We start from the raw sequence: 288,358 nt of genomic DNA on the forward strand, positions 1-288,358 counted from the left end.
TATGAATTCATGTAAACGATATGCAAATAACAAGTAAGCGCACCGGCGTTGAAATACTCGAGGCTGGCGTACATACATACATTCCAGACACGACGGTCACAGGAGCTTTTAGTTTGGGAGAGAAACTGCACAACGGTATGCCAGTCCCTTCAGAGGATGACCCAGCCTATCTATGTTGGCCGGTGACCGCCCGTGGAGTGGACAGCGGTGCCTGAGAGAAAGGAGGAATTACCCCTTGTTTGGCTTAAAAGCTAGTTCTGCTACATTGTGTGGGAGCGGCCAACCTATGCATTCTTTAGACATAGCATGCAGTTTCAGAGATTTTCACAGGGATACAGCAAACGCCAAACGCCAATACTACGGATTTCCGGATTGGTCACCTTAAACGAAACGTCATTCTCCCGTTTTAGAAGAGCAATTCTGATTGGCAGACGATATTTCTGACGCCTTGAGCTGAACGAGTAATAGAAGAGACCGAAAGATATATCCCCTCACATGGAGAGGCGCCGTTCCGCTGTCGCTCTTGGAGCAAGAACACGTAACGAGAGCATGCGCGCTCGTACGTGTACTCAAAGAGCGAGGAACAAGTCTCTCCTCAGTACTTCACTGAGCACCTCTGTCAAGGGCGAATCGAAGTGCGACTCTATATTGAGTCCTTGTGATTAAGCATTGTTCACTGTGTTGGTCGACACACTTATTGTGCAGTGTGAACGGACAGGGTTATACTTAAACGCCTGAGAGCGAATTTTTGAGTGGCATCGCAGTGGACTCTTTTTCTGACCAGTGTACGATGCCAATAGTTAGACTAGGGGCGAATAGGAGTCCTTGACTTCATCAAGGCGTAGGGAGAGTTTGATTGGCGAAGGTCAATCCAGATAGAACGGGAGTTACCTTATTTGTCAGCAACGAGCGGCACAGACAGCAGTCATCGCAGCTTATGGTATTGTGTACTAAAGCTATTGCGAGCCCCATATTTCCTCCACAACAGTACCCTTCACTGCATTTCACACGCGACAGCCTCGACCATACCTAGCAACATTCTAACGCATGATTATTCAAGTTGAGTAGGTGCGCCTCTCAGCCATTCTGCCAAGTCAACAACCATCTTAAACTTTGTATAGAAATTTCATTAGCGAATCCTATCCTTGAGATGTAACTTCACATTCCGAAAAGAACCAGGATGTAACTTGTTCAATTCATAACTAAAAGTGCCATTATGATTTCTCAGAATTTTTGCAAAATAAACAATAATGTTTGTTAGTTTCATGTTTTTCTTACACTAACTAGCACTACTCCAGTACCCAAGTACCCCACAAGTTACGTAAGAAATTTTGTGAATTATTGTGTCATTTCCTTACAGCGGACGACTCCAGAAGATATTTATTGCTGAAAGTTTTTCAGGCATTTTTCTTTAAAACGTTAGGAGCGTCTGTCTGACTTCTGTAGTAGTGTGGGGGTGGAAATTGCATCTTGCAGGAGACACAGGGTAAAGCGTACATCTCAGATTAATCCATTGCGCAGAATAACATCTCAGATCAATCCCACGCTCACAATACATTCAGCAGAAGATCTGTACATGAAGCAGAGCAACAGAATAATCCATATAACTACCGAAATTAAAAGCAATTGATAATAAAATAACAGAAACACAATGTGAAAGTTGTTTTTCAGTATTCTCATCTTGTATTTATTATATTTTGTTGTGTTTGTTCATTCAGTTTCCGTTGCTATATTGGTGATTCTTTTGTCTCCCATATGCGCATCTCTCCATTTGAATGTAATTCTTTATACTCGCATACATAAACTTGTCATTCGTGAGGAATGTTAGAGTGTTGGACCTTGCTATACTCTTCAGTCTTTCACATCTAGCAACCACTCTAATAATAGTATAATGTTTACATATTATGTTTTTAAATGATGGAAGTCACTTTTTCAGTGCTGCAGTCTCTTACTGAAATTTCAAAAATTACCATAGAAAATTAAGTTTTTCCTAACCATGCAAACATATTCCGAGCGACAACATGGCAATGTGCACAGGAACAAACATCCGATTGAAATTTAAAAGCACTGCTGTTGAGAAAACTTATCTGTACTGTATTTAATCGTCTCTCTATTACATTCTTACTCCACTGCATACCTATAATTGCGTGCTTATTGAATATCGTCTCGGTTATGTGACTGGATTTGTGATATCCTGTCAGAGAGGTCACGGTTCGTTGTAATTGACGAAAAGTCATCGATTAAAACAGAAGTAATTTCTGGCGTTCCCAAAGATAGTGTTATAGGCCCTCTGCTGTTCCTTATCTATATAAACGATTTAGGAGACAATCTGAGCAGCCGTCTTAGATTGTTTGCAGATGATGCTGTCGTTTATCGTCTAGTAAAATCATCAGAAGATCAAAAACAAATTGTAAAACAATTTAGAAAGGAGATTGAGGATATCCACAAGAGTGTTAAAAGGAATCCTTTGAACTTCGGTTACACGATAAATAAGTCTAATCTAAAGGCTTAATTTAACCAAAGACTGCGTTTTATTGGCAGAACACTTAGGAAATGTAACAGATCTACAAAGGAGACTACCCACACTACGCTTGTCCGTCTGCTTTTGGAGTACTGCTGCGCCGTCTGGGATCCTTACCAGATAGATTAACGGAGTACATCGAGAAAGTTCAACAAAGAGCAGCACGTTTTGTATTGTCACGAAATAGGAAAGAGAGTGACACGGAGATGATACAGGACTTCGGACGGACACCATTAAAACAAATCCGTTTTCCGTTGCGAAGGGATCTTCTTACGAAATTTCAATTACCAGCTTTCTCCTACGAATGAGAAAATATTTTGTTGACGCCGACCTACATAGGGAGAAACGATTAACATAATAAAAGAAGGGAAATCAGAGCTTGCGCACTGTTCGAAAGTGGAATAATAGAGAAATATTGTGAAGGTTGTTCCATGAGGCCTCTGCCAGGCACTTAAGTGTGATTTGCAGAGTATCTATGTAAATGTCGATGTAGGAGCAAGTTTTAAATTCCTTGTGAGTTGGCGGACAATGTTGAAGCAAGAAACAGAGAAGTTTTCTTCATTGTGCATCTTGATACTAGTGAGAACCATTACTTTAAGACATTGTGTTTAGTAATGTAGGTGTTGTGAGTGATTCTTTCCAGCTTTAGTAGTTTATTTTTTACGCTGAACGACGAGTACTTCAGCTGCGTTTGAGAGACAGAGACCTCCAGATTATAACAGTGTTAGGAAAAGGCAAGTACGAAGGTGAACGAGTACAGTCATGAAGATTAAGGGTTCGGTCGAACGAACTAGGAGAATATTCCAACTGGAAGTTAAAGTGAGATAGTAAGTGCCGAAGAAAAATCAAATGTTATCTGAAAATTTAGTGAAACGGTAGACTAGAATGAACAATCGCTGTTTCTGACTGGCCTCATTACAATACTTAACACTTCACATAAGATGATCACGCGAAAATAAACATGAAGTACAGTTTCGAGAGTGTAATTTCGACTACTGAGTAAGAGTAAAGGGCGACGAAATCGTAGATGAAATCTCTATATGTAGAAAAGCTTTCATGCCAGTACATGGAGGAACAAGGTGATGATTTATGATAGTTCAGAAATTTCGGAGCTGCACAAGTCTCTTCGTGCTGGAAGAGGTAAGCATGGAAGTAAGCAATGGAAAATAAAGGAAGCAGTATGAATATCAGTTTACTATCACATGCATTCATTTAAGGGTAGATAAAGTCATAACAACAATGACTAGACCAGGAAGTTGTATCTTCCAGAAGGACTTTTTAAGAAATAAATTGGAGGAAATGTTTCAGGAAAAATACCTGAGTTTTGACATAGCATATGAAACAGAACAGTGTTCAATATATTTTTGGGGTATTCAAAGAATGATATATGCTCAACATGTGACAAGTACACTGCTGAGATGAAAATGTTGAATGCAATGTTATCTGCAAATTTAGATAATGACATGAAGAAACAAGTTTTGAAAGAAATTAATGAGATCACCATTGACCAGAAAGTACACAAAGTGAAAGCTGAAACATTTTGTATGAGAAAGAGGGTTGCTCGTTTAAGAAACTAGACAGAGGCAATCTCCATAGATACCAAAAACAAAAATTCGTGCTTACCAAACGTAAGTAGTAGTGATGTCTATTACAAAACGCAGTTGTCTGTTTACTCTTTTAATACTCATCAGCTTTCGAAAGCAACTCCAGTATTCTACACTTACGCTGCAGATACCAGAACAAAGGAGGCCAATTATGTTGTTTCCTTTTTAAATCGCTTTGTGACAGAATTATTGTACAGGAAAGTGAAACACGTAAGAAGTTTTTGTGATTCCTGTTCAGGATGGAACAAGAATTACATTCTAACAAGGTATCTCAATTATCTTGCGTGTGAACGGAAACTTTTGGAGGTAGTGAAAGTAACTTCACCTAGTAGAGAACAATCTTTTATAGAGTGTGATAATTACATGGGACAAATTAACTCCTTATCGGTGCAGAAGTTCCAATGGATTGGGTGCAGACCGTGGTTGAAGCTTGATTTAAACTTAAGCCTTTTGATGTTGTGGTGATCAATCAAGATATGATACAAAATTGTGGGTCTTTCTGAAGAAGAAATAAGGAAGTCTCCTTTTCTAATGAGGCCCATCAGAGAGCTAGTCATCGTAAAAAACATCCCCACCTCATTCAATATTGAGAAACTTATACTAGAGCTCGTATTCTATGGGTGTTAATGAGTTTCAAGCAATTTCGAGAGCAGCAGTCTGCATAGTATCAATCCCCAACTTAGAGAATTAAAATGTAAAAATATAATAAAATATTGCTTCAGAATAATTTTGTATACGCTGATAATAGCAGTAATATTTTGTCTTTACAAATCATCTGGCAACATCAAACGAAAAGCATCAGTGCCTCCAGGTTTTGAAGGATTACTGCAGACTAGACCCTAGAGTGTTTTACATAAACCTTTTACATTAGGCTGAGAACTGCATGTCTCGACAAAGTGACATTATACTTTACTCTATTAGCATTTTATCACATGAAGAAAAAATTACAAAGAGAATCTTTTTTTTCAAACATTGTGTTTCATTACAAAATAAGCTGACACATAATATTTAACAAAAAATGCAATTTTACTTGCAGTATCTTCTATTCTTCTACATAAAAGTAGCACATTTCTTCCTTGCGACACATGACATTACTTTAAATATTATGCCAAAAACCATAATTTCAATATTTAAGGGATCAATTAATATGACATTTAACGTGTATAACATTTCGTTCCAAATAACTTTCGTATTCATTACTTTTGTCTATTAGTATCCGTGAAATTCTGTTTCAAATTTTAAAATTGCTCTCTTGAACGATTTGATAATGTGGACAAAGCACATTCATTTCCTGTCATCTTCAAATGTGATGTTTTTTTCCAAAGAAATAAATTTTTTTTTAAATGTGAAAAAGTTAGTCATTTTGGAATAAATTGACCAGCATATATAAAATAAAGAACCAACTGAAGCAGGAGAAGAACGATTTGATAAGGGCAATGTAGCATGTAGCATTAAAATTTCTTGTCATTATTCAAAGTCTTTGAACAGAAAAATGGAGAAGCTTACCTTTACAGAATGTAATCGTGTTTATTAAACTAAATTATCGTCATGATATCGTTTCTAACAACATAACTGTTCTTAATCTTCGAGAATATATACATTATGTACTTTTTTCCATATCTGAGATTAATATTTATCGCTGTGTCTGTAGTGTTTTTCGTTTACTTTTAATCAGATTCCTTTCTGTAATGTGGGTGTTTCAAACAAGCTACTCAATTAGAAACAATTTCAAAATAATCAGGTAAAAGTTTAACATTCTTTTCCTAGAAATCTGTGACTCTGTAAATTATTGACTCTGCCGTATTATTGTTCACATTCAAGTATATAAAATGTAGTACACCCAGTGTCCAATGGAGGGCTAAAATACTAAAATGCAGCTGAAATACTGGTATGTAGCTACTTTTAAAATTTTCAGGTATACTTATACATAACAGAAAATACATGTTGTATTTTTATGGCGATCATAATTTACATTATTATTGCATTAATCACACACTGCACATATTTACAACTACATAGTGAGTACTTTTTCAGTGTTGTAACTGAGCAAAACGGTAGGGCACTGGCAGTATCAGCACAATTTTGATATGAAATTGAGATAAAATTGATGTGCTTATTAATTAACTTTATCAAATAATTACCCCAAGGCCACCCTCATCCCCAACCAGGACCACTCCTGCCCCCAGAACAACGTCATGCGTTTTTCTCAGCCTACATGTTGGCCACCTCACCCCTCCCCACCACCAAATACCACCTACCATATTGGCAGGAATTTCGAATTTTGGCGGGAATTTCGAATTTTGATGGGAATTTCTTTGTCCCAGGGCTGTGCTGACGTCCCACCCCACCCCACCTGGAAACTGGCGGGGAATTAAAAATGGTGGTGCCCCTTCCGGAACTCTAATCCTGATCCTCCTGGACGGAAAGCCCATGTGCATTACGTAACAAAATTAAACCATCGGAGGCACTTGGAACTGGAGGGAATTTAAAAATAGCGGTGCCCTTTCTAGGAATCGAACCCTGGTCCTTCTGCATGCAAAATCCAACCCATGGCAGCAGCCCAGGTGCAGGAGAGCACGTTATTTTTGTTGGGAAACTGAAGTAAAGATCGGCTCTACTTGCATTATTAATCATACATATCGGTCCTAATTGCGCAACTATATGCATAGCGCTACACAAGGATTGCCTAAAATCGCTATACAGCTCAAAAATTGACGATGCCATAGAACTGGTGTTATCATGCTGGGAAAAAATTTCACAATACAGCTCGAAACTTTTGGCACACTTACTCAAACTCAACCCTACAAACACAAGCCAGAGAGAAAAATGCTGAAGTGTAAGGTACTATCTTTATTCTTTTTGGTGGAAAATATGTTGAACTGATCCGATGGTGGTTCAGACAGAGAGGAGCTTAATGAGTGTATTACCTGTAAGTATACAGCTGACGACTATATCTATCACTGTTTGCCGTCAGAGTTCGCTACAGACGCCTGCTCGACTATCACCCTGCAGCCCAGATAATCGAGGCCAATACACACTACCACAACTGTTAGAAAAAATGCATCACTGTTCCAGTTACACTTTCGAATTGTCGTGGAAAAACCAGCAATCGTGATAAACAGGTCACAATGCAACACATGTACTGGGGAAACTCGTTGTCCCAAAACACCGTAGATTGGGCGGTAGTTGAACGTGCATTCTCCTCGATGTACAATCACAGACTGCTGATATTTCAAGGCCCTCTTACCTCCCCTCATTCGTATCCTTCATCCCTCCCCCCCTTCCTCCCTCCAGATTCCTACAGGGGGGAGGGGGGGGGGGATACAGGCTTTTTCAAATAGTCAACTGCTACCTCAGAGCACTTCACGATTTTTCTGTGTCCAACAGCCATCCCCTTGCTGTTGCTAACGACACCCATCCTTCCGCCGTACCCCTTAGATGCTGGTTGCCTTGAAATGACAGTCCTTCACCAAAGCTAAACCCTGACAGTCAACTAAACAATAAGAGATAAGTGGACAGCCGCCCCACATGCAACTTGTTAATCTAAAATATAGCCCCACAGGCCTCGCTCTCGTCAGTACACATATGCCTAGGGCGACCACCCACATATCCAACCACCTACCCACCCACCCATACACACACACACACAGACACAAACACACACACACACAAACACACACACACACACACACACACACACACACACGCTGAAACGTGCAGAATGGGACGCTCCACGGAACTCACGGACTTTGTACGAAGTCACGTGATCGGGTGTCACTTGTGTCATACATCTGTACTCGAGATATCCACACTCCTAAGCATCCCTAGGTTCGCTGTTCCGTTATGATAGTGAAGTGGAAACGTGAAGGGGCATGTACAGCACAAAAGCATACAGGCCGACCTCGTCTGTTGACTGACTGGGACCACCGATAATTGAAGAGGGTCGCAATGTGTACTAGGCAGACATCTATCCAGACCATCACACAGGATTTCCAAACTGCATCACGATCCACAGCAAGTATTATGACAGTTAGGTGGGAAAACTTGGATTTCATGGTTAAGCGGGTGCTCATAAGCCACACATTACGCTGGTAACTGACAAACGACGCCTCGCTTGGGGTAAGGAGCGTAAACATTGGACTATTGAACGGTGGAAGCCGCGCGGAGTATCCTCGCGGTTAGTGGCGCCATGTCACTGACTGCGTGGCCCCTCCCGCCGGAGGTTCGAGTCCTCCGCCGGGCATGGGTGTGTCTGTTCTTCTTAGCATAGATTAGTTTAGTTTAAGTAGTGTGTAAGTCTAGGGACCGATGACCTCTGCAGTTAAGTCCCTTAAGATCTCACTCACATTTGAACATTTGAGCAGTGGAAAAACGTTATGTGGAGTAACGAATCACGGTACTCAATGTGGCAATCCGATGTCAGGGTGTGGGTATGGCGAATGCCCGTGAACGTCATCTGCCAGCGCGTGTAGTGCCAACTGTAATATTGGGAGACGGTGGTCTTATGGTGTGGTCGTGTTTTTCATGACCCATTGTTATTTTGCGTGGCACTATCATAGCACAGGCCTACATTGATATTTTAAGGACCTTGTTGCTTCTCACTGTTGAAGAGCAATTTGGGGGATTGCATCTTTCAACATGATCAAGCACCTGTTCATAATGCACGGCCTGTGGGAGAATGGTTACACGACAATAATATCCCTGTAATGGACTGGTCTGCACAGAGTTCTGACCTCAATCCTATAGAACACCTTTGGGATGTTTTGGAACGCTGACTTCGTGCTACGCCTCACCGACTGAATCAATACCTCTCCTCAGTGCAGCACTCCGTGAAGAAAGGGCTGCCATTCCCCAAGAAACTTTCCAGCACCTGATTGAACGTATGCCTGTGAGAGCGGAAGTTGTCATCAAGGCTAAGAGTGAGCCAACACCATACTGAATTCTAGCATTACTGATAAAGGGTGCCACAAACATGTAAGTCATTTTCAGCGAGGTGTCTGTATACTTTTGATCACATAGTGTACCGTCCCATTGGAGCACGTGGCCAGTACTCGAAGTCTCTTCCAAAGATATGTGTAAAGTTTTTTCGACTTTACTGGAAGAAGACCATATCGAGCAGACTATCAGTCACAAGAGAGGGTTTCTGTATTGGTCCTTCACAAGCAGATTAATACATTGTTTCTTCAGCTGTACCACGTCCAAGCAGAGTACGACTACAGTTTTGTATACCGCCATGTACTCTGTTTTTCTGTTATGACTCAGAGGTCTGTATCAGGTGCTAAAACGATATTTCGATCCTCTGGCTTTCAAAGAACACTGACCGTCACATGCTGTAAACTATGCAGCTCTCACGACACACAGTTCGGTAGAAATATAACACAGAGGCGATGTTTTTCATTGACAAAAATGTGGAAGGCATTGCAACATATGGAAACTGCAAGAGTTTTCAGCACATTAGAGCATTTCCAACAGCTATCCGAAAGCGATGACGTATAACGTTAATCTCATCTTCCACAGCAACGGGGTAGCGGATGTCTCAGTGTTCCATTTCAACAAGCATTGTTTCCTCTTTCTGCAGTTACGTACATGATTACTGTTCTGTTGTTGAAGGTCGCTGAAAAGTGTCGTTCACAACACGCGCGAGGTAGCAGAAATAAACGGAGGTACTATTATCTCATTGGAAAAAAACGAAATTAAGTGGGGTCAGTCAGTATTATGCGGTAATCAACAGTGTACCAGTGGACGGACAGGATGGGAAAGACACTACTGATATCGGGTGATGTACTGTACTACACATCGCAGTTGATAGCGTGATCAATTTTAGCAATTTTACTAGATGTTCCGTAATTTCGAAGCCAGCCAATGACACAGCAAAATGCTTCCCAATTTCTGCATCACCACTACATCACCCCTCCACTTCATGCAAGAACCACATACTAGATTGTGAATCCAGAAAGATGACTGTGCAATACGTCCATCCGACCGTATACACCAGACAGCGTCCTATACCGATACAATTGGGTTATCTCTATATTTTCAGCGCGTCGATCATAGTGCGGAATTTACGATTACGGCTGTCCATATTTCCCTGTGTAGATGGGCGTCACAGTGTATTCACATATTCGTAAGATAAAGTCGGAAATTGGCAGATCCCTCCCACATTGTCCTTCCTGCAACAACAGCCTTACCCACGACACCCATCCAAAAGCACAAGAGCTCTCCAAACGTGTACGTGTCGAGGAGGGTGTAGTAGATATGAGAGTGTTGTGGTGATACAACAGATGGTTAAGAAGAAACATGTGGTTTATAAATCATGGAGCTCCAGATGAATGGAGCTTGAACCATTTCACATAAATCAGCCGTGCTATCAATTCTGAAGCATTATTCCACTTCTGGGATCAGTACTAGGAAGGTAATAGCATGAGAGACATTATCGTACAGCATAAACCCACACTTCTATATTTACACCTAAAAAATTCTATATTGTTAATGTCATACAGTTTCTCAAGTATTAGTCGTATAGAGTGCAACGCCCTTAATACTTCAATGCTGGTTATATTTATTCAACATCAGACCTACAACCACCCCGCAAGTTTGCTACCCCGATCACTCTGGTGACAAACTTTAAATTGATAAAATTACTTCCTTCTACACAATTCTGGTATCCTAGGATGGCATCGTCAGTGTACATCCACCGCTCGATCTGATTATAAACCAACTAGAATGAAGTGCGGAGACTGCTGTTCTTTCTCCTAGGATATTAATGGCTTTTATACATGTTTTTATGTTGGAAACGTAAATAGCCTCAGTCACACTTCTCGCATCAGTTGCGCTTATAAATAATAGTAGTATCGGTTTTGACACATGCGGCTATGTCTCACTAGGAAATAGAGCCAGGAATAACCAACATGAATATTTTCGACAGCTGACACATTGAGGTACCACCTGCCCCTGCTGCACTAAAATGCACGCAAAGAAGCAGCACGATCAGTAACCAGATGAGTTGTAACAGTTTTATTGCTGTTTGCAGCAGCATCACCACAGCTCTCGTAGCATTCCTCTTGTACAATGTGTAAGTAGGCTGTTTAGGTTTTTTTATTGGTAACGCCACCTCTGTATGAAAATCACTGGCTGTGCTGTGTGCAGTCTGTGGCTGCTTTGCATTGTAATACTCGCCATTGTAGTGTTAGGCAGCTGGCTGTGAACAGCGCGTAGCGTTGCGCAGTTGGAGGTGAGCCGCCAGCAGTGGTGGATGTGGGGAGAGAGATAGCGGAGTTTTGTAATTTGTCATGAACTGCTACATATATTATGACTATTAAGGTAAATACATTGTTTGTTCTCTATTAATATCTTTCATTTGCTAACTATCCCTATCAGTAGTTAGTGCCTTCCGTAGTTTGAATCTTTTATTTAGCTGGCAGTAGTGGAGCTCGCTGTATTGCAGTAGTTCGAGTAATGAAGATTTTTGTGAGGTAAGTGATTTCTGGAAGGTATAGTTTAATGTTAGTCAGGGCCATTCTTTTGTAGGGATTTTTGAAAGTCAGATTGCGTTGCGCTAAAAATATTGTATGTCAGTTTAAGCACAATCTTGTATAATTGTTCAAAGGGGACGTTTCATAAATGTAGTCCTGGTCTGCTGGTACGTAGTTTTGCTATTGTGTAGAACAATACAGCAATTTTGTCTCAACACTACATCTCTCGAGTACACGCCCCCCCCCCCCCCCCTCACACTGTTTAAGGTGATAAACGCGTTGATTCTTCTCCTTAATAATTATTAAGGAATAACTTTGCTTGTGAGAACTGGCCATAATTCGGTAATATCTATATACGATTGCATGTGTGAGGCCATAGTTATGGATTGGGATTGTTGTAGTAAGTGTTACGAAAACCCACGTAGTTTACTGGGGGAGGAGGAGGGTTAAAATTGAATGCAGTCAGAGCATAATTTTTAAAAATCAAGTGGTTCAAATGGCTCTAAGCACTATGGGACTTAACATTTGAGGCCATCAGTCCCCTATACTTAGAACCAATTAAACCTACCTAACCCAAGGACATCACACAAAACCACGCCCGAAGCAGGATTCGAACCTGCGACCGTAGCAGCAGCTCAGTTCCGGACTTAAGTGCCTAGAACCGCTCGGCCACAGAGGCCGGCCATAATTTTTAAGCTTTCCTCGATCCTCAGTGTGCGGATACCCCAAAGTCCGCTCAATTTCCCACATTTCGTGGTAGTTCCTCTCCAATTTTGTGCATTCTCAGGAAATTTATATAATTTTGCAAGTCGTTTTTCGTGAATTTACATATTTCATCATATTTCCCTCAATTTTACATATCTCCCAATAATTTTTCGTAATTATATCACGTTTCTCTCTATTTTTACCCATTTTATGTCATTGTTTCATGTGTTTTTGGTATTTTTCCGTATGTATATGGCCATATTGCTGGCATACCCAAGTGTTGTTCGATTTTAATCGAGGGTTTTGCGTCTTCTGTTCACCAGCCTACTAAAAAAAATCCTGAGGAGTCCCTCTTCCCGATGATCATTTCTATTACTATCGTCACGATTGTGTGTTTAGAAAATAGGTGTTATCGCATGACCTGTGTTAGTTCATACTTCATAACCTCTAATTATAAAGTAGATACCATCTGAATTACAGCTTGTTGTGGAACATAGAAATGATCTTTTTTTTCCCCCGACATGTGAGTAGATTGCGTGAAACACGCTGTGATAATCAAATTGCTTACAAGACTAGAACACAAGAGTCTACTGTATGGTAGAAAGTTTATGGACATATCGATAGACGGGAGTTATGGAGTAAAAATGTCAAATCTAGGCATGCAGCTGGTAATTGGTTTCAATGTAATGGAAAACAGAGAGAGAGAGACGCAGTAAAATCGTATAGGAGGTCCTATTACAAGACAGGTTCTCACAGTTAGTTTCGTAAACGCCAGTGTGATATAGCATCGCACTGGTAAAACGGGACTTGCCAATAGTCTACAAAACAGGAACGTCCTCTTGAATTTTAGCCTGTTGTTGTCGAACATAACAATTATTGTGCTTTTCCCGACATGTGAGCTAATAGCGTGAAAGATTGTATTCTCTAGTGTTATTTCACGTTTATCTACAGACACTGATGTGAAAGCGAGAGACTCTCTCAGGTCGTGTAATTTGTCCCTCAAGTTGAAAGAAATTGCATAACATAGGTTTTTTTTCTCCGTAGTTTAAATTTTCGCTTTTTATTTACTCCTATGACGGTTTCTAAATAACGAGGACATTCTGTGTAGTGGAAGCTTTTTTCTTCCAATTTTACGCAGGGTGGACGTGTATAGGACGCATATAGCATGACCACCGAATGTAATCGTAGGTGGTGCATTTCGTTGGATGTTGCAAAATAATGAGATGCGAATGACAGTTTATCTACGGACACTGATTTGAAAGCGAGAGACTCTCTCAGGTCGTGTAATTTGTCCCTCAAGTTGAAAGAAATTGCATAACATAGGTTTTTTTTCTCCGTAGTTCAAATTTTCTCTTTTTATTTACTCCTATGACGGTTTCGAAATAACGAGTACATTCTGTGTAGTGGAATCATTCTTTTTCCAATTTTACGCAGGGTGGACATGTATAGGAGGCACATAGCCTGACCTCCGAATGTAATCGTAGTTGGTGCATTTCGTTGGATGTTCCAAAATAATGAGATGCGAATTGTATTTTGCAATCAAACGTAAAAACTATACCACTTTTGCTCATAAAACTAAAAGAAAATGGACTGTACCCATTTTTGTGGAAAGAGGACTAAGAGATGCGTTGACAAGTACAATTGTTCTCCATCACAGAATGGCAGTGTTGGACATGGTTCAGCGCGCGCGCGCGCGCGTGTGTGTGTGTGTGTGTGTGTGTGTGTGTGTGTGTGTGTGTGTGTGGATCGTCGCGCTGGGCAGAAGTGTTCCGACCAGATCACAGCCTGTGGGGCATGGCTGGATTGCTATATTTTAGACGAACAAGTTGCATTAAGGGCAATTGTCAACTTATATCTTATTGTTTAGTTCACTATACATTCTTTTGTGTTGGCAAAGGACCGTCATTTGAAGGTGGCTAGTGTCTTTGTGTTACGGAAGAATGATAGATGCGGTTAGTAACAGCAAGAGGATGGCTGTTGGACACAGACAAACAGTGAAGCGTTCGGTGGTAGCAGTTGCCTGTTTGAAAAAGCCTGTCTCCCCCCCCCCCCCCTGTAGGTAGATGGAGTGAGGGAGGGAGGAAGGGAGTGTAGGGATGAGGGGAGGCAAGAGGGCCTCGAACTTTCAGCAATTTGTGATTGTACATCGACGAGAATGCATGTTCAACTACTGCCCCCTCTACAGTGTTTTGGGACAACGATTTTCCCCACCACATATGTTGCTTTATGACCTGTTCATCATGAGTGTTAGTTTTTTCACAAATTGTAATTAGGACAGTGATGCATTTTTTCCATCAGTTGTGGTACCGTGTATTGGCCTCGATTACTGGGCTGCAAGGTGATTATGGAGCAGGTGTCTGTAGCGAACTCTGACATCCAACAGCGATAGATACAGTCCTCAGCTGTATGCTTACAGGTAATACGCTTGTTGAACTCTTCTCTGTCCAACACCAGCATCTCGTCAGCTGAGCATATTTCCCATCAAAAAGAATAAAGATAGTACCTTACACCCCAGCCTTTTTCTCTCTAGCTTGTATGTGTTGGGCGAAGTACGTCTGCTGCCAGTTTTGAGTTGTGTTGTAAAATAATTTTTTACAAGCGGTATGACACCAGTTGTATGGCATCCTCAATTTTTGAGTTGTATTGTTATTTTAGACAGTCCTTTTGTAGAGCTATCCGTATAGTTGTGTAATTATAACCAATGCAATTAGGACCAATCTTTATTTCAGTTTCCCAACCAAAACAAATAAAGTACACTAACCTAACCTCCCCCTCCTGCATCTGGATTGTTGCCATGTGTTGGGGGGTTGCACTTGGGCTTTCCGTCCAGAAGGAACAGGATTTGAGTCCCAGAAATGGCACCGACATTTTTAATTTTCTGCCAATTCCAAGCAAACTCTGGTGGTATAATTGCGTCAGGCCTTTCCATCCAGAAGGACCAGGGTTTGAGTCGCAGAAAGGCCACCACGTTTTTAATTTTCGGCCAATTTCCAGAGGGGGTGAGGGGGTGAAGTCAGTACATCCCTGGGACAAAGAAATTCCCGTCAAAATTCGAATTTCCCACCAAAACTCGAAATTCCCGCCAATAGGGTAGGTGGGGAGGGGGAGGGGGCTCTGGGACCTACATGCTGGCTGAGGAAGACACAAGACGTCTTTTGGGGGTAGGGGTGGTTGTAGTATTGAGGGGTAATTAATTGATCAACTTAATTAATTTGCATATCAATTTGATATCAAGATTTAGCTGATATCGCCACTACCCTATTTCTTACAAGCACAAATTTTAGACCAGTTTTTATTTGCAACTTGTGAATAACATATTGAAAATTTTAAATCTCTATAAAATGTCATTAGATTTTTCTACTTCCAATATTTATTTGATTAATTGTGTGTACTGTTCCTTGTAAATGAATGTTTCATATATATATATATATATATATATATATATATATATATATATATATATATATAATGATTCTTTATGCTTCTGAAATATGCATGCATACTGGTTAGATACACCTCGAGTCTTGTTTCAGTGCTAAGGTCCTACTTTTGTACTTTGTTAAACAATGATGAATCGCGCTGTTTCCTTATCTATTTTTTACAGGAGAGTAAGTTACATAGTGAACATTTCAGCATTCCATTTTTGGACGTCTCTAACAAAGGCAGTGAGCCATTCGTGTGTTGAAATCAAATAAAGAAAATGATGTCAGAAGTAAAAACGTTTACTGTTACTACTTTCCGCATGTGATGTACAGTAATAAGTCCCAACGTGCATTAGAGGTGCGCATGTTGTTGCAAAACAGAAAATTAATAGTGGCTCATTTTTCTCTACGTTCTCGTAGCCAGGCAGTACATTCATCCTACTAGACGTTTCAGTGGATTCTATAACACTATCTTGATTGCTTAGCAAAGATGTACTGCAAAGCAATATATGCTGTTCCCTGAGCTGCCGAAGACCGTAACGTAATAAGATACACGTTCTAAATTCAATCAAATTGCAGCTTACTAACACAACTTTGGACTGCACTTGAGAACTACACGTAGCCCCATTTGCTTTCGGATGATGCTTTGAACTTTAGTTCGACATTTCCTTGGAATATATGATGACTAACGAGACGCTTTTCACAAAATTACAAGGATCGAGGAATGTTTGACGAAATGATGACGCAGCTTATTTTTCTGGAAAGAGAATTCTCATTACCTGCCGCTTTCACGTCTGAACATCTCTTACCATCTAAAAACGTCCGTATAGGCTGGTCGTTTGAAAAGGTCTCGGCAAAAAGAGAATTGTTAATTGCATGTAGGCCGCTGGATGTGACTGACTCTAATTACGCAACATTCGCGTGTCACAGCGAAAAGTTTGGAGAACTCTTTAATCTTCGTTTGACAGCGGATGCTTTCTGAAATTTTCCAACCTGTCGGCAGCTAATACAGCACGACAGGATGGCTCAAAACAGTTAAAACGAATAAACAGGGCGTTGCGGCGTTATTCACCTTCAGCACGTGAAATGATACGTGTCTGTAGGTGGAACAAAATTAGTTCGAATGCCAAAGCATTTCACTGACCCGTGCGTTTTTCTTTTCATGACAAGTGTTTATTAGACATTCTTTTACCAAAAAAGAACATTTTTCATTTTCCCCATTCTGACGGTTGTGCATTCTCTTCACTTTTTTTATCAAATCACGACTTCTCTTTGAAGACAGCTACGTTCGTTTCGTAAGTAATTTGCTATATCAGTAGTCCACAGATTAAAGTAACGATACGAAGACAAGAAATCAATAAAACATAAACGAAAATTGCACTTGATGTTTGACGAAGAGTTGTGGTGTAAGACTGGAAAGAGGGACTAGAGTTTAATGTCCCGTCGATATCGAGGTTATCTGAGACACATCACTTGCTCTGCTAAGAAAGAGGGAGGAGCAGGCGGTTGGGGGAAGAGGAATGGGATGGAAATAGGTTGTATTTTTTTTATGCAGGATCCGCTCTCATTTTTCGTTTGACGTGATTCAGAGAAATCACCGTAAACCTAAATCAGGACACCAGACGACGATTTCAAACCAGTTTCTCCCGAAAACGATTTTCGCTCCTTGAGATTGAGGCAGATGGTTTACATTGTTAGAAACTAACAATACTTAATTTCTGTCACTTACTAATTTCTTGGACATGATAGTTTTCCTTCTTAATAAGTCTAGAGCAAATAAACTCTTAGAATCTGTTATCATGAATTATTCTGTCAAATGTGGTTACGTGAAGTAACAACGAAACACACATTCATTCGAACGAAAACACCGAGGGTAAGGAGGCAAGAGGGCGTAGGACATACTTGTATGTAAAGAAGAGGTGATAAGTCGGTCAGAGGGTTCGAGATCGAGATATGGTGAGTGAAGAGAAATCTCGCAGTTGCAGTCCAACAGGGAGAAACATGGATGCGCCTAGCTGAAGGCTTTAAAGCATGGAATAGCCTAGAGGCAGTCTTTACCCAGCTGTGAATATGAAATACTGCTGTAGTAAATAATGAGGATGACCACACACTCACACACACACACACACACACACACACACACACACACACACAAGCTATTGAATTAAAGACACCTACTTTGTTAAAGACAAAGCGAACGGAGTAGTATGACGTGTCATAGGAAAATTGTCGAGAGGTCTTGTACAGGCCCACATAGTATCATTAGAGCGTCAGACGATCAGAGCGCTGAGTATCAGCTCTTCTGAATGAAGTTCAGTTTTCTACGATCCCCCATACCAAGCACAAGCGGTGCAGATCCCACCATCAGATACAGCTGCGGTGAGCCATTATGTTTTTATTCCAGATGTCACCGTCGACTATTGTTGATCATAACAACAGCGCTACCAGCTCGGTTCTGGACATCACGCGTTGTACAGCCAAAGAAAATGCACCACTGTTTAGCCAAATGTTGGATGTGTTCTTGTGTGGAGAACACTGATGCGGAATGAAACGGGAATGGAGGCCCTGTCATCGTACGCTACTGGAACGCATGTCTGGAGCTGGTGTCCAGATGTAGTACACAGGCAGATACCAAGCAGTCCTCCAGGACTATCGTAGGAGGCTATGAATACTTTAGCCTGAAATTTCTCTACGAAGAACATGCCCTCCATAGAGCAAATAAAGGAGGAAACCGACATCACTTGAAATTCTGGCAATCGATTAACACCAATCACAAAATCCTGAATTGATCCTTAATTATAAAACACAGTTGCATTATCCACCCATTTAGTGGTCATATTTCTGACCATGAGAAATACGCTAGGAAACTAGAATTTTTTATTAAAACTCATTAACACTGCTACAGGCCATGACAGACGTAATCTGCCCCCTCCTTCCTAATTCCATCTATCGTCCACATTAGTCTTTTATGAAGATCTGAGAGGGGCGAAGAGTACAATAAACTTCGTACTTTACTTAGTTCGTAGTGTGGAATTAGCTCCAATTCTTCTTGTCTAGGGGTCTGATTCTTGAAGCTGTCACATTTTACGTCCTCACGGTTGAATTGATCTAAATAAACTGTTGTTGCAGAATGTTTGTTTTGTGTAAATATATTTTTCACATTTTAGTATATCATACAGTCCTTTGATTTTTCACATTAACAAAGCCGAAATTACATTGTTCGCGAAAAATACGAAAACACGTCCGATCACATCACAGACATGCTTACAATTCTCACACTCTGCGGAAATAACCATATCCCAAAGGGTTTAAATTTTTCTTGACAAATAAATTTCCGTTAATTTTGATTATTATTTCATAAATTAATTCAGAAATTCATATAGTAACCAGTACAGGATTGCGTAATTAACAATAGGAATTTAAAGTGCGTCATTAATTCGTAATTTCGAATGTTTCTAAAAAAAAAAGTATTTTTAACTGTACATTAAGAACTAGTACTTGTCGATTATAGCATCGGGACTAGAATATTTTACAAAGTAATTCATTTTCATAAATTTTAGGTTGAAATGTAACATAATGTGTATAAAACTATATGAAAGTTTTCAGAAAAGCAACTGAGATAATACTGACCTGTCGAAAATTCGGAAAATAATACTGGTATCAACAACTACTGTTGAGGAAAAGTACATCTACATCTACATCTACATTTATACTCCGCAAGCCACCCAACGGTGTGTGGCGGAGGGCACTTTACGTGCCACTGTCATTACCTCCCTTTCCTGTTCCAGTCGCGTATGGTTCGCGGGAAGAACGACTGTCTGAAAGCCTCCGTTCGCGCTCTAATCTCTCTAATTTTACATTCGTAATCTCCTCGGGAGGTATAAGTAGGGGGAAGCAATATATTCGATACCTCATCCAGAAACGCACCCTCTCGAAACCTGGCGAGCAATCTACACCGCGATGCAGAGCGCCTCTCTTGCAGAGTCTGCCACTTGAGTTTATTAAACATCTCCGTAACGCTATCACGGTTACCAAATAACCCTGTGACGAAACGCGCCGCTCTTCTTTGGATCTTCTCTATCTCCTCCGTCAAACCGATCTGGTACGGATCCCACACTGATGAGCAATACTCAAGTATAGGTCGAACGAGTGTTTTGTAAGCCACCTCCTTTGTTGATGGACTACATTTTCTAAGGACTCTCCCAATGAATCTCAACCTGGTACCCGCCTTACCAACAATTAATTTTATATGATCATTCCACTTCAAATCGTTCTGCACGCATACTCCCAGATATTTTAAAGAAGTAACTGCTACCAGTGTTTGTTCCGCTATCATATAATCATACAATAAAGGATCCTTCTTTCTACGTATTCGCAATACATTACATTTGTCTATGTTAAGGGACAGTTGCCACTCCCTGCACCAAGTGCCTATCCGCTGCAGATCTTCCTGCATTTCGCTACAATTTTCTAATGCTGCAACTTCTCTGTATACTACAGCATCATCCGCGAAAAGCCGCATGAAACTTCCGACACTATCTACTAGGTCATTTATATATATTGTGAAAAGCAATGGTCCCATAACACTCCCCTGTGGCACGCCAGAGGTTACTTTAACGTCTGTAGACGTCTCTCCATTGATAACAACATGCTGTGTTCTGTTTGCTAAAAACTCTTCAATCCAGCCACACAGCTGGTCTGATATTCCGTAGGCTCTTACTTTATCAGGCGACAGTGCGGAACTGTATCGAACGCCTTCCGGAAGTCAAGAAAAGTAGCATCTAGCTGGGAGCCTGTATCTAATATTTTCTGGGTCTCATGAACAAATAAAGCGAGTTAGGTCTCACACGATCGCTGTTTCCGGAATCCATGTTGATTCCTACATAGTAGATTCTGGGTTTCCAAAAACGACATGATACTCGAGCAAAAAACATGTTCTAAAATTCTACAACAGATCGACGTCAGAGATGTATGTCTATAGTTTTGCGCATCTGCTCGACGACCCTTCTTGAAGACTGGGACTACCTGTGCTCTTTTCCAATCATTTGGAACCTTCCGTTCCTCTAGAGACTTGCGGTACACGGCTGTTAGAAGGGGGGCAAGTTCTTTCGCGTACTCTGTGTAGAATCGAATTGGTATCCCGTCAGGTCCAGTGGACTTTCCTCTGTTGAGTGATTCCAGTTGCTTTTCTATTCCTTGGACACTTATTTCGATGTCAGCCATTTTTTCGTTTGTGCGAAGATTTAGAGAAGGAACTGCAGTGCGGTCTTCCTCTGTGAAACAGCTTTGGAAAAAGGTGTTTAGTATTTCAGCTTTACTCGTGTCATCCTCTGTTTCAATGCCATCATCATCCCGGAGTGTCTGGATATGCTGTTTCGAGCCACTTACTGATTTAACGTAAGACCAGAACTTCCTAGGATTTTCTGTCAAGTCGGTACATAGAATTTTACTTTCGAATTCACTGAACACTTCACGCATAGCCCTCCTTACGCTAACTTTGACATCGTTTAGCTTCTGTTTGTCTGAGAGGTTTTGGCTGCGTTTAAACTTGGAGTGAAGCTCTCTTTGCTTTCGCAGTAGTTTCCTAACTTTGTTGTTGTACCACGGTGGGTTTTTCCCGTCCCTCACAGTTTTACTCGGCACGTACCTGTCTAAAATGCATTTTACGATTGCGTTGAACTTTTTCCATAAACATTCTACATTGTGAGTGTCGCAACAGAAATTTTCGTTTTGATCTATTAGGTAGTCTGAAATCTGCCTTCTATTACTCTTGCTAAACAGATAAACCTTCCTCCCTTTTTTTATATTCCTACTAACTTCCATATTCAGGGATGCTGCAACGGCCTTATGATCACTGATTCCCTGTTCTGTACATACAGAGTCGAACAGTTCGGGTCTGTTTGTCATCAGTATGTCCAAGATGTTATCTCCACGAGTCGGTTCTCTGTTTAATTGCTCGAGGTAATTTTCGGATAGTGCACTCAGTATAATGTCACTCGATGCTCTGTCCCTACCACCCGTCCTAAACATCTGAGTGTCCCAGTCTATATCTGGTAAATTGAAATCTCCACCTAAGACTATAATATGCTGAGAAAATTTATGTGAAATGTATTCCAAATTTTCTCTCAGTTGTTCTGCCACTATTGCTGCTGAGTCGGGAGGTCGGTAAAAGCAGCCAATTATTAACCTAGCTCGGTTGTTGAGTGTAACCTCCACCCATAATAATTCACAGGAACTATCCACTTCTATTTCACTACAGGATAAACTACTACCAACAGCGACGAACACTCCACCACCGGTTGCATGCAATCTATCCTTTCTAAACACCGTCTGTACCTTTGTAAAAATTTCGGCAGAATTTATCTCTGGCTTCAACCAGCTTTCTGTACCTATAACGATTTCGGCTTCGGTGCTTTCTATCAGCGCTTGAAGTTCGGGTACTTTACCAACGCAGCTTCGACAGTTTGCAATTACAATACCGATTGCTGCTTGGTCCCCACATGTCCTGACTTTGCCCTGCACCCGTTGAGGCTGTTGCCCTTTCTGTACTTGCCCAAGGCCATCTAACCTAAAAAACCGCCCAGCCCACGCCACACAACCCCTGCTACCCGTGTAGCCGCTTGTTGCGTGTAGTGGACTCCTGACCTATCCAGCGGAACCCGAAACCCCACCACCCTATGGCGCAAGTCGAGGAATCTGCAGCCCACACGGTCGCAGAACCGTCTCAGCCTCTGATTCAGACCCTCCACTCGGCTCTGTACCAAAGGTCCGCAGTCGGTCCTGTCGACGATGCTGCAGATGGTGAGATCTGCTTTCATCCCGCTAGCGAGACTGGCAGTCTTCACCAAATCAGATAGCCGCCGGAAGCCAGAGAGGATTTCCTCCGATCCATAGCGACACACATCATTGGTGCCGACATGAGCGACCACCTGCAGATGGGTGAACCCTTCATGGCATCCGGAAGGGCCCTTTCCACATCTGGAATGACTCCCCCCAGTATGCACACGGAGTGCACATTGGTTGCTGCCATGTCCCCAACTACTAGTAAGCCACCCTCTGCGACCGCCCGGATCTTGCAGACTGAGGGGCAACCTCTGGAACAGGACAAGCAGCCATGTCAGACCGAAGATCAGTATCAGCCTGAGACAGAGCCTGAAACCGGTTCGTCAGACAAACTGGAGAGGCCTTCCGTTCAGCCCTCCGGAATGTCTTCCGCCCCCTGCCACACCTTGAGACGACCTCCCACTCTACCACAGGTGAGGGAGTTAATATTTGACTTCGCTTTGTACTACATCATTCTTAGCCGGTTCATCTCCAGCAATTTGCAAACCAATATAAAACGGATTCACACCTTGAAATATTTTATTTTTTGCACGACATTGATTGTCCAAATCGGTCCATGACTTAACTTTCGAAATGTCCGCACTTGTCTCGGACTTGGAATAGGTTACAAACTTAAATCGATTCTTTCTAGTGTAATTACGCCAAGGAACACCAGATGAACGTTCGGGTCTAAGACTAAATGGACCTATTTTATTACTACAGGCTATACGCAATTTTTCCAAAGCTCCTTGGTCTTCAAATATTTTCTTATTTGCTCTATCATCCAATGTTAGCCTTTCCACTCTTACATTAATTCTATATACATAGTTTACTGCTTCATTAATTATTACAGATGCATATTTGTTAGCGAAAAAGTTAAATTCATCAGTTATGTCATAATGTTTTAGTGTACTAAAATTCATAGCATTCTCATCGTATTTCTCGGTGGCGCCCATTTTTCCATATTCGAACCTACAGGAATCAGATTGTGTATAATCCGTGCGCCACCTGCACATACGACCAAAGTATGGCCTACTGAGAATCGTCCGACGGCGTATCCAACGCCTCGGGCGTGCAGCGCGAACCCTGCGGTTCATCTTCATCCGACGAAACGCAAATAACTTCCTCCGGGGCCTCCATATCCGACGAGTCCGACGCCACTTCAGCCTTCATAGATAAACAATGAATAATATGACAATCAGCATGCACTACGTCCAAACGTGATATTAACGCTTCAACACCTATAGCAAATTCGTTAGACACAAATATGACCAAGCCCCGATGTTTTATAACCATGCCCGGTTTGTTCTTCACATTAACAGTGACAGGTCGTCCTTCAACTATGCGCTTCAAAATTGCCGCATACGGACGCCACCTAGACCACTCGAATTCTTCAAACACAATTACGTTATGAACACGAGGGTCATATCGTAACCTCCCCCTCACTTATCGACCTTAATGACAGTGAAAAATTAAACCGCGTGTACCTAATGGAAATTTGGGAAAAAGCAATCGTCACCGAAGTTAATCTGTCGGTAAAGAGGGAGGAAAGGGTTACATCTAAATGAAAGGAAAAATGCAAATGAAACTGGTGGAAATTAATTTTGAAAAGGGGTAAAGTTAATGAAGAAAGTAAATGTGCGGCCGTTACGTTAACAATTAACTAGCGGTAATTAGATATTTGAGATTTGGGGGAAATTACGGTCGCCAGTCCTAAGGACAATTACTATAGTAACTGAAAAAGAAAGGTAATTACACACATAATTAGCACTAGAAGCGTGGCAACTGAAGGTTGACACGTGTAGTGTGAAAACTGAAAGTTTGTCAGAAGTAATAACTTTCGCTGCACTCTGACTTAATTTAGCAAAAGAATTAATAAAACCGGAAAACTGAAAGTTAATTTAGTGACTGAAATTAATAAGAAGCTTTCTTTCTTAAGCACATCGAAATTCAGTAAAATACGGTTAGTCTTGGACTACCTCAACAATCATTCCAAAGCTACTTGAATCTATGCAATTTAGAAATAAGAGATTTAGCTTTGAACTTGAATAAATGATTCCGAACAATTAACAATAGTAAAATTTAGCAGCTGCAGTCACAGGTAAGCTAAAACACGGTAACAAAACTCGCACTCTTAATTTGTGCTTGCGTAATGTAAATATTGTAGCCAGCTATGAATACTTAAACTGAACTTTGAAATTAAAGCAGTGAAATGGAATTATGCTGGCGTTTGAATTTCAACGACACTCGGGTTCATTTCGGAAAAGGAAGGGACCCTGCTTGGTAATGCACTTGGGACAATGAGCAACAAAGGTTCATGCTAAGTAGCTGTAATTTTGTGATGCAACAATTTTAAAAGTTTGAAAAGCTGAGGTCTGCCATACAGTTCTAAAACTATACGTGCTTCCAGTCTTCCTTGTTGGTTGATTGAAGGTTTGAAGCCGTCGATCGAGGATGTGGCGACAGTCACTAATTGTCGGCCGTCGCTGTTGCAGAAGCTGGATGTTGGCGCGCCTTCTTCTCGACACGGTCACCAGACGAAACGGGCTCTTGGTGTGCGCCAGCTAATGCTTCCCGTCCGCGACACCATGTCAGAAACTATCATCGCAAGTCGAGCGCAATTACATGCTGCCAAACCCCGAAAGGCCGGCAACTCGCGGGAGCTTCACACCACACACCTGCTCCACTCGCTACTCCAGCCAGACTCCCTCTTGCTCTGCCCGCGCTCCACGCGGCAGAGTTAACACTAGCAAAGATCCTACACACTTTGATTCTTCACACGACCTATCAATGTAATCGTTCGATAGCAGTTTTCCCTAGGCAAGCCCCAGCGTAAAAATACAAATAATATTTACGAAACAAACCAATTATACATCGACATAAGTGCATATATATATATATATATATATATATATATATATATATATATATATATATACAAAAACAGTAAAACAATTACAATATATAAAGAGACAGAAATGTCATATCTTGAGGTAACAAAACAAGGAAAAAAAATAATAGTACAATAGATGGAAATAGGAGGATATGCATTTCCGGCGTTACAATATCCGCCAAATCCGAATTCGGAAGTAACAGTACCCCACGTTTTAGTAGGTTCTTCAGTAAGCTGACCAACCACATCCTTCTCCGGCAAAACAACAGAGAATGTAATTGTATTCATTAGTGATGTACTGGCTGCAGACGAAACGAGTAATTGGTCAGATGAAACTACTCTGCAAATGACCAATTTACGCCCTACGGGAGAAGCCAAGACATACATGGGCGAGGGGAGTACATTTGAGCCACTAGCCGGAGGTTTGCGCCATAGATATCGTAAATAAACTAATACTACGTTCTGTAGGGAAAAGTTAAGCGTTTGACACGGAAGGCAAATGAGACTGTAGAGACTTTTTCCGACGTAATGCGTAAAGCAAACGCACAGACATGTGAGTTGACAGGGAATCCGTGAGCGGATCGCTTCGTACTCAGGCAGGCAGAAAAACAAAGTTCTCGGTGTATTTTTGGGAGAAATTTCTGTGAAGTTTTTGCGAAGAGTGCGAATGGAAAATACAGAGGATTTTGCTGCAGCATTACGTGATGCAACGCATTCGCAGGAAATAGACATTGATATACGAGTACGCAACGATAAGCGAAGTTTTGCTCTTAGAAAGAATTTTTGTCGTTGTGTGAAGAGTTACAGTGCAATCAACCACAATGTTGCAGATATTGGCGTTTTGGCCACAAGGCACACGAGTGTGGGAATAGAAAGAAGGGTAACGGAAACAAGCAACGGAAAACGTTAAACATTAACGGGGGTGTTTCGACCGTCGTAAAACATTCCCAGAGAGTCAGAGTACTGCAGACACTAAGTCGGAGACAGATACCTGTTTCATGAGCTTTGTACATGGTAAAGAATAGAAAATATTTGTCCATACCAGCGCATATGTATTGCCACTAGTGTAGACCTCGTGAGTACAAGAAAACTACAGACTCCAAGTTATAAATATGTGGCATAGGGATTAATGATTTGGTATCACTGGGGACAACACAACTCATTTCACAGAGTTTCGTGAGGATATGAAAGTGTTGCCAGTTGTGAGACAAAGGTATTCCGCGATTCTCGGACTTGACTTCCAGCATAGATGTCGTCCAAAAATTAATCTTGCACAGTGTACAGTTGAACTTGGTGGGAACATATTTCCTGTGTGTTCAACAGCTATAAATGTTTTAGTGTCGCATTGTACAACGATTGGTAAGGTGTCACCAACTGAACTGCGTACACGTACAGGGACGTTGGTTTGGATATTTGTAGATGCCAATGTGACACAGCAGAGATTGTGCGTGGTTAAGGCCACTATAGAACAATGAAGATTAGATAAAATGCTTCATTTTATAGGAAGAAGCGTTGCCCACACAGCCGACGTTAATGAGGAACTGATGATTCCAGGAAGCTTTGATAACTTTGGGACAGATGAAGCGAATGTTCCGAAAGAATTAATTATAGCGATCTTAGAGATACTTGAGGATGAGGGTATCGATGGATCACGAGGTGCTCCCAAGCGTCAAGCAAACCATCAGTGCATCTGTACTACATGCCAAGGTTCGTGATCTGAAAGACAATGAACTGGAAGCCATTGAAACTTTGTTGTTAGTTCACATGGTCAGCTACTAGCAACTATAACACTGCATACCAACACTCGATAATACGCCAGCCTATAGGCAACCATACACGAAACACCTTCGGCCACTAGTAGACTACTGTATAAATCAACAATTATCTGATGGTATCATCGAGCATTGCAATAGCCTGTGGTCAGTAAATATTTTTTATGTACCCAAAACGTTAGCTGATGGTACTCGAAAAATATCGACTTTGTTGGTACTACCATTACGAGAACACACAAACCACAGGGCATACATATAGGATTCCGATCATCACGGATACATTAGATAGCCTAGGAAGATGTAAATATTTTTCAATGATTGCTGTAAGAAGTGGTTACTACCGACTGGAAGTGTTTCCCAAAGACAGAAAGAAAACAGCTTTCACAACATCTTCATGTCATTATTAATATGAAGAATGCCGTTTGTACTGAAAACTGCTCCATCTACACTCCAACACATACTACAGTGATTAAAACCAAGAATCTGCATGGTATATCTTGATGATATAATCGAGTATTCGAGAACTGTAGAAGATCATGTTAAATGTCTGGAGAGAGTATTTACCACATCCAGGACAGCGCACCTCACACTCAGTGTGGATAATTGCCTTTTTTCAGACACAGGTAAGTTATCTTGGGAATATTATCAGTCAAGACAGACAGAAGATGGATCCTCAACTTACTTCCGCTGTGAGTAATTTTCCGATGTAACAAACAAGTAAACAATTCCAGTCTTTTACTGGAGTATGCAATTACTATCTTACATTTCTGAAGATATTTGTTGAAACTGCGCAGCTATTAACTAAGTTGTTACGAAATAGTGTCAGTTTTCAATGAACAGCGCAGTTCCAAGAAGCATTCGAGTAATTCAAGGAGATATTAGTATCAAATCCTGTGTTAATAGTCCTTGACTTTGAACAGGAATTCATACTTTGGTGTGATTCCTCCAACAATGTTGAAGGTCGTATTTTAGGTCAGAATGTTGATGGGAAATAACATCTGCTGTCGTGTGCCACAAGACAACTAAATAAGGCTGAAACTAATTATTCAACAACTGAAAAAGAAATGTTAGCAGTCATTTATAGAATCTCTGATTTCGTTGCTACTTGTACAGTCAGAAATTCAAACTGGTTACACGTCATGTGTCTTTAAGATGATTATTAGGACTGAAAGTTTCATTAAGTCGATTAACAACATGGGTGTTAAAATTAACTGAGTTCAACAATGAAGTAATTTATAAACCAGGAGTTGAGCACATGGATGTTAACAGCATAAGCTGGAAGATAACATTTTTACAAGTAGTATGGAGAAGCCAGGCAGATTGGATAACATCTCAATCAGATGACAGTGAAAGTCAAGTGTTTCAAATGCAAACTCAGTTTTAAAGGCAAAATGGGTTGCTATACAGATATACAAAGTGCTGACCTCTCATTGTAGTTCCTGCAGTGCTGAGAAAGGAATATTACATCAAGCACATGCACATGACCACTTATTAGCAAGCCATAGAGGGAAAAGAACAACTGGCGGACAAGTAGCTGAAAGACTTTGGTGAAAAATCCATTGCAGTGATGTAGAATAGTATGTAAGATGCTGCATCACATGAGCATGAAGAGCAGATTGTAGTCACGAGAAAATTCAGTTGCAGAGGCTACCCAAACCTGATAAACCATTTTCTATGTTAGTATTGGATGTCTTAGAACCTTTCAATATAATACAAGACGGTAATAAATATGTTCTTAGGTTTCAAGATCAGAAGGTTAGTACAGTTGCACACACAATGGTAAATAACTGATTAACGAAATTTGGTGTACCCAATACCATTATTACAGATCAGGGAACTAACTTTGTATCTGAACTAATGAAGCGTTTATGTCGCATATTGAAAATTAAGAAGTTATGTTTCAACCCATTCCACCCTCAAAAGAATGGACAGACAGAACAAGTTCACCATGCTTTACCCAAAATGTTAAACCGTTACTTAAATGCATAGCATTCAGATTGGGAAATATGTTTAAGTTGTGTCATCAGTGCATATAATCCAAATTTCATACTAGAACTGGACTCTCCCCACATGAGCTAATATGTGGGTGGAAAATGCCGTCACCTTCTGATTTAGTTCAACCTGAACTGGGTCCACAGGCCGAACCAGTGAAAAAGTTTATGAAGAAATTCAGAGAAATTTAGCGAAGGGTAAAGGAAGCCAATAGAAAACCCTTAGAGAGGCAAGAAATTTGAGACACCGACCTGAGGGAAGATCAGTTCTGATTCCGTAGAAATGTAGCGACACATTTTAGAAGATAGGTTAAGAAAAGGCAAACCTACGTTTGTAGCATTTGTAGACTTAGCCAAAGCTTTTCACAATATTGACGGGAATGGTGTCTTTCAAATTCTGAAGATGGCAGGGGTAAAATACAGGAAACGAAAAGCTGTTTACAATTTGTACAGAAACCAGATGGCGGTCGAGGAACAGTGGTTGAGAAGGAAGTGAAACAGAGTTGTAGTCTATTCCCGATGCAATTCAACCTGTATATTGAGCAAGCAGTAAAGAAAACAAAAGAAAAAATTTGGAGTAGGAATTAGAATCCAGAGAGAAGAAATAAAAACTTTGAGATTTGCCGATGACACTGTAATTCTATCAAAGACAGCAAAGTACTTGAAAGAACAGTTGAATGGAATGGACAGTGTTTTGAAAGGAGGATCTGAGATGAACATCTATAAAAGCAAAACGAGAATAACGGAATGTAATCGAATTAAATCAGATGATGCTGAGGGAATTAGATTAGGAAATGAGACACTTAAAGTAGTAGATGAGTTTTGATATTTGGGCAGCATAATTGGTGATGGTGGTAGAAGTAGAGAGGATACAAAATTTAGACTGGCGATGGCAAGAAAAGCGTTTCTCAAGAAGAGAAATTTGTGAAAATCGAGTATAGATTTAAGTGTCATGACGTGTTTTCTGAAAGTATTTGTATGGAGTGTAGCCATGTATTGAAATGAAAGATGGCCAATAAATAGTTTAGACAGTAAGAGAATAGAATCTTTCGAAATATTGTGCAACAGAAGAATGCCGAATATTAAGTGGGTAGACCACGTAACAAATGAGGAGGTACTGAATAGAATTGGGGAGAAGAGGAGTTTGTGGCGCAACTTGACCAGAAGAAGGGATCGGTTGGTAGGTCACGTTCTGAGGCGTCAATGGATTACAAATTGAGAACTGGAGGGAAGCGTGGAGGGTAAAAATCGAAGAGGGTGACCAAGAGATAAATACAGTAAACGGACTCAGAAGGATGTAGGATGCAGTAGTTACTCGGAGATGAAAGGGCTTGCACAGGATACAGTAGCATGGAGAGCTGCATCGAACCAGTCTTTGGATTGAAGACGACAACAACAACAACCAGTATTACACGAAAGTGGTTAAGAAAACCTCTCGAAATGTGGGAAGTGTGGGTTCGAGTCCCAGTGCGGTACAAATTTCATATGTGTGGTAATATATTTATTTCTAATACAGCTGATGTCAAGTAGTTCATAGAAGAATATCTTTGAGTTGTGCCCCTTGAAACTTCTTGTGGAAAAAAAGCACCAGCGTTTTGATTGGTCTCTCTGCTCCCGCAAATCATTCTGATTGTGCTACTCTTCGCACCTTCCTGTAATTGACCTGCTGTCGCCCCGCTGGTCGTTGGACGTCCTCTGTGTTGCACACTAAAAGAGTAACGGCTCTCCTGTCTCCCAGTATAACACCGGACTCTTTGCCCCATTAGTAAGAAGTCGCAAGTATGAAATAAAAGGACTCACAATTCAGCCCCTGAGCACATTCATCTGAAGGACATGCTTAATTTAGTTGTGGCCGATCTGATGAGAGAATTATGGTGCGCTTTAAGGCACCGTATTTAAATTTTCTTTTAAAATGATTGGCTAGAGCAGGTTCATTATTTTTTTATTTCTTAATTCACAAAAAAACATGCACTTTGTTGTTCTTATTTTATTTTTCCTGCATCCAAACTAACAACATTGCCATTACTTTAAATTTAAATCCTCAAAAGTTTCGGTACCCTTCCAATAGTTTCATCTTCCTAGAAAATAAAGTTTCCCGATCTATAAGTTACCAAACAAAAAGTCAGTATTATACATACGCGGTATTACGACGTCGGACGTTTCATTCGAATACATTCAGAAAATAGCAGTAGATATTAAACAGTTTTCTTCTTCTCTGCTATTCTATTCCCTCTGAGCACACACAAATATGACAATTTCTGAAGATTTTTAAATCTAATTATATCAACACCTTCCGACAAAAATAGAAGAAGTCATTGGGATTCGCGTATTTGAAAAAATGGTTCAAATGGCTCTGAGCTCTATGGGACTTAACATCTTAGGTCATCAGTCCCCTAGAACTTAGAACTGCTTAAACCTAACTAACCTAAGGACATCACACAACACCCAGCCATCACGAGGCAGAGAAAATCCCTGACCCCGCCGGGAATCGAACCCGGGAACCCGGGCGTGGGAAGCGAGAACGCTACCGCACGACCACGAGATGCGGGCGCGTATTTGAAGTTCCCTGTTTCCTCATAATGGGATAAGTTGAAGTCTTTAACAAGGGAACTATGACACCTGTTAATCACGGATTTTGATGAGTGTTAAGTATGTTGTAGAAGGGCATGTCCTGAGCACCTGGCTTGCGCCTTTCGTGCGACGACCTCTAGTTTCCAAATCCTGCCCCTGTACTTATTTTTTTTCTTTTTTTACAGTTTCATCGTATGGACTGCCGTTAAATAGTACATGTGACGACAAATTATTGGAAAATAGTCATCGTCGCCTTAATAAATCAATCACTACACCAATCATTTTTCATATGTCTGGTCCATTTGTTATGGAATTGATTAAATCACCCGTAATGATGCTTTGTCTTTCAGCCAACAATTTGCAATGGAATTAGAGGAAATCGTGCTCGGAGTAGTATTCATAAGAAGTTTCATATCGCGAAGCAATCTTTCGATGTGTGTGAATGGCGTTTGTGAGTTCACCCTTCGACTGTTCACCACACTCATATCCTTCTACTGGCTCTCCTTTCGGCTGTCTTTCAGTAGAAACGCTTGCATTTTCCATTTCGCTGTGCGCTTTAGACACACCTGATGCTGCCGGCTTACAGAGTCCGGGTTTCCGTAACTGTCCATGAGGGAGAGGGGGCAACAAGAAGCGAGGTCACATCTAGAAAGTGCAGAAAGCGAACGTTGTCCAAATATTTCGAATTTTAACGACGTTCTACAAACGGAATACACGTCTGAAGACATTTTGCTGTAATGACTAATTTCTTAATGAAATTGCTACGGAGAAAATGATTGTTCTTGAATAATTTTGCATAATATGTACTACGAGGCGTGTTTTTTAAGTAAGTACAGCTTTGAAATTAAAAAAAGACATGCTAAGAAATCTCAATAATTTTATTTTTACATGAAAGCCTGTACATTAATCTACTAACTCCATGTTATTACAGTCTGATTCTTCCTTGTTTACGTTGTGTATTGAGTGTTTAAGATGCCTCTAATAATCGTGAGTCCCACCGACTGTGAAGTATGGGTTGTTATAAGGTTTCTTAGTGCTAAATGCTTAAAAGTGAGTGGCCGAGCGGTTCTAGGCGCTACAGTCTGGAACCGCGCAACCGCTACGCTCGCAGGTTCGAATCTTGCCTCGGGCATGGATGTGTGTGATGTCCATAGCATAGTTAGGTTTATGTAGTTCTAATTTCTAGGGAACTGATGATCTCAGAAGTTTAGTCTCATAGTGCTTCAGAGCCATTTGAACCATTTGCTTAAAAGCGATCGATATTCAACGTGAGATATGTGCAGTTTACGGAGATAACATTATGAGCGATGGAATGGTAAGAAAGAGGGTGAGAGCATTTAAAGATGGCCGCACATATGTGCATGATGAACAACGGAGTGGGCGTCCTTCGGTCGTTAATGAAAGTTTGGTGCAGTAAGTGGACAATAATGTCAGAGAAAATAGACGCTTTACGATTTCCTACTTACGGGATGACTTTCCTAATGTTTCTCATAGTGTTTTGTATGACACTGTGACCGAGCACTTGATTTACCGAAAATTGTGTGCACGTTGGGTACAGAAAATGTTGACGGATATGCACAAAACCAAACGTTTAAACAGTGTACTGACTTTCCTTGAGCGGTACCACAACGACAGTGATGATTTCTTAAGCCAAATTGTTACGGGCGATGAAACATGGGTAGCCTACGTCACACGAGAATCAAAGCAACAGTCCATGGAAGTTGAGCAAGGGCACCGTTTTGCTGCAAGACAATGCCCGTCCGCATGTGGCGAATCAGACCAAAGATCTCATCACATCTTTTCGATGGGAAACTCTAGATCATCCTCCGTACAGCCCCGATCTTGCGCCCAGTGACTACCATCTGTGCCTGCACTTGAAGAAACACCTGGGCGGTCAGCGTCTTCAAGACGACGACGAAGTCAAAACAGTGGCAGTGGTTAACAAGTCAGGCGGCAGACTTCTGTGAGGAGGGTATTCAAAAACTGCTACAACATTATGACAAAGGCTTGAATATTGATGGAAATTATGTAGAAAAGTAGATTAAGGTACAGGCTTTCATGTAAAAATAAAATTATTGAGATATCTTAGCACGTCTTTTTTTAATTTCAAAACGGTACTTACTTAAAGTACACGCCTCGTATTTAATGGCATTCTGTACGTTGAAATTGAAAAAAAAAGCACGGGGGAAGGATCTGAACCCGGACCACCAGTGTCGTAGCTGTCCACTTCAGCCATTGCAGTACGCTCGCTGGCCGAAACGGGAATAACATTACAGGTATCGGAGGTACGCAAAACATTTCAGCTATCATTTTCTCGGAAACTAGCGGTCGTCGCATAAAAAGCAGCTAGCCAGCCACTCTCGACCCAACGTACCTACATTGAGGGGACAAAAGTCATGGCATAGCGATATGCACACATACAGATGGCGGTAGAATCGCGTATACCAGGGCGTTGGCGGTGCTGTCATTTTTACTCACCTCATTCATGTGAAAAGATTTCCGACGTATGACAGCACATCGGGAATTAACAGACTTTGAACGTGGAATGGTAGTTTCAGCTAGATGCCTGGGACAATCCATTTCGGAAATTGTTAAGGAATTCAATATTCCGAGATCCACAGTGTCAAGTGTGTGGCGAGAATACCGAATTTCAGGCATTACTTCTCATCACGGACAACTCAGTGGCCGACTGCATTCACTTAACGACAGCAGTGGCGTCTGCGTAGAGTTGTCAGTGCTAGTAGATAATCAACACTGTGCGAAATAACAGCAGAAATCAAAGTGGGACATACGACGAACGTATCCGTTAGGACAATGCGGCAAAATTTGGCGTTAATGAGCTATAGCAGCGGACGACCCACGCGAGTGCCCTTGCCAACAGCACGACATCGCCTGCAGCGGCTCTCCTGGGCTCGTGACCATACGGGTGGACCCCAGGCGACTGGAAAACCTGGCTTGGTCACATGAGTCCGGATTTCAGTTGGTAAGAGCTGATGGTGGGGTTCGAGTGTGACCCAGACGCCATGAAGCCATGGACCCAAGTTCTCGAGAGGGCACTGTGCAAGCTGGTGGTGGCTCCTCAAAAATGTGGACTACATGGGATGGACTGAATCCTCTGGTCCAACTGAACCGATCAGTGGCTGGGAATGGATATGTTCGGCTGCTTAGAGACCATTTGCACTGACATCGTGTTCCCATGCAACGATGGAATTTTTATGGATGACAATGCGCTATGTCACTGGGTCACAATTGTTGGCGAGTGGTTTGAAGAACATTCCGGAAAATTCGAGGGAATGATTTGACGCACTGATCGCCAGACTTTAACTCCATCGAACATTAATGGGACCTAACCGAGAGACCAGTTCGTGCACAAAATCCTTCACCAGCAACATTTTTGCAATAATGGATGGCTATAGAATCAGCATGTCTCAATATTTCCGCAGGCTACTTTCAACGACTTGTTGAGTCCATGCACTACGACGCCTGGCCAAAGGAGGTCCGACACGATACTAGGAGGTATCCCATGAATTTGTCACCTCATTATAAGACCCATCAAAATCCGTGATTAACAGGTCTGATGACCCCTTGTAAGTGAAATTACGTGAAACCTTCGGCCCCGGAAAAGGTGGTATGTGAGCTACACTGTCCACCTGCAGTCTAAGCAGCTGCCTGCCTGCCTACAGCACCCCGCAGATGGCCTACACCTCAGCGATATGCCTCTGAACGCCCCGAGACGTTTTTCGCACGTAAGAGTATCTCTGTGGCCCTTCACTCTATCTGACCTCCACCCCAAGGGGCGCATCGTGGATGCCTTCTACGGAGATTTGTGCGATGTAGGCGCAAGCTCCGATTAATTTCTGAAAGTTATGGGTGGAGGTTGAACTTTTCTACATCAGGATGCTTACCTAACGCATTCGGTGTCCCTTAGAGTCCTCGCAACCCAAGGAGGTTCTACACGCTACAAGATAAATGTCCCTAACATACTCAGGAGCGTATACTTAAATATTACTTGCACTCTCGGTATCAGAAAAGATGTACATCCCTTTTTATTCGAACTTTTTATCAACGGTTCACATTCCTTGCAAGATGGTACTCCAATACCTCTTCTTATTTATGTTTTCTTCTGTGCTTCACTGCTGCCGCATTATACAGGATCAACACAAAGTCTTGCCCTGATTACAACAATTTATTACAGAATAACCGTTTGACATAATAATTAACATTTGATGCCGTTACATAGGTTAGTGTTATTAGTTTTTTTAAGACCGCTTAAGTTAGTAAACCTCAACGTGTGCTCCCTTGGTAGCTCGGAGAACGTCGAGGCGGTATTCCAGTTCCCACCGGGTGTTTGGTTACATGTGTCCTGTCACAGTACCCACAGCAGCTTGTATCCTAGCCTTCAGTTCGTCGACGTCAGCAACTGATGTGACGAAGACTCTGTCCTTGATATAGCCGCAGGAAAAGAAAAGTCAAGGGGCGTAATGTCTGGAGAGCGGGATGGCCAGGGTGTTGGACCGTTCCTTCCAATCCACCGATCCTGAAATGTTTCATTCAGGAAACCACGCAGTATCAAAGACCAGTGGGGGAAGGGAAGGGAGGGGGAGGGCTCCATCTTGCTGGAAAATTATCCATAGTTGATATTCTTCTAACTGTGGGGCAATGAACTGTTGCAAAACGTCTAAGTAAACGTTAACGGTAATGGATTTTTCCGCCTGACGGGAACTGGAATACCGCCTCGACATTCTCCGAGCTACTAAGGGAGCACACGTTGAGTTTACTAACGTAAGTGGTCTTAAAGAAAACTAGTAACACTAACCTATGTAACGGCATCAAATGTAACTTATTATGTCAAATGGTTATTCTGTTATAAATTTTTATAATTAGGACAAGACTTTGTACTCACCCTGTATAATTTTTCAGTGGAAAACAGCTGTTTAATGTGGAGAGTAATTTCTCTAGAAAAATGTGATTTTTAGAACTGACAGCTGACACATCAAGCAGCACTCATAACTCCAGCTCACGCAGTACGTACAAGTTGTCCCAGAAACTGTCTGTTGTGAAATCATTAACTACTCTGTTTTCGGTGTAAACATTAACTGTGAGTGTCGCGTCGTCTGTTATAGCTAATTCAGCCTCATAGTCAAATAACCCATTTATGACTGTGTAAATATTAACATCGTTAATTAGGTTCCCACACACTAAAATCTTGTTTGTTAAGATGCTGCTGCACAGTTGTGGTATGAATGTTCACAACGTGTATCAGATTTACAGAGTTAAGCAAAATTTGCCATGACAGTTTACTTGCAAAACTGATACTTGAACCATCATTATTTGTTTGCTTTAGCTCACTCTTAACAGAACTGCGTTGTATATTTTTCTAGAATCATTTGAATAGTGGGTGAAACGCAAATAATTTACACCACGCAATCAAAAAGCGATGAAATATATAGTAGCAGGGGAATATTCGTATTTTCGTCACTCAACCGTTTGCGAACGCACGTATGTGTAGCAGTTGTCTGCCTACATCTAGTGAAGTCAACGCTAATCTGATCACGTGAACTTACGGAATTTCATTGGGGCATGATTAGGATATCGAGTTAGAGTGTGAACGAGGTGGCGCAGTGCTTTCAGAATACTAGCCTCGCATTCGGGAGAACGGCAGTTCAAATCTGCATCCGGCCATCCAGATTTCCGTGATTTCCCTAAAGCGCTCCACGCAAATGCCGGGATGGTTCCTTTCAAAGGGCACGGCCGATTTTCACACCGATCCTTAATAATAATGCTAGCTTGCTCATCGTCTCTAATGACCGCGTTGTCGACTGAACGTTAATAGCCTAATCGTCCTTCCTTCTAGTTAGAGCGTACTCTACATCACAGAAGCCAGCATACTTCATCTTGTTCTGATCTCGGTGTTTATATCTTTGATTGCCACGTGCTGTTTCGTATTATAGAAATCACTTTTGTCTTGGGGAATCCTTGCTGCTATGCTATTCTTCTTTCTTTCTTCTTTGCATATTCTGTTTCCGAGGTATCAGAATTACGCCACCTCTTCAAGAGTCTCTTGTCCGACATTGACATTTAGACGACCAGCATGTCTACCTTCTCATCCAGCGTTACCTTGATTTTCTTCATGTTTACGTGCATGTTATGACCTGAGCTAGCAGGAGTTCCACGAATGTCTTCAGTGTCGAAAAAAACCTTGACAACATGTGGCGTCACATGTTCCCAAGGTTGTTTTGATTACACTGCGCTGCGAAGCCCCTACACACCCTCCACCCAGTCCCGACCTCTCCCCCTGGAATTTCCGTATTTTTGGAGCCCTGAAGAAAGACGTTCGTAGCCGTCGATTTCCATCGGACTAAGAGATGCACTCCTGATTTCAGTCGTCACTCCATACGTAACCGTAACCATTTTTCCACTGTGGCACTGACCGTCTTGTCTCACAGTGGGATAAATGTGTTAATAGTTGTAGCGATTACGATTACTTTTGAAATAACTAACACTTTACTTTCTTTCTCCCATCTGCCCCGTTTTCATTTCACTGCCCCTTGCAGTAATTATATACTCGTATAACTGCATCATTTTCAAAATTTTTGAGGTTACTATTAATACAGTCTGCCAAGTCAGATGTTCTACCGAGGCAATCTTTGTTTTTCATTTCTTCGGCTTGTCTAGATTTCTGTGTTTCAGCTGATTTCTCTTCAACTCCTTCGCGTTCAACAGCTACTTCATTATAACTTAGCTGGGTCACTACCAATACAGACCAAAAGTTGATTACAGAATCTTGGTTTTAGCAAAACATAGTTAATCTGTTTTCTTTGATCCTTTTGCTTCTCACGTGTTTATTTCTTTCTCAGTGGTTTCTCGAAGGGTTTATTCGCAAGACTAACTCGTGACCAGAATAGAATTCTTTTATCCTACCTCTTGTCGTTTTGTCTGCCGCGGCTAAGCTCTCCGACAATTTTCTGTTTCCACATTCACCGATAAACTCATTATGGTACAAGTCTCATCTTCTTTGATGTACCTTACGAGTTCATTAATACAATCATATACTTCTCAAATATCACTGTCTTTCGCATCTTTGGTTGTCATTTGTACAGATATGATTACAATGACTGCTGGAAAACTTTTCAATTTTACAAACAATTTTCTTTCTTTTTAAGGTTAAATACCAAGATCACTGTTTTTGTTGTACTGATTTTTGTATATTTCAAGCTGATTTTCGATATATTAGGCCATCTTCAATAAACAACTGACTAACTGACTGGCATGTGGAAGTGACACTGGTTCTTAGGTAACCAAACATTATAGGCGAAGATACATTCACCTGCATGGAAGGTTGTGAATCAAACCCGTTTCTTGCCGTTGAAGTTACATTTTACACAATGTTAAACACAATAAATAATTAATTACACAGTATTACAGGTTAATTGGTTATAAAGCGTTTTTTTTCTGCGAAACTGTTAAACTGATTACTCTTCATTCATGTATTTCAATAAACATGTTTTTTAACATAGTAAACTAAACTTTAGGTTACATGGTAATGATTTATTTTCCAGAAAACCCATCACAACAGACATTGTAACAACCTCATGTTCACAACAAACATGCTGTCTTCCATTCTACAGTTTATCATCTTACATTCACACCAATTTTCAAACAGAATTAGACACCATTAAATGTGTTGCATGAAACAATGGCTACTCTCCTGAATTAATTGACCACGTTTTATGCAAAAAACAAAGACGATAAGTGTTACCCTGTGTGTATGCCCCCTCTGCAGCAACAGATAGCTCTAAAATCAACTGGTGTACTATCCCATATTTAGGAAAGCTATCCGACAAATTAGCCAATACACTCAAACCCAGCAATTACAGACCTTCATTTGGACAAAACAGATTTATTTAACAGTGGTGTTTACAAAATCACACGGAATGTCTGCAACAAATTGTATATAAGTCAGACAGGAAGCGCAGTAACATCTAGGCTGGTTGAATACGGACGCAGCTGGAGATTACATAGGTCAATCTCCACCTTTGCGGAACATGTGCTGAAGGAAGGACATAAGTACCAAGTCCACGCAGAAGTACTACAATAACCAACAAAGGAAGAAAACTAAGCCTATTATAACCATTTGAAGTAAAAAGACAATTAGCTCACAATCTCCAGCTGGTTCTAAATGGTCAATTACAGCTGAGCAAATCCCCACTTTTAAGCTTCACATGACGCTGTCATCCAGCCACATACCGACATACCTCCACACTGACACATACTGCTACAGAAAACAAAAACGTAATTCAATTTCCTCTTCCTTACCCCACAAACTTCAACAATAAACCTTTTAATAGTTTCATGTTGTATGTTTTAAGCATGTACTATGTGTAAATATTACCCTTTCAGAAAAGTGTTATTTACATCTACATATATCTACATATTTATTCCGCTAGCCACCAAGCGGTGAGTGGCGGAGGGAAAAATTCGCGCCAAAGTCATATTTCCCCCTCTCTGTCCACTCCAGGATAGCGTGAGGGAAAAACGACTGTCTGAACGCCTCAGTACGAGCTCTAATTTGTGATCATTGAGCGATTTGAAAGTTGGTGGTAATAATTTATGCTCTACATCCTCGGCGAAGATTGGATTTTGGAATTTAGTGAGCAGCGCCTTCCGTTTAGCGCGTCGTCTATCTGCAAGTGTGTCCCACTTCATACTTTCTAGTGGATTTGTAACGCTCTCGCGATGGCTAAATGTATCAGTCACGAATCTTGCCGCTCTTCTTTGGACCTTCGCAATCTCTTGAATCAGACCCAGTTGGTAAGGGTCCCATACAGACGAACTAAAGTATTGTAAGCAATTTCCTTTGTTGAAGGACTGCATCACTTCAGGATTCTACCAATAAACCGCAGTCTAGAATTCGCCTTAGCCGTTACTTCTGTAATCTGATAGTTCCATTTGAGATCCTTTCGAATAATCACACCCAGATACGAGGGTGAGTCAAATGAAAACCTTAAATTTGTAATAACAAATCAAAATTTCGCTCCGTTATCCTATTAAGTTGGTAAGCGTGCTACAAACAGCCTGCAAAATGGCCTGTAGGTGGCAGCATAGTGCAGATGCACACATACCGTGGCAGTACCAGTGTAAGGATGGCTGCCCCACTTGCGACTTGCACCAGGGAAGAACAGCGTTCTGTTAGTTGGTTTTTACGTAGTGAAGGTGTGAAACCTATTGAAATTCATCAACAAATGAAGGTTCAGTACGGTGATGCATGTTTGTCACAGCAGCAAGTCTACGAATGGAGTAGGAAGTTCGCAAATGGTGTGACTTCAGTGGAAAATGCTCTTCTTCCAGGTCAGGCACAACGAATTGTGACTCCACAGAATATTGCAGCAGTTGAAGCCATAGTGAAGGAAAACCGCAGAGTGACACTGTGTAAGTAGGCTGGTTAGGTTTTTATGTTGGTAGCGCCACAAAGCGCTCTATATGAAAATCACTGACTGTGCTGTGTGAAGGCTGTGGTCGGTTTGCACTGTTGGAGTATATGCTATTGTAGTGTTGGGCAGTTGGCTGTTAACAGCACGTAGCGTTGCGCAGTTGGAGGCCAGCCACCAGCAGTGGTGGATGTGGGGAGAGAAATGGCAGAGTTCTGAGAGCGGATAATCTGGATGTGTGTCCATCAGAGACAGTAAACTTGTAAGACTGGATGTCATGAACTGCTATATATATTATAACTTTTGGACACTATTAAGGTAAATACATTGTTTGTTCTCTATCAAAATCTTTCATTTGCTAACTATGCCTATCAGTAGTTAGTGCCTTCAGTTGTTTGAATCTTTTATTTAGCTGGCAGTAGTGACGCTCGCTATTTTGCAGTAGTTCGAATAACCAAAACTTTTGTGAGGTAAGTGATTTGTGAAAGGTATAGGTTAATGTTAGTCAGTGCCATTCTTTTGTAGGGATTATTGAAAGTCAGACTGCGTTGCGCTAAAAATATTGTGTGCCAGTATAACGTTGATCGGTATAGGTAAAGAGCGAAATATCTGAGTACGTTCAGTCCTGCTCAGCTGTTTGAAAATCAAATAATGTAAGAGGTTTATCAGCACAGTAATTCATTAATTTTTTTAAGGGGACGTTTCAACTGAATAACATTGCAGCATGTTTACTGATTAGTCATGGGTCAGCACACCACATTATGCATGATGTGCTCCAGTTTCACAAAGTGTCTGCAAGATGGGTGCCACCGCAGCTGACTCCTGAAATGAGAGAACGACGTGTTGATGCTTGTGAAGAACTTCTTCGGCGCTTTGAACGAGAAGGTGATGGCTTCCTTTCAAGAATTGTTTCTGGGGACGAAACCTGGGTTCACTTCCAACAACCGGAACCGAAGAGAGTGAGCAAGGAATGGCGCCATTCCTCATCACCAAAACCAAAGAAGTTTCGAACAGAACCATCAGCAGAGAAGGTGATGCTGACTCTCTTTTGGGACGAAAAAGGCGTCATTTTGGAGCATTACATGCCTAGAGGGACCACTGTCACCAGTGCATCATACACAGATCTCCTAAAAAATCACCTGCGGCCTGTAATCAAAGCAGAGCGACATGGATTGCTGTCAGCAGGTGTCCTTTTGCAACATGACAGTGAAAGGCCCCACACTGCCTGTACAACAGTTGCAACAATCACAGACCTCCGTTTTGAGTGTCTTCCTCATCCACAATGCTCACCAGATCATGCCCCAAGTAATTTCCATATGTTTTTACCACTCAAAGACGCAATGAGAGGAAAGAAGTTCTGATCTGATGAAGAGGTACGCCACACGTTGCATGACTGGTTGCATGGACTACCAAAAGAATTTTTTTCTAAAGGAATTTATACACTTTGTAAGCACTGGAGAACTTGCATTGAGCGAGGTGGAGATTATGTTGAAAAGTGACACAGCTTTGCACCACTTGTGACAATAAATAATATTTAAAAAAATATTTAATGTTTTCATTTGATTCACCTTCGTACTTGACGGATGTTACCGCTACCAAAGACTGCGCATTTATTTTGTACTCGTACATTAATGGGGGATTTTCGCTTTGTTATAGGCATTAGGTTACACTTACTAATATTGAGAGATAACTGCCAGTCATTACACCTCACACTTATTTTCTGCAAATTGTCATTGACTTGTTCACCACTATCGTGTGATACTACTTTTCTGTAGACTACAGCATCATTGGCCAACAGTCTAATGCCGCTGTCAATACCATCAACCACATCATTTATGTAAATCGTAAAAAGCAGCGGACCTATTACGCTGCCCTGGGGCACACCTGATGTTACGGTTGTTTCTGTTGAAGTCTCCCCATTCAGGACGACATACTGCTCTCTGTCTATTAGAAAACTTTCTATCCAACCGCATATGTCGTCGGATAGACCGTAAACGCGCACTTTTTGTAGCAAGCGACAGTGGAGAACTGAGTCGAACGCCTTTCGAAAGTCGAGGAATGTGGCATCAACCTGGGAGCTGGAATCTAGAGCCTGTTGTATATCATCCATAAAGAGGGCCAGCTGCGTCTCGCATGACTGATATTACCTACAAGCGTGCTAGTTTCTGCAGATGAGTACCTCAGAGTCTAGAAAGGTCATTATGTCTGAACACAAATTATGTTCCATGATTCTACAACAAATCGATGTCAGTGAAATTGGCCAGTAATTCTGTACATGATATTTTTGACCCTTTTTATAAATTGCTATGACCTGGGCCTTCTTCCAGTTCCGCGGAATTTGCCGCTATTTCAATGATCTCTGATAGATGATGGATAAGAATGGTGCTATAATTGTAGCATAGTCAACATAAAATCTTATGGGTATACCGTCTGGGCCAGATGCCTTCCTGATGTGTAAGGATCTTAACTGTTTTACAATCCTATATACACTAAACACTATGTCAGCCATACCTGCGTTTATTCGATAACTGAAAGGAGGAATGGTGGTGCAGTCCTTTAACATAAACGTGTTTTTGAAAGCTAGGTTTAGAATTTCGGCATTCTGTCTATAGAAGGTATTGAATTATTTGTAGCGTTTATAGATTTTACCTACGACCAAAACTTTTTGTGGTTATTTTTAGGATCTGCAGATCAAATATTGCTTTCAAATTCGTTACAAGAATCTCTGATTGACCTTTTGAGAGGTGATTTCAATTCGCATAATATCTGTTTGTCAGCTGGGCAGTGACTACGTTTAAAACGACTGTGCAAAATTCCAAAATTCTCTGCTTTCTCAGCAACTTCCTAATATGTTGAACGAAGGTGGACCGTTTCCCTCTATTGTTCCTAGGCACATATTTCTCTAGCACGTTGTGGACAATACCCTTAAATTCTGACCAAAGATGCTCAATATCTTTGTGTCCCGTGGTGGATGCTTGGAGCTGACTATGAAGATATTCATTAATGACACTTTTATTTGCTTTCCCAAACAAGAAAATCCTACGCTGATTTTTTTTTTTTTTTTTTTTTTTTTTTAACTGCTACTGACATAGTAGTCACAACGACATTATGGTCGCTAGTACCTTCTTCTAGATTAACTTCCTCAAAAAGATCAGGTCTGTTTGTCTCCAAGTTATCTAACATGTTCCCATCTCGAGTTGGTTTTCTAACCAATTGGTCAAGGTTGTATGTTGAGAGCGCTCCTACAACAGCTTCACACGAGTCTTTTTTTCTGTCCCCTGTCATAAACTTGTAATTTTCCCAGACAATGGACGCCAGAATAAAGTGTCCACCTATAACGAATGGATAACTTGATATTTATTTCCTATGTACTCAAGACTTCCCTGAAACGTTCCGCGACGTTTGTTGCGAATGCTGGTGGTCTACAAAAACGTCCTAATACAATGGTCACTCCTTGTCTGATTGACATCTTTATCCAGATTATTTCACAGTACGACCCAGTATCGATCTCAACTGCATTTAAACTGCTTTTAACCGCAATGAACACACCATCTCCCATGGCATCAGTCCTATCCTTTCTAAACATTGTGCAGTCCGAGTTCAAAATTTCACTGCTTTTTATGTCTGGTTTCAACAAGCTTTCGGTACCTAACAAAATATTGGCATTACTACTGTTTATTTCGGAGTGTAACTCGGGGATCTTGCTACAGACATTTCGACAATTTACTAACATGAGCATTAGCATATTTAAATCCTTTGGAATGACCTGTTTAGGTGAACTAACATTTTTGCAGTGGGCACACCCATATCAGTGTCATGATCTGGTAACTTTTCAGACCAACGGTTTCTTTCCCGTGGGGAGGAAGCTTTCAAAAAAAAAAATGTGCATGCCACAAGTACTGTGCTACCCATGTAGCTGCTTATTTTACACAAAACCAAAACCCATCACAACAGGCATTCTGACAACCTCATGTTCACAACAAACATGCTGTCTTCCGTTCTATAGTTCATCATCTTACATTCACACCAGTGTTAAAACTGAATTTTCAAACAGAATAAGACACCATTAAATGTGTTGCATTAAACACAGACATGTAAAACATGTCAACATAAAGAACTAGTGCTCAGTTAGGTAGTCTTCAACCAAAGTGACGACCTCACAAACTATGGCATCATAACGATATAACCTGTAATACTATAAGATTATGTATTCTAATTTTTTTGTTTAATACTGTCCATTGCCTAAAGTTTACTTTACAATGTTAAAAAACATTGTTATTACACAGTATAAATGAAGAGTACTCAATTTAACACTTTCACGACCAAAAAAACAAAAAAAGGCTTTATAACGAATTAACCTGTAATACTGTGTAATTAATTTTTTATTGTGTTTATCATTGTCGATTGTGTAAAGTACGTCAAGAAACAAGTTTGATAAGTTTGATGCACAGCAATCTATGCAAGTGATTGTATCTTCGCCTATAATATTTGGTTACCTAAGAATCGCTGACCCTTCAGCAAGCTAGTCAGTTAGTCAGCTGTTTTCTGAAGATGGCCTAATAAACCGAAAACCTAGTACGTGTAAAACAAAAACAGTGCACTTGTTATTTAATCTTAAGTATGGAACTGTTCTGTCGAGAAGTCACAGAAGAATCTATAAACAAAATTTTCTTTCTGCCTTCTGCACGCAATCCTTTCTGTATTTCTCTTGTATGAGTTGTATGGATGTTAGCAACTTCTTCTCCTCGAAATGCATTTAAGTGCGCCATGACAGTACATCAACACAGAATATTAGGAGTATAGCGACTCAAAATAATTTCAGCAACAAGAGTAAAATTAGAAAGAAGACTACTGCTTTACTGATAGCAAAGAAACAAGCTATGGTAATGAGGTGTTTTGTGCAAGCACTATGCGTTACTCCCCAATCACTTTCTACAAACACTTGCCAAGGATTCCAACCGACTAATTGTAAGCGTAATAGTGTATGCACTAAAAAGATAGCGTCGAACATTTCACAAAAAGATTCATTAGGAGGAAAGCACGCGAGAAGTCGGCACACGTAACATGAAGCTGAAGGGTGAGTTACGTGCAAGTACAGTACGCGGGAATCTGATACGTGGGGGCACGGCACGTGACGAAGCAGTACAAGGAGCCGCCGGACCCGGGTCCCGCCCGGCCTGTGGGGAGGGAGCGCCTCCTCTCGTTTCGCTGATGGAAGCGGGCCGGTTTACAGGCCGTTAAAAGACCTCTGGGAGTAATGGCCGCTACCTAGCCCACTCAATACACTGGCGCTAGTTAATTTTCACAACAAATCCCGCTCCCAGCGGTTTACTGTCGCCCTCTAGATGGGATGCGGCAAGTTGGACGAGCAGCTGACAAAGAGTAAAAGCCAGCTTCCAACAGAGGCAGAAGGCGGCCGGAGGACTTCTGTAAAGTACAGTTTCCTGCAAGTCTTCCCGCGGGCCACGTACGTAATTCCAGTAAAACGCATCGTCCGCCTCATCATATTAAAACGCTAACTCTCCAATCCCGTACTTCTCCGCCTCACTCCTTCTTCCGTGGAGGTCCACATCTTGAGATATTACGTTTATACTAATGACACGCGAACATATTGCTAGCAGCTTATGTTTGTCACAACGGAAAGTCGTAACATCGTTCCAACTAACTGCGGTGGAGGTATACCGAAACCGAGAGTTAGCCAAGCGTGTTTCTTCACATTACGTACCTATATCCGTCCTTCTGAGTGTTTTAATAAAAGTTAATTCCAGTTCTTGTGTACAGAATACACACTCATTTTAGTTCGTTTATTATTACCTCTTTAATTTCATGATTAGAAAAGAACGTTATGACTCATATTTAAGGTTACTCACAAAATTAATTAGTTCATAGTTTATGATTTGCTGTTTCGCTGATCCTATGATAAAAAATGATCCCAGCAAAGGACTTGGAAGAGCAGTTGAACGGAATGGACAGTGTCTTGAAAGGAGGGTATAAGATGGACACCAACAAAAGCAAAACGAGGATAATGGAATGTAGTCGAATTAAGTCGGGCGATGCTGAGGGAATTAGACTAGGAAATGAGACACTTAAAATATTAAAGGACTTTTGCTATTTGGGGAGCAAAATAACTGATGATGGTCGAAGTAGAGAGGATATAAAATGCACACTGGCAATGGCAAGGAAATCGTTTCTGAAGAAGAAAAATTTGTTAACATCGAGTACAGATTTAAATGTCAGGAAGTCGTTTCTGAAAGTATTTGTATTGAGTGTAGCCATGTATGGAAGTGAAACGTGGACGATAAATAGCTTAGACAAGAAGAGAATAGAAGCTTTCGAAATGTGGTGCTACAGAAGAATGCTGAAGATTAGATGGGTAGATCACATAACTAATGAGGAGGTATTGAACAGGATTGGGGAGAAGAGGAGCTTGTGGCACAAGTTGACTAGAAGAAGGGATCGGTTGGTAGGACATGTTCTGAGACATCGAGGGATCACCAATTTAGTATTGGAGGGCAGCGTGGAGGGTAAAAATCGTAGAGGGAGACCAAGAGATGAATACACTAAGCAGATTCAGAAGGATGTAGGCTGCAGTAGGTACTGGGAGATGAAGAAGCTTGCACAGGATAGAGTAGCATGGAGTGCTGCATCAAACCAGTCTCAGGACTGAAGACCACTACAACAACAACATGATAATGTTACTACTGCTTGGCATCAATTTCTCATAGCTGAATGTCCCTTTCTCTTTGAGTAATAGCCATAACTATTTACACTCTAAGACCAAAACCAGGGTGTACCACAGAGGGAATTATCCGAATAGGACAGAAATCAGTAGATGTGATAGCATTTGTTGACACAGTTCTAGGCTGTGCTCCTGAGGGATATCGTGCAACATTTTGTCCAATTGGGTCGTTACATCGTCAAAATCACGAGATGGCTGGAAAGCGTTGCCCATAATACTCCAAACGTTCTCACTTTGGGAGAGAGCCCTTCGTGGCCAAGCCTGGGCTCACATTTCAGCAAGATAATGCCCGCCGCCATACGGCGAGAATTTCTACTGCTTGTCTTCGTGTTCGCCGAACCCTATCTTTGCCAGCAAGGTCGCCGGACCTCTCCCCATTTGAGAACGTTTGGAGCAGTGCGGACAGGGCCCTCTAGTCAGCTTGGATTCTGACGAGCAAACACGTCAGTTGGACAGAATTCGGCACGATATCCCTCAGGAGCACATCCTGCAACTCTGTCAATCAGTGCCAAAATGAATAAAGGCTAGAAGTGGACCAACGTGTTATTTAGTTTCTCATTTTGTGAAGCTATTTCTCTTAAATAAAGCATCCAGTTTTTCTGAAATTATAATCATACGTTTGTATGTCATGTACGTCATAGCTACCTGTTTCCGTATTATTCCGATTATTACTTCGTGATGCGTGTGTTTTTCCCTTATTGTGTACATCCTGGCCTTACTCTACTATTACACACATCAAAAAAGTTTTGCATCACCTCGGTTCCGAGAGTTCCGGAACCTGTACAGAAAATTGGAATAGAGATCAACATAAACATCATTTCCGCCCTTTTTATTGCTCATGAAAACCACACATTGCATGTTGTACCACCATACAGCGAGACGTTCAGAGGTGGTGGTCCAGATTGCTGTACACAAAGGTAACTCTAATACTCAGTAACAAGTCCTATTGCATTGATGCATGCCTGTATTCGTCGTGGCGTACTATCCACAAGTTCATCAACGCACTGTTGGTCCAGATTGTCCCACTCCTCAACGGCAATTCGGAGTAGATCCCTCAGAGTGGTTGGTGGGTCACGTCGTCCATTAACAGCCCTTTTAAATCTATCCCAGACGTGTTCGATACGGTTCATGTCTGGAGAACATGCTGGTCAATCTAGTCGAGCGATGTTGTTATCCTGAAGGAAGTCATTCACAAGATGTGCACGATGGGGGCGCGTATTGTTATCCATGAAGACGAATGTCTCGCCAATACGCTGCCGATATGGCTGCACTATCGGTCGGAGGACGGCATTCATGTATCGTAAAACAGTTACGGCGCCTTCCATGACTACCAGCGGCGTACGTCGGGCCCACATAATGCCACCTCAAAACAGCAGGGAACCTCCAACTTTCTGCACTCGCTGAACGGTGTGTCTAAGGCGCTCAGCCTGACTCTGTTGCCTCTAAACACATCACTGACGATTGTCTGGTTGAAGCCATATGCGACACTCATCGGTGAAGAGAACATGATGCCAATCCTGAGCGGTCCATTCGGCATGTTGCTGGGCCCATCTGTACCGCGTTGCATTGTGTCGTGGTTCCAAAGATGGACTTCGCCATGGACGTCGGGAGTGAAGTGATGAATCATGCAGCTTATTGCGCACAGTTTGAGTCGTAACATGATACCCCGTGGCTGCACGAAAAGCATTATTCAACATGGTGGCGTTGCTGTTAGGGTTCCTTCGAGCCATAATCCGTAGGTAGCGGTCATCCATTGCAGTAGTAGCCCCTGGGCGGCCTGAGAGAGGCATGTTATCGACAGTTCCTGTCTCTCTCTGTATCTCCTCCATGTCCAACAACACCGCTTTGGTTCACTCCGAGACACCTTTACACTTGGCTTGCTGAGAGCCCTTCCTCGCATAAAGTAACAATTCGGACACGATCGACCTGCGGTATTGACCGTCTAGGCATGGTTGAACTACAGATAACACGAGCCGTGTCCCTCCTTCCTGGTGGAATGACTGGAACTGATCGGCTGTCGGACTCCCTCCGTCTAATAGGCGCTGCTCATGCATGTTTGTTTACATCTCTGGGCGAGTTCAGTGGCATCTCTGAACAGTCAAAGAGACTGCGTCTGTGAATCAATAAAGACAGTCAACGTTTATCTTCAGAAGTTCTGGGAACTGGGGTGATGCAAAACTTTTTTTGGTGTGTGTATTTTCTATTGATCTGATTGATCCAATTACCATCTGCAATCTAACGCTACTAAAACTGCTATTATTACCATTGCTGCGGCTGCTATTCCTACTTTTCGTACCTCTACGCTTCTTTCATCTATGACAGTGATTAGTGTATTTCCATCTACATGGGTGTGCTGAAAAGTAGTGCCTCTGAATCTGTACGTGAAAGAAGCTTCAAAATATAACAAACTTTATTAACATCTACATCTTTATTCTTCATGTCTACATATTTGCAACCCTCTGCCGCTAGAGAGCTCCGAATTGTAGCGTGTAATATAGCGGTGTATAACGTAAATTAACTATGTCGTTGTATGAGAAACAGCGTGCTTTCTAACCACAGGAAACTTGCCTCCAATTGAAATCCATCTCTTCTTCATCATAACAACTCCAAGTCACATACGAACGCTGTTTTTTTTTTGTTTTTTTTTTAACATCTGCAACAATCCGACGTCTAGGTTTCACTGTCATCGATCATCCTCTACGTAGTCCAGACTTGACCGCACCCGATTTCATCTGTTTGCACAACTTAAAGACCACCTTTGAGGGCTTTACCTTGATAGTGATGAAGCGGCACAAGCTAAGGTGAGCTTGAGACTCTGTCAATAAAGTCAAACATTCTACAGAGAAGCTCTTAAGAATTTTCACATAAAAAATTCGGAGCCATTATTTTTCAATACGCCCTCGTACATCGATAGCAACACAGAAACTCCACAAGCCACTGTGCAGTGCAGGACGGATGATATATTGTACCGGTATTATCGATTCCCTGTCGTATCCTACTCGCGTGTTGGGCGAGGGAAAAATTACTATCTATGCCTCTGTACGTGCTATAACCTGTCTTATCTTATTGTCATGTCCCATAGACGAGGTATGGCTGCTTATGGTCGCTGCATGGTGACCTGCAACAAAGGAAAGCTCCCCGTTATATCATGCAAATTCAAGGAGAACACAAACGTCTTATTGAAAGAAATCTTGGACAAATTTTCATTCGTCGCTTCAGGCTACATATATATATGAAAGAAAATTGTTAGAGATGCCCAATCGAATACGGACACCACACCACACATGGATATATTAATGAAGGGGCTCAAATATCTACAAAAGAAACGGTAAGAATTTGGTTTATTACCATACAACATCGAACACATTAATATATGGACATTTAGCAAACAGACATGGTATTGTAATTATGAGGGCTATACGAATAACAGTGATTCTACCAGACCACTACTTTATTGTGCGACGTAGCATGTAAACTTTGCTAATAGTTGGACTGGTTTCTTTTGTAACCTATACAAGCGGGTACGTTCTGGTGCATTCTGTGTTTGATTATGGCTTGGCATGGTGATCTTTCTTTCTTTTTAAACAGTATTTGCTGATTAGCTATTTTACTGTTGACTAGAGATCTGAGGGTGGTTCATGTTGAACCGAAACGGTATTTTAAAAAAATTAATTCAGTCAACACGAATAATAAATCTGTTTTACAGTAAAACACGCCGTACCCAGGCACCAGAATTTACGTTTATTAGTCAACACAGATTTCGGAACTTTAGGTCGATTTTCAGGTGATAACCGTGGATTTTAGCCTTCAGCGCTGGTCTCACAAAATGTGCTATCGACTGACAGTCGAAAAGTGTATAGTCTGAGTTTAGAGATACAGTTTTTCTGCTCTCTGTGGAGTACGTGCTGCCCTTACTGCACGCAACAAGATGAAACTGTGGGCCCTCAGGCAATATGTTTACCAGATGTGTTATTTTACACGCCTCATAGACAATCTGAAAGCTGCAACTCGCCGCAGGCTTCTGCTCGCGGGTACAGGATAAAACTATGAGACGGTAAGTGAGCAATACTCGGACAGAGGAACTGGAAGCGCACTGTCTGCTGGTCAGTTGGCCTGGCTGGAGCTCTGCCCTGGTACATCGTGCAGAATTCGTCAGGATAACGCACACTGCTATCGTGAAGAAACTGCCGGTCATCTGAAGGCGTTGCAGTCCTCAGAACTATGTTGAAGAACCACAATAGTAGATAGTTGTCTGAAGATGATCCCAAGTCGCCATTTGGTTTTCGAATTTGCTGCACATTATTGTAACCGAAAAGGAAAATTTAGCATTACTCTTGTTAGGCCACTAATACCTAAGACCAACCTGATTTCGTATCACTTGTTGTCGTCATACTTACTGTTTTCTCGCCACGTGTTGACTTCAATCAGCAATTAGACATCGGAATCAGCATTCAGGATTATACTCAGTTTATACAAAAATCTGATTATGTTGCTAAATAGAGCTGGTGAAACGCTTTCGTTTCTTTCAGACACATATCGTATTTGGGCGTTATTAATTCTGAAAATATAAGTGAAACGTGGGACTTAGGGGAGGCGGGAAAAGGTGTGGACGGGGCCTTACTCAGTTGCTGTTGGTTGCTCAGTCTTTTTTTTTTTTTTTTTTACTCACGTACACTTTATTTGGAAACAATTGCATATAAGATTGACAATAAGGAACAATTATCAAGTTTGACTTAAGACAATATCTAATTAAAAATTCTTTAGAAAAACTGCATTCACAGCTGAAGGCCTTATTGATAAGAAATTTAAGTTATTTGTCGGCTGAAGGCCCCAATACTAATAACTCAAAAAACAATAGCAAATTCTTACTAAAATATTATAAAAAAGGACAATCATATTAAGAGACAATATCTAATTAAAAATTTTTAAGACAGAATTGCATTCACGGCTGAAGGCCTTATTGACAATCATCACAAACTGATCAAATAAAGAGAGAAGTGGGCCTGAGACAGTGCTCCAAGGATCGACCTGGGAAAAGTCGCTCAACTTCATAATCGACGAGACAGGCAGGTAAGAGTTGTATTCACTTAACCGGACGGCAACTCAAACTAGTGACGGTTTAAATGCAGATCAACACTCTTGCAAAATCGATCTAACATCTGGTAACCAACACAATGATGTAACAACCCAGGCAAGGTGGAACCGGTGAACAGCACTACATCTTCAGAATCCGGTGTTTAGAACATCCAGAAGCAGAAGGAACCACTACGACCAAGGTAGTCCAAAAGAACCAAATATGCGAACCACAATCAAAGGGGCTGTCGAACTATACGCCTTACTAGACAGCAGCGGCAAGGCGAGGAAAAGTACACTGCCGCGAAAATACGCTATAACCTCCAGGCCAGGTAACTGGGGCGTTAGCGGCCACTAGGCAGAAAAATACCGCTGATTGAACTTCATGAATAAACACAAGGAATTCAATGATTAATAATAAGAAGTGGAGGTTGGCTAATTAATTTCGCCAGCTCCAAACACTTCACTCGTTGCTTTTCGTCTCAGCAGACCTCTGAGCAGCAACGCACGAACAAACGGAGTGATCTCAAAGTAGTGCAAAGTAGTGGAGGTTTCACTACTGGGTTAATGTTCACTCAACTCAAATGTCCTGGGTCTGGTGGACAATAAGGTTGTGGCCGTCACAACTACCGTCCCTCGATCCGACAATGCCTGCATGCCGCCAGCAGTCCCAGCATGTCCTCGCGATGCCGAACCTGCCTGCTTCTCTGTCTCAACCGAACTACCGAGACACCTGACCCGGAAAGCACCTGACGTCCTTCCGAAGATAGTATCACGGTACTAGATATCGATAAGCTCTGCTGCTGCCACTTGCGGACAGACAACACTAGCAAACGTAGTGGCGCCACTAAACACAAAAAGAAAACGAGACGCCACTATCCCTATTACACGATGCCAACCTAGCAACGACACCAATAAAGGTAAGTTAATGTTTTCCACCATCTCCAGTTGAAATATTACTCAGTCAACGGAGTGGGTCTCTATGTAAAGGGCAATCAGAGAGTTTCCGTTTGAAGGCCGCACAGTGCAGAATCGGTATTCCAATCAGACAAAATCCCGTGAATATTGAGGCAATAATCCCACCGACGCACGAGGTACCCTTTTGATAAGACACCATGTCCTGCTGCGTGAAGAAGTCCGTAACTCCCTACTGCACATATCTTCGTCTGACAGAAATCGTCGTCCCTTTGAGGCGTTTTTCAACGAACCGAACACGCGATAATCGCATGAGGAGAGATCAGAACTAAAGAATGGGTGCTCGTGTGTCTCCCACTTGAATGCATGAGGCTATCCCACATCCATATAGCAACCAGCATGAAAAAAAATGGCTCTGACCACTATGGGACTTAACTTCTGAGGTCATCAGTCCCCTAGAACTTAGAACTACTTAAACCTAACTAACCTAAGGACATCACACACACCCATGCCCGAGGCAGGATTCGAACCTGCGACCGTAGCGGTCGCGCGGTTCCAGACTGTAGCACCTAGAACCGCTCGGCCACCCTGGCCGGCAACCAGCATGAAACTGGCGCACAATTCCACAACAGTGGTTCTCGACAGACATCCGCCCCATAAACATTCTTCATTGTCCGGTGGATGGCTACCAGCGCTCGTTCTTTGGAAACTTAAGAAAAGAATAATAGAATTATAGTACCCTGATCCTGTTCGGACGCATTGATAATAACGTCACTATAGTTCACGTTTCCGCATTTACTGCACGCACGCCGAAAAGACACGAATGCCGCACTAATCCCTTACCTACATGTCCATGCTTATCTACCTCCATCGGAGTCACGCTATGTTGCGAATACGCTGCAGCAACGGCGTCAGATGGAACTTTTTGATACCCCGTTATATGGACCTAATCGTCTCGCTCTGCTCTTTCAAATGGTGCTGCTCCCTATTCTGCGCTTTTATTCACTTTCGTTTCATTATCGATGCTTACTGCAAGCCGCCCGCTCTAGAACTCTGCACGCATGCCACCTGAAATGCGCCGCCCGTCGAACCTCAAATGTGATCAAAATAATTCGTATGAAATGATAAACAGAGCTCCCAAAAATCATAATAATAAACAGTGTGCAAAAGAGGATTATTTGTACAAATGTACAACACTTACGCAAAAAATATTGTGCATTTAGCGACAATTGCTTTAAACAGATTTAACCAAACAGAAAACATGTTGCCGGCCGCGGTGGCCGAGCGGTTCTAGGCGCATCAGCTCGGAACCACTCGGCTGCTGCGGTCGCAGGTTCGAATCCTGCCTCAGGCATGGATGTGTGTGATGTCCTTAGGTTAGTTAGATTTAAATAGTTCTAGGTTTAGGGGACTGATGACCTCGGCTGTTACGTCCCATAGTGCTCAGAGCCATTTGAACCAGAAAACATGTTTGAGTAATAATATCTCCAATGAGCAAAGTTGGTTTTGCAAAAATCTAATACCCCTCATCATATACAATACTTTTATTCGAGAAGGTGGAAATCAGCAGTAAGCTAAATTCTAAATGTGATGGCAACGAACTTCTGCCATACGCTACTTAATATTTATGTCATCTGACAATGTACACTCCTGGAAACTGAAATAAGAACACCGTGAATTCATTGTCCCAGGAAGGGGAAACTTTATTGACACATTCCTGGGGTCAGATACATCACATGATCACACTGACAGAACCACAGGCACATAGACACAGGCAACAGAGCATGCACAATGTCGGCACTAGTACAGTGGATATCCACCTTTCGCAGCAATGCAGGCTGCTATTCTCCCATGGAGACGATCGTAGAGATGCTGGATGTAGTCCTGTGGAACGGCTTGCCATGCCATTTCCACCTGGCGCCTCAGTTGGACCAGCGTTCGTGCTGGACGTGCAGACCGCGTGAGACGACGCTTCATCCAGTCCCAAACATGCTCAATGGGGGACAGATCCGGAGATCTTGCTGGCCAGGGTAGTTGACTTACACCTTCTAGAGCACGTTGGGTGGCACGGGATACATGCGGACGTGCATTGTCCTGTGGGAACAGCAAGTTCCCTTGCCGGTCTAGGAATGGTAGAACGATGGGTTCGATGACGGTTTGGATGTACCGTGCACTATTCAGTGTCCCCTCGACGATCACCAGTGGTGTACGGCCAGTGTAGGAGATCGCTCCCCACACCATGATGCCGGGTGTTGGCCCTGTGTGCCTCGGTCGTATGCAGTCCTGATTGTAGCGCTCACCTGCACGGCGCCAAACACGCATACGACCATCATTGGCACCAAGGCAGAAGCGACTCTCATCGCTGAAGACGACACGTCTCCATTCGTTCCTCCATTCACGCCTGTCGCGACACCACTGGAGGCGGGCTGCACGATGTTGGGGCGTGAGCGGAAGACGGTCTAAGGGTGTGCGGGACTGTAGCCCAGCTTCATGGAGACGGTTGCGAATGGTCCTCGCCGATACCCCAGGAGCAACAGTGTCCCTAATTTGCTGGGAAGTGGCGGTGCGGTCCCCTACGGCACTGCGTAGGATCCTACGGTCTTGGCGTGCATCCGTGCGTCGCTGCGGTCCGGTCCCAGGTCGACGGGCACGTGCACCTTCCGCCGACCACTGGCGACAACATCGATGTACTGTGGAGACCTCACGCCCCACGTGTTGAGCAATTCGGCGGTACGTCCACCCGGCCTCCCGCATGCCCACTATACGCCCTCGCTCAAAGTCCGTCTACTGCACATACGGTTCACGTCCACGCTGTCGCGGCATGCTACCAGTGTTAAAGACTGCGATGGAGCTCCGTATGCCACGGCAAACTGGCTGACACTGACGGCGGCGGTGCACAAATGCTGCGCAGCTAGCGCCATTCGACGGCCAACACCGCGGTTCCTGGTGTGTCCGCTGTGCCGTGCGTGTGATCATTGCTTGTACAGCCCTCTCGCAGTGTCCGGAGCAAGTATGGTGGGTCTGACACACCGGTGTCAATGTGTTCTTTTTTCCATTTCCAGGAGTGTATTATGAGGTAGTGGCTTCAGTTTTTACGAAGTTATGAAAGAACTTTAATATCATTTGATATATACTTTTGCTAGTAAGACGTGTACGTTATCTGCATTTGTAACGTATTTGATATGCTGATATTCTGCACTATTGACCTTACATCCTTTCATTCACAACTAAACTGACAATTATCCCTTAAATATTCCCAAACACACAACTAACGAATGCACAACAGTCCCCTTCAAGCAAGAGGATGGTAGTTTAATGTCTGTTCAAGAAATAAATTTTTGTAAAGTGTCTTATTTAGTTACTACAGCGACTGATCTTCTGTAAAATCAATAACAAATGCGCGATATTAAGTACAATGAGCATGGCTTTCTGCTATAGTAATTAATTTATTGGACCGTTATTCAGGAGGCGTGCTTTCAAATCCTCATTCAGTCATCCAGAGTTTGATTCTCTGTGGTTTTCCAACATCTATTCGTGTGAACTCTAGGGCTCTTCTACGAAGACAGCTGCGCGGGGTGGCTGCGTGGTCTTGGGCGCCTTGCCACGATTCGCGCGGCTCCTAAAGTCGGAGGTTCGAGTCCTCCCTCGGGCATGGGTGTGGGTGTGTTGTCCTTAGCGTAAGTTAGTCTGAGTTAGATTAAGTAGTGTGTAAGCTTAGGGACCGATGACCTCAGCAGTTTGGTCCCATAGGAACTTACCACAAATTTTCAAAAATTTCTTCGAAGAGACAACAGTAGTCTTCTTAACCAATTCCAAGAGAAGGATTCCAGGGTGGGAAGTATGTATACGCTTCAAAAAGCTATCTCTCCATTCTCATTCAGAACGTCAAGATAAAATTACGATACACTCAGGTAGCCACACACAGGGCGATTACATACACATAATCTTGGTGAGTACATTGTTTCATAGTGTGCACGTAAAAATAAATTTGATAAACTCTTTTTTTTTTTCATTTACATCACCGCTAACGTGGCACACAAACCGTTTTATTTACTGCCTCTTATTCCAGCAGCGGATATGTAAGTTGAGACACATCAAAAACTTATTTTTTAATAACGAAGATGTGGTACAGATATATAGTAAAAGAAAACTTGTTAAAGCTGTACAGAAGCACATTTTTTAAAAATTTCCGAACAGTTAACTTTTATAACAGATATTCTATTTTATAAGTGAAAAGTATATTTACTTCTGAATCAAGCTTCCACAAATCTTTTAACCCTGTTGCGTTCAGTTTCGTCAGTGGCATTCATATCTGCAGGAACCAAAATATGTGTAGATCTTTTATAATTTCTCGAGAATCAAATTCTGTAAGAAAATTATTTTCATTTTTAACCTAAAACATTGCTATGAAACTTTTGGACTGATTTTTCCTTGACCATAAAAAATTCAACAGCTAAAAGGTTTTTACGATGGATTGAATGTGGTGGGTGACTTTCATTCACAAATACGGATTCATCAATGCACTGCTCCTCATCAGGAGGCAACAACGAAGTATCATCTTCACCATCTGATGAACTGTCGTGGAGGGATAATTCATCTGCTTCATCTTCATCTGTGCTGGCTTCATACACAGCCTTCTTCTTACCTTTTATTTTCTTTCTCCGTTGTCTTCCTAGACCTTCTTAATGGTTTTCAGTTTCCTCATCTTTTTTTCGCACCAACTTTATGGTCCTTTTTTCTGCTCAATGTTTCAGCGCACTTTCATTTCCAAGATTTATTCTTCAAAGATTTGATCTTCAATAAGGATCTTGCCTGGTATGATATTTATCTTCTTCCCCCTTGGAATGACCTTATTTTCTGTTTTCAAGTATCTTTAAGGAGTTTTTCGAAAGCTGACACCCAACCAACTGTAGGAGAGGAGTCATCATTTTTGGAAACTGGTCGGGGAGATACTTCATTCGTATTCAATGGAGCAAGACCAATTTTTTGTTAATCTTGCTTTTAAAATATTTGATGCAGTTCTTTTCAGTTCCGCCAGGGTAGTACTCAGTTGTCTCAAAAACTGATCTTATAGAGGTCGAAACGTCGCCAACAGTCGGGAGTGCAGTGTGCTGACCCCAAGCCCCTCTATACTGCAGTCAATGACGAATGATACTACGATTGGTCTACTATCGCGTGGTCTGCAGGGTCTGACTGTGGGGTTCCCTTTCATTTTGTCATGTTACGTGTGTTAATCCTTTCACAGAACAATTTTTCATTCAGTGTCAAGTTTTATAGGCAAAATTATGCTCTGGCAATGGGTAGCAGGCTTGAAGCTCCGCTTGCTGACATATTAATTCATAGCAAATAACAAGAATTCTTCTTAAGCCATCCACTGTTTACAAATAAAGTTATGTATTATATAAGATACTTTTCGATGTCATAAAAGAAGATCTAAATAACTCAGCAGATGAAATGAATAAAATGCACCAAAACACCAGATTCATAATTGAACATCAGGTAACAGAATGAATTAATTCCGTTGATAGGACTATTTCCAGGTACAGCAGTCCGCAGCACGTGGTCTAGTGGCTAGCGTTGCTGCCTCTGGATCACGGGCTCCCGGGTTCGATTCCCGGCCGGGTTGGGGATTTTCTCTGTCCGGGGACTGCGTGTTTGTGTTGTCCTCATCATTTCATCATCATCATCATCATCATTCGTGACAGCGAATAGGTTGGACTGTGTAAAAAATTGGACTGTGGAAAAATTGGGACCTTGTACGGACGCTGATGACCGCGCAGTTGAGCGCCCTACAAACCAGCCATCATCATCATCCAGTTACAGTGACAAGCGTACCTCCCAGATATGTAGAAAACACACTACGGCTGATGTTGCTATTAACCTCACCTCAAGCCAACCGAACTACCGTAAAATCAATTTCTTCAGGTCAGCTGTGAACTGTATGCTTCTCATCCTGATCAGTGGATCAGCTGCATGTAATGTGTGTACATACAGTGTGATTCGGCTGCCCCTACCACCGGATTTTATGCAACCCATAATGCCTTCAAATACCACGTGCAAGATTTTCATATTCACTTGCTCGATGCCTGAAGACTGTTAGTTCCACAGAAAAAAAATGAACGGTGCCTTTTTGTAGGAAATTTGATGTAGTTAAATTTCGTACTGGGATGCGTTTTCGCTAGAGGCCGCAGTTTTCGAATTATGCCAGAAAAATGTACAAAAGTGACTTTCAAATGCGTTTTTCTTAAATAACTCGAAAACCGTGGCCTCCAGCCAAAACGTATCCCAGTACAAAATTTAGCTACATTAAATTTCCCATAAAAAGGCTCTGTTCATTTTCTTCTGTGCAATTAATCCACTGAAGTGCCAAAGAAACTGGTAAGGCATGGGTATTAAAATACAGGGATACTGAAACAGGCAGAATACGGCGCTGCGGTCGGCAACGTGACCAATGCTGGGCCACCAACAAGTGTCAGCGTGCCATGCATTCAACGAAACATCGTCGATATGGGCTTTCGGAGGCGAAGGCCTACTCGTGTGCTCTTGATGACTATACGACACGAAGCTTTACGCCTCGCCTGATTCCGTCAACACCGACATTGGACTGTTGATGACTGGAAACGTCCCATGCTCGGATGAGTCTCGTTTCAAATTGTATCGAGCGTATTGACGTGTACGAGTATGGAGACAACCTCATGAATCCATGGACCCTGCATGTCGGCAGGGGACTGTTCAAGCTGGTGGAGGCCCTGTGATGGTGTGGGGCATGTGTAGTTGGAGTGAGTGGAGTTGTAGTTGAGTGGTAATCCCGATACGTCTAGATTCGACTCTGATATTTGACACGTAAGTAAGCATCCTGTCTGATCACCTGCATCCATTCATGTCCATTGTGCATTCCGACGGACTTGACACATTTCTGAGTTTTAAACACTTCCTCTGGCCACCAAACTCCCCAGACATGAACATTATTGAGCATATCTGGGGGCCTTACAACGTGCTGTTCAGAAGAGATCTCCGCCCCCTCTGCTGTTATGGATTTATGGGCACCTCTTCAGGATACATGGTGCCAATTTCCTCCAGCACTACTTCAGACATTAGTGGGGTCCATGTCATGTCATGTTGCGGCACTTCTGCGTGCTCGCGGGGGGCCCTACACGGTATAAGGCAAGTGTCCCAGTTTCTTTGGCGCTTAGTATAGTTCGAGCGTAGCAAGCGACATAAATTGAAAATCTGCTGCGTGGTACATCAAGGCGCGGCGAGCTGCATGAAGCCGACCGGTAGGGCAGCTGAATTACCTTGCGTATTTCTCAAAACACTGAAGGTGTTCACAGAGATGGGTTCTCAATGCAGTTGACACAAATAAGTTTCTCAGACAAACGAAATTCCATATTCTCAGTATATGATTTCTTGCAAGACAACAATTTAAAAAAAAAAGGAGAGGAGGGTAAATTTGAATCTACATCACTATGGACTGAAAAGATATTACTCGATCGTAGGTCAGCTTCCGTTTCACAGATTGAGCGAAGTAGAAATTTTCTTTTCGCCCCGCAGGACACCATCGCAAATTCTGTTTATGGAGTGATCGCCACATAACTGAGCAGATAGCTGGAATGCACGACTGAAATAACTGATACATCGCCTATTACACACCACGGTAAGTAATGGGAGAGATCTGCCACATGGTCTTCATCACTGTAGAAACTGTGAACCAGCAAGCACAGACACCTGACAAAGCCACAGGCAGAAATAAATCAGACCTCCTCCCAAATCGAACGCCCGGTATAGTCCCCCACAGAATCCAGAAACGTAATGTCCTATATAGCCTCGTGGTTACAGACCCGCGAAGTTTGCCATTGGCTGATGTCCCAATAAGTGTCAAAACAAACGAAATGCATCAGTTGAGAGACAAAGAGGTCGTTCAAACAACTTGCTTGGGCTAATCGAAGCTAATCGTAACACAAACATGCAGAGAATTGCAAAGATAAAGGCGCGGCTTAAGAAAAGCAAAAATATTATGAGTAAAAGTGAAAGTGCAAATAGACAGGTAAAAGTTTAGAGAGAACATTCGCACTCTGGTAATCAGAGTTACTACGTCACAAAAATTGTATGTTCCGGAGCACGAGTGTCTGCTGCATTAACCAAGCTTACTGAACTTACCGAGTCAAGGAATTATCTGAAGAAAACGTTCAGTGAACAAAAGTAAGTCTGAAAAATTAGGACGACCCGAATCATAGCTCCCTCCTGTAGCTCTAATGCTCCTAACGTAACTATAACCGACGCGGTATCATTTACAACGATGGTAAACGGTGAACCTTTGCTCCCACTGAGAAGTCTTTAACGTACCTAATGAAAGTGGCGCCAGGTAATGAAGGAAATTACTAAGATGGAGCAGAAGCCCGGCGAACGCCATTCTTTATTCCGTCGAGGAGCAATAAAGGCGACGACACGTAGCAGGAAATAACCGGGACCAAACTGGTCGTAAACTGTTAACGCTCGCTCTTTCAGTGTCCAGAGGTGGATGGAGAGGAGCAGAATCGTATTTAGCTGCTCGATCAGGTGATGAACAGCCCGCGCTGGGATAGTAAAGGCATATTTGGTGTCCGCACAACTACACTGCCGCCTCCCACTCAGGCTGCACTCTTCCTTTGTTAACGTTGCTGAGCCGCGCTGTCTGCGTCCCAGAGCGTTGTACGACAAAAGGCTATGAAAGTAAGAATGGTAAAGCGTTAACTGTTAGATATTTTTATGTCCTTTTACTATTATAAGAAATCTCATTTAATGAACTTAAGTATGTCTCTGTTATCATTATTTTCTAATGTATTGATTTATCTTGTGTAGTATGACTGCAATAGTGACCGTTCTGCCAAATTCCATGTGATTAATTTTTGTTTTTTCGTCAAGTAAGTGTTGTTGTTGTTGTGGTCTTCAGTCCAGAGACAGCTCTCCATGCTACTCTATCCTGTGCAAGCTTTCCCAGTACCTACTGCAACCTACATCCTTCTGAATCTGTTTAGTGTATTCATCTCTTGGTTTCCCTCTACGATTTTTACCCTCCACGCTAGCCTCCAATACTAAATTGGTGATTCCTTGATGCCCCAGAATATACACAACCAACCGATCCCTTCTTCTAGTCAAGTTGTGCCACAAATTTCTCCTCTCTCCAATTCTATTCAATACCTCCTCATTAGTTATGTGATCTATCCATCTAATCGTCAGCATTCTTCTGTAGCACCACATTTCGAAAGCTTCTATTCTCTTCCTGTCTAAACTATTTATCGTCCACGTTTCACTTCCATACGTGGCTACACCCTGTAGAAATACTTTCAGAAACGACTTCCTGACACTTATATCTATACTCGATGTTAACAAATTTCTCTTCTTCAGAAACGCTTTCCTTGCCATTGCCAGTCTACATTTTACATCCTCTATACTTCGACCATCATCAGTTATTTTGCTCCCCAAATAGGAAAACTCATTTACTGCTGTAAGCGTCTCATTTCCTAATCTAATTCCCGCAGCATCACCCGATTTAATCCGACTACATTCCATTATCCTCGTTTTGATTTTGTTGATATCCATCTTATATCCTCCTTTCAAGACATTGTCCATTCCGTTCAGCTGCTCTTCCAGGTCCTTTGCTGTCTTTGACAGAATTACAATGTCATCGGCGAACCTCCAAGTTTTTATTTTTTCTCCATGGATTTTAATCCCTACTCCGAATTTTTCTTTTGCTTGCTCAATATACAGATTGATGTTAATTTAGGAGCTTCACTAGTCATTATCTGGATGCTATTCATACTCGTAGAAGATGTGTCACACTAAATATTAAAGTCATTATCCTTTTCCACACTGCTGCGCAAATCTTAACAACGAAAGTAATCGCTTGATGTGTCACCTTCAAGTAACACAGCTTGATGAAAATGAAGAAGAAGGTAAGGGGCAGGAATACGTAATGAGACGCACAGAAATGACATTTATTCAAAGATAGTAATAACACTGAAGTCACCCTGATTTGTGGTGGTCCTCTGGATATCACAAACGGTGGTACATGCTCTTAATTGGGTATGTGATAATTACGGATAGCGGTCCATGCCGGCCGCTGTGGCATGGATGTGTGTGATGTCCTTAGGTTAGTTAGGTTTAAGTAGATCTAAGTCTAGGGGACCGATGACCTCAGATGTTAAGTCCCATAGTGCTTAGAGCCATTTGAGGAGTGCATGCCATGCTGGCCACATGGTCGGTAAGGAGTTCTCGTGGTAGCGTGTTACAGTCCTCCACTGGTGCGGTTGACAACTGCTGGATGGTCACTGGCGTATGTGGACATGTTGAAATACGTCTTTCTAACGCATGCCACAGGTTCTCGATGGGATTTATGTCGGGAGAACGGGCAGGCCAGTCCATTCGCCGAATATCCTCTCGCTCCAACAACTTCTCCACCTGCGCCGTTCGATGCGCTCGTGCATTGTCGCCCATAAAAATGATATCAGGTCCGAATACACCATCGAAAAGAGGCGCATGGGGAAAGAGTGCAGTGTCACGGTAATGGTGACCGGTGGGTGCAGGGTGTTCAAAGATCTGGAGTACAGTTCGCCCCTGCAACATTACGCCTCGTCACGCCACAACACGTGGACAACCAAAACGGTCATGTTGGACTATGTTCCTGGGCGCATTAGACTACATGTTCCCGCTTCTCGCCATGTGAGGGTACGTCAGGAATCATTACTCAGACGGAATCACGTCCAAGAAGGGCACACGAATCCACTCCTCGTTAGTTCAGTCTCTGTGCTCTCGACCCGTCGCAAACGGTGCCGCCGACGCACTGACGTCAACGCAACCAACGGTACTGGTCGAAGAGCAAAGGGACAACCCCATGCTGTCGCTCTGCCATGTGAAGTGTGTGATTATGTGCCTTGCACTTCTGTTAAATGTCGTTGCTATTGCACTTGCTGTTTGACTTGGGACCTGCTGCACAATGTAGTGGTCGTCTGCTGCTGTAGTCGACTATGGCCGATCACCTCCTTTCCTTCAAGCAGCAGCGCATGTTGTTCGGAATGCTCCCCACGCGAGTCAAACAATGCTGTGAGCAATACAGAACTCCTGGGTTACGCTCGTCCCATTTCAGCCTTCCTCCAGTTTCCCGATTACGCTGCCTCTTATGAAGTCCGGGCCATGTTGTAATGAACAACACCACCGCAGTATACCGTAACTGCTCGCTCATTGATGCGCCGGTCGCCTCAAGTATGGATGTGTATGGTGTCCTTAGGTTAGTTAGGTTTAAGAGGTTCTAAGTCTAGGGGACCTCAGATGTTAAGTCCCATTGTGCGTAGAGCCATTTGAACCACTGATACGCAATGTGTTTCCCGTTCCTTCAACTGCCTCGTGTTGCGAGGCGAGCCCCATTTCACGCTATAGTCACGCTGAGCAAAAGCCATGTGACGTGTGACTTCCTGTGCACGACTGCGAGACATGTGGCTCGATGCTCCAGCAGTTTCATTCATTTCCAAATGGTAGTTAATATGTTACGTTACTTCATCTAGCTCGCCGGCCAATGTGGCCGAGCGGTTCTAGGCACTTCAGTCTGGAACCGCGCGACCGCCACGGTCGCAGGTTCGAATCCTGCCTCGGGCATGGATGTGTGTGATGTCCTTAGCTTAGTTAGGTTTAAGTAGTTCTAAGTTCTAGGGGTCTGATGACCTCAGATGTTAAGACCCATAGTGCTCAGGGCCATTTTTTTTCATCTAGCTCGTGCTTGTACCACAGTCCAGGTCAACAAATGCCACTGTTAGAGTTCTGCACGGATTAAGATAAATAAGATCCGTAACCACACCGCATCCACAAGGCCTTTACCCGCACTCGTATCAGCAAGTATTTTATCCAAATCTGTATCCGTGGGTGTTATAATTTCGTAAACCACTAAACTGTTTGGTATGCCAGGGCTCTGACAATTGGAGTGTCCAAGGTCTAAATTTTCGCCTGAATGATGTCGGACCCCATAATTTGCAATCCACTGACTACCGACTAGCCATGCGGAGGCCAATATTGACCACACTGCAATACAACATAGCCCATCACGGCCTTCTGTAAGTTACAACATTCTGTCTTCTTCTTCTTTCTTCGCTTTCGACCATCTGTGGGCCATGTGAAGCATCTTCTTCATGACTCCGTCTTCTTTCCTAATTTACGGTCTTTTCAGTATTATCTTCATTCTACCGCTGTGTTCTTTTCTTGCTTCATCTGTCCTTAAAGTGTGGCGACTTCTGACCTCTTGCTGAAAACCAACGAACTTTTAATCTTGTATCGCAAAGTAGTGCTGTCTAGAATTTCTGCTTGTTTAGTGATAATTTCTGCTAAGGCCTTCACCCTTCCTTGAATGTAGTGAGTTGCCTTTTATGATTTTTGTCGAAATGGTCACATACTATTTTAGTCAGTCTTTCTGGGTTCATTCGACCTATGTGACAAAAAAAGTAAATTCTCCTTTTCCTGAGAGCACCAGTTTTTCGGTTTGAGTGTAGAGTCTTCTTCACTTTTTCTTATCGACGTACTCCCAACTTTTCTTGGGTCGAGTATTTTCCGTAGTGCCTTCTTTCCTTTTTCTCCACATGTTAAATTTCTCCCTTTCTATCGAGGTCTGAACATTCCGCTGCGTAAAGGCACTCCTGTTCAATGACAGGGTTGTTGTGAACGACTTTGTTTCTACTGACACTGATAGTTTCTTTATACAGAAAGTTTGGCTGTATTATTTCCCCTAAACACTTAAATTTATTCATTCTGTCGTTTCTATCGTATCTAAAGGTTAGGTATTTTGGAACATGTTTAATATCTGTTATGAATTCTGTCTTCTCAAAACAAATTTCTAATCCAAACTTTTCCCTCATCTCTTTCAACATGTTGATTTGCACAGTTAAAGTATCGATGTTTTACGAAAATATTGCTAAATCATCTGCAAATACTAGACAGCTAAGCTTGGCATTCGAGTTTTTATATCCCACTCTAATTTCTAGGCTTACTTTTTCTTGAAGTCTAAGATTCCATTCCCTTATCACATTTTCCAAAATGCAGTTCAATAGAAATGGTGAGAGGCCATCACCAGGTTTTGTTTCAAATGGTTCCTAAATTTTACCACGGAATTTTATTTTGTACTTCGTTTCTTTCGTCATTATCTCTGTAATTATTGCTACAGTTTTCTGGTCTGTGCTGAATTATTTTAGTGTAGTCAAGAGTGTTTCTCTAAACACAGAGTCGTCGACTTTTTGCGTCTGCAAAGGTTAGACAACAATTCCTTGAGATACTTTCAGATTCATGACTTTTTCTGCGCAGGATGGCCCTTTCTGAATCTCCCTTGGTATTTACCGAGATGATGGTCTAATTCCTCTACCAAATGATTCTAAATATCTATCATAATTATTGCAACTCATTATATGAAATTTTCCGCAGAATAATTCCGCACATTTGGAAGTCGTGCAAAACATATTACGTATTGTTAAAAGTTAGTCACTTAAGTTGGTTATCGAATGCACAATAATTCACCACAGTGTCAAATAACGTTAACGTCGTCCACTTCTCAAACTAATAAACACTGCAAAGCATAATTGCAAATTTATTTAAGAGAAACGTTGATTGATTCGCTGATTTTACACGGCAAATTATGTGGAATGTGATACACAAAATGGTGTTAGATCATGAAGCTAAGATTCCAATGGATACATAACAGTGCGTCACATTGCGCCAGTTTTCGGTGACTCCATGGTTCAAATGGTTCAAATGGATCTGAACACTATGGGACTTAACTTCGGAAGTCATCAGTCCCCTAGACTTGGAACTACTTAAACCTAACTAACCAAAGGACATTACACACACATCCACCCACGAGGTGGGATTCGAACCTGCGACCGTAGCAGCAGCGCGGTTCCGGACTGAGGCGCCTAGAACCTCTCGGCCACAACGGCCGGCCAGTCTAAAGTGATTCTGTCGCAAATAGGTAATAATAGTGACTTAAAACAAAAGCAATTAATATTAATGATCGCACGTCTTGCAAACGTAGACGAAAATCTTGTTAATGCCACTGTCTTTGTCACATTTAGCTACAAAGTAACTATTTTGCGGATATTGGCTTATATAACTGCAGACATCCACATCAGCGTAGAATTTAGCCGCAAATTAGTCACCCTGAAAATATCCAGACATGTACAGACTTCTAGCCATGGTATTTATCCCTCGGGGGACATTTTAAAGCCGCATTGTTTGTGATAGTTAGGAGACAGGTAAATGGTAAGGTGCCAGGAATAATTTAGAGCAGAATATAAACGCTAAGTTTATTTAGCGTCGTCCTCTACCAAAATAACACACATACAATTTCTTGGAAAACTTATCTCAACATTTAATCATAAAAGTACATTTACTCAAGTCAATAGTTACAGAATCTCTGTGAGATTAGTAAAGTCTTTCATACACAGAATTAACCAAACAAATGTTACTTCAAGATAATAACACATATTTCTTGTTCACTGATACTGACGTCCTCCCACCGAAATTTTGGAATAGAAATAACTATTAGTTATTATAAACAACGCAGAAGTGTGAGTATAACAGGGGGAATGAAACACAATAAGAAAACAGAATTCAGGTTGTTCAAATGCCGGTTTAAGCAAAACCTCGAAGCATTTAATGGTTACAATAGAATGTTTGTAGGAAGTAGTTGTGGCTCAGCTCTGCAGAATCCTGCTTTGGTACTACCGAGACTATCATATAATTTAAGAAACACAAACAATGGTTACAAAAAGATACGCAACTGAGATAATAAAAAGCGTTTAACAGTACAGACCCATTATCAGTCCAGACAGAGGGAAATAAGTCAGCCGGCCGCCGTGGTCGAGCGGTCCTAGGCAGTTCAGTCCGTAACCACGCTGCTGCTACGGTCGCAGGTTCGAATCCTCCCTCGGGCATGGATGTGTGTGATGTCCTTAGGTTAGATAGGTTTAAGCAGTTCTCAGTCTAGGGAACTGATGACCACAGATGTTAAGTCCCATAGTGCTTAGAGTCGATTGAGCCATTTTTGAAATAAATTAAATTCGTCACAATAAATGATGCTAATAAACAGACAGATAGTATTTTAACCAGCAACAATAAGTGAATGTCGAGTGTTAGTTTTCCGGTGAGATTTTAGCATGAAGTTCCCAACCAAATAATTTTCGTCGTAATGTTCTCGGAGTGACAGTTTCATGGCTCTCGATGTCGTGTGTCAAACTTCACCCAATTTAGGCCGACTTATTTCTTAATCCGCTTCTTGAAGTTAATAGTTAGTCTTGGAATGCAGGAAACGCGGCAGAAGGAAAGACGTCGGGCATTAGTTTACTACTAGTTGACAACATGTATCGCCTCCAGCCCATCAGCAGTGAAAATGTCCCAACTTAGCACATCATTGACTCTACGAGCGCGACCGCGCGGGCTGCCTATTGCGGCCGCGGAAGGTAGGCGTGTTCTCTGAAGTGAAGAACTATCGACCCCGCGTCTTCGCACGGATTAATTTACAATAACATTTATGAAGTACAAAAATGGACATCTTTAAATGGGAGACTTAGAAATACGATATTTGTTGGAGTGTCTTGTTGTAAACTGATGCCGGCCGGTGTGGCCGTGCGGTTCTAGGCGCTTCAGTCTGGAACCGCGTGACCGCTACAGTCGCAGGTTAGAATCCTGCCTCGGGCATGGACGAGTGTGATGTCCTTAGGTTAATTATGTTTAAATAGTTCTAAGTTCTAGGGGACTGATGGAAATGTCGTGTGGCTAGGGCCTCCCGTCGGGTAGACCGTTCGCCTGGTGCAGGTCTTTCGATTTGACGCCACTTCGGCGACCTGCGCGTCGATGGGGATGAAATGATGATGATTAGGACGACACAACACCCAGTCCCTGAGCGAAGAAAATCTCCGACCCAGCCGGGAATGGAGCCCGGGTCCGTAGGATTGACAGTCTGTCACGCTGACCACTCAGCTACCGGGGCGGACTAGGGGACTGATGACCACAGATGTTAAGTCCCATAGTGCTCAGAACCATTTGAACCATTTTTTTGTAAACTGATGTTGCATGTTCTGAGCGTGGGAACGCTGTGAAGTTTCGGCCAGATGACGTCGATGTGTTGTTACCATATTTCAGCAGAAAACCATTTCCCTACCTTGAAGTGAGTGTTAATATTCCATGGGGGGCGCTAAATTCGAATGAGTTAGCGGTAGCATAGGATCATGCGAGACTGCATCATTGTTGACGTCATCCGGCTGTATCGGAACATTTGCTGTGAGAGTTTGTTGTTTCTAGCATCACTCTGGTTTCGTAAACATTTTAAATACTCCACAACACCGATTTGGCGGACATCGAGCGACGTGATGCAGTGGCTGGCACACTGAACTCGCATTCGGGAAGACGACAGTTCAACTCACCATCCAGCTATCCAGACTTTTCCTTGATTTTTCCAAACTCTTTCCAGGCAAATGCCCGGATTCTTCTTCTGAAAAAAGCGCGGCCGGTTTCCTTCCCCAACTCGTCATAATCGGAGCTTTTGTTCAGTCTCCAGTAAACACACCGTAACGGGGCGTTAACCTCTCGACATCCTTCCTTTCTTCTACGACGGCAGTTCGAGCAATTAAGCAAAATTCATGAACGATTACGTATTTGAAATACTAAAAACTGCCTCTAGTCCGGACTGGGCTTAACATAGGATGGAAGAAAAGTCACAACAGCTGAAGCAGACGTTGCATATTAGCAGACGTCATTATAGTGCTGTTAAAGCACCTACCCCGAATCCCTTTGAACCGCATACACAGAAAAGTCGAAGGACTTCCGAAGGCAAAGTGACTTTCAGAACAGGCCTCGGAGCATAAAGCTTGAAGCGGATGTGATTAATCTTAAGTTCAGAAAAACCTCCCTCTTTTTGAAGCCTCTGTACAAAACAGACTAGAGTTGCGAAAATGAAGAAACAATGTACATTTAATGCCGTGAATCGGCTCTGAAGAACAATGGACAACAATTTAGAGAGACCATTGCAATAACAGACAAAACATCAGTATTGTAGAAAATTTTGAATTTAAAGGCGGTGTTTTCTGAACGACTATCCTCGATGATACGAGCAAGCTTGGAGGCCCAATACGTCTTTTGTTCCACAAGCAGAGTGTCGTATAGTCACTCTTATCCTTAGACAATCCGAAAGTAGCGGGATGTTCACAGTTTTGTCCTCATCAAACTACAAACGTGTTCGAAAAAGGCATATCGAATTCTTGAAGCAACCGAGAGATATCAGCGTTATTCGTGGGCCTGCATTATCTTATTCGAAGACTTGGTTCTTGAGTTGCTATGAGCAAGGAAGGGCTCAAAGTTGCAATCTTTTTTCTGGGGGATCTGTTGCATCTGGTCATCAGTTTTCATCTGCCGCAGTGAGATGAAGTCTAAAATTCTACGTCATGACATCCCACACAATAACACGATTTGCTCTGGAGGAACAGTGTCCCATCATGACCCTTTTATGACAAACAGCCCAAGGTATCAGCATATTCAGCTATAATGCCTGAGCTTGTCGAACGAAACCAGGATTTTTCATTGATTGAATGCACTTCTACAGGTGATTGTGATCCGCCACGGAGCCGTTAATTCTTCAGGTGCTAATAGAAAACGATGTAACATATATCGAAAAGACTGGTTTTGCAAGACGCTTTAACGTACTGCACAAAACAAAATTGTTCACTGACGATGTAGCATCCCGGCACACCTGTGCGACTGCATATCGCACTCACCACAGACCTCAGTGCTCTGGTCAGGAGTGAAGTACAGGGCTATTACAAATGATTGAAGCGATTTCATAAATTCACTGTAGATCCATTCATTGACATATGGTCACGACACACTACAGATACGTAGAAAAACTCATATTGTTGGACTGAAGCCGCACTTGAGGTTTCTGCCGCCAGAGCGCTCGAGAGCGCAGTGAGACAAAATGACGACAGTAGCCGAGAAAGCGTATGTCGTGCTTGAAATGCACTCACATCAGTCAGTCATAACAGTGCAACGACACTTCAGGACGAAGTTCAACAAAGATCCACCAACTGCTATCTCCATTCGGCGATGGTGTGCGCAGTTTAAAGCTTCTGGATGCCTCTGTAAGGGGAAATCAACGGGTCGGCCTGCAGTGAGCGAAGAAACGGTTGAACGCGTGCGGGCAAGTTTCACGCGTAGCCCGTGGAAGTCGACGAATAAAGCAAGCAGGGAGCTAAACGTACCACAGCTGACGATTTGGAAAATCTTACGGAAAAGGCTAAAGCAGAAGCCTTACCGTTTACAATTGCTACAAGCCCCGACACCCGATGACAAAGTCAAACGCTTTGAATTTTCGGCGCGGTTGCAACAGCTCATGGAAGAGGATGCGTTCAGTGCGAAACTTGTTTTCAGTGATGAAGCAACATTTTTTCTTAATGGTGAAGTGAACAGACACAATGTGCGAATCTGGCCGGTAGAGAATCCTCACGCATTCGTGCAGCAAATTCGCAATTCACCAAAAGTTAACGTGTTTTGTGCAATCTCACGGTTTAAAGTTTACGGCCCCTTTTTTCTCCTGCGAAAAAAAAGTTACAGGACACGTGTATCTGGACATGCTGTAATACTGGCTCATGCCACAACTGGAGACCGACAGCGCCGACTTCATCTTTCAACAGGATGGTGCTCCACCGCACTTCCATCATGATGTTCGGCATTTCTTAAACAGGAGATTGGAAAACCGATGGATCGGTCGTGGTGGAGATCATGAACAGCAATTCATGTCATGGCCTCCACGCTCTCCCGACTTAACCCCATGCGATTTCTTTCTGTGGGATTATGTGAAAGATTCAGTGTTTAAACCTCCTCTACCAAGAAACGTGCTAGAACTGCGAGCTCGCATCAACGATACTTTCGAACACATTGATGGGGACATGCTGCGCCGAGTGTGGGAGGAACTTGATTATCGGCTTGATGTCTGCCGAAACACTAAAGGGGCACATATCGAACATTTGTGAATGCCTAAAAAAACTTTTTGAGTTTTTGTATGTGTGTGCAAAGCATTGTGAAAATATCTCAAATAATAAAGTTATTGTAGAGCTGTGAAATCGCTTCAATCATTTGTAATAACCCTGTATTGGGACGAAACCAGAGATTTCGTTTATTACTTGCCAGTCTCGGCTGTAATGTTAACCGGGATTTGTGAGACACACGCTGATCAGCCTGAGCACTGTGACCACCAGCCTACTATCGATATAAACCTGGCCAGGCGGTAGGCATGTTATGGCGAGAAGTGACTGCCAGTCAGACACACGCACGTTGTATGCAGTGTCGGTGAGCGTCCTGTCCGTTTGTAGCATATGGAAGCAGAGCGATCTATCTGAGTTTGACCGAGGGCAGATTGTGATGGCCCGGAAGCTCGGGACGAGCATTTCGGAAACTGCAGGACTTGTCGGGTGTCCAAGAAGGGCTTTGGCGAGTGTCATCGACACGTGACGAAACCAAGGTGAAACCACATCCAGGTGTCGTGGGGTTCGGCGGCCACCGCTCATTACTGATGTTGGACGTCGTAGGCTGGGCAGACTGATAAAACAGGACGGGTGTCGAACTGTGGCGCAACTAACGTGAGACTTCAATGCTGGGCGGAGTACAAGTGCGTCTGAACACACAGTGCGCCGAACACTCCCAACGATGGGCCCCCGCAGCCAGCGACCCGTGCATTTGCCAGTGTTAACACTACGACATCGGCAACTACGAATGAAACGGGCACGTGACCATCGGCATGAACGTTGGCGCAGTGGCAAAGCGTTGCACGGTCTGATGAATCCCTATACCTTCTTCATCATGCCGATGGGAGGGTGTAAATCCGTCGTCTTCCAGGGAAACATATCCATGACACCATTACTGTGGCACGGCGACAAGCTGTCGGTGGCTCTGGAGAACATTCTCGTGAGCATCCGTGGGTCCCGTGGAGCTCTTCCAAGGATCCATGACGGTCAGTGAGTATCGTACACTGGTTGCAGACAACGTACACCCCTTCGTGACGATCATGTTTCCCGACGGCAGTGGCATTTTTCAACGAGATAATGCGCCATGTCACAGGGGCAAGGGTGCGATGGATTGGTTCGAGGATCAAAGTGACGAGCTCCAGTTGATGTTGTAGCACCCCAATTCGCCAGATTTGAACACGATGGAATGCATATATGATATAACTGAACTTGGCGTCAGGGCTCATCGCCCCCCTCACGGAATTAAATTGATTCACCTGTGTAGATGTGGTGTCAACTCTCTCCAGGTACCTACTAAGGCCTCATTGCTTCCATGCCGCGACGCGTCGCCGATGTTATGTGTGCCATAGGAGGACCTACCGGCTATTAGGTAGGTTGTCATAATGCTCTAGCTGATCAGTGTATGTCACAAAACGAAAGCGGCAGCATAGTTGACACTATTTATGTAAAGTGTGCACTGTACTTCTTTTTTACGTTGAGCGGCTTTGAGAGATTCAAATAAAAGCATTCCAGTTCATTGACGAAGTAGCCTGTGATGAAGTAGTCTATTCGTTCGCTCCCTAAATGTTCGCAAGAAAAATCCCATGACACACTTCTCTGCCGAGAAGCAGTCACGCTCATATTATACTAGGCAAGGGGCGCCGATTGAAACCCTACGTAGAAAGATCGTACTTGGTCTCCATAACTGGGAAAGATAATTTAAATTTTACAGCAGAAGAGTAACCAAAAGTAACAAGGCTGGAATAGGTTCAGAATGAGTACGTGGACTAAAATAAATGGTCAGCCATTATTGGAATTAGTGACCGGATGTTTTTGTTGATCACAAGACTGAACTTCAGTCCCATCAGGCGGCACGGGGTCCAGATACCCACGGCGACACAGCAGTACCTGCCTGCGTCACTTCTGCATCGCCTAGTTGCCATATTACCACATCACCATAAAGTAACGGGAGTGTACAGTGTGTATGTTTAAGGGACTTGACGCTTGGGAATCTGCCAGAGTGTTGCAGGCGATCCCCACCCGCAGGCCCATCGATCACGGTGACGCTGCTCAGAATAGCGTCACGCGGATCAAGTTGCAGCCACTCCGACCGGATCACTAGCTTGTCTCCTACGATGCTGCGTCTTCGAAGTACCTCTAATTCAGTGGTTTTCAACCTAGGCCTAATTCTCGTCTGAGGGATTCCTGAGTGGTAAAAACAAAAGGATTCGATTGCATTACAGTCAAATAATAAATTTATTTTTGAAATATTTTTACTATTATCGTCATTTCATGGTACTGTAATAGTGACTGAGTAAGTTCAGCGTATCACATTTATTTCAAATTGTTACATAACAAGTGTCACAATTTGATAGAGGCTACAGCTCGTGAAACGAATGTATGAAAATCATTTTCTACATCTACATACATACTCCGTAGACCATCGTACGGTGTAAGGCGGAGATTATGTTGTACCACTAGCAGTCATTTCCTCTTCTCTAGCCGGCCGCTGTGGCCGAGCGGTTCTAGGAGCTTCAGTCGGGAACCGCGCTGCTGCTACGGTCGCAGGGTGTGTGTGTTGTCCTTAGGTTAGTTAAGTTTAAGTAGTTCTAAGCCTAGGGGACTGATGACCTCAGATGTTACGTCCCATAGTGCTTACAAGGGAACCTCCCCATCGCACCCCCGTCAGATTTAGTTATAACTTGGCACAGTGGATAGGCCTTGATAAACTGAACACAGATCAATTGAGAAAACAGGAAGAAGTTGTGTGGAACTGTGAAAAAATAAGCAAACTGAGTAGTCCATGGGCCATATAGGCAACATCAAGGAGAACGTGAGCTCGGGAGCGCCGTGGTCCCTTGGTAGCGTGAGCAGCTGCAGAGGGATAGGTCTTTGGTTCAAGTCTTCCCTCGAGTGAAAATTTTACTTTATTTCTGCATAGTTATTATCTGTCCGTTCGTTCATTGACGTCTCTGTTCACTGTAATAAGTTTAGTGTCTGTGTTTTGCGACCGCATCGCAAATCCGTGCGATTAGTAGACGAAAGGACGTGCCTCTCCAATGGGAACCGGAAATATTTGATCGCTAGGTCATAAGTCAACGGATTCCTCCACAGGAAAACACGTCTGATATATTCTATACGACACTGGTGACAGCATGTGCGTCACATGACAGGAATATGTTGTCGACCCACCTAACTTGTACACTTGGCGAATGGGTAAAAAGATTCTTCTACCTTGCCCGATTTAGATTTTCTTGTGGATGTGATAATCACTCCCAAAAAAGTCACATAAACTGAAAATAAAAAATTAAACTTTTCACTCGATGGGAGATTTGAACCAAGGACCTTTCGTTCCGTAGCTGCTCACGTTACCACGAGACCACGACGCCCCTACGTTCCCAGTGTCCTTGATGTTGGATATCTTGCCATGAACCACTCAGTTTGTATATTTTGCTTATTTTTTCACAGTTCCACACAACTTCTTCCTATTTTCTCAATTGATCTGTGTTCAGTTTTTCAAGGCCTATCCACAGTGCCAACTTATAACTAAATCTGAGGGGGGTGCGATGGGGAGGTTCCCTTGTTAGAACCATTTGAACCTCTCCTCTTCCACTCTCAAATAGAGCGAGGAAAAAACGATTGCCTACAAGTGTCCGTACGAGTCCTAATTTCTCGCATCTTATCTTCATGGTCCTTACGGGAAATGTACGTTGGCGGCAGTAGAATGATCTGCCTCGAATGCCAGTTCTCTAAATTTGCACAACAATACCTTACGAAATGAGCATCCTTTTCCCTCGAGGGATTCCCATTTGAGTTCATGAAGCATCTCAGTAATACATGCGTGGTGATCGAACCTACCGGTAACAAATCTAGCAGCCTGCCCTGAAATCGAAGCAAGTCTTCCTTTGACCCGATCTGATGGGGATCTCAAAATCTTGAAACAGTTCTCAAGAATCGATCGCATTAGCGTTCTATACACCGTAAACATTTATGGACGAGCTACACTTTTCCAAAATTCTCCTGTGCAAACACTCCATATCGCTTCACCTAGACATTTAATCGAAGAGACTTTGTCAAGTTACACCCTATTAATGCTGTATTCTAACGTTAGAGGACTGTTTTCTCTACTCATCCGCATTAACTTACATTTTTCTGCATTTAGAGCTAGTTGCCATTCATCACACAAACTGGAAATTTTGTCCTACAGTCACTCAACGATGACACCTTCCCGTACACGACAGCGTCATCAGTAATCAGCAGTAAATTGCTTCTCATCCTGTCGGGCAGGTCATTTGTTTATATAGAGAATAGCGATACCTTTGCCTGTGATGAACACTTGCTGTTGAGGACTACCTACTGGGTTCTGTTGAATAAGAAACATCCGAGCCGCTCACATGGGAACCTAAACTGTATGCTCAGACCTTAGCCAACAAGCTGTAGTATGGCACTGTGTCAAAAGTTTTCCAGAAATTTAGAAATATGGAATCTGACTGTAGCCCTGGATCCATGGCTTGTGGAGCAGTTCAAAACAAACGCCGAGGAAAGCTGACGTCCAAAATTTTGTTTTTGCCTGACAATGCCTGACCTCACACGGCAAACCGCGCTAAAGAACTCCTTTTCTGTCTCAACGAAGTTTATTACGAGGGCTATTCAGAAAGTAAGGAACGTTTTGGCGTTAAAAAGAAACTAAGCACAAGAAATACATTTTATTATATGCATCTGAAAGAGCGACTGACATACTACTTTTCCACATAGTCACCAAAAACATTGGGGCACTTATCATAGCGGTGGACAAGCTTTGAAAGGCCTTCGTAGTAAAATTCTGTCGCCTGAGACTTCAGTCATTGAGTAACAGCCGCCTGGAAACAAGTGGAAGTCGCTTGGTGCAAGATCGAGGCTGTAGGGCGGATGAGAGAAAATTTCCCATTTGAATTAATTAAGGAGTTCTTTAGCGCGGTTTGCCGTGTGAGGTCAGGCATTGTCAGGCAAAAACAAAATTTTGGACGTCAGCTTTCCTCGGCGTTTGTTTTGAACTGCTCTTCTAACACTGTGCATAGTTTGACAGTAAAGGGAAGAATTTATGGTTGCTCCACGTTCGAGAAAATCAATAAGAAGCAGACCTTTCCTATCCAAAAACACTGTCGCCATCAACTTCCTTGCTGACAAGGTTTGAAAACATTTTTGTGGTTGTTGGGGGGATCTTGTGTGCCATTACTCCATGGATTGTAATTTTGTCTCGCAATTGACGTGTGTCACCCAAGTCTTGTCACCAGTTACGATTCGACCCAGTAATGAATCACCATGTTTGTGATAGGCCTCCAGAAATGTCAATATTGCCCCCATTCGCTGTTCTTTTTGGTCCTCTGTAAGCATTTTGGGCACCCATAGTTGCACAAAATTTGCGGTAGCTTTTGAGTGACAGGTTCAAACAACAAAGTCCGTGAAACTTGTGGAAAAGAAAGCGAAAGCTCCATTATTGTGAAGCGACGGTTTTCACGAAATGTTTCATCAACTTTAGTGACAAGATCGTCAGTCACAATGCTCGGGCCTCCACTCTTCTCTTCATCATGAACGTTGTTTAGGCCATTTTTAAACCGAATGCACCATTTCCGGACGGAACATTGACTCATGGCGTTGTTTCCATACACTTCGCACAGTTCACGATAGATTTCTATAGGTTTTAGGTTTTTGCAATCAATAATCGTATCACAGACCGCACCTCACAACTGGCGGGATTTTCGATTGCAGCGCACATTTCAAATTCGAATATCGAAAAAGCCAGACACTCAGAGACGTTCCCGCTGTCACGGATGAATGCCGATTGAGCTGCCGAGCACGCTCGTACCAAAATATACGCGATCGGCGCGCTCCTAGAGGCGTCAGACGGAAACGTTCCCTACTTTCTCAATAGCCCTCGTATATTCGAACTCAAAATGTGTTCAAGAATTTTCAGCAGATCAGTGTTAAGGATACTGGTCTGTAATTATGCAGGTCAGTCTTTTACCTTTCTTGTACATAGGGGCCAGCTGCGCTTTTTTCCATTCGCTTGCGACTTTTCAGTGGGCGAGAGATTCGCGCTGAATGCTGGCTCAGTAAGGGGCCAATGGCACAGAGTACTCACTGTGGGACCTAACTGGGACTCTATCTGGACCTGCTGACTTATTTCAACTGCTTCAGTTGCTTCCCTATGCCACGTATGCCAATTTCTATGTCCTCTATGAAGCAGTCTACGACAGTCAAACGACGTATGTTAGCATGAATTATTTCTTAATCGTGAAATTTAAAACTTCAGTTTACATTTTGCTGTCTCCTATTGACACCCCATACTGGTCGACGTGTGACTGGATAGCAGCCTTCGACCCGCTTAGTGATTTTACGTACGACCGGATTTTCCTCGTGTTCTCTGCACGAACTTTTTTCACTAACATATTCACTTCGCAACAGATAAACGAACTAGTCGACAGCACAACATAACAATAAGTATATAATGGCTACTACACCGCTGTGAAGCCCATACAGTGCCATTATTATAATCATTATCATTATTATTATTATTATTATTATTATTATTATTAGTGGCAGTAGTCAGACACAGCAATAACAGCCTGAAGTCTTCCAGTTTCTGCCAGATCAGAAGTAAGGATACCACCAATCAAGTCCTTTACAAACAGTAATTATGTAGTTTATTCATTCGGACTTGGTTGGTTTTAAATGGAGGTGCAGGACGTGGGTCAAGCAAGTGTCATTAGGGAGAGAGGTGATGCAGAGTAAGTGTGTTTCGTAACAAGTGTCTTCCACAGTCTACGTGCTTAGCTTCCTTTTATGAGAAGGAGATGTGTGTCATTCTATTAAGAAAAGGTTGTTAGAAATAAGCAATGCCAATTCTGCTATTTGTGCATTGGTTCTTGGCTTAATAAAACACCTATAAAAACTAAGTATCATTTGCCTTTTGTCATTTGAAAAGTAAAAGTGTGCAAATGAAATTCTTTTTCATTACAAAAATTGTTAGACGCTAACATTGAAGACTGTCGGGGAGGGAAGGGGGGGCGGGGGGAGGGAACTACCTAATCTCTAGTGGCACACGGGCATAATGATCTCACAAAGGTTCCAATTATTCATTTGTTTGTCGAATGCTGCGTAGTTGTTTGTACTCAACTTCTAAAATAGTATTTAAGTTAACGCCATTCAAAAATGTTAAGAATAAGTTTGCAATTACCTGCACAGTTTCTTAGCAAGGAAAGCCCTAAATAACTATTCTGTGATAATAGTATTTCATGGAATCGATATATACTATTGTTTTTAAAAAGTGAAACACACAAAAGCAGTAGTCTGCAACACGCTATTATACTCGTAAGAGGAAGTATAGAACGGCGGAACCATAATAAGTGATTTAAATGGCAGGGAGGCGCCGTGCCCTCTCTTGTGTGGTTGGACAGGCCGATGTTATGCAATGCTCATTCGCTGCGGGGCCGTCGCACGAAGTTGAAATTTGTAATAGCCCAACAGAAGTAATGTAAAGAAAATTCTTAACAGAGCAGCGGTGAAATGGGGTTTCGTATGAAACACCACAATAAGTTGGTTTACATTAATGTTCACATGCTCTCATGGCAACGGCCTTACCGCAGTAGGTACACTGGTACCCGTCAGATCACCGAAGTTAAGCACTGTAGGGAGTGGCCGGCACTTTGATGGGTGACCATCCGGGCCGCCATGCGCCGTTGCCATTTTTCGGGGTGCATTCAGCCTCATGATGCCAATTGAGGAGTTACTCGACCGAATAGTAGCGGCTCCGGTCAAAGAAAACAGCCATGGTGTGCTGACCACACGCCCCTCCTATCTGCATCCTTACTGAGGATGACACGGCGGTCGGATGGTCCCGATGGGCCACTTGTGGCCTGAAGACTGAGTGCTTTTCGGATGTTCTTGATATCTATTTATCAGTAAAAACTTCCTGTCGTGTGGCGTTTTCACGTGTTCTTTACTGAAAAGCCACATGAAACTTGTGAACCCTAAGGATAAAGGTTTCGCTTTGAAATGCGCATCAGTTCATTTTGTATTTCACTATATATGTTTGTCATGTGAAGTTAATATGGATACGTCAGAAGTCATATCTCACACAATGTAAATTCCTACATAGTGTATAGTGCAGTAAACGTGTTTCTACAAGATACACACTTTTGTGGCACATGCGATGCTTTGTGAAACCACACAGCTGGAATATCATACAGTACGTCTTATGTCGTATGCCCTGTTTATACAGTTTCTTCCTACGGCGGGGTGGACGCGAAAGTGTCCTACCTGGGACAGACTCGAAGTTCGTTATCTGGCCTCCTGCTTCGTTGTCGACGATGAAAACGTTTACAGATGTGTCCCATTTTCACTTACTTCCATCAACTGCTTTCAGCATGTCAATTTTTTCCACTCGTCCTATGTTCTCACCATAACCTTTACAAATCATTGTTGTGCACATAATTTCTAGTTTCCACTTACAGTCGTCGCCAGTTCCTGATATTAGAAATCTGTAGGTTGCTTTCCAAAAACCTCAGACATTTCTTCAGTTTTCAACTGCGCGCTTCTGAGGCTGCTTTCGTTCAAATGAACGTTACCGACCATGTTAGTACCCACGTAAAATAAAAATAAAAACTTACTGTCTGATTAAGAGTGTGCGTCGAACCGGGATTTTAATCTGGAACGTTTGGCTTTCTGAGACAATGCTCTGCTCACTAAACTAATTTTTTTCGTAAAATTACCACAGAATATACACACACCAAAAAACGTTTTGCATCGCTCCAGTTCCCACAACTCCTGAAGACAGACGTTGACTGTAGATATTGGGTCACAGACACAGGCCCTTCGACTTTTCAGAGATGTCACTAAACCCGCCCAAAAACATAAACAACCATGCATGAGCAGCGGAGAGGGTCCGACAGCCGATCAATTCCAGTCATTCCACCAGGAAGGAGGTACATGGCTCGTGTTGTCTGTAGTTCAACCATGCCTAGACGGTCAATAACGCAGTTCGATAGCGTCCGCATTGTTACTTCGTGCCAGGAAGGGCTCTCAGCAACGGTAGTGTCCAGGTGTCTCGGAGTGAACGAAAGCGATGTTGTTCGGACATGGAGGATATACAGAGAGAGACAGGAACTGTCGATAACATGCCTCTCTCAGGCCGCCCAGGGGCTACTACTGCAATGGATGACCGCTACCTACGGATCAGGGCGATGAGGAACCCAGACAGCAACGCCACCATGTTGAATAATGATTTTCGTGCATCCACAGGGTATCATGTTACAACTCAAACTGTGCGCTTTAGACTGCATGATGCGCAACACCACTCCTGATGGTCATGGCTAGGTCCATCTTTGCAACCACGACACCATGCAGCGCGTTACAGATGGGCCCAACAACATGCCGAATGGACCGCTCAGGATTGGCATCTCGTTCTCTTCACCGATGAGAGTCGCATATGTTGTAAACCAGACAATCGTCGGAGACGTGTTTGGGGGCAATCCGGTTAGGCTGAACGCCTTAGACATATTGTCCAGCGAGTGCAACAAGTTGGAGGTTCCCTGCTGTTTCGGGGTGGCATTATGTGGGGCCGACGTATGCCGCTGGTGGTCATGGAAGTTGCCGTAACGGCAGTACGATACGTGAATGCCGTCCCCCCACCGATAGTGCAACCATATCGGCAGCATATTGGCGAGGCATTCGTCTTCATGGACGACAATTCGCACACCCATCGCGCACATTTTGTGAATGACTTCCCTCAGGATAACGGCATCGCTCGACTAGAGTGGCCAGCCGCTTCTCCACACATGAACCCTATCGAACATGCCTGAGATTGAAATGGGCTGTTGATGGACGAGGTGACCCATCGCCGAATCGCCGTTGAGGAGTGGGACAATCTGGAACAACAGTGCCTCGATGAACTTGTGAATAGTATGCCACGACAAATACAGGTATCCATCCATGCAAGAGGACTTGTTACTGAGTATTAGAGTTACCTTTGTGTACAGCAATCTGGATCACCACCTCTGAAGCTCTCGCTGTACAGTGGTACAGCATGCTATGTGTGGTTTTCATGAGCAATAAAAAGGGGGGAAATGATGTTCATGTAGATCTCTATTTCAATTTTCTGTACAGACTCCGGAACTCTTGGATCCGAGGTGATGCAAAACTTTTTTTGATGTGTGTACATTACATAAGACGAGAATTTCATGTGTCTTTCAATGAAGTGAAGGCGTCATAGTTATGTTAACTATGTGAATGATTTGTTCAGAGTTGCCGTAAATGAAAGTGATATGTCCAAATTTATCTTAAATAAACTGTAGACATCAAAAATTAGGACTTGAACTACAACACAGAATACTTTCTTCGCCGTCTTAAAAAAGTAGTCCAGTGTAACACCATACAACACTTTTGTCCGTTGCATTTTGACATGTAGTCTCAAAACAGTCTGCATTTTAAATCTGTTTCCTTGTAATTTTATAAGATATTTCCAGCCGTCTTTTTCCATCAGTTTTAATCCGTTAACATGAAGTTGGGTACTAACATGGACAGTTACGTTGATTGGAGGCAAGGAGCCGTAGAATTATGTTTGTAGTTTGAATGCGAACTGTTGACCATCATTTTCAGTTCTTAAACTGTTTCAAGAGTCAAAGCACATAATCGTGCGATGGCGGTCAATACCTGGATCCTGGATGAGATTTGCAACAACTCCAGTGCTGCATTGACAAAAATTGAATAAATTCCTGCATATAAATGACCGAGAATCCAGGCCAAGGCATTGTGTTTAGCTTCAAGGAATAATTTCCAATCTGGACCCAAAATTTGATTGACTTAATCATATTTATGGCAGTTCTCGAGATGTTACACAGTTTTTCTTGCACAGATGTTCGTGTGCTTTATTCGATTCGACATTACGTACTTCACACGTAGCTGAAGGGGTCAGTTTGATTTTATATTTGTCAACAAGAGTTAGTTACACTGAGCTATACAGGCACCACTCACAAAACTCCCTCACAAACTTGATATCCACCAGTGCCTCTGTTCTGCTTTCCAGAGTTCATTCAAGGTCTTTTGCATGCCTCGCGCGACCAACACACCTGCATGCAAGATTCCGAGTTCAAATTCCGGTCGGACAGACAATTTTAATCTACCAAGAAATTTCAGCTCAGCATACACTCAGCTGGAGAATGAAAATCTATTCCGAAGCAAACAATGTAAGTTCTATGTATCACATTATATGGTGCTATAGTTCATTGTTGTAATATACAGGTGTAACGGGTATGAGTGCCAATATATCTGTTGGTGACTGAGGACGGTGTGTTGAATAACATTACGGTAGTAATTACGACGTTTGCAGACTAATACATATATCTGTTAGCAGAAGTATGTTTTCATGTTGGGCCAAGTACATGTAGCAAGAGCAAGCCATTGATGGTTATATTCCCCTGTGGAGCAGGTCAGGTGTGCACATGTGGTCGCAAAATGTTTAGTTTATACTGACAGGCGTAGTCCACTTAGCGGTGCAGTTACGACCTTGTAGAAAACATCAGTTCGTAAAATTTTCTACGTGCTTGTGGGAAGACCGTACGACGGAGGGGAAAAAACAACCAACTCATCGATGTGTGTACATATAAGGTATCACATGTAAAAATATCTTTACTTGTACACAGTACACTCTGTATTAGGAAACTTGACGCTGACACTGACTTCACTCTTCATAATAAGACGACATCAACTTAGTCACCGAAAAGAAAGTCACACACACATAAAGAGATATTCACTAAGCACAATTGCGTTAGTGAATAGTCACTGCATCTGCTTAATGCGCTAAATAAATAACTCTTCCAACTACTTACTTTGTTAAGTAAGTAACTGAATAATGACAATATACGTATTCACGCACACGATGTGGACAGCAGAAATAGAACGGTAAAGGAAAGCTATTGATTTTTACATTACATTGTAGATAAAAGTTTGACTACAAGTATTAGTATGCGTTCTCAGCAATAGTCCTTGAATTTCGCCAAAAAACAAGTAGTACTAATTAGAAAAAAAGTGTTTCATGTTATGTGATGTTATGAAGAATTCCGCAGACAACTGGTAAAAACGGTTGTTTTATTGATATTCAATCTATTTCGCGGCGTGAAGCCGTATCATCAGGTGCAATCTACATGCTAAAGAGCAATATACAGTGATAAAACAATAAATTTACCAGGTCTGAGTCCGCAGCTCGTGGTCGTGCGGTAGCGTTCTCGCTTCCCGCGTCCGGGTTTCCGGGTTCGATTCCCGGCGAGGTCGGGGATTTTCTCTGCCTCGTGATGACTGGGTGTTGTGTGATGTCCTTAGGTTAGTTAGGTTTAAGTAGTTCTAAGTTCTAGGGGACTGATGACCATAGATGTTAAGTCCCATAGTGCTCAGAGCCATTTGAACCATTTTTAGAAAAGTTTGATTGCCGGTAGTAGCACGCATTCTCATCAATAGTCTCGAATTTCGTCAAAAAGTAAGTAATGCTGATGGGAAAAGGATACTTTTGCTTCACAACTCTGAAAAATGACAAAATTCTACTGTAACACATGAAGCGAATGTTCGTCCTTTGCGATGTGTCAGCTGTGGAAAATCACGTACTGTAGTTTGAACCGTGATGAAATACTACGGGTGTCCGAGTAAAATGGAGCATGTTGTATACAGAGAACCAAACTGCAACATTCCTAAGGGGCAGAAGACCGAGATTCCAGTTCTATATACAAAGGAAGGGTTTGGAGGATCATTTCCATTTTAATACATCCTTTTATAAGATACATTTACATACGAACATCTCCTTCTTCTATTCATCAGAAGGACCTTTTTCCTTCTAACAGAGAAGTAATATTAAATTTTTACAAGACGCGTAAAAAGTCAAAAATTCTCTTTTTTTTCGCAGTAATACAGGTTTATGGCTTCCATCTGTGAGATTACACTCCGCGTTCTGAAAGGAACTGGACGGTTTTTTCCCTCGTCCTGCAGCGGGATAAGAGATGAAGGAAAGAAAACAGGGGAGAAATGGAGGAACGAACACGTATCCCCGCGTAAAGCATTTTGGGCGCGCTAAAAGCCGCTGTTAGCCGGCGCGCCCAGGTATTGTTCCGCCGCGCCGACACAATGATTGTCGTCAGCGGGCCTGCCGTTGCCGGTGCCGGCTCTTCCATTTCAAATCATTATTTCCTGCGGGCTATTGTTTTCCCCCGGCTGCACTTGTTTGTGTTCTCGTATTACATTATACGCGGAGCCGGGCCCGGCGCACATCCGCCGATCGATGTCCGCCAAGAGCCGCGACTCGTCCCGTCTCGTCTCTGTCGCGACTCCTGCTTCCTTCCCTCCTCCCACGCGCCCCAGTCTCCGCCTGTCGCCAAATTAACTGTCACTTCCTTCCGCCGCTTCGTCCCCGTCGCTTCGCCTGCTACGCGATGCTCTGCGCATGCGCGGACCGGCGTGCCGAGTGTGAGTCAGTTATATGTTAACTAGGTCACGTTATTACGCCTATAATCTGAGCTGAACAGTTCGGCATGTTTTCCGCAAAGTATAGGATAGTCATACTTGTTCACATACGACTCTCGACGCAAGTGCAGGTTTGTAATTAAATAAACTGAAGAATTCGTCGTAAATATGGGTGCCTGCTCTGCTCTGAAGTGCTCTAACCATTGCAAAAATGTTAACAGAATCTTCCGTCGGTTCTTGGTAGAACAACATTATAGTAAATGAAAAGCACCAGTTTGCTTTTGTTCTACAATATTACTTTTATTGTTAACCGGTTTTCGGCTTACAAGGCCATCTTCAGACATTTACTGAGTATTATCACCAAAGAAGTTAAATGTTAGCAGACAACATTGGAAGAGAAGTAACACATCTAGACTGATGTAGAAACATACAGTAAGTAACATCTTTGCAATGAAAAAGTAAAAACTGAACTGTACATAAATAACAATGGAACAATGGCACAATCATCATCAAATACTGTTCATATTTTACTTTGCCCATTTATTTAATGAAAACTGTTACACAGCCACTGCTTTGATTATAATATTAATGTTAAAATGCAGTACTACCACACTCTTATACTGTAGGTTCCCTCAAACACCTCCATTTTCCTGCATTTATTTATTTCTGTTTATCTTAGTGATATTGCTTAAGTTCCTTATGAATTCTGTATTTACATTGATAACTGTCTCTTCTTTTAATTTGTTGTGTATCACTCTCCATGTTTCATACCTCCTGATGAAGCCTTCTCTAGTACTAATTTTATTTTATTTTATTAGTTTAGTTTATTAATAGAAACTGTTATGTAGGCATGCTATTCCTATTTTGTACTAAAGGTTTTCCTGTCTACTCTATTGTTATTTATGTACAGTTCAGTTTTTACTTTTTCATTGCAAAGATGTTACTTACTGTATGTTTCTACATCAGTCTAGATGTGTTACTTCTCTTCCAATGTCGTCTGCTAACATTTAACTTCTTTGGTGATGATACTCAGTAAATGTCTGAAGATGGCCTTGTAAGCCGAAAACCGGTTAACAATAAAAGTAATATTGTAGAACAAAAACAAACTGGTGCTTTTCATTTATTGCAAAAATGGTTTTCGCACGTTTAGATTTCCAGTGAACCCGAACAAAAAGATGGGCCATAATTTGCTGCAAAGACAAGTGGGAACCAGGATCTGACACTCAATTGTGTATTGAAAATATAAGATAATAAAAGTAGTTGTAAACGTGAAACCAGTTGTATTCAGTTGCACTTATAACCCCCAGTCCAAAACTATATTTAAGCAGTTGGTCTCAAAATTTTTCGATTCCTGAGATATTAGAGGAATTGGCAAAGTGGAGAGGAATATTTATTGTGACGTATTTACACATCGTTATCACAAATATAGATACACGAACTGAATAACGCTTTACCCCGATTCTTATACAGGATGTTCGGAAATTCCCGTCAGAAATTTCTAGACCTTGTAAAGGGGACGATGATGAGGTCCCATACTCCGAGGAGCATAGAGGACAATGCAGGAGACCCGCAGCGACGGACTAGGCGGACTAGCGGAGGTGGTTTGCCATTGCCTTCCTCAGACAATAATAGGGATAAATGATGATGATGACACAACAACACCCAGTCATCTCGAGGCAGGAAAAATCCCTGACCCCGCCAGGAATCGAACCCGGGACCCCGTGCTCGGGAAGCGGGAACGCTACCGCAAGACCACGAGCTGCAGACAAAATGGGAGTGAGTGCATAATTCTTTGAATAGTAACCCGTGACCAGAAATGCACAGTTTCCGTTCTATAACGGTTTCAATTCATATGTTTAACTCATTCACTTCACCTCGACGAAGTGAATCAGATGTAACGTGGTACAATTATTAGGTAACAATTTGAAAGGAAACATACCGAAACATCCATTTATCACTTAAGCACATTATTTGTATAAACACTTGAACATTGTCCCAAAACAGAAAAGAGCCCAGCGTGCTGTACTTGCAGAAAACTATTTTTGCATTACAATAGCGGCTCGATGTGGCGACCACCAACGTTCCTGCAGTAATTGTACCTATGAAGCGTGTTCTAGTACACTCTTTCCATCCCATCTGGTGTCTCTTCAACTTGTAGAGCAGCAGCCAGAACTGCTGCCAGCAGTTTTTCCTTTGTCTCTATAGGAGTCTCGTAAATTCAACTTTGCATACGACCCCACATGAAGCAGGCCACGCCACCCGTCTATCCTAAACAGCATACAAGGAACTCTGAGACTTTTCTCTTTTACTCAGCAGACGTGGACGCTATACACATCTGAACTGAAATCGTCGTAGAATGGAAACGGTACGTTTCCGAACGTGAGTTCCTATTCATAAAATTATCTACTCATTTACATCCTTTGTGGCTACAGTAGGACGAACGCTAATTAAGATACCTTTATAGCAGACTAGTGATTGAGAGTAAACCTGCACGAGTAACATAACATTCAAAGAATAGAATTTTGACCACAACTCAACAACGAACAAATTTTCTGTCTTATGTTTGTGTTAATAGTACAGACATTTAATAATAGCGTGAATTTCAGATACACAAAATTTATAGTTGGTGTTTGGTGGCGGTGGGGGGGGGTTAGTTATTCATACCTCCCTGTTGGGCAAGAACTAATTTAATCTAACAAACAAAAAAACAATGTAAAATGTTAGTTTTGGGTGGTAGTCCTGTATGAACATGGTACAATTCTGGGGGCTTCATAGTGACATGACCTTTCACTTTTCATCATGGTTATATTCACACTGAGAGGAGGGGATATTAGTTACTTAATCCCCAGGATTACATTTTGAATAATACCTCTGTTGTGGCATATTAATATTGTACCTTGATAGTGAGGACCCTGTTCGCTTTCTGCGTGAACATGTTACAGTACTGAATATGTTAACCACCCACAAGATAAATATTGCTGAATCCTCAGAGTTGGGGAAAACATGGACGACTCATTGTTTCATACAATAGTTCGACGTCATGTGCAAGGATTCTGACTTGCTAATGAATAAAAGATGAAACTGTATATTTGTCTGACTATTAAATGCTACATATGGACAACTCTTTGAAGCAGTTGCACTTTAAATCATGACAAATATTTAACTTGAAATTGCGGGAGTTGAGGTCTGGTGGTCTACATATTCTAAGCAATAAGTCAAAACAACATTTTGAGACAATCCTACGCCATAAACGTAGCGGTAGTACGATTATGAAAGAACAACATCTTTTCTCCTAAGGGGTTTATTTGTAGCGAGGTCCTCTTTTTAGAACGATGTTGTGTTTTGTTCAAGAGACAAAGCTTTTATCCTTTTACATTTTCTCCACATCTTTCAGGACGAGTTCTGTTCGTCACTGAATAGACTGCCGAGAGAAGTGTCATGTTCACTGCCGCGGATGAAGAGGCGCTTTCCTTAAGTTTAAGTTTCTTAATTACATTAGGAGTTTGAGTTTCTTTAGGAGTATTTCAGTTCAGTTGTAAGGTGATATATTCGGTTTTTCTCATTCTAAGGTTGAACACAACTGTTTGAGCTGTATTGACTTGTTTAATGTCTCAATATTTGCAAAGAAATACAGCTTTTACACAGTTTACAATGTGACAATGTGAAAACCAATGTGAAAACAGTTGTCAGAATAACGCATCTCATCAACATCAAAAAGTGAAATAATCCTAAACACAACGATATTAACTCTCAGAAAGTTAAATTATCCTAAACATGACAATATTAAAGTTTAACTAGAAGTTTCTTTACAAAGTTGTTCTTACGATTTCGTTATGATGTTGGTCAGTACTACGATAAATCATCTGATTCAGGTTCAAAGTATGGTGCTATTTTTAGGCTGGCAATCAAGTCTGTGGGGCATGGATACTTATGTGACAAATTGAGCAAAAGATTACCCAAGGTCGCTCGAGTTCACAGTGGACGCAAGCTGCTGAACCAACAAGTTTTCTCCTCTGAACGCAGTATTTGCCTTAAGCTGGGATGAACTGTCGTCTGCTAGGCCACTCTATCCTCTGAAATTCCTATAAAAACTTATTAAAAACCTTTGCTGAATTTCCCAGCAGAAACTCTCCCTATATTTGTCGTTATGTGAGGAAACATGTACTCATCCCTAGTCTTAGAATGTGGCGATATACAAGCGCATAGTTGGAGCAGCGTACATATTATAATGCCCTCTCAGTTCTCACAAGAACAATTAACTAATTGGCTGGTTCGGTTCTCCACAGTTGGAGCTAAACGTTGCTACAGCTAATTTCTAGCTGGATGTCAGCCACTGTGAACGCAGTGTTCACCCAGATTTCTTCTCTGCATCTTAGAGAGCGTTATGCGCTCCATTCTGCACTAGACGCCAGTTCAGAGAAGAGTCCCCTCAAAATTGCTGTCTTGCGTTTATCATAGTTGAACTGCCTCCCCGCCTGTGTTCTTTCGTTCTTCACGTCACAGCTTTTTTCGACCAGTAGGAGCATTTCTCTTATTTTGTGGAAACTCTGTCTACCAATAGCAAGGGCCCTACCTGCGTCGAAAATTCGGCTCTTTACTCCTTCCTAGAGCGTTTCCGCCAACTGGACGTTTTGTGCCCGCGCCAGACGTCAAAATGCGTACATTGTCTCTCACATGTGTACCACTCGCTGGACACGTGGTCTTGTTAGTATCCATTTGGAATTCTTCTTACCTGTCCTCCCTCACATGGCCCATTAACTCGCTCTCCCATTCTGAGTCACCTGGTCGGTCGTTGACCTGGCTTGGGACGCCCCTTTAAGTGATTTCCGTTATATCTCCCACGGCGCGGCCTTGCCTCTGCTCTCGCCCCTCTGAATTCCAAACTAAAATGCCTCTCGCTGCTTGTTGCACATGCATTATATAGTAACGGTGTGTTAATTACCGTCGATTGAGTGTCATGCCTTTTTGCATTACTTACTGATAGGCAAATTAGCTCATAACCGCTAAATTAAGTTGGGTGTCATATTCACCACCCGTTGAGATGTATAAAGCTCTCCTGTAAGGTGCAAATCTGGCCTTAATTTATTCTGGCACCTTACACGGTGATTCCAACTACATCGATACCCGTAACACTTCACTTTGAAATGGAAAGGTGCAGTAACAGTCTACGATAGTTCATTTTTTTTTAAGAAAAAAAGGTACTCTGTCTCCTTGATCGTCGTTTCATCCTCATCAATACGGAAGTCGCTGAAGTGATGTCAACTAAAAATATTTGCATCAGGTGACTGGTCTACCCAACTGGAGGCACTAGATTGTTTGATTCACGTACTGCTCATGAATAGGTGAAAGACCCTTTTAACACTGCCAGTCATAGAAACAATAATAACCATGAAATATCTATGAGCATGCTTTAGGAGCGATCGCGGAAAGACTGAAACCGTTAATTTTAGAGCCGGCCGGAGTGGCCGAGCGGTTCTAGGCGCTACAGTCTGGAACCGCGCGACCGCTACGATCGCAGGTTCGAATCCTGCATCGGGCATGGATGTGTGTGATGTCCTTAGGTTAGTTAGGTTTAAGTAGTTCTAAGTTCTAGGGGACTGATGACCTCAGCAGTTAAGTCCCACAGTGCTCAGAGCCATTTGAACCATTCGTTAATTTTAGGAAAGTCCAATTCCAGAATGTGATTCACTGAAATTTAATCTACCAAAGACTTAGATTACAATATACTTGTTCTATGATTCCTGAATACTTCTCGTCAATAAGGGAGGCTTAGCAGTTCAGCTAATGGAAACACTTGTTGACAAAATTCTCAGAACTCGCTTTCCAAACAGAATGGGGTAAAACGATGTTTCCTCCTACAGAAATGTAACGAAATGATCATGACACTAAACTCAGAGAAATTCCAAGTTTATAAGCCGACAACCGTTCTTTCTGCACAACACTGGCGAATGCTACAGGAAAGCGGGCATGATGCCTGCCTTGCTGTCTTGTTTGAGGCCTGCTTTCAACTAGACGGTCGCAATTCGTACACCTCAAGTCCATAGAAAAGTCAGAGATGAAGTTATCGTCCGACAGCTTTCCTTTCTCGATATTTGCCGAATCCCACGACTTTCTAGACACAGGAACAGTCTCCAACAATTTTCTGCATTTTTATCCTCTTAACAGCTGCTTTTGGTGTGAGAATAAGGCGCCGGACACTACCAGCTGCAATCTAAGCGTAGACCTGAACTCCCGAGCACGTTCGCTAATACGAAACGAAACATGACTCTCGTGGGTGGAAGAGAAATGCCAATAAGCTGTGCTGATTTAGGATGTCTGAAAAAGCAGTAATAGGCACCACTATTAGCGGAGTAACATATCGCTCAAGAATGATGACAATGTACAGAAATGATCTAGTAGAAAGCGTCGGAAGCTCTTTAAGACTGTTCGCGGACGACGCGCTTGTCTAGAAGAAAGCAGCAAGGCCAGAAGACAGTAACGATTTGCAGAATGAGCTACAGAGAATTGATGAGTGTTGTAGACACTGGCAGTTGACTCTGAACGTAAATAAATGTAACATGTTGCGCACACATAGGAAAATAAATTCGCACTGTACAATTACACTATTGATGGCAAATCGCTGGTACCAATGTATGCCGTAAAACACATAGGTGTAACTACCCAGAGCGACCTTAAGTGGCGTAACAACAAAAAGCAAACACTAGGAAAAGCAGGTGCCAGACCGAGATTATTAGGACGAATTTTAAGGATCCGCGACAGAAGTGGCTTATAAGACGCTTATTCGAGTATTACTCATCAATGTGGGACCCTTACCAGCTAGGAATGATGAAAGAGATAGAGAAGATACAACGAAGAACGGAGCGTTTCGTCACGAGATCGTTTAGTGGCGCGAAAGCGTTACAGAAATGCATAACAAACTCCAGTGGCGTGAGCTACGAGAGAGGCGGTGTGCATCACCGGGAGGTTTACTATTGAAATTTCGACAGAGTTCTTTACCAGAAGAGTCGAACAAAGTTTATCACTTTCTCCGACACCACGATGAGAAAATTCTCGAAACTAGAACTAATACAGGGACTTACCGACAATCATTCTTCACGCGCGCCATTCGCGAATGGAACAGGGAAGCCGGGATCAGTTTGAAGTACCAGAAGTACCCTCCTCCACAGGTCGTCAGGCGGCTTGCGGAGGACTGACGTAGATGTAGATCGCTTCTGACCAACACAAAACACACAATACCTGGTCTCCAGAAGAGGAAGACCAATAGTTAAAAAAAAATGGCTGCACACTCAATTAGTGAGCATTATTATGCTGGCATCTTCCTTCGCCTAATCATCTGAGACGTCTCTGCATGGTCATTCGCCGGACAAGGAGCTGTCGCATTTCCCGGATATACGACACGACCCTTCACTCAGCTACTTGATGCTTATCTTACATTTTAATGTACGTAGTCCGCCTGCTTTGCAGAGTGGTAACTTGTTTAGCTACCATGCAGTGGGCCCGGGTTCGATTCCCGGCCGGGTTGGGGTGTCATCATCCATCATCATCATCATCACCGTCACGCAAGTCACCCAATGTGGCGTCGACTGAAATAAGAGTTGCTTTCAACTCGGCGGCCGAACTTCCCCGAATGGGGCCTCCCTGCCAACAATGTCACACGCTCACGTCTATAGTCCCGTATTACATCTAAATATGCAACCATACTAAAAAGAAAATCAATGTCAAGTGCATAACAAAGGCTACTTATCACTGTAACATTTATCAGGGTTTATTCCCGTTCCACTAGAACGCTGATTTAATAGTGGTCCTCGACACTTTGTAAAGAAGGCCGTCGAGCGATAGTTCGTGTCAATCTTCAGGCATATGCCAGGATGAGTTTTTCAACATCTGCCTGGCGCTTTCCCAAGCGTCAGTCAAAACCTGGACTGCAAGTGCTGACCTTCTTTGTAAACGTTCAGTATCCTATATAAGTCCTATCTAATATGAGTCCCGCACAACAGAGTAGTATTCTAGAATGTATCGCACGTCTGTTTTGTAAAAATCTCCTTTGTATACCGAATTTTCCAGTATCATACCAATTAAGCGAAGTCTTGCACTTGCATTACCTCTTGATAAACCTATATGATCATTCCATTTCATATCCCTACAAATTGTTATAGTCATAGGTTACAAGTTGTTTCTTTTTTTTATTTGTGAAACGCTTAACGTTTCATTTATGAACATAGAAATTGCTGCTGTTCCCTACTCTATAAACTTGACCGTTGTTGCTGGCATCCAATAATCATTCGAAAGTCGGGAGCGCATAATTTGTTTCGCAGGGATTGAGGGGAATATATGTCACATACATCAATGAAATGGGAAGGAAATCGATGTTAACGGTACGAAGCATTATCACGTATACTGTACACTGTTGTTAAGAGACTCTTGTGACATTATCCTGACTGCCTTGTCCGAGAATTACTTCGAGCAGATAGTTAGAGAACCAACTCGTGAAGCTAACGTTTTAGACCTCATAGCAACAAATAGACCGGAACTTTTCGACTCCGTGAATGTAGAAGAGGGTATCAGTGATCATAAGTCAGTGGTTGCATCAATGACTACAAGTGTAATAAGAAATGCCAAGAAAGGAAGGAAAATATATTTGCTTAACAAGAGTGATAGGGCACAAATCGCAGAATATCTGAGTGACCACCATCAAACGTTCATTTCTGAGGAAGAGGATGTGGAACAAAAATGGAAAAAATTCAGAAACATCGTCCAGTACGCCTTAGATAAGTTCGTACCGACTAAGGTCCAAAGCGAGGGGAAAGATCCACCGTGGTATAGCAATCATGTACGAAAGGTACTACGGAAACAAAGAAAGCTTCATCATAGGTTTAAGAGTAGTCGAATCATAGCTGATAAGGAAAAGCTGAACGAAGCGAAAAAGAGCGTAAAGAGAGCAATGAGAGAAGCATTCAACGAATTCGAACATAAAACATTGGCAAACAATCTAAACAAGAACCCTAAAAAGTTTTGGTCATATGTAAAATCGGTAAGCGGATCTAAATCCCCTATTCAGTCACTCGTTGACCACGATGGAACCGAAACAGAGGACGACCGAAGAAAGGCAGAAATACTGAATTCAGTGTTCCGAAACTGTTTCACTGCGGAAAATCGTAACACGGTCCCTGACTTCAGCCGTCGCACGGACGCCAAAATGGAAAATATTGAAATAAACGATATCGGAATTGAAAAACAACTGCTATCACTTAGTAGCGGAAAAGCATCCGGACCAGACGAGATACCCTTAAGATTCTACAGTGATTATGCTAAAGAACTTGCCCCCTTTCTATCAGCAATTTATCGTAGATCGCTGGAAGAACGTAAAGTACCTAGCGACTGGAAGAAAGCGCAGGTCGTTCCCATTTTCAAGAAGGGTCATAAATCAGATGCGAATAATTATAGGCCTATTTCGCTTACGTCAATCTGTTGTAGAATAATGGAACATGTTTTGTGTTCTCGTATTATGACGTTCTTAGATAATACAAATCTCCTTCATCATAACCAACATGGATTCCGCAAACAGAGATCATGTGAAACTCAGCTCGCCCTATTTGCCCAAGAAATTCACAGTGCCGTAGACACTGGCGAGCAGATTGATGCCGTATTCCTGGACTTCAGGAAGGCATTTGATACGGTTCCGCACTTACGTTTAGTGAAAAAAATACGAGCTTACGGAATATCGGACCAGGTTTGTGATTGGATTCAGGATTTCCTAGAAGAAAGAACACAACATGTCATTCTTAACGGTTCAAAATCTGCAGATGTAGAGGTAATTTCGGGAGTACCGCAGGGAAGCGTGATAGGACCTTTATTGTTTACAATATACATAAATGACTTAGTTGACAACATCGGTAGCTCCGTGAGGCTATTTGCAGATGACACGGTTGTCTACAAGAAAGTAGCAACATCAGAAGACTCGTACGTACTCCAGGAGGACCTGCAGAGGATTAATGCATGGTGCGACAGCTGGCAGCTTTCCCTAAACGTAGATAAATGTAATATAATGCGCATACATAGGGGCAGAAATCAATTCCAGTACGATTATGCCATAGGTGGTAAATCATTGGAAGCGGTAACGACCGTAAAATACTTAGGAGTTACTATCCGGAGCGATCTGAAGTGGAATGATCACATAAAACAAATAGTGGGAAAAGCAGGCGCCAGGTTGAGATTCATAGGAAGAATTCTAAGAAAATGTGACTCATCGACGAAAGAAGTAGCTTACAAAACGCTTGTTCGTCCGATTCTTGAGTATTGCTCATCAGTATGGGACCCTTACCAGGTTGGATTAATAGAAGAGATAGACATGATCCAGCGAAAAGCAGCGCGATTCGTCATGGGGACATTTAGTCAGCGCGAGAGCGTTACGGAGATGCTGAACAAACTCCAGTGGCGGACACTTCAAGAAAGGCGTTACGCAATACGGAGAGGTTTATTATCGAAATTACGAGAGAGCACATTCCGGGAAGAGATGGGCAACATATTACTACCGCCCACATATATCTCGCGTAATGATCACAACGAAAAGATCCGAGAAATTAGAGCAAATACGGAGACTTACAAGCAGTCGTTCTTTCCACGCACAATTCGTGAATGGAACAGGGAAGGGGGGATCAGATAGTGGTACAATAAGTACCCTCCGCCACACACCGTAAGGTGGCTCGCGGAGTATAGATGTAGATGTAGATGTAAGAACATTGGAAGAAACAATATTTATCGCTAATGAATCGTTATAAATCAGTACGATCACTCAGTACCCCTCAAAAATTTTTGGAAGATTTACGTAAGAGTTCGCTATCGATCTATAGGCAAGTTTCTTGTGACGTTACAGAAAGTGAAACGGCAGGAGAAAAAGTGCCCAGCTTCTAAACAGGATCCCGATTTCTGCCTCTTACGCATCCAATTCTGCAACAGAATTCTCGACACTGCGCGCAAAAAAAGGGAGGGACAGAATTCCGTTATGACGGTGTGTACCACACTTTCGCGCTGAATATAAAAATCCTTTACGAGAAAGTCTATTTGCAATTCACGTCCATTTATTCGGTGCGGATGCGCCGCGGCCTCAATTACAGAGAAAGCAGAAACAATGGCGCCCTGCTCATTAGCGAGCCGTAAAGAAGGCGGCGTATTTGCATCGCGCGCCGTCGACGTCGTCGTCGCCGTCGCCGCCCGGCGGACACATAATTAGACAAGCTGCGCATCCCATTTATACCGCGCGCCGCGTCTAGCGCGTCAGCGTCACCTTGGTAACGAGAGATGCTGGATTACGCTTTAGAGACCAGAATGCGCAGTAAATATCTGAAGGCTTTAAAATACACGAATCGTGGCAGTTCCTTCACATTCTCGCCTACACAAAACCGAAAAATAAATAAATTAAAAGTGTCGCTTGCTCCGAAAAAAGGGTTCCCCGAATAAACTGAATTTAAAAACTCCAGAGCGCTCTTAAGTCCCATAAACATCAGCTGTCGCCAAGTTTTGATATACGACACTCATCATATTTGAAACGGGCGAGAAGAACTACCTTTTTTATACCATCCAAGTTATCATATGCAACAGCAAAGCTGTTTCCCTTCGTACCGTGAACTTCGACTCATTCCGTGATTTTCGATCAAGAAAAGCAAGGTGACAATTCCTACACAGCTTCCACAAAATTCAGCGAGCTCGATTTCGCGTTACACGCTTCTTACTCTGATAATTTATCGGTTTCTAAATTGATTCAGGAAAATTTGCTATCCTTAACTTCCAAACAACGTGACACCATATTCCACCAGATTGCACAACGACTGTCTGAAGCTTACTATCGTTATTGTTATTATTACTACTACTACTACTACTACTACTACTACTACTATCCCCCAAGACGAATCAGAGCACCTGCCGCAGTTGCAGCACTGACGCGTTGACACCCGGGAAACACAGTGAGATATAAACCAAATACGATCTGGTATTGTTAGCAGTGGAGTGTTGCAACACAAAACTCCATTTAATGACCACTCAGTTGGCTACTGAGTTGCTACAAGAAAACTAACAGATCTTTCTTTCGTTGCCTGCTGACGGTTTTCTTGCAGTCGTTTTCTTATGGCAATATACGATCTTCAGTTCGCATCGTGGAAGTGTGTTCTACCGTTTCGATCTCAAATGATGCTCTTTCGTGATGTCTGATAACATAGCATTTTAAGTTCCCGTCATAGCAAGGGGCGATTAAGAAACCGTTACACTTCTCTGACATTATCTATTGCATTTCAGCTGACGTTAGAACCGCAGAAGCCTATGATGCCGGTTTCTTTTATGTCTTGAAAGGGAAACGATAGCCGCTTTATATCGGAGTTTCGATATAAGTTTTTCGGGATTTGATGAATAGTTAAGCAACTTTTGGAGACAGACAAAATATTTTTTCTAAAACGACATTACTAATATAATGCAGAATATCAATGTGCAAGAGCCAGTGATATGTTTTAGACGCAACTACCTTCAGCGATTTTGAAGCAAAAAAGATGGTCATGATTTATCTCACAATACGGACAAATGTTAACACAACGATATGTTAACTAGCTAGTTTAAGATCATATAAAAAGCTGTTGTATCACGGAATCATCAACAATGATTCCTTCACGATGTTTAAAGGGAAATTATGGGAAGAACCCAGCGAAGCTTTTTACGAGTAGAAAGCAGACAGGGTACACGGAAAATTTAATTTCCTCTTAAACATATTCCTAGTTGTCTTTGTAGCTTATTCTTGCCTGCAACTTTAAAGGGTAAAATTAATCAGAAGCAAGCAGAAGAGACGAATTATTTCTGGAAGTAATGTATCTTGTGCAGTGGGGAGAGAGCTTTGCCTAAGCAGTAGTCAGGAGATGAAACTCTGTTACCAGCAGAACTGCAAAATGTTTCAGTCTGTGATTAAACAAGTCGAAGCCAGCGCAATATGCATAAAAATAAAAATAATCCGAGAATAAAATTTAGGACACTGTTACATGAAGACATAAAGATGTAATGGCAATGAAACTCAGTTCTCAGAGAATTCTCATGGCAGAAATAAAAACTAACTGAAATAATTGTCCAATACGTATAACTCTTGCTCTTTCACAGGAGTAACTAAAAATAGGCAAATGCAAATGATTTTAATTTACTTCGGCAGATACTGCATGCACCGCCAACAGATATTAATTTCAAAATACAACCACTAAGAAGTTTATAATGTTCATTAGGACCAAAAAATGGTAATGCTTCCGGCCATCTTGATCTTTTTAGTATGTTAGTAATATCTTTAGCAGATGCGACAAAAAGTGTGCCGCGCAGATTGGCCTCGCGGTTTGAGGCGTCATGTCACGGACTATGCGGCCACTCCCGCCGGAGGTTCTAGTCCTCCCTCGGGCACGGGTGTGTCTGTTGTTCTTAGCATAAGTTAGTTTAAGGAGTGCGTAAGTCTAGGGACCGATGACCTAAGCAGTTTGGTCCCTTAGGGACTCACACACATTTGAACATTTGAACAAAAAGTGTTGAGAGAAAGATTAACAATGAAACTTCCTGGAAGATTAAAACTGTGTGCCGGACCGACACTCGAACTCGGAACCTTTGCCTTTCGCGGGCAAGTACTCTACCAACTGAGCTACCCAAGCACGACTCACGCCCCGTCCTCACAGCTTCACTTCTGCCAGTACCTCGTCTCCTACCTTCCAAACTTTACAGAAGCTCTCCTGCGAACGTTGCAGAACTAGCACTCCTGAAAGAAAGCATATTGCGGAGTTCGAGGCTCGGTCCGGCACACAGTTTTAATCTGCCAGGACGTTTCATATCAGCGCACACTCCGCTGCAGAGTGAAAATTTCATTCTGGAAACATCCCTCAGGCTGTGGCTACGCCATGTCTCCGCAATATCCTTTCTTTCAGGAGTGCTAGTTCTGCTACGTTCGCAGGAGAGCTTCTGTAAAGTTTGGAAGGTAGGAGACGAGGTACTGGTATAAGTCAAGCTGTGAGGACGGGGCGTGAGTCGTGCTTGGGTAGCTCAGTTGGTAGAGCACTTGGCCACGAAAGGCAAAAGTCCCGAGTTCGAGTCTCGGTCCGGCACACAGTTTCAATCTGCCAGGAAGCTTCATATCAGTGCACACTCCGCTGCAGAGTGAAAATCTCATTCTGGAAGATTAACAGTCTCCTTAAGAGAAGTTTCTTGTGGCAGGAGTCTGCGAAGAGTCTTCATTCTTATTTCGCTCGTCTTTCTAGAATACATGGTCTTCCGAATATCAACAAGGATGGGGTTTCTCTTACGCCTACTGCAACATTGGTTCTCCGACCCATTGTAGCAAAATACCTTACTACTCTGTTGAGCACAATATTAGGTCGGGTGTCTGCCTCACATTAAGGTCTCAGTGGATTTCTTGTCGATTAGATTATTTTTATGCAAACTCTCTCTCTCTTCCTCCGTCTGATTCTTTACACATAATTCGGGTTAGTACTGGGTTGAATTAATGAGCCCATTTCACCATGTGCTGACTTCCACTTATTTATTATTCAATAACCATCACGAAGTACCCCTACAAGCTGAGCTGGAATGTAACAACCATCAGCCTGTATGTGCCAGTCCTGTTGGAAATGCTCCCTGCGAAAGCAAAATGACCGCACACTTCGGTGCCACCTCGTTATTGTCACTATTCATCCGGTACACGGTCGATAGTACAACACACGTCTGATTTGTCTTTCACTATAACCTTCCTGACGAGATTGGCTTCGACATGGGCTTACTTTAGGTGACAAACTTTCAGGGTCTAAGATGACGTAGGCCCCGTGGATCAAGGTGCGAAGTACGCCTTCACGATGTGCCTGATGGTGGAGAGCTATCAGCCAATAGACGCAAGTGCGAGTCAGATGGCCTCCTGTAAACGTAATTTCCCTACGTCAGCCTTCCTACTGACTAACGACCGAGCTATGTGGCGCAGTGGTTAGCACACTGGACTCGCATTCGGGAGGACGGCAGCTCTAACCGGCGACCGGCCGTACAGATTAAGACTCTCCCTGGTTTCCCTATAATGTTCCAGGCAAATGCCGGGATGGTTCCTTTGAAAGGGCACGCCCTTCCTTAAAATCTGCTGAGCCGGTGCTCTATCACTAATGACATCGATGTCGATGGGACGTTAAACCCTAATCTTCCTTCCTTTTTTTCTCCTGACTAACACATCAAGAAAGGGAAGGCAGCCATTCTTTTCCACCTCCATCGCAAAACGAACATCGAGTGGATGGAATTCAGATGTTCTAAAATGTAATTTAACTTCTCTCTTTCATGAGGCCAAATAACGAAAGTATCGACCACATACATAAAAATAAAATAAAAAACATTTAGGTTTCAAGGTAGGTTCCTCAAAGTCTTCTATAAACAATTCCGCCGTAATAGGTGACAACGAGATTCCCATTACAGCTCCATTTTTATGTGATAGTCAAGGAATAAAAAGTAAGTGGACGTCGAAGTAGTTCGTTAATTCAAACCCAATTCAGCTTAGCGAATCAGAAGACAGAGACTACATCAAAATTTCCTAAAATTTCAGAGCCATTCACTCGCATTCCCTCTAATCGACATAAGAAATGCACCAAGTTCTTAATGCGAAGTATACACTTGACCTACTAGTACACTCAACATTCATACAACTGTCCATCACATTTTCCTAATTTATTTATAATTAATGTTCACTGAATATGGTATGCTCACAATGTAACGTTTATTCTTTATAATATAAATACTTGTAATGCTACCTTGATTCTTTGGGGAAAAAAACCACTTTATTGCAGCTATACTTGATTCAAAATTTCAGTGCACCATATGATGTTAATATAATTGTTACTGTCATATTATTCATTTTATCTCACCTCTATGTTGCTCCTTACTTATAGCACAGTATTTACGTAATACCATATAAGTAGCATTCACACAAGCTGGTTACTACATCTGTCAACTTCATCTGTAATATTATATGCTGATAATGTAAGGTTTATCTTCGTGTTTTAATTTTCATTATGTTACGTCTATTCTTTAAAAAAAGTCATACTGTGAAATCAAAGCAATCTCTATATTGTAATGTCTCGGAGAGAGAACGTCTCTGACACTGTTGTATTTGTAAATCTGCAATCTTTGGGATAACTTCACATGTGGCAAATACTTTTTGGTCTGTGTGAGTGTGTGTGTGTGTGTGTGTGTGTGTGTGTGTGTGTGTGTGTGTGTGTGTGGTGCTTTGCATAATACGGTGATGTACATATTACGTAAGTGCTAGATATGTTTTGGAATATTTGAAAAACACGATCCTGCAACTTCGCAACAAAAACGCGCGGAATTTTCGATGTAAGTACCATAACCACTTAACCTCACATATTTATTTTCACTGTATTTCATCGGTTGGAGGTTAGTTATGTTCACATAGGGTGCTTCTAACATTGTTTTCTACCGTAGGGCACCAACACGCCAAGAATATTTGGCCACGGTGGAAGAACAAAAATCGAAAACTGACGATTATGTTAAGTGTATCTTGCAAATCATGTGATCAGCTGTCTGATGATGAACTTGCCAGTTCGAAACCGGTTACGGCGCTATTTACTTAAATAAATAGCAGTATTAATAGTGGCTGGTTGCTGTCTTCTTCTTTGTAAGAATCAACCTACATTAAGAATGATAGAACCGTCTCTATTTGCGTACGCGGTGATAGCGCCCGATAGCGACCCCGCTGGGTTGCATAGGATTTACATCAGGCGAATTTAGTCGCCGAGACATCAACGTGTGTTTACTGTAATGCTCCTAAATCCACTCTAGCACCGTTCTGACTCCGAGACAAGCCCAATTATGCTACTGAAAGATGACATCACCGTCGGGGAACACATCAAGCATCAAGAGATGCAGGTGATTTGCAGCTGTCAGCGTGTCTCTCATTACTACCACAGGTCCCATGAAAGCGCATGAGAATGTCTTCGTTAGCATAACTGTGTTTCCACCAGCCTGTGTCCTTCGCGCGCTGCACGTTTCGAGCCTCCGTTGATCTGGATGACGGCGTTTGGGGGGGGGGGGGGGGGGACGACCACGGAGCTAGTGTAGCAAAAATGTGATTCACCCGAAAGGCAGATAATTTTCCATTGGTCGACGGTCCAATCCCGGTGGTCCCTTGTCCACTGGACTCGTAATTGACGATTTCGTTGGATCAACATGTGAATAGGGGTGGTATGTAGCGGAGCCCCATGTTCAACAATGTACGATGAACACTTGCTCGTGCACCAGCATTGTGCTCTTTCGCCGGTGATGCCACAGATCGCCGTCTATCCTACTTTATGGAGCAGACAAGCCTCTGAACCCCACGCTCTGTGATGAGTTGTGGGCGACTGTCCCCCTACCTCTTTCCGTAGATGCTCACAGCAGCAGAACGTGAACATTCGACCAGCTTCCCCGTTTTGGAGATACTCGTTCACAGCTCTGAGTAATAATAATCTGCCCTTTGTCAAAGTCGTTTATGTCAACGGATTTCCCCATTTGCAGCCCATATCTTCGCTAGGGTGATCCCCCGCCCGCGTCTGCTCCGCAAACATACTTTTGTTACACAGTCACGTTCCCGCAACGCCACCAGGCGGCATCCAACGTCGAGGTGGGCAGTCGCCATAATGCTATGGCTTACACATTGTGCAAGAAAGCACCTGAAAAGCTGAAGCAGTCAGCAACAGCTAGAAGAATTCCAATGGAACTTAGAAAAAGATTTGGTAAACGTTGTGCCTAGAATGTAGTGCAGTGAATCATGGAGAATTAAAAAGAAAGAAGAAATTTGAAATATGGCTGTTGAGAAGAATGTTTGAGACTAAATGGACTGACAGAGTTGAGAAATAAAGAAGAAAACAGGGGAAGAAAGACAATTATTGAAAGGGATCAGAAAAAGGAAAAATCATTGACTGTAACATGTACTGGGGAATAAGTGGAAGGGAAAGAAGTAGGCACAGAATTTGAATAATTGACGACAGTAGAAGAGGAGGAACATACAAACAGATGAAGGGAGACTCTCAGAACAGGACGCAATGGAGAGCCTCCAGTTGAAACCTGCCATAAGTCATGTACACTAAAGAAGAACAAAGAAGTGAGTTGTACTTATTACGCATATATTGAATAAATCTATTTGAAAGATTTTATGACATTAAACACATCTTTTTGTCACAGCAGTAGCTTATTACCTTCACTAAGAGACTATCGACACTGATCCAGGCTATTAATTGCACTATTTTTCGGTAGACTATGAGTGTGACCGGTGCTGATCATGTTCCACAGATGGACCAAAACACAATGATCTCTGCCCTCCACGAGATAGAATGCCGCTTAGTGCCGGTGCTGGTAGTTGACATCATCTGGAGGCTTCTGCAGTTCCTCCTCCATGCGTCTATCTCCACACATCAACTTTGGAGTACGTGTGCAAATATACATAAAAATATTAAATATTATTATTATTAATTGAATTAATTACAATATTATCAAATTTGATTTTTTATAAATTTTGAATTGAATGGATTGTCTTTCAGTCTTAATTTACAGATCTTTTAAATTGTAAGTCATTAGTGGCGTGAACTTACGCCGAATTTTACGTTCCCTACGCCATTGGCGGCGCGGGACTAGCCGAGCGGTCTAGGGCGCTGCAGTCATGGACTGTGCGACTGGTCCCGGCGGAGGTTCGAGTCCTCCCTCGGGCATGGGTGTGTGTGTTTGTCCTTAGGATAATTTAGGTTAAACAGTGTGTAAGTTTAGGGACTGATGACCTTAGCAGTTAAGTCCGATAAGATTTCATACACGTTTGAACATTTTTTTCTACGCCATTGAGATTTACCGAATTTAGTTATATGCTTCTTCTTCCGCCATAAGTACTTCTCATTTTTGACCGTGGTACAATACTGATTTTTATCGGACTTCCTCTTCAGATGCAGGCAGCTACAGTGACATGACGTTAGCATAATGCGCGGAAGAAAATAAAAACTTTCGTGGTTTTGCATTAATAAGAACTCTCACACTTCATATATTCATAAAAATTATTATTCGGATAACACAATATCTACTACACACTTCTCACAAGAATACGTCTTCCCCTCATGAGAACTAAAGATAGAGTATTAAATAATAGACAAAAAAATTGAACGAAATGTCCATCATTTGTCATACGCCTTCCGGCGTCGCAAAATATATCTTTTCCTGCGCTTACAGCGATCGCGCTAGTGTTTATTATAATTGGTTTTTATACTTTGTCGTAGAGTGTTGGGGCTTTTCCTTATGTATCTATACATACATTCTGAATCAAACCGGTCACCTATAAAGTGATTTTTGCTATCTGAACTGATTTTCTAAGTACACTTGTGAAAATCGAACGCTGTTTTAAAATATTTTCAAAAATATGCACTATATATCAGCATTATTCCACAGCACCGATAATCGTCATTGAAGGTTTTTATTTGCTCAGACAAAATTTATTTGGATCCGTAATGACCAACAACACTAAATAGTTTTTGGATGCCCCTCTTTAATCCTTCTCTCTCACTAGTTCACTTTCTACACTCCTCACTTGATGACTACCTAATCTTTGGGAAATTGTCTGTGGACAGATGTTCTTCCTATCGATGTTTTACATTAAGCAGAGGAATGTAAGAGAGTAAACTTCACCGTGTACGTTTTCATATTTAAATTGGACATAGCATATTTCTGATGTTCAAATGAAGAACAAGTAAATTATTTATTTATTTAGCGTATGACATCTACAGACTAAAATTGCACACATACTATTAATTAATATAATAAACGAATTGCAAATATATTATTAAATGATTGATTGCAAACAACAATATGCGAAAGATTAGGGAGACAGCCACTGCAGCTATTACAAGTTCACATCTAAGCAGGTCACCCACTGAACAGCACGTGGAGTAGCATTCATGATATCCCTCCATTCTCCTTCAAACCTCCTCGCAGGACATTCGAAGATCAGGTGAGGGATTGTCCCCAATTCCAGACAAGCAGTGATTCAGCAGGTTTCTGAATTCCACACACTACTGGTCCACCTTGCTGTCTCACAAGTTCAATACATTGTACTCTCATATGAGAAACACCTGTCTAGTAGCGTCTAGTACCCCTTTGTTCCATGACTACAGTGGCGACATTCCGTGGCATGAACTTCACGACAAACCCAAAAATGTTGGGAGCCCACATTGATCCGTGAGCGCAACTGCTGTCTACACTTTGCGGGAGTCGTTGAGAGTTGGGTCCAGGCCGTGTACATTTCGCTGGACGACGTCTCACATTTGCTCAGTAGGACTGAGGTCAGAGGCCAGAGGGGTCACACAAGCACCAAGGCATCCTTACACCGTTACTCGGTCCCTTCTGACACAATTTGGGAGCATTGGGATAGCGGGATAGCTATTTTGTTTACTGTGCAATCTGCCTACGGAGTTCTGCAAACGAACAAAGGGTTACACGTGATCTAACAGTAGACTACTGTGTCTTCCACCTCTAAGAGACGATGTGAATATAACAGTGCCCTGTTTCCTTCCATGTAGATCTCCCTTGTACTAGAATACCTCCACCACTTATTAGACTGGTGTCCTATTGGTAAACGGAATGCATCTCACAAATACCTTTTCGTGGTACTTGGAACATACTATGTGTTCTGCGACTCATGAGTCCACATGACTTTATCCATGTTGTGAGCGTCGAACTGAAGTGCCCCTGCGCCATTGTTATTCTCTCTTGGTTGCAGGTTTTTGCACTCGATAGCGAGTGGTTCTGAAATGTTATGCTTACTCACTGGGTGCTGTTGTACAGCACTGAATTGGTGAGAGAGTTGTAATACTATAGCTCGATTTTCCGCTGTTACAACAAGCTGTGAAACCAGGTGAGGACCTTTTTCCTGATTCAGGGTACTCCATGTGCACCCTTGATGTGGGAGAAGCCCAGTGCCTGCAAGATCTCAGATATGGAGTGTCCCAGGATCTGGTATCCACAACCTGTGTTGTTGTCGCGATTCTTAGCCACCCTGCGCTGATAACCCCGTCGTTGAGTGCTTTTAACCCACCCACACACACACACACACACACACACACACACACACACACACACACACACACACACACTTATTCACATTGAAACATTTGCCCACCATACGTTCAACGGATGCCGAAGATCGGTACGAAGCCTGAAGAAATACCATTCGCGTGAAGCACCGATTTATTCCATCTGTCGTTGCAAGAAGACAGTTCTCTTTCCCCTGTATATCTGTCTGACAGTTTCTTTAATGACATCATGTCACTTTGCTATTCAGTGCGTCATTTCCTTGAATAACATTTACGTGCCCAGGCACTTTATTGTGGATTGCAGACTAATCATGTAGATGTAGATGTAAACTGGGAGTGATTCAGCAACATCTCCATCCCCAATGATACGATCATTGCGAAGCCCGGGCCTTGCCACGTTAGACAGCTCATTACGGTGAATCATTACGTCTCATGTGGCTTAACGGCAATACAAGACGAGTAAAGAATTGCTCAAAAGCGATGAGGAAACATTTCGAAACATAACTCCTGAGATTCTCTGGAAAATTCCAAGGAGGACATGGAGACGCATAGCGTGAAGTACTCCAATACACAATATACAATGTGATTCCTGATGATGTTACATACTTTCAGGGAAGAAGGGTAAATATATCAATTTGTTGAAAAGCGACCCTGCTGTGGAAACGAGCGAATCGAAACTTAAAAGGGAACGTCGTTCTGATACATCTGACAGTGGATTCAAGTATTGGTACTGTTGTCACTGAGAGTATAGGGAGACGACTTTAAGAGGTAGTAGTCTGTACCAAAAAAAGTAAAAAAATGGCTAGTAAACATAGGCTTCAAAATGCATCCCTTAACAACTATGGGTAATTGTTCAGTGGAAGAGATGTGTATCACAGCAACGAAGATGAACAATTGTTCATAAGTCCTAAGGTATGCACTTTAGAACCCATTTTAATGGAAATATTTTTCTTCTTTGGTCCTTACCACTACCTCTCTGTACATGGAAAGGAAAGAGCTCGCTATAGAAGAGATTTGTTCACAGGATCATCAAGTATCCAATCTGGAGCTCATATTTACTATACATTCTTTTTTTCTTTTCTTGATCCGTACTACGAGAGGCGCTCAGTAAGTAACGCAATACTTTTTTTCTGAAAGCTTGTCTGTTTTATTCGCGATTTCAATATGCCATATTAGTCCCCAGTCTTTTGGCTACAAAACCCTATTTTTCGACATAATCTCCGCTCAATGCGACGGCCCTACGCTACCTTACTTGGAGTGCCCGTATGCCCGCACAGTACCGTACTACTGGTCCACTTCGGAGCCAACGTGCTGCTGCGTGTACCTCCTCAACATCATCCGCGTACTGCTTCCCGCGGAGTGCATCCTTCATTGGGCCAAACAGGTGAGAGTCGGAAGGTGTGAGATATTGTAGGGTGGACGAGAAAGAACAGACCAATGATGTTTTGTGAGCTCATCTAGGATGCGTAGACTTGTGGGAGGCCTTGCCTTGTCATGGATAAGGAGAAGTTCGTCTGCATTTTTGTGGCGACGAACACCTTGCATTTCCAACATTGCAGGATTCACAGGTGTGTGTGTCCGGCCTGCACGCTGGAGAGGGGCCAGTCTGCGCGTCCTTGTTGTGATGACGGCAGGCGCTCCGACCGACGACTCACCGTGCTTTTGTTCACTGTGTGATATTCCTGGCTGTGGCCGCCAGTATTTTATTTTGCTAGAAGCTCGCCTTGATGCAATGATGCAGCCTGATACACATGAAGTAGCATACGGTACAAAAGTGGAGTGAGGTACAAGCGACAGATGGCACAGTGTGTACCAGTCCCATGGGAGAGTCCTCCAATTGTACTGAACTTGTTTCTGATTGGTCGGCACGTTCGGGTGCTAGGTGACAAAACTCCGAATGTCTCTTATTAATTATTTAAATACTTTTCATTGTATGTAACCCAGTTTTTAGTACGACAATCTCTCGTGGTTACCCGACGAGTCTATCGTTTTTGTTTATTAAAATTCACTAGTTTTGAGAAACATAAGAGTAACGATATTGCAACCGAAGTGCTTCGGACACCTTCGGGTCGCTTGGCGCGCCTGGGAGACGAAGTACTTCGGCTGTGCTAGTCACTCTGTTTCGGGCGTTCTGGAGGACCGGCACGTATCTCAGTATCGTACGTTACTTAGAGGCTTAAGAGGGACCGGGTCGATAAAGCCACCGAAATTACGGGAACCAAGATTATGAACAAAACACAAATGAAACAATGGCGGATTCAAACATGGCAGAGAGAGTGGGATGCATCCGACAAGGGTCGCCGAGTACACTCTTTCTTTCCTGATGTACACGAAAGCCGGGGGATGGTCCATTTACTGACAGGCCACGGGCCGTATCCGGTACATTTAAACCGTATGGGACTAACTAACGATGAAGTAGGCGTATGCGGAGAAACTGGGACACCACAACATGTCACACTGCTGTGTAACACTCTAGCACAAGAGAGACCTATACAGAATGACAATGACATCGCCAGAATAATACGTAAGTCCGATGACTGGAACACAATAAATAGCGTAGCTGATATTGCATCGAACACTCTTCACGAAGAACACACGCGCCAAAACCCATATGGAAGGAGGCGTAGACAAGCAGAAACAACACAACAAACCACATGGGAGGACACAAACACGACCACAGATTCCGAAACCGAGGAAGGAACACTAAGTGAACATGACTCAGAAGGGATCAACATGTAAGGGACCAAAACCAACAATGTATGACACTGCACGCCACAACACAGTCACAAACAACACAACAATCATAAAACAAATAAACACCGGAACCACATACTAAGACTGTAGTAATAAGGTTACGTCGCTTGAGAGGAGAAGGCTCGAAGAACTTTTATTCCGTGGCTCCTCCTCCCAAATGGCATCCTGCATAGTCTTTAAAGTATACTGCACACAAGCAGTAATGTATTGCTCGTCTTATTGTGTGCAGACAGAAGTATATTCTTTCCTCTATTCAAAGCTATAATCTATGAATTTCATATGTCAATAATGTATTAAGCTATTTATGGAATAATGCATTCAAGTAGCAATGAACTATATTCTATTTCAACTAACAAGTTACAAATATAAGAGTATTTCTCATTTGAAGCTAAAATTCATGTATTCCATGTATGAAGTGCTCAATCAGCATTTAATCTGTATAATCTGTGTAAACATACATTAGTGCAAACCATTTCAGATGAGAATAGCTCGAGGTTGTACCGAGACCTTCTCATCTGAAATAGATAGAAATAGGCCATTACTAACCAACATGCTACTTAGACTGTATTACTCATCGAAATACAGCAAATCACTTCCCTCTATATATTACAAATTATTCTTAACCACGCTCATTATGTTACATTTTCTTTTTTTAATTTTTCTTTGACATTTGCATTGTATAAATTAAATTATATTCTCATCAACTAGGTAGTAACAAATTCTATGGAACCATTTTAACAATGGTTAAGCTGAAACCTGATAGAAATCGTTATATATTATGTTCTTTATATTATTAAAAGAAGTATTAACAACTGTAAACCAATAAGACTGTAACAATGAGAAGTCTTTGCTTTTAGATTCAGAAGCATCCGACCCACTTTACATTTCAAGGTGGTGGGTTACTCTGTGCTGTTAATGAAATAAATAATAATGATACTAAGATGTGAAGACGTTACAGTCACTGTGTTTCGGGTGTTCTTCAGAGCCGGACATTGTACTTCATATCGGGCGTAACTTAGTTGTGAATGTGTAATACTCACTCTGTCTAGTGCGCACTGGAGAGCCGGACATGTTATCATGTTTCGGAAGTTGGATGGGAAAGTTAATATACAATTAAAAAATCTCTGCCGAGTGTTAAAAAAACAGTGTAAACGGGTGGATATTTGAGTAATAACCAAACAGGATACATTAATGAGAAGTGTCGCCTGCCATCATTGTCAGTCCTACAGATCTTGCCCTCTGTAGATGCAGAGACTAACCTGGGCAAGTGGCATTCCGCAAAATGCACTATCACAGGTTCGAATTGGCAGCGCAGCAGCCTCTGCCGAAGAAGATCCCACGACCAACGAGCTGCATTCTGCGCTGGGGATACTACTTTAGAAGACGACACGTTAGTGGAAAGAACGTTCAGAGACTCTCACTCAATCTCTCCAGATCTCTCCAGCTTCCAGATCTGACTTCCAAAGGGGCACGTAATTTATAATTGCAACGTCTCCGTAGACATTCTGCAAGCACCTATGAATATCTGTGAAGTGTCGGCAGAAGTGCCAACACCGTGTTGTTTGAGGAAGCCGAAATGCACGCTATAAGCTCACGCAGGATGGTGTGAGGTCTGAAACAGGATACGTAATGAATGCTATAAAGAAAAGTAAGTAGCTTCTGGAATACTTAACTTTAATTCACAATTGGTGAACATTGGTCTTGTTACTGTACATGCTTCATTAGATACATAGCAAAGGATACATGGCGCCTTGCTAGGTCGTAGCAATTGACTTAGCTGAAGGCTATGCTAACTATCGTCTCGGCAAATGAGAGCGTAATTCTCAGTGAACCATAGTTAGCAACGTCGGCTGTACAACTGGGGCGAGTGCCAGTAAGTCTCTCTAGACCTGCTGTGTGGCGGCGCTCGGTCTGCAATTACTGACAGTGGCGACATGCGGGTCCGTCGTATACTAGCGGACCGCGGGCGATTTAAAAGCTACCACCTAGCAAGTGTGGTGTCTGGCGGTGACACCACAATCTGCAATGCTCTGGCTCTTCGCCCAAAAGAATCTCCATGACATCTACGAGGGTTGTTTTTTAAGTAAGGGCCGTTTTTATTTTTAAAATAAGATACAAATACTTCTGTAAAAAAAAACTTTTATTTTCTGATTCTACACGCTTTTACCTATTTTTCTACATAGTTGCGTTGTTTATTTAAGCACTTGTCATACCGTACAACTAAGTTTTTAATTCCCTCTTCTAAGAATTCGGCCGCCTGCTCCGACAGCCAAGAGTTCACGGCCGCTTTCACTTCATCGTCGTCATTGAAGCGCTGCCCGCCAAGATGGTGTTTCAGGTACCGGGAAAGGTGAAAATCGCTAGGAGCAAGGTCGGGGCTGTATGGTGCATGGTCCAAAACTTCCCAGCCGAAAGAATCAATCAAATCCCGAGTCTTTTGAGAGGTGTGAGGCCTAGCGTTATCGTGCAGGAGCAAAACTCCTTTTGTCAGCATGCCGCGCCTTTTGTTTTGAATTGCTCTGCGGAGCTTCTTTAGAGTTGCACAGTAGGCATCTAAGTTGATTGTCGTTCCTCGCGGCATAAAGTCCACTAGCAAAACACCGCGCCGGTCCCAAAACACAGTTGCCATAATCTTGCGCTTTGACAGCGTCTGTTTGGCTTTGACCTTGACGGGTGAGGTTGTGTGTCGCCATTCCATCGATTGTCGCTTGCTTTCGGGAGTGATATGGTATACCCATGTTTCATCTCCAGTGACAATTTGACTCAACATGTCATTCCCTTCTTCCTTGTAACGAATCAAAAAGTCCAATGAAGTGGCAAACCTCTTCCCTTTGTGGTCCTCTGTGAGGAGTCTGGGTACCCACCGAGAACACAGTTTCTTAAAGTCTAGGTTTTCAGACACAATTTTGTACAAAACCGATCTTGAAACTTGTGGAAATTCCAAAGGAAGAGTGGAAATTGTGAATCTTCTGTCCTCACGAATCTTTGTTTCGACTGCAGCCACCAAATCATCAGTGGTCACAGAGGGCCGGCCTGAGCGTTCTTCGTCATGGACGTTTTGACGGCCATTTTTAAACTCTCTAACCCATTGGCGCACTTTACCTTCACTCTTTGCATTCAAGCCATAAACTTCTGTTAAATGACGATGAATTTCTGCAGCTGATACGCTTCTCGCGGTCAAAAAACGTATCACTGACCGTATCTCACACGCGACGGGCGATTCAATAATCATAAACATTATAAAGTAGCACAGCGATGCGTACGTCAGCTACAGAGCTGCAACTTGCATCAGTGTGAACGGGAAGGATGCCGGCAAGTGGCGCGGTGGCTTGTTGCGGCGTCCGCGCGAACGGCGGGACTATACGCGCGAACAGCCCTTACTTACAAAACAACCCTCGTATCTGCTTGGAAAGCACCTCTGTTACAGACGCCATTTTGAAGGTTGCATATAGCGCCTCCACCAGTCGGAATTTCATGAAAGTATAGGGGCAGAAACATGATGTCCCACGAAAAATTTCGCATTTTTCTCAAACGAAAATGGACAAGAAAAGAACTGTATCGCAACTTACTGAACGCCCTTCGTACAACATATGAAATTGGTCTACCATACAGTCTGAGCAACAGACTGCCTACACTACGCTTGTCCGTCCTCTTTTAGAATACTGCTTTGCGGTATAGTATCCTTACCAGATAGGACTGACGGAGTACATCGAAAAAGTTCAAAGAAAGGCAGCACGTTTTGTATTATCGCGAAATATTGGAGAGGGTGTCACAAAAATGATACAGGATTTGCGCTGGAAATCATTTTAAAAAAGGCGTTTTTCGTTGCGTCGGGATCTTCTCACGAAATTCCAATCACCAACTTTCTCCTCCGAATGCGACAATATTTTGTTGACACCGACCTACATAGGGAGAAACGATCACCACGATGAAATAAGGGAAATCAGAGCTCGTACGGAAAGATATAGGTGTTCGTTCTTTCCGCGCGCTATACGAGATTGGAATAATAGAGAATTGTGAAGGTGGTTCGATGAACCCTCTGCCAGGCACTTGAATGTGGTTTGCAGAGTTCAAATGGTTCAAATGGCTCTGAGCACTATGCGACTCAACTGCTGAGGTCATCAGTCGCCTAGAACTTAGAACTAATTAAACCTAACTAACCTAAGGACAGCACACAACACCCAGCCATCACGAAGCAGAGAAAATCCCTGACCCCGCCGGGAATCGAACCCGGGAACCCGGGCGTGGGAAGCGAGAACGCTACCGCACGACCACGAGATGCGGACGTTTGCAGAGTATCCATGTAGATGTAGCAGTACCAGAACATGTATAACACTATCAAAGGTATCAGAACGATTTTCAATTGTAACTTCCGGCTCGGCCCTTCCAGACTGAAATTGATTCACTCTTCTCCATTCTCCCTGAAAATTTTTAGCACCGTAATCGAATCACCCTGTACTTTTTTTTCACTTAAGAGTTACTGGAATACTCTCTTTCACATTCTGAAGGTGGCAGGGGTAAAATACAGTGAGCGAAAGGCTATTTACAATTTGTACAGAAACCAGATGGCAGTTATAAGAGTCGAGGGGCATGAAAGGGAAGCAGTGGTTGGGAAGGGAGTGAGACAGGCTTGTAGCCTCTCCCCGATGTTATTCAATCTGTATATTGGGCAAGCAGTAAAGGAAACAAAAGAAAAATTCGGAGTAGGTAGTAAAATCCATGGAGAAGAAATAAAAATTTTGAGGTTCGTTGATGACATTGTAATTCTGTAAGAGACAACAAAGGACTTGGAAGAGCAGCTGAACGGAATGGACAGTGTCTTGAACGGAGGATATAAGATGAACATCAACAAAAGCAAAACGAGGATAATGGAATGCAGACAAACTAAATCGGGTGATGCTGCGGGAATTAGATTAGGAAATGAGACACTTAAAGTAGTAAAGGAGTTTTGCTATTTGGGGAGCAAAATAACTGATGATGGTCGAAGTACAGAGGATATAAAATGTAGACTGGCAATGGTAAGTAAAGCGTTTCTGAAGAAGAGAAATTTGTTAACATCTAGTATAGATTTAAGTGTCAGGAAGTCGTTTCTGAAAGTATTTGTATGGAGTGTAGCCATGTATGGAAGTGAAACATGGACGATAAATAGTTTGGACAAGAAGAGAATAGAAGCTTTCGAAATGTGGTGCTACAGAAGAATGCTGAAGATTAGATGGGTAGATCACATAACTAATGAGGAACTAGTGAATAGAATTGGGGAGAAGAGGAGTTTGTGGCACAACTTGACTAGAAGGAGGGACTGGTTGGTAGGACATGTTCTGAGGTATCAGGGGATCACCAATTTAGTATTGGAGGGCAGCGTGGATGGTAAAAATCGTAGAGGGAGACCAAGAGATGAATACACTAAACAGATTCAGAAGGATATAGGTTGCTGGAGGTATTGGGAGATGAAGAAGTTTGCACAGGATAGAGTAGCATGGAGAGGTGCATCAAACCAGTCTCGGCGCTGAAGACCACAACAACAAGTGACTAGTTGGTTTTCTTGAAATATTTTATGTCTGCCGGCTATCACTTTCCTGCACGTCGTATTGATCAACGCCGTGATAATTCTGAGCGGTGTGCCCGGTCGCTTAGGCGGTCATCAGGTCGGGCACCCGCAGAGGGGCTTTCAGAGAATCTTTTATGCGGCGCGTGCCATACTCCTGTCCGTCCATCATCTCGCAGCCAAACGAGGTGATGAGCGGGACAGCTTCGTTATGGGGCGTCCGAGGCGCAGCACCGCGAAACCGATCTGGGAGCGTCTGTAGGGTCGGCAGCGGCGGCTGCAGACGGCCGCGTGGTGGCCGGCCAGCTGCTGCGGCGCGGACTGCATTGTCTGTGCCGCCGACAGTCGTCTGCGGCGTGACTGACAAATGGTCTCAATCAAACGTAATATAATGAGGCGCCGGGTCGCGCCCTTATTATTGATATGCAAAGCGCGGGCGGGCGTCGAGGGGCGAGAGGGGGAGGCGCAACAGTTCGCGGGCGCCGCTGTGTGGGGATCACGTTTCCGTTTAATATGCACCTCGCGGTCAAAAGAAACGGTACCGGCCGCGGGGGGCGCGCCTTTCACACGCTCCGCCCCACTTCACGCCCTGCAAATGAGTGTCCTCCTACAAAGCCGCAATATGCCCGGTACCGTCGACTGCCCTTTCATTTCGACACTTTGGTTCCCGAGCCCTTTTCTTGGCGTGGGACATGTTTGGTAACGTACCGTAAAAGCTGCCTGTACGAGGGTCGATCAAATACAAACGACAATTTCATAACCGGTACGTTCGTTTATGTGCAATTCTGAGCTGTTGGCAGCAGCTGCTTACACCACTGGATTGGACTAGCTTAGCGTCACATGTTTCTCTGCCTGCCGTACTTTCTATTAGTTACCAGATCGAAAAGTTTCGACAATAGAACGTAATCTGTTGTCTTTCTGAGAACCGAATGAATGTTTTCTTGCTTTTTTTCTGATCGCATAATAACAACACAAAACAAAAATTGTCACAAAAATGGTTCAAATGGCTCTGAGCACTATGGGACTTAACATCCATGGTCATCAGTCCCCTAGAACTTAGAACTACTTAAACCTAACTAACCTAAGGACATCACACAACACCCAGCCATCACGAGGCAGAGAAAATCCCTGACCCCGCCGGGAATCGAACCCGGGAACCCGGGGGTGGGAAGCGAGAACGCTACCGCACGACCACGAGATGCGGGCGGCTCTGAGCACTATGGGACTTAACAGCGGAGGTCATCAGTTGGTTTGTTTGGGGAAGGAGACCAGACAGCGAGGTCATCGTTCTCATCGGATTAGGGAAGGACGGGGAAGGAAGTCGGCCGTGCGTTTTCAAAGGAACCATCCCGGCATTTGCCTGGAGCGATTTAGGGAAATCACGGAAAACCTAAATCAGGATGGCCGGACGCGGGATTGAACCGTCGTCCTCCCGAATGCGAGTCCAGTGTGCTAGCAGGTCATCAGTCCCCTAGAAGTTAGAACTACTTAAACCTAACTAACCTAAGGACATCACACACATCCATGCCCGAGGCAGGATTCGAACCTGCGACCATAGCGGTTGCACGGTTCCAGACTGAAGCGCCTAGAACCGCTCGGCCACTTCGGCCGGCTTATCTCACAAACATGATACATTTGTTCGATAATGTATACAAGAATATAACCTCTAGCTTAGTACCAGGAAAACAGCAGCATTAATTTCCTGTATTTGTGCGCAGTAAATCACAACAACAGGCATAGTTTCAAGATATACAGGTAGAGTTGTGCTCTACCAAAACTACGCTTCCGTAGATTTGGTACAGTACGCCAATGACGTAGCGAATGGTACGAGCATTAGTAGCACTTGTAGGGAAAGAAACGTAAACGAATAAGAAAAAATGTACATTTGTGTCTTCACTCGCAGTTTATTTATTTCGCCTCCTGGCCCGCGAGGGTTTAGCCGAGCGGTCGAAGGCGCTGCAGTCATGGACTGTGCGGCTGGTCCAGGCGGAGGTTCGAGTCCTCCCTCGGGCATGGGTGTGTGTGTTTGTCCTTAGGATAATTTAGGTTAAGGAGTGTGTAAACTTAGGGACTGACGACCTTAGCAGTTAGGTCCTATAAGATTTCACATTTTTTTCGCCTCCTGGCTACTGGTTTCGGTACCATCCTCAGGCCATCCTACGATCAAAAAATACGATTACCTAGTTAGAAAATTAGTGAAAGAGCAATATACCAAAATGTTATACTTTATTTCAGCAAATGCATGGTATGTATTAGAACCTTAAAATGTATAGTTAGCTTCTTATCCCTGACACGCAGTTGTCACGCTTGATTCGCAAGCAGTTGTGTCAGATAGTGAAAGAAAAGGTCAATGTTGAGCTTCAAATAGATGTAAGTTGAGGCTATTAGTGATCAGTAATGACCGGATTATATGTATTTGCATGCTGCATAAGCGTTTGCATATTTGGTTCCTTTTCACCGGTTATCGCGTATTTTTACTAAAAACTATTGACGATGCATATTTTCGCACTATGTTTACAATATTTCAAAAATTTTGATGGGAAATCTCTAGCTCGATTTAGTTTTGATGTCTTACAGATTGACCACGACCTAGAACTGCGTGGCCGGCCGGAGTGGCCCAGCGGTTAAAGGCGCTGCAGTCTGGAACCGCAAGACCGCTACGGTCGCAGGTTCGAATCCTGCCTCGGGCATGGATGTGTGTGATGTCCTTAGGTTAGTTAGGTTTAAGTAGTTCTAAGTTCTAGGGGACTGATGACCTCGGAAGTTAAGTCCCATAGTGCTGAGAGCCATTTGAACCATTTCTAGAACTGCGTGCAGTCGCTAACCGAGGGGCCACTGCCTAGCGAAATCATTACAGAAGAGGGACAGGAACAGGCACACAGAGTCAATGCTTCTGCGCCAGCGCCCCCGATTAATCCCCTTCGCTTTCACACTATACGCGTCGGCAACAATTAAAGTAAATTTCGCAAGCTTTTAGTCGCGCGTCCATTGGTTTCCGTTTAACTTTCTATTTACTTGTACACACTTGAACGTGTTTACGACGAGTAATGTGTAACGTGTTGTGTGCCATGCCGCCTGAAAAATGAAACGTTGTTTCGTAAATAACTGACCATCCTGGAACATTTACATATGACGGAATTGTTTTATACTGTCGAGTTTGCGAGAAAAACGTTTCGTGCAAAAAAATTTTCGAAGAGTCCAGCATGTCAAGACAAGTCTTCATATCGCAGGAATGCAGACGAAAGAGCAGCGATAACAACTTCTGACAACAGCAAGTTGCAGTAGCAGGGATTTGTTCAAAGGTAACCAAAAATGTCGGTTTAACATGGATCTATGTGAAGCATTCATTGCAAGCAAAAAAGGACACTTCACAAACTTACAAACCCAATCCTCAAAGGCTTCCTGCTCAAATATTGTTAAATCAAAATATACAGAAGAACCAACATTGCGTAAAAGTTACATACCGACAATTTACGTAAATGTTCTGGAAGAAATACGCAATGAACTCAATGTCTGAATTTCAGTTGACGAAACTACAGACACTTGTGGCCGCTACATTGGAAATTTAATTGTTGACGCTTTAAAAGAAGTGCCTTCTTCTTCCTATTTAGCGGCCTGCAAAGAACTCGAAAAAGTAAATCATTCTACGATCGCCAGATTTGTGAATGAGGGTGTTGGAAAAATATTTACAGAATCTTCTGCAGATGAAAGGATGTTTGTTTATCTCAGATGCTGCTCCCTTTAAGATCAAAGCAGGAAAACCACTCCGAGTATTATATCCCAATTTGATTCATGTGACGTGCTTTGCTCATGGAGTACATTGCCTTGCTGAAGAAGTACGTTCAACGTTTGTGAATGTAAATAAACAGATTTCATCCACAAAGGAAGTGTTTCTAAAGGCTCCTGCTCGCATCAAGACCTACAAATAAAGCTACCATATGTGTCTTTACCTCCCGAACCAGTGGTAACTCGTTGGGGTACACGGGTCGAAGCTGTGTTGTTTTACAATGAACATTTCGAGGCCATTAGAGGGGTAGTAAACGACTTCGATAGTGCAGAGGCTTTGGTAGTTTGTCAGTGCAAGGAAGCTTTTAATGATTCCGGTATTAAAAAAGACATTGCTGTGACTAGCACTCAATTTCGACCACATACTAGCAAGTATTAAAAAGCTTGAAAACTCAAGGTTTGGTGTTGAATGAATCTATTCAGTTAATGAATAAAATTATTCTAGTGAAGTCCCCATTGCCGGAAGTATTCCCAAGAAAACGTAAAGAAAAGTCAGAAAACATTATAAACAATAAGCCCAGCTTTGAGCCCTTGCGCCAAATTGATAGTTTTGTTAATGGGACAGGTGAACTTTTACTAGAAACAATAAGTACCAACATAGTATCCAAATTCAAATACTACTCAGTTAACTCAGCTGATGTAGAACGGTTCTTTTCTGCTTATAAAAATGTTTTGAGTGATTGTAGGTACAATCTTAATACCGAACATTTTGAACAGTACTTGGTCATTATGTTTACAATAGTAGAAAAATGTAAAGTAAATTGTAAATGATGCTTTGGTCCAACAGTATTAATTAAAGGTTAATTCTGTTCAAAAAAGTAATGATTGTATGCTGTTTTTTTAAATAAAATATTTCGGAGTTTTTGAGCGTGCTCCTCTGCATGCGATATATCTCGAAGTTGATCCTGTACATATCGATTGTTACGCTGCGACTCACTGCCATCGTATCCGCAAGTTACCGACAACAATACCAAAGAAGAAACAATTCTTGAAACACGGTATGCGTCCCCATTTTGCAAATTTTTAGAAAATAATCCCAGAAAGGGCCCCTTCCAAACCACTACCAGAAAGTATTCAGAAAATATCAGCGTTCTAGATGTAACGATTATTCGCGTGGCTAGTGCTTGACCTCGTAATTGATATGCACAGGTTCGACTTTGAGAAATAATGCATACAGTAACTATTACGTTTTTATTATTTGATCTTGCATATTTCGACACTTTTCATGCATTTTTAAGCATTTTTCAAGCATATTTGCATGTATATTTTAATATTTTTACGATGGATATAATCCAGTCTCTAGTGATCAGAGTGCCCCTTATGTACAGAGTTTATTTTATTTATTATAATTATTTTTTTACCTCTTAAAAAATTCACAGTCTTAAAGATATCTAAAAGTAGCATAAAATTTGAAAACAAGAAGTTAAATAACAAAATAGTCCTAACTATAATAAAAGATTAAAAACAAAATCGCAAATGTGTTTAGCCAATTTCATCATTTTAGCATTATATACACTTTGTACCGCTATAAACCATTGATTTGACCATGAATCTTCGAATCAAGCTAGTGTCATCGTAATAATAGCGTTCCATAATGACAATATAAAATTAATTTTTATTGGAAAGAAATCAAGTGTCCAGTGGGAACAGTGGCATACTTTGCAATCGTTAGTCAATGATCTTTGGACGTATCTCCAGTTTCTTGTTTGTTCAAGTAGTGACCAGGTGTACGCTGCAGCTCTCAGCGGCGCTGCAGCCGCCTTCTCCACGCCGTGTCGCAGCTCATCGATCAGTCACGGCTTCTGTAAGCACCCCTTGTAGGTAATAGATTATATTTAGTTTCATTCCAATTAATCCGTAATGAGGGGGTCCTCCAGGGTGTAGAATACGACTGAAAAACAATAATACATGACAAATATTTACAACTGAAACAAATAAGCTAATGTACCTTCCACGGGTCCTAAGTGGAATGATTATCATTTTTTAATGAACACTATATGAAAGAATCATTTTACAAACACTCATTTACTACGAACGCATTAATGCACTGAATTTAAAAAAATGTTGTGTTCATTTATAAGGTAATAAACATATGATAGAACTACTACAATACTTATTTACAATGAACACATTACTGCGCTGAAATGGTGTAGAAGTTAGATTGTACTTACACACACACACACACACACACACACACACACAAACACACACACACTTATTTACAATGAACACATTACTGCACTGAAATACAAATCAGTTAGTTCTACTGAGAAATTTCATCAATGGAGTAGAAGGAGTTGGCCAACAATAAAGCCTTTAGGCTTCTCTTAAACTGAACTTCATTGGTTGTTAAGCTTTTTGTGTCTGCTGGTAAGTTATTGAAAATGTGTGTTACTGAATAATGCACACCTTTTTGCACAAGAGTAAGTGACTTTAAAACCTTGTCAAGATTATTCTTATTTCTAGTACTGATTCCATGAATTGAACTGTTGGTTTGAAAAAGTGATATTTTTAATGACGAATTTCATTAAGGATTAAATATAATGGGAAGCAGTGGTTAGTATCCCTAGTTCCCTAAACAGGCTTCTGCAGGATGTTCTTGAGTTCACATCACATATAACTCTTATTGCAAGGTCTTTTTTTCCCCCAGAAAACTTTAGCTTGCCTTGCTGAATTACCCCATAAAATAATCCCATGTGACATTATGGAATGAAAATAAGCATAGTATACCAGCTTTTTCACTTTCATGGGCTGTGGTATTAGGCGACCACATAGGACCACAAACAAATGTGCTGCACTGTGAACATTATCCTCTTGTGGCATTGTAACGCAGTTAATATGTTCTGCACCTGACGGTGCTGTATGTTTGTAGGGAACGAGACGATCTGAAGAACAGTTAGCCAAGTTCGCTAAAATACCGTGGTGCTTGGACCCCTTTGATTCCTAAATGAGTTTTTTACGTCAATTATTTATTATTTAGTCAGCCGTTTGAGAGTACCAAAGTATCGCAAGCCACGATCCCACTTTTCAAACCCACCACGCAGAAAATTCAACATAAGCAACCTGAACAACAAAAACGTTCGCTCACACTTCCAAGACATACTGTCTGAACAACTTAACAAAGCTCCAGCAACCACAGATGACGTCGAACAAGAATGGATCACATTAAAGAACATCATCAAAGAAACTGCTGACAATGTTGTTGGTTTTGGTGCACAGAAAAGAAGTGACTGGTTTGATGACAACCATGGAGAAATCCAAGCCATCATCAATGCAAAGCGGGATGCTTACCTATCCCTTGCTCAAGATCCGTCCTGCGCAGAAAAGAAAGCACACTTTCAAGAACTCAAGCAGAAATGTCAAAGTGAAATACGAGTAATCAAGAACAAATGGTGGCAACAGAAAGCCACAGAACTCCAAAATCTTTCCGATGCAAGGAACCTGCGTGGCTTCTACGCTGGTATTAAAGAGCTGTATGGACCTATCCGCTCCTCATCAGGAACACTGAAAGCTGCTGACAACTCTACCATTCTTACTGAAAGTCAGGACATCTTAAATCGTTGGAAAGAGCACTTCAGCTCACTGTTAAACCGCCCTTCTACTGCCGCTAGAGACTTTCTCAAAAATGTCCCACAGCACCCTCCAAAAACCTGGATGGCTGATTCTCCAACTTTTCAAGAATTCTGCAAGGCACTGAAGAATGTGAAACCCGGGAAGGCTCCTGGACCTGACAGCATCCCGATGGAGCTTATTGAGGGTGGCGGCTTGCCTCTAAAAACTAGACTCTTCTCACTCATTCTATTAATGTGGGAAATCCGCAAGGTACCAGCTGACTTGAAGAACTCCACAATTGTCACCATCTTCAAGAAGGGCGACAGAAGCGTCTGTAGTAACTACCGGGGAATATCTCTACTCTCTGTCACTGGCAAAATTTTTGCAAGAATCCTTTTAAATCGCCTCCAGACACTTTCAGAGACTATACTACCTGAGTCTCAATACGGGTTTCGGCCTTCAAGAGGGACAATTGACATGATTTTCTGTGCACGACAACTACAGGAGAAGAGCAGAGAACAGCAAAAGCCTTTACTATTTGTTTTCTACGATCTAGAAAAGGCCTTTGATACAGTTCCCAGAGAAGCCATGTGGATGGTCTTAAAACGCTTCGGCTGCCCTGAACATTTTGTTGACCTGATTGAAGCTCTCCACGATGATATGACTGGGCAGGTCCTCTGCCAGCATGAAAGGACTGGTGAATTCCCAATAACAAGTGGGCTTAAACAAGGATGCGTTCTTGCACCAACATTATTTGCATTGTATCTGGCAGCTATGCTTTACGAGACAACCATAAACAATGCAGGAATAGAACTAAAGTACAGGTTTCATGGGGGATTATTCAACCAGTCCACACTCCATTCAAAAAGGTTCACCAGTACCACTCGTGTGACAGAGCTGCAGTATGCTGATGACAATGCTTCTCCAGCTCATTCACCTGCAGAGTTGCAGCTGTCAGTTGAGTCCTCCATCAAAAATATTCCAAAGACAAAGGTGATGGCGCAGCCAACTCTTGGCTCCTCCGTTCCTGACTTCAGCATATCCCTTTATGATACATCCTTGGAACAAGAGGACCATTTCCTCTACCTGGGAAGCATACTGTCATCTAACTGCTCATCTGGAAAAGATGTGGAGAATAGATTACGTGCTGCCCATGTAGCATTTGGACGTCTTACAAAGCGTGTCTTCCTGAACAAAGACCTAACACTGTACACCAAACTGATGGTGTACAAAGCTGTAGTCATTTCCACCCTGCTATATGGTTGCGAAACCTCGACGTTATATCGCTGTCAGCTGACGAAACTAGAACGCTTCAACCAACAGAAGCTAAGATATATCATGAACCTGAAATGGGATGACTTCATATCCAACACGGTTGTTCTTGAGAAAGCAAAAATGTATAGCATGGAAGCTCTTATCATTGGGCATCAACTCAGATGGGTCGGACATGTCCAGCGGATGAAAAATGACAGACTTCCACGCCAAATGCTGTACAGCGAAGTGAGCACAGGTAAAAGGCCACGAGGTGTCCCTCTCAAACGTTATAAGGATCAGTACAATAAAAATCTGAAAAACTTGAACATCGATCCGAGTAACTGGTCCACAATAGCAGAAGACCGAAGTCGCTGGCGCTCAGTTACCGCAAATGCTCTTCAAAACTTTAAGCTGGAACGTCGAAAAATAGAGGATGACAAACGCCGGAGACGTAAACTCCTCCAGGCTCAGCCACGTCCTCCACCTTCCATCAGCTGTAATGTCTGTGGCCGCCTGTTCCACGCTAGGATTGGATTGCTAAGCCATCAACGACACTTCCACGCCTGAACCGTCACAAAGGAAATCTCAGGAGAGAAATGAAAACTCGGATACGAGTATCAGCCGACGACGATTTAAAACATACTGTATAATTGAGAATATTATACTAAATACCACACACAGTAATAGTGTACAGATTGTATCACAGGGACGGAGGGACGGGAGGGGGACGAAGCAGGGGCGTAAGGGGGGGACGCCTATCTTCAGGAGTTCTGGGAACCGGGGTGATGGAAAACTTTTTTTGATGTGTGTATTATAAAATGCTATTCAAACCCTGTAAGGATATAAAATACGCAATGGATTAACACTAAATGATGTGTGATTCTAATATGTGCAAAACAAACAAAAAGCAAAGACAAGTCGTCTCCTCACTTACATATTCCTTACTAACGGAAAATCTATGTTCGGTGATCATATTATTCAAATAAGCACGCAATACAAGACATAACAAACAATCTTGAAATTGTGAATACTATGCCTATGGGCTTACTGACGTACATATTGGAGGAAGTGGAAATTTAAAGTGACATGAAAAGATACACACATCAAAAAAAGTTTTTCATCACCCCGGTTCCCAGAACTCCTGAAGATAGACGTTGAGCGTGGATATTATATCACAGGCACCCTCCCTTTGACTGTTCAGAGATGTCACTAAACCCGCCCAAAGATATAAACAACCATGCATGAACAGCGCCTATTGAACGAAGGGGATCTGACAGCCGATCAGTTCCAGTCATTCCACCAGGAAGGAGGTACACGGCTCGTGCTGTCTGTAGTTCAACCATGCCTAGACGGTCAATAACGCGGTTCGATCGCGTCCGCATTGTTGCTTTGTGCCAGGAAGGGCTCTCAACAAGGGAAGTGTCCAGGCGTCTCGGAGTGAACTAACCCGATATTGTTCGGACATGGAGGAGATACAGAGAGATAGGAACTGCCAATGATATGCCTCACTCAGGCCGCCCAAGGGCTAATACTGCTGTGGATGACCGCTACACATGGATTAAGGCGCGGAGGAACCCTGACAACAACGCCACCAAGTTGAATAATGCTTTTCGTGCAGCCACAGGGTATCATGTTATAACTCAAACTGTGCGCAATAGGCTGCATGATCAGCAACTTCACTGCTGACGTCCATGGAAAGGTCAATCTTTGCAACCACGACCTCATTCAACTCGGTACAGATGGACATAACAACATGCCGAATGGATCGCCCTGGATTAGCATCACGTTCTCTTCACCGATGAGTGTCGGATATGCCTTCAATCGGACTATCGTCGCCGACGTGTTTGGAGGCAACACCGTTAGGCTGAACGCCTTAGACACACTGTCTAGCGAGTACAGCAAGGTAGAGATTCCGTCTTGCCTTAGGGTGGCATTATGTGGGGGCGGCGTACACCGTTGGTGGTCATGGAAGGCGCCGTAACGGCTGTAAGATAAGTGAATGCCATCCTCCGACCGACAGTGCAACCATATGGCCAGCATATTGGCGAGACATTCGTCTTCATAGACGACAATTCGCGCCCCCATCGTGCACATCTTGTGAATGACATCCTTCAGGATAACGACATCGCTCGACTAGAGTGGCCAGCATGTTCTCCAGCCATGAATCCTACAGAACGTGCCTGGGATAGACTGGAAAGGGCTGTTTATGGACGAAGTGACCCACCAACTACGCTGAGGGATCTACGCCGAATCGCCGTTGAGGAGTGGGACAGTCTGGACCAATAGTGCTTGATGAACTTGTGGATAATATACCACGACGAATACAGGCACGCATCAACGCAAGAGGACGTGCTACTGAGTATTAGAGGTACCGGTATGTACAGCAATCTGGACCACCACCTCTGAAGGTCTCGCTGTATGGTGGTACAACATGCAATGCGTGTTTTTTTATGAGTAATAAAAAGGGTGGAAATGATGTTTATGTTGATCTCTATTCCAATTATACACTCCTGGAAATTGAAATAAGAACACCGTGAATTCATTGTCCCAGGAAGGGGAAACTTTATTGACACATTCCTGGGGTCAGATACATCACATGATCACACTGACAGAACCACAGGCACATAGACACAGGCAACAGAGCATGCACAATGTCGGCACTAGTACAGTGTATATCCACCTTTCGCAGCAATGCAGGCTGCTATTCTCCCATGGAGACGATCGTAGAGATGCTGGATGTAGTCCTGTGGAACGGCTTGCCATGCCATTTCCACCTGGCGCCTCAGTTGGACCAGCGTTCGTGCTGGACGTGCAGACCGCGTGAGACGACGCTTCATCCAGTCCCAAACATGCTCAATGGGGGACAGATCCGGAGATCTTGCTGGCCAGGGTAGTTGACTTACACCTTCTAGAGCACGTTGGGTGGCACGGGATACATGCGGACGTGCATTGTCCTGTTGGAACAGCAAGTTCCCTTGCCGGTCTAGGAATGGTAGAAAGGTGGGTTCGATGACGGTTTGGATGTACCGTGCACTATTCAGTGTCCCCTCGACGATCACCAGTGGTGTACGGCCAGTGTAGGAGATCGCTCCCCACACCATGATGCCGGGTGTTGGCCCTGTGTGCCTCGGTCGTATGCAGTCCTGATTGTGGCACTCACCTGCACGGCGCCAAACACGCATACGACCATCATTGGCACCAAGGCAGAAGCGACTCTCATCGCTGAAGACGACACGTCTCCATTCGTCCCTCCATTCACGTCTGTCGCGACACCACTGGAGGCGGGCTGCACGATGTTGGGGCGTGAGCGGAAGACGGCCTAACGGTGTGCGGGACCGTAGCCCAGCTTCATGGAGACGGTTGCGAATGGTCCTCGCCGATACCCCAGGAGCAACAGTGTCCCTAATTTGCTGGGAAGTGGCGGTGCGGTCCCCTACGGCACTGCGTAGGATCCTACGGTCTTGGCGTGCATCCGTGCGTCGCTGCGGTCCGGTCCCAGGTCGACGGGCACGTGCACCTTCCGCCGACCACTGGCGACAACATCGATGTACTGTGGAGACCTCACGCCCCACGTGTTGAGCAATTCGGCGGTACGTCCACCCGGCCTCCCGCATGCCCACTATACGCCCTCGCTCAAAGTCCGTCAACTGCACATACGGTTCACGTCCACGCTGTCGCGGCATGCTACCAGTGTTAAAGACTGCGATGGAGCTCCGTATGCCACGGCAAACTGGCTGACACTGACGGCGGCGGTGCACAAATGCTGCGCAGCTAGCGCCATTCGACGGCCAACACCGCAGTTCCTGGTGTGTCCGCTGTGCCGTGCGTGTGATCATTGCTTGTACAGCCCTCTCGCAGTGTCCGGAGGAAGTATGGTGGGTCTGACACACCGGTGTCAATGTGTTCTTTTTTCCATTTCCAGGAGTGTATGTACAGGTTCCAGAACTCTCGGAACCGAGGTGTTGCAAAACTTTTTTTGATGTGTGGGTGTAGCTAAAGCAATTACTTTTGATGCAAGTACAGTTTACACGCACATACGTAGAAAATACATGTCTAATTATTGTTGTAATTTTGCACTCAATAGAACGTTCTTCATGCTGATTTTTTTTTATTTGTGGTAACTTCCTACGGGACCAGACTGCGTAGGTCATCGGTCCCTAGGCTTACACACTACTTAATGTAACTTAAGCTAACTTACACTAAGGACAACAGACACACCCATGCCCGAGGGAGGACTCGAACCTCCGACGGGGGGAGCCGCGCGAGCCGTGCCAAGGCGCCTTAGATCGCACGGCTACCCCATCCGGCTTAATGCTGATCAAAGACAATTACTTCCCGTTATTATTGATGAATGCGAAAGTTTTTTATGAGGAACAGAAACATGTTTTATGTAAGTTCAATGAATTATTGACGCTATGTTTGATATATTTTAATTGTATGTTCCTTTTTTCATTATTTTACCTTTTTAAATTTTTAGAACCCTTTTTTGACAGGAGCGCAGCGATAGGTATAAAATGTTAAAAATCAATAAAATCAGTCTCGATCATGTTTTCAATTTTTTTATTTGTTGGCAACCGGTTTAGGCCCTTTCTTCGGACTATCTTCTGGCTTACATCGTCATTACAGCTGCTCGTGGCGGCAGACGGAGCGAGATCCGTAGAAGTACGGATGGTCCGAGGAAAGGGCCGAAACCGTTTGCCCTCAAATAAACAATCTGAAAACGTAATCGAGACTGCTTTTATTCTGAAATTGCGTTTTGTAGTACTATATGATAAATATGTATTATTTTCTTTATTTTTACTGCAACATCCCTCTGTTTCACGTTACAAATCAACAATTTTCGAGTAAAACTTGAATTAAAAATTGACAGTTTCAGTTTTGCTTTAAGTACTGTTTACTTTTAAGTAATAGGCAGGAGTATAGCTATGTAGAACACAATCGTTACGTAGGTTACACCACCCTTTATATATCCCCACTCCGTTTCTAGACTTTTTATCGCTTCTGTTCTATAGGAGAATCTAGCGAGACATGATCGCTTATTTAAAGAAAGCGGTCGTTATGATGTGACGCTCGATAGGTATGAAACCCTCCTACCGTACAGGTAAAGTAGGTGTCAACTTAATTGACCAAAGCTACAATTTCCAGCACCAGCATCACTATATATCATGTCACCCAGATTAAACACAAGAAGGTTGCATACAACACGATGGTGCACATAGTAAACAAAATTCCGTTGAACAAAGAGAACAAGATGAAGGTATTAGACATCATGAAGCAAACTGCATGGGCTCTTGACCTTCCCATTTCAATGACAGACAAAATGCACAGAGCGATGTAGCGCAGTGCTTAGCACACCAGACTCGCATTCGGGAGGACGACGGTTTAGACCCGCGTCCGGCCATCCTGATTTGCGGTTTCTGTGATTTCCCTAAATCGCTTCTGGCAAATACTGGGATTATTCTCTTGAAAGGGCAGGGCCGATTTCCTTCGCCTCCATAGCCTTATCCGATGGGACCGATGACCTCGCTGTTTGTTCCCTTCCCCCAAATCAACCACAGACAAAATGCAGAAAAAAGCAGCAAAAGAAGAAGAAAATCCTGGCTCCATGAAAGGAACTAATAATAACATTTCCCAGAAAATAGTAAATGTGCTTCGCTCGCATAATCTGAAAGTAGCTTTCTCCCCAAACAAAAAACTGCAACAGAAATTAGTTCACATCTTAAACAGTAAAAAGATAAACACTTAGACTCAGGAATATCCAAAACCGCATGCAAAATTTGGTCGAGCTACTACATAGGACAGGCTGTCTAGAACTTTCGTGGTGGATACAGTGGACATGTCAACTGTTACACATACAACGAATTCACAGAATCAGCCCTATTAACACACATAAAAACACTGAACCAGGAGAAAAGTTGTCAGTCAAAAACTAGATACCGATTCGATTATTTCTTCAGCTAGTTCTCTTGTATATAATAAAACCATAAATATGTTATTCCTTCGTACATTCCACTCAATATTTCCAGCAAAACAGTATGAAATAGGACATAAGCACAATCGATCATTTAAATAGTAATGTTAGGACAGAAGTTGTAAGGAACAACTAGATGTAAATAACGTAATCCACGAAAAACGGAACTCCTCTGAGTGTATCCAAACTCTATGGGAAAACATACTGCTGTGATATCTTTGTACCATGTTTTGATTCACATAAACTGTGTAAGTGATGGTTTGCATGTGTCTAGAGTACGCACAATGAAGAGGGCAAAGTGTAAGCAGATAGATAAAAAAAAACGATTTTCTGACATTAGCACATAAAATATTAATATAAATATTTTCGCCTGATAGCGAGAATAAATTCTCGAAACGAGCTGTGCTATGCTTTAAAAAAACGATAACTGGTGCAGTGTCCCGTCATTTATATCAGGAACAGCATGTGCTGCTACCACTTCGCCATTTTTCCATCTCCATTCATGATTGGTGTGTGGCAGGAATAACTCACCGGAAACCTTTGTATGAACTCCAGTTTCTCTGATTGCAAGGGAAGTGATATTTTTCTTACTATCCGTCATGTACTTCTGTTTTACAATAATTTTACCACGGCGTCGCACTTGAAGTAGACATGTACAGTTCTTGGCTTCTCCAGTGACTGATCACCAATCGTCTAATTGAACAACAAATGATGTTTCCATCTATCCATGCGCACGTATTAAATTGCAGGTCTTTGTGCATTTCTCTCTAATATTTTATTATCGCGTAACTGCAGATCTGTGACCAGGTGCACAGCGATAACTGGAGGACCCTGCAAGAGATTTGGCATCTAATGGGTGTACCAGAAATGAAAAACGTCGCTTTAAAACATTTTTCTACATTCTAGTAGACGGAGTACAATCGAGTGCGCCCTGCGGTCGAAGAACAGACTACCAGCCAATCAGGATAGAGTGGCAGGTGTCATTTGGTAACGGAATGAAGTCCGAGAATACTCGGGGGAGAGAGGAGAGGGGAACCTAGCTGAGTACCTCAGCCAGAGTCGGCCGGTCGCATCTCAGAATCAACACGTGATTTTCCTCTCACGTTTCCCATTTGTCACTCAGACGTGGCGCGTGGAGCCTTCTGTCGGCGTCTTTTGCAATAACCAACAGCTTTGTGCTGAGGTGGTGATTACACTCGGCACGTATGTCACTAGAGTTAGTACATGGGTGGTGAAAATGAAATCTTAAATAGAAAAAAAAGTTTTAACAAACAATAAAAATTTCCAATATCCCATAGACTGGTAAGGTGAACTGCACGGAAATTTAGGATGTAGAGATAGGTTGTTGGAGTAAGAAGAGGAACTAAATACACTAAAGAGCCAAAAAATCTGGTCCCCCTGCCTAATATCGTGTAGGGCCTCTTCGAGCACGCACAAGTACCGCAAAACGACGTGGCATGAACTCGACTAATGTCTGAAATAGTGCTGGAGGGAACTGACACCATGAATCCTGCTCGGCTGGCCGTAAATCCGTACAAGCACGAGGGGTTGGAGATCTCTTCGGAGCAGCACGTTGCAAGGCATCACAGATATGCTCAATAATGTTCATGTCTGGGGAGTCTGGTGGCCAGCGGAAACGTTTAAACTCAGAAGAGTGTTCCTGGAGCAATCCTTTTGCAATTCTGGACGTGCGGGGTGTCGCATTGACCTGCTGGAATTGCCCAATCCTGTCGGAATGCACAATGAACATGAATGGACGCAGATGATAAGACAGGATGCTTATGTACGTGTCACCTGTCGGAGACGCATCTACAGGTATCAGGGGTCCCACATCACTCCAACTACACACGCCCCACACCACTACAGAGCCTCCATCCGCTTGAACAGTCGTCTGCAGACATGCAGGGTCCATGGATTCATGAGGTTCTCTCCGTACCCGTACACTTCCACCCGCTAGATACAATTGGAAACGAGACTCATCCGACCAGGCACATGTTTCAAGCCATCAACAAACCCAATAGCCGGCCGTTATGGCCGAGCGGTTCCAGGTGCTTCAGTCTGGAACCGCGCTGCTGCTACGGTCGCAGGTTCGAATCCTGCCACGGAAATGGATGTGTGTGGTTTCCTTAGGTTAGTTAGGTTTAAGTAAGTTCTAAGTTGAGGGGACTGATGACCTCAGATGTTAAGTCCCATAGTACTTAGAGCCATTTGAACTAACAGACCAGAATCGGTGTTGACGGGTCCAGGCGAGGCGTAAAGCTTTGTGTCGTGCAGTCATCAAGAATGCACGAGTGGACCTTCGGCTCCGAAAGCCCATATCGATGATGTTTCCTTGAATGTTTCGAACGCTGACACTTATTAATGGCCCAGCGTAGAAGTCTGCAGCAATTTGCGCAAGGATCGTACGGGAAAATCCCCATTTGAGCGCTACCTCGGGAATGCTGTGTCCCATTGCTCGTGCGCCGACTATAATACCACGTTCAAACTCAATTAAATCTTAAATAACCTGCCGTTGTAGCAGCAGTAACCGATCTAACAAATGCGCCAGGCACTTCTTGTATTATATAGGTGTTACCGACCGCAGCGCCATGTTCTGCCAGTTTACATATCGCTGTATCTGAATACGCATGCCTATATCAGTTTCTTTGGCGCTTCAGTGTATCAAACAAGATACAACAGATTTATCAGAAGCGCAGCAAAAAGACGAAGACAAAATAGAATTTAAATCAGGGCATACGTTTTGTTACGGAGGAAGGAAGGAGTTTTCTCATTTTTGAGAGAGCTGAAGGGCGAACTGTTTAATTGTTAAAAACCATTCAACAGCCAAGATCGCATAAAATATTTTTTATTTAAGACAATCGGTTTCAACAGACTATGTTGTGATCTTCAGTTCTTAAAATCTGTTTGTTCTAAAACATGTTCATTTTAAGTTGACATCACACACAAGATGTCAAGTGGATAAAAACAGCACATTGTAAAAGATTTGTAATTGCTTTATGTTTTTTGTCATTGCTTTATGTTTTTTGTCATTGCTTTATGTTTTTTTTAAATATTTTAGCGATGGCAAACCTTTTGTAATGTGCTGGTTTTATCCACTTGACATCTTGTGTCTGATGTCATCGTCAAACGAACATGTTTTAGAACCAAAAGTCTGTTGAAACTGGCTGTCTCAAAACAAATGTTTTATGCGATCTTGGCCGTTGAATGATTTTTAGCAAGGAAAGGAAACTAAAGTTTAAGTTTTACTGTAAAGAATAAAATTAAAAATAATGTCATAAACGTCGAACTGACGTCACACATAATAATAAGATTTGTTTAAAAAACCGACCAAGTGTGTGTAGAACTCACGCATTGAACGTTCTGTACAATTTAATTATCAATATATGCAGTTCATCCATCCTGGAAGTTGAGAATCTCAACGATTTTTGCCTGTTATCAATATCGATATTGGCAAGATATTGGTCCCATTAATTCCAAGACTGAACTAAAATCTCTGCTGTAGCTCCCCAGGCTAGCATGGAGATGCAAAAAGAAGCGAGCAGGGGACTTTAGTTTATATACGTATATTCAATAAAACATTTTAGTTTACTTCCTAAAACATGAATACAACATGTATTTTATGTTCATCTATTATTTTGTTAACGGTTGATGAATGCCAGGTATGTTCAAATGGCAAAAGATGTTTTTTATGTAACATAATTACAATTTAACAAGCTTTCGATTTTTAATTTACTTGTGCTGTGAAACCTTACTTCTTGCCGAATTTCACGATTCTAGGTCTACCGGATGTACCCACGTGTTGTGATGATTGATATTGCGAGTATCAAAATATCTCAGATAAATGACAGAATATTTTGATTGTATTGACTCGACAGCTTAAATTTTGTACACCGTCAAGGGACCACACACCTTAGTATATGATATACATTTGAACTTGATGCGTCGAATAGTTCCAGGGTCTTAACAAACGAACAGACAGACTTATGAATAAAAAACTGACAAAATAACAGGGTGTGTCAAAAAGAATCATCCGATTTGGCGTGTCTAGAGTTCTGAAACTAATAAACATGTACAATTAATTTTGTTTTTCGATGAACGGGAAACTCAAAGAGGCTTTTTTCATATCTTTTCATATGCCCCGCTTCAGACGCATGGTATATGTCAGTGCAGTATTCAAATTGTTCCCACACTGCAGCGAGCATGTCTTGAGTTACAGGTTCCACAGCTGCTGTTGTGCGATGCCCAGTTCATTCACTGTTGTTGTAACGGAGGCACATAAACACAGTCTTTTATAGTCCCCCACAAGAAACAATTACATGGAGTCAGGTCCGGTGACCTTGGAGGCCAGTAATGTAAGGTTGAATCATTTGGTCCAGTGCGACCGATACATCGTTCAGTAATCCTTTGATTTAAAATTTCCCGCACTTCCAGATGCTAGTGTGGCGGTGCCCCATCCTGTTGGTAAATAAAGTCGTTCGAATCAAAGTCTTCAACTGCGGGAAAAGAGCATTCTTAAGCATATCGAGATATTTGCTTCCTGTAACAGTGTTCTCGACAAAGAAAAATGGACCGTACACCTTTTCCCGTGAAACTGCACAAAACACACTAAATTTTGGAGAACCTCTCTCATGCTGTACAACTTCTTGTGATTGTTCCATAACTCATATTCTCACATTATGACGGTTCACCTTTCCATTTAGATAGAAGTTTGCCTCATCATTAAAGACAAAGCGTGGAAGATAACTGTCATACTCCAGCTTGCTAAGAACGAAATCACAGAACTCTACACGTTGTTGTTTGTCACCTTCAAGGAGAGCTTGCAGTAGCTGAATTTTATATGGTTTAATGTGTAAACGCGACGCAACACACGCCAGACAGACATCAGGGGCAAGTTGAGCTGTCGAGCACAGCGAACGGATTTCTGTGGACTTCTTGTGAAACTATGGCGGATGCGTTCGACGTCTGTGTCAGACACTCGGAGACGGTCCGGCGATTTGCCTTCACAGAAACAATCTGTCTCTCGGAATTGTTCATGCCATAGTGTAATGGTCTGTGTTGTAGGAGGATCCACACCATACCTAGTACGAATGTCACGCTAAACAGTTGTTACTGAACCGCACTGCGCAAAACGTAAACACAATAAGCTTTCTGCTATCTAGACACCATTTTTACTAGAACTGCAGTTAAGTGCACGCTGCTGCTATCTAGCGGGAACCATGTAAAACTGGAGAGTTTGCTCTTTCCAACATTATGTTGTTCACCGACATATCTCAAATAACATAATAGTTACGGTTTTTTTTAAATAGAATGATTCTTTTTGAAACACCCTGTATTTTTCTGTGATATAACTACAAATTAACAATTTTCTGATGTTTTCCTTTACTTGTACTGTGAAACATGGTTACTTGCTAAATCGCATGGTTCTGGGTCAATGGGAGGCACCCGATTTGTTTTGGTGAGTGAGTTTTTGAGTATCAAAATATGTGACATAAATGGCCGTTATCTTTGCATTGACGTAGAAGCTTACAATTTTTACACCGCCAAGAAACCACAGACCTCATTAAGCGACATAAATCTGAACTTGATACCACTACCCATACCTTAGAAAAAGGTGTCCTAAACAGTAGTACAGACAGACGGACGGACGCACAACAAAGCGATTCTATAAGGATTTCGTTCTTACAGACTGAGACACGGAACCGTAATAATAAGATATTCCGTGGAAACAATTCGAGCCCCTGTAGCAGCGTACTCACATTTTGTGTTACAGAAACAGCTATCTAAATGCTGAACTCTGTCACATGGAAATCTAAAAGCAAGGCAAAGCTAAAAGATGCTTCAATGAGAGACGTTGGATTTCATAATGTAAGTGCTAAAGAAGTAAAGAAAAGTAGTTTTTAACGTCCTGTCGACGACGAAGTCGTCAGAGATAGAGCACAAGCTCAGATTAAGGGATAAAATGTCTACTTTAGCTCCTCAGACTAGCATGGAGATACAAAAAAAAGCGAGCAGAGGACTTCAGTTTATATATGTAGATTTAATAAAACATTTTTATTTACTTCCTAAAACATGACTACAACATGAAAAGAAAACGGTGCTCAGAGATTCTACTTTGAGTAATTTTGACTGTGAATTTTGATTTCTTAAACTCAAAGAAACCTATTTTACTTCCCAAACTTTATGAATGCAATCACATCAGTGTTTGGCAACAAACATCAAAATGATATATGCCACGAAAACCCTCGCAAATAAATTCGTGAATAATTAAGGAAGCGACTATAACTTTGTTCAGTTATAACTCCTATATGATCATGAGAACGCCGTAATATGAAGCCTGTTTGAATATAAACACAGTTTACGTTCTTAACAGCTGTCAAATTCAAAGTTCCCCCTTATAACGTGTCTTGCACCAATAGCGAGCGAGCAGCTTTGCTATGATCGGTCAGCCTCCGGAATTCGTAGGCTGACGTCGTAACTTACGCGCGCTGGCATGTAGCTCAACGGAACACTTAAATGTGCCTGATAAAACACTGTCCACATACATGAAAACACACCCTCCAAAAGAAAATGTAAAAACATGTGTAGTATCAGCTAGAATTAAACAAATGAATAAGGTTCAAAAAATGGTTCAAATGGCTCTGAGCACTGTGGGCCTTAACTGCTGAAGTCATCAGTCCCCTAGAACTTAGAACTACTTCAACCTGACTAACCTAAGGACATCACACACATCCATGCTCGAGGCAGGATTCGAACCTGCGACCGTAGCGGTCGCGCGGTTCCAGATTGTAGCGCCTAGAACCGCTCGGCTAAAACGGCCGGCACTGAATAAGGCAGAGAAAATAAATACTAGTTATAACTACTGTTAAGGGCGAGCTTAACAATGTCAACACTGATTTACGAACACACTTAACAAAAACTATCTTTATTTTTAAGGAAAGTAAATACTGAAAAAGTTACAATTGAAAGAGTATGAAATACTTTTGAGTGTTGAAATACTTTGACTGTTTATAGGAGCAGAGCACTTGGCGTTGCTTCTTACCTGTAGACGATGCATCGTGACGTCAGCGGCGGTTTGTTGGCGCTGGCGGCGTAATTAATGTAGTTTCATCAGTCTTGGAATTGCCATGGAAACATTCTATTGCTTAGCAAACGAATCTCGTGGCGGTAATATTATCCTCTGTACAATTCATTTGGTCACAGACCGGTTAGAATTAGTTATGTACATCCAAGTTGGTAGTGTCCAAGAATGACTGCCTATCGAAGTCACTGGGTCCAAACGATACATATCGAATGTGCGATAGTAAGTCGATCATGCGACTCTGATGGCGGACGTTGTAATCAATTATTCGTGATCGTCATTTTTGTCTGTTTTCCGTCGTTCCCGTAGTTGCTCTAAATTACATACCTACGCAAATTATTTGTGTGTTGCTAGGGAAACCCAGACGATTTACGTCCTTAGTGAGTGGGATATCTGGTATTCTTGACGTTCATTCGGCGGATTCTCTCACATAGAAGAATCTAATTCCATGTTTATCCAGCGCAGAAAATTGTTCGACTTTTTGTCGCAAATATGGAGTACTACCGGACGAGGATAAAAGGGACTGTGTGGACTGTGGTAGTGCGAAGTGTGTAAAAATTCGTAAGAGGAGTTTCGATGCTGAAATACCGTTACAGTTTCATTGCTGACAGTGCGGGAAACGAACGAGTATCAGTAAGAATACATGGTTCGACTCTTCCGACTTACCATGAAGACCACCGTAATGGACTTTCACAAGACGACAACACCGAAGACGAGTAAGGTAAGTCGTCTCCTTTCCAATTACAAGTATTTTTGAAACGCTCTTATTTTGTCGTTGCTATAGTGATCACCATAAACATACTCAAACGCCCACCACCAGAGTCACATGATCGATTTACGATCGCTCGTTCGATATGTATCGAACGATAGGCAATCTTTCTTGGAAATTACCTCCAAGTTCGTGTGTACTCGTCAATGACTTCTCTTACACTCAGGACTACGTTACCAACGTCCAGTGCACAGTTTCAAGAACAGTATAAAATTCACTTTGACTCACCCATCGCGTTTTCACAGTCCGTTCACTTTTTGTTGCAGTGCTACGATAGAGAATTTATAGTTTTGGTGAAAACAGTGCCACATGTCACAATCAGTTTGCAAGTCTGCACGGCGGCAGTTAATGTTTTAGCGCGCGCGGTAGCTCATTAAGTTGCACACGAGATAGAAAATTCAAAGCACATTAGTTCAAGCATTTCGGTTTCTGCAAACAGTTCACAGTTCACATCTCACAACGACAATCACAGTCCATTCTCGTGAGCATTGTCACCGTTATTTATATTACTGCGCGGAATTCACAGTTCTCACACAGTCCAACATTTTGTTCCACAGAGTCCACGTTGTAGATTCCGAAATATAGGAACGCAGCCATGAATTTTCATGAGATTTTGGCCAGTGCGATTACACGACATAAACCGCGCGTACGCCACGCCACCTCTGACTTTCTTCATTTGTGCGACTGCAACAACTGTGTCGATATCGCTCTCGCATCACATTTCATACAGCAGTGCAGCATATTACATATAGTTTTACACAACGCATTACTCATATGCATTACAAAGAAAAAGAAGCATGTATTAAACTTTTGTGAGCCGGCCAGTGTGGCCGAGCGGTTGTAGGGGCTTCAGTCTGGAACCGCTTGACCGCTACGGTCGCAGGTTCGAATCCTGCCTCGGGCATGGATGTGTGTGATGTCCTTAGGTTAGTTAGGTTTAAGTAGTTCTAAGTTCTAGGGGACTGATGACCTCAGAAGTTAAGTCCCATAGTGTTCAGAGCCATTTGAAACCTTTTGTATACTCATTTAAAAGAGATTCTTGTAGCAATATCGGTGAAGCAAAACTTGTAACGTTTCATATTACAGGACAAAATCAAAAATATATTCTTAACCATCAAAGATGATACGTACAGAGCAAATGAATCAGAAGAAAAGAAGAAAAAGCAAAAGATAATATCTCCGATAGTTAGAAATATCTTCACAAATGATAGGGAAGGAAAATGGTAGTGCCCTTTCGCTGAATAAATCCTAGCATTTGTCCTAAGCCACTTAGAGAAACCATGAAAAACCTAAATCTGGATGGGTGGTCAGGAATTTGAACTGTATTCTGCTCAAATGCCAATCCAGTGCGCTAGACACTGCACCACCTCGCTCAGTAGAAGGAGAGAACGTCATACGGTAATAGAAGTCACCGAGTGGAACAACAAATTTGTTGTTCTTGAACATTTTCTTCCGGAAGTGTGCAAATACAAAGTAGGGACGACAAGACTCAAACGGAGCTAAAATCCAAATTGAATCTTTTTGAAAACTTGTACATGATGCAACTGCCCTGAGCCGCTTTAGGATTATAAAGTTCATGGTCCAGTAAAGTGCAGTGTAAAAATAGATATAAGACTAAAGAGAAACAAATTCGTTATAAAAAAAACTGTAAATGTAGAGTATGATAATTTGTTTCAGCAAAGGGAATTATACCAGTTTGAATTAAGAAACGTGTTCAGCAGTTTATAAAATGAACATCATACTGTCAAAGATGAAAGGAAAAATTCTTTATTAAAAATCTTAGATAAACGATAAATCATGTCGCACATATGAAGACAGGCCATGCACAGAAAATGTGAAATTGATCAAGGAAACTATCAAATAAATTCCGAAGCATTCAATGAAACGGGAATATTAACATTAAAGTGTGTATTAAACGAAACAACTTCATACGAAAAGTCTTCAGGAACGTATGGAAGGGTATGACGAAAATCTGCGCAACAGAATTAAAGCATCACTTTTTCGAAACACTGTATCTCCCACTGCGACGCATAGGGTTTAAAATTTGGCTCAAAGGTGCCTACAAGTTCCTCTGTAATGGTGCAAAAGCGAGGTGCCCTGTGACGTCACCCTCGAGCTCCATGACACTTCAAACAGCAAGCCGTCGACGTATGCGGAAAAAAAGGCCAGACCACAGTGCTTGTGATGTGCAAAGTGCGTTAACGATGTCCCAGTGGCACCAAATTTCGCCAAAATTCTACCTAGCGCCGCCGCGTACGTGTCACATGCTTCGAAGACCGTCACACCCTCCTCATACCCACATTTCACCTCTTATTTTGAAGCCTCTGCGATGGATGTCAACACCACGAATCCCAGCGCTGAAATCACGCAGTTAGGTAGAGATACTGACCTTCAAAATCACTCCCTATTTCATTCTCGAAGATAGTCGAAAAGATTGTATGTGCAAGAACGATAGCACACCTAAGATACTTAGTCATTCCCTGTTTGAATTTGAAAATAGTCTTGTCACAGAACTTACAATTTTTCAGTCCACAAATCAGATTATATAAAATTTTAAATCACAAAATATTGCTACCTAATATTTTGCGTGGGTTGTAAAAAGTATTTGATTGTAGATTTCGCAGTATTCTCTAGTGATACTCAAGTACACTGCTGGAAAGAAAATAGTATACCTGGAAAGACGAAGTCTATTTTGATCCAATGATGTATACACCACCTGGGGAATAGTAGATGTACTGATAATGATGTCAACATCGCCCACAAACAGATAGCGTAGTGGCATAGCTATCAGGGCGCCATCTGTGCCTACCCTTGAGTAGGGAGTACTCACAGCCAGAAGGTTCATTGTGGTGCAAATGTGTGAAGCAAGCAGGCAACTATGCCACGAAGATGCACTCCTGCTTCCTACCGCCAACTGAGCGAATTTGAAAGGAGTTAAATTATGCCTTCCAAGTGGCAGGATGGTCCTTTTGAAGAATTGACACACAAGTTGAACGTACTGCGTCAGTTGTGCTACGATACAGGTATCAGTGGTCACTTGAACATTCTTATATCTATAGACGAGGCTCTAGACGTTCACACACCACAGACTCCCGCCACGATCGTCATAATGTGATGGGGAGCAGAGGGAGATCGTACAGCTACCACAACACAGATGAGGGGCTTGTGAGCCCAGATGTGTCAATAGGAACTGTTGCGAATTGGTTATTAGCCGAGGGACTACACACTAGCCTGTCTTCCATTCATGTCACAGCACAGAAGGTGGCAAGCCACTCACTCACTTTAACTCTCTGTTGGCCAGATCAATCTCCATATTTTAGGTCGTGATCTCCATGTTCCCCAGTACTACATTTGGTATGCGTGGTTTATGACTTTTTTACATGAGGAAATTGTGGGCAGAATGTTCATATAACTGCATGTGTATCCTGTAAAGAACTTGTACCCGAGGGGAGGCAACGGAGAACTGAGAGACTGCGGGCCATAAATGTTGTGTCCAACGACCTGGCTGTACGAGTGATCGGGAAGCAGCGCTCTGTGACTTTTACCTGCAGAGGGACCTCAGACCATGGCACTCCATCCTTTCCACTTAGGGTTGGAGCAGGAGGGCGCCGGCTTTCAAAACATTTTATGTGGGCCAGGCGACAGTCCATCATGAAGGCAGCCAGTTGGTGGAAAGTGGGTGGAGGAAGTCATTTAAGAGAGACTGCTGTAATCTGACCTTTTGTGCAAATGGTGGGGTGGTCATAATACTATAAGCATTCTCATGTTAGAAGATGGAACGATACGATCAGATCGGCTGGTGCATGTGATTAGAGGAGGCAAGATTGCAACGGACGCCAGGAAGTCGCTAGGTTGTTCTAGCGAGCAGACAAAAAAAATTCATAGGCACAACTCTCTGGGAAGCTTAACAGCCTTCTTTCACATTTGGAAATGATAGGCCTGGAAATATTAGATCTCTTCATAAGTAAGGGACTGTGGTCCCATCTAGGTAGATGCTTTTTGCCGAAACATGGCCATGCTTACCGCGAGAACGACACTTCCCTAGTCTAAAATCTTGTGTTGTCAGACGAGAGAGATTTTGAGTAGCTGATTGGTTTCCCTCAGGATTTACAAAGCAGAGGCTTGCTCCTCCAGCGTGGGAACCTCGGTGCTGTATCTGGATTGGTTACAGGCCAGGAAAACAGTAAAGAATGGAGATTCAATGAGTGGAGGATAGTTCGATTGGTTTGTAGAACGTGGAGCCGGATTTTTTCTGCTGATTCGTCTCCTTTACGAAACCTGGTGGTAAGTGGTCCTCCCCTGATGGACAACTTCAGGTCTTCCCACGGTGGGTGAGACTTGTAGTATGCTACTTGTGGTGGATTAAGAGCCAGTGGTAGTTTCCAACTGTAGCGACAGTCTAACTACATATAATTTCAGACATGTCATATGTCATGAGGGTCAACTTATTCGTCCTGAGTCGGCCATCTGACGTTTGACAATTGCAGCACGCTCCGTCGTGGCTGTGAGTCAGATTGGTTGGTTACACCAGCGAACAGATGCACCTCAAACTGGAATCTGCAGGGATATCAGGGCTCTAAGAGGGACGTTCCCCGCGTTCTAATAATCAGAACGTCAGTTCGTGTGGTTTGCAAGTCTTCGTGGACGCGTCAGAACACTACAGCCGCAGCCGTGTTCCACCCCCTTGCCCACGGTGTGCCGTTTTCTGCTGCCGCTTGAATCAAGGTGAAAGGGCAACGTATTGCTGTACCGGCGTAGGGTCGTTAAATGATACTCACAGCTCCCTGTTCTCCGTGAACCATAGTTTGTGGTTTACCTGGTCATAGTTGATTCCATCTGAATAGAATTTGACCTCACAGTGGATTCATGCAGACGAAGTCTGATTGCGTTGTAAAAGGGATTAATTCAGGGGAGAACTTGTATAGTTTCCACCCCAATGAATGCCGCTTTGCCAACCAAGCACCATTCCTTTCCTGATTTTTGTTTGTCTTTTTTTTTTTTTGTAAGATTTATCAGCTCAGCTGTAGTTGTAACACGACGAATAAATATTTATCATTATTTTTGTAAATGTAAATACGCCACTGTTCTCATTGATAATCCCCCAGCCATTCACTGCTTTTATTTTATTGTGGTGATACATGTATACACCAGTAATTCAGAATGCAATCGTACTAAATTAGTTAATTTGGTGATTAATCTGAGTTCTGAAAGTGACCGCAGACAACGGCATCAATAGTGCCATGAGAAGATTCACAAATTTCATAAATAAAATTGAAGGATATAGATCACGATTTGAAGACTGTTGAGAAGATAATACTTTTCTAAATGTAAAGATAATAAAATGTTGCACCACTTGGACACATATTTATGATAAAGCAAGCGACATCTTGCAAGCATCAACGTGCACTGCTCAACTCATGCCGTCAGATGATCACTGGAGATGGAATGGCGCGCCGTGGTGTTCAGCTATGAAAGCAGTTTCTGCCCCGCACTCACGAGTTTTTCATTGTTGTATAGTGAAACAGTCGTGAAATGCATGTATAATTGCACCAAGTATTTTTGCAGCTGTGCTTGCAATTAACGAGATATTATTTTCAATGCTATGTTAATGTGTTTTCTTGTTTTGCTCTTCAAATTGTGCTTTTCTGTGTTATCGTGTGGAATATTGTGACAATAATGGCGTGTGAAAAACGTAATACTAGGCTCCAAAATAAACTGAGAAATGACAGTGAAGACGAAAGCAGTGTGTTAGCGCCGCCGAGTAATGAATTAACTAATGTTCAAAGTAGTAATTTGGTAATTGTGTATAGGGAAATGGAGTGGGCCACAAATAATGGTGTAGACAGTGAAACAATTAGTGAACAGGGAAGCATTATCGATCGATTGGTCGGCTACAGCTCGCCTCAGGAATCCGAAATGACAGGACACAATCTCGCAAATACTGTAGATTCATGTTTTGAGTCCTCACCGTTTTCTCAAATAAGTGAAGACACATTTTCTGGTTTTCAAAATACGAATATTGCCGGTTCAAATGCACTGCCGAATAGCACTGCGCAACATGTTTCAGACACCAGTGCATTGTTATTACAATTAGTGCAACAAATGGGACAAAAGCTTCAAAAGTTAGACACAATGCAACAAAATCAGAGACAAACACGGAAACAGCTTCAAAAGTTAGACACCACACTCGAACAAACATGTGAAGGTTTATTTGCTGAGTTACTTAAAACCGAATCTAAATGTCAAGAAGACTGTAATGACATAAAAACACAAATTCGTGAGCATTTTCAACCCATTTTTTTCGCGGCATGAAAATGCATTACAGAATCACGAAGCAGCCATAAAAGAACTGCAAACTACTGTTCATGAAAATCATGAGACCTAGCAGGCTAAAATTGACTCAGTTGCATCTACCGATTCGGTTACGCTACTTGTAAAAACTCAGGAAAACTTAAAGTACACAGTAGATACTCCGAAAATTGGTTCAGAAAGACACATGGAGGAAATTAGTTCATTATCAGAGAAAGTAGTCGAACTTTCGGATCAGCTAAATAATTTATCTACGAAGGTAGATGATAATCTGAATGACACAAGACCGGTAGTCTTTAATGACACAGAAGAGTATGAACAAATTAGAAAATTCAAACAAAATCAGAGTCAAATCAATACACAGTACAAAAGAGAAATCCGGGAAGTACAAGATCAGTTAGCACAAGTAATACAAGAATTACTTATTTCAGAGCTACAATACAGGAAGAGGGACATGGAAATACGGAACAACGACAAAATAATAACACAGGGCACTTCGGAAATTATGAAAGAAGTTCGCAAGGTACACCGAATTTTGAGATGGAACCACCAAAACGAAGTAACAATGACCGATATGCGACTCGCTGACATGATGATTGTGACTATAAGCTGTTCATTACTACACGTAATTTCAAAACATTTAAGAATTCTGGAAACGACATTCATCCACAAGCATGGATTCATCAATTCTCTCATTGTTTTCCTCCCAAATGGTCATTAGAGCCAGATTAGAATCTATGTGTGGCTATTTAGAGAATGAACAAGCTGTAAGAATGTGATCGGTCATTCACAATTGTCACAGTGAAGGAGAATTTTACCATGCCTTCCTCTCAGCATATTGGTATCAAGCTACACAAGACCGAGTAAAACATAGCATCATAATGATGAAACATTTCGAACAATCAGAATTTTCCAGTCTTGTGAAATATTTTGAAGACATGTTGCACAAGAATCAGCACCTGTCAAACCCATACAGCCCCTCAGAACTCATCCGCATTTGCTTGATCAAATTGCCTGAACATTTACGACATATTATTTTGGCAGGACATTTGCAAAGACGACATTGAAGATTTTCAGGGACTGTTACAAGAATTGGAAATTGACACTGACAATCGCGGGACGCGAAAACAGGAGCATAACAATTACAGGTCACATCCGTCACATTCTGCGATGACAGAAATAATAACTGGACACAACAAGGCTATTCTTACAACGTAAATCGTGACCAAAACAGACACCACCCATATGACAACCGTTGGCGCAGTAGTAAGAATTACAGGGAATGATCGGCTCTCTGCGGTAATGACTATCACAGAGACAATCAGAGAAACAGACAATATGGGAACCCTTGATGAAGGATGAACTATGTGAACTATCGACTAAACGACAGACCTGAATTTCATCAGAACTGGAGGGATTCAAACAGGGCAGGGCCCTCTCTACAAGGTGAATTTGTAGAAGTTAGGTCTCCTAATCCCAATAACGATGCGCGCCAACAAAGAGACAGACAATGACTCGCACCGCAGGCAGCCACATGCGCCGGCTGTCTCAGAGAAAAATAACATACATGCTAACCTTGAGAAAAATTTTGGCATTCCTTGCCAACGTATACAACATGGTAATTGCTTTGAAGTTGAAACTCTGCGCACTAGAAAGGGTAAAAGATTGCACCACATTTCACATGTAAAACCGTTTATTGAAAGATAATCTGCTTTTTAACTTAGTCTTTGCTATAAAATTTTTCACTTCACGCTACTAGTACAATTTGTCACACTGAGAAACTGTTAACATGTAACAATGTTTTGAAGTTAACTATCCAGTCTAGATCCTGGGGAACATATTTAGACAGTATTTACGAGTGCATTGTTATAGTGAACAGACGACACAGTGTTATTGTGTGTGTACATTCTTGCTTGTTAGTTGCACGATTATGTAACGACTATAAGGCTCACATACTTAGAACATATACTGGTATTGCTAATGAGATTTTAATGCAACATTTTGGTTTACATAAAAATACATTCTGGATTTAAAGTACTTTCTGAGAGATACCAGATGATGCAGTGGTTAGTTTATTTGACAGCTACACGATTATATCACGATGCTACTGATGAGTGACACAATTTATATTACTGCTTTTGCACTGTATCTGTTTTATATCTGCACAGTTTTTCAGTATTATTCTGGAAAGTAAAGCATGTTTTAGTAGTAACTTTTGTGTTATAGCTACAATGAGACAGCCTTTTCCGTAGCACACCAGTATGCTACAGCACAGTACTTTCTTCATCACGGCAATAAGCGTAATAACTAAGATATCTATACGCAAAGCATTTCACTTTTGTTTATGATGAGGTGAGTACATTGACATCAGCAGAACTTTGCTTACAGAGGATGATAACTACGACACCTCCACAAAATTATTTTACAACAAGGCGCACATTTAGCGCTACAGGACACGCAATTTAGTGATTAGTTTTGTACTTAAAACATTTATTTTTAAAGATTTTTGAATCACAAAGATACAAAGGTTTTCCGTGATACATTTCATTCGATTGCTGTTATCTGTAACACCTGAGGGTATAATTACATTAATCCTCAGGGGGGTACACGCTTACTTTATGTACCATGTGTCTGGGTCTGGCAAGCACAAGGAGCCCTAGCTAATATGGTATTTGCTTATGCAACTTTACACATCGGTACCATACTTCTCTAACACAGAATTACACAGCTATCTGATCATTTAACTGAGAGAGACAAACATTTTTTTTACTACATCAGTGGCATGTTTACATAATTACACAGTTGGATAACTTCACACTTATGAAATTGTATTTTGTCTGTACTGTGTGAACTTTTCATATTTTTTCAGAACCATCGTGATACTATGAGAGCTTTGAATGATGTATTTAGTATGGGATCATGATTTTTAAAGTACGTTTGAGGTAGGTGACACTACTGAAATGAGCAGAGATTTTTTTTTTTAGGTTTTGAAATTATTGGAGGAAGCTACGACGATTTTGAGATTTTACTGAGGTATTATGATGTTATTATTACGACGACAATGTGTATTATGCTGTTGAGGTATGTTTATGATCAATAAGCTGATGCTATATGAGGAATTTGATAATGCAATGTATTTATTATGATGAAATATTGAAGAAGTGTCGACGAATATGTATATGTGTAATAAAGTATGGAATAAAGAGTAGTGGTTAGGGACTCTGGTATGTGAAAAAGGATGTTGGAAACCAAGAATCGTACTTTAAGAGTTATGAAATGTGTGTAAATGTGTGAACGTATCACAATGCCGCCGAAAATTTTTTGGACTCTGTTATATTGATAGGATTTTGTTTCTACACATTTGTAACGCAAATTTTCGACCTGTGAAATTTTCTTTTATAAGAAAGTCACTGTAGCGCAACCTGCTGTCGTAAATATTTCGGTAAGAAAGCTAAGTGACCTTGATGTAATGCACTTAGGCGCCAAGCTTTGCGATAGTCGCCTGGGAAAGAAAAGCCGTGCCTTTCAGAGGCACAACAAAGAAAAGGAGAGGCCATTAACCTCTCTATTGACATTTCTTTGTACAAAGCATCACAAATACGACACGCTCAAACTTGAAAACATATGATTACACTGTGGAGCTCTTAATTTATGATGTTTACTGAAATGCCTAATGAAATGATGAGAAACATTTTACTTCTATTGTCTTTCTAGCTGAGAGATTGCTCATTTTGATTAATATCTAGTTTCTAGCTGCACTGCAGCATTGGTTAAAATAAAATTTAATAGATGTAGTAATATAGATATTTTCTGGCTACAGATCCAGGAAATAATAATTTTATGATCTACTTCCAAAAAAACGAGGGAGCACAAAAAGACATTTCACTTCACAGGAATTGCATACATTATTTTTGTCAATGACTGGGTAACTTGTTTTGTAGTGTAAGTCAAGGTGATGCATCACTCTAGTGTTAAGATGTGACATAGTTATTGGACATTTCCTATCTTTATTTTAATATTTTTTCTGCTTGAGCTTAGTAATGTTCAGGCATAAGTTATAGCATTTGCTGCTGCTGTTTGCCAGGCATAGTGTTACTGTGTTACTGAATTTGACTTAGTATTACTCTGTTAAGCCAGTTTTACTACTGATTTATTTTTCTTGTTGTTGCTCATTGCCTCATATTAGTTGCAATGTTGCATTTGCTTTGCTAATTTAGATATACTGCTGCTTGCTTTGCAAATTTGCATTTTTTTGTCATTGCTGTTTGTGTTAATTTGTTGTGTGTTGCTGCATTCCCTCGTCCCTTAATATATATATGTGAGCTCAGTAGATTTAAGTTAGCTTAAGATGGGGTAGGCTATACAAGAGAAAGAGTTGTGATGAATTGGAAGAAATTCATTGAGAAGCTATAAGAAAATGGTTTGGCCAAAAAATTAGTGTACAGTGGAGAAAAACTATTTTTGAAAGAGGATATGAACAGAATACAGAAAGCATGCTTGGATAGGATTTTTTTGGTGGAAACAAATGTTGCAATAAGAGGAAAGATCTATGGAATGAAGTTTTGGATTGGACTGCTGTACCAAATGTCACACTGAAAACAAACCCTGTCCTGTCCTTTTGTGTTATTCCACTATGTGTCTGTGTACCTTGTTTTTTTGTGTTCTTCCTGTCTTTATGTGTTTATCTGATAAGAGTTATGTTGTAGAATTTTTCTAATAATGTGTTATTTACTTTGTAAGGATGTTTAGGCATTATTTATTCTGTTTTGTTTTAATGCCCATGTGTGAAGTTGATGTTTCATAAGTTATTCAGACCTTTTATGTATTTACTTATGTCATAATTCCTGTAACACTGATGTATATGTTTATTTCGATTCTTTTGTAAAGCCCCTATTACTACAAATTTTATCTATATTATTATGTTTTAATGATGTTTTCTGTACCTTTGTGATTGTATTCTGATGTTATAAAATTTTAATAGACACCAGTTCTCCAAATTAAGTTTCATTTCACTGCACACATTTCTGTTGGTCATAGTATATGCACAATAGATGAGAAGTTGGGACTGTTAGTGTTTGCACGTGTGTTGATAATTCAGCAAGGGACTGGTTAACAGCTTTGCTGGTTCTAAGGATAATTCCAAGAACTTTGTGAGTGCACAAGTGATGGTTTATAGACTTACTATATAGTACAACACTCTTCGATGGTGATTGGGCACCTGCACAGTCGCAACAGATGGCTGCTGGCCAGTGAGTCTGCACCTTAAATGACCCACCAATACCTTAATTTCTACAAGGACTGCAGTGGGTCTGCACCTCTGGTGGCCCACCAATACTATAATCTGTACCAGGACTACAGTGGGTCTGCTCTGTGATGACCTACCTACCAATATTCTTCAAAACTTCGACTGACTCTCCTATGAGTTTGCTCTGTTGTGGCCCATTACGTATCTGCATGTCAAGAGTCAGCATTGTCTTTCCGTTGGAAGGATAACTCTACTTCTTCAAGACTGCATGGAAATCCACTACTCCCATGTGCATTTTCTTTTACTGCTCAGACTTTTAGAAAAACATTGCAGTTTTACTGTGATAAATGATCAGGACTGTCTTTATGAGAACAATTTTTGCTTTTGACCAAAAGTGTATCAATAAGTGTGTGCATTTGATATCTTTGTTACTGTAATTATGAAAATTTTTTTCAGATTTGTATTGGCCTCTGACCAAAACAATTTGTAAACTTTTTTGTGGGTAGCATGGGGGCTATGTAAGTAGGCTGTTTAGGTTTTTTTATTGGCCACGCCACGTAGCGGTCTGTATGAAAATCACTGGCTGTGCTGCGTGGAGTCTGTGCTGGTTTGCATTGTTGTTTGCTATTGTAGTGTTGGGCAGTTGCCTGTTAACAGTGCGTAGCGTTGCGCAGTTGGAGGTGAGCCGCCAGCAATGGTGGATGTGGGGAGAGAGGTGGCGGAGTTTTGAGAGCGGATGATCTGGACGTGTGTCCATCAGAGACAGTAAATTTGTAAGACCGGATGTCATGAACTGCTATATAAATATATTATGACTTTTGAACACTATTAAGGTAATTACATTGTTTGTTCTCTATCAAAATCTTTCATTTGCTAACTATGCCTGTCAGTAGTTAGTGCCTTCATTAGTTTGAATCTTTTATTTAGCTGGCAGTAGTGGCGCTAGCTGTATTGCAGTAGTTCGAGTAACGAAGATTTTTGTGAGGTAAGTGATTTGTGAAAGGTATAGGTTATTGTTAGTCAGGGCCATTCTTTTGTAGGAGTTATTGAAAGTCAGATTGCGTTGCGCTAAAAATATTGGCTGTCAGTTTAGTGTTGATCAGAATAGGTAAAGAGCGAAATGTCTGAGTACGTTCAGTTCTGCTCAGCTGTTTGAAAATAAAATAATGTAAGAGGTTTATCAGCACAGTAATTCATTAATTTTTCTAAGGGGACGTTTCATACAATATGTTCAAAAGAAAAATAGGAAATCTTAGATGAATGTACAATTTTGAGTAAAATGTTAGTTACACTGAATGCTAACCAATGATTTTGCCCATTACATCTAATTCCTATGTTTGTTGTGACGTGCCTGTACAAATGGAGGTGCCAGACAAGGAAAGACAGCATTTCGCTACATAGCGCCGCTCGAGGCATCATTAAGAGCGCCATTGTAGTTGTGGAAGGTGCTCACATTTATTTCACTGCAGGTCAGCTAGAGTCGTGTACTATAGGCACTTCTGACACAGTGAGAAGTGGAAATTGTAGATTTTCGACGAGGAATTGGTAAAATAAGTCTTACACTGAAAGGTTAATGTAGAGAATATTTTTCTGGAAGTTTAAGTTATTTTAGCATGCGAAAACAAGATGTCACTGAAGAACAATGATAACAAATAATCCGATTGACTTGATGTAGAATACAATCTGACCAAACGAATGTAAAGTCATGCACATGTCGAAACTTTGGAGAATACCGGGGGAGACAGCAATGTACTTCTACTATGCTTGATGTGAGAGACCTCAACATCTTCTGGAGGGTCAGTCCAAACTTTGGTAGTGAGGCAATTCCGCGATCACGCTCCGAGAACCACCTGACGGCGACCGACCACAATGTCATCCACTGCTGTACGGAGTCATTTGGGTGCTGTACAGGGGGAATGGGGTGTCAACACACTGCACTCTCTGCCGCTGTAACCTTTCCACTGCTTGGGGTCGCTACTTCACGAGACTGAGTGTATCCCGTTCCAGTGCGCCCACCAAAGAGAAATCAACCAAGTACCGGGGATTAAACCCGCGTCCGTATGGGAGCCAGATACAATGAGTTTGGGGGAAGACAGACTTCGACTGTGAGCATATCAGTCTGAATCATTGATGAAAAAAGCTTGATGCCGTCCAACTTCGTTGCAGCCTTCACACACACCAGCAGATGTTGCCTTATCCGGGATGCAGCGCAGAAACCACTAAAGAACTAAGTGAAGCATGGCAATGGCGTTCAGTACAGTGCCTCAGCGAGAGTCCACCTGCCACTGCCCCATTTGTCCCAAAGTGTGAAAAGTGTGAAATAACTTCAGGTAATTATTAGTAGAATGGGTATTCTGTCCTTTTTAATTTTTAGTTTCTGATGGATGACGGGTAAATTTCCGAAAAGCGTTTGACAAGTTGTCCCATTGCAGTCTCTTAACGAAAAAAAATGAAAATGATCGTTTGGCGTCATTGGCCGAGAGGCCCCTTGCAGGGCAGGTCCGGCCGCCTGGGTGCAGGTCTTACTACATTCGACGCCACAGTGTGCAACCTGCGGCCGGATGGAGATGAAATTATGATGAGGATAACACAACACCCAGTTCCCGAGAGGAGAAAATTTCCCGATCCAGCCGGGAATCGAACGCGGGTCCGTAGGACGGCAATCCGTCACGCTGACCGTTGTGTTTGGTCGTTGCGGACGTCATATGAGATCCCTTCAATTTCGTTTGTTGATCCTTTCACTCAGTTTTTTTATTAAAGAGGCCAACCGGCTCTCTGACCGGACACACTGAGCTACCGTGCCGGCAGCCACTCAGCTATCGGGGCGGACATTGTTAATGAAGATGCGAGCATATGGAGTGGGTTCCCAGTTATGCGAATGGCCAGGAGACTTCGTAAGTAATAGAACCCAGCACGTTGTCCTAGGCAGCGAGTGCGCATCAGAGACAAGAGCATCGTCAGGAGTGCCCCAGGGAAGTGTGATGGGACCGTTGTTTTCCCTTATGTACGTAATGATCTGATAGACAGGGTAAGCAACAACATACGGCTGTCTGTTGATGACGCTGTGCTGCACGGGAAGCTGTTGTTGACTGACTGTAGTAGGATACAAAGACAAAATTTCTGATGAACGTGTTGAATGGCAGCTTGCTCTAGATGTAGAAAAACATAAGTTAACGCAGATGAGTAGGAAAAACAGTCCCTTAAAGTTCGAATACAGCTGCGTGACACAGTCGCTTCGATTAAATATCAAGAGGTAACTTGGCAAACCGATATAAAGTTGAATGAGCATGTAAGGGCTTGAAAGGTGAATGGTCGACTAAGATTTATTGGGAGAATTTTAGGAAAGTGTGGGTAATCTGAAAACGGCATACAGAACATCAGAGCTACCCATTTCTGAATATTTCTCTATTGTTTGGGATCCTTCACCAGGTCGGATTAAAGGTAGACATCAAAGCAGTTCAGAGAAGAGCTCCTAGATTTGTTAACTGTAGGCTTGCTCCACACGTAAATATTACGGATGGGCTGTGGGAACTCAAATGGGAATCCCTGGAGAGAAATTGTCGTCTATTTCGAGTAACACCATTGAGAAAATTTAGAGACACGGGATTTCAAGTTGATGGCAGAACGATTCTGCTGTCACCGCCGTACATTTCGAATAAGGGCTACAGAAATAAGACAAATGAGGGCTTATATGGAGGCATATAGACAGTTGTTTCCCCTTCGTTCTGTTCGAGGGGAGCAGGAAAGGAAATGACTATTAGTGGGTCAAGGTGCCCTCCGCCACGCACCTTGCGGTGGATTGCGGAGTATGTATGTGAGTGTAGAAAGACGCCAATTTTGTACAGGGTAACTGCCATCAATGTAGCTGTCCTGTAAAAATGGACAATTCGCGTGTAAACGAGAGGTATTACGATATACCATAATTACATTCACGCAGCTGCTTCAACTTAATTAATTGCAAATCCTGCTCTGAAGTTCGTTGCCTACAATTAGTCTGTCTTATTGCAATTTGCCCCAAATAACTGCTTTATTTACAATTAACATAATTCACCTTACATATGGCGGATGGCACAATAAATCAATCACCATACAATTAGCCTGCACAAAGCTCCTTAACCAATATATTACATAAAATAGCCTCCCATTGTGGGGCTAACTAATTGTTCACTATGGAATGCAACACAAAAAGATACAACCAAATACTAATATTCATAAATTCAAAACGTTTTCAAAAGAAAAATTCTTGCACATACTGAAACATAATTACACGAAGTTTAATCGAGCCTTCACACTCTTAATAAGCGATAAACCTTAGATACTGTGACTTTTTTGTGAGCTTGTTTCAGTGTTGCACGTTCAATCTACAGCTTGCTGAATCTTTGAAGCCAACAGTTTTAAAAATAATCGATTTAGAAAATATTCCTGTGGAAATGTAAAAGAGAAACGCCTTAAATCGAAAAATTACTGTTCAGATCGAGAGATTACGCATTTTCAAAGCGGCGTATCACTCCAGACTGTAATGGTTAAGACTGAACAAAACACAGCAACTCCTAGAATACCCATAAGTGACAGGAATTGTTACTTTCAGGAAGTAGGAACTTTTATATGGATTCTGTCTGCAGTTTCTGAAATTAGTTATTTAATTTATGTGGTTAATTTAATTCGTGATCTGTGTGTCTTAGAAGATATTTCCATTTTTTCATAAATGAATTATACAACGAAACTTACAAATGGCAAGTCAAGTAAGCGATGTCGTAAAGATGTACCCAAATGCCTGGCAAAGAAGGCATACGATTTCATCATCGACGTAACTACTAAATGGGCTGTGAGCTGTGGCTCACCAGGTTTTCTGTTCGTCAAAGTAGCTAATTTTCTAAAGCAGTTTCTACAGCAGCAAAACGATAACTGAAAATTAAACGAACCAAGGACACAACTTTTGGACAGACAAATCTTCACAAAATATCTTTTCTCTTACAGTAAAAAAGTCATTTCAGGTTTAATTCCTGGCGTGTGCGACCGTGGCGAACTGACACGAAATTCTATTGCGTTTTCTTTTTATGGCAAAACAGAAATTAACTGTCGTATTTATGCTTTAATATTCTTCTCACATGCAACGTTGTGCTTCACGTTATGCTAATTACTTTATAAAAATCTTACCGAACCTTTTCCCCTTCCCTCTTTTAATATCACTAAATTACTGAACTCTAGTACAGAGTCTTGTAATTATCTCAACGATTGTGTAAGCAAGCGCGTCTTCTATTCAGATTATTACTTGAACAACTCTACGAAGAGCAAAAGGAGAGAACGAGGCTCATTAGAGCTGATAATAGCCGGCAAACGTTTCTAGAGCTGTGGAGTCATGTTGACCTCTGCCATTACGTGCTCACGTTGAAACATGATAACTGGGTAGGGTAAAGTTTGAAATGCAGTTAGTTAATACGTGAGGTAAATTCCAATTCGTTTTCGTGTCAGTTTTTGAGTAACACTGAACAATTGCGCTACACAGTTTTTTGCAGAGTATTCACTTTTGGAGACTTGTCCTTTGTAACAAGTCCGATTTATGTATCCCGCTCGATCGGGATCTGAATAGCAGCCCAAATAAATATTAATGAATGTGACTGTGTACCTAATGGGGCTGGCAATCGGATTTGACTGCTACGGAGTTGTTACATTCCATTTTGTCCTTCTCAATTGCTGTAATAATGAAATGTCCGGTGACAAGAAGGAACGTCAACACAGCTTCACTAATCAAGGACCTATATTCGTTTTAAAAACACAAAGGAAGGAGACAGCCACTGCCTTCGTCATACATATTTAATTACGGCTAATCTCAGCACAGGCTTCCTCGCTATTCATTATCGTCACACGCAAATTCAATCACTGCAATCCAACACTGCAATCCAAATGATGCCGGCGTGGTAGACGCGAAACCACAAATATCGGCACAGAAATATCACTGATCACTCTCGTAATTATACTTCTTCACTTTCCCGTATTATACTAGCACAAAGGGGTTAAACCGCGGCGATGGCCACTCCCTTTGTCGGTAAACCTTGCATTACAGCAACAGGCCGCCACACGGCTCGGCCCGCAACCTGGAAAACTGACTCAACTCACACTCGCTCTCGCAACCCGACACTATCGATTGTTTGCCCTATCGACCTGTGCCGAGTGCAAAAGGAGAGAACGAGGCTCATTAGAGCTGATAATAGCCGGCAAACGTTTCTAGAGCTGTGGAGTCATGTTGACCTCTGCCATTACGTGCTCACGTTGAAACATGATAACTGGGTAGGGTAAAGTTTGAAATGCAGTTAGTTAATACGTGAGGTAAATTCCATGGACCCCTAACACAAAGGAAGGAGACAGCCACTGCCTTCGTCATACATATTTAATTACGGCTAATCTCAGCACAGGCTTCCTCGCTATTCATTATCGTCACACGCAAATTCAATCACTGCAATCCAACACTGCAATCCAAATGATGCCGGCGTGGTAGACCCCTTACATCCCCACCCTCGAAAACTTCTTTGGAGCCACTGGCGTAAAAGAATCGGCAAGGGAATTAGACATTGCTACATCTGAACAAAACACGTAGTGTAACTAATTAATGAAATTACAATTCACCAAATAATCCCTCGACTCCGGTAGTGGGCTGCCTCCACAATAATATTCTACAAAAGGTTATTACATCTCATAAACATGGCATTGTCCAAATTATAATTTTTTTTATCAAGCAGCAATAATCCTCTATAGACCAATATTGAATGAAACACACAACATACAATCAAAAATTACTACTTGAACACATGACATATCAATTATTATACTACAAATTAGTTGTTACAGGTTTTATACCCATTCTCAAGTAATCGTCGATATGAAATATGCAATTCTAATTATAATACATCAGAAAACACAATGTAAATAAACATTTCCCTTTTTCAAATGTCCGTTTAACAACTAAATGCCCTAAATATATCTTAGTAGATTTATTCGGGTCTTTGTAGCTCTCACTCTTGACTCACCTGGAGTGTCATTCAGTTTTCCAGTCCCTCCACCTCCTCCTCTATAATCAGACAAATGATTAAAATGATTCCTTGGGTCATTACTTCCTTCTCGGTTTTGATCATTAACTTGATTGTGTTCCTGTGGTCGAACAGATTCCAACTGTTCCAGTATCTCCATCCCGGCCTCCCTATCTTTAATTAGGCTCCCGGATACAGTTTCTTCCATTCTCTGATTCAATCCTCTTTCTATCGCAGATATCATTACGTCATCACTCAGGGGTTGTTCCAAGATCTCGTTCAATTCCCACAAATGTTCGACAAACTCTTTCGACGTTCCTCTCCATGTATTAAGTGACTTGCGGTGTAGTAGGTCCTCAAGTGCTGCACACTGATGACTTTTGGACCAGTATTTCTTCAAGAATTCTCCTTCAAACTGATCAGAACTAGTAGTCCCTTCCTTCTTCTTGACTCCCCAAGTGAAGGCCTCACCTTCCATTGCAACCCTCTGGTCATCCTCTTCTCTTTGCACGGCTATAGCATTTCTCAGATTGACAGGCAATTGGTTTTGCCTATCTCCTATCCCCTTAACCGCATCGTTGCATTGTTTCTGCATCTGCGTCACCTCGGTGATCCTTTCTCCCAATTCGGCTTTAGTTTCTTCGATGTTCATCTTCAGTCATTCTGGTAACTCCTGCATTTCCTTCTTCAGAATACATTCCATCTTCATTTGCGATGCTTTGACCTCTTGTGCTATAGTTTCCTTAAATGACTTTTCTAAGCTTTCTCTAAATTCTTGTAAACCTTTCTTTACTGATTCTCTGAAACCTCGTAAATTTTCCTGTATTGATTTGTGGAATATCTCTTCCTCTTCTCTAAATTTTTGTAAATCTTTCCTTAATGATGCGTTAGTCTCTTTTATCAAGTCTACCAACATCGACCACTTATCTGCATCCTCTGAAACTGACTTATTTCTCATCGTTTGTCCTGGTGTCTTGGGATAACTAGTTGAATGTGCTAATGGGCTATCTAATGACACTCCATAATCACTGATTCCCGAATCATCTCTGTCTTCCTGTCCTATCCCTTTCCTTTCAACTACTGCCTCACAAACCTGCTTATCTTCAGTAGACATGTTTGGTTTATTTTTAATGCACAGGCAAGTAATACAAAATAACCTCTAGTAACCCAAAACACTCCTAATTACCATGAAACTAATCAAATAGTACCTGCAGTATCCTCAGTTAATCCCAAATTGATACAATATGCATGAGTACCGAACATAACAACCCTCAAAACCTAATAATTTCAAATAAGAATTTTCACATACACAGTTTATGTAAAATGTTCTAAATAAGATAAATCACACCACTCATAAAATCTATAAATGTAAAATCCCCAAAAACAGTGAGCATATTTGTATAATTACCACTTAGACTGTGCAGTATGCATAAATAAGTATGCTATATTTCAGAGTATGTTTCGCAAACTTTTCGGAAATAACTGTAATTGGGCACTTTTCCTAATGTGAATTTCCGTTTACAATTGTTTATTTACCGCGAAGACTGCGCACTACTATTTAATGTTATGCCAACCAGTCGTCTTCACTCACCAACTGACGTTACCACGAGTCGCGATGTTTTGACGTTTGAAGTGGGCGTGGCGCTGTACTGCCGTCGGAGCCGCGTGAAGTCGCGCTGAAGATCTGTGACGAGTCGTCGTAGTTCTCCGTCGGCCGCTCCGTGGCGCTGCCGGTAGGCGTAGTTTGTAGTTCGGCCGCTAGATGCCGGGTCGGCGTCGGTGTCTCGAAGTCGCGCTGAAGAACGTCGGTGTAGTGTGTCTGTGCTTGAACTACTCCTTGCACAGGTAGTTGGGATGACGTGTGAAATCACCTCGCAGATCGAAGCTCTTTGGTGCAGCTGCTACATGGGTCTGCGTGATGTCACTCAACAATTGCGTCGCCACATAAATTGTCGTCCGCATAACAGTTTATGGGTCCACATAAAGCTGTCCGATTTTCACTATTCAAAAAGCAATTCCAGTCACAACATTACTATTAAACACTTCTGTAAAAGCTTTAGTGACGAATTCTTGGCTCGTTTTGCTATTTTAATGTTCACACATGTCTTTCTTTAGTGTTCACTTTTCACAGTTTTTCGCGCGGATTTACGCATTTGCACATTATAACACAGTTTATCGACACTATTATTCTTATCAAATATGGCGAGAAGAAACAGTTTAGTCACAATCGTAAGATATTATTACTTCGTATTGTTCAAAATGCACTGTTTCTTGTCGCGATTTTAAAGTTTATACTCTGTCTTCATCCGAAATTGGGAAAATATTTTCTTGCATTAAGCAAGGTAAAATTACCTATTGTTCTTTACGATTCGTCTAAAAATTGCACTTTTCCTTTCACGGCAAGCCAAGGGTGTAACACCTCCGATTTATGTATCCCGCTCGATCGGGATCTGAATAGCAACCCAAATAAATATTAATTAATGTGACCATGTACCTAATGGGGCTGGCAATCGGATTTGACTGCTACGGAGTTGTTACATTCCATTTTATCCTTCTCAATTGCTGTAATAATGAAATGTCCGGTGACAAGAAGGAACGCCAACACAGCTTCACTAATCAAGGACCTATATTCGTTTTAAAAACACAAAGGAAGGAGACAGCCACTGCCTTCGTCATACATATTTAATTACGGCTAATCTCAGCACAGGCTTCCTCGCTATTCATTATCGTCACACGCAAATTCAATCACTGCAATCCAACACTGCAATCCAAATGATGCTGGCGCGGTAGACGCGAAACCACAAATATCGGCACAGAAATATCACTGATCACTCTCGTAATTATACTTCTTCACTTTCCCGTATTATACTAGCACAAAGGGGTTAAACCGCGGCGATGGCCACTCCCTTTGTCGGTAAGCCTTGCATTACAGCAACAGGCCTCCACACGGCTCGGCCCGCAACCTGGAAAACCGACTCAACTCACACTCGCTCTCGCAACCCGACACTATCGATTGTTTGCCCTGTCGACCTGTGCCGAGTGCAAACTTATAGTAAGGGCCTACGGACCCCTTACACCTTTTAACTTGTTCGTCATCATAACATTCTTAGCTGTTTCAGTTACTTTTAACATTATAGATCCTTAAGTGTCCATATTACATTACCGACACTCATTATGTTTCAGTAAACAATGATTTTTGTACTGTTTTGTAATCGATGGTTGCACAAATTTATGTACTTTCGGCTATTTTCTTATATCAACACTCTTATTTCTTATCTGTGACGAATTTCTTAAATATTCATTGCTCTATGTCTTAACAAGAAACACTGTCAAGTTCTTATTTGGTAGAGTGGGGTCGAAGAAAGGTTGTTACGGTATTAGAAGTGGCAGTTTTATCTTTTGTCACCGGCCACAGTGAACATTTTTCCTGAGCACATGTGCAAAGGAGATGTTCTGAATTCCAACATTTATATTATTGTCAAGTAGCCAGTCCGCATGGGTGTCAAGAGTGATTGGAAGCAGACGTGTGACCTGGTGCGGAAGCCTAATTTCGGAACGCTGTTGCTGTAACTTAGAACATGTAAAGCAGATTGTTTGCCACATGGGCTAGCTTTGCAGAAAGTGGCATATCTCATTTAGAGAACGTTTTCAATTCTGTGTTGTAAATTTCGTAACTTGCATTGTTTGACTACTACGGAACTGTGATTCCAATATCTCATAAGCGCATATACTCAAGAAAGACATATTAGACTCTTTACCCTTTTCATTTTTAAATAATAAGTGTGAATTTCATTTGAATAATTAACTGTCGTGAAAGTTTTGACTGAAGTGTTAACTTTGTAAACTTATTTCCTGATGACAATAATTTGCTAATAACAATGTACAAAGAACAGGTATGTTCGACCTCTTAATTTGTGCTAATGAATATAAACTGAAGTGAAATTAGCTTTCAAATTATTCAACATTGAGCTCCACATCTCATTTGCATTTTAAAGATTTTCAAGGCGTCTAATTCGGACATGTATTGCTGTTCATGAGAGCTGACTGTTTAACTCACAAAGCACTCCTCTATTGCACATGAAGACCACAAGGAAAGAATGTGCATTTTATATATTTTTCAGCAGAGCAATTTTAAAGTTTAACACATTATGGTAGCGTTGGTTATTGAAATGTGCTTTTGTAATATATACAGTACACTGAAAGTGGGCAAAAATATTAAAAATTGGACCCTTATGGCTTTTTATGTGTATTTTTTAATTTATTTGTATAATGCACTAATTGAATTGTGAAAGTCAAAATTGAATGTGGTATTGGGATGACACTTCACTACAAAACTTCCCTGCGACCCCCTTGACAAAGATGTATTCATATTTGAGTCTAATAATTGTTGAACAGGATGTTCATGACTTATCAGGTCTTAGGAACAATACTGTTTATCAATATTCTGTTTTTATTTTCATTGAACTCATGTAAATTAGAATGATTAATAAGCCTTTCTCTCAACTTTTGTGTTTTTGAATCACCTGGTATCCAACTACCAACAATTATTCAATAAATGGTTACAACAGATACATTAAAACATAGTTAATAGGACATAATTTCAGTTATCAGCATAAATCACAATTTTTATAACTCACAATCTTCTTTTCTCACTTTTAACTTATTACAAACAAACAGCACAAAACGTGTTTGTAAATTCACTGCCGGCAAGGAATATTTTGGTCCCTGTGTCACAGAACACCTTCAGTTGTTACAGATCACGATACTTTTCCTCAGTGATAGGTAGCAGTCCTGAAACGTTGGACATGCGACCTCTTATCTCAATAGGTTTGTTATAACAAAGCAGGACCTGCTATTTCACACACAGATATGATCTAGTTTCATTTCATTTCTGTGACTAAAATGTTTACCAGCCTATCCTCGTAACAGGTAAAGGGAACAAAAACTCTCCTTCCTCTCCATTCGTCCAGCAGGAACAGTAATAACTAATGTGATCCAGGATACGTTGTAAGTGTCTCGATATATGAAAAGACTTGGATGGTGACGTTCTATCTTCGTCTCCTTAATAATTCGCGATGGGAATGGACATCTTGATTGCAAGAAATCAGTCCAGTCACGTATCATTGAGCCATCAACTTGAACAACCTGAAAAGAAGTGGGTTTCGCGCGCACACCTTTAATTCTGTCTACCCAGTCCTTTGGGAGCTCAGCTTTTGTTTTACGTGTGATGAGGCCCATGTCTTTGTCACTTTCCAGGTATGAATGTCCTCTTACTGGGAGTGTCACACTATTTGATTCTAATCGCTTTTCATGATGGACAAGATAATGGATGAACCTGAAAAGGGATGTGGTTTTTGTTTTGGCCACCAGATTTTCAAATTTTTAATCTCAGGATCCAGAAACGAAGTAACATAACTGTGCAGGAAAGAAACTACTTTATTTGAACCTTTCTTCCCTATAGTTCCAAGATGAACATAAAATACTGCATTACTGTGTGAGAGTCGATGTATGTTAAATAGATAAGAGAAAGCTGTCGCTTATAATAGACAATGCTGGTGCTGATGTTTCGACATGGAAGATTTCATTGGAAATCCATACATATCGGTTCTGTGTTTGTAAACTTCTTGCTTCTCTGTCGAGATTGTCTTTTACGCTGATAGAATGCATCAACTTTACGGCGGTGCATTTCATATTCAGTCTTCTCTATCTTAATATTACTTTGAATGTCTGATCGTTCCTTTCCATCTGTTGCATATATGAGTTGTGCCTCTAGTGCTTTGAAAGTTACAGAAAACTCATCACAAGTACTGCATGTATCACTTCAAGACAAACCCAATGAGATATTAAATTTTGTATTAAATATTTTACGATAACTTTCATATGATACAGAACAAGTAGAACGTGTCTCTTGAAACATCTTGAACGTCATCTTGATTGTGAGTTCTTCAGGCAAATACAGTTTGTGTGTTTTATTTAAGCTGTAATGACTTGATGTGAGCGCAGATGTTTTGCTCTGTTCCTGTTGAAAGTTTATGAACTTGGTTTCCGTGTTTCCTTCGTTTATCAACTGGCGCCATGCCTTCATTTTTAAGGAATCCCTGATAGTTACTCATCTTTTCATTGAAATACCATGCAGTGACATGAAAGTCTTTTCACAAACAGATAATTCTGTCACAGTATTGCCTCTCATTATTCTAACCTTTTAACGAAATGTATAATCACGCAGAGTAGCCACTGTCTCATCTCTGCGAGGCTTTCGGCCTTATACATTGTCAACAGAAATCAGTCCTGTCAGGTGACAACTCTGCTCATTCCAGTCCTTTAGCAAATTGAAATTAGATATTAATGTAGACTTCTCTGCATCAGTTAGCAAATCAGTACAATTCTACTTGCAGTTACAATGTTCTTCTATTTCATGTGACATTGTTCTTAGCTTTTTTAGACACCTTTGTCTTTTTCTAGACTTACCACTGCAGCTTGACTCTGGATATTCCACCGCCAGTTGAAACACCGACTACAGTTGGATTTTAAACGAAATTAAATTCTGTCTACCACACCACAAAGCGCTGAAGCTAGTGTGAAGGCTGCTCTGCGTTAGCAGAAATCACGCCACGACATTCAGTTCCACCACAAAGCAAAGAAGTTAATGTAAAATCTGCTACGTATTAGCAATGTCAACAATGAGACTTCCATAAAAGGAGAAAAAAATCAATACACCTCAGAAATCTGCACCTGCTGGGCTTCACCCTTTCTGTCCGTGTACTGGACGGACTTGACCTGTTTTCAACGTGTATATCATATTTAAATCTGGCTACAACTCCGTGACTATACCCATCACATTCATTTAAGTTCACCCAACTGAAAGTACATCTGATGAACTTCATAATGATATCACTAGCTCGTGATATTTGGACTTAACCTCTTCTTTCCGTGTAGTCTTCACATGAGAAGATCTATTTAAGTAATTTTACATCAGTTTCCAGGTGGGGAAAGCAACTGCAAAGCCTACTCAGCCATCCCTGTCACGCAGGTAAACCAAGTGATTAATAGGGCAACAACTGAACAGTGATTGTCTGTTCATCTTACATTCAGTGAAGCAAGAACTGGTTTGACATATATTCTCATGTTACTTAGTTCAGTGACTGAGTTGGTATTTTTCATCAGAAACCTAGGTACTGAGATTACATATAAGATTTATACAGCAATAGAGTTATTCACATGTTGTAGGTCAGATGCGTTGTGGTTAGAAGGAGATCATGTAATGTTCATAAATATGCATGAAAGCACTTTAAACACAGAAGCGTCAAATGCAGTGCAGTTAATGGTCAGATATAGCTACTAGTGAGCATCTAGTTGAATCACGCAGACTAAAATCTAAAATCCAGATGCGAAAGTTAAAACTTTATTTTGAAAAGTTACCTCAGTATAGAAGTTACACTAAATGGTTACACTAAACTTTGCTGCATTTACACATAAAGCAGAACAGTTACTTTCCTCCTAGGATGCTGCTTCGGGAATATGCTGCCGACGCACTGTTCTGTAGTGCCAACTGCTGTAAAGATTTTCTCGGACTTCTTCTAAAGGCCGCTCTAAATGCATCTAGTTCATTTTTCAGTTACGACTGATACGCACAGTCTAAGCAACAGGTTGGAGCGTCAGGGGATGACTGCAGCCTGCCTATGGAGTTATTGTTGTTGCAGTTTTCCTATGGGGATATTGGTTCCACAGCCTGCCTGTGCAGGTCTTGTTTGCCACACAACACCGTAAACACTACTTGCTGAAGTGCGTAAAACACCATTTTTGCGTCACCATTATCATCTACATCAAGGATTGGCATCCTTTGGTCCGTTCGGTGACCTTAAAAATGGCCAAGCCATCTCTTCGTTGGTCTTCCTAAAGATAATTTGCTCTTAGTTTACATTGTTTTACGGAACTAGTTATTCTCACATCTGACATACGGTCTGTATATTCTTTCCGTCATAATCTGATACTGTTTTATTATGTCAGTTATATTTTGCATATTCAGTTCAGCTCCAATGTCATATTTTCTCTTTTTATCCATCCAAGTACGCAGAGCCACGTACCGAGGAAATTCATTTCAAATGTTTCTACTCTTTTTCATCTCTCTTCCTAAGGTTCCAGTTTTCACATCCATAAAGCAGTGCAGGTATAGCCATAACTTTATAGAACTTTGGCACTGCATCTCTTTGGACTTTCTTTTCCTATGTCCTGCGTGCTGTAGTATAGAAATAGTCAAATAGGTTCAAATTATTTTCTATTTCATTGTACGCCCAGTATGTAACACTGCACCCTAAATATTTAAATGTATTAAGTTGGTCTATCATCTGGCTGTGAATTTCAATCTAATCTGGCATGGGCTAGTGTCCTAAAAATGCCACTGATTTGTCTTTGTGATGCAGACGCTAAGGTAGTATTCTCTGGCTATTTTATTTAAGTTAAAGACAGCTTCTTGCATTCATTTTCATTCTAATAGTTACTTGGTCGTCAGCAAAAAATAGTGTACTGGCGTCCACAACGTTAATTCCACCTCACGGACTGCCTCCTTACTTTTAGCGAGGAGGCTTGTGCGCTCTGCTGTGAGCCAGAGAGAGATGCTGACGGGAGTCGCAATGTGTTGGAGGTGGGGCAGGGGCAGGGGGGCTCCCAAGTGTAGGGAAGCCAGCTCTCCTAGAGGAGACAACTTCGAGGAAAAATGAGGAAGGACACCCTACAAAACCTTGAAACATGTCTCCACAGCTGTAGTGAAAGCAATCAGGTAAGGAAGAAAACCACAAAAGGAAAACAGGTGTGTTGCGATACCTAAAGGTGGCAGTCCCACCACCCAGCTACCTTAGCTACAGGCCGGCGTCCCGTAAAGAGAATATTAGAATATTACTCGTAATCTCCAGAAAGAAGCAAGCCAAACGTATTAATGAAGACCGCCTTGGCATTCAACAGGAATCATGTTGTCATACACCCGTAAACACTGGTTGTACATAAGCACGACGCGCACTTTCTCAGTGTTTTGATCTGTGTTAGTAGATGCGTTGCATCCTCCATGTTGGTCATCTTCAAGAGAAGTGAGACAACATTTGAAATCAACCGTATATCTATTAGCTGTTGTGTATTAAGAAGCAAACTCCTTATAAAAATTCCATTGGCCATAAATCGTCTACAATGAGTTTATGACAGTAAAGCATTCCCATTTATCCATTTCAGTGGTACACTTTGTTAAGAACCTGGATAAGCTAAAATATTTCTTGCCTAAAATTAACATTCAACTTACATCTGGTGCAATATGTACTAAGTTAACAACAAAATTAATGGCCATTAGTACTGATACCAGCGTCATTCACCTTACCATCACATACGCATGTAAGAAAAACCGAACAAAAATTTTAGTTCTTATCATTTTTTGATGTGCCACTCTCAATGTGGAAGGGTGTAGCATACTGAAGTACTGAGGACTAATGAGACGTGTTTGAAGCTCACTAAGGATGTGAATATTGCAATAAGAAAAAACACAGTAGGCATTTCAGTTGAAGAGGAGTGGACATCTATAAAATGGGCAATCACACGTGTTGGACAGACAGACATAGGTACGAGGAAGGTTGAGAGATTGCATGGCACTCTCACTTTCGATGCGGTATCTTGCTGCTTAATGGTCATGGGGAAGGTGATCTTTATCACTTGCTTACTACATTTGATATGATCTGACTTCATTCATGTGATGAAATGGTTGGCAGTAGTTAACGCTCTTGCTTGTGTGCTCTAGAGACAGCATAGCGGTAGGCTTTACCTTTGTTCGATAGTAGTGAAAACGTACGGCGGCTGATAGCCGAGGGTAGAAAAAGGGTAAAGTAATCGCTGCTATGGCGTAGGGCTCCAATATATGTTTCTCAGCACTCTGCTCTCTGGAACCATATTTTCTTTGTGCAATAGTTGAGTATAGATGCTTGATAGTAGCGTAGTTTTTGGGCCATACCGCAGATTCACATTTATGAAGTCAGATAAAGCGATTAATTCTGGTCAGTGTGGGTGCGTTGATCACCAACTGATCACTTTGTTAACCATAGACCGCATATTATTGAAAGCGATTGTTTTTGTGGCATTTCCTTAGCCATCATTTGTCATTTGATATTATTTGATATTATTTAGACCACAACTCCTTCCAGTGTTCTGATTTACATTACCTTTGCCATTTTGTTAAAGTCATGGATTTTTCAAAAATCAAGGTTCAGTCATAATGAAATTGAAAATACTCATTAACATTTTTTTAATATTTTGATTAATATGCAAGAATATTATTTTTATTCAAGGTATTAATTTTCAATGGTATCCTGTCAGTTAGGCCGTTTTCTTTTACACACCAAGCAACAGCTTATAATTGTTGATGTAAACAATCACTATCTTACAATTGGCAACAACTGCCAGAATCTTGCAGTTGGTAAACCCTGGAATTTTGCAAGGTAACTGCGAAGAAACCATGAGCAACAGAAGAAATGTTTCAGTTGATCGACGAAGGAAGGAAGTACATACTGTTCACTGAAATTTAGGGATACAAAAATATGAGACATTTAGGAATGAAATAAATAGAAAATGCAGGGAAGTTAAGGCGAAATGGCTGCATGAAAAATGTGAAGAAATCTAAGATGAAACGATTGTCTGATGGACTGACTCAGAATGCAGAAAAATCAAAACAACTTTCGGAGAAACTAGAAGAATGGGCGGTAACATTAAGAAGACAATGTACCACTGTTAAACGCAGAGGAGAGAGCGATTTGGTGGAAAGAGTGCATTGAATGCCTCCATGATTGGGAGAACTTGTCGGATGATGTGACAGGAGAAGACACAGAAGTCGACGGGGAAGAGACACGGGGTTGAGTATTAGAATCGGAATTTAAAAGAGCTTTGGACGACTTAAGATCAAATGAAGCAGAAGGGGTAGATAACAGTCCACCGGAATTTCTAAAATCATTGGAGGAAGTGGCAACAAAACTACTGCTGTGTGGAATGTTTAACAATGGCGATATACCGTCAAATTTTCGGGACACATTATCCACACAATTCTGAAGATAGTAAGAGCCGACAAGCACGAGAATTATGCCACAGTCAGCTTAACAGGTCTTGCATCCAGATTGCTGACAAAAATAATATACAGAAGATTGGAAAAGAAAACTGAGGATCTATTAGATGGCGATTAGTTTGGCTTTAAGAAATACAAAGGCACCATAAATGTCATTCTAACATTGCGGTTGATAACAGGAGTGAAGAAAAATGAAAACACGTTCACACGATTTGTCGACTCACAACATAAAATGGTGCAAGATGTTCGAAATTCCTAGAAAAATATGGATAAGCTACAGGAAAAGATAGGTAAAATACATGTACATGAAACAAGAAGGGACAATGAGACTGAAAGACCAAGAACCAAGTGCATGAATTAAACAGGGTATAAGACAATGACGTAATAGTTCTACTCTGCAGTCTATACATCGAAGAAGCAATGATAGAAATATAAGGAAGGTTCAAGTGCGTTAATAAAATCGAAAGTGAAAGAACGTCAATGATAAGAGTCGCTGAGGACATCTATATCTACATCTACATGGATACTCTGCAAATCACATTTAAGTGCCTGGCAGAGGGTTCATTGAACTACCTTCACAATTCTCTATTATTCCAATCTCGCATAGCGCGCGGAAATAACGGACACCTATCTTTCCGTACGAGCTTTCCCTTGTTTTATCGTGGTGATCGTTTCTCCCTATGTAGGTCGGTGTCAACAAAATAATTTCGCATTCGCAGGAGAAAGTTGGTGATCGGAATTTCGTGAGAAGATTCCGCCGCAACGAAAAACGCCTTTCTTTTAATGACGTGCAGCCCAAGTCCTGTATCATTTCTGTGACACCCTATCACATATTTCTCGATAGTACAAAACGTGCTGCCCTTCTTTGAACTTTTTCGATGTACTGCATCAGTCCTATCTGGTAAGGATCCCACACCGCGCAGCAGTATTCTAAAAGCGGACGGACAAGCGAAGTGTAGGCAGTCCTTAGTACATCTGTTACATTTTCTAAGTGTCCTGCCAATAAAACGCAGTATTTGGTTATCCTTACCCACAACGGTTTCTATGTGTTCCTTCCAATTTAGGACATTGCTATCCACAGCGAAAGTGAAGAAGAATTACAGGATTTCCTGAGTGGAATGAAGAGTCTAATTAGTACAGAATATGGATAGAGAGCAGATCGAAGGAAGACGAAAGTAATGAGAAGTAGCAGAAATGAGAACAGCGAGAAACGTAACATCAGAATTGGGGATGACGAAGTAGAGGAAGTTAGGATATTCTGATACCTAGGTAGCAAAATAACCCATGACGGGTGGACCAGCACTGGCAAAAAGGGCATTCTTGACCAAGGGAAGTATACTAGTATCAAACATGGGAGGAAGATATTTTTGAGAAGCACAGCACTGTATGGTAGTGATACAAGGACTCTGGGAAACCGGGAACAGAAGTGAATCGAAGCTTTTGAGATGTGGCGCTACAGAAGAGTATTGAAAATTAGGTGGACTAATAATATAAGGAAGAGGAGGTTCTCCGCACAATTGGTCAGGAAAAACGCTGACATCAAGAAGGGGCAGGATGACAGGACCTCTATTAAAACGTCAGGGAATAACTTCCATGGTATAAGTAGGGGCCGTAGAGGGTAGAAACTGCAGAGGAACGCAGAAGTTGGAATGCATTCAGCAAATAATTGCGGGCGTAGGTTGCAAGTACTACTCTGACATCTCTGACATGAAAAGGCTGGCACTGAGGAAGAAATCGTGGCGGACAGCATCAAATCAGTCAGAAGACTGGCGGAAAAAAAAAAAAAAAAATCTCTTGTTGCTGAAGAATAGATTGCATTATACATTACACTTCAAGCGTCTGAGCGTGTTTTAATGCCATTATAAACGTAGCTAACCTTCTTGTTCTCCCTTTTCGATACCGTTAACAAATGCAGAAAGCAGGTACGAGCTGAAAGGCACGTATTTAGCATTCGTTCCCGGCATTCCAAGTGTATCTTGTTACTAGCAGCGTGAAATGCGATCGTCTGTCACTGGCGAGAGCTCCAGCGAATGCTGATCAAACACAGAGCTGCAGAATGGGAGGGGAGGGGGGAGGGGAGGGGTGTGGCGACAGAGAGTCGTGGCGAAGAGAGACGGAGGGGAGCGGGTCTGCAAACCGACGCGCCGCCGCGCCGCGCCGCCTCCTACTGCGCTGATTGCTACACAGACAGGACCGGCCGGCTGCCGAACTGATGCAAGCTGACCGGCAGTGCAAAAGCGAACTTCCTCGCTACAGTTGTTTAAAGGTTTTCCTTCTACAGAGCGACGCGGAGGGCGTTAAATTACATGGTTATTGAACGTCCGTCCTTTATACTCGTTGGCTAACATGATGCGCAAACGAATTGACTGGAAGATAGCTTCTGTCACGGAAGCTTAGAAAGTAGTAAAAATACTTCAGTTTCATTATACAAATGTTTTCCTGTTCTGAAGTTAAGTAAATGAATCGGAAAATTTGTATTGTTAAAAAAAACAATAATTTGTTTACATGTACGTTTAAAACAGATATTAAACTGTCTATGGAAGTCTCTAACACATCAAACCAATGTCCCAACTGCGGCCTTTAGAAAAATTTAACGTGAACTACAATTTTAGCACACTGGACAAAAAATTAGGCAACCTCCGGGAGACATCATACAGGTCTTCCCGTGATCTTTACTTCTCAGCAGTCCTCTAACTACTTTCATGCGGTTCACCAAGCATTCCTCTCCTTGCCAACTTCTTCATCTCACTGTAGCAATTGCACCCTACGTCCTCAGTTACTTGTTGGATGTATTTCAATCTCTGTCTTAGCCTCTAAAGTTAATTTTTGTATCAGGAAACTTGTTCCCTGCATGTTCGCACATGAGCAGTCAGCATGAAAATTGATGAACTTCACTTCTTTGTCGAAATTGAGTTAGTAGTGAGTTATTAGTGCCAATACATAGCTGAATGCATGTATACTGAGGTGACACAATTCATGGAACAGCGATATCCCCGTACATAGATGGCGGCTTTACCACGTATACAAGGTATAAAATGCCAGTACATTGGTGGAGCTGTCACTTGTACTCAGGTGAACTATGAGAAAAGGTTTCCGACGTCATTAGCCGACCGGTGTGGCCGAGCGGTTCTAGGCGCTACAGTCAGGTACCGCCCTACCGCTACGGTCGCAGCTTCGAATCCTGCCTCGGGCATGGATGTGTGTGATGTGTAAGTAGGCTGTTTAGGTTTTTTTATTGGTAACGCCACCTCTGTATGAAAATCACTGGCTGTGCTGTGGGCAGTCTGTGTCTGCTTTGCATTGTTGTAATACTCGCCATTGTAGTGTTGGGCAGCGGCAGCTGGCTGTGAACAGCGCGTAGCGTTGCGCAGTTGGAGGTGAGCCGCCAGCAGTGGTGGATGTGGGGAGAGAGATGGCGGAGTTTTGAAATTTGTCATGAACTGCTATATTTATATATGATGATATCAAGGTAAATACATTGTTTGTTCTCTATTAATATCTTTCATTTGCTAACTATCCCTATCAGTAGTTAGTGCCTTCCATAGTTTGAATCTTTTATTTAGCTGGCAGTAGTGGCGCTCGCTGTATTGCAGTAGCTTGAGCAGCGAAGATTTTTGTGAGGTAAGTGATTTGTGAAAGGTATAGTTTAATGTTAGTCAGGGCCATTCTTTTGTAGGGAATTTTGAAAGTCAGATTGCGTTGCGCTAACAAAATATTGTGTGTCAGTTTAAGCACAGTCTTGTAAAATTTTTCTAAGGGGACGTTTCATATGTCGACCCTTAGCCGAGGATACCTCACTGGAATCTTCCGATTTTTTGTTGTAGTTTGTGTAATTAGTGTAGATTTTGTTTATTGCTAGCGCGTAATTGTAGAGAAAATCTCCTTTGTAGTTGCAGTCTTTCATTGTTGTACAGTAAAACAGTTGTGGCATGCATGTAGATTTGCACCAAGTATTTCGCAGCTGCAATTAACTAGATATTATTTTCAGTGCTGTGTTAATGTGTTCTCTTATTTTTGATCTTCAGATTGTGTTTTTCTGTGTTGTCGTGTGAAATACTGTGACAATAATGGCGTGTGAATAACGTAATACTAGGCTCCAAAGTAAACTGAGAAATGACAGTGAAAATGAAAGCAGTGTGTTAGCACCACCGAGTAATGAATTAACTGATGTTCAAAGTAGTAATTTGGTAATTGTGCATAGGGAAATGGAGCGGGCTGCAAACAATGGTGTAGACAGTGAAACAGGTAGTGAAAAGGGAAGCATTATCGATCGATCGGTCGGCAACAGCTCGCCTCAGGAATCCGAAATGACAGGACACAATTTCGCAAATACTGTAGATTCAGGTTTTGGGTTCTCACCGTTTTCTCAAATGAGTCAAAACACATTTTCCGCTTGTCAAAATGTGAATGTTGCCGGTGCAACTTCACTGCCGAAAAGCACTGAGGAACATGTTTCAGACACCAGTGCATTGTTATTACAATTAATGCAACAAATGGGACAAAAGCTTGAAAAGTTAGACACAATGGAACAACACCAGAGACAAACACAGCAACGGTTAGTCACAGTGGAACAAAATCTCAAAAAGTTAGACACAGTGGAACAAAATCTTAAAAGTTAGACACAATGGAACAAAATCAGAGACAAACACAGCAACAGTTAGACACACTGGAACAAAATCAGAGACAAACACAGCAACAGCTTCAAAAGTTAGACTCATTGGAACAAACTCTTGAACAAACGCGTGAAGATTTAACCACTGAGTTACATAACATCGAATCGAAATGTCAAAAGGTCTGTAATGACGTAAAAACTCAAATTTGTGAGCATTTTCAACCTATTTTTTCGCGGCATGAAAATGCATTACAGAATCACGAAGCAGTCATAAAAGAACTGCAAATTATTGTTCATGAAAATCATGAGACCTTGCAAGCTAAATTTGACTCAGTTGCATCTACCGATTCGGTTACGCAACTTGCAAAAACTCGGGAAAACTTTAAGGACACAGTAGATACTCTGAAACTTGGATCAGAAAAACACACTGAAGAAATAGGTACACTATCGGAGAAAGTAGCCGAACTTTCAGATCAGGTCATTAACTTATCTACAAAGGTAGATGATGATCTGAATGACACAAGACCCGTAGCCTTCACTGACACAGAAGAGTATGAACAAATAAGAAAATTCAAACAAAATCAAAATCAAATCAATACACAGTACAAAAGAGAAATCCGGGAAGTACAAGATCAGTTGACGCAGGTAATACAAGAATTACGTATTTCAGAGGACACTCGCGCTCCAACACGGGAAGAGGGACTTAGAAACACGGAAAAGCCGCAAAATAATAACACAGGGCATTTCGGAAGTTATGAAAGAAATTGGCAAGGTGCACCGAATTTTGAAATGGAACCGCCGAAACGACGTAACAATGACCGATATGCGACTCGCCGACATGATGACTTTGACTATAAGCTGTTCATTACTACACGTAAATTCAAAACATTTAAGAATTCTGGCAACGACATTCATCCACAAACATGGCTCCATCAATTCTCTCATTGTTTTCCTCCCAACTGGTCATTAGAGCACAGATTAGAATTTATGTGTGGCTACTTAGAGAATGAACCAGCTGTAAGAATGCGGTCGGTCATTCACGATTGCCACAGTGAAGGAGAGTTTTACCATGCCTTCCTCTCAGCATATTGGTCTCAACCCACACAAGACCGAGTAAAACATAGCATCATAATGATGAAACATTTCGAACAATCTGAATTCTCCAGTCTTGTGAAATATTTTGAAGACATGTTGCATAAGAATCAATATCTTTCAAACCCATACAGCCCCTCAGAACTCATCCGCATTTGCTTACTCAAATTGCCTGAACATTTACGACATATTATTTTGGCAGGACGTTGCAAAGACGACATTGAAGCTTTTCAGGGACTGTTACAAGAACTGGAAAGTGACACTGACAATCGCGGAACGCAGGAGCACAACAATTACAGATCACATCAGTCGCAATTCCGCGATGAAAGAAATAATAACTGGACGCGACAAGGCTATTCTCACAACACAAATCGTGACCGAAACAGACACCACCCGTATTACAACCGTTGGCAGAGTAGTAATAATTACAGGGAAAGATCACCTCTCCGCGGTAGTGACTATCACAGAGACAATCAGAGAAACAGACAATTTGGGAACCAAAATAATTATTATCAAGGGAGACAGAATAACTTTAGACGCAATGGTCCAGCGCGCAGTTACGATTCAGGGAGAAATTCTCCACCACTTAACCGACAAGAAAGAAACTACAGGAACTACCAACATGACGACAGACGATGTGATCGTAACGAGAGACCTGAATTGAATCAGAACTGGCGGGATTTCAACAGGGCAGGGCCCTCTCGTCACGGTGAATTTGTAGAAGTTAGGTCTCCAAATCCCAATAACGACGCGCGCCAACAAAGAGACAATAGGCAATGACTCATACCGCAGGCAGCCACAAAACGCACGTATGAAACTAACGACGCAGCTGCCGTAGCTAGTAATTACGTAAAAATGGAAGACATTAGGGACATCTTACTCCAAGAACACGACGTAAAACATAACAACATTGCATATCCTGTGATTCACATTACAGTAAATGACGTAAAATTTACGGCAGTACTTGACTCTGGCAGTCCCATTTCAGTAATCAGTGAAACAGCCTTTAGCAAATGCAACAAATCGAACGATTGCCCCACACTTCCGTTACGTAAGATTAAATTACAAGGTGCAATCTTTGGAAAAAGTGTAGATGTACGCCAACAAACCAATTTAGAATTCTTTTGTCAAAGCCACAGCTTCTCTATGAACTTTCTCATTGTTCCATTATTGTCGACGGAAATTATATTGGGAGTAGACTTTTTGAATGAATACAAAGCAATCTTAAACTTTCACGATGCTGAAATAACTTTAGAGAAAGAAGGTAAGTCAATAGCTTTGAAATTTGAAGATTGGCTCTCAAACCATGACGAGGAAATTAATCGGCTTTACCTTATGTTAGACAACAGTTCGGAATTTTCTACGGAACTAGACACTAACAATCACTCTGCAAGTACTGACAGGGATGATATCGACGGCGCATTTGACACTAATAAGTTAATTCAGAATAAAATTCAAACAATTGAGAATTGTAATGACACTGATAGGCAGGACCTTTTTGAGATTTTACAAGCACATTCCACAGTTTTTACTCATAAAACAGGAACAATCAAGGGATTTCAATACCAATTTCGTGTTTGTGAGCATACTAAATTTTGTGTTAGACCATATGTAATTCCAGCACATTATAGGGACCGTGTTAGAACAGAAATACAATCTATGCTTGACGAGGGCATTATTGAGCCTGCAGTAAGCTCATACAACAATCCATTACATGTTGTTGAGAAGAAAAATGGATCGATCAGGCTTGTCTTAGATTCGAGACAAATCAATACTATCATTATTCCTGAAACAGACAGGCCGCAGACGATGGAAGAACTTCTTCAAAATTTTAATGGTGTAAAAGTGTTGTCTTCCATTGATCTCAGATCCAGCTTTTATCAGATCGAACTTCATCCAGAATGTAGAAAATACACAGCTTTCCTTTGTTTCGGCGTTTGTTATCAGTTTCGGAAACTTCCCTTTGGTTTGAACATTTCTTCAGCAGCATTCATTCGCGGGCTAAATTCCATATTACCTGAGTTCTTAAAACGTCACATCACCTTATATGTGGACGATATTCTAATAGCAGAAGCTTCATGGGAACTACATAATCGCATCCTCAACAGTTTGTTACGTATTTTTGCAGAATCTGGAATTACAGTTAACTTGGAAAAGTCTGAATTCGGTAGGACAAAAGTGAAGTTTTTGGGACATATTATTTCTTCTGAAGGCATTCAGCCGGATCCTGAAAAGTTAGAAGCAATCAGAGCCATTCCAGTTCCATCCACAAAAAGACAAGTCCGCAGTTTTCTAGGTCTCGTAAATTTTTACCGTCGTTTTCTGAACATGCAAATTCTTGTTACACCAAAACTTTGTTCTCTCACTGGAAAAAATACTATTTGGAACTGGGACGAACAAGCACAGTTGGAATTCAATTCTTTGAAAGAATCGCTACTTAACGTGCCAATCTTAGCTCATCCAGATCTGTCACAAGATTTCTGCCTTAGCACGGATTCTTCTAAAGTCGGTCTTGGTGCCCATTTATTTCAAGACGCCACAGAAAATGACACTACTGTTCAGAAAACCATTGCTTTTCCTAGCAGAGTGCTAACCAAATCTGAAAAAAATTATTCCGTTACTGAATTAGAAGCTATAGCTATCGTTTGGGCATTTAACAAATTCCGTTTCTTTCTTTCTGGTAAGCACGTAAAAGTATACAGTGATCATCGTGCATTACAATTTCTTATGTCTTCAAAATTAAATCATGACAGGTTAAAACGTTGGGCATTGTTTCTGCAAGAATTCCGCTTCACAATAGTCTACATTCCCGGCAAGGAGAACATTGTTGCGGACGCACTGTCACGCGCACCGGCTGGGCTTGAGAAAAGTACCACAGAAGGCAACCTCAAGAAAAATTTCAGTATTCTTTACATTCAGAAAGTCGCCTTTGAAAACTTCATCACCACATCTTTAAAAGACATTGCTCATGAACAAGATAAAGATCCGATTTGGTGAGACATCAAAAGTAAATGGCATGAAAAGACACACACTCAGATTCGGCATTATTACCTGGTTAGAAACAACATACTCTTCAAACGCTGCACTGTTGATGACAAGCTATGGGTACTTTGCATTCCAGACGATTTTGTTAATAAGCTCATTTGGTACATTCATTTCAGCTACGCACATTTTGGCCCACGAAAATGTTATCATATTCTTCGAACAACTTGTTATTTTAACAATATGGAAAAGAGAATTCGAAGAGTCTTGTCTATTTGTAAACTTTGTCAAAAGGCGAAACCATCTACTATCTCCCACAGTGCTCCGCTGTTTCCTATCATTCCTTCTAAATTAAAAGAATTTGCTGCTGTTGATCTCTTGGGACCGCTTGTCAGAACATCTAATGGATTTTCGTACGTTCTAGTCGCTGTTGAACTTACTTCAAAATTTGTTTCTTTCACACCGTTACGTAAAGCCACTGGACGGTCTGTATCCAACGCCTTTGTTAAAAATTTCTTACGTGAAGTTGGACACGTTAGTAAAGTCATTTCAGATAACGGACCGCAATTCAGATCTGCTGTTTAGTCACGCATGCTTCGCAACCATAAAATCAAACCTGTTTTTATTTCATTGTACTCACCACATTGTAACCCGTCTGAACGGATTATGAAAGAAATCAATAAGCTTTGCAGACTTTATTGTCACAGAAAGCATCAGCATTGGGACAGATATTTACACTTATTTCAAAATGTGCTGAATGAAATGCCTCATGATTCCACTGCTTTACCACCTACTCTTGTACTAAAGAATGAAGAACCACCGAACAGAATCAGAGAGCTTGTACCTTTCCCAAATACACGTAAACTTCGACACAAAGACATAATTGATTTGGCTCTTAAAAATATAAAATCTGCAGCAGACAAAAGGAGAAAACCACACGGTAAAGCAAATGCAAAGAAATTGTATATTGGTCAGAAAGTTCTCATTAAAGCTCATTCATTGTCACATAAGAAGAAACACTTGAGTCACAAATTCTTTCTAGTTTACAATGGACCTTACAGAATCCGACGTATACCACATGATAATTGCGTTGAAGTTGAAACTCTGCGTACTAGGAAGAGTAAAGGTTTACACCACATTTCACATGTAAAACCGTTTATTGAAAGATAATCTGCTTTTTAACTTTGTCTTTGCCATAAAACTTTTCACTTCACATTTCTGGTATGCTTTGTCAGATTTAGAATCTGTTAACATGTAACAATGTTTGAAGTGAAATATCCAGTCAAGAACCAAGAGAACTTATTTAAACAGAAATTACGAATGCATTGTTATAATGAACAGACGACACAGTGTTGTTAGTTGTACATTCTTGCTTGTTAGTTGCACGATTATGGAGCGACTATAAGGCTTACATACTTAGGACACATACTGATACTGCTAATGAGATTTTAATGCAACATTTTGGTTTACTTGAAAATACATTCTGGGTTTAATGTACTTTCTGTGAGATACCAGAGGACACAGTGGTTAGTTTATGTGACAGCTACACGATGTTATCACGACGCTACTAATGAGTGACAATTTACAATGTTGCTTTTGCAGTGTATCTGTTTTATATCTGCACAGTATTCTGAATTCTTCTAGGAAGAAAAACATGTTTTAGTAGTAACTTTTGTGGTATAGCAACAATGAGACAGCCTTGTTCGTGGCATAACAATACGTTACTGTACAGTACTTTCTTCATCACAACAATAAGCGTAATAACTACGATATCTATACGCAAAGCATTTCACTTTTGTGTATTATGAGGTAAGTACATTGACTTATGCAGAACTTAGCTTTCGGAGGACGATAACTACGACACTTCCACACAGATTGTGTTGCAACAAGACGCACATTTAGCGCTACAGTACACGTATTTGAGTGATTAATTTTGTACTTAAAACATTTATTTTTAAAGATTTTTGAATTACAAAGAAAGTTTTCCGTGATACATTTCATTCCATTGCTGTAATCTGTAACACCTGAGGGTATAATTACATTAATCCTCAGGGGGGTACACGCTTACTTTGTGTACCATATGTGTGGCAACCACAAGGAACCCTAGCTAATATGGTATTTGCTTATACAACTTTACACATCGGTACCATATTTCTCTAACACACAAATTACACAGCTATCTAAACTTTTTTTATTACATCAGTGACAGATGTTTACGCAATTACACAGTTGGATAACTTCACACTTATGAAATTGTATTTTGTCTGTACTTTGTGAAATGCTCATATTTTTTCGGAACCATTGTGATACTATGAGAGCTTTGAATGATATATTTGGTAAGGGAGCATGATTTTAAAGTACGTTTGAGGTAGATGACATTATTGAAATGAGCAGAGAATATTTTTTTAGGGTTTGAAATTATTGCAAAAAGCTACGACGATTTTGAGATTTGATTGAGGTGTTATGATGTTATTTTTACGACGACGATGTGTATTATGCTGCTGAGGTATGTTTATGATTAATAGGCTGAGGCTATATGAGTTATTTGATTATGCTTCATATTTATAATGACGAAATATTGACGAGTGTCGATGGATATGTATATGTGTAATAAGGTAAGGAGTAATGAATAGTGGGTAGGGACTCTTGACTTGTGAAACAGGATGTTGGAAACCAAGAATCGTACTTTAGAATTATGAAATGTGTGTACATGTGTGAATGTATTACAATGCCGACGAAAAATTTTTTGGAGACTGTTATATTTATAGGGTTTTGTTTCTACAGATTTGGAACGCTAATTCTTGACCTGTGAAATATTCTTATGTGAGACTGTCACTGTAGCGGAAACAGCTCTCGTAAATATTTCCGTAAGAAAGTTAAGTGACCACCTGCACGTAATGCGTCGCGGGCACCCACCTGGGCGACAGCCGCCCGAAAAAAAAAAAAAGCCATTAGCCTTTCAGCGGCACAGGTAGAAAAAAAAAATAAAAAAAGACGCCATTAACCTCGCTTCTGACATTCCTTTGTAGAAAGCATTGCAAAAACGACACGGTCGAACTTGAAAACATATGATTACACTGGATGCCTAATGAAATGACGAGAAATATTTTTATGTCTATACACCTGATTATGACTACTGTCTCTCTAGTTGAGAGATTTTTCTACTAACTTATGAAATGTCACATGGCTATTGAACGATGTTCTTATGCTTTGCTGTGTACATAGTTGCTTATTTCATTTGATATCTAGTTTCTAGCTGCACTGCTGCATTGGTTCAAATAAAATTTTATAGATGTACTAATATAAATATTTTCTGTCTACAGATTGAGTAAATAATAGTTTTGTGATATATTTCAAAAAATGAGGAAGCACAAAAAGATATTGCCCTTCACAGGAACTGCATACATAATTTTCTTTACAATACTTGGTAATTTATTTCATAGAGTAAGTTATCGTGATGCATCACCTTAGTGTTAAGATGTGACATAGGTATTAGACATGGCCATTTTTAGTGTAATATTTTTTGTGCTTGAGCTATGTCATGTTTAGGTATAAGTTACTGCTGTTTGCCAGGCATAGTGCTGCTAAATTTAACTTTGTATTACTCTGTTAAGTTTTTCTTGTTGCTGCACATTGGCTCATATTAGTTGTAATTTTGCATTTTTTCTGTTAATTTAGATTTACTGTAGCTTGCTTTGCAATTTTCCATTTTTTTGGTCATTGCTGTTTGTGTTACTTGTTTTGTGCTGCTGCATTGCCTCGTCCCTTAGTTTAGCATCTGAGCTCAGTAGATTTAAGTTAGCTTAAGAGGGGGTAGACTATATAAGAAACTAACTATGATGAATTTATAAGAAATGCATTGAGAAGCTATCAGAAAATGGTCTGGCAAAAAAAAAAAAAAAAGGATACTGTACAGTGGAGAAAAACTATTTTTGACAGAGGATGTGAACAGAATACAGAAAGCAGGCTTAGATAGGACTTTTTGGGAATAATGATGAAAGAAGGGAGATCTCCATGCAAAATACTGCAGTAAAACAATCCCTGTCCTTTCCTTTGGTGTCATCCCTCTATATGTTTGTGTACCCTTGTGTATTTGTGTTTTTCCTGTCTTTATGTGTTTATCTGATAAGAATTGTAGAATTTTTCTAGTACTACGCTACATTCACTATGATGAGGAATACTGTTATCCTCAAATATAATTGGCATTAATAATATGTTATTTACCTTATAAATATGCTTACACATTATTTACTCTGTTTTGTTTTAATGCTCATGTGTGAAGTTGATGTTTCGAAAGTGATTCTGATCTTTTATTTTTGTACTCATGTCGTAATTCCTGTAACACTGATGTATATGTTTATTTCTATTCTTTTGTAACGCCTGTTTTACTACAAATGTTGTCTGTATTGTTATGTTCTTTAATGATGTATTTTGTGCCTTTGTAATTGTATTCTTATGTTATAAAATTGTAATTGTCACCAGTTCATGATATTATTAACTTGTTAGTTACATTTCACGGCACACGTTTCTGTTGGTCATAGTATATGGACAATATGTGAGAAGTAGGGACTGATAGTGTTTGCACGTGTGTTAATAATTCAGCAAGGGACTGGATAACAGCATTGCTGGTTCTAAGGACAATTCCAAAAAACTTTGTGAGTGCACAAGTGGTGGTTATGGACTTGCTATATTATCCGCAAGACGCTTCAATGGGGATTGTGCACCTGCACAGTCACAACAGATGGCTGCTGGCTATCTCTACAAGGACTACAGTGGGTCTGCATCTTTGATGACTCACCAGTACCATTATCTCTACAAGGACTACAGTGGGTCTACATCAACCATCAATACCATCATCTCTACAAGGACTGCAGTGGGTCTGCACCTCTGGTGGCCCACCAATACCACAATCTCTACCAGGACTCCAGTGGGTCTGCTCTGTGATGACCTACCTACCAATATTCTTCAAAACTTCGAATGACTCTGCTGTGGGTTTGCTCCATTGTGGCCCATTACCTGTCAGCATGTCAAGAGTCAGCACTGTCTTTCCGTTGGAAGGACAACACTGCTTCTTCAAGACTCCATGGAAATCCACTACTTCCGTGTGCATTTTCTTTTACTGCTCAGACTTTGAGAAAAACACTGAAATTTTACAGTGATGAACAATCTGAACTGTCTTTATGGACTGTGACCAGCATTGTATAAATAAGTGTGTGCATTTGATATCTTTGTTATTGTAATTATGAAAAATTTTTTCAAATCATTATTGGCCACTGCCCAAAAATATTTTGTAAAATTTTTTGTGGGGAGCATGGGGGCTATGTAAGTAGGCTGTTTAGGTTTTTTTATTGGTAACGCCACCTCTGTATGAAAATCACTGGCTGTGCTGTGGGCAGTCTGTGTCTGCTTTGCATTGTTGTAATACTCGCCATTGTAGTGTTGGGCAGCGGCAGCTGGCTGTGAACAGCGCGTAGCGTTGCGCAGTTGGAGGTGAGCCGCCAGCAGTGGTGGATGTGGGGAGAGAGATGGCGGAGTTTTGAAATTTGTCATGAACTGCTATATTTATATATGATGATATCAAGGTAAATACATTGTTTGTTCTCTATTAATATCTTTCATTTGCTAACTATCCCTATCAGTAGTTAGTGCCTTCCATAGTTTGAATCTTTTATTTAGCTGGCAGTAGTGGCGCTCGCTGTATTGCAGTAGCTTGAGCAGCGAAGATTTTTGTGAGGTAAGTGATTTGTGAAAGGTATAGTTTAATGTTAGTCAGGGCCATTCTTTTGTAGGGAATTTTGAAAGTCAGATTGCGTTGCGCTAACAAAATATTGTGTGTCAGTTTAAGCACAGTCTTGTAAAATTTTTCTAAGGGGACGTTTCAGATGTCCTTAGGTTAGTTAGGTTTAAGTAGTTCTAAGTTCTAGGGGACTGATGACCTCAGAAGCTAAGTCTCACAGTGCTCAGAGCCGTTTGAACCATTTTGAACCGACGTCATTATGACCGCACGACGGGAATTAACAGACTCTCAACGCAGAATGGTAGTTGGTGCTAAACGCATGGGACATTCCATTTCGGAAATCGTTAGCGAATTCAATATTCCGAGATCCATGGTGTCAAGAGTGTGCTGAGAATACCAGATTTCAGTCATTACCTTTCACCATGACAACGTAGTGGCCGACGGCCTTCACGCAACGACAGAGAGCAGCGTAGAGTTGTCAGTGCTAACAGACCAATGACACTGCATGAAATAGCCGCAGAAATCAATGTACGTATCCGTTAGACCAGTGGAGCGAAATCTGGCGTTAATGGACTATGGCAGCAGACGACCGACGCGAGTGCCTTTGCTAGCAGCACGGCATCGCCTGCAGCGCCTCTCCTGGGCTCGTAATCACATCCGTTGAACCCTAGAGGACTGGAAAACCGTGACTTGCTGAGATGAGCATCGATATCAGTTGGTAAGAGCTGATGATAGGGTTCGAATGTGGTACAGACCCTACGAAGCCATGGATCCAAGCCGGTCGGGATGGCCGAGTGGTTCTAGGCGCTACAGTCTGGAACCGCGCGACCGCTATGGTCGCAGGTTCGAATCCTGCCTCGGGCATGGATGTGTCTGTTGTCCTTAGGTTACTTAGGTTTAACTAGTTGTAAGTTCTAGGCGACTGATGACCTTAGAATTTAAGTCCCATAGTGCTCACAGCCATGTATCCAAGTCGTCAACAAGGCACTGTGCAAGCTGGTGATGGCTCAGTAACAGTGCTTACATGAAATGGACTAGGTCCTTTGGTCAAACTTATCATTGATTGGATATGCTTATGTTCGGTTACTTTGCAGCCATTAGTGGTCTTCATTTTCCCATAAGAATGCACCATGTCAACGGGCCACTACTGTTCGTTACTGGTTTAAAGAACATTTGGGACAATACGAGCGAATCATCTGGCCACCGAGATCGCCCGAGATGAATCCCATCGAACGTTTATGAGACATAATGGAGAGGTCAGTTCGTTCACAAAACCCTGCACCAACAACACTTTCGCAGCTATGGGCGGCTTTAGAGGAAGTATGGTTCAGTATTTCTGCACGGGAGGACTCGTTGAGTACATGCCACATCGATTTGCTGCACTACGCCGGACAAAATGAGGTCAGACACCATATTTTTGTGTCACCTTAGTGTAGGGTGCACGCATAGCGCTATACAACAAGAACGTTGATAGTGATTGTGTAGTAACGATCTGATAATCACCCATGAACAGAAACAATACTGGATGTCAGTTTCCACCTAGTAAAAAATGATGACTCTCGTTCTCACATGTTTCCGGAACTTACTCTATTATTCTTAATTCTTTATAAACTATTTTTGCAATCCTGCTTTTATTGATCTCAATTTCTTGTTTTCATAATTATTAATTCTTGGTAGAAATTCGTAAATTAAAGGTCGTTGTAATTACAGTGGTGTTCCTGAGTTGTTTAGTTGCAAGACGGTGATATGGACAGTGTGGAAGGTGTAGCAGACGACATTCGAAACGTCTCCAACACAGAAATCTTCTGAGAAGAGAAAAAGCTATGGTACAATGTCTGAGATTATGAAATGAATGTGTTTATTATCTCATGAGTGTAAGAGATATAAATGTTTTGAAAATGGGCCTGCTGAACAGAAATCACTAATTCTTGAAGAATTTAGTGAAATTGGAAGTTACAATGCGCAAAATCCCTACATATTTGGACTGATGTCCATAAACACAATAAAACAGCGAGCCGTGAAGGGTTTCATGACAATGCATATTCTTATAAGTGCATGTCTCAGATGGTCAAACAATGACCAAGATATTATCCCGCGTTAAAACATTTATTGCTATTTATGGTATCACGGCGCAAAAAGTACAGACTTTGCAAACGTCAGGAAAGACTATGTGCCGCACCGAAGAATATGCTTGGGAGATAACAAGCATCTACATCAGGGACGGCCAAGAATTCGGCACGTAGGCGGGACTCTAGTTTGTGTGCCATAGCTCTCTCGCCTGGGAAACTGCGAACATGCCGCATTTAAATGGCGATCGGGACGTAATACATAGGAATTGGTTTCATATTTATGAGCGATATAGATCAGAAAACAAAATTTTAAGTATTGGTGTGCTGAAGACATAACTTTTATCTGGTACAAACGGTCAGAATACAGACAGACGCACATAATTTCACAGATTTTCGCACTGAGGTTGCTACATCTGGATACGCACAAGGACACTCAACTAGAACGGCAAATGGACCGCAAAAAAGCTCGAAAACAGATGTAAGAATGGCAGTGCTCTCAAAGCGTTTAGAAAACCATCCTTGTATGTCTTTCAAGGCCACAATGACTTTCTTTAACGGCAGTGATCTTAGGGAAAAGGACGGCGTTTTCTGCCAGATTTTGTCCCTACCACAATGATGAGCTCTACTTTTTAAATGCATCCCCATCAAATCAGAAACAAGTTGTCACTAACCTTGCAGCTCTTACCGTGTGCAACGTGAAGTCAAGTCCAGTTAAAATGCAAGGCCTGCAATTCTGGATGTTGCTATTTTCGTTCCTACTCTTCATTTTCCTTCATAAATTCTACAATGCTGGGTTTTACATTGAAAAAAAAGAAAAAAAGAAACACCAGCAGGAATGTAAGCAATAGTCTTTACCTCCTTGCAGAGCTGAATGTTAGAAAAATGGCCGGCCGAAGTGGCCGCGCAGTTCTGGCGCTGCAGTCTGGAACCGCGAGACCGCTACGGTCGCAGGTTCGAATCCTGCCTCGGGCATGGATGTGTGTGATGTCCTTAGGTTAGTTAGGTTTAAGTAGTTCTAAGTTCTAGGGGACTGATGACCTCAGCAGTTGAGTCCCATAGTGCTCAGAGCCATTTGAACCATTTGTTGGAAAAATGCGTAAGATATAAAAAAGAAAAGTGTTCCCTAGCGTATCTTAACAGTATCACAGAAATTTATTCATTTCAGAGTTCAACATAAAATTTGGTTTTCCTAGATGCTATACCTGCACACTTGTGACAATTTTCATGGAGAAATTCAGTTCCTTACCCAGAGATGATAGAGCACTACAAATGAAAAAGCAAAATTAAAACTTCAAAGTGAAAAAATGCAGCTGAAGACAGAAAATAATGTACGCAAGGCGAAAGCACAAATGTTTTTCACAAGGAAGAAAGCTACAAAAATCAGCAGCATGAAACAGAAAGGTTACGAGAGTGCTATCATGAGTTTTCAGAGACATCTCAATATGCCAGAGATTTCCATCACTGGCGTGTTTTATAGGCGCCAGTTATCTCTATATTCCCTTAACATTCATGTTCTGTGTAATACTGAGTGATTTCCAATGTTATAATGAGAGAATTGCAGGGAAAGGTTATGACGAAGTTCCTTCTGTGTTTCACCACTTTACATTTACAAAGTTTGGATCGGATGTTAAGAATCCGGACGTATTCTGTGATTGGCGGGTGGAATACAAATTATACTGTTTTCAGACTGTTGCATTATGTTGCCAATAGCACAAGAAAATTGAGCTAAGTTACAATAATTTTGTCTTTTTATGGTAGCTTCGTATTGATAACACGAAGTCTCGTCGCCAGTGACGATTTTTTTTTTCCAGAAAATACCTGTCCGCTTTTTGCACTTCAATGGAGTCGCGGCAGGCGTCCACCACTCGTTTTTGTTTGGGATCAAAGTGCGAGGTGCAAACACTTTTGTCTTCTTCGTAACATTCAGGTGTATGTCTCGAACATTTGATTTAGAGACGTTACTCCATTGAGATTTATAACAACGTTGGCACATTACGGCCGCACGTACACTACTAACACTACCCGCTCACAATTTATTGACCGGATGCACTTCTGTTGTTTACAGTTGCTAGTTCAGTCTCCAGCCGTATTTACTGCACTGACGACACTTCACGCCAGGAATAAAATCAATCTCGGAACTTTTTGGACGAACGGTGTCTATGCCAAAACGGATGTCTGTAATAACCGGGATAATAAGGTGGGCAACGCTTTTAATCATATGTGCGCCGACTCCATCGCCATCTACTTCCTGAGAAGAGATTGTCATTACTGCTTTCCATACTATGCTCGTTTTTCGAATAACGTGTCTGTCGCGAAGTTGATAGCTTGGGGACGCCGGTGTACCACACCTACATAAATGACTGTTCTTGAGATTCGACTGCAGAGATTTGACAAAGAGCATGATTTTATTCAGTATCATGTATCTAATATGCCGTAAATATGATTTGCTAATCTTTCCATCAGACATGCTTTCCTGTCAGTTCATTACAGACAAACTCTTTTAAGGGTAATGCACCGAAAGTATAGGGCTGTTGAGAGATAGACTGGTGGGAAAGGTCGTCTGGCTGTAGGACGCAGAAGACATTTTTCTTAATTTTCTCTTTTCTCCCTCCCAGCCTTTTGAGAAAACTGAATGTTACAGAGAATTCTTGTGACAATTTTAATGTACTTTCACAGGGTACAGGGGTTTTTGTTGATAATGTGCTGGCAGAAGCTGTCGCCAACACACCAGTCGGCAAAGATGAAGCGCGAAGATCGATTAGCAGGCGCTGGGTCAAGCGCACCTGTCATGAGAGAGCCCAGAGATACGCCTACGAGCAACAGTTCGCCAACGCCCTCTCGACAGCATGTATTTGGATCGCCGCTGATGACCGGAGGGCCTCAGTCATCCAGTTTGAAGTCTGTCAGTTTACGTGCAGAGTGGGTTTAGTTCGTCACAGGCTACCACAGTACATGATGATGATGATGGTGATGTCCCATACTTCTTTACAGAGCGTAGGGGAACGACGCGGGAGACCCGCGCCGCCCTACTAGGCAAGGTCCTAGTGGAGATGGTTTGCCATTGCCTTCCTCCGACCGTAATGGGGATGAATGATGATGATGAAGACGACACAACAACACCCAGTCATCTCAGGAAAAATCCCTGACCCCGCCGGGAATCGAACCCGGGACCCCGTGCTCGAGAAGCGAGAACGCTGCCGCGAGACTACCGACCAGTTTGGTGACTATAGCGAGACTAGTTTACCGAAAGCACAATTGTACTTTACTAGCAGTGAGAAACTAAAGTTTGTAATAGCAATATTATCGATACTGCTATTACGCCAGTCTGCTAGAGGACCATTACTGATGAGGTTGTACCACAGAACACGGACTCTATTCAACTAAAGTAAATGTTTACAGTTCATGTAAATAAAGAACTGTGTTAATCCACGTGTATATTTGTGCAGTAGAAAGAAGATACTGGCCACCCATAACAACATCATATCCTTCGCTTCAAGACTCTGCAGATAACGTATATATTCTTCGAGCTGTAGGGGGGGGGGGGGGGGGGGGAGAATGGAGTTTTTGATGTTTTCGCAGAAGGACAAAAAAAGCGCAGCTATTCACTACGCTCTGTCGCCGATACCTCTCGTCATAAAATCAAACCTGAGTAGTACGTTTTTTAGAAAATTTTATACTCTTTAATTTTGTACTGAGTGGTCATCTTCGAACAACGCATAGTTTTCGAGATACAACCGAATAAAAATTGGCCTCAGTGTGAGCGAGTAGGTCTAACGCACTGAGGGTTCCCTACAAATTTAATTATCTACGAGTATATAGAGTTTATCGACCAAAGGAATCGAGAATATCAACCATTTTTACCTGTTTTAGATATAGACACTGGAAAGGTAGCAGTCCCGGGAATTCCAAGACCGATTAAAATCACTACAGTAGTTCCTCAGACCTGCTCAGACATACAAAAAGTAAGCGAGCAAGGGACTTCAGTTTATATATGTAGATATAGGAGATTTAATAAAATATTTACTGACTTACTAAAACATAACTCCAACTTACATTTTATATTTGCATGCAGTGAAGTTCGTCTATAATTATTCTGACGGATGAGGAATGCAATATACGGTTTAATGGGAAAAAGATTTTTTTATGTGATATAGTTAAAGTTTGACAATGTTCAGATTTTTTTCTTTATTTGTACTGTGAAACCTTTCTTCTTGGCAAATTTCATGATAATACGCCAATGAGAACAATGAATGTGTTTGCGGGTGTCAAAATACGTGACATAAATGGTTGAATTGCATTGACTCAGAAGTTTAAATGTTTTACACCCCCAAAAGATCATAGACTTTAATATGCGACATAAATTCAAGCTTGATATGCCAGCCTGTTTCAAAGAAAAAGGGACTTAACATCTTAGGTCATCAGTCCCCTAGAACTTAGAACTACTTAAACCTAACTAACCTAAGGACAGCACACAACACCCAGTCATCACGAGGCAGAGAAAACCCGTGACCCCGCCGGGAATCGAACCCGGGAACACGGGCGTGGGAAGCGAGAACGCTACCGCACGACCACGAGCTGCGGACGGAAAAAAAGGATTATTAACAACTTGACAGACTGACAGACAGACATCAAAGCGCTTCTATAAGGGTTTCGTGTTTATAAACTGAGGCACAGAACCCTAAAAAGTGAAAAATGTAAGGAAAAATATTGAGGTTTTGTGCGTTTTTATTTTGAAGCCGACCACCTGCAAGGCATCAAATTTGAGATTCGGTTTCAGCACCATAAGAAACACACAGAAACATTGAGAAAAATACTTTCGCAGTTTTGTTATGGGAAAATAGTAATTTTACTGGGCTACATATAAGCCACATCTAATAACTTCCATGCTCTGGCTGTGTTCGATGTATAAAACAATATCCTAATGTTCAGTCCCTAACTGCAGATACACCTTCAGAGGTAAAAGTGGACTGCAGGTGCCAGTTTTATCTCTGAAGACGTCTTTTGCAGATGGGACCGGTTGCCAGTTTTATCTCCAAAGATAACATGTCAGTAAACAGTTGTATACCATAGCCACTCAGCCCGCAGGTTTTAACTGGAGTAAACACCAATCGCGAGGGCCTCCATTGTATTATAGTCTTTCTGATGAGCGAGCGGGGCAGTCCTCACTCTGTCTACCCCACTGTGTTACAAGGAGCACCAACAGGTTGTTTTACAATATTTTACCGACTGTTCCGATACGCGCCTTTTGAATCGGTGGCAACGCAATGCGCACAAACGTCCGGGAAGTGTTTATTTTCTCCTGAATGCGCTAACGCTACGAGGAATACAGGAATTAGTAACTGACCTAATGCACCAGAATCTACATACATCACACCAAGCAGCACTGCTCTGCAAGGCAGGAAATAGGTTCTTAGTCACTCCGTGCGCCAGTTGTCGCGTTCTTCAGAGAAAGGCCACTTCCCCCACCACAAGGGCAGCACGCTCTCCAGTTCACAGACAAACTATACTGTCAGTCACTGTTAAGTGTCCCTTACAATGGAGTAACGTTAACGACCATCGTGACGGTGTTGCTACGGGTGGGAATGCTGTGCAGCCGCAGCCGGCGGCGCGCGAGGCAGCAACCCTTCCAGGCCGCTATGCAAATGCAGGTGACGAGAGCACTCTTATGAATAATAATAATAATAACAATAAACGGGGACCGCACACGGCGAGCTGCAGCTGTGGCCGGCCGGTATCCTGCCACGGATATATTTATCTGTCGCGTGCGTGGGCATTCAGGCCGCGTGAGTCTGAGGCTGTAATGCAGAGGGGACCGCGGCACGCGCGCGGCCTCTCGCCACCCTTTGGCAGCCGCTCTGGATTACCGGCGGCCGCACCTGGGGGCAGCGACAGGCAAATTCCCTGCCAGATGGGCGCTGAGTGCCGGCCGGGTCTGCCGCCCCACGCCGCACAGTGTGTGGCGCGTGTCCTGACTCGTTAGCGTCCAGCTCCTGCCAAGCTGGCTCCCACTCGTAGTTGTCTTCCAGCAGGTCACTACCGATACGGCAGAGACGTGTCTGTTCCCTCCGATTGCCTCACACTGCACCTATCGACAGTTCACCACTACCGTAGAGGACATTTCGAAAACTTCGGCATTCTCCGGACCTTCAACCCTAATATGTGGTAACGTTTCTAAAAAAAACATTAGCAAACAATTAGAATAAATGTTTGGCCGAAAATTAAAGATAGTAAAAGCCACCCACTGTTCAGAAAATATTTAAATCGGCTAAATATTGGTAACTGGTGATTCAGTGGCACTTTTACGTAGCCACTAGCTTTTATTGAACAAAACACTACCTATCATTCTCGAACTTCCACGGAATAGCAGACCGTCTGGAGTCATATCGTAAGGTGGCTATAATTTCGCACCTTAAAATCACTCATCCACATACTTTGCCCTGAACTACAGCCACAATTACACTACTGGCCATTAAAATTGCTATACCACGAAGATGACGTGCTACAGACGCGAAATTTAACCGACAGGAAGAAGATGTTGTGATATGCAAATGATTAGCTTTTCAGACCATTCACACAATTGGCGCCGGTGGCGACACCTACAACGTGCTGACATGAGGAACGTTCCCAACCGATTTCTCATACACAAACAGCAGTTGACCGGCGTTGCCTGGTGAAACGTTGTTGTGATGCCTCGTGTAAGGAGGAGAAATGCGTACCATCACGTTTCCGACTTTGATAAAGGTCGGATTGTAGCCTATCGCGATTACGGTTTATCGTATCGCGACATTGCTGCTCGCGTTGGTCGAGATCCAATGACTGTTAGCAGAATATGGAATCGATGGGTTCAGGAGGGTAATACGGAACGCCGTGCTGGATCCCAACGGCCTCGTATCACTAGCAGTCGAGAAGACAGGCATCTTATCCGCATGGCTGTAACGGATCGTGCAGCCACGTCTCGATCATTGAGTCAACAGAAGGGGACGTTTGCAAGGCAACAACCATCTGCACGAACAGTTCAACGACGTTTGCAGCAGCATGGACTATCAGCTCGGAGACCATGGATGCGGTTACCCTTGACGCTGCATCACAGACAGGAGCGCCTGCGATGGTGTACTCAACGACGAACTTGGGTGCACGAATGGCAAAACGTCATTTTTCCGGATGAATCCAGGTTCTGTTTACAGCATCATGATGGTCGCATCCGTGTTTGGCGACATCGCTGTGAACACATATTGGAAGCGTGTATTCGTCATCGCCGTACTGGCGTATCACCCGGAGTGATGGTATGGGGAGCCATTGGTTACGCGTCTCGGTTACCTCTTGTTCGCATTGACGACACTTTGAACAGTGGACGTTACATTTCAGATGTGTTACGACCCGTGGCTCTACCCTTCCTTCGATCCCTGCGAAACCCTACATTTCAGCAGAATAATGCACGACCGCATGTTGCAGGTCCTGTACGGGACTTTCTGGATACAGAAAATGTTCGACTGCTGCCCTGGCCAGCACATTCTCCAGATCTCTCATCAATTGAAAACGTCTGGTCAATGGTGGCCGAGCAACTGGCTCGTCACAATACGCCAGTCACTACTCTTGATGAACTGTGGTATAGTGTCGAAGTTGCATGGGCTGCTGTACCTGTACACGCCATCCAAGCTCTGTTTGATGCAATGTCCAGGCGTATCAAAGCCGTTATTACGGCCAGGGGTGGTTGTTCTGGGTACTGATTTCTCAGGATCAATGCACCCAAATTGCGTGAATACGTAATCGCATGTCAGTTCTAGTATAATATATTTGTCCAATGAATACCCGTTTATCATTTGCAGTTCTTCTTGGTGTAGCAATTTTAATGGCCAGTAGTGTAGATATCATTTTATAAGTTGTACATCCTATATATGAGTATTAAAGGAGACTGACATTGTCACGTACGTGTTGTAAATAATTGTTTACTCTTATTGCATGAATGTTGACGGAGTGTCTTTATTACAAAAACGGCGTAATGAATGATTGCCTATACTAATAGCAGTTGGAACGCCGGTGGAGATGAAATGGCAGGTGGAACTCGAGCTCTGGGTGGAAGGCCCACACAGCTGTTGGTCCTGCTTAAACACAGGAAGTAGATAGATGGACGTCGGCACCTGAGCTCTGGAGCCCGATAGGGTGACGGCAGGCAGCAATTGTAGTAGGGGCGGGAAAGATAACCAGATAATACTTACGAACGATGAAAATCTTGGACGCAGGTGAGAGGAACGAAGACGCGGTCCCTTGGAAACATGCAGGTTGGGTTATTGCCAAGGATTTTTACTCAGAAGCGTACCATTGTACGAGTATAGGTTTTTCCTCGCCAACTTTCCGCGCTGTACGACAAAAGACTAAAATATGGTTGGTCTGCGTTCGGAAGAATCTGTAGGGAGGGAGAATATTTCGTGGTTTCGGGAATGTGATTCGTTTTCGGAATTACGATGATGAGGAGCCGAGTCTTGCTGGGAGGCCAGCGATGGAGAGACAAGGTTTTCCGCTGTGAGCGCTCGTGTGTGACGGTCACTCGATATCAGCTTCGTTGGCACAGACGGACTTACTGTCTTTGCTCTCAGGACAGTTTAGTTAGAACAGTTAGGCACTGTACGATTCTGGACTTCACCTCTGGGTTGGAAGTCGTCGTTGAGTACACAGCGTTTTGTAATTGAGAGCACTTCCTGTGCCCATACTTACGTTGGGACGTTATCTGAACTCCGTCCTTGTGGCTGGGAGTTCGCGTTTCTCGTTTGTAGAACACAGAGAGGAGAAGACAGTATTAGAGTATATTAGTCAGAGGACCGCCTTCTGCCGTCCTAGTGTTTGAAATAGTTTATTTGTGGCTGGAGTTCGTCCGTCGTCGCAGATGAGTACGAGAACCATCACTTCGACGCACCGGAGGCAGTGCATACGGTGATATCGCAAATTGCTTCGGCTTATTAGGGCTATAAAAGCTAAACAGCTGTGATCATGTTAGTTTATTTCCACTGAGGTTCCACCCCACCGTAGATCATATTTGAAAGTAGTGTCTTCTAGTGTTTGGTACATAGATGATGTCAGTCATTTCGCGTTATTGATATTAGATCGCGCAGTCATAATAAGGGGCAGAATTAGGCAATTGATTAATAAATTTACTTAGGAAACGTAAACTTTGTAATATAAAGGTTTCTTTTAATCTACTATAAATATATAAGCAGGTAGTATTAGTTGCCTTAATCATTCATCTATGTTTAGGGTATAATTTATATGTTAAAGTCCATTAAGAGATCCTAAGATCTGCTTCAGGGGGTAGTCAGAAAGGGCCAAATCTTCATTTTAGCGTTTATTATTTTCCCTTGCGCACATTCGTATTACACTCGCCTGGAGTAGCATCTGGGAATATTAAGCGAATTTGGTCCTACGGACTATCACAAAAAAACACGCAACGGCAATTTAAGTACAAGACTTCAGATCTACGAATCAGGCAATGAACTTCAGTAAATGCTCCCTAATTCCAAGGTTGGATAAAAAGTAGCCGTAACATGAAGGATGTGCGTCCAATGGCGTGCGCGACTTCTGCAGCTAATAGCACGTCAGCTGAAGTAGTGCAGTGAGCATCAGTGGCTGAGTTTGAGTCACTTGCAGTGTGTAGTGTCTGAAAGTGTGGGAGACCAGTTCATGTGCACTAACAGTATGTTTACGAGACAAGGACAACATGCAGGGATCAAGACTGAAGAACTACATGGCCGGAGCGCACAACAATGTTTTCCCTTCCCAGGACCTGCTACAAAGCTGAACCAAGAAAGTTCACATGAATTCAGCGATGTGCATGCGTCTGCAATTACATCCATCGTCATATAAACTACGAGTGGCGTTCAATAAGTAATGCAACACACTTTTTTTCTGAAAAAAGGTGCTTTTTGCTTACGATTCCAATTCAGCATCTTATTTCCCCCCCTGCCTCCCCTATTTTGGCTATTATCATTGTCGTTGTTGTGGTCTTCATTCCAGAGTATGGTTTGATGCAGCTCTCCATTCTACAAAACCCTATTCTTCATAGCCGGCAGGAGTGCCCGAGCGGTTCTAGGCGCTACAGTGTGGAATCGCGCGACCGCTACGGTCGCAGGTTCGAATCCTGCCTCGGGAATGGATGTGTGTGATGTCCTTAGGTTAGTTAGGTTTAAGTAGTTCTACGTTCTAGGGGACTGATGACCTTAGAAGCTAAGTCCCATAGTGCTCGGAGCCATTGGAACCTACTCTTCATAATCTCCGTTCAGTGCAACGACCTTACACCACCTTTCTGCGAGGACCTGTATGCCCGCGCGATATCACTCTAATGGTCGTCGTCGGAGCCGACGTCTTGATTCATCGATAACCTCCCCATTATCCACGTTCTGCTTCTGCACCAATGATCATACGTTGCTCTGTGGTTTTCTGCTAGGCGTCGAGAAAGCCGGCAGACACAAACCCTCGAGTACCCCAGCTGGTGGACGAGTGTGTCACTACTACCAACAGAGACGTTCAGTTGTTCAGCGAGGTGTTTGTCATCCACTGATCACCTCGAATGAGAGTGTCCGCACCTTCCAACGTTGCAGGAGTAACAGCCGGCACGCGGGAGATTGGACAGGTTTGCGCGACCTTGTTGCTGTGATGACAGATGCCTCGTTCACCGTGGTTTTCTTCACTGACAGTTCTCGGTAGACAATCTGCAGGCACCTATGATTCTCTGCGATGCTGTGTTTTTCCGCCAATAAATAAATAAAATAAACGCAGTGACGGGCTCTCTGCTTGGAATTTGCGGAAGACCATTTCAAGGCTACGTATAGTGCCGTCGCCTATTGGAACTTCATGAAACTGAAAGGGCTGCAGCAAGAATATTCCACTATGTCCCACAACACAGGTACATGGTGTGGTGAATATCGAATGTAATAAAAATCAATTAGGTTCGTAGAGTGATCTTGCCTCCTAACATGTTAAAAATACGAGAAAGCAAAGGCAGAGAAAAGATGCTCTGCAGAACTTGATAAAACTACAATAGCATCTGGAATGTGGATTGTCTGCCACCTTTCAGTACTTCGGCACATGCTAAACTGGTAGCCAGTAAAATTGTAACAACAGGAAAGACATCATATCGGGTGTTCAGAAAGTCTCTCCGTTGTGCCATAGGATTGTTAGCCGTGCGTGATTGTTCGCCTGCCTGGGTTTGAATTCTATTGTAGTGCATGTTAACCGGGACTCCGTCCCCGCCGCAGCCGCAGTGGTCCACAACCCCACGACGGCTACAGCAGTCCACTTCACCCGTCCGCCGCCCCACACCGAACCCAGGGTTATTGTGCGGTTCGCCCCCCCCCCCCCCCCCCCGGGAACGTCTCACACCAGACGAGTGTAGCCCCTATGTTGGCGTGGTAGAATAATAGTGGTGTACGCGTATGTGAAGAACTTGTTTGCGCAGCAATCGCCGACATAGCGTAATTGAGACTGAATAAGGGGAACCAGCCCGCATTCGCCGAGGCACATGGAAAACCGCCTAGAAACCATCCACAGACTGGCCGTTCACCGGACCTCGACACAAATCCGCCGGGTGGATTCGTGCCGGGGACCAGGCGCTCCTTCCCGCTCGGAAAGCCGTGCGTTAGACCGCACGGCCAACAGGGTTACTTCCCCTCAAGTGGACTCTACCAGCATTCCACTGCTTCGTTTATCTCAGCCAGCATCAGTAGTATCGTTGGTGTGTGTCGTTACTTGTTTACGTGAACTTGTAAGTTTAGTTCCTTTGTTCGCTTGTTTCGTTTTTGTCACTGTTAAAATGCTAACCATTGAAGAACGTGTGTTTTAAGTCGAACAAGTGTTCAAAGCTGGCGGTAAATACACAGTTTCAATTCGTTAAACATTTAATTCAGTTTTCCCGGAGACAACACTCCCACATCGCGATACTGTGCGAGATTTGATTCACAAATTTCGAAGTACGGGTTCAGTGACCGATGCACCGAGAAGCGGTCGTCCTAGCGTTTTGCCTGAGGATAAACTACTCGATATTTCCGGTAAAATGTCCATGAGTCCGAACAAGTCAGTAAGAAAACTCACCCAGGTAATAGATGTTAGTGTCGGAACGGCCCACACAGCTGTAAGGAAAAAATTAGAACTTTTCCCATACAAAGTGACAGTCGTGCAAGAACTGAAAAATACTGATCATGGCGAGAGATTGCATTATTGTCGATGGTTCAAAAATTTCGTTCGACAAAATGGAAGGGATATTCTTAATGAAGCGTATTTCACGGATGAGGCGTGGTTCCATTTATCGGGGCACATGAACTTGCAAAATTCTCGTATGTGGGGTACTGCAAGTCCATAATGTATGCATGAGGAACCACTTCATTCTGTGACAATAGGAGTTTGGATTGCAATTTCTAGACGTCGGATTGTGGGTTCCACATTTCTCAACGAAACAATAAATGCACAACGATACTGCAGTGATATTCTGTATCCATTCATAGGAGAACTTGTGTTAAGTGAAATACTAAACGGTTATTTTTAACAAGATGGTGCAGCCGCACATACAGTTCGCGTTTCAGTGTCAGTGCTTGCTGATGTTTTTGGTGATCGCATGATTTCACAGGGACTTTGGCCTCCACGATCGCCTGACCTACACCATCAGACTGTTTTTTCTGGGGTGCAGAGAAGGCAGCTATGACAACCGTCCAAAATCCATCGATGAATTGAAAACTGCAATATCCACTTTCACTGCCTGTGTTACAGAAGGAATGCTACAGCTTGTATTTGGAAACATGATTGGACGAATTGATTTGTGTATTCAACAACAGGGGGGCACATTCAACATTTAATGTGAAAATTTGTAAGTAAAAATGAATATTCAATAAATTAATAACTTGTATTTCAATGAGTTTTATTTCCGTATATTCACTGCGGCATACGGCACGCGCGGCTAACAATCATACGGCACTGCGGAGAGACTTTTTGAACACTCTGCATAATTAAAATTCTCTTATTATAATTCGAATCCCAAAGAAAGCAGGTGTTGACAGATGTGAAAATTACCGAACTATCAGTTTAATAAGCCACGGCTGCAAATACTAACACGAATTCTTTACAGACCAATGGAAAAACTGGTAGAAGCCGACTTCGGGGAAGATCAGTTTGGATTCCGTAGAAATGTTGGAACACGTGAGGCAATACTGACCCTACGACTTATCTTAGAGAATAAATTAAGGAAAGGCAAGCATACGTTTCTAGCATTTGTCGACTTAGAGAAAGCTTTTGACAATGTTGACTGGAATACTCTCTTTCAAATTCTGAAGGCGGCAGGGGTAAAATACAGGGAGCGAAAGGCTATTTACAATTTGTACAGAAACCAGATGGAGGTTATAAGAGTGGAGGGGCATGAAAGGGAGGCAGGGATCGGGAAGAGGCTGAGACAGGGTTGTAGCCTCTCCCGGATGTTATTCAATCTGTATATTGAGCAAACAGTAAAGGAAACAAAAGAAAAATTCGGAGTAGGAATTAAAATCCATGGAGAAGAAATAAAAACTTTGAGGGTCGCCGATGACATTGTAATTGTGTTAGAGACAGCAAAGGACTTGGAAGAGCAGCTGAACGGAATGGACAGTGTGTTGAAAAGAGGATATAAGATGAACACCAACAAATGCAAAACGAGGATAATGGAATGTAGTCGAATTAAATCGGGTGATGCTGCGGGAATTAGATTAGAAAATGAGACGCTTAAAGTAGTAAATGAGTTTTGCTGTTTGGGGAGCAAAATAACTAACGATGGCCGAAGTAGAGAGGATATAAAATGTAGACTGGCAATGGGAAGGAAAGCGTTTCTAAAGAAGAGAAATTTGTTAACATCGAGTGTAGATTTAAGTGTCAGGAAGTCATTTCTGAAAGTATTTGTATGGAGTGTAGCCATGTATGGAAGTGAAACGACGACGATAAATACTTTAGACAAGAAGAGAATAGAAGCTTTCGAAATTTGGTGCTACAGAAGAATGCTGAAGATTAGATGGGTACATCACCTAACTAATGAGGAGGTATTGAACAGGATTGGGGAGAAGAGAAATTTGTAGCACAATCTGACTAGATGAAGGGATCGGTTGGTAGGACATATTCTAAGGCATCAAGGGATCACCAATTTAGTATTGGAGGGCGGCGTGGAGGGTAAAAATCGTAGAGGGAGACCAAGAGATGAATACATTAAACAGATTCAAAGGATCTAGGTTGCAGTAAGTACTGGGAGATGAAGTAGCTTACACAGGATAGAGCAGCATGGAGAGCTACTTCAAACCAGCCTCTGGACTCAAGACCAGAACAACAACATTGTGCCTCTGTACATCTAGGTGCAGATGTAGACGTAGACGTAGATACCTAGTATCGCAGAAAGTATAGTTGAGAAAATTCGTGCATTATTTGAGGATATACAAATTTGCGACGTCTGGCAGTAACATTGCCTCTAACCTGCCTGAGCTTGGATGACCGATACAGGTACGCCATTCCATCAACTGTAGGCTAGTGATCGTCAGTCGTAATGGCTTGCGAGTGATGGCGCGCTTGGCTCTCGGCGACCAGTGAGCAAATTTTTTCACTGGGTGAGACACATGGAGAGAGTTCTGGCCACGGCAGCAATCGAACACACTCTGTATCGCTGTGGACCAGGACTACATGCAGTCACGTGTTATCTAGCCGAAGGACATCGACACAGAGACATTGGAGATAGGGGACAGCCACTGGCCTTAGCACGTTGGAAATGTAACGCCTACAGTCCAAAATATCGGCTAGGCGAACCAGAATTGATCGTGTAGTGAACCCAACGGCACTGTCGCTGTGTGTGCACCGTTTTCCAGTGCCTCGTGGCGAGAGATAGTAACGGGGGTCGCCGTGAAGCCAGTCCTTCGTGTTCCGTACGCTGTCGCATTGCAGAGAAGCCCGTCTCCTGATTCATGGTACGATCGACCGAGTAACATGTCTTTATCCTCAAGCGCTAGTAGCGTGTGACCTTTGAGATACGGATGGCAAACACCGTTGAAACAACCGGTTTTCGATTATATCGCTTTTTCCACGCCGGTTTAACATGACTGTTAAAACAACTCAAAATAACCAGTTTATGAAATTACCAACTTTCGGTTTTTATCCCCGTTATTTCCTGTACTAAACGCAGAAATCGAACAAAGATTGAAACATTTTGACTCTCTCAGTTTCAAGATACATGGAATCGAAATATTAAATTAAATAGACAAACAAAATAAAACTTTGTCCGTCCACCGTTCGCTGCATTTCTCGAAAAGCGGTAGGTGGTTGAATACTACAAAAAATCCTACCTATGCTAATTTATTGAAATTGTGCTCCAAAATCATGTAATGGGGTATCATACTAATATTTGGACATTACGGATAGTCAGTTGTGAAGCATGAAAACTGACGTTCAAGGACCGTCTTTTTCGTGTTTATTTGGCCGTTTTCAAGGGCTACAAGCATATAAATCCACATTATGAAGAGACAGGCAGTACTTCAGCTATTTTGTGAACTTTTTGTATACTATGAATAAATTGACGTTAAGTTTTTAATTTATTCCTGTTACCATAATTTCCTTCTTCTTTTATTGTTTCGCAGAAATGGCAGACAAATCTTTAATCTTTTAGTTCAATGGAACAAAAAGTGAAAACTAACGTGAACTACAACTAAGATGTATCTTAAAGTGAACAAGCTGTCTGATGATGAACCTGTCGGTTAGAAACCGATAACGCTCTACTTATGTAAATAAATAGCATTATAAAAGGTGTCTGGTTACTGTTATCGTCTCTGCGCAAATCACCTGTATTTTTTACACAGCCATGGTCTCTAAATGTCAGTTTTCGACGAAGTAGCCTTGTGGCATGTGTTTCTTGATCGTTTCTGTCTGCACTGTTATGAAAATACCGCAGATCGCTTTCTCCATTTTCTATAATAACACAATTTTTTAAGCCAATACAAATTTCACGAATAAAATATACTCTTTTTTTTAAAATAAGGTTTGTTTAAAGGCGAAAACCATTAGCACTGCTGCTATAGCTACGCGACATTTCTCTTTTTTTTGCTCGGTTCTTAGGAAAAATTAAAAATTACCTTTTGTAAGACAGACCAAGCAAATACCGAAGAGTAACGGTTACTCAGAACTAAAACACCAATATCGCTTTTAACCGGTCGGTTTTTCCCAACCGTACGTTGAGATCGTGCATGGTGCTGAGTATGGCCCTCCTGAAGCCATGGTCGCGCTGAAATGCTAGTGGTCTGCATACCCAAGTACAATTTGACGCCCGTTACATAAATGCCCTCGCGGTCTTGCAATTTTAAAGGGTAGGAAGCGTGTCGTTCTCCGACAAGTAGCTAGTTCTGCTTGGCAATTGAAGGTGTTCGCATCCAAACAAATTGAAAAGAAAAAACAAAGGAAGGCATGACGCCGAGCATTTTCCAAATATCAGGATGAGAGAAATTAAAAAAAATGGTTCAAAATGGTTCTGAGCACTTTGGGACTTATTATCTGAGGTCATCAGTCCCCTGCAACTTAGAACTACTTAAACCTAACTAACCTAAAGACATCACACACATCCATGCCCTAGGCAGGATTCGAACCTGCGACCGTAGCGGTCGCGCGGTTCCAGACCGAAGCGTGTAGAGCCGCTCGGCCACACCGGCCAGCATGAGCGAAATTCCCCTGCATTAAAAGACAAAGTTCTCTGCAGTGGTCGTGGTGTGAGCCCGTGCAGCACGACTAAGATGATCTCGAACGAAGCTGAGTGGTCTACATGTGTGTAAAATGACCGATAGTCACACAGAGTTTTATGGACCCCGTACACGATCAAATAATTTGTAAAACTTACAAGGTTTGCCAAACATTTGATCGTATACGGTGCTGTTTGACTTGTTTGTCAAGCATTGTTCGTGTCTGACGTGTTTGCGAGAAATTTTGATTGACGATAAGTTTGACAAGATGCCAGACGTCGTATGTGTCGATGTTTCGCCGCATATGATTAGTCAAGACTACTCGTAGTCTAACAGAGCATGAAGTGGAATGGCTGGGGGTGAGGAGGTAGGCGTAATACAACAGTTCTAAGCATAATTTTATTGTAACTAACCTTCCAGTAAAATCCACTGATACTGTTAAAATTAAACTTTTAAAAACACGAAGTAATTGATTTAAAACAATATGTCAAAAAAACTTTACAATGAAACATTTAACTTAATTTAATGTGGTACCTTTGCCAAGGAAAACTTTACAACCAGAAGCGAATGTAACACACGCGCAAACTACTGCAGTTCCTCAATCGCCTATCTTTGTTCAATGCGAACAGTTACAAAAGAAAACACAACCATCAGAATTTGTCTCTGGAAGGGACACAAAAATAACCATCTGAATACAGTACATAGGAGTAGTACGAAAAGTTTTCGGACTCCCCCTCCTGCAGAGTTCTCTTAGTTAAATATACGCCACAGCTGAGCCACATATAACAAGCCCGATATTAACACACCTGGGTGACGACCGTTCCAATCACCACAGCTCACTATAACTCAAAAAGGTTAATGATCGGTACTATCCACGGTGTCAGTGACACCGACCAAAGGCATCTTCTGCACGGAACACGTCGTGTAGCAGGTTGACACAGTCCAGGATTCCGCTCTTCCGCTCTTCCGTCTCACTCCCTGGTTGCAACTGTTCTCTCCATAGCTGGCTAGCTCCGGCTGTCTCTCATGGCAGTCGGCACAGGGCGACACCTGAGTGGCGCTGGTCGCGCCACACTGTAGTACCAGCGCGGGAAGGCTGCGCGCCGCATTCAAAGGCGTCGGACATGTGACGATGAAACCATCGGCACAGTAGTTTTATTACAATTTATGCCACTGTAGCGTGAGTTTCCGTAACTATGGGAACTACGATAGAAGTTAAAAAAATAGCACTGGAAATGACCAAAATGGTAGAGGTGTCGCCTCGTTCCCAGCCATATACTTACGCAGGAAGACGTAAAAGAAATTAAATAAAAATATCGAAGTTCTCTAGTTCTTTCAAGGACAATGTGAGATATATGGTTCCACTCTGTGGTATTTCAATGAACTGTCATTGCAGGACAAGTAAAAAAGAATAAATTTTCGAATCCTTGTGTCTTCTTTCTCAGTGTAAGGGCGAAGTAACTCAAAAGAGTTTCAATATCCATCCGCAGAAAGTTGGTGGAATCATCAGCAGTTTCTGAAAGAAATAATATTTCCTTTAACAGGTTTTTAAGTACATATTTGTCTCTCATTTAAAGTCATTCCCTGGGCCAACGTCTTGTTTTCTTTTTCTTCTTTAGATAAAGTGCCAAAGTCAATGCCAGAATTGATTTGTAATCATTTGTCGGCCATTCTCACTACTGTCAAAATACTCACGAACACTAACTAACGGTATCTGCTTCAAAATGAGGTCAGTAGGACTTTTAAGACAAATTCACGGTTGGTCAACGACGAATCTGACATACTAATCTGCTCGTTTACGGGGACCTTTAGAGGTATTGCTTAGTTTAAGTGTCAGGGATATTATTTATCTGTCGTCTAGAAAGTCGTTAATTCGTTCGTTTGCTGCCTAACACACACCTACGATATTGTTAATACTGTTGTTGCTGATCCTACCGCCGGATATGGATGTAGCACCTGGCAGCTCATTTTCGTCCTAATCGGATGATTATCTGTGCTGGTCTGAGGATTCAGCCCGTCTCTTTCTCTCAGTCCAAACATCACTAGAGAACACGACAGGCCGGCAGTTGTGACCGAGCGGTTCTAGGCGCTTCAGTCCGGAACCGCGCTGCTCCTACGGTCGCAGGTTCGAATCCTGCCTCGGGCATGGATGTGTGTGATGTCCTTAGGTTAGTTAGGTTTAACTAGTTCTAAGTTCTAGGGGACTGATGACAGGCCGTTGGGTTTTACACACTGTGAATCACTTTTGCTACAAAGGAATCGGGGCTGGAGACCTATCAGACACTCAACGTCCTGTTGCAACTAACGTAAATGTAGTTACACGTAGTAAGGTCTTTCGAAGCAGAAAATATGATTTACTCAAGGATGACGGATGTGAGATCACAAACTGCGAGAAGGTCTCACAACATTTCATGTGCATAATGCATTACATAACAAAAACATGGCAGTATTTTGGAACCACATTCAAACGTACAAAAAAAAGGTAAAATCTATTAATGTTATAATAATGAAGACTTTTGTAATTAATGTGTTATAAAACTACTGTGGCGCTGTGGAAACAGTGAGTCTTTAAAATGAGCTGAGTTTCAACAGTTGTTATTTAGCACTTTATTAATTTACAGGCAAACTGGAATTCCAAGGGTGAGCTGACTTTACAGAAAGTTATGTACTGATTTGTAGTGGAGTTCAGTGCAATGACGATCGCCATAACGACGATTGTACTGGCATACTGATCACAACGTGTAATGTTGTTGCATTAATTTGAGGTGTATGCGGTGCTGATATTCAAGACCATAAAAGTGGGTTAAAAGCTGTGAGCTATCTGAGGAAGTTAACCTTGCATTACTGCGCAACTGTTTCACCAGGTATCCAGTCTGGCTTACCAAATTCCCAACCAGACTAACATTAATTATAATCTTTTAGTACTCATCTTACAATAACCAGTGATATATATATATATATATATATATATATATATATATATATATATATATATATAAAGACAATTTAAATAAAAAGAAATAAATCAGTTTATATTTGGACATTTATTTTAACATTGATCATTGTTCCGTTAAAATTTCAGCATATAAAACTTGATTTATAACTAAACTGGTGCCTTATTTAGGATTGTGTAAATGTGAGTTTGTAATCTTATAGAACACATCAAATAGGGAGCCAAGATTGGGAGACTGCATACAACACTGCATTCATAAAATAACACACGAAGAACGTTGAAACATATGCAAGAGGAAATTAACCACAACCAACCGATTCAATTTTCACCCAAAGAAGTTACGTTCGTAGCGCAATCCTGTCTATCATGAAATTACCACACACTGGTATACTAAATTCATACTAACTCTCTGTGAAATATTCCCGAAAAGAATAGCTGAGGGCTACTTTGATGCTTACACCACATGCTTCCCGTGGTCAACTTGGTTTACACAAAGAGTGTAACTCCACAGTAATTTTGATAATTAAAATAAATTACATCGAAACGCAATTTACAAAAGAAAAACCTCTAACTGGTTACTATCGTCTTACTATTAACCTGATGGGTCAAACAATTGTATAAGCACGTGGTACTGGTCTCACAGAGTACAGCCCACGTGGGTTGAACATAAAGAAAAGTTGCTATATTGAAAAATATTGTCAAGACAAGACGTTAAAATCTCACGCACATTCTCATTTAAGATTGATGACTTTAGTTAGAGTTACTGATCAACACGTGGTTCCACTTTACTCACAAAGTAGTGACAAAGCAACTACTGGAAGATATTCTGAACTTCACAATCGAAACACACTGCGTTGCAATTTAATATAACATTAGATATTTTAGAGCTAAACCTGAAATAAAGGTGATTAAATTTTCAGTTAGGCTGAACTTAAGAAATCCATTGTCCTACGGACTTAGCAGACACGTGCTTAGCCGGAGATCTTACCACTTCAGACGCTCGCCGTGGACCGACTGCCGTGGGTCCCTCCTCAAGGGTGCCTCACAAATACAAACGGAAGTGACCAGAGAGGCAGCTTCCTATACCAACATGACAAGGGACGGACAGGACCATACTAAGAATAGAAACCTCTCTGCTTTTAGAAAGCGTAGCTACCTGTTCCGACATTGGTCCTACTGTTCTCTAGCAGACAGGCTTGTCTGCTACCATCCAGCATGCAACTAGAAATACATTTGCTCATTCATCCTCTCACACAGAAGGGAAGGGGGATGACAGTATCTTATCACATACAGTATATAAAAGAAAGTGGATGTAGGTTCTGTATGAGACTGTGTGACATGAATTACATATAAACTGTGTTTTAAAGTGTAGTAGTGTGACAGATCGTTCTTCTTTATGTGTAAAAGTAACACGTTCCACCACTCAGTCTCCTCCCAGATAGAAACACCACAGTAAATTTAGAGGAGGAATTTATGCCGTAAATGACAACATATTTAAGAAATTAACATGAAAGGAATCAAACAGAGACCTTTCATAACCCCAACGCTCCGGGAAAAGACTGTGCAGGGAATTTTCTGGCCATGCGACATTCCCAAGCAGGCTTCTCACACCCAACTTAAACCAAAAATGTAAAGAAAAAGCAAAAGGTCACCAGCTACTCGCTAAAACACAATAATTTCAACACATCTTTAGAATCTACCAATTTCAGAGAGAAAAAAACAATCTGTGAATCTATTTAAAAGGTAGTGTAGACCTAATTCGGTCAGCAAATAAAAACAATGGTCCCTGTGTCATTAATATGAAAACAATTTCTGGTTGTTACCCTTATGGAGTTCACCAGTATTTGCTCATTGCAAGAGCCAACTGATCACAGGAAAATTTATGACTGTTTATTAACAAGTAAAATTTATGAAAATAGCAAAGGTGCCACAGCAATAAAAAAAATGAAAATAACATCAGTATTATAAAGCAGAACATTACAATGCACAATCTGCAAAAACAAAAAAAATGATAAAAAAGCATGTTTTACAAAGTGGTTATCGCAAAAAAAAATTATATCTTATAAAACTAATAATTTGTAGAATTAAAATAACTTTGTGGCACTAAGTTAATCAATCTACTATATTTCAGTTAGTTATCAAACAATGATCACTGTGTCATTATACTGAAACTACAATTAATTATGTGATTGTTACCCTTATGGGGTTCCTCACTATAAATATGCCCCATGCAAACGCTAATCGATCACAGTCCAATGAGAATGAATAGCTATCTGACTGATAAACGAAGCAATGCCACAGGAATGAATTTACAAAACAAAATATCACAAATCTAATACATCACACAAGAACAAACATTGTCAATAAAACAGCTCAGAAAGTACAATAGTCAACGTCTAAAAAAAACACTAATAAATAAAACACCTGCAAAATACAAGAGTCAGTCTAATAAACACCAATAAATCGAACCCCTGCAAAACACACGAGTCAGAGTTTCTCTGACAGAAACACACGTATATGTGTTGGACTAAGAACCGTATAATCACTGTTCACTGACACACTCAGTAGGTCCACTGTTCCGAGGCACAATATAAGGGAAGGGGGGGGGGGGGGGTTCGTCGTCGCAGCTGTCAGTAGGGATTTTTGTCCATCTGTTGCGTGCAATCCCGTCGTCTCTGCCCTCTCTTGCCGGTCGCGGTGGTCTAGCGTTTCTAGGCACTCAGTCCGGAGCCGCACGACTGCTACAGTCGCAGGTTCGAATCCAGCCTCGGGCATGGATGTGTGTGATGTCCTTAGGTTAGTTAGGTTTAAGTAGTTCTAACTTCTAGGGGACTGATGACCACAGATGTTAAGTCCCATAGTGCTCAGAGCCATTTCTGCCCTCTCATGAAGTTTCTCTTGGTGGCCCATGTGAAGTACATCTCAATTTGGTTCCATGTTTGTGTTGTCAAATTCGTGCGGTATCCTAGTTTGACACGCCAGGTTGATATTCCTGGGCAAGGATGACACTTAACGGCTCTTCTTTGTGCCACCCTTAGCTACCAGCGAACATCGAACTATAATTTACTGTCGCTTGACAGTGGGCATCCGTCAGGAAATGTTGATAGGCGTAGTTGAAGTCTGCCAGTTTCTCTGGACAGTATGTGTGAAAAGGCTCCACGCCCCTTGTGTTGTTACATTCTTGAGTTATCCTCAACTGGCTCGCCGGTTTGATATTCCTGGGCAAGGATGACACTTAATGGCTCTTCTTCGTGCCACCCTTAGCAACCAGAGAACATTGAACCATGATTTACTGTCGCTCAACAGTGGGCATCTATCAGGAAATGTTGATAGGCGTCGTTGAAGTCTGCCAATTTCTCTGGACAGTACGTGTCAAAAGGCTCCACGCCCCTTGTGTTGTTAAATTCTTGAGTTATCCTCAATTGGCTCGGCGGTTTGACATTCCTGGGCAAGGACGACACTTAGTGGCTCTTCTTTGTGCCACCCTTAGCAACCAGAGAACATCAAACTATGATTTACTGTCGCTTGACAGTGGGCATCCGCCAGGAAATGTTGATAGTCATCGTTGACGCCTGCAAGTTTCTCTGGACAGTACCTGTCAAAAGGCTCCATGCCCCTTTATCCCCTGTCTTCTGTCGTTTCACCGCGGCCGTCTTGTCACGGTCGCGTGCGTGTGGTGCGTTGCCAGCAGACGGATTTCCGCGCGGTGGACCGCTCGGCCATCTCAGGTCATCGCCTCCACGAAGGGTCGCACTGGTGCGGCCGGCCATTAGCTCCAGGTGCAAGGGAAAGTGTTTGTCCCGTACCCTTCTTTTGTGGTGACCGCGCTGCCGAAGTGGCCCGGTTGACAGTGTGTCCCGCTGGGAAACCCGCCTGTTTACAACTAGTCCGACTCCTCGCTGCTCCCGCTGAATCATAAGAGTTGAGCCGGTTCGCTTTCAAGTTCTCAACTGCATTCACAGAAATTGTTCATCATAGTTATGTGATTACACAATGTCATACATAATACAACTTAGTCTTGTCTTTCACAATTTTTAAGAACAAAAGTGAGACATAATTTTTTTTAAATAAAAAAGTTAGATGAATCGACAATATAAAAATAAAAGTTAAATGACTTGACAATATAAAAAGTAAAAGTGAAATGACTTGACAGTATAAAAATAAAATTAAATGAACTGACAATATAATATCTAAATCCACATCACTAATGTGTTTCACTTGCGTTTTAATAAATCAAATGCTACTTATTAATTCACTAAAATGAATAGGATTATGCCTTGTGTAAGTATAGGTCAGGACAGCATAGGGTTCAAATGTTATTTACACACATACGTGCACACCTGTTGACTATTCAACAAACTAACTACCCATAAACATGAATTACTCAAAATTCTACTTCAATCCACTACTAGTTAATCCAACAGGCTATTTCAATGCTACTTAAACAACGTGTTTATACCACTACAACATTGTTCTAATTTGTCCTCTTCTTGACGCTCACGGGATATGTCTTGTCACATGATAAATATGGAGAAACGTTCCTTAAACATACATAGTAAAAAGAACAATGGTTATTTACATGCAAAAACATTTATACCAGTTGACACACCTGATAAGAGACTCGCAATTATACATCTATCATACTCATATGTTTATACATAAAACAGTAAGACAATTTCATCTAAAATTACGTTATCACAAAAATTAATCACACAGATGACTCTGAGAAGGGTAAAAATATTTTCATCCTACAGGTTATATTATCTGTTCTTACCAATTTTCCTCCAATTTCGTCCCTTCTTTAAGTTACCTTTCGCTTCCAAATCAGTTATTTCGCCTGTGGTGGTTATTCTGGATTCATTTCTCATGAATGGCAAAATTGTGGTCTCCTCTATTCTGTAAAACAGTTTCATCTTAACATCCTATTGAACTTACAACTGACACAAAAGATCTGAATCGCCCTGTAGTTTAAATGACAAATGTTTTGCTTCATCCTTATTACATTAAACCAAGCTTTCCTTTCGTCTCATAATCAAAATTATTTAATCTTCCTCTACCTTCAAGAGGGAAATTTCTTCAGTTCAACTCATATAGGCTGCAGTGCATCCTGCACCAGCGAAAACAGTAAGCCGTAATACTCACAGCATCAGCAAAACACTTAAACGTCACTTTTCTAGGACAAGTATTAACGCAGAATAATTTTTCAGGCTCTGGTTCAACATCAGTCAAGACTACAAAAGGGATCTATATTTCTGTTCCATTCTCCATTTGCTGAAAAACTGTTCGTATTTGACTAACACAATAATATTTCAGACCAACGTAAATTACACAAACCGCAATTCTTCTTTCACCTTGAAGGGAATCAATCTACTTACGAAATCAACGGACAGCACTTAACGTACTCAGCTATAAAGAACAAAAAAGACATATATCATCAATATTAACATATTAGCGTATATTGGGAAGCCATTGGTTAAACAATCGTATTATCGCATCCTGTTTTCAAGATTCCAAACTTACCCATTCCTTTCTCAGAGTTCTCCTATCTTAAAATATTCATACAGCACGCATACTATAGTAAAAGATCCTCATTTATACTGACAGATATAGAATAGTAATAGATAGATAGTAGCACTGAAAGCAGAAAATCGGAAACAAGGCTACTAACAGCTGGGGACCTGGATTTGCCAGACCTATAATACCCACAGATCGGATATTCCCCTGAGTTTTGCATTAATTCAACACAGATCTTGCTTCCTTCAGGAGCGACTCTTTTCAATTTACACAAAAAACCATAAACAGCATTTCACTCGTTCACAAAGAAACCTTTTATCTTCACATTTGAACCAACCTAAATCCTAATTGCACAAGGAAAAAAAAAAAAAACACCACGAACATCAATCAATCACATAGAAACATCTTTATCATTAGTTTTACCAACATATTATTCAAAATGCATATGTCACAAATGTAAACTAATCAATTCTTTCTCCTCACCATCCTCTCTACTCCTCACTGTCCTCTCTATATACCCTATGTACTCATTTGCCATGTCGCTCATTTGTTCCGATTGGGCGCCTTCTGCGCTGATCATTTGTCATTGCCGATTTTGTTCGTTTCCATTTGCTGGATTATGTCTAGGGCTGGCCGGCCGAATTCCAATATCATGTGGTGCTCCGCCTACAATCCTATTCCTACCGTGTTCATCGTAGTATCGATTCTGGTTGCCGTACCTGTTGCGTTCACGATCTTGTCCCCATCCTCGATCATTTCCGTTGTCCCACCTGCGTTCGCGACTGTTACCCCAGTTTTTATACGGTCGGTCCCGATTATTGTTTCGTTCGCGTCGCGACGACCAGTCACGCCGTTGATTAGTACTACTGCCACGACTGCACTCGCGCTGCTGTGCCCCGTAATAACTTTGTGCCTGATTAGGCGGGCATTCTCCTGTATTGTATTCCAACTCTTGGAGAAGTGTCTTAAATGTTTCCACGTCCTCTTTTCATCGTCCCGCAAGAATGACGTGGCGCAAGTGCATCGGCAATTTGGTGATGGATATCCTAATTAGTTCCACAGGCCCGTATGGGTCGTATAGAAATTGATTTGCCTGCAGCATGTGGTCGAATAGGCGTGCTGGGCTGCCGAAACCAGACTGGTTTAAATTTGGCAGCATAACTATGCCATGCTTGACCCTATCTTATGCCGCTTCCGACCAACAGACGGACAGAAAGTCTTATCGAAACTCCCGAGTGGAGTTGCAGTGACGCGCTGCCGACCTCATGCGAATCGCCGGTTCGCCTTCCAAATAGCCACACATATATTCTATCTTATGTGAACTTGCCCAGTCTGGGGAAAGACAGAACTCAAATTGCTCAAGCCATGCTCGTGGATGTATTCTTTTTTGCGAATTTCGAAATATCTCAAATTTTCTCGCCATAAGGAAATGTTTGAAATCAAATCCTCGCATTTCCTCCTGGCAAGGCCCTTGAATGTTTCTATTTTTTCATGCCTGCCCCTCAAAATACATTCTTCCCTGTCGTGAAAATCTCCCTCGTGGCTGGAGTCCCTCTCTGCACTGTTCGTACAGTTATTTTTAGTGCTTTTGGCGAGTTCGGAATCACACCCCATGTGGCTTTCCAGATGCGCCACGCGTTCTTGTAATTCGCCTGTTACAGCTTTCTACCGCCTGTTCACTTCGAACTGTCCCTTCTGAAATCTAAGAAGCGAACGCACTTCTTCGGTCTCTGCGACCGCTGCCGGTGTAATATTGTTATCGCTCTCCGTCACCTTCATCGTGCCTACGATGTCCGCTAATGCCGCAATCTTATCATGTATTTGTCTGTTGTCCTCCGCCCCAGTCTTCTTCAATTGTTCTACTTGCTGTTCGAGTGCATGAATTGCTTGACTGTTGTCCGCTACTGTGTTGCTAACGGATGCGGGACAATGCGTTTCCGCCTCCTGAACCCTGGAGAGTACCTGCTGGCGTTCCCTTTGGCATTCTTCTCTCAGCACTTGGAGATCCCTAAGTAGCTGTTCCTCGCTCTCTTTCGATTCCGCATCGCGCCTCCGCTTGCCCTGTTCTAAGGCTTGCAGACGATCATCGATTTGTTGAAATGTATGGCCTAATTCTTTCTTAATATCACTTTTTATTTCACTTGCTAGATTGTTTATTCTTTGTGAAATATCATCGGAAACTCTCTGCATCGACTCGTCGACTTTATTTGTCTGCTGGATTAGTTTTTCGTCTATTTGTTCACCTAGCTCGCGGATCGATTTCTCAGATTTCTGCGTCATTTAATCGCCTAGCTCTCAGATCGATTTTTCAGATTTTTGCGTCATTTGATCGCCTAGGTCTCGGATCGATTTTTCAGATTTCTCTGCGTTTTCTTTATTTTGTTGCAATAAGGCTTTCATGAGTTCTGCCAAATCAATTTGGTTAGTTGGAGGCAAATTAATTTCTGGCTCTGATGTGAGCCCGTTCGTCCTGTTTTGCATTTCCTCTGAAGAATTCTCCATTGCATTTTCGGAACCATCCGACGCGTTAATATTCGAAATCAAATTATCCCCTTGGCCCATGTTGCTTAAGTTGTTGGACCACCTACTTTCAGCTTGGTTACGTGTCTGGATTAGTTCAATTTATACTCGGTACGCAACACAGTAATCAGAATAAATGTATCCCCCAAAAATTACGACAGTCACACGAAAGGTACCCAACCTAGTACGCACTTTTTCACATGCAAAACAAATTTATATCTTTGATCGAAGTCAGTGCAATTTACAAGCGAGAAAAAAAACGCGTACATATAAAACACACAAATATAGAAAACAAAACAAGACAAATAACACAACGCCGCTCAACAACGCCGTGAATCTTTTGAAAGTCTGCTAAGAAACAACGCAGAAGCTGTTTGAGCGCTGCAGGGGAAAAAAATTAAGATTATACAACGCTCACAATCTAACGTTTCAGAGATTCCAGAGTCTAGCGGAATCACAGAACAGGGTCGCCATGTGTAATGTTGTTCCAATAATTTGAGGTGTATGCGGTGCTAATATTCAAGACCATAAAAGTGGGTTAAAAGCTGTGAGCTATCTGAGGAAGTTAACCTTGCATTACTGCGCAACTGTTTCACCAGGTATCCAGTCTAGCTTACCAAATTCCCAACCAGACCAACATTAATTATAATCTTTTAGTACTCATCTTACAATAACAGGTGATATATATATATAAAGACAATTTAAATAAAAAGAAATAAATCAGTTTATATTTGGACATTTATTTTAACATTGATCATTGTTCCGTTAAAATTTCAGCATATCAAACTTGATTTATAACTAAACTGGTGCCTTATTTAGGATTGTGTAAATGTGAGTTTGTAATCTTACAGAACACATCAAATAGGGAGCCAAGATTGGGAGACTACATACAACACTGCATTCATAAAATAACACACGAAGAACGTTGAAACATATGCAAGAGGAAATTAACCACAACCAACCGATTCAATTTTCACCCAATTGTCCAGCGAGTGTAGCAGTGTGGAGGTTCCCTGCTGTTTTGGGGTGGCATTATGTAGGGCGATGTACGCCGCTGGTGGTCTTGGAAGGCGTCGTAACGGCTGTACGATACGTGAATGCCATCCTCAGACCGATAGTGTAACTATAACGGCAGCACATTGGCGAGACATTCGTCTTCATGGTTGACAATTCGCGCCCTCAATGCGCGCATCTTGTGAATGACTTTCTTCAAGACAACGACATCGCTCAACTAGAGTGGCCAGCATGTTCTCCAGACATGAACCCTATCGAACATGCCTGGGATAGATTTAATGGGCTGTTTATTGACGACGTGACCCACCAACCACTCTGAGGGATCTTCGCCGAATCGCCGTTGAGGAGTGGGACAATCTGGACCAACAGTGCCTTGATGAACTTGTGGATAGTATTCCACGACGAATACAGGCATGCTTCAATGAAAGAGGACGGGCTACTGGGTATTATAGGTACCGGAGTGTACAGCAATCTGCACCATCACCTCTCAAGGTCTCGCTGTATGGTGGTACAAAATGCAATGTGTGGTTTTCATGAGCAATAAAAAGAGCAGAAATGATGTTTATGTTGATGTCTGTTCCACTTTTCTGTACAGGTTCTGGAACTCTCGGAACCGAGGTGATGCAAAACTTTTTTTGATGTGTGTATATGAAGACCGTATCTGTTCTTTCGGACATGTCTGAAAGAACAGATACCATCTTCATGTAGATAAGGCTTACTGGCCAGTGGTCTTCTTCAGTGCGGAAGCACTCACATTGCCCGAACCCTTACAGAAATCGGTAGATTGACTGCCGCGACTAATGAGTATGGTAGGCAGGGGCACTACAGATGTAGTTTGTGGACAGTAAGTTGAGAATGTGGGTGGCACGGGGAGTGTGCCAGAGATAAGTCCTGCAGTCACGCTATCTTCTGTGTCCTCGGTGGCTCAGACAGAGAGAGCGGGTGCCATGTAAACAGGAGATCCTGGGTTCGTGTCCTAGTGGGAGCACACATTTTTCAACTGTTCTCGTTGATATTTATCAACGCTCATAAGCAGTAAAGGTCTAGATTTCATTATAATGTCATTCTTCTAGAGTTGCAAGATCACCAATGATATCTGTACAGATACCAGCTTCACTTCTTTCGTCAATCCATATTACATTTTCCGGATTCACTGATAGCAACTCGCGCAGGAAACATCTCCAAGCTACAATGTCTCCACATTCCATTAATACCTTTCGTCCTGAGAACTTTTTCCAAAAGCCGGCCCGTGTGGCCGTGCGGTTCTAGGCGCTTCAGTCCGGAACCGCGTGACCGCTACGGTCGCAGGTTCGAATTCCGCCTGGGGCATGGATGTGTGTGATGTCCTTAGGTTAGTTAGGTTTAAGTAGTTCTAAGTTCTAGGGGACTGATGACCACAGATGTTAAGTCCCATAGTGCTCAGAGCCATTTGAACCAACTTTTTCCAAAAGAAGCCAATTTCTTTCAAAACAATGGAGAGACTTGTTGTTCTGCTTGTGAACAAACCACTGTGTGAATGTGATGCCATCAACTTTTTAAGTGTCAGATCCTCCTTTCTGCTTTAGTATGCATGTAACTGTTGCCTGATTCCACTTTCGTCAAAGTTGTCTGTTTCAGTCACACGACACGATCTCTTCCTTGACTTTCCAGGCGTCACAATAACAGGGCTCGCAGCTGAACTGGCAGCCTCTGTATCGTTTGTGACCCTTTTCACTGTCACTCTAGAGATCTTCAATGCTTCTGCCACTCTGTCAACCACTTTACTCACTGATGTCAAAGGGCCACCATTGTCCATTTCCCTTTCAAAGTAAACACGCAATCTGTATATAAATTCGCGTGCTTGGGATTTCAGCATAGCTCCTTTCCCAAAAGCCCTCTTCTCTGAACTACAGGCAGCCCGGCCGCGGTGGTCTCGCGGTTCTAGGCGCGCAGTCCGGAACCGTGCGACTGCTACGGTCGTAGCTTCGAATCCTGCCTCGGGCATGGATGTGTGTGATGTCCTTAGGTTAGTTAGGTTTAACTAGTTCTAAGTTCTAGGGGACTGATGACCTAAGATGTTAAGTCCCATAGTGCTTTGAGCCATTTTTACAGACAGCCATTTTCTACTTATGCACATTTATACACACATTTCCACTTATACACACGACAAGAAATTCACAGAAGTAGCGGAATGCACACATATATACACAAACCTGAACGTAGCACTTTGAGCAACTGACTGAAAGCGCTGTGGCGTTGCCAAGGTAACGTAAACAAGAGTTCGCGATCTGACTGGCCGTCGTGGATGCGTGAAGCACATGCGCCAAGGCCGCGTCAACTGTCAGACCTCTTCTCTCGCCGTATGGAGTATAGACATGGCTTGCAAGTTTGAAGGATAACACAGCCTTCTTCTTCATTCGATTCCCTTTGAGTTCTTCTGGAGTCAACATGTGCTTTTTTGTGTGTGATAAGGTGTGCTTTTGAGCGTAGCTGCATGGAATTGTACTGAGTGAGGTAAGTGCAGAGCAATGTTTGAAAGCAGCCTAGTACTTGTATTCTTACTGTGGAATTCAAGGTAGTGTGTTTCCTCATTTACGACTTGGTGAGCCATATCGAAAAAGTAAAGTTCCATGGTTACTAAAGCAGACTTCACAGCGGCGTTGCATTCGTAATTATGATTAAATTGGCGCAGCTTCCGTTATGTTTGCATGCTGAATTTGTTCGTAACTGAGTTCAGTAAGCCGGTGTTTCATATACTAAAAGGTCTTTGTGCTTTGTATATTTCACGACTACCCAAAAGAGTAGAACTCTGTATTATAGTGACGTGTGCACCACGTGATACATGTAATGTTAACCTTACTGTACTATTTACAAACATTTGTTTTAATTGGGGGCTAATAATCACAAATCAATGGAAGAGCTCATATCTTCGTTAGTATTTCGTTCATTTCAGCAATTTAATTAACTTAAGTATACTTTCCATGATTGTGTGATGCCTTCAGCTCAGTCATCAGTTCGATAATAAGCACTTCTCCTGATTACGAACTGTACAACCAGCAAGGATTTCTGTTACTTTCATAATTTATTTTTAGATTCCAGAAGGTAAGTTTGCCCCGAGAATTCCGGACCAGCAGTTGTGCACCATATTGATACAATGTTTTGTGGCAACGATGTATTACCAGTTACGAACAGTCACGCGTTATAATCCTTAATTGAAACCAATATAATGATACATGTCTTTCATACTGGGAATAATTTAGATGATGGATATTGGATCAAAGGTTAGATACAGTGATCACAAATTTGCTCAGTCAACAGTAACATATCAATTCAGATGCTAAAGAACATGCGTTGCGCTAAATATGTGTATCCGTATCGAATCATACCTGAAGGGCAGTATGATGGTGTCCTTGTATTGCCCTTTTGGGGCTTTATTCACTAAGTAAAGAGAGCATCTTTAACCGCTGAAATTTTATGTGGCTCTCAGTCACCACTAATTTTACAGACACCATACAACCTTACGCAGTAACACAGTTGACGTGGGAAATTGCGCCTATTTCTCACGCTGACGTTTCACTGGGCGGGACTTCTAGATACAATAAAGCGGCGCACATTTGTCTAGTATGGAAACAGAACCGTGAGAGAAATCACTCGGAAAGATCGTAGAAAGAAAGACCCAAGAAACTTCGAAATGGTGAAAGAATATTCCTAAAACGAGCAGAGCCTTCAGGTGATCTTTCAACATCTTCTGTGCTTCTGTTTGAAAGCAGTTAATCTTCATGATGGAGCAAGAATAATCCTGATACGAGCAGGGCCTTTATGTAATCTTTCCACCTTCTGTGCTTCTTCTTGAAAGCTGTAGAACTTGATTATTATAAAAGGATTTAAAATAGAAATGTGTACAAAATCATAATTCTTTAAATGACAAATGTAAAACATTGCACTAATTTTTTCTCGCTCTTTCCCACAAACGAACTGTAAAGTCGGGTTTTGTGTCCCCTCCACTCCCCAGATGTTGGGGTTTAGTTTTACCTGTCAAGAGAAGGTTGTGGTGACCGCATGATGCTCAAGAACCGCTGCTCAGTGACGCCAAAGTCACAGAACATCAAGTGAGTGTCCCGTAACACGATAATATGAGTAACACCAAGACTTTGTCACTCATCTCTTCCAATCGTTTGCAGATAATGTTTTCCCTGGTTTTTGCGAATATTTTGTTACTGTTTATGTTTATTTCTGATTTGAGCCAAGTATGAGCCATTTCTATGTGTGTAATATAATCTGTGGAAGTATTGTCTAATTACTGGCCATGTATAGGGTCGACAGAATTAGGACGATAGGACAGAAAAAACTGGAGGGAAACCGCTCCGTGTTAAGGAGGTGAAAGCGCGTCAGTGGAAAAGGAGGAGGACGCAGAAAGAGCGCGAAATGAGGACAAACCACCAATTAGTATTCAGTCATCATAACAACGAGCGCATCCCAACTTGGATACCAGGCTAAGACATCTACTGTAACATTGAATTATTTCCTCTGGTGGTCGTTAGCTTCACTAATGTGAAATGTTTACACAGTGTTCCAAGGAGTTTGTTAATTAGAAGAAGAGCCGTATGAGAGCCACGTAAACGCAAAGACTAAAACCACGTAATATACAACGACGGCGGCGACGCAGGACTTCGCGTCTCCGCCTGTAGGCTATGTACTGTTTTCTTTAGCAATGTAAATAACATTGACCAGTTTTTATGGTATGTTCTTTTGTTAATGTATTTTAATCTACGTGTGCATTCAGACTGTTACTGACCCAGGTCACATTATCTGTGATAGGTTCCTGGCCCAAATCCTAAAATTTACCACAGTTTCATAATTATAAACTGTTTTTTGTTAACAGAGACTGTCAGAAACAATTTATCGAGTAACGTAGTTAGGTAGGCTGTCAGCTAACTGTGCAATGTTGTATTAGAGCTAGACTTTTATAAGAAGCGAGCAACTTTATTCTGACCATTCAGCGAACAGTCAAGATAAGTGGCTGATATTTCTTTAGTATGTCATTGTTTTTGAACTGCGGCTCATTTACGTGTACTTTTGTTTATGGGATATCTACGTGAGGAGCGTAGGACCGCACATTAATTTCCTTGATTGCTTTAAATATTGTTTTTTGCACAGAAGCATACAGAATATTTTCGTTATCGGTACTGTGACAGAATAATTATCTGGTTAATTAATGTTTCACAGTAAATTGTCCTGCAGTTCAATAGTGGATTCAGCAGCTTTCTCATTAAACAGTCAATGAAAACAATCAATTAGTCATTGAAATTTTGGGCTTCATTATTAAAAGTTCCTCACCCAGTGTAAGGAATGTCCGAACTGAACTGGCGAGCGTTGTTTACGGTATTACAGCTCGTAATCACAGTTTTGTGTGAGTTGACAGAAACGTTTAGAGTCCACATTGTTGTATATAGCGGTAACAGTATGTTCTGAGCCGGCCGAAGTGGCCGTGCGGTTAAAGGCGCTGCAGTCTGGAACCGCAAGACCGCTACGGTCGCAGGTTCGAATCCTGCCTTGGGCATGGGTGTTTGTGATGTCCTTAGGTTAGTTAGGTTTAACTAGTTCTAAGTTCTAGGGGACTAATGACCTCAGCAGTTGAGTCCCATAGTGCTCAGAGCCATTTTTTTGGTATGTTCTGAGGAAGAATATAAAGCTTTGAATCCCATTGTCTAAACTAACCATTAGTGACACGCCGATCGTCAAAATTTAATAAAATGACAGTACCGCAACTTATACAGTGTTATGTTAGAGGAGGTGATATTCACCGAACGGTTAACAACAATTCATAAGTGAAATAAGCGCTTCTGCAGCTTAAATTACTAACGTACAGTAGAGTGGTTGTGATAGAACCTATGGTAGCCTATTCGAACCCACGTGATGGGGTAACTTTTTCCCAAATATTTGGTCGATAATTTCTTTATGTGAACTATGGGGATATCAGAAACCACGAATTGTTTTTCTTTCAGATTGTGGCTATATAGGATCAGAGGGTATCACAAAATGTGACTGTACCATCCGAAACAGTACCTCTTAGAACACTTAGATGTGTTCAACTGCTCGGAGTGTGAATACTCCGATCCGCCTCCCCTGAATTTACCGAACTCGGAAATTTTAATTTTAATGGAACCAGGAATACTCTACTTCTCTTCAATTTGGCTGAACATTACGTTCACACATACAAATAATTAGCCAAATCTATAACATTACGAATGATCATCCATTAGCCCTAATCAAACAGATTACCACTGATAAAATATTCTCTAAACAAACTGAACAACTCGCGATGTGTTTCTACCTAATATAGCGAAGGCGGATAATGCATAGCGCGCAAAATCCCCGACAGAACACAATAATCCGCTCGAGGTTAACTGCAGAACAACAAAACATGCAAATGTAGGTAAGCACGTACATACTATATACATAAAGAAACATTGGAAATTAAAAGAAACCAAAATTGTTTAACTCTTATCTCGTTAGTATTAGTAAATATTGGTTGCCAAAATGACTGTGTTGGAAATTAATAGCTTTGCAGATTTATTATGGTTATAAAAAGAAATAATTAAATAAATGAAATCAGGTCTTAACTGTCGTTCTGAATGTTACTAAGAATAAAGCTGAGTAGTATTACAACATTAAAATTTACAAACCGTAAAATTAATGACGAAGACAAGCTACTGTATCTGCACAAAGAGTTTTTACGTTACTGATTACACCTATGTAGTTTGTGGTATCTGTTAGCCAATGTTCCTTCGAAACAGTTTTCACTTGGTTGATGTTGCCGTCGTCAAGACCTACGTCTTTAGTCTGTGATCCTTGAGCGTGTAATATAGTAACTGGTATTGTCTTGCTGAGCTCCTTGACCGGGGGCGCTTGTTACAAATCTAATAGGAAAGCTCGATGCTTGCAGAATTAATACCAATCTGCGTATCTGCATGCAACCACGAACGGAAGACACGCTTCTTTACATTAACACGTGACGTAACCTGACGTCATAGTGTTTTTTACACAGTGTAGACACAGTTTTAAGATTTATGCTTTACCATCTCTGTGTAGCTCTTTTCACAGTACATTCATCCGCACTACGAAAATAGATGAAGTCAGCTGTACTGAAAATCATCAGTTCCCAGTTTGAACTGAACATTGAGTGCCGTGGTCAAGTCTTCTGTATCAATATACGAAAATGCTTTACATATTTTCTGTTTTATTCCACAATCCATGACATGCACTAAACAGATTGTGCTGTCCACAACTGATTGGATTGGATTGTTTGGGGAAGGAGACCAGACAGCGAGGTCATCGGTCTCATCGGATTAGGGAAGGATGGGGAAGGAAGTCGGCCGTGCCCTTTGAGAGGAACCATCCCGGCATTTGCCTGGAGTGATTTAGGGAAATCACGGAAAACCTAAATCAGGATGGCCGGACGCGGGACTGAACCGTCGTCCTCCCGAATGCGAGTCCAGTGTCTAACCACTGCGCCACCTCGCTCGGTGTCCACAACTGAATACATTACCTTTATGGCGTCCGGTCTGCATACCAAACTTTTATGCTTAATGAGTCAAAACGTAGTTCGATCAAATGAGCAACGCGACACGTAAAGTCACTAGTTGTTTAATCGCGGTACACACCGAGATCATGAATGTAGCACTGTGCAAACACTGATATATATATTCCGGCCACGATCACAATATGTAGCGGTACATACGCGGCATGTGACAGTCACTACCACTCTCTTCTTCTCGCTCCTAGTTCTTCTATTTCGACCTATCGATATGATTCTACATTGCTCATACACCTCGTTTCACATACCACTTTCGAAGATTCCGATAAGCAGGAAATCTTGGTTCGAGTTCCGGTCCGGCTCAAATTTTCGTTGTTGTCATTCCATTCCACAACTAATGGTTGACCATGCGCACAATTGCGAAGGCATTAAATGTGACCTAGAAGTCTCTTGCAGTCTGTTTCAATCAGTTCACAAAATGATCTTAGTTTCTCGATACTTGTATACATATGCAAATGGTAAATTTTCGGTAATATCATTTGAATATCAACGGATGAACTGTCGGACGATTACGTGAGAAGCCATCGTTTTACACTGCTCGCTAGTACAATATATGAGTGAAAAGACTGAAAAAATTAAGACCAGGGAAACGTTTCTTACATCGTGCTTAGTAACGGACGATAGCTGGAAGTCAAATCAGGATACCTTTGTTGATGAGTTCATTTTCGACAATATGAGGTGGAATAAGATATTCACGGTTCTTGGAAGATTAGAACTAAGACGCAGACAGAAGAATAATTTTCAATATTTACAAAACCCGGCTGGGGACAATGATAATAAGTCAACGAAGACGCGTTCGATTTGAAAGCCTACCGTCGTCTAAAAAAAAATCAAGCAAAATATTCAACTAAAATTTTGGAACAAGCTGATTTTCAGCCAATTGTCAGTCATGATTCCATAACAATAGTAGTGATTTCTTAAACGCAGCGAGAATTCCATTGAAATGTTTCTGAAGGAAACAGCTTACTAAATTTGAACAAAATCAGAAATAAACACAGCACACGATGGAACAAAATTAGAAATAGACACAGCAACAACTTCAAAGGTTAGACACAACTGACGAAATTAAACAACACTTGAACAAACAAGTGAAGATTTAACCGCAGAGGCACGCAAAATCGAATGGAAATATCAAAATATTTCTGAAGATGTAAAACAGAAATTTGTGAGCATGTTCAGCCCATTTTTTCGCGACATGAAGACCCATTACAGAACCATGAAGCAGCAATAATAGAACTGCGATCACTGAACACGAAAATCACGACACCTTGCGGACTAAAATTGAGTCTGCTGCATCTACCGATACGATAACGCAACTTGTAAAAAATCAGGAAAACTTAAAGGGCACAGTAGATACGGTTACGACACAAATGGACAATCTAAAACTTGGCTCAGAAAAACACACGGAGAAAATTAGCACATTTTCGGAAAAAATAGCCGAATTTTCGGATCAGTTACTAAATTTATCTACGAAGATAGATGATGACTTGAATGATACAAGACCGGTAGCCTTTATTGACACAGAGGAGTACGACGAAACAGGGAAATTTTGACAGAAACAGAAACAAATTAATACGCAAAGAGAAATACGGGAAGTACAAGGTCAGTTGGTACAGGTAAAACGAGAATTACAAATTTCACACGATACTCGCGCTCCGACACCGGAAGAGGGATTTAAAATTATGGGAAAGTCACACAGTAGTAATATACGGTATTTTGGAGATCTTGAAAGGAGTCGGCAGGGTGCACCAAGCACTGAGATGGAACCGCCGACACGACGTAACAATTACCGCTTTGCGACTCGCCGACAGGATGATTTTGAAAAAAATGGTTCAAATGGCTCTGAGCACTATGGGACTTAACTTCTGAGGTCATCAGTCCGGTTCAAATGGCTCTGAGCACTATGGGACTTAACTTCTGAGGTCATCAGTCCCCTAGAACTTAGAACTACTTAAACCTAACTAACCTAAGGACATCACACACATCCATGCCCGAGGCAGGATTCGAAGCTGCGACCGTAGCGGTAGCGCGGCTCCAGACTGTAGCGCGTAGAACCGCTCGGCCACTCCGACCGGCGATGATTTTGACTATAAGCTCTTCATCAGAACGCGTAAATTTAAAACATTCAAAAATTCTAGTAATGGCATACATCCACAAGCTTGGCTTCGTCAATTTTCTCATTGTTTTCCTCCTAATAGGTCAATAGAGCATAGATTAGAATTTGTGTGTGGTTATTTAGAAAATGAACCAGCTGTAACACTGAAAGCAGTTACGGACACAGCTTTCTCTGTTCCTTCACGTGATGTCGAATGTAGGGGGTATAGTACTCTCATACTTCATTTGTAGATTAAATTGGCCAGCAGTACTGTTCATTCAAGATTAAATGTGTAACGAGCCTCGTATTGAAGACGAAACTCGTGCAAGGCAAATGTATTTGCAATCTGTACAACCTGAAACTAAGAAGCCAGGGCAAGAACATTTTAAGTGTCCTGCAAACAATAACGAAGTTAATGTAAAAGACTGATCTGCTAACGACGCTGCTCGGAACTGCGTACATCAACAAACGGATAACTTTGATCCACCAGAAAGCTGTGTATATCAGAAACATGGCTGCAGAGTGTCTGGCGAAGGAAGGCAAGTGCACTTGTTACTGAAGCAGAACCATTAGTTGGGGAAAGGTACAGAAAGAAAACGCAGCACTGATCCAGACATATAAATCTACTGGTCGAGTGTTCAAATAAGCAATGAAAAGACGAAAGAAGATTGAGGTGAAAAATATTCTGATGTTCAAAAAGACTAATTAAACGTAGACATCCCCAGTGGTGCAGTTATTTAACAAGACCAAAAAACTAATACTGGACTACTATAAATGAGTCTTTTTTTTAAAAGTCCTATATTTTCCGAAGTACTACAAGTAAAGATACGACTAATACATGAATACAACCATAGGCTCGCCGAGTCTGCATTGTAGCCGACAGTTGGCATTGCGGCTGTAATGCTTTGACAAAATGGCGACAAAAGCAAGAAACGAGATGTTGTGCTTTGAGTATGCGAGATGTTTATCTTTTACAACGAGCATTCAGAATGAACTGTGGAAAAGAAGCGCCATGTAAAGAGAGCATTTGGAGTAAGCATCGACAATTTGGTGACAATAACTGTGTAAAGAGAAAGTCGGCCGGAGTGGCCGAGCGGTTCAAGGCGCTTCAGTCTGGAACCGCGCGACCGCTACGGTCGCAGGTTCGAATCCTGCCTCGGGCATGGATGTGTGTGATGTCCTTAGGTTAATTAGGTTTAAGGAGTTCTGAGTTCTAGGGGACTGATGACCTCAGATGTTAAGTCCCATAGTGCTCAGAACCATTTGAAAGAGAAAAGTACCGGTCGATCAAGTGTGCGAGATGCAGCCATGGAGAGGGAGATGGAAAGTTTCGTATGCAGTTAAAAAAAAATAAACAGTCCGCGCAAGTCTCGAACTTGAAATGTCGCAACATGCTGTGTGGAAGTTTTTGCAGCGGCGGTTACGTTACAAACTGTAAGGCCTGCAGCTCGCGCAGCAATTGAAACCGGAAGAGTATTCCCGGCGCTTTCAGTATTGCCTCACAATGCAGGAACCAAACGAGGATGAACATTTCGCCTGAACGTTAATCCCTATAAGACGAGAGTGTGTGGCATGAACATCCTCACGAAATTGTGGCACATCAACGAAATTAATGTTTTCTGTCCAGTGTCACAGACGAAGCTGAATGGATCGTTTTTCCTCTGTGATAAGACTGACAGTACTTCTTACTTTGATACGTTGCAGTTTTAGCTGTTCCCACGACTGGTTACTGATTCTCAAAATTCCATCTTCCCACAAGAGGGGGCACCCCCTCTCTGGAGCACCGATGTTCGTCGCTGCCTAAACGAGGAACTTCCGCGTGGCTGACCTCGCGTGTCCTAACGCCTTGTGACCTTTTCCTTAGGGGATAGACTTCATTAAGAACACTGCCAGGAACAGAGAACAGTTCAGATAACGCATCGACGCTGTTGTGATGACCACTGGCAACATGTTGCTGCATAAGGTATGGACTACCGCTTAGACGTGTGACCAGCGGTCACTACAAGCAAACTACAAGCTTGGTGAGCATACAGTTCTGTTCCTGCATCAGTCATATATGTACATGTAATACAATGGAAAATGCAGAGCTTCGCATCCGCATGTATCATTTATAGCAGCCCTGTCCAGTGAAACCATTCTTCCTACGAGAGACAGAGAGAGCGAGAGAGAGAGAAAGAGCGGATGCCACAGGCGCTCATATATATGTTAGTTTCAACTGGATATCTTCAGTTACTGATCACAAAGGAATACTAATTTTCACTACCATGTGATGTCCGCCGCGATAGCTGAATGGTCAGCGCGACAGACTGTCGTCCTAAGGGGTCCGGGTTAGATTCCCGGCTGTGTCGGGGATTTTCTCCGCTCAGGAACTGGGTGTTGTGTTGTCTTCATCAACATTTCATCCCCATCCCTCCCGCTCAATGACGCCATACGCTCATTTCCATTTACTACCATGTGATATCTGTGAATTTGTTCTGCACAAACATGACTCGTAGTCTATATGATCTGCAAGAAACGAAAGTGATATACTCGTGAATTGAACAGGTTAAGCAAAGAGCATGCAGGTATCTTACCCAAACATGTGACGGAGCGTGCTGAATCCGCAGATCCGCTTCCTCATGTTTACAACACGAAAATTACCACGAGAGTTACTTTCTGTTGCGACCACGTTGTCGCAAACTGAAATATTCACTGCAAGCACACTAACTGGCTCCCGCAGTCCGAAGACCCTGACTACGACAAGGGACTCAGAGATAGTTGCAGTAGTCAGTCCAAGGCCCCACAATCCTATAAGTGCTCTACTGTGAATAGCGGAATATCTGAAGAAGGGTCCGTTGGCAGCCATTGTGGTGACAAACTTATGCGCTTTTGGGTATACGTTCTCCAATCACATTAATGTGACCACATGTCAAAAGCTCGAATAACCACATTTTACAGCACGAGACGTGCTGTATGAGAGTCACTGAGGTTGTGGAAAGCACCGCCAGGAATGTGTAAAATAGTTCGTGCCGGGAAGGGGCGATATAATTATTTCATCCCACTCCTGACACCAATTATAAAAGAGTATGTGGTTTGGTGATGGGCAGAGAAACTCCTGACGCCAATGTTAATGTACACTACTGACCATTAAAATTGCTACACCAAGAAGAAATGCAGATGATAAACGGGTATTCATTGGACAAATATATTATACTAGAACTGACACGTGATTACATTTTCACGCAATTTGGATGCATAGATCCTGAGAAATCAGTACCCAGAACAACCACCTCTGGCCGTTATAACGGCTTTGATACGCCTGGACATTGCATCAAACAGAGCTTGGATGGCGTGTACAGGTACAGCTCCCCATGCAGCTTCAACACGATACCACAGTTCATCAAGAGTAGTGACTGGCGTATTGTGACGAGCCAGTTGCTCGGCCACCATTGACCAGATGTTTTCAATTGGTGAGAGATCTGGAGAATGTGCTGGCCAGGGCAGCTGTCGAATATTTGCTGTATCCAGAAAGGCCCGTACAGGTCCTGCAACATGCGGTCGTGCGTTATCCTGCTAAAATGTAGGGTTTCGCAGGGATCGAATGAAGGGAAGAGCCACGGGTCGTAACACATCTGAAATGTAACGTCCACTGCCCAAAGTGCCGTCAATGCGAACAAGAGGTGACCGAGACGTGTAACCAATGGCACCCCATACCATCACGCCGGGTGATTCGCCAGTATGGCGATGACGAATACACGCTTCCAATGTGCGTTCACCGCGGTGTCGCCAAACACTGATGCGACCATCACGATGCTGTAAACAGAACCTGGATTCATCCGAAAAACTGACGTTTTGCCATTCGTGCACCCAGGTTCGTCGTTGAGTACACCATCGCAGGCGCTCCTATCTGTGATGCTGCGTGAAGGGTAACCGCAGCCATGGTCTCCGAGCTGATAGTCCATGCTGCTGCAAACGTCGTTGAACTGTTCGTGCAGATGGTTGTTGTCTTGCAAACGTCCCCATCTGTTGACTCAGGGATCGAGACGTGGCTGCATGATCCGTTACAGCCATGCGGATAAGATGCCTGTCATCTCGACTGCTATAGATACGAGGCCGTTGGGATCCAGCACGGCGTTCCGTATTACCCTCCTGAACCCACCTACTCCATATTCTGCTAACAGTCATTGGATCTCGACCAACGCGAGCAGCAATGTCGCGATACGATAAACCGTAATCGCGATAGGCTACAATCCGACCTTTATCAAAGTCGGAAACGTGATGGTATGCATTTCTCCTCCTTACACGAGGCATCACAACAACGTTTCACCAAGCAACGCCGGTCAACTGCTGTTTGTGTATGAGAAATCAGTTGGAAACTTTCCCCATGTCAGCACGTTGTAGGTTTCGCCACCGGCGCCAATTGTGTGAATGCTCTGAAAAGCTAATCATTTTCATATCGCAGCATCTTCTTCCTGTCGGTTAAATTTCGCGTCTGTAGCACGTCATCTTCGTGGTGCAGCAATTTTAATGGCCAGTAGTGTATAAAATGGCAGGGAAGGAGGAAGAAGGTTGTTAAATATGCCTCGTGGCGGCAATGTGCAGGAGGTCGAGCGGTCAGGATTTGATAGTGGGCATCCAGGGCTGCCGTTAAATGACAAAACAGGAAATTAAGTACAATAAAGAGGATATATTTCAATATACGGAGTACAAAGGGCGCGCCCAGGGCCGAAAGTTAGCAGGTTTAGGCCCGTCTAGGAGGTCGAACAATTAATTAAAATGGGTAATGGAAGGGGAAGCGGTTCATGTTAACTTACGTTGGTGGCCGGTCGTGAAAAGCAGAGGCGGAGGCTCTGCCTTCCAAAAAGACGTCTGTTCTGCTCGAGGTCTGGATTACGAGGGAGAGAGGCAACTGTGTTCCGCACCGCGGAACACTCCAGCGTCCGCACACGTGATCGGTATCCCGTGCACGCTATTGGCTAAATCCAATGGCGTGAATTCGCTAGCAGTTTCAGCAGAGGGCAAATGGCCTCTCCTGTCAGCAGCTTTCATTGGACAGAACTGCCTCGGTTTTGAAAGGCAAGTGACTTGTGTCACGTAGACACGGCGTGAATTACTCTGGGAGAAAACTTGTAAAGATTCCACTGGGACTTTGAAATAAATTTTTTTAAGCCAATTCCCTAAAATATTCCGTGACTGGCTGCCATCCTGTACAGATGTGAAACCAAGCAGACTCCGATGCCACGGCCAGCTGCGCTTGGTTTCTCGGCTGAGGGTCCGTGGCGTGAACAGCCCGAACGCGGTGGTCCTTAGAATCTCGACTGAGTTTAAATTCTGGGAGTCTGGAAGCCAGAGAAGTACAGTAAACTCATCCTCGGGCTCTCCGAACCACGCATATACACTGCGTGCTGTGTGGTACGTTGCACTGTCCTGCTGATAGATGCCGTCATGACGAGGAAAAGTTCTAGGCGCTTCAGTCCGGAACCGCGGTGCTGCTACGGTCGCAGATTCGAATCCTGCCTCGGGCATGAATGTGTGTGATGTCCTTAGGTTAGTTAGGTTCAAGTAGTTTCTAAGTCTATGGGACTGATGACCTCAGATGTTAAATACCATAGTGCTCAAGAGCCATTTGAACCATTTGAACCGAGAAAAGGCATGAGCCCCACGGATAGATGCAAACTTGTGCTGGTCCATTGTGCTCTCCAGATCGACAAGATCACCTAGAGCATGCCACGAATACATTCCCCAGAACATAACGCTCTCTCTCCTGGTTTCAGGGTGTTCAGAAGTCTCAGGGCATACACACCAATGGCCATCTGCCGATGGAGCATGGAACGTGATTCATATGCGAAGACCATCTGTCGCCGCCAATGGACGCCCCGTTGCGTTACTGGCGTGTGAATTCCAGCATTTGTCGCCAATGAACAGCTGTTATCATAGGTGAATGAACCAGGCGCCTCCTGCGGACGGCCTTACGCACCAACGTTCGCTGAACGGTCGTTGAGGAGACACTGTTGGCAACTCCTTTGTTCATCCGAGCGGTCAGTTCCTCAACATTTGCACGTCTATGCGGCGGTACACACACTATGTGATCAAAAGTATCAGGACACAACCAAAAACATACGTTTTTCATATTAGGTGCATTGTGCTGCCACCTACTGCCAGGTACTCCATATCAGCAAACTCAATAGTCATTAGACATTGTGAGAGAGTAGAATGGGGCGCTCCACAGAACTCACGGGCTTCGAACGCTGTCAAGTGATTGGGTGTCACGTGTGTCATACGTCTGTACGCGAGATTTCTACATTCCTAAACATCCCTAGGTCCACTGTTTCCGATATGATAGTGAAGTGGAAACGTGAAGGGACTTGTACAGCGCAAAAGCGCACATGCCGCCCTCGTCTGTTGACTTACAGAGACTGCCGACTGTTGAAGAGGGTCCTAATGTGTAATAAGCAGACATCTCTACAAACCATCACACAGGAATTCCAAACTGCATCAGGATCCACTGCAAGTACTATGACAGTTAGGTGGGCGGTGAGAAAACTTGGATTTCACGGTCGAGCGGCTGCTCATAAGCCACACATCATCACGCCGGTAAATGCCAAACGACGCCCCGCTTGGTGTAAGAAGCGTAATTATTGGACGACTGAACAGTGGAAAAACGCTTTGTGGAGTGACGAATGACGGTAACAATGTGGTGATCAGATGGGAGGGTGTGGGTATGCCGAATTCCTGGTGAACATCATCTGCCAGAGTGTGTAGCGCCAACAGTAAAATTCGGCGGCGAAGGTGTTACGGTGTCATCGTTTTTTTTTTTCGTGTAAGGGGATTGCACCTCTTGTTGTCTTGCATGACATTATCACACACAGGCCTACATTAATGTTTTAAGCACCTTCTTGCTTCCCTCTCTTGAAGAGCAATTCGGGGATGGGGACTGCATCTTTCAACACGATCGAGCACCTGTGGCTGAGTGGTTAACGACAATAACATCCCTGTAATGGACTGGCCTGCACAGAGTCCTGACCTGAATCTTGCAGAACACCTTCGGGATGTTTTGGAACGCCGACTTCGTGCCAGGCCTCACCAACCGACATCGATACCTCTCCTCAGTGCTGCACTCTGTGAAGAATGGGCTGCCATTCCCCAAGAAACCTTTCAGCACCTGATTGAACGTATGTCTCCGAGAGTGGAAGCTGTCATCAAGGCTAAGGTTGGGCCAACACTACACTGAATTCCAGCATTATCGATGGGGGGCGCCACGAATTTGTAAGTCATTTTCAGCCAGGTGTCCGCATACTTTTGATCACATAGTGTATCTCCGCGGCCGTCGTTCACCCATGCCATCTGTAGCTCCTGGTACACCACAGTTGCTTGGAGTTGGTTTACAACAGAGCCACTTTGCCACGCGCGATATACTTTAACCACGGCTGCACGGGAAGTGTTTACAAACTTAACTGTTTCGGAAATGCTTGCACCCTTGGTCTGGAAGACAATGATAACGCTCTTATGTACGTCAGGTAAATCGCCCGTTTCCACATTGCGACAATGACTGTTTTCCGCGTCCCGACACGCTTTACATACCCTCCACTGCTAGTGCTGCCATCTGCCATTTGTAAGTGGTTATCGCACCTAGATGCAGAACATAGGCAGTGGCGACATTAATGTGACGGAACGGTGTAGCGTATTTTCCTTTGTGAAGTGCAAAGGAGAAAGATATCAACGCTAAGGTTAAAAACGTTGTAGTCATATGAATGAGTCACAATTGAAATCGGTCAAACACTTGGGAGTAAAAATTTGTCGTGATATGAAATAGAACGATCACATAGGCTCACTTACAAGTAAAGCAGGTGGTAAGCTTCAGTTCATTGGTAGGATACTATGTAAATGCGATCCGTCTACAAAAGACGACCACTTACAAAAGGCTCAGGCGAACTGTCCTACAACATTGCTCAAATGTGTAGCACTCCTACCACCTAGAACTATCAGCGGATACTGAACGTATGAAAAGAAGAGCAACACGAACAGTTACAAGTTTGCTTGACCCTGAGAAGAGCGTCACGGAGATGGTGAAAAACTGAGCTGACAGATGTTTTCAGACAGATACAAACTATCCCATGAAATCCTACTTAAAAATTTTCAAGAAGCAGCTTTGGAGGAATATTTAAGAATATACTGATATCCTCTCCGTGTCTCTCCCATAGAGATAAAGAAGACGAGATTAGACTAGTTACAGCTCCCAGAGAAGTGTTTAAGTAATCATTACTCCTGCACTCCATACGTGAATGGAACGGGAAGAATCTTTAACAACTGGTACAGTGAGAAATACTCTATGCCATGCCCTTCACAGTGGTTTGCAGAGTGTAGACATAGACATAGAAGCTTCGCCGAAGGTGGAGCCAGATGAAAGAAAGAATTAGAAGACCAACTGAAATGAATCGACAACGCAGTGAGCCACACAATATGACCTGAGGATAAATAGTGGTAGAAACAAAATATCCACATGTTCAATGTCAAAACTGGGAGCGCAACAGTAGTGAAAGCATCGAAAGTATTCTGCTATGAAGGAAGTAAGATTAAACAGGATGACCGAAACAAGGAACATACGACTGGCTTATTTCAATAGTGGTACAAGTCCACTTTGAGGTTCGCCGATGACACTGTAATTCTGTCAGAGACAGCAAAGGACTTGGAAGAGCAGTTGAATGGAATGGACAGTGTCTTGAAAGGAGGATATAAGATGAACATCAACAAAAGCAAAACGGGGATAATGGAATGTAGTCGGATTAAGTCGGGTGATGCTGAGGGAATTAGATTAGGAAATGAGACCTTTAAAATAGTAAAGGAGTTTTGCTATTTGGGAAGCAAAATAATTGATGATGGTCGAAGTAGAGAGGATATAAAATGTAGACTGGCAATGGCAAGGAAAGCGTTTCTGAAGAAGAGAAATTTGTTAACATCGAGTATAGATTTAAGTGTCAGGAAGTCATTTCTGAAAGTATTTGTATGGAGTGTAGCCATGTATGGAAGTGAAATATGGACGATAAATAGTTTAGACAAGAAGAGAATAGAAGCTTTCGAAATGTGGTGCTACAGAAGAATGCTTCAAGGGACCGAAGGCGTGATAATCGCATAGAGTGATAGATTAGGATTATAAGACGGATGCTCGAGTATTTCCCACTTGAGATGCCGTAACTTCTGAGTTATATTTGCGTGTGGGAAAGATGAAAAAAGTTATCTTCAATATAAAGAGTTTTCTTTTATCATACATTGAAGTGAGTAAGACGTTACTGAAAGTGTAGATCTGGGCCTGAGCACTGTACACAAGTAAAAGGTGTGCCATCGGAGATCAGGAGAGGAAGAAACTGGAAAGTTCTGAAATATAGTGCTGTCGAAGAATATTAGAATTAATTAGGCAGATGAAGTACGGGAGGAGGAGGTAACATAAAGAACAGCTGAGGAAGGAAATGTAAGGAAGAACTCTACCAGCCCGTGGGACAAGTCAGTAGAACATCTACTACGGCAGCCAGGAATATCTAGCTTTGCGCTTAAAGTAGCAGTACAGGAGAAAATATGAAAAGATAAGCATGAGATAGGGAACAATTGATGTATCAGTGCGGAGTAAGCAATCTACAGAAGTTTGAGCAGAATTGTGTTCATGATGAAGATGGCACACCTACTAATTTACTTGCACTCTATTCTTGCAATTTAAAATAGAGACTGTTTCTACATTTCTCCGCTTTCCCTCCATAACTAGTATTCCTGTTGTCGTCCGTAGTTGCTACCATCTTTTTCTCGGCACTGGAGTTCCCAAGTACATCTAACATAAGAACCCATATGTTTTGCACTCTCTACACCAAAATTGGATGGTATAACGCATATGATAAAAGAACCAGTCCGAAATTTGCATGGTTAGGAAAACCCCTCATGGTTGAAGTAAATTATGTTTCATTTACGACCTTGGTTCGTTGTACTGCAAATGACACTTTACATCCGTGTTAACAGATTTCGTTTTAGTTTAAAGGTATGAAAACGTCTGGTTGAATATTGTTTTAAAACTGTGGTCCTGTATCAAAGAGAGATGAAAAAATATAACTTCTTGTACTCTGAGCTATTTTTTTTTCATGTCTGCAACTGTTTTCCCTGATACGCAGTTGCCAGTCTTAACTTCAATAATTTGTCTTGAACATTTTATGTTTATTTGGCTCCACAAGAGTCATGGTGTGTAAAGCTATGCACTGTTACCGACTACGCCCTTTAATTAATCAGAAGCCGTGTAATTAATCAGAAGCCCTTTAGTTAATCAGAAGCCTTCCAATAATTTGCTGTTTATTTCACTCTTACGTTTCTCCGCGACTTAAACAGGAAATATTACAATACGGTTTAACAAAATTAAAGCCGCATGCATTGGAACCACTTATGAGACTGCGATATATGAGTAACCAACGCAAACGACGTCACTGCTGTGACAATTGAACACCGAAGGCCGAACGCTCCACTTTCTTGATGTCAACAGGTTTTCGCATGAATCGATATCGTATCTTGAACAAGGGGCTTCACACAAGTTCATAATTGGAGGAGAAAATAGTATGAACTTGCAAAATGAGTCAAATCCACGCAATAATTGAAGAAATTTCCCGAGTGTACCGGAGTAGAGTACGATGTCTGGTCAGATGACGAGTTTAAAAATGATAACAAAATGTGCCCTACACACAGGCAAAAATCCAATACATTACGTTGGCTCTGGGACTGTTTGTTAAAACTTGGGACTTTACTGTAAAAATCGTGACGAGTGAGAACAGTAAGCATGCTGAACTTTACAGTGACGAACTAGCGAACACCAGTGGTGGTATACTGGTGAGCCAATGCAGAGGTGTATCTGTATTGTCAGAACAGCAGCACTGCACGTCTGGCTACGTTTACAGGAATACCGTTACGATGGCGACGAGGGACAGCTGCAATCCCGAGTGGACCACTCTCTCCATAGGCACGCCATTGTCCGTTTATTGATCAGAATTGCACTTAGCACGTCCGATGCCAACCTTCATAGCCGATAACAACGTTTACAGATGCGTATCTCGAATGCCGTCGGTAACCGACACAATCGCAAGCAGAGAGGTATCCCCGAGAGCGGGGGTTATGAATAGAGGCAGGCGGGCGGTCTGTGGCAGTGCTGGAGAGTCGGCAAGAGATGTAGCCGCGTTCCCATTGTCATTGCGAGGCTGACAGTACTCGACAACGGGGTAACCAACAGGCAAGCTTCTGCGTTCCCTGTTGCATCCGTACTGCAACACGAAGATGTGCCGAACTCCACATAATACTCGTAATTCCTACTGGAAATCTGAAGTCACACGCAACTCCGAAGTTATACTCCTGTTGGAATGCCATTATCTGCAGGGCTAGCGAAATGCTATCGCCACATCAGTATTAATTAGAGATGAAACAGTCTCTGAGGCTAGCAACGACATAAATACATTTAGATACTGTTTGGTTCGTGCTTTCATGTGTGTTTAGAGGGCGTACAGAGCTACGAAACATACGGTAATTATGCTCCGTTATAGAGGTTTTGTACATAATTTTTGTTGATGGTAGTTACAGGCCATTCACAAGTTGGTATTCTTCGCCAAGAGGGCAGTTTTCGTTGTAAGGCGGCCCTTTGTGCTAAGTTTAAACGGTCTTTTGTGCTTGGATAAACAAGAATGTGCATATGGTGTTACTGGCCGGGAGACCCCATCTGGGACTTTCGACGCCTGGTGTTCGTATTTTTATTTGACGTCACTTCGGCGACTTGCGAGTGAAGGCCGTCCTTGGTGAGAGATGGTTGTTGTTGTTGTGGTCTTCACTCCAGAGACTGGTTTGATGCGACTCTCCATGCTACGCTATCCTGTGCAAACTTCATCTCCCAGTACCTCCTGCAACCTACATCCTTCTGAATCTGCTTAGCGTATTCCTTGGTCTCCCCTATGATTTTTACCCTCCACGCTGCCATCCAACACTAAATTGGTTATCTCTTGAAGCCTCAGAACATGACCTACCAACTGATCCCTTCTTATAGTCAACTTGTGCCACAAATTCCTCTTCTCCCCAATTCTGTTCAGTGCTTCCTCATTAGTTACGTGTTCTATCCATCTAATCTTCAGCATTCTTCTGTAGCACCACATTTCGAAAGCTTCTATTGTCTTCTTGTCTAAACTATTTATCGTCCATGTTTCACTTCCATACATGGCTACACTCCACACAAATACTTTCAGAAGAGACCTCCTAACTCTTAAATCTATACTCGATGTTAACAAATTTCTCTTCTTCAGAAACGCTTTCCTTGCCATTGCCAGTCTACATTTTATATCCTCTCTATTTTGACAATCATCAATTATTTTGCTCCCCAAATAGCAGAACTCATCCAGTATTTAAAGTGTCCCATTTCCTAATCTAATTCACTTAGCATCATCTGATTTAATTAGACTAAATTCCATTACCATCGTTATACTTTTGTTGAGGTTCATCTTATATCCGCCTTTCAAGACGCTGTCCATTCCGTTCAGTTGTTTTTCCAGGTCCTTTGCTGTCTCTGACAGAATTACAGTATCATCGGCAAACCTCAAAGTTTTTATTTCTTTTCCATGGATTTTAATTCCTACTCCAAGTTTTCCTTTTGTTTACTTAACTGCTTGCTCAATATGCTGATTGAATAACATCGGGAATAGGCTACAACCCGTCTCTCTCCCTTGTCAACTATTGCTTCCCTTTCATGGCCCTCGACTCTTATAACTACCATCTGGTTTCTGTTCAAATTATAAACAGTCTTTCGCTCCTTTTGTTTGACCCCTGCCACCTTTAGAATTTGAAAGAGAGTATTCCAGTCAACATTGCCAAAAGCTTTCTCTAAGTCTGCAAATTCTAGAAGCGTATGTTTGCCTTTCCTTAATCCATCTTCTAAGATAACTCGTAGGGTCAGTATTTCCTCACGTGTTCCAACATTTGTACGGAATCCACACCGATCGTCCCCGAGGTCGGCTTCTACCAGTTTTTCCATTCGTCTGTAAAGAATTCGTGGTGAGAGATAATACCTGAAAATTACTATTTTCCTCACACTCTTGCCACAGAGGATCTCGGAATATTGAATTCCACAACGATTTCCGAAATGGAGCATCCCATGCGTGCCACAGAGGATCTCGGAATATTGAATTCCACAACGATTTCCGAAATGGAGCATCCCATGCGTCTAACAGCACCTACCATTTCGTGTTCAGAGTCTGCTAATTCCCGTCGCATGGCCATAATTATGTCGGGCACCTATTCACGTGAACAACCTGACTCCAAATGACAGCTACATCAATGCACTGCCCTTTCATATCTCGTGTACGTGATACTAGCTCCAGTTGCGTATGTGCATATCGTTATGCAACGAGTTTTGTCACCTCAGAGTGATTCAGTGCCATTATGAGCACAGTGCTTTGCAGAGTGTAAAGGTACACATATCTGTAGGTTTCGACATATCTCCACATTCACCGCAGAAGGTCCAACAAAGGCGCTGCCTTAATCCCTCAGTCCGTCTTCTCGCATCGCACTGCGTAGCCGTATCTCTCTCCTACGCACGTGCACGTCTCGGCGTTCGCAATGAATTACTTCCGCAGATCTCTCGCCCGTGTCTTAAACAACAGACGTGTAGCGACCTCGCAAAGTTACTCTCTGCCACAATTATCCGTGCCGCTTTCAGAGGCACAATGTTGCGCGCATTGTTATTTTAAGTTTCTCTCGTCGCTCTTATTTATTTCCCCTAGCCTATTCTTGCGCTGCCATTAATGAAGGCCGGAGGAAAGTTGCGCGCTCCTCGCTGCTCTAAAGGGCGGCCCGGCCCTTCACAACGCCCTGCGCGGCTGTGTCCTCTCCGTGCCCTTAGCCCTGGAATATCCAATTCCAAAGAGTGCTTCCAGTTGAGGAGAAGGGCCGCTTCTGCCACTGTAATATTCAAATGCATCTCTGGCTGGCGTGTATAATATCTGTTCCGCGGGGACGGCCCAGGACCCAGCCAGCCGCCGAGACGCGCTGAACCTGGCATGGCCGCGCCAGGGCGCCCTTCTTCTACCAGCTGACAGCCGTTTGGCCCGAACATCCACCACCACTCTCGAACCTCTCACTGTCTACATTCGTCATTGGTCATTTTATCCAGCGGGTAGAAATCTAATTGTCCTTCCCCCCAAAATTTAATTACACTTCTTTATTCAACGTGTACAGAGGAAGGCTGCACTGTAGTTCCTTCTCCAGATTGTCGCACAGATGACGAAATGGTAGGTATCGAATTAGATGAGAGAGGGATAGAAAAACAATTAAAATCGCTCAAAAGAGGAAAGGCCGCTGGACGTGATGGGATACCAGTTCGATTTTACACAAAGTACGCGAAGGAACTTGCCCCCCTTCTTGCAGAGGTGTACCGTAGGTCTCTAGAAGAGCGTAGCGTTCCAAAAGATTGCAAAAGGACACAGGTCATCATCCCCGTGTTCAAGACGGGACGTCGAACAGATGGGCAGAACTGCAGACCTATATCTATAACGTCGATTAGTTGTAGAATGAATGAGATTTTCACTCTGCAGCGGAGTGTGCGCTGATATGAAAATTCCTGGCACATTAGGACTGTGTACCGGACCGAGACTCGAACTCGGGACCTTTGCCTTTCGTGGGCAAGTGCTCTACCTCTGAGCTACCCAACCACGACTCACGCCCCATGCTCACAGCTTTACTTCTGCTAGTATCTCATCTCCTACTTTCCAAACATCACAGAAGCTCTCCTACGAGCACTTTCCCGCGAAAGGCGAAGATCCCGAGTTCGAGTCTCGGTCCGGCACACAGTTTTAGCCTGCCAGGAAGTTTCGTAGTTGTAGAATTGTGGAACACGTATTATGTTAGAGTATAATGACTTTTCTGGAGACTAGAAATCTACGCTCTAGGAATCAGCATGGGTTTCGAAAAAAACGATCGTGTGAAACCCAGCTCGCGCTACTTGTCCACGAGACTCAGAGGGCCATAGACGCGGGTTACCAGTAGATGCCGTATTTCTTGACTTCCACAAGGCGTTTGATACCGTTCCCCAGTGTCGTTTGGCCGAGCGGTTGTAGGCGCTACAGTCTGGAACCACGCGACCGCTACGGTCGCAGGTTCGAATTCTGCCTCGGGCATGGATGTGTGTGATATCCTTAGGTTAGTTAGGTTTAAGTAGTTCTAAGTACTAGGGAACTGATGACCTTAGAAGTTACGTTCCATAGTCCTCAGAGCCATTTGAACCCACAGTCGTTTAATGAACAAAGTAAGAGCATATGGACTATCAGACCAATTGTGTGATTGGATTGAAGAGTTCCTAGATAACAGAACGCAGCATGTCATTCTCAATGGAGAGAAGTCTTCCGAAGTAAGAGTGATTTCAGGTGTGCCGCAGGGGAGTGTCGTAAGAACCCTTGCTATTCACAATGTATATAAATGACCTTGTGGATGACATCGGAAGTTCACTGAGGCTTTTTGCAGATGATGCTGTAGTATATCGAGAGGTTGTAACAATGGAAAATTGTACTGAAATGCAGGAGGATCTGCAATGAATTGAGGCATGGTGCAGGGAATGGCAATTGAATCTAAATGTAGAGAAGTGTAATGTGCTGCGAATACATAGAAAGAAAGATCCATTATCATTTACCTACAATATAGCAGGTCAGCAACTGGAAGCAGTTACTTCCATAAGTTGTCTGGGAGTAGGCATTAGGCGTGATCTAAAATGGAATGACCAGATAGAATTAATCGTCGGTAAAGCAGATGCCAGACTGAGATTCATTGGAAGAATCCTAGGGAAATGCAGTCCGAAAACAAAGGAAGTATGCTCCAGTACACTTGTTCGCCCACTGCTTGAATACTGCTCACCGGTGTGGGATCCGTACCAGATAGGGTTGATAGAAGAGATAGAGAAGATCCAACGGAGAGAAGCGCGCTTCGTTACAGGATCATTTAGTAATCGCGAAAGCGTTCCAGAGATGATATATAGACACCAGTGGCAGACTCTGCAAGAGAGAAGCTCAGTAGCTCGGTACGGGCTTTTGTTGAAGTTTCGAGAACATATCTTCACCGAGGAGTCAGGCAGTATATTGCTCCCTCCTACGTATATCTCGCGAAGAGACCATGAGGATAAAATCAGAGAGATTAGAGCCCACACAGAGGCATACCAACAATCTTTCTTTCCACGAACAATACGAGACTGGAATAGAAGGGATAACCGATAGAGGTACTCAAGGTACCCTCCGCCACACACCATCAGGTGGCTTGCGGAGTATAGAAGTAGATACTGGTGTAACACCTCCATTTTAGCAATCGTATACAGCTGTATCTAACTGCTGGAAATTTGCACAAATCACAACAGTACATAAGAAACGGAATAGAAACAGTCCATTGAATTATAGATCCACAGCACTGACATCAATTTGCATGAGGCGTATTCGGAAAGCAAGGTCAGATTAGGCATGAAATAGAAACCACTGTGAAAATCCGATGGAACATCGCACAGATGTGTTGGACAGTGTCTTTAGTGATCCTGTTGATCGCTTCACGTCGCTCTTTTCAGATCAGAGAGAAAAGTGATAACGTAGAAATGCCTAAAACAACAGTGTTTCCCGCCAATTATGTTGGTCTGCTGAGAGATTTCGCCTGAAGTTATGCAGCCCACATAACATGAATGTCATGTGTTTCTTTCTTCAAGGCAATTTTCAGCCGCATTCTGTAGGGGCAATAAAGAAACTCCTGCAGCGTTTTCGATGAGAAGTGTTTGATCACCCACAACACAGCCCTTAATTGGCTCCCTCCGTTGTTCATCTCCGCTCACATGAGCCGCTGGCTACGAAGACAACATTCTGGCACAAACAAATAAAGGCAGTCCAAGGTAGAGAATTGGCGGAAAGCACAGGCGGCCGCTTTCTGTGACGACGGTACTGGAAAGTTTGTACAACGCTACGACAAATCTCTAAGTCGGAGCGGCGACTATTTGGAGGGGAGCTCGAAGGTGTTGCGAATAAAATTACTTTTATTTTCACTGTGGTTTTCATTTCACGACCGAATAGACCTTACTTTTCGAACAGCCCTCGTAGTAGAAGTTTGGAACATGTAATGTGTTCCAGGATTATTATTATTCATGAAAGTCCACGCAGTGTGATAATACGAAACAATTACAGTATAAATTCAAATACAGTTACATCAGTCTAGTCCTAACTTAATAATTCACATTCGTCCTTTCCTACAGTTTGTTGCTTGATATCTTTCACAGTGTGGATTGCGAAGTTCACGCACATAGTCTTCATTCGGCTATGTGGAATCTCTTGTTTTGACAGAACTTTTCGTGGAAACCACGTGTTTCGTATAATGTTACTACAAGTCGGAATTCGCAGTTCGCCTGTTTCCATTCTTTTGTCATTATGGTGTCGGCTGAGTGGAAGTTGTTCCCATACAGAATTGTGTTTTTCTATATTTGGCGTCTACTTTCGTAGGGCCTGGTGTTTTTCACGTGCATGTGCATTCTGATGTCTGCTACGAAGACAGTTTCTTTCATTACGACGTAAGACGTTCTTGAAGCTGCTGTCTTCTGATGCCCAAGATTCGTTTCATGTAGCGGGATCTGACTTTTTCTAATGTAACGAGGTAGTTGACTTCCAGTTTGTCCCAGATTATGTGTTCGCTACTGTTGCCGTTTTAAATAGTATCACTGCAATGTATATTGGAAGCGTTGAGGCTGTTGGATATTGTAAACTGCATTTATTTGTGCCGTTACTTGTTCTTTCGCATGAGTGTTGAATGATTTCAGTGTTAACAAGCTTTTTAGTGTGGCCATTCTTCGCAGCAACCATATAAATACTTGTTTTGTAAATAAAACTGCCTTTTCCTGCTGCTAGTTACTTTATTTATCCCATACCTGTTTCGCCTTTTCCTGTTCTAAGGCATCATCAGTCGGATCTATAACGCTACAGTTTCGTTAGTTTTAGTTTATTAAACAGTTCACTTCGCGATTTTTTTGTAAAAAAATAGTTACTTACGATTTGCTGATCTACATTTCTTCACATCTGGTCTGGAGATCCACTGCCACTTTTATCGTTCACCGTGTTTCTCACTCTTTTTTTGTGGTGTAATATTGTTCTTTTGTCACTCGATACAACTATTTCGTCGTACACTGTTTTCACAACGTAAATATTGCGACTCCATTACGTGTTCCATCTTCTTTGGTGTGTTTACCTATTTTCTGCCAACCTAACGAACTCTACCTTCGAGACTAACTTCTATTTATGATGTTTATCCCGTGTGTGTGTGTAGGCGTGAGAGAGAGAGAGGAGGGGGATAGAGCCGAAGAGATTTTTCTTTTTTTTAAATCTTTGGTGACAGCTGATTTGACTTTTCGTTTCATTATTCTGTGGAGGGGTTCATGGACAAGTGAGTGTAAAGATGTTGGGTTCTATTATTACTATATTGGACAGTATTATTATATTAATCCTTTTGTGAACATTATTCTATTATTTTGTCTATTAGTGTAAATAATTAATTGCTTGGCATGTGTACTTGGTCGTTCAACAGGCTTTTCCCTTCTGCTTAGGTTTTCTGTGTGTGGTAATTTTCTTGCATGGTTAGGAGGTGTTTTTTATTGTTGCTTCTAATTATTTTCAAGCCATCTTCTCTAGTGGTTGGTTTGTGGTCATTTTCTCTTAGGTGTTCTCCAAATGTGTACAAAGAATGGAAACAGTTCATAGAAGAAAGATCAACCAACTCAAAAAACTCCAATCACAATATAATATCTTTACACACAGCCAAGAAAAACACACACAAAGTCTACCCAAGACTAGTGAGCTTTACGGACACACAGTTAAACAGTAAAGAAAGACAGGTGCTGGAGAAAGGATTAAAATACAACGTAAATTCAGAAATAGATGAAGATTACTTAGAAAATCTAATTATAGAAGCAGAAAGTGTTTTGAAAAGGGAAGATAGGAATGAAAATAGCAGTGTAAACACTGGATTCGCTAGAGAAACAAAAGAAATACAGCATATAATAATCAGTATAAAAACACAACAACGCAAAAACAACAACAACACAGAATCTGCAACACTCAGAAAACTTAGGAGAAAACTTCAAAATGAAAATCTTATCGTTTCAAAAACAGACAAGGGGAACATCGTAGTACTGATAGACAAAGAAAAATACATTGAAAAACACAAGAACTCATCTCACAAAATAACATTACAAAATTAAAATCAGACCCAACGAACAGGTTCCAGACAAAACACACTCTGAAAAATATTGACGTTATACTGGATAACACAGAGAAAGAAATTTGACACAGATCAGTCCCACTGGTCCTCCAAAGCCAACCTAAAATTCACAAACCGAATATTCCTGTTAGGCCAATACTGGATTTCAGAAAATCCCCCATGTACAAGCTCGCAGGATACATGTTAAAATTACTGTCTGAAAATTCCATGGTACAAGAAGACCAAACTATTAAAAACACTACACAACTAATACAACAACTAAAAGATATAAAAATCCCATACACAGCAATACTCCTCTCATTTAATATAGAAAGCATGTATTCCACCTAAGCAGTACCAGAAACAATAGAAATTATAGATAAGAATCTGAAAACTTATAGTCATCTCCCTGATGGACAGATTAAGGAAATATGCACACTGATAGAGCTCATTGCGGAACAAAATTACTTCCAATTCAATACGAATTTCATTTACAAGATGATGGATTACCAATGGGGTCCCCAGTTTCAGGAGCCTTAGCAAATATTTTTGTAAACCCCATTGAACAGATCATTTTCACAAAAATAGTAGAAAAAGAATACAACATATTATATTGGTTCAGGTATCTGGATGACCTCCTGTGCTTAATAGATGAACTACAAACAAAAATTAAAAAACTACATACTGACATCAACAAGATACATAAAAATATAAAATTAACAATTGAAAGAGAACAGAACAACCCAATTAACATTCTGGATATAACAATCAAAAAACAAAACAATAAGCGTATGTTTGAAATTTACCTTAAACCCACAGCAACGGACATTATTATTTCCAAATCCTTGAACCATCCACATGCACAAAGGCAAGCAGTACTTCGACATGTGCTCCATAGACTCAACACAGTACCACACACCAAAGGAAGCTGTCTAAAGGAACTGGACCTAATAATGCAGACAGTACAAAATAATGGATACAGTAATAACACAGTCACAAAGCTTAACAACAAAATTGAAAGGAAAATAAAAGCAGAAAGCTCCAGACCACAGACAACAACACAACAGAACCAAACACAAACACACAATCCCATAACGACTACAGAGGATAATCAGAAAACGATGAAAGAAAAAACAAGATGGTACACAATGATGTACAAATACAAACTCACCCATAAAATCACCAACATTTTCAAAAGACATGGAATAAACATAGCACACACAACAGACAATCCTATACAAAAATACACCCAAAACTGACAAAAAACAGAGACATATACCAGAAAGCAAGTATATATCAACTACAGTGTAACACTTGTGAAGGCACATACATAGGACGAACAGATTTGTCTTGCTACCACAGTTAAGTAAGGAAGAGGCTCCAGTAGAAGTAGATGTAGTTAAGATGCAACAGAATCTCCCTAGGAAATCAACTGTATCAAAAAAAGTAGGAAGTGAGAGGAACGTTCTGTTGCTAGGTAGCAGCCATGGAAGAGGTGTGGGCCAGATTTTGCAGGAAAAATTAGGTGACAGGTACCAGGTCACAAACTTTTTCAAGCCAAGTGCAAGTCTTAGCCAGGTGGTAGAGGATATAGGTTCCTTGTGCAAGGGATTCACAAAGCAGGATCATGTGATGATAGTGGGTGGAGTGGGATGTTTCCCACTCCATTGATAGGAATCAGGGCTACAGTATTGAGGGTGACCTGGTGAAAATAGCCTCGGCAACGACCCATACCAATGTTGGGCTGGTGCCTGCTTTCGTGTGGCATGATCAGCCCCAGTTGAACCGCTCTGTCAGGAGGGTAAATATGGAGTTGGATCAGTTGCATAGGGTGGCCACATTGGATTGTTTCCTTGTTGAGGCTATTGATACGGGGGATTTCACAAGGCATGGCCTACATCTCAAGAGGAAAGGGAAGGGTAAACTGGCAGGATTGTTAGCGAAATCCATAAGGTGGGACACTAGTTCTCATGGATGTACCTCTTTTTTAGACTAATATCAGTGTCCAATGAGAAGTTCAGCCAGGCAGATGCTAAAGAGGTCCAAAGCTCTCAAAATTCTCACAACAGGAGAGTAAATAATAAAGTTACCATATTTAACCAAAATATTGGTGGATTAAAGAAAAAAGTAGATTCTCACAAAAGTAAAGTAAAAAATAATGTTACCATTTTTCACCAAAATATTCCGGGATTGAAGAATAAAGTAGATGAGCTCCTGGTTTGTTTACATGACATTGAATCTGATACTGTAATAGATATACTATGGCTGTCTGAGAATCACACTGTGTCTGATATGCAAAAGGTAAATATCAGTGGTTATAAACTAGCTGCACATATGAGTACAGAGAATAAGGTGGGAGGAGGAGTTGCCATATATGTCAAAAGTTATCACTGTGTAGGAAGCTTAGATACAAAAAAGTTTTGTCTAGAGCAACATATAGAAGCATGTGCCTGTCAACTTAAACTGAAGGACGGCTCTTTTGTAATTGTAACAGTATATAGGTCCCCTTCAGGAAACTTTCATTTATTCCTGGAAAACTTGGATGCCTTATTGTGCTATCTGTCAGATAGGGAAAAGCAAATTATTATTTGTCGGGACTTCAATGTTGATTCACTGAAAGAGTGTAATAGGAAGAATGACCTGGAAGTCTTGCTCAGTTCTTTCAATTTGACATCTGTCATTAATTTTCATACTCGGGTGGTAAAGGACAGCAGCACATTGATAGATAACACTTTTATAGACCAGGATAGGTTTAAAAACATAAATTCTTGTCCTGTTGAGAATGGGTTTTCTTATCATGATGCTCAGCTAGTTACAGTATATGACGTAGTTCCATTCAGTAATTCAAAACTACCATCCAAAACTGTGTGTTCAATTAATGACTCAACAATTAGAAATTTCAGAGAAAGTCTTCAGCAGTTAGACTGGGATGTGGTGTACAAGGAACCCGATGCTAATTTAAAATGTAACTTATTTCGTGATACACTTGTAAGAGAATTTGAAAACTCTTTCCCCAAGAAAGTAGTTAAATCGAATTATAAGAAACCATGCAAAAAACCTTGGTTTACTAAAGGAATTAAAATATCTTGTAACCACAAAAGGGAACTGTAACTAACAACAAGAAAGAGTAATGACCCAGAAACAGCCAAATATTATAAAAACTACTGTGCTACATTAAGAAAGGTTATTAAAAAGTCCAGAAGCATGTGCATCATGTCTGAGATTAATACCTCTGATAAGAAAATCAAAGTCCAGAAGCATGTGCATCATGTCTGAGATTAATACCTCTGATAACAAAATCAAAGGTTATTAAAAAGTCTAGAAGCATGTGCATCATGTCTGAGATTAATACCTCTGATAACAAAATCAAAGCAATTTGGAATATTATTACAAGGGAGGCAGGGCAACCAAGATTACAGGATGACGGCATCACCATCAAATCAAATGGAAACTTGATAAAAACAAGCCAGAAGTCGAAAACATTTTGAATAATCATTTTTTAAATGTTGTAGAGAAAATAGGATCTAAATGTTCATTAGAAGGAGCAAGGCAGTTAATGGAATAGGCCTTACCCACACCATTTGATACAATTTAAATTTCACCCACCTCTCCTTCTGAAATTAGGAAGATAATAAACTCTCTCAAGAATAAAAGCTCACATGGAATTGATAGCATTTCCAGCAGGATAATAAAAGCTTGTTCCCAAGAAATAAGTGGGATTCTTACTCACATATGTAATAGCTCTCTGAAGCAGGGTATTTTCCTAGATAGACCGAAGTATGCCATTGTTAAACCACTGCATCAAAAAGGGGATACGTTTGATGTCAACAACTACTACCCAATCTCTCTTCTGACTGCCTTATCCAAAATTCCTGAAAAAGTAATGTATTGTAGAGTAGCTTCATACCTTCGTTAAACTAAAGTTTTAACAAAATGTCGGTTTGGTTTCCAAAAGGGTTTTTCAACGGAAAATGCTGTATATACTTTCACTACTGAAATGTTAAATGCTCTGAATAACTGGAAGTCACCCATTGGGATTTTTTGTGATCTATCAAAGGCTTTTGATTGTGCAAATCATGGAACACTTCTAGATAAGCTCAAGTACTGTGGTATGAATGGGACAGTGCTCAAATGGTTTAAATCGTACCTAACTGGAAGAGTGCAGAAAGTTCACATAACATGCAAAACACTGGTGATTTCTCAAACTGGGGAACAATCAAGAATGGGGTGCCACAAGGTTCGGTCTTAGGTCCTCTGCTGTTCTTAATATATATTAATGACTTGCCATTCTATATTCACGAAGATGCAAAGCTGGTACTTTTTGCCAATGATACAAGTATAGCTATCACACCCAACAGACAAGAATTAACTGGTGAAATTGTAAACGATGTTTTTCAGAAAATCAGTAAGTGGTTCTCTGCAAATGGGCTCTCATTAAACATTGACAAAACACAGTATATACAGTTCCACATAGTAAATGCAATGACATCATTAATAAATAAAGACTTCGATCAGAAATCTGTAGCTAAGGTAGAATATTCGAAATTTCCAGGTGTATGCATTGATGAGGTGTTGAACTGGAAAAACACACTGAGGATCTGCTGAAACTTTTGAGTTCAGTTGCTTATGCTATTAGGGTCATTGCAAATTTTGGCGATATACATCTGAGTATATTAGCTTACCACACCTATTGTCATTCTCAGCTTTTGTATGGCATCATATTCTGGGGTAACTCATCATTGAGTAAAAGAGTGTTCATTGCACAAAAGCGTGTAATCAGAATAATTGCTGGAGCTCATCCAAAATCATCCTGCAGACACTTCTTTAAAGAGCTAGAAATCTTCACTGTAGCCTCACAATATATATATTCACTTATGAAATTTGTTTTTAACAATCCGAACGAATTCAAAAGTAATAGCAGTGTACATGGCTACAACGCTAGGAGAAAGGATGATCTTCACTACTCAAAATTAAATCTAACTTTGGCTCAGAAGGGAGTAAATTATGCTCCCACAAAAGTCTTTGGTCACTTACCTAATAGCTTCAAAAGTCTGACAGATATCCATATAGCATTTAAAAGGAAATTAAAAGAATTTCTTAATGGCAACTCCTTCTACTCATTAGATGAATTTTTGGATATAGTAAGTGGGTAATTTCCCAACCCCCACAAAAAATTAAAAATATTGAGTGTCATATAATATTTTGTGTAATGTAATATCTTGTATAGACACCTTTTATTAACCTGACACGTTCCACATCATTACGAAGTGTTGTATTCATGATCTATGGAACAAGTACTAATCTAATCTAATCAGGTAGAACATTTGGTGTCAGATACAAAGAACACATGAGAGCCTGGAAATATGGGACAAACCATTCCACATTTGCAGAACACCTTAGAGAAAATGACCACAAACCAACCACTAGAGAATATGACACGGAAATAATTAGAATCAAAAATAAAAAACTCCTCCTAACCATGCAAGATAATTACCACATACAGAAAACCAAAGAAGAAGGAAAAATCCAGTTGAACGACCAAGTACACATGCCAAGCAATTAATTATTTACACTAATAGACAAAATAGTAGAATAATGTTCGCAAAAAGGATTAATATAATAATACTGTCCAATATAGTAATAATAGAACCCAACATCTTTACACTCACTCATCCATGAACCCCTCCACAGAATGATGAAACGAAAAGTCAAATAGCTGTCACCAAAGTTTTGAAGAAAAAAAAAAAATCTGTTCGTCCCTGTCCCCCTCTCTCTCTCACTCATACACACACACACGGGATAAACATCATAAATAGAAGTTAGACTCGAACATTGACTTCGTTAGGTTGGCAGCAAATAGGTAAACACACCAAAGAAGATGAAACACGTAATGTAGTCGCAATATTTACGTTGTGAAAACAACGTACGACGAAATAGTTGTATCGAGTGACAAAAGAACAATATTACACCACAAAAAAGAGTGAGAAACGTGGTGAACAGTGTGAGGAAGGCCAGAACACAAAGATGTGATTATATGGCAGTGATAAAGGTAGTAGTGGACCTCCAGACCAGATGTGAGGAAATGCAGATCAGCAAATCGTAAGTAATTACTTTTTACAAAAAAATCGCAAAGTGAACTGTTTGATAATCTATAACTATCGAAACTGTAGCGTTATAGATCCCACTAATGATGTCTTAGAACAGGAAAAAGCGAAACAGGTATGGGATAAATAAAGTAACTAGCAGCAGGAAAAGGCAGTTTCATTTACAAAACAAAGATTTCAGTGTTGTTTGTAGGGTAACTCAGGTGTATTTGTATTTTCTTATCGCCTCTTGTGGTTTATTTTGAAGAGCCAATATTACAAAATACCTCAAAGAAAACGATCTACTGATATACAAAAACCGAGGATTCAGAAAATAAATTGTGAAACATGACTATCTCTCTGTCACACTAAATAATGACTGGTGTCGATAGGGGACTCAAGTTAATTCGGATTTCCAGATTGACACGGTTCCTCAAATGTTGCTTGTAATAAAGCTGCGTGTCTGTGTAATATCGTTTCAGGTGTGCGACTTTAGTAACTGACAGGAAGCTATCTATTAAAAAAGAAGTCATATCTGGGGTTACCCAAGAAGGTGTTTTAGGGCCTCTGCTGGACTCAGTCTATATAAACGGCTTAGGAGAGCAATTCTCTTGGACAGTTTTTAGATGATGCTGTTGTTTACCGTGTTGTAGAGGCATCAGAAGATCAAAAAACTGGCCGGGTGCTAGTGGGTCTCACGCACTGAGGGTTCCGAACAGACTTAATTGTGTATACAGACAGTTCATCCGATCCGGAAATCGAGAATCTCGACCATTTTTGCCTATTAACTACATTGATACTGACAAGGTATCGGTCACAGGGATTCCAAGATTTTCGAGAATATTTTGATTTCATTAACATAAACGAGACATAATGTCATGCAGGAGGCAGACGACCGTTATTATAGTAATCAGTAGTTCTCCTTCCAGACCGCGTGGGTCGCAGTGGTAGAAGTCAGAAGTCACGCAGGGAAGGGCTTTGTTGCTCGTATGACACATTTCGGGATTTATCCGTCATCACATATCCAGAGTAGCCTGCGAATGTTTCTTTCACATACGACTTAAAACGCCATATCTACGTGCAGTGTCGCTTCTGGATAGCTAATGACGGATAAATTCCGAAACCTTTCATATGAGCAGGTCATTGGCCGCTGTTTGACTTTTGCCATTGCGACCCAGCCAGCCCGACTACAGAACTGATGATTGTTTTAAAATTCCAAGTTTAACGTTGGATAATAAATGACAAAAGAAGTATTTTTTCGTGGGATACAATTACAAATTAACAAATTTCATGATTCTAGGTCAACGAGAAGAACTCTAAAGGATAAGATAAGTGAGTTTGCGAGTATCAAAGTGTGTGACATAAATGGCCGTATCTTTTGACTGTACTGACTTAGAAGCTTAAATTTGTTCACTGCCAAGGGACTGTAGGCCTTAATACGTGCCATAAATTTCTGCTTGATACCTCGACTTGTTCCTGAGAAAAAGGATTCGTAACAGAGGACGGACAGACCGACAGTATGATAACAAATGTAAACAATTCTTTTTTCGTGTGATATAATTATAAATTTACAGTTTTCGAATTATTTCCTTTGAAACACTGCTTCTTGTCACATTTAATGATGCTAAGCAAGTGGAAAGTAAACTATTTGTTTTGATGAGTAAATATGAAAAGCGAGTGGGGTAGCAATCATTAAAACAAAGGTGTTCTTGATTGCAGTGACGCAGGTTCGAATCCTGCCTCGGGCATGAATGTGTGTGATGCCCTTAGGTTAGTTAGGTTTAAGTAATTCTAAGTGCTAGGGGATTGCTGAGCTCAGAAGTTAAGTTCCATAGTGCTAAGAGCCATTTGATTTTTTTGATTGCAGTGAGACCTAATCACGAAAGTTGAAACAACAGCTTTCTCCTTCGAATGCCAAATTTTTTTGTTGACTCCGACCTGCAGAGGTAAATTCAGAGGTCGCACGGAAAGGTTTAGGTGTTCATTTTTCCGACCTACTATTCGCGAGTCAAACGTAAACACAAACACCGCTCAGGGATTAAGCTTAGGCCTGTTCCCACAGATCGACTGCTGCTTACAAGGCAGTATGAGAAACGATCTGTGAGCATGGATCACGTATTTCTCATGTCGCCAATCCCTCCAGCTGTTATTCGCAATAGATGAATCCTTCTGATGCCGCTGCTTCTTTATACGAGAGTGAAACGTTGCAGAAATATTCTGAAAGTTGTTCTATTATGAACATAAGAATGAATTGCATGTGTATTCACATAGATATAGGTTTATACATACACAATGAAGAGCCAAAGAAACTGGTACATTTGCCTAATATCGTGTAGCGCTCCCGAGAGCACGGGGAAGTGCCGCAACACGACGTGGCGTGAACTCGACTAAAGTCTGAAGTAGTGCTGGAGGGAATTAACACCATGAATCCTGCTGGGCTGTCCATAAATCCGTAAGAGTACGAGGGGGTGGAGAACTCTGCTGAACAGCACGTTCCAAAGCATCCCAGATATGCTCAATAAGTTCATGTCTGGGGAGTTTGGTAGCCCCCGAAACTGTTGAAACTCAGAAGATTGTTACTTGAGCCGCTCTGTAGCAATTCTGGACGTGTGGGGTGTCACAATGTGGAATTGCCGAAGTCATTCGGAATACGCAATAGACATCAATGGATCAGGTGATCAGGTGGGATGCTTACGTACGTGTCTTCTGTCAGAGTCGTATCTAGACGTATAACAGGGACCCCATGTCACACCAACCGCATACGCCCCACATCATTACCGAGCCTCCACCAGCTTTAACAGTCCCGTTCACGTCCATCCACTCGATACAAGTTGAAACGAGACTCGTCCAACCAGGAAACATATTTTCGGTTATCAACAATCCAATGTTGGTCTTGACGGGCCCAGGCGAGATGTAAAGCTTTGTGTCGTGCAATAATGAAGGGTACACGAGTGGGCCTTCGGTTCCTAAATCCCATATCAATGATGTTTCGTTGAATGGTTCGCACGCTGTCACTTGTTGATGGCCCAGCATTGAAATCTGCAGCAAGGGTTGCACTTCTGTCACGAAGAACACTTCTCTTCAGTCGTCGTTCGTCCCGTTTTTGCAGGATCTGTATCCAGCCGCAGCGGTGTCGGAGATTTTATGTTTTATCGGATTTCTGACATTCACGGTACACTCGTGAACTAGTCGTACGGGAATATCCCCACTTCATTGCTACCTTGGAAATGCTGTGACCCAACGCTCGTGCGTCGACTATATGGTTCTAATGGCTCTGAGCACTATGGGACTTAACATTTGAGGTCATCAGTCCCCTAGAACTTAGAATACTTAAACCTAACTAACGTAAGGACATCACACACATCCATGCCCGAGGCAGGATTCGAACCTGCGACCGTAGCAGTCGCGCGGTGCCAGACTGAAACGCCTTGAACCGCTCGGCCACAGCGGCCGGCCGTCGACTATAACACCACGTTCAGACTCACTTAAATCTTGATAACTTGCCATTGTAACAGAAGTAACCGACCTAACAACTGCGCCCGACACTTGTTTTCTAATATAGTCGTTACCGACCGCAGCACCATTTTCTGCCTGTTTACATATCTCTGTATTTGAATATGCATGCCTATACCAGTTTCTTTGGGGTTTTAGTGTATATGAAGATGTATGTTTAGTTTCGTGGATGACTTTCAAACTCCTGACTTCAAAATACACTCAACGAAAGTATGTGTAAACCTCACGGTAATGGATCTCACAGAATCGTCATAAGCGGGTACGCATACAAATAAATGTCATCCTTTTTTTCTTGGAATGAGTGGACTTCACGATTGTGGGACAAAACCGCCGGAACGTTTGTAACATTCCTAAATACATTTTCCATAGGTGACACGAGCAGCATTTCCTGCCCTCTTCAGCAGCTTCAGCCAATGCCCTTTTTCGTGTATTTGCTAAGGTCATATGTTTTACCGTAATCTGCACGTATCTCGTGCTCTCTGCTAAGACTGGAGTTGCCATATCGCCAAATGTGGAGTGACACGACAATTCGTAATTTTATTTCCACATTTCTCCAATACGCACAAGATGAGGTACGGCTGCAAGGACTCAGCCATAAAATCATAATTTTGCCTCGACGGAAACGCAGACCATAGCTGCACGTGAAAGCTTGGGTGGTTCTCCACGAGCACACCAAGAAATACTTGTCGCAACAGAGAAGGGTGGATTCGCAGAATCAGCAGACGGGTGTGCGTCCCTAATTCTGTCGGAACGGCATCGCATGCCTTTGATGCCTGTCCCCCGTCCACAGTGGTTGCCTAGGGGGTTGCGGACCGTAGCGAACCGCACCATCCTGTTTGGGCTGATACAAATAGCAAGCTTGCAGTTTCTGCAGTTTGCTGTGGGAAAACTAAATGCTTTTGCAGTTCTGGAGTGAGCATCCAACCAAACTGCTTAGCTCGCATTTGCGCTCTCACGCAAAGGGCTCGGCAAATGATCGGGAGTCTCCTCTTAAGGCCATGCTGACCTCTGCATGGAGAATTACAATTTGTAAGAGATGGAAGGGAAATTTCGGTGGCTTTCCCGTTTATTTTGAGGAATCTTAAGAAAACAGCGATTGTCACTGTGGCAAAAGATGGAAATCCTCCCCTCCAACAAGACTTGTGAAAGAGAGATGAGGTTTCGAGATGTTAAGAGGAAAATCGGGGACAACGAGTAGATGACAGCGGTGCTGCCTGGCCACGGAGAGACGAAGACGCCTCCTGCCTCTTCGCCCTGACGCGTTTCGATGCGTTCTTTGAAAAATTGTCGCACTTTACATCTTGCACTACTAACAGTTTATGTAGTAAAATTACGCAACTTGTGTTACATTCCTAAACTAGATCATATTTTGCAAGATCTAGTATCTGTTTCATATTGGCATCTCTGTGAGCTACTGGTGTTGCCTTAGGAAATTGGATTGTAATTGAAGGATCTAGTATCCGTTTCATCTTGCCTAACTGTAAGGAAGGTTATCGTGTATCCTAAACAGTCTTCCAATTATATTACATTAATCATCCAAGACTTGGATAGTTCCGTCAAATACCAATAATTTTCTGTTGTAAAGTTGTTTGCCAAAACTAGTAAATCTATGATTCGTACGGCGATAACTGAAGAACAGTCTCTTTTCTTTTGATGAATTCATACAGAACATTAATAGAATAAAACTATTGTAATTAAATGGATATTTGTTCTGTAGTTTTTTTTTAATTCCATAGTCCTACAACAGATCTAGGCAATGTGATCCTTAAGCAATAAATACTGTATAGTCAATACAGATCTATATTGTTGTCTCACTGTGACGGAGCTGTCGTTGTAAAATAGGTGCCCACTCCTTAAAGACTGGAAATAAATTGTTTAATTATTCACTCACATAGCATTTTACTCGATGTTGATGTCGCAAGAGTGGCAGACAACTAACACACAATGCTGTCGGGTTCCAGTCTCCCACCCAGCTTAAGAGAAAGACCAACTCGCAGCATAAGAGTATTAGTGCTGCTGGTAAGAAAGGACTTACAACTCCTGTTTGCCACATTACACACCAACACTATCGTTTCGTTCACTGTGATTCGCCTTGTTTTACTTAACGGCGTGCAAAAGAGTGTAGATGGTTCTCGTTTGTTCTCGACGGAGTTCGGCCGCCTAGCACCTCCTCCCCTGTTTCTTTCAACTATGTTATCAAAAATTCTGACTGTTTACAACAGAAAACGGCCACAGCCGACGGTGACTAGTAGTGCGACTTTATTTTGTGACGAGATAAGGTCATAAATCTACGGAACAGATACTTGGTAAAGATAGTGAGGGAAAGGATACATGGTAATTCAATTAATCCGTATCGATCATCTACATCTACATCTACATTTATACTCCGCAAGCCACCCAACGGTATGTGGCGGAGGGCACTTTACGTGCCACTGTCATTACCTCCCTTTCCTGTTCCAGTCGCGTATGGTTCGCGGGAAGAACGACTGTCTGAAAGCCTCCGTGAACGCTCTAACCTCTCTAATTTTACATTCGTGATCTCCTCGGGAGGTATAAGTAGGGGGAAGCAATATATTCGATACCTCATCTAGAAACGCACCCTCTCGAAACCTGGCGAGCAAGCTACACCGCGATGCAGAGCGCCTCTCTTGCAGAGTCTGCCACTTGAGTTTATTAAACATCTCCGTAACGCTATCACGGTTACCAAATAACCCTGTGACGAAACGCGCCTCTCTTCTTTGGATCTTCTCTATCTCCTCCGTCAGACCGATCTGGTGCGGATCCCACACTGATGAGCAATACTCAAGTATAGGTCGAACGAGTGTTTTGTAAGCCACCTCCTTTGTTGATGGACTACATTTTCTAAGCACTCTCCCAATGAATCTCAACCTGGTACCCGCCTTACCAACAATTAATTTTATATGATCATTCCACTTCAAATCGTTCCGCACGCATACTCCCAGATATTTTACAGAAGTAACTGCTACCAGTGTTTGTTCCGCTATCATATAATCATACAATAAAGGATCCTTTTTTCTATGTATTCGCAATACATTACATTTGTCTACGTTAAGGGTCAGTTGCCACTCCCTGCACCAAGTGCCTATCAGCTGCAGATCTTCCTGCATTTCACTACAATTTTCTAATGCTGCAACTTCTCTGTATACTACAGCATCATCCGCGAAAAGCCGCATGGAACTTCCGACACTATCTACTAGGTCATTTATATATATTGTGAAAAGCAATGGTCCCATAACACTCCCCTGTGGCACGCCAGAGGTTACTTTAACGTCTGTAGACGTCTCTCCATTGATAACAACATGCTGTGTTCTGTTTGCTAAAAACTCTTCAATCCAGCCACACAGCTGGTCTGATATTCCGTACGCTCTTACTTTGTTTATCAGGCGACAGTGCGGAACTGTATCGAACGCCTTCCGGAAGTCAAGAAAAATAGCATCTACCTGGGAGCCTGTATCTAATATTTTCTGGGTCTCATGAACAAATAAAGCGAGTTGGGTCTCACACGATCGCTGTTTCCGGAATCCATGTTGATTCCTACATAGTAGATTCTGGGTTTCCAAAAACGACATGATACTCGAGCAAAAAACATGTTCTAAAATCATACAACAGATCGACGTCAGAGATATAGGTCTATAGTTTTGCGCATCTGCTCGACGACCCTTCTTGAAGACTGGGACTATCTGTGCTCTTTTCCAATCATTTGGAACCCTCCGTTCCTCTAGAGACTTGCGGTACACGGCTGTTAGAAGGGAGGCAAGTTCTTTCGCGTACTCTGTGTAGAATCGAATTGGTATCCCTTCAGGTCCAGTGGACTTTCCTCTATTGAGAGATTCCAGTTGCTTTTCTATTCCTTGGACACTTATTTCGATGTCAGCCATTTTTTCGTTTGTGCGAGGATTTAGAGAAGGAACTGCAGTGCGGTCTTCCTCTGTGAAACAGCTTTGGAAAAAGGTGTTTAGTATTTCAGCTTTACGCGTGTCATCCTCTGTTTCAATGCCATCATCATCCCGTAGTGTCTGGATATGCTGTTTCGAGCCGCTTACTGATTTAACGTAAGACCAGAACTTCCTAGGATTTTCTGTCAAGTCGATACATAGAATTTTACTTTCGAATTCACTGAACGCTTCACGCATAGCCCTCCTTACGCTAACTTTGACATCGTTTAGCTTCTGTTTGTCTGAGAGGTTTTGGCTGCGTTTAAACTTGGAGTGGAGCTCTCTTTGCTTTCGCAGTAGTTTCCTAACTTTGTTGTTGAACCGCGGTGGATTTTTCCCGTCCCTCACAGTTTTACTCGGCACGTACCTGTCTACAACGCATTTTACGATTGCCTTCAACTTTTTCCATAAACAGTCAACATTGTCAGTGTCGGAACAGAAATTTTCGTTTTGATCTGTTAGGTAGTCTGAAATCTGCCTTCTATTACTCTTGCTAAACAGATAAACCTTCCTCCCTTTTTTTATATTCCTATTAACTTCCATATTCAGGGATGCTGCAACGGCCTTATGATCACTGATTCCCTGTTCTGTACATACAGAGTCGAAAAGTTCGGGTCTGTTTGTTATCAGTAGGTCCAAGATGTTATCTCCACGAGTCGGTTCTCTGTTTAATTGCTCGAGGTAATTTTCGGATAGTGCTAAGAATCAAATATTGGAGATCTACGCCATAGCAACGAATACTTTACCCTTCTGCTGGTCATGGCGGCACACCGCGATGCGTTCGGCGACTGAAGTCACGGACGGCAGCAATCTGTTATTAATTAATCATCATATGGGTTCAATGGGACACTTATTCTAAGGTGCCACAACATTATTCATTTTGCCCTGATGATGTTTCTTTTTGCTTTACATGAAAACTTGCTACTTACTTTTATAATCAGGACCTTAATAAAAATGTGATAGGTAATGTTAATCAGAACACAGGGAAGAGTTGTGATCTAAATACAATAAATTTCTTAATTCTTAGCATCACAAGACAAAAAAATGGCTAAAGAAACGTCACACAAACATTTTTTATTTGACAAACGCTTTCACTAATATGGGGTCTATGGTGGACAAAGTCATCAGCTGGGGATCGACACACGACACTAACCAGAACACTAATCGCTTTATCTGACTCCATACACGTGAATCCGGGGTTTGGCACAAAAACCACATTACCATCAAGCATCTATACTCTACTATTCCAAAAAGAAAAATATAGTTCGAAAGAACAGGGTGCTAAGAAACATATATTGGAGATCTACGCCATAGCAACGAATACTTTACCCTTCCGCTGGTCATGGCGGCACACCACGATGCGTTCGGCGACTGAAGTCACGGACGGCAGCAATCTCTTATTAATGGCGCGCGACCGAAAAATCCAAGTACGCAGTCTCACGTTCGGCTAATTCGGAAAGCAGGTACTTCCCTATGAGCCTCTGAAACCTCGGTGGATTCTAATGTGCAGGTGTACCCGTTTGCTGGTCTGCCAAACGAATTTGTCTCTGTTCCACGACTATGTGTGACGGAATATGTCAAATGTTTAGACGGCCGACTCAAGACAAATAAGTACACCCACACATCACTCGTTGTGCGTGGTGCTAGAAGCAGTACCTCTCACGGTTCAGAAGGTGGCTGGCACAGGCTCCAAGTGGCACACTAGCGAAGGACACAAGTCTCACCGTTTAGGTAGAGACCTGCAGTTCTTTACCAGCAAAGCGCCTGTACAAGAGTCACCACTTCTCTTTCTCTCCGCTCTCCTCGCCGGCACGGTATCAAAAGTCCATTTACGTCATAGACTACTCCCACTTCAGCACAAGCCAATCAGCCAGCCGGTTTGGCCGAGCGGTTCTAGGCGCTTCAGTCTGGAACCGCGCGACCGCTACGGTCGCAGGTTCGAATCCTGCCTCGGGCATGGATGTCTGTGTGATGTTCTTAGGTTAGTTAGGTTTAAGTAGTTCTAAGTTCTAGGGGACTGATGACCTCAGCTGTTAAGTCCCATAGTGCTCAGATCCATTTGAACCATTTGAACAAGCCAATCACTAACTGGAGCGTCGCACTCGAAGATGGGAGACCTGTCCTTGCTCTGCATACACCGATTTGACCAATCAGAGACTTTAAAGTTACCTGGGAGGAAAGAAAGATACAGCTTTCCGGCCTCTTTCCCACGCGTTTATGCCATGTCTTTTGCTAACAACATGACCAGGATGGAACCACAGCCCTCGATAAAAAGATTATTATCTTCTCTGTTGCGTATATTTCGAAGTTTCCAAAGAACGGCCATAAACTCGCTGTAAGCCTCGTGCCTTCACAAATATGTGTTTGTACCAGAGACTGGACATCCGGGCGCCAGTGACCTGTCCCACAGAAATTCGCAGAACGCTCACAGTCGTCACATCGACTTCCTATCAAACAAGGGCCCATCCCCTAATTTATTGCCGGTCTTCAATGCTTTGGCCATTGCAGCGGCGTCTCCTCGGCGCTAGTCAGCCTACCTGGACGCGACCGGCGACCGTCGGCGCCATCCAAACGTGTCTGCACAATGAGACTGCAGGACTCGGCAGTCCGGAAATGTTGACTAACTGATCTCTGCAATAAATTTCAGTTAGTAACAGCGAATACTCTCTTCAAGAATCGCAAGAGGAGGAGATATTTTGGAAAAGACACAGAGATACGGGAAGATCTAAATTAGATTACGTCATGGTTAGACACATATTCCGAAAGTAGATAGACTCAGTTCACAATTTAGTAATGATGAAGAGTAGGCTGAAATTTAAGAGACTGGTCAGGAAGAATCAGTGCATAAAGAAGTGGGACACGTAAGTACTAAAGAATGAAGACGTGCGCTTGAAGTTCTCTGGCGATATAGATAGTGCGTTAAGGCACACTAAGCAGTACAGTTGAAGAGGAATGAACATCTCTAAATAGGGCAATCACAGAAGTTAGGAAGGAAAATATAGGAACAAGGAAGTTAACTGCGAAGAAATTCTTCAGCTGATCGATGAAACAAGGAAGTACAAAAATGTGCAGGGAAATTCGGGAATACAGAAATGCAAGTTACTTAGGGATCAAATAAACAGGAAGTGCACAGAAGCTAATGCGAAATGGTTGCATGAAGAACGTGAAAAAAATCGAAAAGGGAATGATTGTCTGAAGGACTGGTTCAGCATATAGAAAAGTAAAAACAGCCTTCGGTGAAATTAAAAGCAAGGGTACTACGATTAATAGTGCAGTGGGCATACTACCGTCAAATGCGGAGAACAGAGCGGACAGATGAAAAGAGTACATTGAAGGGTCTATCATGGGGAAGGCTGTCTGATGACGTGAGGGATGAAGAGACAGGAGTTGATATAGAAAAGAATATCCAATATTAGAATCAGAATTTAAAAGAGCTAGGCCATGAGGGGAGATAACATTCCATCACAATTTCTAAAATCCTTGGGGGAAGTGGCACCGAAACGACTCTTTTCTTGTTGGTTTGTAGAATGTATGAGTCTGGTGACATACCATCTGACTTTCGGAAAAATTTCATCTGCACATTTCCGAAGACTGCAAGAGCTGACAAGTGCGAGAACTACAGTACAATCAGCTAACAGCTCATGCATCCAAATTGCTGACAATTATAACATATAGGTGAATGTAAAAGAAAATTGAGAATGTGTTAGGTGAAATCAGTTTGGCTTTAGGAAAGGTAAGGGCACAAGAGAGGCAATTTCGACGTTGAGGCTGATAATGGAAGGAAGACTAAAGAAAAATCGAGACTTCTCTTAGGATTTGTAGACCTGGAAAAAGCTTTCGACAATGTAAAATGGTGCAAGATGTTCGAAATTCTGTGAAAAGCAGGAGTAAGCTATAGGGAAAGACGGGTAATATACAATATGTACAAGAGCCAAGAGGGAACATTAAGAGTGGAAGACCAAGTACGAAAGGCTCGGATTAAAAAGGGTGTAAGATAGGGATGTGGTCTCTCGCCCCTACTGTTCAATCTATACATCGAAGAAGGAATAACGGAAATAAAAGAATGGTTCAAGGGTATAATTAACATTTAGGTGACAGGTTCTCGCTGATAAGATTCGCTGATGACAGTACAATCCTCAATGAAACCGATGAAGGACTGCAGGATCTTCTGAATGGGAGGCACAGTCTAATAAGTACGGAATATGGGTTGAGAGTAAGTAGAGGAAAGATGAAAGTAATGAGAAGTAGTAGAAATGAAAACAGCGAGAAACTTAACATTAAGATTGATCATGAAGTAGATGACGTTAGTGAATTCTGTTACCTAGGCAGAAAAATAACACAAGATGGACGGAGCAAGGAGGCCATAAGGAGCAGACTTGCATGGCAAAAAGCGCATTTCTGGCCAAGAGAAGTCTACTAACATGAAACATAGACCTTAATGTCAGGAATAAATTTCTTGAATGTGTAGGAGCACAGCACTGTAAGGTAGTGAAACATGGATTGTGGGAAAACTGGAAGAGAAGAGAATCGAAGAATCTGAAATGTGGTGCTGCAGAAGAATGTTGAAAACTAGGTGGACTGATAAGGTAAGGGATGAGGAGGTTCTCCGGAGAGTCAGCGAGGAAAAGAGTACATGGAAAACACTGACAAGAAGAAGGGACAAGATGATAGAGATCTGTTAAGACATTAGGGAATAACTTCCATGATAAAAGAGGGTGCCGTAGAGGGTAAAAACTATAGAGGAAGACAGAGACTGGAATACATCCTGCAGACGAGAACGTAGGTTGCTAGTGCTGTTCTGAGATGAAGAGATTAGCACAGGAGAGCAATTCGTGGCGGACCGCGTCAAACCAGTCAGAAGACTGATGACAACATAGAAGATATGTAAAAACATAAAACTCCAACCAGTGAGTTTTTGGAATAGTTATTTATTATTCCATGAACCGGTTTTCTGGATGTTACATAATTATTTCTAGCTTAATACTAGAAATAATGCTAGTAATAATGATGTACTTAGCAGCAAGAGAGGGGAAGAAAACCAATGTGCACTCCGTGTGCATACTGGGGGGAGTCATTCCAGATGTGGAAAGGGTCCTTCCGGATGCCATGAAGGGTACAGGGCGCACCCATCTGCAGGTGGTCGCTCATGTCGGCACCAATGATGTGTGTCGCTATTGATCGGAGGAAATCCTCTCTGGCTTCCGGCGGCTATCTGATTTGGTGAAGACTGCCAGTCTCGCTAGCGGGATGAAAGCAGAGCTCACCATCTGCAGCATCGTCGACAGGACTGACTGCGGACCTTTGGTACAGAGCCGAGTGGAGGGTCTGAATCAGAGGCTGAGACGGTTCTGCGACCGTGTGGGTTGCAGATTCCTCGACTTGCGCCATACGGTGGTGGGGTTTCGGGTTCCGCTGGATAGGTCAGGAGTCCACTACACGCAGCAAGCGGCTACACGGGTAGCAGGGGTTGTGTGGCGTGGACTGGGCGGCTTTTTAGGTTCGATGGCCTCGGGCAAGTACAGAAAGGGCAGCAGCCTCAAAGGGTGCGGGGCAAAGTCAGTACATGCGGGGGCCAAGCAGCAATCGGTATTGTAATTGTAAACTGTCGAAGCTGCATTGGTAAAGTACCGGAACTTCAAGCGCTGATAGAAAGCACCGAAGCTGAAATCGTTATAGGTACAGAAAGCTGGCTGAAGCCAGAGATAAATTCTGCCGAAATTTTTACAAAGGCACAGACGGTGTTTAGAAAGAATAGATTGCATCCAACCGGTGGTGGAGTGTTTGTCGCAGTTAGTTGTAGTTTATCCTGTGGTGAAGTAGAAGTGGATAGTTCCTGTGAATTATTATGGGTGGAGGTTACGCTCAACAACCGAGCTAGGTTAATAGTTGGCTCCTTTTACCGATCTCCCGACTCAGCTGCATTAGTGGCAGAACAACTGAGAGAAAATTTGGAATACATTTCACATAAATTTTCTCAGCATGTTATAGTCTTAGGTGGAGATTTCAGTTTACCAGATGTAGACTGGGACACTCAGATGTTTAGGACGGGTGCTAGGGACAGAACATCGAGTGACATTATACTGAGTGCACTATCCTAAAATTACCTCGAGCAATTAAACAGAGAACCGACTCGTGGAGATAACATCTTGGACCTACTGATAACAAACAGACCCGAACTTTTCGACTCTGCAGAACAGGGAATCAGTGATCATAAGGCCGTTGCAGCATCCCTGAATATGGAAGTTAAATAGGAATATAAAAAAAGGGAGGAAGGTTTATCTGTTTAGCAAGAGTAATAGAAGGCAGATTTCAGACTACCTAACAGATCAAAACGAAAATTTCTGTTCCGACACTGACAATGTTGAGTGTTTATGGAAAAAGTTCAAGGCGATCGTAAAATACGTTGTTAGACAGGTACGTGCCGAGTAAAACTGTGAGGGACGGGAAAAATCCACCGCGGTTCAACAACAAAGTTAGGAAACTACTGCGAAAGCAGAGAGAGCTTCACTCCAAGTGTAAACGCAGCCAAAACCTCTCAGACAAACAGAAGCTAAACGATGTCAAAGCGTAAGGAGGGCTATGCGTGAAGCGTTCAGTGAATTCGAAAGTAAAATTCTATGTACCGACTTGACAGAAAATCCTAGGAAGTTCTGGTCTTATGTTAAATCAGTAAGTGGCTCGAAACAGCATATCCAGACACTCCGGGATGATGATGGCATTGAAACAGAGGATGACACGCGTAAAGCTGAAATACTAAACACCTTTTTCCAAAGCTGTTTCACAGAGGAAGATCGCACTGCAGTTCCTTCTCTAAATCCTCGCACAAACGAAAAAATGGCTGACATAGAAATAAGTGTCCAAGGAGTAGAAAAGCAACTGGAATCACTCAACAGAGGAAAGTCAACTGGACCTGACGGGATACCAATTCGATTCTACACAGAGTACGCGAAAGAACTTGCCCCCCTTCTAACAGCCGTCTACCGCAAGTCTCCAGAGGAACGGAAGGTTCCAAATGATTGGAAAAGAGCACAGGTAGTCCCAGTCTTCAAGAAGGGTCGTCGAGCAGATGCGCAAAACTATAGACCTATATCTCTGACGTCGATCTGTTGTAGAATTTTAGAACATGTTTTTTGCTCGCGTATCATATCATTCCTGGAAACCCAGAATCTACTCTGTAGGAATCAACATGGATTCCGGTAACAGCGATCGTGTGAGACCCAACTCGCTTTATTTGTTCATGAGACCCAGAAAATATTAGATACAGGCTCCCAGGTAGATGCTATTTTCCTTGACTTCCGGAACGCGTTCGATACAGTTCCACACTGTCGCCTGGTAAACAAAGTAAGAGCTTACGGAATATCAGACCAGCTGTGTGGCTGGATTGAAGAGTTTTTAGCATGTTGTTATCAATGGAGAGACGTCTACAGACGTTAAAGTAACCTCTGGCGTGCCACAGGGGAGTGTTATGGGACCATTGCTTTTCACAATATATATAAATGACCTAGTAGATAGTGTCGGAAGTTCCATGCGGCTTTTCGCGGATGATGCTGTAGTATACAGAGGAGTTTGGTATTAGAAAATTGTAGCGAAATGCAGGAAGATCTGCAGCGGATAGGCACTTGGTGCAGGGAGTGGCAACTGACCCTTAACGTAGACAAATGTAATGTATTGCGAATACATAGAAAAAAGGGTCCTTTATTGTATGATTATATGATAGCGGAACAAACACTGGTAGCAGTTACTTCTGTAAAATATCTGGGAGTATGCGTGCGGAACGATTTGAAGTGGAATGATCATATAAAATTAATTGTTGGTAAGGCGGGTACCAGGTTGAGATTCATTGGAAGAGTCTTTAGAAAATGTAGTCCATCAACAAAGGAGGTGTCTTACAAAACACTCGTTCGACCTATACTTGAGTATTGCTCATCAGTGTGGGATCCGTACCAGATCGGGTTGAGGGAGGAGATAGAGAAGATCCAAAGAAGAGCAGCGCGTTTCGTCATAGGGTTATTTGGTAACCGTGATAGCGTTACGGAGATGTTTAGCAAACTCAAGTGGCAGACTCTGCAAGAGAGGCGCTCTGCATCGCGGTGTAGCTTGCTCGCCAGGTTTCGAGAGGGTGCGTTTCTGGAAGAGGTATCGAATATATTGCTTCCCCCTACTTATACCTCCCGAGGAGATCACGAATGTAAAGTTAGAGAGATTCGAGCGCGCACGGAGGCTTTCAGACAGTCGTTCTCCCCGCGAACCATACGAGACTGGAACAGAAAAGGGAGGTAATGACAGTGGCACGTAAAGTGCCCTCCGCCACACGCCGTTGGGTGGCTTGCGGAGTATAAATGTAGATGTAGATGTAGATAATGCTAGAAATAATTATGTAACATCCAGAAAATAACGCTAAAAATAGTGATGTAACATCCAAAAAACAATCTGAAGACAAACCTGAAAAGGTTTGAAAACAGGTTCATGGAATAATGAATAACTATTCAAAAGAGTGTAAAGTTCCTTCAGTGTACTAATGATTGGAGATGGAGCACTTGCTCGAATTGGGCAAGCGTGGAGAGAGACATCGCCCGTACCTTGTTTGACGAATAATTTACGCTTTCACCTCAAGTTATTTAGGGAAGAACAGGAACGGGTATTTAAAACCCATTTCTCCCTAGAACTGGCTATCTCACGTGGTACTGTCGGTTATATAACAAGCGTTGATCAAATCACAGTCACTTCCATTTCAGACTGTTCTGTTTGCTGGGTTGACATCTATATGGCAGCTGCTTGTCAGCGTTCATTTTGTCAATAACGCCAGGGATAATCTCTTTAATAATATGAGCCTCTCTGCAGAAGAGAGTATTTTATCGGATATTGGTGTTTGCTGGCTATGTAATAAATTCTGCTAAGCTTGGAATGTATGTGTCCACTTTAGGTTTCGGAATTATTTTAAGATTCACTTAGTAAAGGACGGTGGCCTGTGATGCTCAACAACTCCTAATGCGTCCCCTCATGTAACTTTCACTTGTGTTATATGCGAGTAAGTGACATAAAAACATACGACTGCTTGAACGGTTTCTCTGAATTGACCACGGCCAGTTTCATGCCTGAACCTCGTCCAGCTGGAGCTCATGCTCTGCGTATAACAACCACGATGCTCAAGGAACCTTAAACTTTAATTGTCGGCTCTGCATCCCATCACTATTATGAAGCCTTTGAGTTATGGACGTTGATGAACTTGCTCAAATAAAGCCACTAAATTCAAAATTGACTTTTTTCTCTTTTGAATAATTACTTTGAAGATTCATCAATATGCAGTGCTTAGATGTTCAACGGTGTTTTAGCAGTTCATTGTTGATGCTGTCGGTGGCCGTACCAGTCCTGTTTTTCGAGGTCATCAAAGCCTCCGCCACATCTTCTATTTATAAATCGCGAGATGTTGGCCACTTATGAAAGAAGTAGTGACGCATACCATGATGGCCTTAAAATATAGGAAAGCTAGAGGCATGGACAGCATCAACAACGAACTGCTAAAGTACAGTGAAATTTCTCTCCACCAAGACTGCTACATCTGTTCAGTACGTGTGAGCAAGAAAACTGTCATACCAAATGTTTAATCGTTGAACAAAAAAGGAGACAGAAGTAACTGCCAGAATTATAAGGGGATTAGCTTGCTGGAGACAGCTTAAAAGTCCGCAGCTCGTGGTCGTGCGGTAGCGTTCTCGCTTCCCGCGCCCGGGTTCCCGGGTTCGATTCCCGGCGGGGTCAGGGAATTTCTCTGCCTCGTGATGACTGGGTGTTGTGTGCTGTCCTTAGGTTAGTTAGCTTTGAGTAGTTCTAAGTTCTAGGGGACTGATGACCATCGATGTTAAGTCCCATAGTGCTCAGAGCCATTTGAACCATGTGAACAGCTTAAAACGCTTATGTTAATATCCTGAACAGTAGACTGAAAGTAATATCAGAGTGTTTATAAAGCAAAGAACAAATGGGTTTCACTAGAGGAAGACTGACAACACATAAACTATTGTTATGACAGATGGCCACTCGTTACGATTTCTGCACCACTTGTTAGCAGCAGACATAGTGGCTGCGCCAAAGACTGACACAGCGTGGAGTTTTACAATTATTTATTGAACTTTCCTTACAATTTCTCCCTCATCGTCGCTGCCCAGCCCTGCGGATCCCTCCGCCTGGCTGCTGCTGTGTAGATTCTCCGACAGGGCTCGCAACGCGCGCCGCTGATCGCACTCTGAGTCTCAGGCCACCAGTGCTCCGCTGAAGCCAGGATGCCCTGTGGTTGAGATGAACTCAGCCGCGTCGCCGTGAGGTCAGCTGCCGACCCCTGCTCCACCGGCGGCTAGGAAGCCGTCAGTCGCGATGTCCGCGAGGTGCCGTCATGGACGTACCAAGCGCCGTGGGGCCGGGTTGCCATGAGGTCCGGGCGTCAGTCCCCAGCGGCGCCTGTGCCCAAGACCGCGCTGCGGCCGGTCCTGCTGGAAGTTCTCGCTGTAGTTAGTCAGCCATGGTGCCAACCGAATTCGGGCCGGCCCCCAGAGCTGAAGTTGACATCTGGCGGCGAACGGATGACTCCTGCGAGCTGGAACAGACTTCCGGAATCGTCACCTACGAAGACTGAACATGCGGACACGGACCACGTCCGTCCTCAGATCCGAACTGTTTCCTAATGGCTTCTGTATGTTGCTGCCTGCGCTCACTATTTATATGCTGCAGGGGGACGGTTTTTACCCTCGGTGGTAGCTTTTTGTTATCATTTCCGCAGTATATTGCAGCGTAACTTAGCGTGCTGGCCTCACTTCCCCTTACTCAGCACTCTCCAGGCTTCGCTCAGCGCTCGGTCTGTGTGCGTCCTTGCATCAGCTTGTTGGTAGACTGCTACTGTGAGCAAGGCTATCTGTGCCTCGCTTACTTTGCAACGCCTCGGTCGCTGGTGTGCCTGTGTTTTGCCATTCTCCACTGCATGAAACAACACTTACTACCTGTGGCCGCAACAGTATTCATGATAAAACAAATAACTGAAAAACATGCAGAATTTAATTGGGAGACGTACTTAGCATTTGTTGATCAGGAAAAAGCCTTTGGTAAAGTTGACAGAGACAAACTGTGAATCATAAAAAAGAAAGGACGGTAACCAGTCCATGTAATAAACACATTATGGAGCCCATACGAAAACACAATTGCGTTAATATACAGGGTGGTTCCCTAGCTATTGCCACCAAGAATAACTCCGAAAATATGACAGCTGAAAAGCTTGTTGGCCAAACGTTCCGTGGGACAATGGGGGCCATAATATGACACTGGTTTTTTGTTGCTAGGTGGGGTCGCTTCAGAGATATGAAGGTCAACTTGGTTTTTTTAAATGGGATGCTATAGTTTGGCACTTATTTTCTGATAGCGACTATTGAGACGAATCCAGTGATGTGTAACAGTAATATCTTTGAAGCTCAACGAAGGTAAAAGAGGTGACATGAACGTCCATGTACAGAAGGTGTTCGAAGTGATGACAATTGGTATCAATGCAGTGCTACAATCTTCGTATCATGGACTGAGTGGTATTCCTTATCACATCGGCACTTATCGAAGCACATGCTCTGACAATTCTCTCTCGCATATCTTCAGGTGAAGTTGGAACATCTTTATAAACAACGTCTTTTACGAATCGCCACAAAAAAATTCAGAGGCGTCATGTCTGGCGAACGAGCCGGCCACGACACATCTCCTCCGCGTCCAATCCAACGATTTGGGAATTGTGTCTGCAACTCACTTCTAGTCATCAGCGAAAAATCTGCAGGATACTCATCGTGTTGATACCACATTCTGTTCCTTGTTCCTAAAGGTATTTCTTCTCATAACAGACCTAATGTTTCTTGCCGGAATGTGGTGTACTTCCTACCACTAAGATTTCCTTCGATGAAATAGGGGCCTATAATTCAGTCCTCCAAAATCCCACACATACAGTCACCGACCACGGTTTTTGGGGTGCAACTTACCGCAGCCAACATGGATTTTCAGTTGCCCAATAATGCATGATATGGAAATTAACATTTCCATGGTTCGTGAATGTAGCCTTGTCACTAAATAAAATCAAATTAATAAATGTGTCATCCGTCTGAATCTGAAGTGGAGCCCATCGGCAGAATTCAATGCGCCGCATACAATCCGAACCAGTTAATTCTTGTTGGAGACTGATATGGTAAGGATGATATTTATGGTGATGCAGAACACGAACAACACTACTCTGGTTCATGCCAGATTGTCTTGCGATTTGGCACGAACTAAAACAAGGATCTCGAACCACAGTGGCAAGAGTATCAATTTCCGTTTCCTTGTTAGTAACTTTCCTTTGCAGGATATGTTTCCGATGCGTTAAAGATATAGTTGTTCTCAGTTTATCATACACATATTTAAATGTACGACATGTAGGTTGAGTACTTTGAGGATATCTTTCAGCGTATAAGTCTTTAGCTCTCACTGAATTTCGTTGGCATTCTCCGTAAATGAGAAATATATCTACTTGTTCTTCGAAGGAATACATCTTTCTCATTCGCTTGATTCGACGATACTAATCTTACTGTTCCTATTAGTGTTGTAATGGGAAACGGTCGAATGGTGTTTACATGTCCATGGCACGTTAGATGGATACTCCGTATTCGGCGAATATTTATTATTTGCACGATATACGAGAGAGAATTGTCAGAGCATGTGATTCGATAAGTGCCCATGTGATAAGGTTCAAATGGTTCAAATGGCTCTGAGCACTACGGGACTTAACATCTGTGGTCATCAGTCCCCTAGAACTTAGAACTACTTAAACCTAACTAACCTAAGGACATCACTCACATCCATGCCCGAGGCAGGATTCGAACCTGCGACCGTAGCGGTAGCGCGGTTCCAGACTGAAATTCCTAGAACCGCTCGGCCAGATGTGATAAGGAATACCACTCGATACATGATAACAAGATTGCAGCACTGCACTGATACCAATGGTCATCACTTCGAACACCTTCTATAGATGGACGTTCATGCCACATTTTTTACCTTCGTTGACCTTCAAAGACCTTACTGTTACACATCATTCAATTCGTCTCGATAGCCGCTATCAGAAAATAAGTACCAAACAATAGCATCCCATTAAAAAAAAAAAAAAAAGTTGACCTACCTATCTCTGACGCGACCCCACCTAGCAACGAAACACCAACGTCATATCATTGGTCACTTTGTCCCATGCTACATTTGGCCCACAAACTTTCCAGCTACTATCATACTTTCCGAGTTATTCTAGGTGGCAATAGTGAGTATCTGTATAAATGGGGAGCCAGCAGCACCTTCTATCACTAACAGTGAGGTCGGAGAGGAGTGTAGCATTTTTCCAACGCTGTGGGCCTTCTGGCTCACAGTTTATAAGCTTAGTACCATACCATCCCTAGTACTGTCCCAGAAATGTCACACACCCATGTTGCCTACATGAAGGCACAGGGCTGAAGCGAGGAGAGCAGCAGCATGCGAGTTGGCACAGATGCGCGCGCACACACACACACACACACACACACACTCACTGCATCCCAGAGCCACCATATATGTGGCTGTAGTTCGATACCTGTTCACTAGATCTGCCACCTAATCTGCTAGTTCGATCTTTGTACGTCAGAAGCACCATCTTGTTCTTGTAATACAAGCTCTGCACCTCAGAGCTGCCATCTTCATTCTTGCATTACAATCTCATTATCCCAGAGACACCATCTTGTTCTCGTAGTTTAATCTGTGTACACCAAAGCCACCATTTTGCTCTACTAGCTTGGTCTCTGCATCCCAAAGATTTTACAATGGTTGTTCACCCTCTGATCTCCTGCTCTGCCGTCTTTGTTCTTGTAGTTCGATCGATGCACCAAATGAATTTACACTGTATAAATTGGTGAGTAGCTGTCATTTAGGTTTTGAGGCTCATGCAGCCTTCCATTACTTGATCATAATCTTGTCTGTAATGTGGGGGCAACACAGAACACAGAATCTTGGTTAAATAATTACATAAATTGAAACAAAAATCATTTCCAAAAAATACGACAGCTTACTGCCTCACGATTTAGGACTCAAATTGGTAAGAAATGAGGCACATCATGCTTTCAGTTACCTACTTTCAAATATTTTTCAGAAACGGGGGTTGCTGTGCTTTCAACTATAGACTTTAAATTACTTTTCACGTTTGCAAGAAACAAGGTTTATTGTACTTCCGACGACCAACATTTAGGTGCTATTCAAGGTTGACATCTTGAGGTTCGGGAAGTCTCCAACATATAGATACAGTGTAACAATCCTTTTTAAACAGATTCAGATGGAAATGGTGTTCTACAAACTTGTATTTCGTGTATCCTTTAATATCGAAAATATCCTTGAATCCGTAACTTTCTGCAAGTACTCCCACATTTGGTCACTTTCCAGTGATATTTACAGTGCATACTGATATCTTGTATTCCCCAATCATATCGATTCTTCCATACATTGTGTTTAAAGTGATAGGTAAGCCTTGGTTGCACATGTGCAATGGTTTGTTCCAATATCCGTTTATGTTCTTCCCTCGTAGCGATCGTTTCACCAAATATTCCAGTTTGCATCTGTTGACCTCGAGCTTGGTTTATAGTTTTCTTATGCACTCGCAAAGCACACTAACTGAATTTAAATGAGTATTGATATAAAAGGGAGTGGTTTAAGTCTGTTTGATACATCGGATCTTGTACTTAAGACCTATGGAGTAATATTACAACCAATCCTAATTCAGCAATATCTATATTTGACGGTATTGTGGAAAACAATTTCCTGGACTCACAAAAATAGATTTCCGCAGCCTTAATTTATTGTTTAATATGTTGCACTTGTTAGAATCTGTGTTAACATTTTCCACACAAATTATAGGTAAATAATTAAAACTAAAGGCAGATGGACATAGCTTATAATCACGGTATGGAGTGCCTGTGTTGTTCCGAAGTACGATGCAAAATTCCTACGGACACGCATTCATGCAGTATCGTATTTATCCGCCGATACCGGGCAAGTGACTTTCAGTTAAAATGTCTGCCCTATACAGGAATATACATAATGAATTTACGAGGAGAGGTTGTAGACAGGTGATTGACGACTTGTGGAAGTTAGGGTCTGGCCGTGAATCGCGCTTGGATAGCCTCATAGTAAGGCCTATGTTACAAGCGTGAAATCCATTTTCGAGTCCCAGTCTGGCACAAATTTTCACATCATTCCATTACACAGCTGATGGTTGTCCGTATTCGCAACTGAGAATACATTTCAGGTATGGTTTATAACCTTCCCTCAGTCATGATTGGGTGGAACGTTTAATTGCACACCAGTCAACTTTCCTGTATTCTTATCGCCCCACTAAACATACTGTAAAACACAGTTCCACGCAAAACAGCAACAGTACCGCAAGCTGTTCAGTAGTTTACACCGTATAGAAGCAATTGGCACAGAGTATGGTGGAGCACACTGTAATTACTGTTTGTCGGCATTTAACACACTTAATCTCCCACAAGGTAAACACACCACACCTCCTATAGTTGTAAATCATAGCTTCCAGTATGGTAATACAATGTTCTTTAACTAAGGAAACAAAAGTTTCTCGTAAACACATATCAGGGCAATTTATAAAATCGATAAGAGGGTCACTCCTGTGCTTGTGACTTGACATATAAATTTGTTATATGTATTCACAATTAGAGCTCATTCAACTGTGTTATCGTTGGTTTGATGTTATGTAATTATAAATGTCTGCCCTAAAATGCTGCAATATACCAGTCATCTCTTTCATAATTACAGCTGTTATAACATGAGCCAATTCCATTTCATATAGTACAGCCACAGGATATTTATACTTCCCAGAAATGTTTTCCAATTGTTCCGTATCGATTTTTTCTAATATCCTTCTCGTTGTCCCGTTATCATTTCCATGTAGGAGTAATGGTGATTTCATCTCGACGCTGTGTCTTGCACAGATGAAATTGGAGGATTGGCCAAGTAGATAACAAATGCACTACACATTTCCTCCTTCAGCATTGCAGACCGTCGATTCTCTCTTTATTCTTGATGGTCCACTTTATCCCAGACATTAACCAATATAATGTCGTCAAGAAACTGTTCTGTAATCAGAGCAGGCATATTTAAATTTTTCTTGCTAAGGAGTACGACATTTTCTGTGAAGTTTATGTTACCAATGTTAGTAGGAAGATTGCCCAGGTTCTCTAATAATGATCACCAACTATAGCGTTCATCTGCTGGTCTGGTCTTCTTCCCTGATTGCTAAGGAATGGTCAGCACTTTCATAGAAGCCATTACGACACTTTGAACTACTTCTAAGTATACAACAACAGCCGCTATCAAAAATATCTACTCTACAGATTCAAGATGGGGACACTTCCGATCACATGGTTATGACCTGACTTCCTGTTATGTCTCCTAAATTTAGTAGGTTGTTGGGTGCTGCCCCTCGGGTACCACCCCCAGTTCTCAATCACACAATGCAAGCAGCACACCACAGAATCTGCATACTGTGTGATGGTTTGCCATACACACACCTATAACGAAACAGATTTCCGACTTTAATAATCAACCTATCAGTAATAGACGTGTTTACACAAGAAAAATCTAACAAAGTTTTAGTAGATTAGATTAACGACAGAGAAATCTGGAGAATAGGAATGGAGAGGGAACCTAGTCGTTTACTGACGAAAGGAGTAAAAGGTCTTTTGTATTTTATGCTGAAAAAACTACAAACATTTATAAAATTTGACTATGCCCAGAATTAACCGAATAGTCGCCCCACTAGTAGTAGAACAATTATTAATATTCATCAGCACAGCTGACAAGTTTCTTAACGGCTCTGGAATAATCCAATATGATAAGTTCTTGCGTGTGAACAAACTTTATTCAGCACAAAACTATCCAGTTTAAATATTTCCCGCTGTCAAAACACTACCAACGAAAATTTATCTACTCTGCTGTGATTGGTCGAAGCTAGCTGACTTAATGGCTCCCACATTACAGCTTGCATATTTCAGTAACGCTTCGAATGAAAGATTCCATAATCCATTGCAAGAGACTTCTAGACATGCAAACGGGAGATCAAAACGTGTGAATACCACTAATGTCAATGTATTACAATAAGGTAAAATAAAATAAATAAAATAGAATATTTCTTATTACTAAAAAATCAATAATACGTAATGCAAGCAATTGCTAAAAGAACTGAAAGTAATCAGATACTATTTCCCTTAGCTTTCTACTGTGAAAATTATTGCACATTGAATTCAGTTTCACTTCAGTGCTTTTTACTAGAAAAACTACTAAAATTATTAGGTTACTAAGTTACATGGAACGAATAACAATCAATAGGCACACATCTGACATTAGCAAAAACAAATTAAGTTTGACTTAACAAATTTTTAAGACAAAAGTAATACCGAAAGAGATACCTAATAATTGTAAAGTTCGTCCGAATAAACTTAGATGTACGATACGGTGAGTTCTCGTCCTACATACACCGCAGATAAGCAGTAATTATAATCCATTTTAAATTATGCCGCTGCACCTTTCTCGTTGAAAGTGATAAATTGTGTCAAGACGTAGTAAAAGACGCCTGTCGCTTTCTGCTTGGAGGAAAAGTTAGTTATCGACGATGAGAAGTGAATTTAATCCGCACCGAACGACGTAATGTTTGATGTAAAATTTAAAATTTTTCCGGCGAATCAACTGTTCAAAGAGATTTTGGGATTGCAGGCGGTCGTCGTAAACTTCATTGCACGATATTTCGGCTGGACAACTGCCATCCATCTTCAGGTGAGCCGACCAAGGACTGACGAAGACGTTCTCCGCTCCGTCTTATATAGTGCGCTGATGGTACTGCCGCGCATGCGTTGAAGTCGCGGAGACAGAAGGACCACACCGCCCAGCGGCAGCGCCCTCGCTTGTGGAACTGCAAGACTCAGCTGCCGTCGGTATTGTCGCTGGCCGCAGCTATCGAAGTCTTCTGGTGTCTTCGTCTAGAGCAAATTTCGGAGACGACGGGATTCCGCGCGTTATTCATCCCACTCACACTGATTTGTACTTGCATTCTTCAAGTTGCCATCACCCATCCCAAATCATGAGTGTGCTTAAAACCCTTGTGCACAGGGTGCATACGGTGTCGGACGCAGAGAATTTGCCTAAGTAACTTGCACATTTAAGGACGGTGTTCAGAGACAATGGATACTCGACCCGGCAAATTAACAGGGCCTTATCAACTTGTGGTGTCACCGCCAGACACCACACTTGCTAGGTGGTAGCTTTAAATCGGCCGCGGTCCATTAGTACATGTCGGACCCGCGTGTCGCCACTGTTAGTGATCGCAGACCGAGCGCCACCACACGGCAGGTCTCGAGAGACGGACTAGCACTCAACCCAGTTGTACGGACGACGTAGCAAGCGATGCACACTGACGAAGCCTCGCTCATTTGCAGAGCAGATAGTTAGAATAGCCTTCAGCTAAGTCAATGGCTACGACCTAGCAAGGCGCCATTAGTAGTTTATTGCCTGAATATACAGAGTCTCACTTGTATCGTCAACAGCGATGTACAACAAGCATGGATTACAGTTAAGTATTCCAGCAGCTACGTACTTTTCTTTACAGCATTCATTACGTATCCTGTTTCAGACCTCACGCCATCCTTCGTGAGCTTATAGCGTGCATTGCGGTCCCCTCAAACCACACTGTGTCGGTACTTCTGTCGACACATCATATGGCGACGAGGCTTAAAAGTGGATTTCGCTTTCGTATTGCACTAATTTACTTGTCATGGCTTCGCCACAATCTCCAGATGTACTGTCCGAATTTTATCGCTTGCAGAATCAGCAGACGCAGGCGTTATTGGATGCCCTTGGACAGCTCGTTCAGGGTCAACGTGCACTGCAAAACGATGCGGCAGCCGCCGCTTCACCGCTACCGCAGCCACAACATGCAGTTGCACCCCCATTTCGTCCCTATGAAGCGGCTCTGGAGACATGGACGGAGTGGTCACGCCAGTTTGGATTTCATCTCGCCGCCTACAGACTTCAAGGTAACGAGCGGCATCCTCACTTTTTGTCTTGTGTCGGCGTGCACACGTACCGTGTGATAGTGAAATTGTTTCCTCGACGCGACGTAGCAACTCTGTCCTACGAAGAAATTTTGTCTGCTTTAGATGCCTATTTCAAGGAATCAGTTAATGTAGTTGGAAAAGGTATACTTTCTTTCGTACAAAACGTACGGCCGGTCAAACTAATCGGGAGTGGGTTGCAAATTTGCAAGGCCTTACTAGCGATTGTGCTTTTGAGTGTGAATGTGGACTCCCTTATTCAGATACTATGGTGCGTGATGCAATTGCACAGAACGTTTCTGATGTTCGTATACGGGAGCAAATTTTGAAACTAGTCAATCCCTCCCTTCAACAAGTGATAGACATATTGGATAGGCACGACACACTTGACTTTGCTCAGGAAGCATTTGCAACTTCGCCAGCTGTGTGTCACATTAACCGGCCCGCCGGGCGAGCTGCACGGAACTGTGAACAGCCCTCGCGCACGTCCGCGCAGCCACGTGTGCCGCGCAAGCACGCAAATGCAGTGAAATCATGCCCGCGGTGTGCTACTAGACATTCGCGTGAGAATTGCCCGTCACGCCAAGCTATTTGCTTTTTCTGTCATAAAAAAGGACATGTTCAGAGTGTTTGCCAGAAAAAGCTCAGATCGGCCACTCACAACGATTCCAGGCCCTTTGCTTCGCGCCAGAATCGAACCAAGAATACTCAGGCTCGTGAACCTTCACCCATGGACATTCATGTAGTTAATTCCACTCCGCCCAGTGCCACTCTTTCTAACAGTGACTGTGTTCGTCCCACAAAAAGTGTGCGTCGACGTCGCCGGAAATCTCGTCAGGTCGCAAGTGCTTATGTACCTGTATCAGTTCAAATTGCACTAGAAAGTCGCTCTTGTCGTCGGCAGGACAATAAACTTTTTGTAGACTTGGACTTTGAAGGCAAAGTGATACCATTCCAGCTCGATACCGGAGCTGCAGTTTCATTGATCAATCACGACACGTACAAACAACTGGGCAAACCTCCGTTGTGTGCTGCAACTGTTAAGTTACATGGTTATTCAGGACAGCAGGTCCCTGTGTTAGGACAGTGCACTCTTCTTGCAACATACAAGGGACAAACAAAACTTGTGTCATTTTACGTTCTTCGTTCTTCTACTGCAGTGAACTTGTTTCGTTTAGATTTATTTCAGTTGTTTAACTTGTCAATAGTCAATCAGGTCCTCTCAGTGAACCAGACTGTGCCTTCCGCCAGTGTTTCTCGTCTATGTGAAGAATTTGCAGACATTTTTGCACCGGGCCTTGGTTGCGCTAAGAACTATGAAGCACATTTGGAACTGAAAGTAAACGCGCAACCAAAATTTTTCAGAGCGCCAACGTTCCCCACGCATTGCGTGATGAGGTCGCAAGAACATTACACGATTTAGAATCACAAGGTGTAATTGAACATGTGCAGGCTTCTCTCTGGGCCTCACCATTAGTAATTTTGCCAAAACCTTCCGGAAAATTGAGACTTTGTGTGGACTTCAAGGCAACAGTGAATCCACAACTAGTGATTGCAACTTTTCCTTTACCCCGCCCGGAAGATCTTTTTGATAAACTGTGCCCAGGTAAATACTTTTCGAAGTTGGACCTAGCAGATGCGTACTTGCAAATACCAGTGGACGCCGAATCCCAGCACGTCTTGGTGGTTAACACGCATCTTGGTTTGTACCGATTCAAAAGACTGCCATTCGGGTGTGCATCCACCCCTGCATTGTTTCAGCAATATTTACAAACTGTTTATGCGTCGGTCCCTACTGCTGCGAACTATCTGGACGATATTGTGATCTCCAGAAAGACAGCAGATGAACATTTAGCAAATCTTCGAACATTATTTCAGGTATTGCGACAACATGGTCTTCGCTTGCGGAAGGACAAATGTGTGTTTTTTGCTCGTGACTTACCATATTTGGGACATGTAATTAATGCCCAAGGCGTACATCCCAGTCCAGAGCACCTCCGTGCCATACAAGACTTGCCTTCGCTGCAGAATTTGAAGCAGCTATAGAGTGTGGTGGGAAAAATTAACTATTATCATAACTTTGTCCCGCATGCCTCTTCCATTTGAGCTCCGCTTCATCGATTACGCCGTAAAGGTGTTCCGTTCGTCTGGACGATGGAATGCGAACGCGCTTTTCGCCAGTTGAAATCGGCGTTGCTTTCCAATACTTGCCTTACGCCATTCGATCCCCATAAGCCCCTTTTGTTGATGGTGGATGCATCGGATTTCGGGATCGGTGCTGTGCTTGCGCACAAAGATGGATCGCATGATCGCTCTATTGCCTTTGAGTCAAAATTGCTCTCGTCAGTGCAAAGAAATTATTCACAAATCGAGAAAGAAGCTTTGGCTCTCGTATTTGGTGTTACTAAGTTTCATGATTTCTTGTATGGTCGTCACTTTACCATCATCACAGACCACAAACCTTTGACATCGCTTTTTCATCCGAACAAGCCTGTACCTCCACGTACAGCGCAGAAATTCATTCGCTGGTCTATTTTCCTCTCGCAGTACCGCTACGATATCTTGTATCGGTCCACTGCTAAGCACGGAAACGCCGACGCGTTGTCCCGTTTGCCTGTTGCTGAGGATAGAGCATTCGATTCTTCCGAACTTGCTTGCATGTTCATTGATTCGGAAACCGATGACGTGGTCGAATCGTTTCCGATTGATTTTCGTCGTGTAGCTACAGCCACAGCTGCTGACCCTGTCCTTGCTACCGTTTTGCGTTTTGTTGCTACTCAATGGCCCTTGTCGAAGTCGCGGATTGAGGATCCGCTGGTTCGCCGATTTTTTGCTCACAAGGAGAGACTTTTTGTACGACGTGGTGTTTTGTTGTTGCGTTCTGATAATGATCAGTCCAGAGTCGTGGTCCCACGTTCGTTCCAGTCCTCTGTCATACGGCTTCTTCACCAAGGACATTGGGGTATAGTGCGAACGAAACAACTTGCGATGCTGCGATTACGAATATGCGCTCTTCTTGCATGGCGTGTGCCGAACAACAATCCGCACCGCCGCGGAAATTCTTTGCATGGCCAAAAGCCACTTCCCCTTGGCAACGCTTGCACATCGATTTTGCTGGTCCATTTTGGAATGCTAGATGGTTGGTTGTGGTAGATGCCTTCAGTAATTTTCCTTTTGTTGTCCGGATGTCTTCCACGACGTCATCTGCCACCATCCAAGCGTTGTCTGCTATCTTTTGCATTGAAGGTCTTCTGCGGACTATTGTTTCCGACAATGGCCCACAATTCATGTCTGCAGAATTTCAGTCTTTCTGCAAGGCCAATGGTATTCAACATCTGACATCCGCGCCGTGTTCGCCTCAGTCAAACGGTGCCGCTGAACGATTGGTCCGGACTTTCAAGTCACAGATGTTGAAGTTAAAAGAGTCGCATTCTCGGGAGGACGCATTGTTGTTCTTTTTGTCTTCGTATCGCTCTCAGCCCCGAGATGGTCGCTCGCCGGCTGAGTTGCTCCACGGTCGTCCTCAACGAACCTTGACGTCTTTGCTGCATCCGCCGTATCAGGTTCCTGTGCAGCGGCAGACTCCTGCTTTTGCTCCAGGCGACGTTGTATTCTATCGCAACTATCGAGGTTCACGGCGTTGGCTCGCAGGGCGCATTCTTCGCTGCATCGGCAGCGCGATGTATTTGGTTTTGGGGGCCTCTGGTGAGGTGCGTCGGCATCTCAATCAGCTGCGCCTCTGTCGTTGCATGGGATCTGCCGCTCCCCGTCTGCTTTCAGCGACGGTGCCGTCCGGTCAGCGCCCTGGGGACCCATCTACTGGCTCGCCTCAGCCCCAGGTGTTACCGACGATGCCTTCCATTTTGCCCCATGGCGACGCGCCGCCGCCGCCGCATCAGCAGCAGCAGCCGCCGCCGCCGCCGCTTGTTCTCCCGTCCGGTCAGCGCCCTGGGGACCCATCTACTGGCTTGCCTCATCCCCAGGTGTTACCGACGCTGCCTTCCATTTTGCCCCATGGCGACGCGTCGCCGCCGCCGCCGCCGCCGCCGCCGCCGCCGCTTGGTCTCCCGCCGGCGCCGCCCGCAGTGGACGCTTCGCTGCAACTGCCAAGCGCCTCCCTGGGTCACGCGCCGCCGATCGCTTCGCGTGACCAGCTGTCCTCCGCCATGGAACTCTTGCCCGCTCCGGCCCACATGGCGTCTTCGCGCGTCGGGTACCCCGACGCAATGGAGGTCGACCCTTCGGCCCCTCCTGTCTCTTTACGGGCGCATACACCGCATGTTGACGTGCACCCTGGACTAGGTTTTCAGGCGTTTCCTAGCTCCCCTCGGACCGAATGGCAGGGTGCGGGTGGCACAGCCTCGCCTGTTGTTAGGCTCCCCACCTCATCGCATACGTCAACATGGGGTCCTCCCCACGGCGGGCGGAAGCCTTATAACACGACCGTTCGCCGATTTGCGGGGGAGGAATGTGGTGTCACCGCCAGACACCACACTTGCTAGGTGGTAGCTTTAAATCGGCTGCGGTCCATTAGTACGTGTCGGACCCGCGTGTCGCCACTGTTAGTGATCGCAGACCGAGCACCACCACACGGCAGGTCTCGAGCGACGGACTAGCACTCAACCCAGTTATACGGACGACGTAGCTAGCGATGCACACTGGCGAAGCCTCGCTCGTTTGCAGAGCAGATAGTTAGAATAGCCTTCAGCTAAGTCAATGGCTACGACCTAGCAAGGCGCCATTAGTAGTTTATTGCCTGAATATACAGAGTCTCACTTGTATCGTTAATAGCGATGTACAACAAGGATGGATTAAAGTTAAGTGTTCCAGCAGCTACGTACTTTTCTTTATAGCATTCATTACGTATCCTGTTTCAGACCTCACGCCATCCTTCGTGAGCTTATAGCGTGCATTGCAGTCCCCTCAAACCACACTGTGTCGGCACTTCTGTCGACACATCACAACTAAATCCAGGAACCAGGAAGTGGGTAAAGAGGAGAACGCGCCAAGCAAGTCCCTAGCTTTTATTCCCTTCGTTGGAAATAATTCCCTCAAAATAGCGAGGATTCTTAATAATTTTCATGTGAAAGTGGTTTTTCGTCCACCTTCTAAGATTTCGGATCTGCTGGGATCGGTGAAGGATGATTTGTAACTGCGAAAGGCGGGAATTTACAAAATACCGTGTCAGTGTGGTGTGGCCTATGTAGGACAGACAAGGCGTACAGTGGAAGAGCGTTGTGTGGAACATCAACGTTGCACTCGCCTACTTCAACCCAGTAAGTCTGCAGTTGCGGAACATTGTATTTCCAACGGACATTCAATGGAGTATGACAAAACTTCGATTTTGACCACAGCAACAGCCTTTTGGGACTCCATTATCAAAGAAGCCATTGAAATACGCATTGCGGAAAATCTAATGAACCGTGACAGTGTTTACCAACTGAATAACGCGTGGAATCCCAACATCTCCGAAATTTGCTCGTGACGAAGACGCCAGAAGATTTCGATAACTGAGGCCAGCGACAATACCGGCGGCAGCTGAGTCTTGCAGTTCCACCAGCGAGGGCGCTGCCACTGTGCGGTATGGTCCTTCTGTCTCTGCGACTCTCCGCGACTTCAACGCATGCGCGGCAGTACCGTCAGCGCACTATATAAGACGGAGCGGAGAACCTCTTCGTTCCTATGTCACCATCCATAACACGGATTCCTACATCTTCCACCCCTCCGATGGTGTGCCCCAAGCTTCCGTCCTCTTTTCTCTTCTCTACCTTCTATATACGACGGACATGCCGCCGGCTACACCCCCTCCCCCCCCCCCCCCCATCTACCTTCTCCAGTACGCCGATGACACCGTCATCCTTGCCCTCGCCCCCACCTTGCAACGCTCTCAGCACTTTCTCCAATCCCATCTTGACCGGTTCACCACTTGGTGTAACCAGTGGCTGCTCAAGGTCAATCCTTCCAAAACCCAGGCAATCATTGTAGACAAAACCACCCCTTCCTTCCACCTCCTTGATTTTTATGTCACCACCTATGGCCGTCCTATTCACCTCACCCCCACCCTCAAGTAATTTGGTGTGACCGTTGACCGTCGCCTTTCCTGGAGCCCCATCTCCAGACGACCCAAGCCAAGGCACGTTCCCGACTCCGCCTCCTCAAACTCCTCTCTGGCCGCACATGGGGTCTGGACTCCTCCACCATCTTCCACACTTATAAATACTTCATCCGCCCGATTCGCTGCTATGCCCATCCCACCTGGATTTCCGCCCCCTCCCCCCACCTACTATCCAAATGCTTGAACGCCACGCCCTCCGCCTCGCCTATCGCATCCATCATGTATTTGGCTTCATTCCTGCCATGGCTTTCTGCAAAAGGAACATCCAGATTGTCGTAGCCCTATTACACGATCTCGTTCAAACTCGATGAGGTGTTGATAAAGGCGGTTTCGTCGCGTTAAAGGCGTTCTTGACTAAAATGAACTCACCACGTCCAATTTCAAATGCAATTAACGATCACGACCGTTACAGCATGTATTTAAAGCGAACCTAATTTGCATCCTCACAGCGGCGCTAGTAGCGCTCTCTTATGCGAATGGCGCGGAATTTGAATCTACATCATCTTACAGATTTAGAAACACGCCCACCAACTTTCGTTTATCTTGCACAACTTCTTCTAGGTGCTGCGACCTTTTTTCTTGCGTCCGTGCAATATGCAAAACATTCGGTGTGGAAGTTGTATCCGCTTCAAAAAGGCAAGATGCGAAATGAGAAGGCTCCAACGCTTCAGCTAACGGTCGGCTCGAATCGTTTTGCACACCGGCAGCGCTGCCTAGTCTCAACTCAAGCCGTACCTCCTGGCTGCTAGCTGCACCTCAGCTCGCGCACGCAGGTACGCTTCTGAATCTCTAGCACTGCACCCCTGAGGTCAGCCCGAACAGGAACGCGAGCTCCCCCGCACAAATGAAATGTACTCCCCGGGGTGTCGAGTGCCAGCTCGTTGCTGCATTATTTAGCGCCATTTCGCTCCACTTCACCAGCCCCTGCCACTCCCGTGTCGAGCAGCTTCTTGGCCCAGTCGTCTGGCGTCTTTCTTCATAGAAAAAAATACGCAGCTGGCTGGTAGATTAGATCGTCGATCGCTGTCTGTCTTACTGGGTTTCCAACCAACAGCTCACAATCTCTTTGGCCAGACGACTAAACATGTAACTAACTTGAAGACTGTCACCAATTTTCTCCCTACAGCCCCTAAGCAAGATACGTCAATATCATGGAGCGCTACGACAACTGTTGGAAATTTCCACAGGCAGGAATATCACCAGAGAGCCTGCAGTAGTGAAAAGAATGACCGCAAAGAGCAGTGGGTAGACTGAAATGTGTGTGTCGGGCTGGTAACTCGTGTGTTGTCCCATAGCGGCATCAGAGCGCATGTAGACTGCCTACAGCGAAGTATGGCGGAGCTGATGTAACCATGTGGAATGGCGTTGTTGCTGGCAGACCACGAGTATTCTTTCATTCATCCATCGTTCTACATCTTCATCTACATCATACTCCGCAAGCCACCTAACGGTGTGTGCTGAAGGGTACCGCTAACTGATCCCGCCTTCCCTCTTCCGTTAGTGAATGGCGCGTGGGAAGAATGATTATTAGTAAGCAACTGCCATTAGCTCGAATTTTCTCACCGTACTCATTTCGCGAGATATATGTGGGATGAAGTAATAGGTTGTCCGACACTTCCCGGGAAGTGCTCTCTCGAAATTTCGATAGTAAACCTTGCATGGAGGCTTAATTAAATAGAATGCAAATAATTTTAATTTTAGTCGCTGTCTGTCCGGTTACGCAGTCTCGTAACCGGTTGGCCCTGAGTAGTATTAGTACGCAATCTGACTGCATAGAATAACAACAAAGAATGAAAGGAAACTTCCGTTAACACAATTAATGAATTAAGTCCCCAGCAACTATAAAAGCTACGAAACAACAACTACGAACTACAAAGCACAAGTGTAACTGTTCTGTGTGTGGAAGTGTGACTCAACGTACACATCTGGCACGGTTCTTCCTCAATAAGACAAGATATTTTAAATACCATTTACACTGAATTAATTAAATAAAACTGAAATACTATAATTGCACATAGAAACCCGAATCACAGTCTAATACATGAACACAAGCCAGATGCCTTGTTGACTGAACCTGTGACCAAGAGGCATTGTTAGTTAGGAAATTAAAAAAAAAAATGTTTTTTACCTTCATATATATTGACTAAAAATACACTCTGATCATTACAACATCTCCATTCGAACAACATCTGCTGTCTAGCCCATCAAAACAACTGCACACGACATGGCCTCAAATAATACAGCTATCAACATCCTCTCAGCAAAGCACTAGCCACCACAACTTCTGAACAAGCACTGCCAGTGGAGGCGGCTGAATAATGCTCTTTGGCGCAATCTCTGGCGCTGTGACTCAGTGTAGCCACCTTTCATATGCCCCTCCTCCACGGGCTAGAATTTGATGGTATTTTTGCCAGCATTGGTGGTGCAAATACCACCAAATTCGTCCAAAAAAAATACAAACAAAAATAAAAGATAATATTAATAAGTAAATATCACATAACTAGATAAATTTTGGCTTTGCACTGACCCTTCAATAACCTAATATATAAAATACAGTAAGGAATACAAATGCTTTCATACATGTGATTTTACATAATAGTTTACACAAGTATCATTCAATCAATGGCACCAGCAATGACGAATAGGTGTAGGTAAGAGTCTCATAACATTTCATAAACAGTAAATACACAAAAAATCAGTTTATACAAATATTCACATAAAATCCTTTCAATAGTTCAATAAACAAGTAGCACTCCTCAGAGTAGTTGACAGTTCTAGCAGTAGCACCCAGTAATGGTCAACAGGTACAAATAGCAGTCTCATAACATTTCATCAGCAGTATTTAAACAGCTCCAACAGTGGCACCCAGAAATGGCGAGCAGGTGCAGACAGCAACAAGTGACATTATGTCAGTAGAAGCAGTTCCATCAGTGGCACCCAGCAATGTTGAGCAGGTGCAGACAGCAACAAGTGAAATTATTTCAGTAGAAACAGTTCCATCAGTGGCACCCAGCAATGTTGAACAGGTGCAGGTAACAGTCCATAATATTCACTATCACTAATTAGACAGTTCATCAGAGTTCATCAGCAGAAATTAAACATTTCTAAGTGGCACCCATCATTTTAAACAAGTGCAGGTAACAGTCCATAATATTCACTATCACTAATTAGACAGTTCATCAGAGTTCATCAGCAGAAATTAAACATTTCTAAGTGGCACCCATCATTTTAAACAAGTGCAGGTAACAGTCCATAATATTCACTATCACTAATTAGACAGTTCATCAGAGTTCATCAGCAGAAATTAAACATTTCTAAGTGGCACCCATCATTTTAAACAAGTGCAGGTAACAGTCCATAATATTCACTATCACTGATCAGACAGTTCATCAGAGTTTATCAGCAGAAATTAAACATTTCCAAGTGGCACCCATCATGTTGAACAAGTGCAAGTAACAGTCCATAATATTCACTATCACTGATCAGACAGTTCATCAGAGTTTATCAGCAGAAATTAAACATTTCCAAGTGGCACCCATCATGTTGAACAAGTGCAAGTAACAGTCCATAATATTCACTATCACTAATCAGACAGTTCATCAGAGTTCATTAGCACAAATTAAACATTTCCAAGTGGCACCCATCATGTGGAACAAGTGCAAGTATTCATCATCAGAGTTTATCAGCAGAAATTAAACATTTCGAAGTGGCACCCATCATGTTGAACAGGTGCAGGCATGAACAACAGTTTGAATGCACACACAGTTGCTTTTACAAAATTATTCTCAATGTTCTTACACTAAACATACAAATTATAACAAACACACAAATGATATCAGATAATTCTCATATTAGCTATTACAATACACAAATAACAGTAAACCTATAATATTTATGGGTGTCAGTGCAAGCCACAACAAACAAGTAAAATAATATTTAGGAGATAGGTCGGTACCAATTATTTGGGATTAGGGAGGGAAAACACGCAAAACACACTCACCCATCTTTCATCCACATTAAGTACTACTGTGTAATTGAATAGTGTTATCTGTGTAAATGCAATTCTGTCAAAATTTGATGTTCGACATGTGTATCAAGTAGTAATGGCAGCAGTGTGTAACAGTCAATAATAGTCAGTCAACGTCATAGTCATCATGTCAAGACCAATGTTTGCCAAGCCAAATGAAATGTACGGTTGCTGAACAACTGTCAATGTGCCAAGATATGCAAATGCTTCCTCTCTCCAAAAAAAAAAAGTATATACTGCTTAGTGATTTAACAAAGTGTGTGTGTGTAGACAATCTTCCTTCCACTTGAGTGTTCTAGTCTGCCACCTTCATCCTCCTTGTTCCATATAAACCAACAAAAAAAATATGCTCCTCACTTACTTAACCTCTTATCCACCAAAACTCCAATAATCATCAGCATCACACAATCTTAATACTTCAATAATACCTCTTACATCGATACATATAAACCTTATCATCAATATCAGTTACCTTACCTCTTGTCCACCAAAACTCCAATAATCATCAACTTCACACAATCTCAATACCTCAATAATACCTCTTCAATACGTCGATACATATAAACCTTATCGCCAATATCATTTCACTTCCATAACAACTCTTTCCTCTAGTCAGTCTCCTCGAACAAGTACAGATAAAATCCTAGTGTAAACTTCAATTCATCATCCCATACAATCCGAAGACATAATGTCCACACACAACCTCTGTGTAATCCATCTGACCCAAATCTTCTACTCATTATGAATTATAAAATACATTTTGGTTACCTTGTCCATCATTAAATAAAATAAATGCATACATGACCTCTAACAGCCTTTAGTTTGAGTAACTCTCAGTAAGTAAGTACGAGTACGGAGTGTGAATGATAGAAATAATTCACAGTGTGTACACCACTTTAAGAATCATGGCAAAACAGAAGCAAACATATGGAGTATTTCTTGTGTCAAGTGTCACTTGCTATTTCAATTGCTCACGAAGAATGCAGTGTAATAACTGTCAATGGTCTAAACCTAGTGTTGGTATGTCATGTCGTTAGCTTCCTTCCTATTAGCATAAATTTATACAGTTTCCATAAAACCTCCAGCTCATGTGACTTCTATGAAGTTTCTTGTGCTAATGTCGTTCGTAGCATTATAGTAGTTCATTTTCTTATCTTAAAATATAAGGCACTGAGCGTAAGCAAAACATGCAATAGCGAGTAAATATACCAGTAGAGAACAGAATGTCAACAAGTGGATGCAGCACAATTCCTACAACGAGCCTCTGCCAAGCGAACAATCTATAATTAATACCATAGTGTGACCTAAACTCTATGTTCGTACACAGTATATCAGCATTTCTATATACCATATTAAAGAGTAGTTATGACAACAAAACAGAGATGTGTAAATATGCAATCCATAAGCAAAGCAGCAAATATATATCTTACATAATAAACAGGTCATTAGCATCATATCAGCATTAGCAAATAAATGTTCATATGTAATCTTAATAAGTAAACATGAAGGCGCAAGCAGATACATCACAAAGTATAACCTACATACATAACCATATCAGCACAATTAATCATGTGACAATTATAATTTAAATAAATAAGCACAGCAGGCACATAAAAAAATAATGTGACATCAGTGGAAAAGCATAGCAGGCAAGCGATGCATAATATACATAAGTAACAACCCTGTTCATTAATCAATCATTGTCAAAATCAGATAACACGAAGTATAAATCACGTAATCGCGAGCAGCAAATTACGTCTAAAGTACGTACCTAAGTGGAAATATGTTACCTGAAAAATAAACTCAATTAATAGTTACCTTTTTAGTTTATTAGTTTCTTCTTCGAAATTACATTCTTCCTGAAAATTTCTCGATAGCAAGTCCTCTTAACGTCGGACACACACAGAATTTACCTGAAGTTCTTAAATATTTTATACAACCGTATCCTGAAAAATACTGAACGTTAATAACATAATTTATCAAGTCACTATAGCTTTATACTGAATTTAATCAGAGAAATTAGACTGTGTATTTGTTTACGGCTGTCAGTGCATTCGCACTGAGCGCTCGATCAGCTGTAGGTACGCGTGACGTAGGAAGTAATTATTTGCGGCCAACGACTGCCTTGTGCGCAGTGCAGACTTGACTGTTGCTTTGAGTATGTGCCGCCGCCAGAACACGGTGCGGTATCCTTGTACTCTCCGTGTGTTTACGTATAACTGTTAGTTTCTCAAACGTATGTCATTCCACAAAAATTTTAATTTTCGATATATGATGTATTCCCTTAGAGCGCCGAGATTTAAGAGTTTCTACTTCGACAGTGTTATCATGAATAATTTTGCGAACTCTATATGGACCGTTATAAAGCAGAAAAAATTTGCGACACAAGCCTTTTCCTTTGTGAGACAAACGGTGAGAATTAACACCTTTTGACCAACTGACAAGGGTTTTAAACGACCAGGACGCTTAGCTGATTTCTCTCTTCTAGCAGCCGCAGATGCAATATTTTGTAGAGCCAGGTTCACAACTTCAGAATGCCGCAGTTTCCGTGTAGGCGGAAAAGGAACGGTTTCAGAAACGCGATTTGTCGGTGCTTTATTTTTTAATATCAATATAGGCGGTAAAGAAATTGAATCATTAGGGAGTTCATTCAGAATGTTTTGAAAAATATGAAGATACTGATCCCATGTTCTGTGATTATGATGACAATAAAGTCGACACAATTTATTGACTTCCTTCATCCATCTCTCTTAAGCGTTAGATTGAGGGTGAAAAAGTGAAATGAAAATTGGTTTAATCTTACGACGCCGTAGAGTACGAAGCCAGATTTTAGAGCGAAACTGTGATCCATTATCTGATATAACCTTATCAACATGACCCACTTCTTTAAAAAAATGTTTGATGAAAGCGTTAGATACTGAACGAGCTGTTTCTTTGCGTAAAGGTGTAAAACACATATATTTTGATGTCAATTCCACTGCTACCAAAATGTACGCGAAACCATTAGTAGAGCGAACCACTGGACCGAACAAATCGACTGCAGCCATCTCCTTTAATTTCGCTGGAATGATAGGAAACAACGGTGCTCTGTGAGAAATAGCTGGCGGCTTAGCCTTTTGATATAATTTGCATTTGGCAAGAACAGATCGAATACGTTTTTCCATATTACTGAAGTAGCAATTTTCTCGTAATTTATGAAAGCATTTTCTGGGACCAAAGTGTGCATAACTGAAATGTCAGGAATACAAAGTAACCAAACAGAGTTGTCGACCGATTTTCGTTTAAAAAGAATATCATTGCGAACTAAATAATACTGTCTAATCGCTACGCTTTCCTTTCTCCTCCACTTCTCCTTAATGTCCTTCCAGATTGGATCCTTATTTTGCTCCTTAGCGATGTCCTGGAGCGAAGACGAAATAAAATTATCAAACGCAACACCTTGAATATACATCAAACAATAACTGTTTTCTTTGCAGTCCTCTTCAGCACTTTGTTTCAAACCCATAGGTGCACGTGATAAAGCATCTGCGATAATATTTGAATAACCCTGTATGTAAACA

This window comes from Schistocerca serialis, chromosome 1 (assembly GCF_023864345.2).
Source record: "Schistocerca serialis cubense isolate TAMUIC-IGC-003099 chromosome 1, iqSchSeri2.2, whole genome shotgun sequence".
Classification (NCBI taxonomy): domain Eukaryota; kingdom Metazoa; phylum Arthropoda; class Insecta; order Orthoptera; family Acrididae; genus Schistocerca; species Schistocerca serialis.